We start from the raw sequence: 243793 nt of genomic DNA on the forward strand, positions 1-243793 counted from the left end.
GGTTCACGCCGACCAGCGTGGAGGTGAGTGACGGCCTGGGGGGTTGGCTCTGGGCAGACGATGGCGTGGCCGCAGTCTGAATGCGTGAGGAGAGGTGTGTCTCGGGTTGTGTGTGTGTGTGTGCGGCGGGGGGGGGGGGGTGGGGGGGGGGGTGGGGAGTGGGGCGGGGTGGTTAGAGTAGGCTGGGCTCTGGAGGAGTGCCGGGAGGGGGTCCGTGCCGGGGAGGAGGATGGGGGGTCCGTGCCGGGGTGGAGGTTGGGGGTGGGGGTCGGTGCCGGGGAGGGGTATGGGGGGTCGGTGTCGGGGTGGAGGTTGGGGGGGGTCCGTGCTGGGGTGGAGGTTGGGGGTGGGTCCGTGCCGGGGTGGAGGTTGGGGGGGGGGTCGGTGCCGGGGAGGGGGATGGGGGGTCCGTGACGGGGTGGAGGTTGGGGGGGGGCGGTGCCGGGGAGGTGGATGGAGGGTCCGTGCCGGGGTGGAGGTTGGGGGGGGGGGTCGGTGCCAGGGAGTGGGATGGGGGGTCCGTGCCGAGGTGGAGGTTGGGGGTGTTCCGTGCCGGGGTGGAGGTTGGGGGGGGGGGGTCCGTGCCGGGGTGGAGGTTGGGGGGGGGTCGGTGCCGGGGAGAGGGATGGGTGGTCCGTGCCGGGGTGGAGGTTGTGGGGGGTCCGTGCCGCGGAGGGGGATGCGAGGGCAAGTGAGTTGGTCCACCTGGCCAGGTGCCAGCCTCCAACAGTTTGACCCATGCGGTCCATGCCACCTGGCTGGGGGGAGGAGGGGATATGGGCAATGATGACATGTCGTCGTTCCCCTCCCCCCCCAGCAGGGCGTCATGTTTTCCGATCATCCAGCGATGTTGGCCACTGTGGCGGCAGCCGCTCATGTCTATGTTGCCCTGGATGAGGAGGAGGAGGAGGAACGTGCCAGAGAGGCGGCGCAGGCTGCCGCAGAGGGACAGGCGGCAGCCGCCCAGGCTGGAGGGACACCTGACCGACAGGACGAGGAGGGGAGGAGGACGTGGCGGCCCCACGGCAACGGAGGCACCCGAGGGCGGCCCGTGTGTACCGGCCCCGGCAGTCATACCAGGACCTCACGGACCGGGAATGCAGGAGGAGACTCCGGATGAGGCGGGAAACCGTGGCACACATCTGCCACCTGCTGGCACACCTGTCACCGCGTGGCACTGGCGGGGGACACCCCCTCCCCGTATCCGTCAAGGTTACGGTGGCCCTGAACTTTTATGCAACGGGGTCATTCCAGGCACCGAGTGGGGACATGTCCGGCATATCGCAGACATCGGTGCATCGGTGCATCGGGGCAGTGACAGATGCCCTATATGCCATGGCGCACCGCTACATCCGCTTCCCCGTGGACCGGGCCAGCCAAGGTGCCCGGGCTGTGGGCTTCTCTGCCGTGGCCGGGTTCCCTATGGTCCAGGGCGCAATCGATGGGATGCACGCGTCGTGCGGCCACCTGCAGATAACAGGGCCGTGTTCACCAATAGGAAGGGGACCTATTCGATGAACATACAGGTGGTCTGCATGATGATCCTGCACGTCTGCGCCCGTTACCCAGGCAGTGTACACGACTCATACGTGTTGTCGCGGTCATCCATCCCCGGCATGTACGAGGGACGCCATCCCCGGCTGAGGGGCTGGTTGCTGGGCGACAGGGGCTACCCATTGCGATCGTGGCTGATGACGCCTATACGGAGGCCACGCAATGAGGCGGAGAACCGCTACAATGATGCCCATGTAGCGACAAGGGGAGTGATAGAGAGGTGCTTTGGCGTGCTGAAGATGCGTTTCAGGTGCCTGGACCTCTCTGGGGGCGCCCACCAGTATCGGTCAGATAGGGTCGAGAGAGGCTAAACCAGTACCAAGTTAACATAACATTTTTCAATTCAGTTCACTGGAGATATATGAGATGGAGCTGGACCAGCAAACATAGCCTAAAAATTGCGTTGTGCCCGGCGCAAATCCCACTTTGTCAGGAAATTACCGGGAGAGCCTCAAAACGGGATTTGCATGGGAGGGCGGGGGGAGGGGGGGGGGATGTAACACAGTTTATGTTCGTGGGGCCTCCCAGCAAACATAATCAGGCTGACACCCAGCAAGGGCAAGAATCTGATTACCATGCTTTTAATTAGATTTTAATCTGCAGAGTCAGCTTGATGCCAATACTTCCGGGAATGTGCAATGTACCCACCCGCTGGCGTGACGTGGTGCCGGCTGGAATCATTACTGGTCTGTCCTAACAGAGACCATGCGCGATGACCAAAGGTCATTGTACCCCCAGGCAGTTGGGAACATGGCAGGACAGTATCAATCTGAGGGTCAATGTGTAGCCACCTGGGTTGGCCAATTCCCAATGTAAAATGGAGAACAGCAAAGGCTGAAGGGAAATTCAGCCAACACAGGCAAAAACTAGCAGGTGCAAGTTACTGTGAATTAGACTCTGCAAAAGCCCAGACAGCATCGATACCAGCAACCATCTGCACAATAATATAGCGGCCATCTACATACTAATGAGCGATCCCCGGGAACAATCAAAACATTTGAGATAAACAAGGCCAAGTCAGACTTCTCGGCGCCAGCAGGAGCCAACACAAAAGAGGTTAACGGACACCTAAAGACCGCCCATCGACCAAGGAACCGCTCCAGTATTGGAGAAATCAAACCAAGCGATTGGAACGAAGTCCAATCACTTGAAACCAGGTACGGGGTCCGCCCCGAAATGTGGGAAGCCCCTGGGGACTATAAAGTAAAGCCCCCAAGTTCAAATCGTCCTTCTTGACAGGGTCACTCAGCAACGCGAACCAACCCCTGACAGTGACCTGTCCAGCTGCCGCCAAAAGAACGTAAGTCTCAAGTCAACGCTCGCTACGAGATAGGCGCTCCTTGCTACCAGTCCATACCAGCTTTGAATCCCGCAGACTCAGAACCCGAACAAAAGGCCATTTGTTCCCCTGACCTGGTGGGCCAGTCCGAAGCTAAGTATTGGCCTGTTCGTGATAGAAGTAGCTTAGAAAGTACAGTTTATGCATAATTAGATTTGACTGTGTGTAAATAAATGTGCTTTGATTTGAATCTTACTAATTGGTGTGTTGAGTTATTGATCATTACTTGAACATGAACCTCGTGGCGGTATCATAAAGATACCTGGCGACTCGAGAGCAAAGGTTATAAAACAGAACCAATTGAACCAACCAAAAATTAGTAACATATTACCAGCGACATCTGACGGGACCCGATCTAGAAGTGGCTTAACCACTCCGGGAGAACCCAAAAATTAGAGATCCAATTGGGAACAGGAAAACCACAAGTGTTCACGCAGTTCTGATCAATCCTCATTGGTTGTTTTCTGATTGGCAGGACATGAGGAGTGGAGTCCTGTCGGGGTTTGTTGTGAGGACTCAAATTTTACAATTTAAATGAGGGGAGTGAAGGCATGATAGCTAAATTTGCAGATGACACAAAGATAGGTAGAAAAGTTTGTTATGTGCAGCACAAAAGGAGATTGCAGATGAAGATGGATAGAATGTGTCAGTGGGGAATAAAACCTGGCAGATGGAGTGTACTGTGGTATTTACGGTGGTGCTGCGCTCTCTGACATATCGACAAAGGTATAGTGTTTGACCCTATCAAACCTCACCAAACCTGAGGCCATCAGAAAATTCGAGTCATTTGTTTTTCAGACAGAGGAGGAAAAAGAAGACCCCAAGATAATCCTGAAAGAGCGCAAAAACCACCCAAAATACAGAGGATATATATACTACAATGTGGGTGTGGGGGCCCATGAGCAGCCACACAGAAGCATGTCCACAAAAGAAGGGCAAGTTCCCCTGAAGAGGCCTCACCACGCTCGGTGGGCCTCACCCTAGTGTACAGGGAACTGGGACTACCCACTTCCCCACAGGTGACAACAGGGGAGTTTTACTTTCAGTACCTTAAAAAAACCGACATTAAGTTACCATGCTGGGCACGATTCCATTAATATAGACTACACCACAAATGTATAGTTTAATCGCATAGTGTCTAGAACGAGTTAAAAGATGTCAAATATTTCTTTCTCTTACCATGGCTATTTCTGTGTTCTGTTTTTCTATTATTGTTAGTCCCATGTTGTATTTGTTTTCCTTTTTTGTTCCCTCTGGGCAGATAGAATTGTATAGTCGTAGTATGTGTCTGATAAGAGGCAATAGATATAAAACTGAGATGAGGAGGAACAACTTCTCGCAGAGGGTGGTGAATTTGTGAAACTCGCTGCCCTAATAGTGCGGTGGAGTCTGAATCATTAAATTGTTTCAAGAAGGAGATATTTATATTTCTGATTTAAAAAGACAGGTTAAAGGGATTTGGAGACCAGGCAGGGAGGTGGAATTGAGACCAGGAAGGGATCAGCCATGATCTGATAGAATGGTGGAGCAGGCTCGAAGAGCTGAATTGCTTACTTCTGCTCCTAATTCCTATGTACCTATAAGTCTGTCTGTCACAAAATGAAAATCTTTCAGAAAAACATATATTTTTAAAAGTCATCTGTAATCCTTGATGGACATGCATTAAATTCAGTGATCAAGGAGCAGATGAGCCAATACAATCATGCACGGCCACCCTAAAAATATTGGTGAAAAATCTGTGTTTGAACTCTCACTGAAGACCTAATCAGGGATTGACTAGTTTGTGGAATATATAACAATTTAGTTTGCAAGCAGTTGCTGCAAGAAAAAGACTTCACATTACAAGTAGCTATCAATGTCTGTACGTTAAATGAGCAATCAGAGGAACAAAGCAGAAATTTTTGATGGGAAAAGGGTATTCACAGCTCTGGGGACCCCTTGCTCAAACTGCAGCAGCCCACATCCAACAAAGAGAACCACCTTTTTTGCATGTTGTAAAAGATGCACCAAATGCGGGAAATGGAACCACTTTGCTACTTGCTACAGGGCTGAACCACAACAGTCCTTCTCTGCCATGTGCAACATGGTAGCTGCTTGATCTTCCATACGTAGGAGTGTCAGTAAGGTGAATGAATTGGGGTTCAGCCAAAAAAGGGAAGCTGCAGAATCTCCAACAACACTCTTTTGTGACAGTGTTGACAACAGCACAAGAAAGGGTGAAATCTCCACCACTCTCAACATAATGAGCACTAACCCCAGATTTAAAATCAAGATGGACATAGGAGCGATGAATAATGTACTATCCAGGCAAAGGTTACGGGAAATAGATCCAGATGCATACTAGAGCACAGCGTCCAGCCACACCTTGTGGCTTATGGCAGACAGACCATCTACATCAAAGGCACAGCAACCCTCTATTGCATACACGGAGAATTGAAGTTCCAGAGAGTTGACCAGAATGTACATCCGCTACAAGGACTTTGGGACAGTATTGCATTGGGGCTCATTCAGCTTGATCCAAGTAGTGTTTCTGTTTTCTTTTTCTTTTCATTGGTATATTTTATTTTTTATTTTCTTCGTTGTTTATTTATTTATTAAATTCTTTGGGGGGAAATTGTAATTGTTGAAGTGAACTGAAGGTTTAAGACGTGGCAGGAGATCGCAGACCCGTGTCATGCTCCTCGTGTACGATGTGGGAGCTCAGGGACACGTCCACTGTCCCTGGCTCCTTCACGTGCAAGAAATGTGTCCAGTTGCAGCTCCTGTTTGACCGCTTGATGGCTCTGGAGCTGCGGATGGACTCACTTTGGAGCATGCTGAGGACGTCGTGCATAGCACGTTTAGGGAGTTGGTCACACCGCAGGTGAAAGGTACTGAGGGAGATAGAAAATGGGTGACCAAAAGACAGAGCAAGAGTAGGAAGGCAGTGTAGGTGTCCTCTGCGGTCATCTTCCTGAAAAACAGATATACCGCTTTGGATACTGTTGAGGGAGATGGCTCACCAGGGGAAGGCAGCAGCAGCCAGGTTCATGGCACTGTGGCTGGCTCTGCTGTGCAACTGTGCAGGAAGAAGAATGGCAGGGCTATAGTGATAGGGGACTCAATTGTAAGGGGAATAGACAGGAAGTTCTGCGGACGCAATCGAGGCTCCAGGATGGTACGTTGCCTCCCTGGTGCAACGGTCAAGGATGTCTCGGAGCGGCTGCAGGACATTCTGGGGGGGAGGGTGAACAGCCAGCTGTCGTGGTGCACATAGGCTCCAACGATATAGGTATAAAACGGGACGAGGTCCTACAAGCTGAATTTAGGGAGTTAGGAGTTAAACTAAAAAGTAGGACCTCAAAGGTAGTAATCTCAGGATTGCTACCAGTGCCACGAGCTAGTCAGAGTAGGAATATCAGGATAGAGAGGATGAATGCGTGTCTCGAGAGATGGTGCAAGAGGGAGGGATTCAAATTCCTGGGACATTGGAACCGGTTCTGGGGGAGGTGGGACCAGTACAAACCAGACGGTCTGCACCTGGGCAGGACTGGAACCGATGTTCTGGGGGGGGGGGGTGTTTGCTAGAGCTGTTGGGGAGAATTTAAACTAATGTGGCAGGGGGATGGGAACCGATGCAGGAAGTTGGAAGGTCGTAAAACAGGGACAGAAACAAAAGGCAGTAAGGGGGGAAGTGTAAGGCAGAGAAGCCATTGTCAAAAATCAAAAAGGGCGACAGTACAAGGTACAGTGACTGAGGGGAGCTCAGTGAATAGGACCAGGAATACTAAAAGGAATAAAACGGGAAGTGAAAACATTAATGGTAAGTGACACGGCAGGTTGGTACATGAAGATATGGGTTCAACGACAAGGAAAATTAGGAGAAAGGTTAAGGGGAAATATAACTTAGGAGAGGTTACTGATCGAGGTGTTAAGATTCAGAACAGAGGTAAAAAAAAGGCAACCTAAGTGTACTTTACCTGAATGCTCGTAGTATTCGGAATAAAGTAAATGAGTTTATGGCGCAAATCATCGTGAATGACTAGTGGCCATTACTGAAACATGGTTAAAGGATGGTCACGACTGGGAGTTAAATATCCGAGGGTATCAAACTATTTGGAAGGACAGAGTGGATGGTAAGGGAGGTGGTGTAGCTCTGTTATTTAAGGATGACATCCGGGCAACAGTAAGGGATGACATCGGTGCTATGGAGGATAAGGTTGAATCCATTTGGGTGGAAATCAGGAATAGTAAGGCGAAAAAGTCACTGATAGGAGTAATCTCTCGGCCACCAAATAGTAACATTATAGTGGGGCAGGCAATAAACAAAGAAATAACTGATGCATGTAGAAATGGTACAGCAGTTATCATGGGGGATTTTAATCTACATGTCGATTGGTTTAACCAGGTCGGTCAAGACAGCCTTGAGGAGGAGTTTATAGAATGTATCCGCAATAGTTTCCTAGAACAGTATGTAATGGAACCTACGGGGGAACAAGCGGTCCTAGATCTGGTCTTGTGTAATGAGACAGGATTGATTCAGGATCTCATAGTTAGGGATCCTCTCGGAAGGAGCAATCACAATATGGTGGAATTTAAAATACAGATGGAGGGTGAGAAGGGAAAATCAAGCACTAGTGTTTTGTGCTTAAAAAAAGGAGATTACAATGGGATGAGAGAAGAACGAGCTAAGGTAGACTGGGAGCAAAGACTTTATGGTGAAACAGTTGAGGAACAGTGGAGAACCTTCCAAGTGATTTTTCACAGTGCTCAGCAAAGGTTTATACCAACAAAAAGGAAGGACGGTAAAAAGAGGGAAAATCGACCGTGGATATCTAAGGAAATAAGGGAGAGTATCAAATTGAAGGAAAACACATACTAAGTAGCAAAGATCAGTGGGATACTAGAGGACTGGGAAATCTTTAGGGGGCAACAGAAAGCTACTAAAAAAGCTATAAAGAAGAGTAAGATAGATTATGAGAGTAAACTTGCTCAGAATATAAAAACAGATAGTAAAAGTTTCTACAAATACATAAAACAAAAAAGAGTGGCTAAGGTAAATATTGGTCCTTTAGAGGATGAGAAGGGAGATTTAATAATGGGAGAGGAGGAAATGGCTGAGGAACCGAACAGGTTTTTTTGGTCGGTCTCCACAGTGGAAGACACAAATAACATGCCAGTGACTGATGGAAATGAGGCTATGACAGGTGAGGACCTTGAGAGGATTGTTATCACCAAGGAGGTGGTAATGGGCAAGCTAATGGGGCTAAAGGTAGACAAGTCTCCTGGACCTGATGGAATGGATGCTGGAATCTATCATCAAGGAAGAAATAGCGAGGCATCTGGATGGAAATTGTCCCATTGGGCAGACGCAGCATGGGTTCATAAAGGGCAGGTCGTGCCTAACTAATTGAGTGGAATGTTTTGAGGACATCAACAGTGCAATAGATAACGGGGAGCCAATGGATGTGGTATATCTGGATTTCCAGAAAGCCTTTGACAAGGTGTCACACAAAAGGTTGCTGCATAAGAAAAGGATGCATGGCATTAAGGGGAAAGTAGTAGCATGAATAGAGGATTGGTTAATTAATAGAAAGCAAAGAGTGGGGATAAATGGGTGTTTCTCTGGTTGGCAATCAGTAGCTAGTGGTGTCCCTCAGGGATCAGTGTTGGGCCCACAACTGTTCACAATTTACATAGATGATTTGGAGTTGGGGACCAAGGGCAATGTGTCCAAGTTTGCATACGACACTAAGATAAGTGGTAAAGCAAAAAGTGCAGAGGATACTGGAAGTCTGCAGAGGGATTTGGATAGGCTAAGTGAATGGGCTAGGGTCTGGCAGATGGAATACAATGTTGACAAATGTGAGGTTATCCATTTTGGTAGGGATAACAGCAAAAGGGATTATTATATAAATGCTGAAATATTAAAACATGCTGCTGTGCAGAGAGACCTGGGTGTGCCAGTGCATGAGTCACAAAAAGTTGGTTTACATGTGCAACAGGTGATTAAGAAGGCAAATGGAATTTTGTCCTTCATTGCTAGAGGGATGGGGTTTAAGACTAGGGAGGTTATGCTACAATTGTATAAGGTGTTAGTGAGGCCACACCTGGAGTATTGTGTTCAGTTTTGGTCTCCTTATTTGAGAAAGGACGTACTGGCACTGGAGGGTGTGCAGAGGAGATTCACTAGGTTAATCCCAGAGCTGAAGGGGTTGGATTACGAGAAGAGATTGAGTAGACTGGGACTGTACTCGTTGGAATTTAGAAGGATGAGGGGGGATCTTATAGAAACAGAGAAGATTATGAAGGGAATAGATAGGATAGATGCAGGCAGGTTGTTTCCACTGGCGGGTGAAAGCAGAACTCGGGGGCATAGCCTCAAAATAAGGGGAAGTAGATTTAGGACTGAGTTTAGGAGGAACTTCTTCACCCAAAGGGTTGTGAATCTATGGAATTCCTTGCCCTGTGAAGCAGTAGAGGCTCCTTCATTAAATGTTTTTAAGATACCGATAGTTTTTTGAAGAATAAAGGGATTAAGGGTTATGGTGTTCGGGCCGGAAAGTGGAGCTAAGTCCTCAAAAGATCAGCCATTGTAAGGTTTTCGTCAATTTGACCCTTTTTGGGACTGTGTTCAACAATAAAACCCAGAGACTGTAAACTGGACACTTTTCAGCCAAAGGAACATAACCAAATTTCCCAGCAGGCTTGGTCCGCTGAGCTGAGTAGGTGCATAGGTATTTACAAACCCCCCCCCCCCCCCCCCGGAGCTACAAGGAAGAAGAAGCCAGACAACTAAATAGGATTAAAAACAGAGACAAAGGGCATGGTAATGCTGTAAGGGGCCTGCCTGCAAGCAGGACAATGTGATGGTCATAGCCCCATGCAGATGTAAATGACTTTGTCTCCACCAGAGCGAAATCCCATCAACATAACGAGGTGAGGATAGCAGCGATCTCCGAAGCAGATGGAAGCCCTTGAAAAATCTTCACAAGGGAGCTTAACCTTGTTATCCAAAAGAATAGACTGTCTGGAACTAGTGTATTGCGCTGGGACAGGCCCTGCAAGGTAACCAGTGGAGAAAACCCAAGTTGGAGGCGGACCTAGGGGAGGCACTCCAATCTTGACAGGGGCCGCCAGCAGGAACTCACTGGGTGGAGGGGGCGGAGTCGGCACCAAATTCAAATCGGGACAGGTCTGCCTGGCTGGAAGGGGCGGACCTGCGAGAAGAACCCAGAATTCGACAGGTCTGCCTGGCTCAAAGGGGGCGGGACCAGCAGGAACTCACTGGTGGGAGGGGGCGGAGTCGGCGCCAAATTCAAATCGGGACAGGTCTGCCTGGCTGGAAGGGGCGGACCTGCGAGGAGAACCCAGAATTCGACAGGTCTGCCTGGCTCAAAGGGGGCGGGACCAGCGGGAACTTTAAACTTGGACCGATTCAATGCAAAAGGGACTGGCCGGACACCAGAAAACCCAGGTAAACGGGTATAAAAGCGGTAGTCAAACGGTCATCGGGGCTCTGTTTTTTGGACTGACTGCTCTTAACTTGATCTCTCAAACTTCAACTTGACCTCCTGCTCCAGCCGCAGCCTTGGACTGTAAGTACCCTGCAGCAGCGTGCGAAACTCCCGGGACTTTGATAGTGGTTGAGGCTTTGGGACGGGGGGGCTTATTCTGTGTGTTCTTTTACTCTGTTTTTACCATTGATAAATTGTGTAACAATAAGATTTTACGTTGTGTCCGTTATAGCACTTTCCTGATAGACATAGTGTTGCTAGAGTTTAAGGTTTTATTGTATTTTCTTCTGTTTGGTGATTTTGACCTGGGTTTTTCAATAAACCTCGATTTGAATTGTAATTGGAATCCGTTTCAATTCTTCGATCTCTCACCAGCGATCTCTGACCAAGTCATATTTAAAAACTCCTCACCCTAATTCCGGGGTCGAGAACCTAGGGTAATCTTGGAACGATTCGAACCCGTTCACTCAGGACAGGCGGCTGGTTAGGTGATAAACAGCAGTGTCCTATTCTCTCTCTTGGGAAAGCTACTCCAGCGAAGTAGGAACCGGGTGGGTGTTTTCCCACCGGCAAGAGAGAGAATCACCTGGGCATTGGTGGGGGTCTGGATATCTGTGTGATATAAGCCTCAGGCCTCCGGTTAGGGATAAACGGCAGGCTTGATTCAGTGCTCTCTCCCGTGGCGGTGTCCCAGTGCGGCATCCCCTGGCCTCTGAAGTTTCAGTGCCAGCTGGAGAGAGACACACACAGATATGCAAACCCCAGATATCGGCCCAGTAGTGGAGTAAAACAAGAAGGAACCCGCTACACCATGATCTCATTGAATGGTGGAGCAGGCTCGAGGGGTCAGATGGCCTACTCCTGCTCCTAGTTCTTGTGTTCTTATGTTCTAACACCAAGCCCCAGATATTCATATGAGAGCATATGAAGACCTCTCCAACAGTGACATTATTGGTAAGCTACCTGTTGTATACTGCTTGAGACTCGATGATTCGGTACCACCAACAGGCTGTGCTCCAAGAAAAGTACCAGTAGTCATGAAGCAGAAAATACATAATGAGCTGCGTTGAGGTGACAGCACTAGGTGCCTTAACTCCCATAGACGCGATACAGAATAGGTTTCAACAATGGTGACGCAGAAAAACAAGATGGTGCGGTCAAGATCTGTGTTGACTCGGTGCACTTGAACAAGGTGCTGCTCGACTACATCGATCTATGAAGTCAGCCTATAATGACTAGCCTCACACTCACATCCATGAATCAATAGAAACCAATGCTTGTGCTCTGACTCGTTGGACATGTGAAAGAACAGGGTGGTTATTTTAAAACTACTTAAAACACATAATAGCACAGGAACCAGGCTGAGAAACACCTGTGATTTAGTCAACTAAATGTCAAATGAATTACACCAGTGTTGCAAAATTTGACAGTTAAACACCCAGTCCATGGGAGCGCGAAGGAGACTAAAAAAAATACCTAAAAATGACCTCAGAACATAGAACAGGCCATTCGGCCCATCTAGTCTGCATCGACCCACTTAAGCTCTCACTTCCACCCTATCCCCATAACCCAATAACCCCTCCTAACCTTTTTGGACACTAAGGGCAATTTAGCATGGCCAATCCACCTAACCTGCACGTCTTCGGAATGTGGGAGGAAACCGGAGCACCCGGAGGAAACCCACGCAGACACAGGGAGAACGTGCAGACTCTGCACAGACAGTGACCTAGCGGGGAATCGAACCTGGCTCTGTGAAGCCACAGTACTAGCCACTTGTGCTACCGTCCTGCCTTAAGAAGCTCATTGACATGAAACTATTTACCAATTTAAAACGGGAATTTGGTAACTGACCCCAAGGCAATCTTTATCTGCTCATTGGTTTCGGAAAGAGTTCAAGCAAGCAAGATTAGCACCCTTTGCAGACTCAGTGGATTTCCTGCAGTCTATTGGGTTTTACTGATGTGTGCAAAGGCTACCAGTGCCGTCCTTTTGAAAAGATTTCCAATTTATTCCCATTTTCATGTCAAGAGGTTTCAATGCCAGTAGTCACAATGTACATGGGTTAAAGCAGTGACATGACCTGCATCACCATGTGAGAAATATGCGGATATTGGGCTGGATTCTCCACACCCCGACGTCGAAATCGCAGCCGGCGCTGGGGTGGAGAATCTAGTTTGATGCGGAAATTGTGACCGGCGCCAATTCGCCGATTCTCCGGGCACCAAAAAGCGACGTCACTGGGGAGTATGCCGCGTCGCCGGGGGCCATTGCCAGAGACCCATTCCGATATTCTCCGTCCCCGACGGAGCTAACCTGGCCCAGCCGGTCGGGATACTCGCGTGGCGGCTGTGGACTCAGTCCGCGGCCCCCCGAGTCGGGGGCGGGCGGATTGGAGGCCAGGGGGGACCTTATATGCGGCCGGTGAATGATTGTGCCCATGTCATAGGACTTTGTGCCGTCCTGTGATGGGGATGGTCCTGCAGTTGCTGGACGTGATGTACATAAGGGACGACATATCCCAAATAGCAGGAGCCTTCCCAATTTTCTGGTAACCACAGGTACGCCTTACGTCCACAGATACCGTTATATGCGGTCAGGTTTCCTTTACTATCAGTCATCATTAGTCTAATCGGATCCCAACCCCAGGTGCCTCCACTAGTTCGATTTTCAACTGCTGACCAGTCAAAGATGAATAGTCCTTTAACTGTAAGGCAGAGCATAGGGGGTTGCCAATTCAAGGTCTGGTCGCACTGACTCGTGCCTACTGGGTAGGTCCCATATGTTTTATGTTTCCTAAAGCATATGCTACCCTTTGGGACTCCAGTATAATTGGGAAGGATCAAACAGGGCGGCTGGCGTGTCACATTAAATCTAGGCCATTCTTTAAACCTACTCATATCATCTCCAGCTGATCTCCAATCTAACATATTATGTGTATCTTCACCATGCCCTGTATTATTCCGTGATAGGACCAATTCTGCTATCTCGTTACTGGTGAATGGGATGGGTCGCATGGGGATGCCCTCCCCCGAGCATCTGGGAATTTGTGTACAAACCCAACAACTGGATTTATTTACCCTCTCTGCGTATGAGTGGGACGTGTATATCAAGGTGTTAGTATTCAGTTTACCCTCTACATGATGTTGGATTAATATGATAATATATAAAATGGTCAATGCCGTCATTCTCTTCAGGTCAGCATTTCGCTAGTACTCTCAAAGTTCTGCATGATGTAGTTTACACCAAGTTGCGTGGATCCAATCTGGCTTTTCTTTTACTTTAATGGCTGTTCGGGTTGTTAGCAGCACTTGGTAGGGTCCTTTCCACCTAGGAGAAAAGGAATCTTTGTTTAGTGCTTTCACATATACTTAATCTCCAGGTTTAAAGAGGTGTGTATTTCCCTCTTTTGGATGCATCTGAGCCTGTCGCACCTTTTCATGTATTTTTCCAGCGGTTTCACACATGGCCTGGGCATATTTTAGTGATGTCTCATCTGCCCATATTAAGGCTACTGCCGCTGGAGTCATTGGGGGTTTAGTTCCAGTTGTCATGGGACGTCCCATTAATATCTCATCCGGGGTTAAGCCTGTATTGTGATTTTTCTGATTTCTCAGGGAATACATTACTATGGGTATGGCATCTGGCCATAGCAGCGCATTTTGTTGACACACTTTTGTAACTGCAGTTTTAATTATTCCATTCGCCCTTTCCACCATTCCTGAGGATTGTTGCTGATATGGGATATGCAATTTCCAATCAAATCCCATGGCTTCTGTTAAGGGTTTGGTCAATTTGCTAGTGAAATGAGTTCCCCTGTCACTGTTAATACCCATTGGTATCCCAAACCTAGGTATTATTTCCTTCAACAGAATATTTACCACTGTTCTAGCATCATCTCTTTTGGTCGGAAAAACCTCCACCCACCGTGAAAACATGTCCACTATCACCAGCATGTATTTAAATCCCTTAGCCATCGGCATGTGTACAAAATCTATCTGCAAATTTTCAAAAGGCATTTCGGGCTGTGTGAGATGATCAAAGACAGCGGGTGTTTTACCCCGATTATTCCTCTGACAGATCATACATGTGCGGGCTACTTTTTCAATTGTTACCGTAATACCTGGAGCATACCATTGTTGACATATGGCATGTGTCATCCCTCCTTTGCCCACATGAACCTGCCCATGGGAAAGGCGACATAGTGGCAAAAACAGACTTCTGGAGTATCGGGGTGGGCCCAGATTTGATGGTTGTCTTCTTAGCAACCGGCTTTTAGCCAAGAGCGATGCTCCTGTGGGAGGTTTGCTCCTGTCCCTGTTTTAACTTTGGTTCTGTTACGGTGGACGGAAGTTCTACTACAGCAGCTTACAGTTGTTGCTGCTGTTTGAGAGCCACTTCTTTTGCTATTTTATCAGCAAATCTATTACCACTGGAGACTTCATCGTCTGCAGCAGTATGCGCTTCGCACTTTAAATCGGCTATCTTGCTGGGCAACTGAACAGCATCTAGTAAATTTAAAACCAATTTAGCATGTTTAATAGGTTGGCTGGAGGAAGTTATGAACCCTCTGTTTTTTCATAATTGCCCAAAATCGTGTACTACCCCAAAAGCGTATCAAGAATCAGTATAAATGTTGACTGGCTTACTTTTAGCTAGAATACATGCCCTAGTAAGCATGAACAACTCGGCCGCTTGAGCAGACGTTCCCGAAGGCAGAGCAAAAGCTTCCACTATCTCGAATGGAGTTACTATTGCATAGCCGGCCAGGAGGGTCGTATCATTTGGTTGGTTTACTGACCCATCAGTGAAAAAGATGATGTCTGGATTTTCGAGTGGGTGACTCAATAAATCAGGGCGAGGGGTTGTGGTGGCTTCTGTAAACAGTCATGATGAAACAGATGTTCTTCTTCCGAGGGCGCGGGCAAGAGTGTAGCAGGGTTCATAGCTGGTGCTCACTTGTATGTAAAGTTGGTCTTAGAGAGAAGGATTACTTCGTATCCAGTGCATCGAGCCGCAGTAAAATGCTGCTTTGTGGATGAATTAAGCAGCAGCAAAACAGAGTGAGGAACCAATACTGTACGCGGGTGGTCGAGTACAAGGGGTACTGATTTTTCTACTATGGCCACCGTGGCTGCTACTGATCTTAAGCAACTTGGCATACCCTTTACTACAGCACATAGGGCCACCGAGTAATAAGCAAGGGGTCTTTTCCCTCCTCCATGCTCTTGTTCCAGGATCCCTGTTGCAAATCCCCCTGCTTCATTCACATAAAGAGTAACGAGCTTGCTGAAATTAGGAAGTCCCAAGGCAGGGGTGCTAATCATGGCTTGTTTCAAGTTATGAAATGCTTGCTCCCTCTCTGGGGTCCAGGTAACAACTGAAGGGGCGTCCTGTAGGGTAGCTTTGCGCAGTACTGCGTCCATCTCTCTATAGTCCGGTATCCGCTGCCTGCAATAGCCCACCATGCCATAAAAGGTAATGGTATCCTTTTCCATGCGTGGAGTTGGAACCCTTGATCCAGCCTGTATGCTTTCAGACCCAGCCTCCGCTGTCCTTGCTGCAGCTGAAATCCCAAATACTGAACTGTTTCTTGACAGAATTGCAGTTTGTCCATTGAGACCCTATGCCCTCTTTCTGCCAGATGTGACAATAACAAACCATGAACAGTCCTTCTCGGTCCATGTTTACCAAGGTGGTAACCACTGCCGTCCATGGCTGTGTTTGCCAGGTGAGATGAATCAATTTGTAACTTTGCGCATGCTCTGGTAGCATGCAATTCAACAATGTCTGCACAGCTAAAGGGCCATTGTCCTCCAATGCAATGCCAGCATGCTCTTCCCAACAGTTCTTAAATCTGGCAACAAATTCGGGCATTCTTTCACCCTTTTTCTGCAAACACCGAGTCACTTCACCTATGTCACGATGCTTCTTGGCCCCTTGCATGATAGCCTCTTTCCCTCTATTTGCTAACCAGTGTTCGAAGGACTCATTTCCTTCATTTAAATGATCATCATTGCGAGCCCAGTCCCCGTTTATACCGGGTGGGACTGCGATCCCATCTTTTAAAGCTGGCCAAGATGCACCATAAGAGTATTTTAAAAGCAGCAAAACATCCCCTGGGAGGGGGCTATAAATACCACACATTTGCTGTAACCAGTTGTGGAATGTGAGAGGTTTCTTTATTGGGGCCGGAGCCGCGTTAACCTTACTTCAGCAGGGGTCCAAGGTTTTAAGACAGGTACATCTCTTATCATTATCTTGGGGTGCTGACTAACAGGTCCTGCTGACCTAAGCTGTCTATCGGACACCGTACTGTCGGGCAAAGTCATACCCCTATTAGAGGACGGATCGGCGGCCACCAGTTCTACCTCCCCTGCAGGGCGGTGGCTATATCAAGCTGATCATTTACCAAACTGCTCTGTGCATTACTCCTGATCACCGGCTGCCACGCCTGCGCTCCTACTGGCTGCCGTGCCTGCCCTCCCACTGGCTGCTGTGCTCTCCACGCAGCTGCCATCAGTAAACGGTCGTTGAATTCTTCTGACGGTGCAGATGCCTCAGTTAAAACTTTCAGATACAAACCTGCTGCTGCTGTTTCTGTCTTTTTATTGTCTTTCTCATTCTTTACTGTATCTTTACTCACTTCGCTATTTCTACATTTGATCTTTGGGAGGCTGGTGTCTCCTAGCCACTTCCTTTCATGTCTTAAAGCACCACAGCATATAATTATAATACCAATTAGGGTTGCCACTCCCATCTCTCGTCAAAGCTTCCCATGTTTCAATCAACAGTATTTTGAAACTATGGCCAAACCCCGTGGGACGACCCATACAAATCGCTACTGAATGTTACCGCATATCAAATTTCTCCGGTTTCTCTTATCACAGTGTCAGCTGGTGATCCCGGCGGGACGAGGGGATCTCCTACCTTTCTCCATTGCCTTACGACTGTTTTTATCCTCTTTTCCGTTATCTTACTCATTTCCTCTGTAGAGTTCGCCTTCTTTATTGCTCCGGGAGTCTGTACCGTGGCTTCGGGACGACCTGCGAGGGGGCGTCTGTATTTATTGCCCATCATTCCTTCTGAAAAATACTTTAGAACATATACTTATAACAACAAAGACCGCGGGAAATTATTAACAAATACTACAATGGGCGCTCGTCGGTGTCAGTCTTTTGCGAATCTCGAAGCCTGTTGTTTGTTCAGTTCTTTTTTTAGTCTCTAAGGCACCTTTGTTCTTCTCAAGCAGCTATGGTTAATTTATTAATTAAAATAACTTTTCCTAGCATGAGTCACTGGCCAGTAATTAAGGCTGCCGAGCTCCGGCCCCCCCTTTCAGCTGGGGTCGCGCTATGGCTCTCTCCCTTGCAGCTGAGAGAGTCCTGTTTAGAGAATCATTTTGGGGTTCACTTCCCATTAAACTACACCAATTTGTTGTGGAAATTATAATTCAGCACTTCGAGTTTTTGCAAAAGGCCCTTTAATTAAACACGAAGTTCGTGAGGGGGTTTTAGAGACTGCAGTCATTCCAAATGTCCCACTTTACAGAGGTTAAAGCAGACAATTTATATGATACAATAAGCAATATGTGGGACAGAAAGCATTCTTTAGATTAGCAAGAGACAGAAAACCGAGCAGGCTGGAATTAGATTTTGTTAACAGGGCCTTGAGTTCCTTGCCTAAGAAAAATAAAAATTATATGCTGTCAGCAAAACAATGTGCAGCTGTACGCTTGTTTACATTGTATGACCTTCTGACTATTTCATACAAAACTCTCGACTGAAATAAGGCTAAATATCCATCATGCTTTGCCAAGTGCCTATTTCCATGAAATATAGTCAAGCAGCTGGTTAAAAGCAACTAATCCGCAAACTAAAGTCCCTTCTACACTCATATTGTGGCATCACAGAAATCAGGCCGGAGAAAGTTGCAAATACAACCGATGGCTTCAGGAGTTGCTGATCAACGAGTTTAAAATAAATTAAAGGTGCCATTACTTTAAGGGGCAACCTCACCGCAATTCGTGGGTGGAACTTTGGAGACGTACGCTAAAGCCGCTCCAGTGACACTCATCCCAGGAAGGTCGAAGAAATATTGGATGGATGTCCAAATCCCATGTTGTGTCGCACACTACCTGACTCTGCAAAGCCTGTCCATACATCTCTGCAAGGCACAACTCCGGAGTGTAATGGAATATTCTACACTTAAACCACAGAAATTCCTCACTTGTGAAGGGGGAGTCGTTATTGGTGACAAGCACCTCTGGGATATCATGAATGCTGAATGATCAGCGTAGCTTCTCTATGGTGATACGCAAAGTGGTGGAAGGCATCCAGTGTACATCCATCCACTTTGAGTGGGTCAACAGTAGAAACATTGACCCCAGGAAGGCCCGGCAAAGGCAGCGTGCAAATGCACCCAAGGCACCCTTGGCCACTCCCATGGGTGGAGTGAGGCTGACAGCGTGGGATTTTGATGTTTTTGGCACGCTGCACACTGCTGCACCAACCTCTCAATATTGCCACTGAGCCCTGGAAACCACACACAACTCCTGGCGTGCATCATCAAACCCCTGGATGTCCACTCTACAAATTTTGCAAAATGTTTTTTGGGTTTTGCCTCGGAACTGCCATGCAGCTTCCCCACTGAAGAATGATGTCCTTTACACTGTTTCTATTGCTCGGTTGTGAATGCTCGCAGTCCTTCTGGATGCTTCTCCCATAGTCCCCAATGTAGGGCAACATGGCGCAATTTTGCCAATGTTGGGTCCTTTTGAGTCCATACACGAATTTGTGAAGCTGTGACAGGCAACATCTCCATAAAATTAAATGGTGAAAAAGGTGGTTCTCCTCCTCAGAATTCTAAATTAGGCACTTTTAGACAAAATAGCTCGCCAGAGCTGAGAAAAAAGCATATCCTCGCCCTCTCCAATCGGAGTAAAAGAGCGATGCCGAACAATAGCAGCTCCAGAGGCTGAAAAGAGACAAAAAGCATCAGAAGTCAGGCGAAGTGATCAAATTGAATCCACAAGGCAAAGAAACCCCAGCTGCACCAGAAAGAGAGGACCAACAAGCCACACACTGCGCTCCCCCTCGCCGGAGGGTGGATGGAAGAGGGTCCTCATCAAGGAGCTAAGGGAACTCAAAGAGGACATCAAGATCAACATAAAGCCAGCAGTCAAGTGGTGGTCATGGAAGCACTGGCCACCAGCGTAGAGGGAACTAGAGGCCCAGGGGAACACCAGTAAACAGCTGGGATAGGCCTCAACAGACCAGAGTTACCAGATCATCACCCTGGAGATGGAGATAGCAAGTTTGGTGGCGACACAGGTGAATCTAAAGGGGAAGAAAGAAGACCAGGAGAACCAGTCACAGCGCCAAAATCTGAGGATATTGGATGAAGGGAAACCCCAGAGCACAGGGGCCCGGCCTCATGGTGAGTAAGGTGACAGCTGCCTTCTTGGATGGCCCCTAACAAAGGCAATCCCCGGAGTGCAGGGGCACTCCACAAGGTAAGAATGGTTGATCCCGCAGGAGGGGGAGGGAACAGCAACCCTTCATTAGAATAGTCACTTGGAACGTCAGGGGATTTCAAGGCCCAGTGAAAAGATTTAGAGTATTCACCCACCTGATAAGTATGAAGGCCGACATAGTCTTCGTGCAAGAGACACACCTAAGGTAGAAGGACCGACTGCGGGTAAGAAAGGGCTGGGTGAGACAGACGTACCATTCTTGCTGCGGGTCGAGAGCGAGGGGAGCAGCCATACTGCTTAATAAGAGGACATCATTAACCGTGATGAGAATGGTCACGGACCCAGGGGAAATGGTACATCATGGTCAGTGGTGTCCTGGAAGAGGCACCAATGGTCCAGATCAACGTGCATGCTCCCAACTGGGATGACATGGAGTTCAGAAAGAGGACCATGGTGGAAATCCCCAACATAGACATGCAGCGACTCATCATGGGAGAGGACTTTAACTGTGTACTGGACACACGGACGGATAGATCAAACCCCAAATCAGGGAAGACCTCAAATATGGCAAAAGAATTAAGCGTGTTTGTTGAACAGATGTGGCAGTGGACCTGTGGATGTTCATACACCCAAGGGAGAAAGAGTTCTCCTTCTTCTCCCAGGTACACAATGTATACACACACATTGACTTCTTTGTGGTGGGGAAATCGGTACTTCCAAGGGTAGTAAGAGCGGGATACTCACAATCATAATCTCCGACCACGCTCCAAAAGACATGGATGTGATGTTGGAGATGAGCCATGCCCAGCGCCTGCCATGGTAGTTGGACACGGCCCTCCTTGTCAACAAGGCTTTTTGCGAGAAAGTATCAGAGGCCATAGACGGGTATATTACCAAAATGAGAACGGGGAAGTCTCACCCTTCATTTTCTGGGAGGCGATGACGGCTGTGGTCAGGGGTAAGTTTATTGCTTATAAAGCACGTAGAGACAGTCAGGAGAGGGTGGCTTGGCAACAACTGGTCGACTCCATACTGGAGGTGGACCAGCGAGAACCTGAGGCCCTGACCATTGAGCTTCTGGAGGAGAGGAAAAAAGCTACAAATGGACTTGACCTGCTCTCCACTGGGAAAGCAGTGTACCAGCTCCACCAGACACGGGAGACCTTTTATGAACAAGGAAACAAAGCCAGTCGCCTGCTGGCTCACCAGCTGAGAAAGCAGGCAACCACGAGAGAAATGGCACAGATTAGGGACAACAACGGCAGACTGGTAACCAAGCTGGAAAAAGTCAATGAAGCATTCAATGCCTTCTACTGGGGACTGTACAGCTCAGAGTCCCCTGAAGGGGAATCACGGATGTAGCAGTTCCCAATGGAGTTGGCATGCCAGTCGTGGGGGAAGTTAGGAAACGGGCTGGAACCATCGTTAGAATTGGGAGAAGAAATGGAGAGCATCAACTCCATGCAGGTGGGGAAGGCACGGGGACCTTGCCTGATGATTCCCCATCTGTTCGATAAACAAGCCTAGTTATTTTGTCTACATTTCCGGTAATAGACTATCTACTAATATCCACTACAGGCCCACTGACTCCCACAGCTATCTGAACTACAGCTCTTTGCACCCTACAGTCTGTAAGGAATCCATCCCTTTCTCTCAGCTCCTTTGCCTGCGTCGCATTTGTTCCGATTATGCCATTTTCCAAAATGGTGCTTCGGAAATGTGTTCCTTCTTCCTCAACCGTGATTTCCCACCTACAGTTGTTGACAGGGTCCTCAACAGCGTGAGGTCCATCTCCCGTGCCACTACCCTCGCCCCCTCCCCTCCCTCCCAGAACAGGGATAGAGTCCCCCTCGTTCTCACATTTCACCCCATCAGCCTCCATATGCAAAGCATCCTCCGCCATTTCCGCCAACTCCAGCATGATGCCACCACCAAACACATCTTCCCTTCACTCCCTCTGTCAGCATTCCGCAGAGGCCGTTCCCTCAGAGATAATCTAGTCCATTCCTCCACCATATCCAACTTCTCTCCCACCACCCGTGGCACCTTCCCATGCAATCGCAGAAAGCGTAACACCTGGCGCTTTACCTCTTCCATGCTTAACATTCCAAGCCCTAAACATTAATTCCAGGTTAAGCAGCGTTTCACTTGCATCTCATTCAATCTGGTCTATTGCATTCGCTGCTCCCAATGTGGTCGCCTCTATATCGGAGAGACCAAATGAAGCCTGAGTGAGCGCTTTGCTGAGCACCATCGGTCTGTGCTCATTCAGGACCCTGACCTTCCCGTTGCTTGCCATTTTAACCCAAGACCCTGTTCCCATGCCCACATGTCTGTCCTTGGCCTGCTGCAATGTTCCAGTGAAGCTCAACGCAAACGGGAGGAACAACATTTCATCTTCCGGTTAGGCACATTACAGCCTTCCGGTCTCAACATCGAATTCAACAACTTCAGATGATTAGCTCTACACCACCTCGCGCATTTGTTTTCATCCCCTTTCATTTTATCTGTCTTTTACCATTTCTTTCTCTCTTGTCTTTCTTATATATATTTAACCCCCCCCCCCGCCAATCTTATCCAACTTTCCTTACCCCTTCTCCCCTTTGCTTCCCTCTGCCCCTCCCCCCACACCTACATCTGTCCCAGTTCAGCCTCTGATGTTAGTTTCTCTGTTGTTTGGCTTCTCACACCTTTTGTTCTCTCTGCGGACTGCCATTAGCACTCTTTCTCCTTGCTTTCTGTGGCTGTTAGCACCCAGTTTCTCTGTGTTTCTGTGGCTTTGACTCATCTTTTATTCTCACTCCACAGTATAGATATTTCCCACTTTCTCTGTCTTATAGCTTTGACAAAGAGTCATTGGACTCAAAACGTTACCTCTTTTCTCTCCCTACAGATGCTGCCAGACCTGCTGAGATTTTCCAGCATTTTCTCTTTGGTTTCGGATTCCTGGCAGACTTCTCCAAAACCTTTGTGGCAGCACTGGCCCAGCACTTGGGGGAGATGCTCACAGACTCGCTAGCAAGGGGCACTCTCCCTCCAACACTACCACAAAACTCAAACTCACTGATACCCAAGGACATAGATCCAACCAAATGCGGGTCCATCTCTCTGCTCAATGTCAATGTGAAAATATTGGCCAAGACCCTGGTTAGGCGACTGCAGAACGGTGTACCAGAGGTAGTCACAGAGGACCGGACAGGTTTTGTGAAGGGTAGACAGCCAATATCGAACATCAGGCGCTGCTGAACGTGATAATGACAGCATCCGGGTAGAGAACACCAGAGGTGATCATCTCCCTGGACGTAGAAAAGACATTTTACAGTGTTCAGTGGAAGTACCTCATCGAGGCACTGGAGCAGTTCAGACTTGGAGCAGGGTTGACTGAATGGTGAAACTTCTGTACAGCACCCTCTATGGCAAGCATGTGGACTAACACCACCAGCTCTAAATACTTCAAGCTGCACAGGGGCATAAGGCAGGGATGCCCAGTGTCCCCGCTTCTATTCACTCCGGCAATCGAGCCACTGGCAATTGCCCTCTGAACGGCGAAAAATTGGAAGGGGATACAGAGAGGGAAGCGAGAGCACAGAGTCTCGCACTAGGCGGATGATGTGCTCCTCTACGTCTTGGACCCCCAAAGCAGCATGGAGGGGATGATGAGGCTCCTGAAAGAATCTGGAGCCTTCTCGGGCTAAAACTCAACCTGAGCAAAAGTGAAATCTTCCCAGTGAACCCGCAAGGAAGAGGGGCAGAGCTGGAGGCACTGCCATTCAAACAAGCCCAAAACAAATTCTACTACCTGGGGATCCAAATTGCCCACAACAGGACACAGATCCACAAATGGAACCTGGCAGATCTGGTGAAGGAAGTAAAGGAGGACCTGCAGAGGTGGGACACACTCCCACTTTCCCTGCCGGAGAGGGTGCAGACGATCAACATGAATGTGCTGCTCAGGTTCCTCTTTCTGTTCGGATCCATATTGATCTACATCCCCAAGGCCTTTTTTAACACAGTAGGCAAAATGATTGTGGTGTTTATGTGTGTGTCTGTGTGGGAGGCGGCTTGGGGGGGGTGGGGGGGGAGCGGGAGGGAGAGAAAAAGGTTCTGCAAAGAAAAAGAAGCATGGGGAGGTCTGGCCATCCCAAACGTACAATACTACCACTGGACAGACGCAGCAGGAAGAGTGAGGATATGCGTGAGGGAGCCCGTCGCAGAATGAGTAAGGATGAAGGAGAGCACCAGCACATGGAGACCCCTCTAATTCCTTGCCACAATAGTGCTCCCATTCCCGCCAACCAAGCACTCAACAAGCCCAGTGGTAATAGCCACGATCCGGGCATGGAACCAGCTGAGGCAACACTTTGGCCTGACCTCCCAAAGTGCAGACTGGTTGTCCAACCTGTCGGAATTTCTCCAACTGGAGAAAATCAAACTCACCATCTGAGGGTCGAAGAGGGCTTCCTCAAGACATGGAAACCATTCACTGACTTGTTCCAGGACCTGTTCATAGCCAATGCCCAATAGAGCGGGAGGGGGCGTGGTGAAGGATCCACAGATGGGCTATAAAGCACAAAGGAAAGGAAAGGAGGGGAAGAGGGGGAAGGGGGCGAAGGGAGGGGGGAGGAGAGCGGGAAGGGGCGGAAATCAAGAAGGCAGACAGCGGAAAGTCAGAAACACAGCCGCAAAGGAAGGATCCAAAAGCAGGGTCAAAATGTTCCAGGGCAGAATAAAGGTGTTTACATACCGGCCACATCCTGTACAGGGGGAGGGGGAGGGTACCCCCCGCCACTATAGCAACTTGTAAATATATTTGGTAGAGTATGATTGGACTACTGTTATGCCTTATATCTGTTACCGTATGACCATACTCTTCACAGTGTGCTCCATACACACTGCTGCAAAATAATGAAAAGCCAATAAAAACATTTTTTTCAAATACCTGAAGTCTTTGGCCCTTGTCTGCCCAATAATTACATTCACCAGGTTTGTAAGTTTAAATGCAATTACTGTCTGTTTACAAGAATTATAACGAAATATGCAGCAAATACAAGTTGGTTAACTATTAATTCATACCTACCTCCCACTTTAACTTGCCTTCCACCCTCTACACACATACACACAAGACATACCAACACAGAGGGATGGAAAAGGGAAGAAAAATGTAAACGAAAAAGAAAGCATCTTTGTTTCTGATGATTGTTCTTAGCATGATTTCTTCACTGTAAACTTGAATGTTACAGTCTTTGTTTTGCAGCCTGTACTTGCCTTTCCTGTAGCTTTAAAATACCGTACTTCTACCATTCCTGAAGAGGCAGAGTCTTTGTTTCATCAAACTCTGCTTTATGTTCATGGTCTGTCTTCAGGCCTCTGTAGCTCCAGGATCACGATATGCACAGGTTTTCTGTGAGAGGATTTGGCTGGATCTTTTACTTCTGCACTGCCAAAATCAAAACTTAAACCTCCTTAGGCTCCAAACCATTTCAGTGGGATTAGATCGAATCACCACCTGTTACCGGGCAGAACACAGCCATTTGAGCCAATTCACTGGCCATCAGCCAAATCAATCAATCTGAGTCCCAGCCTCTCTCTGTGGCTGATGCCGACCAGTCGACAACTTCAGGTTAAACCACCACAGACTAGCAGAGTGAACTCTCCTACTGCTGAATTATTCTGTTTCAATTAAAGGTACAGTCTGCTTGCCTTAAAGGCACATGCCCATTAATCACCAATGGATAAAACATGTAACGGCAAAAAATAAAAGAAAGGGGGAAAAAGGGAACAAACAGGGAATAAACAGGAAGCCTCTCACACACCTCCCCCCACAAAAGAAATAAAACTTCAAAGCATGGACATTTCATTATGAGGTATGTAAGGCATAAATCACAAACACATATCCTTCCAATCCATCCCCATTATGCAAGTTCCCTTCCCAGTCTCTACATTCATAGCTAGTCATCCCTTAAACCCGCAACAAAGCATCCACAATAACCTTATCCTTTCCAGGAATGTGGATCATTTTAACACTGAGCTGTTGGAATAATAAACTCCCGCGGAATAACCTTGCATTCCAGGTTTTAAACATCTCTATAAATGCAAGTGGATTATGGTCTGTGCAAACCAAGATTTGTTTATTGTCATGTTAGACATATACCTCAAAGAGCTGCAGGGCTAGCAGCAAGGCTAAGGCTTCCTTTTCAGCAGTATTGTCAATGTTGCAGGAAATATTTGGTTCATTTCTCACCAATAAATACACTTCAACACTGTGCCGATGCCATACGGCGAGGTATCACATGTGAGTATCAGCAGTTTTGTCAGGTCTTAGTGTGTCAGTAGTCTGCAGGATAATAGTTAATGCTTTATTTTGGCAAATGTCTCTTCTTGTGGCGCCTCCCTTGTCCATTTACGGTGCTTCTTTAATAGCCAGCATGGTTCCCAGATGTGGAATACTTTTCCCATAATACTTAACGAGTCCGAGGAATTACTTTAGCTCTGTCACATTCTCTGGCATTGGTGCCTGTTTGATGGATCAGGTTTTCTCTTCTACCAGATGCAAATGGTCTTTGTCAGCCCAACATTCCAGATATATGACTTCTCTTACCTGGAAGACGCACTTGCCTCTTTTCAGGTGGACACCCACTTCCATGAATCGGCGGTAGGTTGTCTAGGCGCTCCTTCTTGGAGGCTCCGGTAATCAACATGTCACCCAGGTAGACAGCCACTTTGGGCAGCCCTTGAAGAATGCACTCCATAACCCACTGGAAAATGGCACATGCGGATGCTACCCCAAATGGGAGCCTTGTGTACTCGTACAATCCACTGTGGGTATTAATGGTTACATATTTTCTGGACTCCGTGTCCAACTCCAACTGGAGTTTTGCATGGCTCATATTCAGCTTCGAGAAAGAATGGCCCCCAGCCAACTTCGCATAAAGGCATGACATGGCGGACTGGTCTTAATGGGAGGCCTTGTTGACCATCATCTTATAGTCACAGAACAGAGAACATACAGTGCAGAAAGAGTCCATTTGGCCCATCGAGTCTGCATTGACCCACTTAAGCCCGCATTTCCACCCTATCCCCGTCACCCAATAACCCCTCCTAACATTTTTGGACACTAAGGGCAATTTAGCATGGCCAATCCACCTAACCTGTACGTCTTTGGACTGTGAGAGGAAACCGGAGCACCCGGAGGAAACCCACGCAGACACGGGGTGAATGTGCAGACTCCGCACAGACAGTGACCCAGCGGGGAATCGAACCTGGGACCATGGTGCTGTGAAGCCACAGTGCTATCCACTTGTGCTACCGTGCTGCCCAGTCGCCACACAAGCTGCTTCAGGACCACTGGTGCTGCTCATTCTGCAAATTGGACTGGCGGAATAATCGTGACGTTCTCTAGCTGGCTCAGCTCGTCATCCACATTTGACAGCAGGGCATATGGGACTGAGCAGGCCCAGAAATACTTGGGTTGAGCATTCGGGTCAACGTAAATTTAGCTGCAGCCCCCTTTATCTTCCCGAAACCTTCCGACTTTTTTCCCAGAACCTCATACGTTCCACCTGTGCCCATTCTAAAGATCTGTTGTCAATCTAGGTGAAGTCTCTGTAACCAGAAGAGACTGAGAAGACTGGGTTCGAGACCCTGCACCACTACCTGTGGCAGTCAAACTGACTGTTGTCAGTCGGTAACCGGGATCATCGTTGTCCCAATAGTTGTTAATGGTTCTCCGTTATAGGGGGGCAGCTGTGCCTTAATGTCCTTCAGGCCCAGGTGCTGGGTCCCCAAACTAACTTTCCGGAATGTCTGTTGTCCAGTGACTGAGATAGCAGCCCCCGGATCGATTTCCATATCCAACGATTGGCTGTTCATCTGGATGTCTATCTTGATTGGGGCTACGTTTGGTGCCGTAATGCAATTTATTTGTATGCAAATATCCTCATCAGGCTGGGCAATGTGCAATGCCCTGGCTCGGGTAGTTGTGTCAATTCTGGTACCTCTGAAACCCACAGTTCCTGTGAACACAAGCACAGCACCATTACGAGTCTGGCCTCAGGGGAAATGTCCCGTCGGGCTGCAGAGGTTCTTGGCGAATGGGTCTGAGCATGACAACATGACGCTGCTCAGGTGGTGACTGGCTGCGAAAGGCTGTGCTCTTGGGTGGGGGAAGCGGGGGGGGGGGGGGGGAGGGTGTGTGTGCAGGGGGATTACTTAATGGAATGGGGGGTTGTCCAACACTATGTACGTCAAAGTTCATGGATCCCTGGAGTCACTGGATCCCTTTTCCACATCACAGAATCATAGAATCTCAGAATACCTGCAGTACAGAACGAGGCCATTTGGCCCTTCACGTCTGCGCCGACCATCCAAAAGAATACCCTACCAAGGGCTGTCCCAGTAACCCTGTATCCCAATTCACCTTTGAAAACTAAGGGGAAATTTAACATGCAGACTTCACACAGACCGTCACCCGAGGTTGGAATCGGGTCCCTGGCTCTGTGAAGCACCAGTGTTAACCAGTGTGCCACCGTACCATCCATGGTCCTCTTTAAATCCAACGATGGTTCCGTCAACGATTTCTGCTGGGTCGCCATGCTATTAATGCCACACACCAGACAGTCTCGTAACATGTATAGGGGGGGTGTGGGGAATGGGTCATAGTGACAATGCTCAGCCAGCTTGGAAAGGTGCGTCAGAAATTCCACGACCGATTCCCCGGGGTTCCCCTTGTTATGAGTCAGGGTTTAGAGAACCCCAAAGGGTATCATGGAGTTCACCTGACCCACAACTTTTAATAGATTGTGGTATGGGGAGCACACGGCCCACTCTACAGGTGTGGTACAGCAGAAACTGGACAAGTATTTTTTAAAGCAAAACAATGTTTATTCTATGAACTCAAGTTAACCTTTCTAAAACAAACAGTGAACATCTTAGCAACCAGTAAATCAAATACACCCCAAAGAATACAACCTTAGGTAACCCTGTAAGCTGTCCTTTTAACATTCAAAAGACGTTCACAAACCTTCAAACAGGAGCACATTAGGTTTACATTCAATACTGAGACCTGTTACAATTCTGGGTTCACCGAATGATCCATAGATAGTCTTTGGATGGCAGAGATCAACCGTACAGCCCTTTGTTTTAACTCCAGATGCAGCTCACTGAAAAACACAGACACACTCAAGCTTTTTCTCAAACTGAAACTAAAAAGCAGAAGTAGAGCTCAGCTCCACCCACACTCTGACATCACTCCAGTCACATGAGTAGCTCCATTTCTTAAAGGTACATTTCTTAAACACCCATTTCTTAAAGGTACTCTCACATGACACCCTGGCCGTGTTGAACCAGTAACTATGCGCGATCACTGACGGTTTAGGGTCAAAATGGTTTGCAAAAAGTTCTACAAATTCATTAAACAACTTTGAATCTGGAACTGCCGGTGAGGTAAGGCTTTTGATCACACTGAAAGTTGGGACCCTGCAGGCAGTCAGGAGTATTATTTTTTGTCAGTTGGCTCCTAACATAGCATTTCCCTGGAGGAAATATCACATCCGTTCATCATACTGGTCCAACCTTCCATACCTGAGCCAAAAGCAGTGCTTTTCATTTTATCCAACCTCGCTTCCGTGCTGAGGAATTTAGGTGCGGTCCAAATGTCCAGAATCACCAGCCATAGTTTTTTCCTCGTCGCCAGTATTAAAGCTCAGGATATCTGCGAAGGTGATTCAAATGGAGGTTTATTTATAACCAAAAGAGTAGGCTGGAACTTGGGGGCAGCAGGGTGGCGCAGTAGTTAGCACTGCTGCCTCACAGCGCCGAGGACCCGGGTTCGATCCCGGCCCTGGGTTACTGTCCGTGTGGAGTTTGCACATTCTCCCTGTGTCTGCATGGGTCTCACCCCCACAACCCAAAAAGATGTTCAAGGTAGGTGAACTGGCCACTCTAAATTGCCCCATAATTGGAAAATATTGGTTTCTCGAAATCAAGAAAAAAATAAAGAGGCTGCCATTGAATTACAACACATAGATCCCAACTGGGACTACCGATCATGTCGGTCCCAATCCAGGCCGACTTTTAAGGGTTGATTCTATGAGCCCCAGCTGATATTGGATGAGCTCGTACTCCACGGTCAATCGGGTCATCCATGTGGGTCTCTTGAGGGTTAATACAGATGTGAAGAATTTAGGGAGAGTGCAAACAATATTCAGGAAATTAGCTCTTGGGATGAGGGACTTCAGTGACAAGGATTGATGAATATGGGGATGTTCTCTTTGCAGACGAGAAGGTTGAGAGGAGATTTGTGAGATATGTTCAAAATCATGAGAGACACTGGAGTAAATAGAGAGAAGCTGTTCCCATTGGGGGAAGGGTCAAGAACCAGAGGACAGTGATTCAAAGTGATAGGCAAAACAACTAAAGTCAACCTGAGGAAAAGATTTTGGAATATAAATGTAATAATCCAGGAGTCACAAAGGGGAAGGTTCAAACAGATTTATTGTGAGCTCAAAAGTAAAGCCACACGTGGGCAGCACGATAGCATAGTGGTTAGCACAATTGCTTCACAGCTCCAGGGTCCAGGTTTGATTCCCGGCTTGGGTCACTCTCTGTGCGGAGTCTGCATGTTCTCCCCGTGTCTGCATCGGTTTCCTCCGGGTGCTCCGGTTTCCTCCCACATTCCAAAGCTGTGCAGGTTAGGCAGATTGGCAATGCTAAATTGCCCTTAGTGTCCAAAATTGTCCTTATTGTTGGGTGGGGTTACTGCATTATGGGGATGGGGGAGGTGTGGGCTTGGGTAGGGTGCTCTTTCCAAGAGCGGGTGTAGACTAGATGGGCCGAATGGCCTCCTTCTGTACTGTAAATTCTATGATTCTCAACGTACAAAACATGTGCCCCAGCCCGGGACTAACAGGACCCCGGTCTGGTCTGTGATGGCTTTTAAAGGGGTCAGCAATGCTTGGTGGGCCGCCACCCGTTACCATGGGAACACATACCATGGTAATTATAGGCCAGTTAGCTTAACCTCGGTAGCAGGGAAGATGCTGGAATCTATCAAGAAAGAAGGCATCTGGTTGGAAATTGTCCCATTGGACAGACGCAGCATGGGATCATTGGATTGGATTGGATTTGGATTTTGTTTATTTTCACGTGTACCAAGGAACGGTGAAAAGTATTTTTCTGTGAGCAGCTCAACAGATCATTAAGTACATGAAAAGAAAAGGAAATAAAAGAAAATACATAATAAGGCAACGCAAGGTCCACAATGCAACAACATAAATACCGACATCGGGTGAAGCATACAGGGGTGTATTCAGAAAAGACAGCTCGTGCCTAACTAATTTAGTGGAATATTTTGAGGAGGTTACCAGTGCGGTAGACAACTGGGAGTCAATGGATGTGGTATATCTGGATTTCCAGAAAGCTTTTGACAAGGTGCCACACAAAAGTTGCTGCATAAGATGATGATACATGGCGTTAAGGGTAAAGTAAGTATGGCGTTAAGTAGCATAGATAGAGGATTGGTTAATTAATAGAAAGCAAAGAGTGGGGAGTAATGGGTGTTTCTCTGGTTGGCAATCAGTAGCTAGTGGTGTCCCTCAGGGATCAGTGTTGGGCCCACACTTGTTCACAATTTACATAGTTGATTGGAGTTGGGGACCAAGTGCAATGTGTCCAGGTTTGCAGACGACACTAAGATGAGTGGTAAAGCAAAAGGTGCAGAGACTACTGGAAGTCTGCAAAGGGATTTGGATAGTTTAAGTGAATTGGCTCGGGTCTGGCAAATGGAATAAAATGTTGACAAATGTGAGGTTATCCATTTTGGTAGGAATGACAGCACAAGTGATTATTATCTAAATGATAAAATATTAAAACATGCTGCTGTGCAGAGGGACCTGGGTGCCCTCGTGCAAGAGTCGCAAAAAGTTGGTTTGCAGGTGCTACAGGTGTTTAAAAAGGTGAATGGAGTTTTGTCCTTCATTGCTAGAGGGATGGAGTTTAAGACGAGGGAGGTTATGCTGCAACTGTATAAGGTGTTAATAAGGCCACACCTGGAGTATTGTGTTCAGTTTTGGTCTCCTTACTTGAGAAAGGACATACTGGCACTGGAAGCTGTGCAGAGCAGATTCACTAGGTTATTTCCAGAGTTGAGGGAGTTGGATTACGAGGAGAGAGTATATTCTAGGACTGTACTCGTTAGAATTTGGAAGGATGCGGGGGGGGGGGGGGGATCTTATAGAAACAGATAAAATTAGGAAGGGAAAAGATAGGATAGATGCGGGGAGGTTTTTTCCACTGGCGGGTGAAAGCAGAACTAGGGGGCATAGCCTCAAAATAAGGGGAAGTAGATTTAGGACTGAGTTTAGGAGGAACTTCTTCACCCAAAGGGTTGTGAATCTATGGAATTCCTTGCCCAGTGAAGCAGTAGAGGCTCCTTCATTAAATGTTTTTAAGATAAAGATAGATAGTTTTTTGAAGAATAAAGGAATAAAGGCTTATGGTGTTCAGGCGGGAAAGTGGAGCTGAGTCCACAAAAGATCAGCCATGATCTCACTGAATGGTGGAGCAGCTCGTGGGGCCATATTGCCTACTCCTGCTCCTAGTTCTTATGTTCTTATGTTCGTACTCCACAAGCCCCACATGGAGATCGATAAGTGATTCCTCATGAGAGTTATCACAAAAAACAAGTGATTTGGATCCGAAATGAACTGCCTGAGGATGTTGTGTAGATGTGGATATGCATGAGAGAGACATAAAGCGCACACTCAGTACGTTTTGCGCACATGAAGTAGAGACAGCCTGAGTGAGAAAGTCTGGGTGAGGATTGAAACTTGGCCATTTGGAGCAGTGTGGTAATTGGTGAAGAGTGAGAGGAGGTGCTTTTTCCCTTTTATTTTGTTTTCTTTCTTCTGGCTTTGTAATCCAGAGAGAATCCTGCGGAGGTAAGTGATATAAAGCCCTTTTCAAATTGTGGGGGGAAAATATCGAAGTGACATCACAGTAAAGCTGTGATCTGATTGGCTGGTCAATCTGTTAAATTTAAAAATCTATTAAATTTGAAAAAAAAACACTGAAAAAACTAATTAAAACTAATTAATTAACTAGGTAGATGTAACTAAACCTGAGAGCAGAGATTAGTATTTCGCATTTAATTTTACAATACAAATCTAGCACCAGGGCCAGATAGTTAATTGTTACATAGAACAGTACAGCACAGAACAGGCCCTTCGGCCCTCGATGTTGTGCCGAGCATTGTCCGAAACCAAGATCAAGCTATCCCACTCCCTGCCATTCTGGTGTGCTCCATGTACCTATCCAATAACCGCTTGAAAGTTCCTAAAGTGTCCGACTCCACTATCACAGCAGGCAGTCCATTCCACACCCTAACTACACTCTGAGTAAAGAACCTACCTCGGACATCTCTCCTATATCTCCCACCCTGAATCTTATAATTATGCCCCCTTGTAACAGCTACATCCACCCGAGGAAATAGTCTCTGAACGTCCACTCTATCTATCCCCTCATCATATAATCATAGAATTTACAGTGCAGAAGGAGGCCATTCGGCCCATCGAGTCTGCACCGGCTCTTGTAAAGAGCACCCTACCCAAGGTCCACACCTCCACCGTATCCCATAATCCAGTAACCCCACCCAACACTAAGGGCAATTTTGGACACTATGGGCAATTTAGCGTGGCCAATCCACCTGACCCACACATCTTTGGACTGTGGGAGTAAACCGGAGCACCCGGAGGAAACCCACGCACACACGGGGAGAACATGCAGACTCCGCACAGACAGTGACCCAAGCCGGGAATCGAACCTGGGACCCTGGAGCTGTGAAGCAATTGTGCTATCCACAATGCTGCTGTGCTGCCCAAGGAAATAGTCTCTGAACGTTCACTCTATCTATCCCCCTCATTATCTTATAGACCTCTATTAAGTCGCTTCTCATCCTCCTCCGCTCCAAAGAGAAAAGCCCTAGCTCCCTCAACCTTTCCTCATAAGACCTATCCTGCAAACCAGGCAGCATCCTGGTAAATCTCCTTTGCACCCTTTCCAATGCTTCCACATCCTTCCTATAATGAGGTGACCAGAACTGCACACAATATTCCAAATGTGGTCTCACCAGGGTCATGTATAGTTGCAGCATAACCCCGCGGCTCTTAAGCTCAAGCCCCCTGTTAATAAACGCTAACTATAAAACGTCTTCACGATTCTATCCAATTGAGTGGCAACCTTCAGAGATCTGTGGACATGAACCCCAAGATCTCTCTGTTCCTCCACATTCCTCAGAACACTGCCATTGACCCTGTAATCCGCATTCAAATTTTTCCTACCAAAATGAATCACCTCGCACTTATCAGGATTAAACGCCATCTGCCATTTTTCCACCCAGCTCTGCATCCTATCAATGTCTCTTTGCAGCCTACAACAGCCCTCCATCCCATCCACTACTCCACCAATCTTGGTGTCATCAGCAAATTTACTGACCCACCCTTCAGCCCCCTCCTCCGAGTCATTGATAAAAATCACAAATAGCAGAGAACCCAGCACTGATCCCTGTGGTACACCGCAAGTAACTGGTCTCCAGTCTGAAAATTTTCCATCCACCACCACCCTCTGTCTTCTATGTGATAACCAGTTACTTATCCAATTGGCCAAATTTCCCTCTATCCCACACCTCCTTACTTTCTTCATGAGCCGACCATGGGGAACCTTATCAAAAGCCTTGCTAAAATCCATGTATATGACATCACCTGCTCTACCTTCATCTACACACTTAGTTACCTCCTCAAAGAATTCAATCAAATTTGTGAGGCAAGACCTACCCTTCACGAATCCGTGTTGACTATCCCGGATTAAGCTGCATCTTTCCAAATGTTCATAAATCCTATCCTTCAGGACCTTTTCCATTATCTTCCCGACCACCGAAGTAAGGCTAACTGGCCTATAAATACCAGGCTCATTCCTATTCGCTTTCTTGAACAGAGGAACAACATTCGCCACTCTCCAGTCCTCTGGCATTATCCCCGTGGACAGCGAGGACCCGAAGAACAAAGCCAACGGCTCTGCAATCTCATTCCTTGCCTCCCAAAAAATCCTTGGATATATCCCATCTGGCCCAGGGGACTTGTCGACCCTCAGGTTTTTCAAAATTGCTAATACATCCTTCCTCCGAACATCTACCTCCTCCAGCCTACCCGCCTGAATCACACTCTCATCCTCAAAATTATGGCCCCTCTCCTTTGTGAACACTGAAGAAAAGTATTCATTCAACGCCTCTCCTATTTCTTCTGACTCCATGCACAAGTTCCCACTACTGTCCTTGACCGGCCCTACCCTCACCCTGGTCATTCTTTTAATTCTCACATAAGAGTAAAAAGCCTTGGGGTTTTCCTTGATCCGACCCGGCAAGGACTTCTCATGCCCCCTCCTAGCTCTCCTCAGCCCTTTTTCAGCTCATTCCTTCCTACCTTGTAACCCTCAAGCGATCCCACTGAATCTTGTTTTCTCATCCTTACATACTCTTCTTTTTTCCTCTTGACAAGACATTCAACCTATTTTGTGAACCATGGTTCCCTCACACGGCCATTTCCTCCCTGCCTGACAGGGACATTCCTATCAAGGATACGTACTATTTATTCCTTGAACAAGCTCCACTTTTCATTTGTGCCTTTCCCTGACAGTTTCTGTTCCCATCTTATGCTCCCCAATTCTTGCCTAATCGCATCATAATTACCCCTCCCCCAATTATAAACCTTGCCCTGTCGTATGGCCCTATCCCTCTCCATTGTAATAGTGAAAGACACCGAATTGTGGTCACTATCTCCAAAGTGCTCTCCCACAAACAAATCTAACACTTGGTCCGGTTCATCACCCAGTACCAAATCCAATGTGGCCCCCCCTCTTGTCGGCCTATCCACATATTGTGTCAGGAAACCCTCCTGCATAGTCTGTACAAAAACTGCCACATCCGAACTGTTCGACCCATAGGGGTCTTAATCAATATTTGGATAGTTAAAGTCACCCATGACAACTACCCTGAGACCTCCACACCTATCCATAATCTGTTTTGCAATTTCTTCCTCCACATCTCTATTACTATTTGGGGGCCTATAGAAAACTCCTAATAATGTGACCGCTCCTTTCCTATTTCTAACTTCGGCTCAAATTACCTCAGTAGGCAGATCCCTTCAAACTGCCTTTCTGCAGCCATTAAACTATCCTTGATTAACAATGCTACTCTTCCACCTCTTTTACCACCTTGCCTACTCTTACTGAAACATCTGTACCCCGGAACTTTTAACAACCATTCCTGTTCCTGTTCTAACCATGTCTCCGGAATGGCCAGAACATCGTAGTACTAAGTACCAATCCACGCTCCAAGTTCACCTACCTTATTCCGGATGCTCCATGCATTGAAGTAGACACACTTCAACCCACCTTTCTGTCTGCCGGTACACTCCTGCGACCTTGATACCCTCCTCAGTATCTCACTACTCTCAACACTGGCTTCTGGACTACAGCTTGTTTTCCCAGCCCCCTGACAAATTAGTTTAAACCCCCGCCCCCCTGAAGAGCCGTAGCAAATTTCCCTCCCAGGATATTGGTGCCCATCTGGTTCAGGTGCAAACAGTCCTGTCTGTACAGGTCCCACCTTCCCCAGAATGTGCTCCAATTATCCACGTAACTGAAACACTCCCTCCTACACCATCCCTGCAGCCACGTGTTTATCTGCACTCTCTCCCTGTTCCTGAACTCGCTAGCATGTGGCACCGGCAACAAACCAGAGATGACAACATGATTTGTCCTGGCTCTCAGCTTCCAGCCTAGCTCCCTAAATTCCTGTTTTAAATCCCCGTCCCTTCTCTTACCTATGTCGTTGGTAACGATGTGTACCACGACTTGTGACTGCTCCCCCTCCCCTTTCAGGATTCTTAAAACACGGACCGAGATGTCACGGACCCTGGTACCCGGGATGCAACATACTATCCGTGAGTCTCTTCCGCCGTTTATCTGTCCCTCTAACTATCGAGTCCCTAATAACTATTGCTCTCCTGATTTCCCTCCTTCCCTTCTGAGCCACAGGGACGCACTCAGAGCTGGAGATCCCTTCACCGTGGCTTACCCCTGGTAGGTCGTCCCTCTCAACAGTGTCCAAAAAGGTGTACTTGTTATTGAGGGGAACGACCACAGAGGATCCCTGCACTGACTGCTTCCTCCCAGCCCCTCTCACCGTCACCATCTATCTTTATTCTTCGGAGTAACTACATCCCTGAAGCTACTATCTATGACCACCTCTGCCTCCCGAATGATCCGAAGTTCATCCAGCTCCAGCTCCAGTTCCCTAACGGGAGCTGGAAATGGGTGCACTTCCCACAGGTGAAATCAGCAGGGACACTGACGGCGTCCCTCACCTCAAATATTCTGCAGGAGGAACATTGCACTGCCTTCCCTGCCATCACCTCTAGATAAAAAAAAGAAAAAGAAAGAGCTTACCTGTTAGTCACTCTACCCCTTAGGTTAAAGGAGGTGGAAGGGTGGGGGACACTACAAATGTAGTGTCTAGGGTTTAGAAACTGCCCAACTTAAATACAGGTAAAAATAAAACACTTAACCAGCAACCACTGCGCCCCACACGAGAACAGCAATCAGCTGTTATGGGCCTGCGCAAACAATTTAAATCTTTACTACTTACCCAGCAGTCACTCTGTCCTCACTCCGATTGGATTCAGCTGGAACCTCCCAACAGTAAGTTTTTAAAAAATTTCCTCCCCTTGTCAGCAAGCACTCACTCAGCAACCACTGCGCCCCGCACGATAACACCTCAGGGAAAAGAAAGACTACTTTCCAGTCACCAGCCAATCACTTACCTGTAGGCTGTGACATCACGATTCAACTTCTTTCTATTTCTACCTGTCCTCGAGTCTCCCTCTTAACCCATACTCGGCTGGCATCCTTACAGTGACTGCCTTTTTTTTTTGGTTAGAGGAAAGAGGTAGGGAGGGAGGAAAACACTGAAGAAGTGTTACTTAATCCAATAATAATTTAAGTATTTATTTTGATTTAATTAACGAGTGCATAAATGTTACTCAGCGTGTGCAATGCTCTAACTGTGAGCTGTGGGAGATCCGTGATGCTTCCAGCGTTCCGGTCTGCTCCGTCTGCATGAAGTGTAACCAATGGCAGCTCCTCACAGACCACGTGGTTCATTTGGAGCAGCAACTGGATGCACATAGGAACATGCAGGTGGCGGAAAACATCATAGATAGGAGTTGTAGAGACATGGCCACACCCAAGGTTCAGGCAGACAGATGGGTGACCACGAGGAAGGGCAGTCATTACAGGAATCCCCTGTGGCTGTCCCCCTCTCCATCAGGTATACCGTTTTGGATACTGTTGGTTTTGGATACAGCAGCCAGAACAGCGGCACCACAACTGGCTCTATTGCTTAGCAGGGGAGGGCAAAATGCAGGAGAGTATTAATTATAGGGGACTCTATAGTAAGCGGCACAGAAAGGTGCTTCTGTAGACGTGAAAGAGACTCGAGGGTGGTATGTTGCCTCCCTGGTGCCAGGGTCAAGGATGTCCCTGAAGGGGAGGGTGAACAGCCTGAGGTTGTAGTACACATAGGTACTAATGACATAGGCAGGAAGAGTGATGATGTCCTGCAGTCAGAGTTCAGGGAGTTAGGTCGTTCGCTAAAAAGCCAGATGCCTAGGGCTGTAATCTCAGAATTACTCTCTGTGCCACATGCCAGTGAGGCTAGAAATAGGAGGATTATGCAGCTAAACACGTGGCTAAACTGGTAGTGTAGGAGGGAGAGTTTCAGATTTCTGGACCATTGGGACCTTTTCCAGGACAGATGGGACCTGTACATGAAGGATGGGTTGCATCTAAACTGGAGGGCACCAATATCCTTGCTGGGAGGTTTGCTAGAATCACTCGGAAGATTTAAACTAGTGTGGCAGGGGGGTGGGAAACAGAGTGTTCGCTCAGAAGGTGCCATAACGAATGGGGAAATGCAGAACAAAATTAAGAGAACAACATCACACTCAAGCAGAGCAAAAAAAGGTGACAAGTGTGAGGAGGGAGGTGGTCAATGCAGGATTGAGGGTGTTGTTCCTAAATGTGCGCAGTACACGGAACAAGGTAAATGAGCTTGTTGCACATTGAAATTGCCGGTGCAATGTTGTGAGTATCACAGAGACTTGACTGCAAGGAGATCAGGGCTGGGATCTAAATATACAAGGATATCATTCAATCGAAAGGACAGGCAGATGGGCAAGGGGGTCAGGGTTGCATTGAGAGTAAGGAATTAAGTCACATTGTGCTCGCTTCGGCAGCACATATACTAAAATTGAAACGATACGGAGAAGATTAGCATGGCCCCCGCGCAAGGAATGAAGTTAAATCGAGAGCAAGGAGCGATATAGGATCAGAAGTCATAGAACCTCTGTGGGTAGAGTTGAGGAATCACAAAGGTAAAAAGGCCCTGATGGGAGATATGTCCAGGCCCCCAAGCAGTAGTCAGGATGTGGGGCAGAAAATAAATTTGGGAATAGAATAGGCATGTAAAAAACGCAATATTGCAATAATCAACAAAGAACAATACTGCCCTTCGGCCCTCCAAGCCTGCGCCAATCATGTGTCCCATCTAGACCAATCGCCTGTACCCTTCTATACCCCGTCTGTTCATATGCCTATCCAGATAAGTCTCAAAGTTTGCTAACGTATCTGTCTCAACCACCTCTCTTTTGGCAGTGCATTCCAGGCCACCACCACCCTCACCTCTCCACTGAAACTTTCTCCCCTCACCTTGAACTTGTGCTCCCTTGTAATTGTCATTTCCGCCCTGGGAAAAAGCCTCCAACTGTTCACCCTATCTATACGCCTAATAATTTTCTAAACTTCTATCAGGAATCATGGAGACTTCAATATGCAGGTGGACTGGGAAAATCAGGTTGGTAGTGGATCCCAAGAAAAGGAATTGTGGAATGTCTAAGAGATGCTTTTTTGGAGCAACTTGTGACAGCCTACCAGGGAACAGGCAATTCTGGATTTGGTGATGTGTAATGAGGCAGCCTTGATTAGGGAACTTAAGGTGAAGGAATCCTGAGGGAGGGACTTCCGGTTGCGGCTATGCGGAGCTAAGCTGCACGATTCGGCAGCTCCCGCTATCACGGACTTTCGGGCTCTTTAGAGGAGCCCCAACGTAAATTTTTTTGAAGACAACCTGTGGGGAAGGGAAGAGAGAGGGCCCCCTTCAACCTTTATGGACCGGACCAGAAGTGAAAAGGCCAATAAAGCGGCATTGGAGCAACGGGAGAAGCGAGGGAAGAAAAGCAAAATGGCGGTGGCTGGGGACAAAGCGGAGTGCGGGCCAGAGCTGCAGGAGTTCGTCAAGCGCTGCTTCGAGGAGCTGCGGAAGGAGATGCTGTTGTCGGCAATTGAAGGACTAGGGATGACCCAGAAGGCCCACAAGGTAAAGATCCAGGAGGTACAGAAAAGAGTCAGTGAGAGTGAGGACGAGATCTTGGGCCTGGCTGTGAGAGTGGAGGAGCACAAGGCGCTGCACAAGAGGTGGGCGGGAAGACTCGAAGACCTGGCGAACAGGTCGAGGAGAAAGAACCTGCGGATCCTGGGTCTCCCTGAAGGAGTGGAGGGGGCTGATGCCAGGGCATACGCGAGCATGATGCTCGGGGCGATGATGGGCGCGGAGGCCCCTTCGAGGCCGCTGGAGCTGGATGGGGCACACCGGGTGCTGGCGAGGAGGCCCAAGGCAAATGAGCTGCCAAGGGCGATGGTGGTGAGATTTCACCGGTTCACGGACAGAGAGAGGGTCCTGAAATGGGCCAAGAAGGAGCGGAGCAGCAAGTGGGACAATGCAGAGATCCGAATATACCCGGATCGGAGCACGGAGGTTGCAAGGAGGAGAGCGGGTTTCAACCGGGCCAAGGCGGTGTTGCACCGGAAAGGAGTGAGATTGGGAATGCTGCAGCCAGCGTGACTGTGGGTCACACACAAGGATCAACACTATTATTTTGAAACGCCTGAAGAGGCGTGGATCTTCATACAAACCGAAAAGTTGGACTCTAACTGAGGGTTTGCGAGGGTGGGGGGGTTGTTTTGGGGTTTGATGTGTGATGGTTGTTGTCCACAGGGGGCCAATCACACGCAGGAAATGTTACATGGGCTGGGGGAGAGAGACAAGGCCGCAACAGGAGCTGCGCCAGAGGGGGCGGGGTAGGCTTCGGAAAGCGCGGGGTTTTTCCCGCGCTAGGGAAGAAAGGCGGGAAGGGGAATGGAGGAACGCACACTGATTGGGACACTCCCACACTGGGAGGTCAATGGGACGGCGGGGGAAGCCGGGGTCAGCAGGTGTCAGCTGACTTACGGGAGTGATATGGGGGGAGCAAAAAAGCTAGACAGGGGTCTAGCAGGGGGAGGGGGGAAGGGGGGGGGAAGGGTTGCTGCTGCACTGTCCGAAAGGGAATGGGACACAGAAGAGGTGGTCGGGGCGGGGGTCTCCCGGCTGGGGGACTGGAGGGTGAGGGCGGCGCGGACACGGGACTGGGGGGTGAGAGCCCCTCCAATCCGACCGATAAGGTGGAACGTGAGGGGCCTGAACGGGCTGGTGAAGAGGGCCCGAGTGTTTGCGCACTTAGGGGGTTTATGGATCAGATGGGGGAGTGGACCCATGGAGGTTTGCTAGGCCGCAGGCCAGGGAATTTTCTTTTTTCTCCCACGTGCACAAAGCCTGGGCAGGGCGCTCATCCCGAGGGTGGAGGGAACGGAGCATTCAGCCATAGTCGTTTCGGATCACGCCCCGCACTGGGTGGAACTGGAGCTTGGGGAGGAGAGGGACCAACGCCCGCTGTGGCGGCTGGATGTGGGACTGCTGGCAGATGAAGTGGTGTGTGGGAAGGTGAGGGGGTGCATCGAAAGTTACTTGGAGGCCAACGACAACGGGGAGGTGCGGGTGGGGGTGGTATGGGAGGCGTTGAAGGTGGTGATCAGGGGAGAGCTAATCTCCATCAGGGCTCATAGGGAGAAGACAGAGGGCATGGAAAGGGAGAGGTTGGTGATGGAGATTTTAAGAGTGGACAGGAGATACGCAGAGGCCCCTGAGGAGAGATTACTTGGGGAAAGACAACATCTCCAGACGGAGTTTGATCTGTTGACCACAGGGAAGGCAGAGGCACAGTGGAGGAAGGCGCAGGGGGCGACCTACGAGTATGGGGAAAAGGCGAGTCGGATGCTGGCACACCAGCTCCGTAAGAGGATGGCAGCGAGGGAAATAGGGGGAAGTCAAGGATGGAAGGGGAGCCACGGTGCGGAGTGCGACTAAAATAAACGAGGTATTCAAGGCCCTCGATAAGGAGCTGTACAGATCCCAGCCCCCAGCGGGGGAAGAGGGGATGAGACGATTCCTAGACCAACTGAGATTCCCGAGGGTGGAGGAGCAAGAGGTGGCTGGTTTGGGGGCACCAATTGGGTTGGAGGAGCTGAGCAAGGATTTGGGGCGCATGCAGGCGGGGAAGGCCCCGGGACGGGACGGGTTCCCGGTGGAGTTCTACAGGAAGTACGTAGACCTGTTGGTCCCGCTACTAGTGAGGACCTTTAATGAGGCAAGAGAGGAGGGGACCCTGCCCCCGACAATGTCGGAGGCGACGATTTATTTGATCCTAAAGTGGGACAAGGACCCACTGCAATGTGTGTAATTGCTGGCAAAAGTGCTGGCTACGAGGATCGAGGACTGTGTCCCGGGGGTGATCCACGAGGACCAGACGGGATTTGTAAAGGGCAGGCAACTAAACACCAATGTGCGGCGGCTCTTAAACGTGATAATGATGCCATCGGAGGAGGGAGAGACGGAGATAGTGGCAGCTATGGACGCGGAGAAGGCCTTTAACCGAGTAGAGTGGGAGTACCTCTGGGAAGTGCTGCGTAGGTTTGGGTTCGGGGGAGGGTTTATCATTTGGGTTAAGCTCCTTTACAGAGCCCCGGTGGCGAGTGTAGTGACGAACCGACGGAGGTTGGAGTACTTTCAGCTGTACCGAGGGACGAGGCAGGGGTGCCCCCTGTCCCCCCTGTTTTTTGCATTGGCGATCGAACCCTTGGCCATGTCATTGAGAGAGTCTAGGAAATGGAGGGGGGTGGTCCGAGGGGGGGGAAGAGCATCGGGTGTCGCTTTATGCGGATGACCTGTTGCTGTCTGTGGCGGATCCAATGGAGGGGATGGTGGAGATCATGCAGACTCTAAGGGAGTTTGGGGAGTTTTCGGGCTATAAGCTCAATGTAGGGAAAAGTGAGCTTTTTGTAGTACAGGCAGGGGACCAAGAAAGGGGGATAGGGGGTCTACCGCTGAGGAGGGCGGAGGGGAGCTTTCGGTACCTGGAGATCCAGATAGCCAGGAGTTGGGGGGCCCTACATAAACTGAATCTGACGAGGTTGGTGGAGCAAATGGAGGAGGACTTCAAAAGATGGGACATGTTACCGCTCTCGCTAGCGGGTAGAGTGCAGTCGGTCAAAATGGTGGTCCTTCCGAGGTTTCTTTTTGTGTTTCAGTGCCTTCCCATCGTGATCACCAACGCCTTTTTTAAGAGAGTAGGTAGGAGTATTATGGGGTTTGTGTGGGCGAATAGGACCCCGAGGGTAAGGAGAGGGTTTCTGGAACGCAGTAGGGACCCAGGAGGGTTGGCGCTGCCAAACCTAGGGAACTACTACTGGGCAGCAAATGTGGCGATGATCCGCAAGTGGGTGATGGAGGGAGAGGGGGCAGCATGGAAGAGGATGGAGATGGCGTCCTGTAAAGGAACGAGCCTGGGGGCGTTGGTGACGGCACCGCTGCCGCTCTCGCCGTCAAAGTATACCACAAGCCCGGTGGTGGCGGCAACGCTAAGGATCTGGGGCCAGTGGAGACGGCACAGGGGTGCAATGGGAGCCTCGGTGTGGTCCCCGATCAGGGGTAACCACCGGTTTGTCCCGGGGAGGATGGACGGGGGGTTTCAGAGCTGGCATCGGGCGGGGATTGGAAGAATGGGGGACCTGTTCATTGACGGGACGTTTGCGAGCCTAGGGGCACTGGAGGAGAAGTTTGAGATACCCCCGGGAAATGCTTTTAGATATATGCAGGTGAGGGCGTTTGTGAGGCGACAGGTGAGGGAATCCCCGTTGCTCCCGGCACAAGAAGTTCAAGACAGGGTGATCTCGGGTGTATGGGTCGGGGAGGGCAAGGTGTCGGCAATGTACCAGGAGATGAAAGAAGAGGGGGAAGCGCTGGTAGAGGAGCTGAAGGGTACATGGGAGGAGGAGCTGGGGGAGGAGATTGAGGAATGTCTGTGGGCTGATGCCCTGGGTAGGGTTAACTTCTCCTCGTGTGCCAGGCTCAGCCTGATACAATTTAAGGTGGTTCACAGAGCGCACTTGACGGGGGCGAGGTTGAGTCGGTTCTTTGGGGTAGAGGACAGATGTGGAAGGTGCTCAGGGAGCCCGGCGAACCATGTCCAAATGTTTTGGTCATGCCCGGCACTGGAGGGGTTCTGGAGAGGAGTGGGGGGAACAATATCTCAGGTGGCGAAAGTCCTGGTCAAGCCAAGCTGGGAGCTAGCAATATTTGGAGTAGTGGACGAGCCGGGAGTGCAGGAGGCGAAGGAGGCCGGCATTCTGGCCTTTGCGTCCCTAGTAGCCCGGCGAAGGATCTTGCCAATGTGGAAGGAGGCGAAGCCCCCCAGCGTGGAGGCCTGGATAAACGTCATGGCTGGGTTCATAAAGTTGGAAAGGATTAAGTTCGCCTTGAGAGGGTCTGCGCAGGGGTTCTACAGGCGGTGGCAACCGTTCCTAGACTATCTCATGGAGCGTTAGAGGAAGGTCGGTCAGCAGCAGCAGCAACCCAGGAGGGGGGGGGGGGGGGGGGGGGGGGGTGGAGTGGACTCGATGGGCCGAATGGCCTTACTTCCGCTCTTATGTCTTATGGTGTTATGGTCTTATAACATCTAACTGAATTTGTTGTTGCTGGAGGCTCAATTTGATGATCATAGAATCATAGAATCATAGAAGTTTACAGCATGGAAACAGGCCCTTCGGCCCAACCAGTCCATGCCGCCCAGCTTTTACCATTAAGCTAGTCCCAGTTGCCCGCACTTGGCCCATAACCCTCTATACCCATCTTACCCATGTAACTATCTAAATGCTTTTTAAAAGACACAATTGTACCCGCCTCTACTACTACTAGGTTAGATGGCTTTTGTTTCGGTGCAACATCGTGGGCCGAAGGGCCTGTACTGCGCTGTATTGTTCTATGTTCTATGTACTTCTGGCAGCACATTCCAGACACTCACTACCCTCTGAGTGAAGAAATTGCCCCTCTAGGCCCTTTTGAATCTCTCCCCTCTCACCTTAAACCTATGCTCTCTAGTTTTAGACTCCCCTACCTTTGGGAAAAGATGTTGACTAATAGAATAGTATAGAATAATAGAATAGTACTGCCGCTACGACAGTGCAACGCTCCCTAAGTACTGCCCCTCCGACAGTGCGACGCTCCCTCAGTACTGACCCTCCGACAGTGCGGCGCTCCCTCAGTCCTGACCCTCCGACAGTGCGGCAATCCCTCAGTACTGACCCTCCGACAGTGTGGCGCTCCATCAGTACTGACCTTCCGACAGTGTGGCGCTCCCTCAACACTGACCCTCACACAGTGCGGCGCTCCCTCAGTACTAAGCCTCCGACAGTGCGGTACTCCCTCAGCACTGACCCTCCCACAGTGCGGTGATCAATCAGTACTAACCCTCTGACAGTGCGGCGCTCCCTCAGTACTGACCTTCCCACAGTGCGGCGCTCCCTCAGTACTGACCCTCCGACAGTGCAGTGTTCCCTCAGCACTGACCCTCCGACAGGGTGGCGCTCCCTCAGTACTGACCCTCCGATAGTTCGACGCTCCCTCAGTACTGACCCTCCCACAGAGCAGCACTCCCTCAGCACTGACCCTCCGACATGAGAGTGTTCATTTGCAGAATTTTTTTTAAAAAACAATACCGAGTTTAACCAGTACCTTCAGTGAAGAGAAATGTATCAGTGAGAAATTAAGAAATAATACAGTAAACTGTACTTCAGTTATTTGGAAACAGACTGACATTCAGAATGTTTCCCCGATGGGAGTTGCCCTTCGAGAGATACAGTTGGCAACATTTTATTCAATTTTTGAGAATAGACATTTGGAATTTGCGGTCCTGTTGACAACTGAGTTCAATAAAAAATCTTTCAATTTGAGTCATAAAGTGAAGAAATGTTCTCAGATTGTTGAACAGCTTTTAGAAATTCCTCACCAGCCCCCAACCCTGTGAGGTGGAGCAACAGGAACAATGGGAAACAATGAGAACGCACGGACATAAAACTAGGTGGTGGGAGCTGAGTGAAGCTGACAGTCTGTCTGTGGGTGTGAAGGAACCTGTTTTGGTGACTCATGATTCTTCAGAAACGAGGCGGGGTTATCTTCAATAAAGTGGCACAAACACCAGCATAAATGCTCAAAAGACAACGTTTCACTCGTTTCATATGACAACCATCGTCCTTGATTAAGGTAAGACACAGGATTGCGTTAACAAGGGATTGCTTAGAAAAATGCAAGCAAGTGAAAACCATGTGGACTGAGAGAGCTGAGAAATTTAAAAGGAGGAATAACAGCTGCAATAAAATTCCAAAAGGGGCTGTAAGGCTAACAGTTGAAGGTGTCAGAAATATATTCAGAGGGAAAGTGCAGTCGAGGTTGTTGAGGAACTTTAAAGACCGACGCGCATAATATTGGAAACAACAATATGCAAATGACAGACTTTGTAACTGAGAGATTTTGCTTCAGACAAAGAGGGTAAAATACGAGAGAAGCAAGATAAACTACTGAAGAAATTCAGCAGCAACATATTCAGAGAGCCGGTCGTGAGAAAATTGAAGATGTTTGTGCTTGAAACACAAAATGTGGTATTTACCCTGTGGACAATAAACTCAGCTATACTGTTCTTGAAGTCTGTGATCATGAAGATAATTGTGCATGTCGGAGCTTTACAGAGAGTGCTGCAATTGAGCAAATCAGAGAGAGAGAGGAATGAGATACTGGTCGGGATTTTCTGGGCGCGATTCTCCACTCCCGCGCCAGTTGAAAGAATCGCCTGGGCCGCCAAAATTTCCGGGGACGCCGGTCCGACGCCCTCCCGCGATTCTCCCAAGCGGCGGGAACGGCCCGGTCGAGTTTCGCGGGCCGCAGGCCGGAGAATCGCCGGAGACACCCAAAATGGCGATTCTCCGGCACCCCCGCGATTCTGAGGCCCGGATGGACCGAGCGGCCAGGCCAAAACGGCGGGTTCCCCCCGGCGCTGTCCACACATGTTCGCTGCAGTCGTGGGCGGTGCGTGAATGCTGGGGGGGCGGCCTGTGGGCGGGCGAGGGGGGATCCTGCACCGGGCTTCACCTGCAATGTGGGGTGGCCCGCGATCGGTGAGCACCAATCGTCGGGCCGTCCTCTCTGAAGGAGGACCTTCCGCGGCCCCGCAAGATCCGTCCCCCATCTTCTTGCGGGGCTGATTTGGACAGGACGGCAACCACGCATGCGCGGATGACGTCCGTTGTGCGGCGCCGGCCGCGTCATCTATGCGGCGCCACATTTACGCGGGCGACAAGGCCTGGCGCGGGTAGATGACGCGGCCCCGATACTGGACCATTGTCAGGTCCTGAATCGGTCGGGACCGGGACGGCGCGGCCACTTCGGCGTGGGGGTAGAGAATCCTGCCCCAGAGTTTGGGATATTATCCCGCCGGGACTGAATAGCGTGCGGTTCATGTTCCCATTGAGGGCGCTATTCGAGAAGCGAGGCAGGAGAAGCAAATGGGCCAGCAATCTGCCCATGTGAATTGACTGCAATTCCCATTCCCACTGGTGTCAGATTTGGTGGGGCCGGAATTCGAGCTGGAGAGCCTGACAAGCTGACGCTGCTTATTAGCACTCCATTTTCCCAATGCTCTTATTCCAGCCAAGTTGATGGCTCCACGGAGGCAGGATCCATGCTTCCTGGCAAGTGAGCTGGGCAGGATGCTCAACACAGTGGAGGGGCACTCTCTTCCACAGGGTGGGCTGCAGACTGCAGCGAGCTGTAGTTAACAGCGCCTGGAAGGAGGTGGCAGAGGCGGTCAGTATTGCCAGCGCCTCACGAGGAGAACTGGAATCCAATGCTGCAAAAGGATGAATGACCTCCTCAGGGCAGCTCGGCTGAATCAGCATCTCTACGCCCCTGGCATCACACCTGTCCCTCACTCTTCACTCCCCAAACCCCGAGAGGCCAATAACACCCCACCTTCCTGCATTTCCAATACAACCCACCCTCCACCAATCACCAACACATGCATTGCCCTCTTGAAATGAAAAAAAAAGAAATGAAAATCGCTTATTGTCACAAGTAGGCTTTAAATGAAGTTACTGTGAAAAGCCCCTAGTAGCCACATTCCGGCGCCTGTTCGGGGAGGCTGGTACGGGAATCGAACTGTGCTGCTGGCCTGCCTTGGTCTGCTTGAAAAGCCAGTGATTTAGCCCAGTATGCTAAACCAGCCAGGAGCCTTGCACACACATGCCATCAGCTGCAGACCCCCTGTAGAACTCGCCTCCCAGCATACTACCATATCCTTTCTGTGTCCCCAAGAACAAGGTGGCCCAGAGCAGACAAAAGTGGTAGACGAGCGGAGGGGTCATTCGTGACCTGCGCGTTCAAACCCTTTCAGAGGAGAGGAGAATGCAGTTAGCGGGCAATGCCAAGGAAAGAGCCATGGCAGACATGGAGGTTGGCATGCAACAACCAATGAGAGCCCAGCGCAACACTAATGTCCCTATAGCAAGTGAGTCACCCCCTCCAAAAGACCATTTCATCTCAAGAGCCCACCATGTCGCTTGTCTTCTGGTCTTGCATGATCACCAACCAATGAGGCAAGAACTTCTGGATCACTGCCTCCCAGCCACATCCCCAGCAGACACCAGAGCACCAGTCCAGCGAAAACACTGACTTCTCGTCATTGCTGTCAATATAACCTCCGCCATCGCAGAGGCTATCTTCTGGTGCACACTTCACAAGCTCTGCAGTACACCAGGTGGAGTCAGGGACTCTCGAGGGAGCGGGCAGTCAGGGGGTTGCCTGATCCAAGGGAACAGCAGAAGTCCAGAGAGGTGTTGTGCCAATGAAAAGTATGATCCCATCATTGTGCAGATGCAGACACAGACCCAGGATTTACAAAAGGGCTGTCAGCAACTTTCCACGTACAGGTGTAGCAGGAGCAGCATGGTTGCACAGTGGTTAGCACTGCTGCATCACAGCATCGGGGACCTGGGTTCAATTCTGTATTTGGGTGACTGACTGTGTAGAGTTACACTTTCTCCCTGTGTTCTGTTTTCCTCCCACTTCGAAACATGATGTCCCTATAGCAAGTGAGTCAGCCCCTCCAACAGGTTAGGTGGATTGGCCACGCTAAATTGTCCCTCAGTGTCCAAAGATGTACAGGTTAGGTGGATTGGCCATGCTAAATTGCCCCGTAGTGTCCAAAGATGTGCAGGTTAGGTGGATTGGCCATGCTAAATTGGTCCTTAATGTCCAAAGATGTGCATGTTAGGTGGATTGGCCATGCTAAATTGCCCCTTAGTGTCAAAGATGTGCAGGTTAAGTGGGGTTACGTGGATAGAGTGTGGGTGTGGGCCTAGGTAGGGTGCTCTTGCAGAGGATCAGTGCAGACCCGATGGGTCAAATGGCCTCCTTCTGCACTGTTGGAATTCTGTGGTTATCGGAGATGGTGTCAATAATGCATGGTATACAGGCCAACACTGAACAGATGACGTCCGCAGTGGAAGGCCTGGGGCATGAAGTCAGAGCCATGGGTCAAATCGTCCAAACCCTGGGGGCACACAGGTGGGCTATGGCTGAAGTACAGGACAGGGCGGCCCAGTCACAGACAGACCTGACCCAGGCACAGATGGATACCACTCCAGAGCTTGGCCCAGTCATTGAGCTCCACGGCTGAGGGCTTCAAGAGTATTGACCAGGTGCTGACTAAACGTAGCTAGTCACATAGGGACATGTCAAAGGCACAGAGGGACATGTCAAAGTCACAGAGGGACATGACCGAGCAGTGAGGAAAATTTCTCATTCACTGAGGGACATGTCCCAGTCTCAGTGCTCCAAAGCTGAGGACAATGAGACGAAGGCTTAGACGAGGACAAGTCTCCAGGACTGGCAACGCCAGATGATAGTGGAGCCTCCAGAGTTCACTCTTGCCTTATCTCTGCCCTTTGGGGTAACCGGGAGCTATAGAGAACCCTGAGGGAGGAAATAATGAAGGAGGCCTATACTTGTGCTTCCCACAGGGAAGGTGCTGGAACACATGAGCCCTTCCAAATCACCCCACCTGACACTGGTGTATCTCATGGGCAGCGTAAAGAATAGGCCGCCACGTTGTGACCTGTGACACCTGAAGAGCAGCGGGACCTAATCAGGCTCAGGCCCTCCAAAGGACAACTGCCAACAGCGTCACAGGTCAGAGGGCAAAACATGCAGCAGGCTTCCTCCACTTCTGATGTGCTGACTGAGATTACATCAGAAGGAACGGTAAGCCACGTAAATAAGAAACTTAGAGAACACTTTAGTTGGCATGGGTGTTGCACAGAGGTGATATTCAGTATCAGAGCACAACAATGTAGATAGAAACTATTAAACACTTGCACCAACAGTCTGATCTGCCTCGAACCTCTGTCTGATGGGTGTTAGGGATGGGCTGGGCCTGGGTGTAGAGATTGTACCACGTGGGGTGAGTGAGCTCTAACTGTTCACCATCTCCTTAAAACACCCCCATATATGGGACTGTGAGATGGATCGGCCAGCACACACGCAGGGGTCACCCGGGCAGACAATGAAATGTGATCCTCAAGGTAGGAGTCTGAATTGTCAGACGATGAGGAGCACCAGAGCTTATCTCACAGCAAGTCATTATCATCCTCAATCCCGTGGACAAGGCCCACTGGTACTGCCAACACAGGACAGGCACCCTGCTGTGATTCTGATAGGGTCCTCAGTGAGGGTGGAGGCCACGTCCTCAGCAGAAAAACCTTGTTGCCCATGAGTCAGCCTCTCAGCGGAGGGAGCGCCTCAAAGGTACCGGGAATTTCAGAGTAGGCCAGGGTGTAAGCATCATCCATACTGCCTCGGTATAGGGTGTAAGCGTTCATGATGCGCTGCTGGTGGTGGCACACCAACTGCACATTTAGGGAGTTGAACCCCTTCCTATTGATGAAGGGCACCCCCTCATATATTGGTGCTTGGAGGGGGATATGTGTGCATCGGCCACCCCCTGGGCCTGGGGCATGCGAATGGTGGTGAATCCTGATGCCCAGTGTGATGAATGCAGGAATTTCAGATATATTGTATTGTATGTATTTGGTGCAGTAAGGGGTAAAAGCCTGGGTTCGTATGTGTGACTGCTGCACTGGTGTTTTAAAAATATTGGTTGCAAGACAGCTCGGCATTTGGGGATCATAAGGTGCAATTAAGGGATCATAAAAGTTTGTTATAATGGATTATTGTCTGGATTAAAAGGCTTCCCTGAGGAGTAGCTCATTGGAGACATTTGGGTGAAATCTCCACCTCCACAGCCATATGTTCCTTGGCAGTGCGCCGTCACCGGCAATGGGATTCTTCATTCCAACTGCCAGCCAATGGGATTTCCCATTGTGGCCACCCCACACCCAGTGGTGTTTCAGCTTGGCAGGATGATGTAACTAATGGGAGAAGCTGGAGTACCAGGCATTTTGTAGAAAGGCCGGCATTTCAGTTGGTTCCTGGAAGTCAAACCATGAAGACTCTTTCTGAAGACTTATCTCGAGATCCTGCATTGTTCTGACAAGGTTCAGGTCTATCTCTTAAAGCAGTCTCAAAGAGCATCTCTTAAGCCAGTAATCCTGGGTTCTAACTATCTTTAAAAGTGGATTGGGATCAGAGATGATTCTCTTGTTTGAGTGGAACTAAAGATAGCAGTTAAGGGTTATTGTGTCACTGTACTGATTATCATTGTTTAAGGTGTTGCTCTTTTTAACTGGATACTGATATGACAGTTATTAATGATGATATTGCTTTTCAGAGTCGCCAGGTATCAAATGATACCATCACAAGGTTTTACCGGATATCGATCAAAGACCAAACAATCAGTTAGTTAGTTCAAGTTCAATGATAGTTTATTCACACACAAGAATTATTTTGACACGCAACATAAAACACTACAAGCTAAATTACACCTAACACTACAAAAACCTGTACTCCGGCTTTATGCAGAGGAACAAGGCCTTTGTTCGGACCTTGCGTGGCTGGGTCTGGAGAAGTGACTTTGTTTCTGCTGGGCTCATCCGTCTGGCAGCAATCGTTGGTCTTCAACTTGTCTTCTGGTCGTGATGCTACACTTGGTTTTAGGCATAGGTTGGGCCAAGAGATACTGAGCGCCAGGGCCAAGAGAGACTGAACACATGGCAGTGTCTCTCTTTATCCTTCTGGGGTTTCGCGCTCTTTTGGGCGGTCCTTAGCTTTGGACCCAATAATTCGGCAGGCTTTGATTACTACCTTCGATTTTGGCCAATATAGGGGCGGGTGCCTTGATGACGGGGCGTGTCCTGAGCAGTCATTGACCTTGGCTTTTTGGGCTCCCAGAGCAAAGAGAGTGGCGCCGATGAGTCTGTTTCTGTATCTGTTACCTGAGTACAGGTCTTTTGTTCTGGGGAAATGGGCCATTAGAATGCAAAGTAGCTGGGGGTTTAGATAGCGTCTAGGTATCTGAGTTGCCAATATACACAAGCTCTGAGCGTCTGAGTCCTGGGTTGACCATATTTCCCATGGTCCTTTGCAGGTGGCCATATTTCCCGGGATCCTTTGTAAGTGGCCATCCCGGATGGCTACAAAGGGGTATTGGTAGCTATTTTCTTGTCTGATGTCAAAGATATTTTAGTACTGAGCTGGTCATAAAGTTTGTTTGAATATACCATATCCCAATCACTCCAGGAGTGAGGTATCCTTTCCTCACAGTATTACAAAATAAAATAAAATATTGGGGTTTCTGCCCAGTATCCTAGCCACTGTTGGGGTCTGTTCTGGGATTGTAATACCAAGCATCCTGGTGGGCCTGGTCCAGATTTAAAGTAATATAGCCTGATTCCCGAGGGCAGAGGCGTCCGTCACATTGTGGATTAACCTGTGTGTGGACACCTGTGAGATCCCACACAGGTCACTGCTTGACTCCTGCAATTATCCAAATGCATAAAGGTTCAGGGTGACCATCATCTTGACGGACAGCGGGAGCAGGTGCCCTCCTCCAAACTACTGCAGCACTAAATGTGTCATATCTGGCCCAGGTGGTGCATACTCTTGTTCAGCGGCACTGACACGCTGGCAGCTACTCGAAGGAGAGGTGCAAACGGTACCTACGTGCCTTGATGTGGTGCCTCCTTCGCACCTCCTCTCGGCCTGTTGAAAGGCCGGCACTTGAACCTTCCTGGCTGGTCCCTGCTCTTGGCAGGATCCTCTTGTGCAGGGTGCTTCCTGAGCCAGCCTTGTTCATCCACAATGGCAGCCGTGGCCAGGTAGATAGCGAGCATAGCCGGCTGGACTCCAAAGTTCGTTCTCTGCAAGGGGGAGTAAAAAGAAGAAATGTTAGGAAGATGAGTATTCTCTTGACCATCCACAGTTAGTCTGGGTTGTACTGCTGCGCAACCCAACTCCATCCCTCACATAGCCCCCTCAATATGTTGCCTTCTGTACTGCACCCCTGTCCCCATCAGTGAGCGGCACTGGGCCCGGGATGTAGGAGCCTCAATCCTCACCGTGCCTGTCAGCAGGGGTACGGGAGACTGCCACAACCCGTATCAGCAATAGGCTTTGCAGCTCCTGTCCGTTTTCTACAGTGGGTGTCCTCGCTTGGTGTGCCCTGTATTATCCTGCTAGCAGGGTGGCAACTTGTTGTAAGATGAAGAGAGCCCCCGTGTACCACCAATCACCTCCATGCTTAGAAGCATATGTATGGGCAGGCTCTACAGATGGAGGTGAGCAAGGGAAATGTGCATCTGCTGGGAACTTAGCCGCAATGTGATGTGGGTTCTGGTGTGACATTCAAGTTGTGACAACCTGACCGGAGGACAAGCAGGACTTGGAAATTGCCCAAGGTCATTAGAAGGAATTTTGGAAGAAATAACAGGAAGACAGAGTACTGGGCTAATGGTAAAATTCTTGGCAGTGTGGATGAGCAGAGAGATCTCGGTGTCCATGTACATAGATCCCTGAAAGTTGCCACCCAGGTTGAGAATGTTGTTTAGAAGGCGTACGGTGTGTTAGCTTTTATTGGTAGAGGGATTGAGTTTCGGAGCCATGAGGTCATGTTGCAGCTGTACAAAACTCTGGTGCGGCTGCATTTGGAGTATTGCGTGCAATTCTGGTCGCTGCATTATAGGAAGTATGTGGAAGCATTGGAAAGGGTGCAGAGGAGATTTACCAGAATGTTGCCTGGTATGGAGGGAAGATCTTATGAGGAAAGGCTGAGGGACTTGAGGCTGTTTTCGTTAGAGAGAAGAAGGCTAAGAGGTGACTTAATTGAGGCATACAAGATGATCAGAGGATTGGATAGGGTGGACAGTGAGAGCCTTCTTCCTCGGATGGTGATGTCTAGCACGAGGGGACATAGCTTTAAATTGAGGGGAGATAGATATAAGACAGATGTCAGAGGTAGTTTCTTTAATCAGAGAGTAGTAAGGGCGTGGAATGCCCTGCCTGCAACAGTAGTGGACTCGCCAACACTAAGGACATTCAAATGGTCATTGGATAGACATATGGACGGCAAGGGAATAGTGTCGATGGACTTTATAGTGGTTTCACAAGTCGGCGCAACATCGAGGGCCGAAGGGCCTGCACTGCGCTGTAATGCTCTATGTTCTAGATGAGCTAGCTTATAGTTTTACTAGTGAGGCCTTTGCCCTGAGACAGATAATGTGCCAGGGCTGGTGCAAAATACCACCGTGCACGTTGTAGTTTTTACCTCACCACTGTTCTTAGAATTCCCCCTATACCAAAAAAGGGTCGATTTATTCTAAATCGTGAGCAGGGATTCTCCTTCCCCGACTCCTACGCAGACTTAGGCGAGTGCTATTCGGGTCAAACTAGCATTTCAAGTTATCCCCCGGTATAACTCGTATCTTCGTAGAAGAATTTTATCTACTTACCACTTAGTAACTTACATACGGGTCCAGCTTGCTAAGTTAAGTAAAGTAAACTTTAAAGAGAAAATAATAACCACTCTTTCAGGTTATCAATTTGAATTTAACTTTATTTTCAAGTTAAAAGAGAATAACTAATTTTACAGAAAGGTAGAAAGATCTTTTCCTGTTCGGACCAGTTGCAGACTTTCAAGTCTCGCTTGGCAATCAGGCTTCTTTAACTTTCGGTCTTCTGCTGAGTTCTCTGGGCTGCTCGGTCTATCGATGTTGCTTGTCCCATTACCGAGGAAGGTGCTCTTCTGATTATCTGCTCATTATCCCCAGTTTTTATAGCCATTTGGGGCCCCTTAACCTTTGAACCTGGCACCCTTCAGTCTGTCTGCATGATATTTGGTAGGCTAAATTTTAGCAGTTTAGAAGCGTGGTTCTGCTTGTACAGCGATAGTGCAGTTTCATCCTCTCTAGCTCGCCATCCTTGATTGCATTTTTCTCGCTTTGCTTGACATGTCATAAATTTAAGTGCCTTAGTTCGCACTCTTTTGGTTTCATGTCTTTTCTGATGCACTTTTTCTCTGATTCGACTCGGGTCATCTGCAGGTTAAGGTAATGACATGTTAGTGTTATCCCCCCTGACTCTAACTTTATCTGATTTGGCCATCTTCAAAAGGTATTAACTTCAAATGTGATGTAGTTATAATGTTACCTTGTCACCTTTTAGTTTCCTCAATTTATTAATCAGTTGTTTCATTTTATTACTTTTCACACTTTAACATTTGTTCCTTATCTGATACTTTTGATTCTGGCTGCTTTTCCTAATTGTTCAATTAAGTAACTCCTTACTAAAGATTTGTGAGATGCTGTTCCTTTTCATATAACTTTAAGAGTTTTTAAGTCAATCAAATGTCTTTTCTAACTTTGTGAATTAAAATGAAACTCCTATCTGTTTTCATCCCTGTCTGTGAAGTTGTCTGCTTTCAAAACAGGCTGCTGCTGTTAACCCCTTGTGGGACTTCTCCTTTTTATTTAAACGCCTCAGGTATCTTTAGTGTTATTTTCATATTTCAAATTTCATATTCTTCCAAATTTTCACAACAACGTGTCCTTTATTTGGGGCGAGCTCTGCTATCCCCCATCGACCCCTACAGCTGCGTTTCTGATGAGCATTGAGAAGTGGCAGCACCTGGTGGGCCACTGATTGAGCTTGGCCACGCCCATTCTGTTGATGATTCAGCTGGGGTCTGAGGGTTTCCAGAGGGGTGGCCAGGGTGGGCTCCCAGATGACCAGAGACTCTCTGAACCCTTACATGACACAGTGAGTACATAACATAAGAACATAACATAAGAACTAGGAGCAGGAGTAGGCCATCTGGCCCCTCGAGCCTGCTCCACCATTCAATGAGATCATGGCTGATCTTTTGTGGACTCAGCTCCACTTTCCGGCCCGAACACCATAACCCTTAATCACTTTATTCTTCAAAAAACTATTTATCTTTATCTTAAAAACATTTAATGAAGGAGCCTCTACTGCTTCACTGGGCAAGGAATTCCATAGATTCACAACCCTTTGGGTGAAGAGGTTCCTCCTAAACTCAGTCCTAAATCTACTTCCCCTTGTTTTGAAGCTACGCCCCCTAGTTCTGCTTTCACCCGCCAGTGGAAACAACCTGCCCGCATCTATCCTATCTATTCCCTTCATAATCTTATATGTTTCTGTAAGATCCCCCCTCATCCTTCTAAATTCCAACGAGTACAGTCCCAGTCTACTCAACCTCTCCTCGTAATCCAACCCCTTCAGCTCTGGGATTAACCTCATGAATCTCCGCTGCACACCCTCCAGTGCCAGTACATTCTTTCTCAAGTAAGGAGACCAAAACTGAACACAATACTCCAGGTGTGGCCTCACTAACACCTTATACAATTGCAGCAGAACCTCCCTAGTCTTAAACTCCATCCCTCTAGCAATGAAGGACAAAATTCCATTTGCCTTCTTAATCACCTGTTGCACCTGTCAACTAACGTTTTGCGACTCATGCACTAGCACACCCAGGTCTCTCTGCACAGCAGCATGTTTTGATATTTTATCATTTAAATACTCATCCCTTTTGCTGTTATTCCTACCAAAATGGATAACCTCACATTTGTCAACATTGTATTCCATCTGCCAGACCCTAGCCCATTCTCTTAACATATCCAAATCCCTCTGCAGACTTCCAGTATCCTCTGCACTTTTTGCTTTACCATTTATCTTAGTGTCGTCTGCAAACTTGGACACATTGCCCTTGGTCCCCAACTCCAAATCATCTATGTAAATTGTGAACAGTTGTGGGCCCAACACTGATCCCTGAGGGATACCACTAGCTACTGATTGCCAACCAGAGAAACACCCATTACTCCCCACACTTTGCTTTCTATTAATTAACCAATCCTCTATCAATGCTACTACTTTCCCCTTAATGCCATGCATCTTTATCTCATGCAACAATCTTTTGTGTGGCACCTTGTCAAAGGCTTTCTGGAAATCCAGATATACCACATCCATTGGCTCCCCGTTATCTACCGCACTGTTAATGTCCTCAAACAATTCCACTAAATTAGTTAGGCACGACCTGCCCTTTATGAACCCATACTGCGTCTGCCCAATGGGACAATTTCCATCCAGATGCCTCGCTATTTCTTCCTTGATGATAGATTCCAGCATCTTCCCTACTACCGAAGTTAAGCTCACTGGCCTATAATTACCCGCTTTCTGCCTACCTCCTTTTTTAAACAGTGGTGTCACGTTTGCTAATTTCCAATCCGCCGGGACCACCCCAGAGTCTAGAGAATATTGGTAAATTATCACTAGTGCATTTGCAATTTCCCTAGCCATCTCTTTTAGCACTCTGGGATGCATTCCATCAGGTCCAGGAGACTTGTCTACCTTTAGCCCCATTAGCTTGCCCATCACTACCTCCTTGGTGATAACAATCCTCTCAAGGTCCTCACCTGTCATAGCCTCATTTCCATCAGTCACTGGCATGTTATTTATGTCTTCCACTGTGAATACCGACCCAAAAAACCTGTTCAGTTCCTCAGCCATTTCCTCATCTCCCATTATTAAATCTCCCTTCTCATCCTCTAAAGGACCAATATTTACCTTAGCCACTCTTTTTTGTTTTATGTATTTGTAGAAATTTCTACTATCTGTTTTTATATTCTGAGCAAGTTTACTCTCATAATCTATCTTACTCTTCTTTATAGCTTTTTTAGTAGCTTTCTGTTGCCCCCTAAAGATTTCCCAGTCCTCTAGTCTCCCACTGATCTTTGCTACTTTGTATGTTTTTACCTTCAATTTGATACTCTCCCTTATTTCCTTAGATATCCACGGTCGATTTTCCCTCTCTTTACCGTCCTTCCTTTTTGTTGGTATAAACCTTTGCTGAGCACTGTGAAAAATCACTTGGAAGGTTCTCCACTGTTCCTCAACTGTTTCACTATAAAGTCTTTGCTCCCAGTCGACCTTAGCTAGTTCTTCTCTCATCCCATTGTAATCTCCTTTGTTTAAGCACAAAACACTAGTGCTTGATTTTACCTTCTCACCCTCCATCTGTATTTTAAATTCCACCATATTGTGATCGCTCCTTCCGAGAGGATCCCTAACTATGAGATCCTGAATCAATCCTGTCTCATTACACAGGACCAGATCTAGGACCGCTTGTTCCCTCATAGGTTCCATTACATACTGTTCTAGGAAACTATCGCGGATACATTCTATAAACTCCTCCTCAAGGCTGCCTTGACCGACCTGGTTAAACCAATCAACATGTACATTAAAATCCCCCATGATAACTGCTGTACCATTTCTACATGCATCTGTTATTTCTTTGTTTATTGCCTGCCCCACCATAATGTTACTATTTGGTGGCCTATAGATTACTCCGATCAGTGACTTTTTTGCCTTTCTATTCCTGATTTCCACCCAAATGGATTCAACCTTATCCTCCATAGCACCGATGTCATCCCTTACTGTTGCCCGGATGTCATCCTTAAATAACAGAGCTACACCACCTCCCTTACCATCCAATCTGTCCTTCCGAAAAGTTTGATACCCTCGGATATTTAACTCCCAGTCGTGACCATCCTTTAACCATGTTTCAGTAATGGCCACTAAATCATAGTCATTCACGATGATTTGCGCCATCAACTCATTTACCTTATTCCGAATACTACGCGTATTCAGGTAAAGTACACTTAGGGTGGCTTTTTTACCTCTGTTTTGAATCTTAACACCTCGATCAGTAACCTCTCCTAAGTTATATTTCCTCTTAACCTTTCTCCTAATTTTCCTTGTCGTTGAATCCATATCTTCATGTAACAACCTGCCGCGTCGTTTACCATTAATGTTTTCACTTCCCGTTTTATTCCTTTTAGTATTCCTGGTCCTATTCACTGAGCTCCCCTCAGTCACTGTACCTTGTACTGTCGCCCTTTTTGATTTTTGACTATGGCTTCTCTGCCTTACACTTTCCCCCTTACTGCCTTTTATTTCTGTCCCTGTTTTAATACCTTCCAACTTCCTGCATCGGTTCCCATTCCCCTGCCACATTAGTTTAAACTCTCCCCAACAGCTCTCACAAACACCCCCACTAGGACATCGGTTCCAGTCCTGCCCAGGTGTAGACCGTCCGGTTTGTACTGGTCCCACCTCCCCCAGAACCGGTTCCAATGTCCCAGGAATTTGAATCCCTCCCTCTTGTACCATCTCTCGAGCCACGCATTCATCCTCTCTATCCTGACATTCCTACTCTGACTAGCTCGTGGCACTGGTAACAATCCTGAGATTACTACCTTTGAGGTCCTACTTTTTAGTTTAACTCCTAGCTCCCTAAATTCAGCTTGTACGACCTTGTCCCGTTTTTTACCTATATCATTGGTGCCTATGTGCACCACGACAGCTGGCTGTTCACCCTCCCCCCCCCCCCAGAATGTCCTGCAGCCGCTCCGAGACATCCTTGACCCTTGCACCAGGGAGGCAACATACCATCCTGGAGTCTTGATTGCGTCCGCAGAACCGCCTGTCTATTCCCCTTACAATTGAGCCCCCTATCACTATAGTCCTGCCTATTCTTCTTCCTGCCCAGCTGCGCAGCAGAGCCAGCCACGGTGCCATGAACCTGGCTGCTGCTGCCTTCCCCTGGTGAGCCATCTCCCTGAACAGTATCCAAAGTGGTATATCTGTTTTGCAGGGAGATGACCGCAGAGGACACCTGCACTGCCTTCCTACTCTTGCTCTGTCTTTTGGTCACCCATTTTCTATCTCCCTCAGTACCTTTCACCTGCGGTGTGACCAACTCGCTAAACGTGCTATCCACAACGTCCTCAGCATCGCGGATGCTCCAAAGTGAGTCCATCCGCAGCTCCAGAGCCGTCAAGCGGTCTAACAGGAGCTGCAACTGGACATACTTCTTGCACGTGAAGGAGCCAGGGACAGTGGACAGTGGAGTAGTTGGCAATGAAAACAGAGAGGGGATGTAAGTAGAACAAAAAGGATGCATTCAGAATACATACTGCTGCAATGGTGGCCTGAGCCAGGCCACTCCGATCACAAGGGGGACACACCGAATCCATGGTCCTGTCACCAAGCCACTCCCCACTACTCCCCCGGGTCCAGGCAGCCACCCTCCAGCATGCATAACAATGTTGCAAAGTTTTTGAGAGTTTTCTCACCTTCTCGTTCCACCACAGCAGCCATAACGCCCAGTACCCGCTTGTAAATACTTGCACTAATTCACTCCGGAGCATCATGGAGGGGTGTAGCATGAGGTATCCAACCAGCTAATGAGATAAAAATTCATGAAAATGATGGTTTTGGATGGACCCTCTGATGTGGGATGAAAACTTCGATTTTGCCACCAGCGAGGGACCAGAGCGTGGATTTGGCACTGGGCACACAACGGATTTTTTCAATTTAACAAAATGCTCTGCCCGTTTGCGATTCTTCTTTCTCGCATCGAAAAGCAGAGACTCCAGTCCACTGATTGGTTAATGTTGCAGAAAGCACTGAAATTTAGAGAGTGCAGACGGGAGAGTGCAATTAATGTCCCCCACCAAGGCGGGGATTCAAGGGGCCGTTCACCAGTGGGGGGAAATCCTGATAGCCCCAACAAGGTTCCCGATGACCTCAATGAGGTTCCTGCCCAGACCCAGTGGGAACATGCAAATAGGTCATAATGCCTAATTTGAATCTTATTTACAGGCATGATGCCCAATTCGCTTGCGCCATCCCCTCCTAAACCAGGAGTCCCACTGGTGTGAAACCCAGGACTAAAAGAATGATTTCTGTTGTCACTCTGCTCGGAAGCTCTTCAGAACAAAGAGACAGCCGCCTTATAAAAACTGCATTAGAAAACAGCTGCTCCTCAGAGTTAATGGGCCCCTGTCGAGCTATGTAAATAAATAACATACCTTCTTTTGATACTGCCTGGACCTGTCAATCAAAAGGTGTTTAAAAGGCAATGGTACATGAAATTGAATATAAGCAATGTTTTTACACTTCTAAGCATGCATGAAGGCTTGAAAAAAATAAAGGGCAATGAAATTAACAGTGTAAACATAATTTCACTGGTATCCACCACATTAAAGGGAATACTTCTACCTTCAACTCACAGATTTTTGAATTTGACATGCTGGCAAAGTGTTTAAGGCTACAGATGGGAAGAATTTCACTTTATTCTTCGAGAACTTTAATTTTGAGATGCTGACAGACAGTTTACAGGGGTTAAAGGCTACAAATGGGAAGACCTGCCAAATTACGCACATTCTGGGAAAGACCCGAGCCTGAGCCCCTGCAGCCGATGAAGCCCCTTGGCACTCTGGAGGCAATCATAGGGAGGTTATTCACCCCCTTGCCACCCCTCGGAGTGAAAGCCACCAGGTTTCCATTTTTCAGGATTGTATCAATTCAGGTCAGCAGGACTCCAGATTGGGGATGCTGGTGCATCTCAGGCGACCAGCGAATCGGGCATCCTACCCATAAATAAGATTCAAATTAGGGATCATGACCGATTTGCATGTTCCCGTTGAGTCTGGGTGGGATCCTCCTCGGGCCATCGGGAGCCTCGCCAATGCTGGTGGTGCAAGCCGAGAGACCATGGCTTCACGATCGGCGTGAAACCTGTCACCTGGTTCACCGGGCCTTTGGGATCCCCACCTCTGGCCTTGATGCACAGACTGGATAAAAGAAAATTCCTAAGTCCCATTGCATGGAACATCAGATTCACTCCTAGCGCCAGCAGGAATAACTCCGGTTTTCCTGGTGGCGGAAGCACTTTGTGCCAAATTCTCCACTTTCATTTGTGCAGCACGGTTGCACATGTGGATAGCACTGTGGATTCACAGCGCCAGGATCCCAGTTTCGATTCCCTGCTGGGTCACTGTCCGTGCAATGTCTGCACGTTCTCCCCGTGTCTGCGTCGGTTTCCTCCGGGTGCTCCAGTTTCCCCCCACAATCCAAAGATGTGCAGGTTAGGTGGATTGGCCATGCTAAATTGCCCTTAGTGTCCAAAAAGGTTAGGAGGGGTTATTGGGTTATGGGGATAGGGTGGAAGTGAGGGCTTAAGTGGGTCGGTGCAGACTTGATGCTGAATGGCCTCTTCTGCACTGTATGTTCCATGTTCAATGTTCTAGTCTTCATTTGGGAGAATCACGCTCCAAATCTATATTTATACACATATTGGAACAAGTCAAGAGGAATCAGTGAGATTGATCCCAATTGGAGAAGCTTTGATGAAGAATCAGCTTTAAGCATGATTGTGAAAATGAGAGCGGCCTGTTGTTAGGATCTAGAATTTCTACATTTTGATAGCTAGTTGGAGTATTTGAGGGAGAGACTTCAAAGAAACCAATAGGGTGGAACATAGAACATAGAACATACATGCAGTGCAGAAGGAGGCCATTCGGCCCATCGAGTCTGCACCAACCCACTTTGAGCCCTACACTTCCGCCCTATCCCCATAATCCAACAACCCCTCCTAACTTTTATGTTTGGACACTAAGGGCAATTTAGCCCTTAGGCAGTCAGGGTTGTGTTTTAATGGAGTTAGGATATTTGAAATATGAATTTTGATGCAAAAGTATGATGCTAGCAGGATGGAGTTTTATAGAAAGTTGGCCTCGAAAGAGATGTGATTGAAAGTTCCAGGGGGTTGGCGTTTGGGTGAGAGAGTTAGAGTGCGGAAGTGATAGGCTTCGATGTATCTTTCTTGTCACAAGTAGGCTTACATTAACACTGCAACAAAGTTACTGTGAAAAGCCCCGAGTCGCCACATTCCAGCGCCTGTTCGGGTACACAGAGGGAGAATTTAGAATGTCCAAATTACAGCACGTCTTTCGGGACTTGTGGGAGGAAATCGGAGCACCCGGAGGAAACCAGCGTAGACACGGGGAGAACGTGCAGAATCCGTACAGACGGTGACCCAATCCGGGAACTGAACCTGGGACCCTGACGTTGTGAAGCAACAATCTTAACCACTGTGCTACAATGCAATGTGAGAGTTAGTACACAAGAAAGATGTGCTTGAATGGCAGAGTTAAGATCTGAGAAAGATCAATTTTGATAAAAGCTTTGAGTACGAGAGGGATAGGGTTTGATTCAAGTTTTGCTATTCGATGGGTAAAATTTGATGAGAGGTTTGAATATTAAATGATGGGCGCTTATAGAAAAATGGAGTATTGGAGGGATTGGTTTTGACAAAGAATTAGAGCAGAAGCGTTTGGGTTTGATGAAAGATTAGGTCTTGGTTTTGGTGAAAGTGAGGGTGTGGAAGAATGGATTTTGCTGAAGTGTTAGATCATGGGCGAGATATGGTTCGATGAAGAGTTAGGGTCCTGAGGCATTTGCTTCTATGGGAATGCTATGGTGCTGGAGAGAACAGATTCCATGGGTTAAGGTAAGGGATAGATTTCTCGGAGTGAGGTGAAGGACCAGATGGCAGACGTCAATATGTGAGGCAAGAATACGGAGGCCGGGTACATAAAAAGGAATGTACTGCAGAGCTGGAGGTCTGAAATAGAAACAGGAAGTGCTGGGAAAACCCAGCAGGTTTGGCATCATCTGTGGAATGAAAAAGAGAGTTAGCATTTCAAGATTTTCTTTCAGGGATGGTTAATTTGGTTTCAGTGACCTTTTCTGGCTATTGTCTTTTTAATTTTCCATTCTGAACAGACATTGATTCTCTGATTTTCCCATAGTCTGCTGGCGTAGCAAAGAGACCTCATTCAGACAAATGCAATTGAGGTTACCCCTGAGGTTATGTCCATGAAACAGGAGAAAGTGTGTGTGAATTGGATTCATTATGGTTCAAGTTCTCTTCCAAGTCACACACCATCCTGACTTAGAAATATTTCACTGTTTTCCATTGCTGATGTGTTAAAATGCTGGAACTCCTGAACAGCACTGTGGGGATGAAGTAATTTTAGGAATGAGCTCACCATTATTTGCTCAGGGCAGTTCGGAATGGCAGTAAATGCTGGCCTTATCAACAGCACCCACGCTTATGAATCAATGGGAAAAAACAGCTGTGAACTGACCTGTTGGGACAGGCTGCAAAATGGCTGATGGTTACTTGTGAGCATTCTGAATGCCAAGAGACGGACTGGAGATCAAGCCACAAAATCCCTGAATAGTTTAACGACTAACTAGTTTGGATCTTGGAGATAAAACATAGAACGTAGAACAGGACAGCACAGAACAGGCCCTGCGGCCCTCGATGTTGTGCCGAGCATTGTCCGAAACCAAGATCAAGCTATCCCACTCCCTGTCATTCTGGTGTGCTCCATGTGCCTATCCAAGAACCGCTTGAAAGTTCCTAAAGTGTCCGACTCCACTATCACAGCAGGCAGTCCATTCCACACCCGAACCACTCTCTGAGTAAAGAACCTACCTCGGACATCCCTCCTATATCTCCCACCCTGAATCTTATAGTTATGCCCCTTTGTAACAGCTACATCCACCCGAGGAAATAATCTCTGAACGTCCACTCTATCTATCCCCCTCATCATCTTATAAACCTCTATTAAGTCGCCTCTCATCCTCCTCCGCTCCAAAGAGAAAAGCCCTCGCTCCCTCAACCTTTCCCCATAAGACCTATCCTGCAAACCAGGCAGCATCCTGGTAAATCTCCTTTGCACCCTTTCCAATGCTTCCACATCCTTCCTATAATGAGGTGACCAGAATGGCACACAATATTCCAAATGTGGTCTCACCAGGGTCATGTATAGTTGCAGCATAACCCCACGGCTCTTAAACTCAAGCTAATAAACGCTAATACACGATTAGCCTTCTTTACGGCTCTATCCACTTGAGTGGCAACCTTCAGAGATCTGTGGACATGAACCCCAAGATCTCTCTATTCCTTCACATTCCTCAGAACCCTGCCGTTGACCCTGTAATCCACATTCAAATTTTTTCTACCAAAATGAATCACCTCGCAATTATCAGGATTAAACTCCATCTGCCATTTTTCGGCCCAGCTCTGCATCCTATCAATGTCTCTTTGCAGCCGACAACAGCCCTCCATCTCATCCACTACTCCACCAATCTTGGTGTCATCAGCAAATTTACTGACCCACCCTTCAGCTCCTTCCTCCATGTCATTGATAAAAATGACAAATAGCAGAGGTCCCAGCACTGATGCCTGTGTACACCGCTGGTAACTGGTCTCCAGTCTGAACATTTTCCATCCACCATCACCCTCTGTCTTCTATGTGATAGCTAGTTACTTATCCAATTTGCCAAATTCCCTTCTATCCCACACCTCCTTACTTTCTTCATGAGCTGACCATGGGGAACCTTATCAAACGCCTTACTAAAATCCATGTATACGACATCACCTGCTCTACCTTCATCTACACACTTAGTTACCTCCTCAAAGAATTCAATCAAATTTTTGAGGCAAGACCTATCCTTCACAAATCCGTGTTGACTATCCCGGATTAAGTTGCGTCTTTCCAAACGTTCATAAGTCCTATCCTTTAGGACCTTTTCCATTATCTTCACGACAACTGAAGTAAGACTAACTGGCCTATATTTACCAGGGTCATTCCTATTCTCTTTCTTGAACAAAGGAACAACATTTGCCACTCTCCAGTCCTCTGGCACTATCCCCGTGGACAGTGAGCCAAAGGCTCTGCAATCTCATCTCTTGCCTCCCAAAGAATCCTTACGTATATCCCATCTGGCCCAGAGGTCTAGGCGACCCTCAGGTTTTTCAAAATTGCTAATACATCCTTCCTGAGAACATCTACCTCCTCCAGCCTACCCACCTGAATCACACTCTCATCCTCAAAATTATGGCCCGTCTCCTTTCTGAACACTGAAGAAAAGTATTCATTCAATGCCTCTCCTATTTCTTCTGACTCCATGCACAAGTTCCCACTACTGTCCTTGACTGGCCCTACCCTCACCCTGGTCATTCTTTTATTTCTCACATAAGAGTAAATAGCCTTGGGGTTTTCCTTGATCCGACCCACCAAGGACTTCTTATGCCCCCTCCTAGCTCTCCTAAGCCCTTTTTTCAGCTCATTCCTTGCTACCTTGTAACCCTCAAGCGACCCTACTGAACCTTGTTTTCTTATCCTTACATACTCTTCCATTTTCCTCTTCACAAGATATTCAACCTCTTTTGTGAACCATGGTTCCCTCATATGGCCATTTCCTCCCTGCCTGACAGGGACATGCCTATCAAGGACATGCAGTATTTGTTCCTTGAACAAGCTCCACTTTTCATTTGTGCCTTTCCCTGACAGTTTCTGTTCCCATCTTTTGCTCCCTAATTCTTGCCTAATCGCATCATAATTACCCCTCCCCCAATTATAATCCTTGCCCTGCCGTATGGCCCTATCCCTCTCCATTGCAATAGTGAAAGATACCGAATTGTGGTGACTATCTCCAAAGTGCTCTCCCACAAATAAATCTAACACTTGGCCCAGTTCATTACCCAGTACCAAATCCAATGTGGCCCCCCCTCTTGTCGGCCTATCCACATATTCTCCTTCACACACTGTCCAAAAACTGCCCCATCCGAACTGTTCGACCTATCGAGGTTCTAATCAATATTTGGAAAGTTAAAGTCACCCATGACAACTACCCTGAGACCTCCACACCTATCCATAATGTGTTTTGCAATTTCTTCCTCCACATCTCTATTACTATTTGGGGGCCTATAGAAAACTCCTAACAATGTGACCGCTCCTTTCCTATTTCTAACTTCGGCCCCCATTACTTCAGATCCCCTTCAAACTGCCTTTCTGCTGCCGTTAAACTATCCTTGATTAACAATGCGACTCTTCCACCTCTTTTACCACCTTCCCTACCCTTACTGGAACATCTATACCCCGGAACTTCCAACAACCATTCCTGGCCCTGTTCTAACCATGTCTCCGTAATGGCCACAACATCGTAGTCCCAAGTACCAATCCACACTCCAAGTTCACCTACCTTATTCCGGGTACTCCTTGCATTGAAGTAGACACACTTCAACCCACCTTTCTGTCTGCCGGTACACTCCTGCGACCTTGATACCCTCCTCAGTACCTCACTACTCTCAACACTAGCTTCTGGAACACAGCTCGTTTTCCCAGCCCCGTGACAAATTAGTTTAAACCCCCCAGAAGAGCTGTAGCAAATTTCCCTCCCAGGATATTGGTGCCCCTCTGGTTCAGGTGTAAACCGTCCTGTCTGTACACCTTCCCCAGAATGTGCTCCAATTATCCACGTACCTGAAACCCTCCCTCCTACACCATCCCTGCAGCCACGTGTTTATCTTCACTCTCTCCCTGTTCCTCACCTCACTAGCACGTGACACCGGCAACACACCAGAGATGACAACATGGTTTGTCCTGGCTCTCAGCTTCCAGCCTAGCTCCCTAAATTCCTGTTTTAAATCCCCGTCCCTTCTCTTACCTATGTCGTTGGGACCGATGTGTACCACGACTTGTGACTGCCCCCCCTCCCCTTTAAGGATTCTGAAAACACGGTCCGAGACGTCACGGACCCTGGCACCCGGGAGGCAACATACTATCCGTGAGTCTCTTTCGCTGCCCCAGAACCGTCTATCTGTCCCTCTAACTATCGAGTCCCCAATAACTATTGCTCTCCTGCTCTCCCTCCTTCCCTTCTGAGCTACAGGGACGGACTCAGTGCTGGAGATCCGTTCACGGTGGCTTACCCCTGGTAGGTCATCCCCCTCAACAGTATCCAAAGCGGTATACTTGTTACTGAGGGGAACGACCACAGAGGATCCCTGCACTGACTGCTTCCTCCCAGCCCTTCTCACCGTCACCCATCTACCTTGATTTTTCGGAGTAACTACATCCCTGAAGCTACTATCTATGACCACCTCTGCCTCCCGAATGATCCAAAGTTCATCCAGCTCCAGCTCCAGTTCCCTAACGGGGTTTCTGAGGAGCTGGAGATGGGTGCACTGCCCACAGGTGAAATCAGCAGGGACACTGACGGCGTCCCTCACCTCAAACATTCTGCAGGAGGAACATTGCAATGCCTTCCCTGCCATCCCCTCTAGATAAAAAAAGAAAAGAGAGAAAGAGCTTACCTGTTATTCACTCTACCCCTTAGGTTAAAGGAGGTGGAAGGGTGGGGGACACTACAAGTGTAGGGTTTAGAAACTGCCCAACTTAAATACAGGTAAAAATAAAACACTTAACCAGCAACCACTGCGCCCCATGTGAGAACAGCAATCAGCTGTTATGGGCCTGCGCAAACAATTTAAATCTTTACTACTTACCCAGCAGTCACTCTGTCCACACTCCGACCGGATTCAGCTGGAAACTCCCAACAGTAAGTTTTAAAAAAAATGTACTCCCCTTCTCAGCAAGCACTCACTCAGAAACCACTGCGCCCAACACGATAACACCTCAGGGAAAAGAAAAACTACTTACCAGTCACCAGCCAATCACTTACCTGCAGGCAGTGACATCACGGGTCAACTGCTTTCTACTGCTACCTGCCCTTGAGCTTCCCTCCTGATCTTTACTCGGCTGGGATCCTTACAGTGATTGTCTTTTTTTTATTTGGTTAGAGGAGGCGCTAGGGAGGGAAACACTGAAGAAGTGTTTCGGGTTTAACTGTCTTTCATTGCTAGAGAAGTGGAGTTCAAGACTAGTGAGGTTATGCTGCAATTGTATAGGGTGTTGGTGAGGCCACACCTGGAGTATTGTGTTCAGTTTTGGTCTCCTTTCCTGAGAAAGGACATATTGGCACTGTAGGGAGTGCAGAGGAGATTCACTAGGTTGATCCCAGAGTTGAGGGGATTAGATTATGATGAGAGGTTGAGTAGACTGGGACTGTACTCATTGGAGTTTAGAAGGATGTGGGGGGATCTTATGAGACATATAAAATTATGAAGGGAATAGATAGGATAGATGCGGGCAGGTTGTTTCCACTGGTCGGGGAAAGCAGAACTAGGGGGCATAGCCTCAAAATAAGGGGAGGTAGATTTAGGACGGAGTGTAAGAGGAACCTCTTCACCCATAGGGTTGTGAATCTCTGGAATTCCTTGCCCAGTGAAGCAGTTGAGGCTCCTTCTTTAAACGTTTTTGAGAAAAAGATAGATGCCTTCCTAAAGAATAAAGGGATTCGGGGATATGGTGTACGGGCCGGAGAGTGGAGCTGAGTCCACAAAGATCAGCCATGATCTCATTAAATGGTGGAGCAGGCTCGAGGGGCCAGATGGCCTACTCCTGTTCCTAGTTCTTATGTTCTTATGTTACTTGACAACAGTTCCTCCACAAACCACCTTCAAGATACGGTGACTGGGAAGCACGGTGGTGCAGTGGGTTAGCCCTGTTGCCTCACGGCGCCGAGGTCCCAGGTTCGATCCCGGCTCTGGGTCACTGTCCGTGTGGAGTTTGCACGTTCCCCTCATGTTTGCGTGGGTTTCGCCCCCACAACCCAAAGATGTGCAAGGTAGGTGGATTAAACATGCTAAATTGCCCCTTAATTGGAAAAAAAAATGAATTGGGTACACGAAATGTATAATTAAAAAAAAGATACGGTGACCGCAATGCACTGATGCAAATGTTCCCCACAACAGCCAATCAGCAACTCCGCGCTACTGCCCTTTGCTGGATGCTTGCCTGCACTTGAAGACCTAGGGTGTCTTGCTCAGGTACACTTTCTGGATGCAGTGACCTCAATGCACTGATGCAAATTTTCCCGCAACAGCCAATCAGCAGCTCCGCTCTACTGCCCTCTGCTGGATGAACTGGATAACAACCAGTATTTGCAAGATTTGACATTTAATCGACTTCCCCGGAGTCTCAAAAGGAACCTTAACAATAATTCCGTGGTAAGAACACCCTAAGCAGTTCATTGACAGGGAACCACCCGAGGGCCTAACAACAGGTTGTTACAACCTATTGTAAAGCAATAAATACAGGCAATCCTCAGCTGCTCCTCTTGCTGTTGGTTTCTGGAAAGTTCAAGCCAGCAGGAATAGCACACTTTGCAGGCTTGGTGGATTTCATGAGAACAGTCTATCTCTCTTCCACCCTCATCCCACTTTTATTGCTATCAATTTATTTTCATTCTTTCCATTGATCTGTTTATCCTGCAACATTGTTCCCCCTCTCCCCCACTCCACTTGGGCCAACTTTCACATACTGCTAAGTCCCGTAAGACATGCTGTTAGGTAATTTGGGCATTCTGAATTCTCCCCCTGTGTACCCGAACAGGCGCCTTGGGGCTTTTCACAGTAACTTCATCGCAGTGTTAATGTATGCCTACTTGTGACAATAAAAGTTATTATTGTTCCCTTTGTTCTGCCATTCACCCATTCTGATCTCTTTATGTGCCACTACCAACACCCTCCTTAGCCTTGATCACCGCCATTTACCTTCCTTTAGTCTTTCTGTCCTTGACATCTTTGACAATCTCCATCTATTGCTCACTCACCATCCAGCCACTCCACCCCACGCCAGTATAAATCTGATCCCATTTCCAGTTCTCTTTAGCTTTGACGAACAATCATCCAGACTCGAAACTTTAGCTCCTTTCTCTCTCCGCGAGGTCTGCTGAGATTGTCCAGTCTTTTCTGATTTTGTTTCAGGTTCCAGCATAGTAATTTGCTTTTATATTAGCCTATTGGGTTTGTTTGATGTGTGCAAAGGCTACCAGTACTGTCCTTTCAAAGAGGTTTCCATAGAGACCCTACAGTGTAGAAGGAGGCCTTTCAGCCCATCGAGTCTGCACTGACCCTCCGAAACAGCATCCAAACTAGGCTCACTCCCCTGCCCTATCCCTGTAACCTCACCTAACCGGTATATCTTTTGGACGCAAGGGGAAATTTAGAATGGCCAATCCAGCTAACCTGCACATCTTTGGACTGTGGGAGGAAACCAGAGCATGCAGGGGAAACCCACACAGACATGGGGAGAGAAAGTGCAAACTCCACACAGTCAGCCAAGGCCAGAATTAAACCACTGTGCCACTTTATTCTCATTTTACTGTCAAGGGGTTTCAATGCCAGCAGTCACAGAGTGCATTGGTAAACTTAGAGTTTAACGTGCCCGTGTGGGAAATATACTTACATTAATTATTTATTCACTGTTTTTGTATTGTTAAATAAATGCACTTGCAATAAGGTGTTAGTGTGATATCTTGCCTCATTCTATGGGCTGAAAGAATCTACATGGAGACACAAGTTAATAGTTAAAGTCATTAAATTACATTTTTTACTGTTCACTACCTTTGCCACATTACTGGGAGTGTTCTGGTACGACCCCCTCAGAGGTCATAGGTTATGCACCATCCAGGTCCCCATGACCCCCACACAGTATGAACTCCCGCAGTAAAATGGGGCGGGGTTTTCCTTTAACAAAGGGGAACACCATTGTATAAAAACCCTAACCTGGGTGGAAGAGAGTTAGTTGTATGTATCAAATAAACCAATGTTCATTACATCCTACTATGCATTCCTGTGTGTCTCTTTCGTTGGATTCTACATGTCCTAAGACATCAAGGTCAGTGAATGTAACTCACACAGAACAGTCACTCACCAGGGAGTACAGCGAATTCTCATATTGTGAAAATTAGTTGCATCATTCCCAACATTGCAACAATGAAACGTAACTCAATCAACAAATATTGATGGGGGGGTGGGTAATTTTCCGGGGCCGCTAGTTCCAGTCAGGAATTGTGATGGCCTTTCGATTTGGGCGTTAGAGCAAAGGCTGGAATCCTGCTGGGCGTCAAATCCCTTGCGGGTCTCCCGACCCGCCCCACCAGCCCTGTGAGCTTCTCGCCCAGAGCGGTTGGGAACACTAAACAACTAGGTTAAATTCACTGACATATGACCGTTGAATCCAGGAAGCCGGATTTAACGGTCTCCAGGTCTGCTCCTGCGCCCCCCCCCCCCCCGCCCCCCCCCCCCCCCCCCCCGCCCCCCTCCGGACCGGGAGTCACGTGAGCGTGATTTGGTGCATGAAAAACGGGAACCAGGCGCCATTGACTTCAAGGGGGAGCAAGGAGGCAAGTGCCCTTTGGTACTGTATTCTGGGCCACAGTGGGGGTTTGTCTAGTGACCTCGGGCAGTATGGCTCATGCTGTTGGGAAGAGGTTGAACTCAGGTGGGTGTCCTCTCTACCGCCAGTACCCCCCCCCTCCCTCCCCACAACCCCGGGATGGGGGTGCTGTGGCTGAACCCCTTCATGGTGTGATTAAAGAGTCGAAACTCACTCCTTAGATGTTACTTTCAGGCACCTGAATGGTAATAGTCTTGAATTCTGTAAGATTTATGTAAGAACCGTGAGGCCTCCTGTTCATTTCGAATTCCACGCACCCTGAGCATCTGGAAACCTTGGCAGTTGTATCAAGGTCCAATTAAAATGTGGGGTTGGCCTTGGGTGCTTTCAGGACCAGCAGGTGTTTGCATACCTCATAGAACTCCCAATTCATGGAAGATTCCACCGCAGAAAAGTTACAAGTTTTGGCTTTTAATTTTAAATCAGTGATGAAATGATCTACAGACTCTTCTGTAAATGTGATCTAAACTCATAGCGGTCATAAATGTCATTATTTCTGGGGGTGCAATGTGCATCAAATCTTCAAATTATTTTGTTAAAATTTTTACTATCTTCATCGTTTGCAAATTAAAATGTATTGAACACAGCAATTGCTTTGGGCCCTGCCGCTGTTAGGAGCATCGATACCTTACATGAATCTGATTGATCTCCTAAATGTACTGCAATAATAATCGCTTCTTGTCACAAGTAGGCTTCAATGAAGTTACTGTGAAAAGCCCCTAGTCGCCACAATCCGGCGCCTGTTCGGGGAGGCCGGTATGGGAATTGAACCCGCGCTGCTGGCCTTGTTCTACATTACAAGCCAGCTGTTTAGCCCACTGTGCTAAACCAGCCCCTGTAGTCCTGTGCTGTAGCTTCACCAAGTTGACACCTCATTTTTCGGTGTGCCTGGTGTTGCTCCTGGCATGCCCTCCTGCACGTTTAATTGAACCAGGGTTGATCCCCTGGCTTGGTGATAATGTTAGAGTGGGGAATATTCTGGGCCATGAAGTGGCAGATTGTGGTTGCGTACAATTCTGTTGCTGCTGATGGCCCACAGTGCCTCATGGATGCCCAATCTTGAGTTGCTTGATCGATTCAAAATCTATCTCATATAGCACTTTGGTAATGCCGCACAACACAATGGAAGGTATCCTCAATGTGAAGGTGGATCTTTCTCTCCACAAGGACTGTGCTGTGGTCACTTCTATCGATACTGTTATGGACAGGTGCAACTGCAGCAGGCATGTCGGTGAGGATGAGGTTAAGTATGTTTTCCCATCTTGTTGTTTCCTTCACCAACTGCTGCAGTCCCAGTCTAGCAGTTATGTCCTTTAGTACATGGCCAGCCTGGTCTGTGGTTGCACTATCAAGTCACTCTTGGTGATAGACATTGAAGTCCCCCACCCAGAGCATAATCCTCCCCCTTTCCACCCTCAGTTCTTCTTCCAAGTGGTGTTCAACATGGAGAAGTACTGATTCATCAGCTGATGGTGGATGGTATTTGGTAATCAGCAGGAAGTTTCCTTGCCCATGTTTAACCTGAAGCCATGAGACTTCATGGAGTTCAGAGTCGATATTGAGGACTCCCAGGGCAACTCCCTCCTGACTGTATACCACTGTGCTCTCACCTCAGCTGGGTCTGTCTTGCCAGTGAGACAGGACATACACAGAAATGGTGATTGTGGTGTCTGTGACAGTGTCTGTAAGGTGTGATGTGAGCATGAATATGTCAGGCTGTTGCTTGACTAGTCTGTGAGATAGCCCTCCCAACTTTGGCACAAGCCCCCAGATGTTAATAAGGAAGACTTTGCAGGGTCGGCAGGGCTGGGTTTGTCGTTGTTGTTTCCGGTGCCTGGTTCGATGCTGGGTGGTCTTTCCGGTTTCATCTCTTTTTCGTGTTTTTGTAGTGGTTGATTACAACTGAGCGGCTTGCTAGGCCATTTCAGAGAGCACATAAGAGTCAACCACATTGCTGTGGATCTGGAGTCACATATAGGCCAGACCAGGTACAGATGGAAGATTTACTCTTCTATGATCTATGAAAATGCTTTATTCCTACGCGATCCGTAACTTCTTTGAATAACTTCATAAAAGTGGATCCCTGATCTGATTGAATTTCTTTTGGTAGCCCGTGTCTAGTAAAACATTGGATTAACTCCTCTCCACCCCTCTTACCTTTAATGTTTCTTAATTACATCCGGAAATCTAGAGGTTGCATCCATTATGGTCAACAGATGCTGATACCTACTTTTGTTTTAGGCAGGGATCCAACACAATAAATTAAGACTCTAGTAAAAGGTCCCTCGAGTGCTGGAATGGGTACTAAAAGTGCAGTTTTGATTACCGCTTCGTGTCTCCCTATTACCTGACAACGGTGACTTGTACTGCAAAATTAAAGTACATCCTTATCCAGTCTAGACCAATAAAAATGTATGTTTGCTTGCATTTTCCTTGCTCCTAAATGACCCCCTACTGGAACCTCAGGCACTACCTGAAAACCCTCCTTTCTATAATCCACCAGTAATACCACTTAATGAAATCTGTCCATTTCTCATCAGCTTGAATATGTAAAGATCTCAATTTTCCCATTACTACATTATTTTGAATGTAAAAACATTCTGATGTATATTTATGCTTTGCATGCACGCTTTCCGATACAATTGTTTTATCTCTGACTCTTTCTTGAACTAAAGATATCCGCATCATCCCCCACTTCACCATTTTTCACCAGACTCTAACTTTACCTTACATAGTGGACACTACGCCTCTCACCAATAATTCCACATATTATCACCATTTCTGGCAATTCGCCTTCCAAACTACATGGCCGGGATCCTCCCTTCTGGGGACTAAGTCCCCACGCCGGCGGGAAACCGGTGCCAATGACTCCGGCGTCAATGGCCCCCCCAAGGTGAGGAATTCTCATCTTTCTAGGGAGCTAGGTGGACGCCGGAGGTGTTGGCACCGCTCCAGCCAGCGCCGAAGGGACGACGCGAGCTTGCGCATGCGCGGAACGGCTGGCGTGAATCCGCACATGTGCGGACCGGCCGGCGCGTTCTCGTGCATGCGCGGGGGGTTCTCTTCTCCACTCTGGCCCCCAGGCAATATGGCGGAGCCCTACAGGGGCCCGTGCGGAAGGAAGAAGTGCCCCCACAGAACAAGCCCGTCTGCAGATCGATGGGCCCCGATCGCGGGCCAGGCCACCGTGGGGCTCCCCCGGGGCAGATCCCCCCATGCCCCCTGAGGACCGCCCATGCATACTCACCTGCCAGGTCCTGCTGGTGCGTGAGTTGAGTGATTCACACCGGCGGGGCTGGCCAAAAATGGACGGCCGCTCGGCCCATCGGGGCCCAGAGAATCGCCGGGGGAGGCCGTTGTCAACGGCCCCCGACCAGCATTGCGGCGATCCCGCTCCCACCCGAAAAACGGCGCCGGAGAATATGGCAGCCAGCGTCGGGCGGCAGGGCGAGATTCGCGCCTCCACCGGGGATTCTCTGACCCAGCGGTGGGGGGGGGGGGGGTCGGAGAATCCCGCCCATCTCCATATCTCTCACCATTAAAGACTGATTTGCTCCTGCATCCCTTAAGATCTTAATTTCCTTACCTACTCCACCTTGTACACATGCGTAAACCTTACCCCCACAAATAAAATCCTCAAAATGATCCGGCACCTGCTCATCAACCCACATCTGAAGAGGCTGTACACTCTGTTGCACTTCTTCCACTGGAACAATGTTTTTTCTTCCCACTTCAATAAACCCCGCTGGCTTCTCTTGCTTTACTCTGTCCTCCCAGTACTTTACTTAAGCCACCAACACTGAGTTTTCGTGTCCAACTTTATTACAATGAAATTTTGGGCAGCACGGTAGCACAGTTGCTTCACAGCTCCAGGGATCCAGGTTCGGTTCCCGGCTTGCGTCACTGCCTGTGCGGAGTCTGCACGTTCTCCCAGTGTCTGCGTGAGATCCTCCGGGTGCTCCAGTTTCCTCCCGCAGTCCAAAATGTTCAGGTTAGGTGAATTGGCCATGTTAAATTGCCCTTAGTGCCCAAAAAGGTTGGATGGGGTTACTGGGTTACTGGGATAGGGTGGAGGTGTGGGCTTGGGTAGGATGCTCTTTCCAAGGGCCGGTGCAGACTCGATGGGGCGAATGGCCTCCTTCTGCACTGTAAATTCTATGAATAGGTTGCAAAAAACACTTGGGTGCTCTTATCTCTCTTCCATTATCACAGGTTTCCTTTTTAACCTGAATCAAAGTCTCCTTAACACCACCAGCTAAACCCTCTTTGCCTGCACTACCTGTGACTTTTTAATTTCCTCCGTTTCTATCCTTCAAAGATTGAATTTGATGTTGAAAACCAGACTTTGATTTGTGAACTAATGCAAATTCATCTACCATATCTGCTGCCAGGCTAGCAGTTTTAACTCTTTGCTCTTCCACATGAGTTCCCATTATTGCCAGAGGTGATTCACGAAAATCTTCCAAAATAATTGTTTCCAGAAGAACGTCATACATTTGGTTTATGTTTACTGCTCTTATCGACCCATCAAAATTCTTTTGTTTCATTCTTTCAAATTCTGTAGATGTCTGACTTGGTTCTTGCCTTAGATTTTTAAACTTCTGTCTGTGGGCTTCTGGCACTAGTTCATATACTCTTAAAATGTTTTTACCGCCTCATCATAATCCCTAGATACCTCTTCTGATAGTGATACAAACACTTCACTCGTTCTACCGACCAACTTTGTTTGAACTAACACCACCCACATGATCATTGGCAAATTCAATTGTCTCGGCACTTTCCCAAATGAGATGAAAAAGACTTCCACATTTTTCTCATCAAAGCTTGGCAGTGATTTAATATATTTAAATATATTCTCACTAAATTTAATCTATGGAGTACTTCTTCCTCTAGACCTTCCTCAGCATCTCATTCTCCATTGAGGTTCTCTTTGCAGTTCCTGTTTCCAAAGTTCAAATTCTCTCTCCTTTTCCTTTGCTTCTGTCATTTCCAAACTTTTTCCTTATCCCATTCTTCCTTTGCTAAACTTTCCATTTCTACATCAAACTTCCTTCTTTCCATTTCCTTTTGAAAAGCCCTCTCTCTTTCCTTTCCTGCTATTTCCAATTTCTTTAGTTCTATTTCTTTCTGTTTTTCTTTCTCCTGTATTTCTAATTATTTCATTTGTAATTGAATTCTTGCTAATTCTAATGATTCAGGCTGTGTCTGCCAAATTTAAATTCTGAGCTATTATTTGTATTATCTCTGCCTTCCTCATGCCATTTAGATAAGGCTAACAGCAACATATTTTAACAACCCCAAATGAATAGTTTTCGTCACTCTTTGCTATCCATCGTGAGTGACCTTTTTTACACCCAGAAAACTTTTGCAATTGAAAGGGCCATCTCAAGTCATTAACTTTTAAACTTAAAAACCTTAAAGAAAGCAACCATTCCACACACACTTGAACTGCAATAACTCCAAGTCAAACAAGGAATTTAACTTTAAAACTCCGGCAAAGAGCCCCAATTTTATTTCGATCCCAGACCAAACCCCAACAGTGGCTCGGATACTGGACCGAAACCCCAATGTTTTATTTAAATTTTCTATGATAGTAAGGCAAGAATACATCACTCAAGGAGTGATTTCTTAAAGAAATAGGGATTCGGTACATTAAAACGTAACTTTATTACTGATACAGTATTAAAATCTTTAACATCATACCAGAAAATAACTTAAAATTATCCCTTTACCGAATACTACTCAATGAGGTAAATACATGGGTGGCACGGTAGCACAGTGGTTAGCACTGTTGCTTCACAACACCAGGGACTCCAGTTCGATTACCGCCTTGGGTCACTGTATGTGCGGAGTCTGTACGTTCTTGCCGTTTCTATGTGGGTTTCCTCCGGGTGTCCCGGTTTCCTCCCACAAGTCCTGAAAGACGTGCTTGTTAGGTGAATTGGGCATTTTGAATTCTCCGCCAGTGCACCCGAACAGGTGCACTGTAACTTCATTGTAGTGTTAATGTAAGCCTACTTGTGACACTAATAAAGATTATTTTTGAAAAGCTACTATCTTCATTCCCACTTGAACAAGAAGAAAATAATAATCTCAGCTTTCAATCCACCTTAAATACCAATTGTACAGAGGGATACTTGCTTTACAGAGTTATTCTTGACACTGCTTTACAGAAAAGACCTGGGCGGGATTCTCCGCGAACTGGCGAGGCGGGACACTCCGGCGCCGAGGAGTGGCGTGAACCACTCCGGCGTCGGGCAGCCCCGAAGGTGCGTGTGCTGGCATCATACCAGCGCATGCACAGGGGGGTTCTTTTCCGCACCGGCCATGGCAGAGGTTGACAGCGGCTGGTGCAGAGGGAAAGAGTGCCCTCCCGGGGCCAGATACACCCGCGCGCCCCCGAGGAATATAGAACATAGAACATAGAACATTACAGCGCAGTACAGGCCCTTCGGCCCTCGATGTTACGCCGACCTGTGAAACCACTCTAAAGCCCATCTACACTATTCCCTTATCGTCCATATGTCTATCCAATGACCATTTGAATGCCCTTAGTGTTGGCAGCAGGGCATTCCACGCACTTACTACTCTCTGAGTAAAGAACCTGGGCGAAATTCTCCCCCAACGGCGCGATGTCCGCCGACTGGCGCCAAAAACGGCGCCAATCAGACGGGCATCGCGCCGACCCAACATTAAGGGGCTAGGCCGACGCTGGAGGGATTTCCGCCCCGCCAGCTGGCGGAAATGGTGTTTGTTGCCCCGCCAGCTGGCGGAAATGGCGTTTGGTGCCCCGCCAGCTGGCGCGGAAATGCGGCAAATGCGCAGGAGTGTCAGCGGCCGCTGACAGTTTACCTGCGCGTGCGCGTGAGCGTCAGCGGCCGCTGAAAGTTCCCCGCGCATGCGCAGTGGGGGGAGTCACTTCCGCCTCCGCCATGGTGGAGGCCGTGGCGGAGGCGGAAGGGAAAGAGTGCCCCCATGGCACAGGCCCGCTCGCGGATCGGTGGGCCCCGATCGCGGGCCAGGCCACCGTGGGGGCACCCCCTGGGGTCAGATCGCCCCGCGCCCCCCCCCCCTAGGACCCCGGAGCTCGCCCACGCCGCCTGGTCCCGCCGGTAAATACCAGGTTTAATTTACGCCGGCGGGACAGGCAATTTCTGGGCGGGACTTCGGCCCATCCGGGCTGGAGAATTGAGCAGGGGGTCCCGCCAACCGGCGTGGCCCGATTCCCGCCCCCGCCCAATCTCCGGTACCGGCGACTTCGGCGGGGGCGGGAGCGGAATTCACGGCGGCCAACGGCCATTCTCCGACCCGGCGGGGGGTCGGAGAATGACGCCCCTGGTACCACACTTTAGAATGGATATACAGGTTCTTCAGAAGGTTCAGGATATATTTACCAGAATGGCCAGAATTGACAGATTTTCGTTACAAGGTTAGGCTGCAGAAGCTGGGGTTTTTCAATTTGGAGCAAAGCAGATTGAGGGGAATTTTGATGGAGGTGTATAAGATAAAGACAGATTTGGATGAGATGGACAAGGAAAATTTGTTCCCGTCAACTAATGGTACAAGGTCGAGGGGGCCACAGATTTAAGGTTTTGAACAAGACATACAGGGAGAATTTTAGGAGGAACTTTCTTGTGCAACGAATGGAATGACCTGGAACTTTCTGTCAAAGCAGAAAAAAATCAATGATTTCAAAAAGAAATTGCAAAAAGCACTTGAAGGAAATAAATCTGTGAGGATACAGGGACATAGTGGATTGACTGGACTCCTCTGTGAAGGGTCAGCATTGAGCAGATGGACTGAATGGCCTCCTTCTCTGTTGTAAATGACTCTATTGTTCAATGACGCGATGATTCATAAAATTGTGTTCTGCTTTTGTAAGCTACACTTTTAATTAAAACCCCTTTCTTCTTTTTCAGGTGAAATCTCCTGTAAAGCCCAGGACCTGGAAATTCTGCTGTTGCTTAACTGGCTAATCAGCATGAAGTGTACAGCAAGTAGGAAGGTTTTCTCGTGCAACGCAGCCTCTGATTTTTGTTATCCATTAGCTTGTCTAGTAATTGAAACTGTACTTTAATTCACGGGTAACCATGGTGACACATGTGGAGCTGGTTGCTACCTTACAGCTATGAGATGGGGCTGGGTGACCAACGTGGCATTGTTATGGAGAAAGAAATGTTAAACTTACATTTATATAAAGCCTATCATGACCTCAGGATATCCCAAAGTGCTTCACAGCCAATCAAGTTCTTTCTGAATTGAACTCACTGTTGTAATATAGGAGATGTCACAGTCTATTTGATCACAATAAGCTCCGACACAACAATGCGATAATGACCAGGTAGACCATTTTACTACTTTTTGGTTGAGGGATGAATATTGGCCAGGACACGATGGGGAGCTCCGCTGTGGTTCTTTGAACTTAACACTGGCTCATACTTTACCTGCAGCTGACAAGGTAAACAGAGTCCAATATCTCACATAAAAGACAGGCTCTTGGACCGTCCAACACTCCCTTCACCAAGGATCTAATTGCAGCACTGAAGGAGGACAATTGGCCCATTGGATCCATACCGGCCGCCCGCAGAGGAATCCAGTGAGTTTCCCTACACTTCACTCAATCCCCGCAAAGATGAAAGGTTTTCGTTCCTTCAATCTTTTCCCCTTGAATGTTTCTGCTTCCATCATCCTCATGAGCAGTGAGTTCCAGGTCATTACCGCTCGCTACTCAGAAAACTTCTTCCTCACACTCCTCTCTGCCTCTTGCTCAGAAACTATCTTCTATCCCCATCGAGAGATCCTTGCCATACCTTAATGGGCCATAGTTTGTCCTGCCAATATGATTGGATAAAGCTGAGGCCATTGGTAGTCCATGTACTCCCTATGCCCCAACGTGTCAGTATTTGTAGGTTTCTTCCTGTTTATCCAAAGTTTCTAGGATTCATGGGCGAAATTCTCCCCCAACGGCGCGATGTCCGCCGACTGGCACCAAAAACTGGCCCCAACATTGAGGGGCTAGGCCGACGCCAGAGGGATTTCCACTCCACCAGCTGGCGGAAATGGCATTTGTTGCCCCGCCAGCTGGCGGAAATGGCGTTTGGTGCCCCGCCAGCTGGCGCGGAAATGCGGCGCATGCACGGGAGCGTCAGCGGCCGCCGACAGTTTCTCGCGCAAGCGCAATGGGGAGAGTCTCTTCCACCTCCGCCATGGTGGAGGCCGTGGCGGAGGCGGAAGGGAAAGAGTGCCCCCACGGCACAGGCCCGCCCACGGATCGGTGGGCCCCAATCGCGGGCCAGGCCACAGTGGGGGCACCCCCCGGGGTCAGATCGCCCCGCGCCCCCCCCAGGACCCCGGAGCCCACCCACGCCGCCTGGTCCCGCCGGTAAATACCAGCTTTGATTTACGCCGGCGGGACAGGCAATTTCTGGGCGGGACTTCGGCCCATCCGGGCCGGAGAATTGAGCGGGGGGTCCCGCCAACCGGCGCAGCCCGATTCCTGCCCCCGCCCAATCTCCGGTACCGGAGACTTCGGCGGGGGCGGGGGCGGGATTCACGGCGGCCAATGGCCATTCTCCGACCCGGCGGGGGGTCGGAGAATGACGCCCCATATTTCTGATAATTGCTCAACTCCTTCAAATCTTTAATTCCAACATTCTTCTTTTCCATTATTTTCTGCAGGTTACCACGAAAGTCTCCATTTCACCTTTTCCATTGTACTTACACAAAGGTTCAAACAGAGTAAAATCTTATTCATTATTTCATAATAAAGCAAGCATTAACTAAAACAGAACAAAGAACAAACAAAGAACAAAGAAACGTACAGCACAGGAACAAGCCCTTCGGCTCTCCAGGCCCGTGCCGACCATGCTGCCCGACTAAACTAAAATCTTCTACACTTCCTGGGTTCGTATCCCTCTATTCCCATCCTATTCATGTATTTGTCAAGATGCCCCTTAAATGTCACTATCGTCCCTGCTTCCACCACCTCCTCCGGCAGCGAGTTCCAGGCACCCACTACCCTCTGTGTAAAAAGCTTGCCTCGTACATCTCTAAACCTTGCCCCTCGCACCTTAAACCTATGCCCCCTAGGAATTGACCCATCTACCTTGGGGAAAAGCCTCTGACTATCCACTCTGTCTATGCCACTCATAATTTTGTAGACCTCTATCAGGTCACCCCTCAACCTCTGTCGTTCCAGTGAGAACAAACCAAGTTTATTCACCCGCTCCTCATAGCTAACGCCCTCCATACCAGGCAACATCCTGGTAAATCTCTTCTGCACCCTCTCTAAAGCCTCCACATCCTTCTGGTAGTGTGGCGACTAGAATTGAACACTATACTCCAAGTGTGGCCTAACTAAGGTTCTGTACATCTGCAACATAACTTGCCAATTCTTATACTCAATGCCCCAGCCAATGAAGGCAAGCATGCCGTATGCCTTCTTGACTATTTTCTCCACCTGTGTTGCCCCTTTCAGTGACCTGCGGACCTGTTTTCAAGATTTCAAGACATATGAAATATAACTAGTTCCACCTCTGACAAGCATCATTTATGTTATAAGTTGCAACCTCTGCTTTAACTGCATCTGTCAGCATGTGGCCCTCTTTCAGCTGCATAATTTTCTCTTTGTGTGTTCAGCTTTCACGCACACACGCTTTCCGACAGTGACAGATTGACATATTTCAGCAGAGGTAACCATCATGCTTTGCAATTCAGCCCTGACATAACAGTTGATCAGAAAGAATATTAATACAAGTCAAATATCAAAAGTGTACTGAACCCAACACTTCGAGTAAGTGACATTCTCCGTGGGATGTGGAAAATAGTGTAACATAATGCACCAAATTTCCAAAAGGCATTGACAAAGCTCGACATGAAAAGTTAGTTTTGAGTCTTTAGTGGCCACAGAGAAGCCCAAAATGAGAGGCGTAAAGAAATGTATTTTATTGCAAAACAAACTATATACACAGTATACCTCAAGTCCCAGCCGGGACTACTCATGCTCGGCCACCATCTTGTCTGGCTTTTATAGTTCATTTCTCCGCTGATGGATCCCCCCCCCTCAGCGGGGAAGCTGTGGTCTATGATGCTCACGGGGAGGCTAATTGATCCGTTCCCGTAAGACTCATGCAGGTTATAACAGAGTCCAAAACTGTGAGAGTTCAGAGTAATTATTTGGGAACGGGTAAGGGAATGATGTTAGAATGGAGAACAAGTTCAGCATGATGTCAGTATTGATCACATTTACATTGAGAGCTTGGATTCAAGGACCCAGTGCTAATTGGTCACGTCAGCAGATTATACTAAATTGAACTTGAAAAGATAATTGCGAAAATGTAAAACGGGCTGGACTTAGTATATTGAAATGAAATTAAATAAAATGAAAATGAAATGAAAATCACTTATTGTCACAAGTAGGCGTCAAATGAACTTACTGTGAAAAGCCCCTAGTCGCCACATTCCGGCACCTGTTTGGGGAGGCTGATACGGGAATTGAACCGTGCTGCTGGCCTGCCTTGTCTGCTTTATAAGCCAGTTATTTAGCCCTGTGCTAAACCAGCCCCTCGTGACAGCCATATGGAAAACAGATCAAATATAACATGGGCAAGAATTCATTACAGAACCTCGGAGGGAGAGGTGGAAAATGTATTCCATGAATGTTAAGAGTCTGGAATCTCAGTAGATTTAACACATCTGGCCATTGTTGAGTAACAATAGTTAAAACCAATGGAACACTGAAAAATATGGTTGATGCTGATTGTTAGAGATCTTAGTTATGAGGAAAGGCTAGAAAAATTCAATTTTTGAGCCTCAAAAAGAGGGAATTGAGGCAACTTCCAGGGACATAAATTTAAACTAAAAGTTCCATATAGAACATTAGGCCACAGCTGCAAAATGCTGAAGACAAGATGCGGGATTCTCTCAGCCCGGGGCCAGGCCGGAGAATTGCCGCGGCCGGCGCGAATCGTGCCACGCCGCCCCGACGGCAGGAGGCAATTCTCCTCAGAGCGGTGAATCAGCGCCATTGGCGCCGGCGTGGTGAGCGCGGCACCGATCGGGGGCCGCGTATTCTCAGCCCGGGATGGGCTGAGCGGCCGTTGCAAAAACCCGATTCCCGCCAGCGCCGTTCTAACCTGCTCTCAGCCGGCAGGACCTCAATGTGGAAGGGTCCGGGGCGACCTGTGGCAGGGGGGGGAGGGGGGGGGGGGTCCGACCCCGGGGGGGGGGGGGGGCTCCGATGTGCCCTGGGCCGCGATCGGAGCCCACCGATTGGTGGGCCGGCCTCTCATGCTGGTGGCCTCCTTTCTTCCGCGCCGGTCCCTGTAGCCCTACGCCATGTTGCGTCGAGGCCGGCGCAGAGAAGGGAGCCACTGCGCATGCACGCGTTGGCGGCGGTGCCACTGCGCATGCGCGCATTGGCGGCGGTGCCACTGCGCATGCGCAGACCCCACGGCGCCCAGTTGATCAGCGGTCGCTCCAGTGCCGTACTGGCCCCCTGTAGGGGCCAGAATTGCTGGTCCTGAGGCCATGTTGACACCATCGGGAAACGCAACCGCATTTCCGACAACGTCAACATTTATCCTCATGATCACAGAATCCCGCCCAAGATGTCAGTTGATTCCTCAGACAGAGCGATCAGCACATGGAGAGAACTTATAGATAGAATAATACTCAAAACTGAACATTGACTACGACACCAATATTTCCCAGGATCTCAAAATGGTGGGCTTCTACACCCTCTCCAACCTCTCCCCTCTCCCACAATCCATGAGCTTTTAAAATCCCAACCCGGGCTTCACATAATAATTAATTCAGGACTTTGGCTTATATTGGGCTATTTTTGAACCCTGTTTGGTGTCTTGTACTATGTGACTTGTCTCTCCAGCAGTTTCTTGATAATTGGAGATCAGTATATTCAGTCTAACTTTAAGATGTGTTCGTATGAATTACCCACAATAATGGGCACATTCACTCACATTTGAGGAGCGATGATTATATTTGAAAATTAGTCGTTCTAATTTCTCTGCTTTACCCTGGCACAAATGACATTCCAATTCACTGCAACCTGCTCTCCTCACCCTCAGAAGATCCTGGGCTGGATTCCTGGGTCTCCGAATCCTCAGAGAACAGGGTAACAACCCATGCTGTGTGCTGGGACCCCATGGAACTCCTGGTGCATAGATTCTGTGGGAATTGCCTGGGAGGTTTGACTGCTGACGGACAATTTCCCAGCTCCCTGGTACCCTCTGAAAATGTTTTTGACTCTGATTTAGAGTAAGATTTAGAGTAAGTCCAACTTACTTACCTGCATGGTTACAAAGGAAATATTAGACAGAGAAATCTGAGTTTAACTCTGCCTCCCAACTAGATTCTCCGCTCCTCCCCAATCCAGCCCCTGGCTGACCCCCGCAAACCCAACCAAACCAGCCCCCACCACCCAACTACCCTTCTAACTACCTAACACCCCCAATGAACCCCCCAGCAATGCCTGATCAATCCTGACTAACCTCCGATGAGACAGCACCTAACAATCTGACCGACTATAGGCAGCATGGTAGCATAGCGGTTAGCACAGTTGTTTCACAGCTCCAGGGTCCCAGGTTCGATTCCTGACTTGGGTCACTGTCTGTGCGGAGTCTGCACGTTCTCCCTGTGTGTGCATGGGTTTCCTCCGGGTGCTCCGATTTCCTCCCACAGTCCAAAGATGTGTGGGTTAGGTGGATTTGCCATTCTGGATTGCCCTTAGTGTTCAAAAAGGTTGGGTGGGGTTACTGGATTCTGGGGATAAAGAGGGATAGGTGGAGGCGTGGGGCTTAAGTAGGGTGCTCTTTCCAAGGGCCGGTGCAGACTTGATGGGCTGAATGGTCTCCTTCTGCACTGTAAATTCTATGATTCTATGATTCTATGACTACCCTGACCCAGCTACCCATTCACCCACGTACCCATCTGTTATGTATAAAAGTAATACCATTGGCTGGTGTCTTACACAATAATGTCATTGGAGCGTTTGGCGGGCTTTTGTGGAATTCATTATTGTACCCTGCTTGAGCAGCATTTCATATATAAACCCCTGACACTATGTTATACGAACTCGACGTGGACCACCTCTGATTCTTTCTCTTTGTGGCTACAACAAAGAACACAACAAAAGATAAATTGGCGACGAGGTCTGGGCCTAGTGAAAAGGGAGAAAAACAACTTTCTATGACGATTTTGTGAGCCAGAAGAAGGAATCATTGATGGAAATCTAGGCCTATACACCATCAGGAGTGAGGTCAGGAAAAATATTGTCGACTTCGAAGGCCAAATCATCATTGTGGCAAGATAAAAACAACTCTCAATTAATATTTGGACACCGTACAATTTATAGCGGGGCATCAGCGAATCATCCGGTCGATCGCGACACCCGCTCGTGCAAGTAAAAGAGATTTCAAGAAAAAGTTTGGACAGCTGAGAGTTACCGGAGGCTTACTTCAAACAGACGATCGAAGTTTTCAGTGCACTTACCGTTGTAGTGGGGGTAGCTGTGAAGACCGCGCACGAGGCACTGAAATTGGCCTCGAGAACGCTAACCTGATGGCCCTGCAACCTACTGCTTGGGAATCGATAGCGAGGCACAGAAACAGCGAGTCTGCTTGTGCGCTGCGTGTTTGTCTGCTTTAAACAGAGAGAAAATGAACAGCAGGGGAGACAGGCTGAAGGCTGAGTAGCACAGATCAGGGAATTGCAATCCAAAAATGGCGGGAAGAAAAAGCGCCACGGAAGCTTTTGAGGAGGAGACATGGAACTCTCACAAGAAAAGGTTCCAATTGTTCCTTAAAGCCAATCAGAGCCCCACAGGGACCCCTGTAATATGGGGACCCCCACAGGAGCCCCTGTAATAGGGGGACACCACCAGATACCTCCGTAATAAGGGGACGCCCAGGGATTCCTTCCTAAAGGAACCCCCTCCACACACCATTCCCCCCTCACACACAGACCCCCCACCACTCCCAGAAAAGGGATCCCTGTCTGGAAGCTAGAGAACCATCCAGAGAGGGGCAGTGGGAAGCATTATAGCTGTACTACTTACCTTACAGCTCCGTTACTTGAAGGAGAGCAGCTGTGCCCACAGATCGTCCCCACAGATCCACTATCTGCAAGCCATTCATAGCTTTGGAGTAGTTGTCTGTGATTGACAGCTCGCAAAACCATCTGCTGCTTTGCTCTATTCCTCTCCTTTGGTGACTCAGTGGCCTAAGTGGTGAAACCTCATCGTTTGTATATATTGACCACATCAAAAAGCGGTAAGTGCAGTGAAATCACATGCTTGAGTGACTGGAATGCACTTAGTGCACTCATGTGGCATAAACTTGCTATGCCTGCCCCGTCAATTTACTCTGCAAGGGTAATGTCCACTTTTCTCTTGGCCACTCCATTTGGGTTGCTATTTTCTCAAAAGCCCTATGAAAGGCTTCTACCTCCTTCTCTTTGAACTTTGAGAGGGCCTGTATAAATTTAAACATATCGCCACTAGGCTCCATGCTAAGATGAAGCTTCCCTCTAGTCTCTGACAGCTCCCCTCTCCTTTTTTTAAATTCATTTATGGAATGTGGCGTCGCTGTGTAGGCCAGCCTTTATAGCCCATTCCCAGTTGCCCTTCAGAAGTGTTGGTGAGTTGCCTCTTGAACCGCTGCAGTCCTTGAGGTGTAGATACACCCATTGTGCTGTTAGGGAGGGAGTTCCAGGATGTTGCCCCAGAAACAGTGAAGGAACGGCAATATATTTCCAAGTCAGGGTGGTGAGTGACCGGGACCTCCAGGTGGTGGGATTCCCAGGTATCTGCTGCTCTTACCCTACTTGATATAGTGGTCATGGGTTTGGAAGGTGCTGTCTGAGGAACCTTGGTGAGTTACTGCAGTGCATCTTGTAGATGGTATACATGGCTGCCACTATTCGTCGGTGGTGGAGCGTTTAAATGTTTGTGGAATGGGGAGCAATCCTGGATGGCTTCGAGCTTCTTGAGTGTTGGAGCTGCACTCATTCAGGCAAGTGGAGAGTATTCCATTGCACTCCTGACTTGCGCCTTATAGATGATGGACAAGTTTTGGAGGGGTCAGGAGCTGAGTTGCTTGCTGTAGGAATCCTAGCCTTCGACTTGCCCTGGTAGCCACAGTATTAATATGGCTGGTCCAGTTCAGTTTCTGACCAATGGCAACCCCCAGGATGTTGATTGTGGGGGAATCAGTGAAGGTAACACCATTGAATGTCAAGCGGCTGTGGTTAGATCCTCTGTTGTAGGAGATGGTCGTTGACTGGCACGTGTATGGAGCGAATGTAACTCCAGTGCCTTGAGCTGGATCCCTCTCTTGCTTTTTCCTCTCTCTCAAATTCCAACCGCCTCATTTCTTTTTCTATTCTTTTTAATTCCCTTTCATGCATGAACTGCAACCAAATTCTCTCCAGCTCAATTTCCCCACCAGAAAATGTCCTTGAGGATTTTGAAAATCATTCCACTGGGATAGGATCCAATCACCACCTGTTACTGTGCAGAGTACGGCCTTTTGGCCAATTCATTGGCCACCAGCCAATCAATCAAACCGAGTCCCACCCCATCTCACTCGCTCTGCTTCCAAAAGTCTGAAGCTCCTGTTCAAACTAGCAGAGGCTAGCAGAGTATTCCCTCCTGTACCTTCCAAATTCCTCATTATCTCTGCTGCTTGGCTTAAAGATACATGTCCATAAATCACCCATGGATCAAAAATGATAATGGCAAAATAAAAGAAAGGGGAAATAATGGAATAAACAGGAAGGACGCCTACAACATACAGAAATAATGTGCATTCATTAGCACAAAGCGCACCGGTTATAATGATATTCAAAAGGAAACTACGCAGACAGTTCAACCGTTTGACTCCAACTTCAACTTCAGAGATAGTCAGGCAACAACATCAGACTCAAATGGCTGGAAGGGAACAACTTGCCAAAAGCAGAGGACTGGATTCTCCGAGCCTCTGCGCCAAAATCCCGTTCCCCGGAGAATTTTGCACGCACAAACAATGCAGCGCGGGTAGGGGGCCATTAACAGAGGCACCCCCCTCGATTCTCCGCATGCAACTGGCTGAGTTCCCGACGGTGTGGTTCTAACCACCTCTCGGCTGTTGGGAACGTAGGGTGGCGGCTGCGGACTCAGACCACCCTGGTGGGGGGCAGAGGGATCGTTCACCGGGAGGGCCTCATGGACGGTGAGGGGAGTGATCCAGCGTCATGGACCGGCAGGCACGAGCAATCTCGGGTGGGCCTACATTTTTGTGCCACTCCGGGGTCCGAGTCCACCATGTCGCATGGCCGTGCGCATGCGCGGATTCCCGATCGGACGTGCGGGCCCCATATCCACAGCCAGAGCTGCGAGACCCACTCCAGGGCCCAGCCAGCCCCCTGCAGATGGGAGAATCACTCAGGACTTTCTTAAGAAAAGTTCAGAGTGAAACAAGAGTTTTTACGCTGGCTTGGGGACAGAGCCCCATTATTGGAGAATCCAGCCCTCAGTCTTTGACCATGGGGAACGTGTTCTTCCAAGAAATTACACCTCAGGCAAAAAATGGACTCCAGCAATTGTATTTGCCAAAACTAGCCTGATTTCATATACTGTACAATCACAGGAACAGGCCCTTTGGCCCTCCAAGACTACGCCGATCATGATGCCTGTTTCAACTAAAACCTTCTGCAGTTTTGGGTTCCATATCCCTTTATTCCAATCCTATTAATGTATTTGTCAAGATGCCTCTTTAATGTCAATGCTCCCCCGGTAGCGTGTTCCAGGCACTCACCACCCTCTGTGTAAAAAACTTGCCTCATACATCTCCTCGAAACTTTGCCCCTCGCAATGTAAACCTGTGTCCCCTAATAATTGCATTTTCCACCCTGGGAAAAAGTGTCTGACTAACCACTCTGTCCATACCCCTTCTAATTTTGTAAGCCCCTATCAGGTTGCCCCTTAACCTCCGTTGTTCCAATGAAAACAATCCGAGTTTATCCAACCTCTCCTCACAGCTAATACCCTCCAGGCAAGGCAATATCCTGGTAAGCCTTTTCTGTACCCTCTCCAAAGCCTCCACATTTTTCTGATAACGTGGCGACGAGAATTGGACACAATATTCCAAATGTGGCTGAAGGTTCTATACAGCTGCAACATAACTTGTCAATTTTTTACACTCACATGCCATCTGCCTTCTGGACCACCTTATCCTGCATTGCCAATTTCAGTGATCTGTGGGCCTTACGCCCAGATCTCTCTGCCTGTCAATACTCCTAAGGGCTCTGCCATTTACTGTATAATTTTTACATGCATTAGATCTTCCAAAATGTATTACCTCACATTTGTCCGCATTAAACTTAATCTGCCATTTCTCCGCCCAAGTCTTCAACCAATCTATATCCTGCTGTATCCTCTGGCAATCCTCTTCACTATCCGCATCTCCACCAACCTTTGTGTCATCTGCAAACTTACTTATCAGACCAGCTACATTCTCTCCAAATAATTTATATATACTACGAACAGCAAAGGTCCCAGCGCTGATCTCTGCGAACACCACTAGTCACAGCCTTCATTCAGAAAGGCTCCCTTTCACTGCTTTGGTTGGTCAAATAAAAGTAAAATACTGTGGTTGCTGGAAATCTAAAATAAAAACAGATAAACTCAGAAGATCTGTGTAGAATCATGTAGTTGGAAAGGAGGTGGAGGAGGTGGTGGGGCAGTGAGGAACTGAAGTAAATTACTATTAATAAAGAAATGGTTTTAGAACATAGAACAGTACAGCACAGAACAGGCCCTTTGGCCCCCGATGTTGTGCCGAGCATTGTCCGAAACCAAGATCAGGCTATCCCACTCCCTGTCATTCTGGTGTGCTCCATGTACCTATCCAATAATCGCTTGAAAGTTCCTAAAGTGTCCAACTCCACTATCACAGCAGGCAGTCCATTCCACACCCTGACCACTCTCTGAATAAAGAACCTACCTCGGACATCCCTACTATATCTCCCACCCTGAACCTTATAGTTATGCCCCCTTGTAACAGCTACATCCACCCGAGGAAATAGTCTCTGAAAGTCCACTCTATCTATCCCCCTCATCATTTTATAAATCTCAATTAAGTCACCTCTCATCCTCCTCCGCTCCAAAGTGAAAAGCCCTAGCTCCCTCAACCTTTCCTCATAAGACCTATCCTGCAAACCAGGCAGCATCCTGGTAAGTCTCCTTTGCTCCCTTTCCAATGCTTTCACATCCTTCCTACAGTGAGGTGACCAGAACTGCACACAATACTCCAAATGTGGTCCCACAAGGGTCATGTACAGTTGCAGTATAACCCCGCAGCTCTTAAACTCAAGCCCCCTGTTAATAAACGCTAACACACTGTAGGCCTTCTTCACGGCTCTATCCATTAGAGTGGCAACCTTCAGAGATCTGTGGACATGAACCCCAAGATCTCTCTGTTCCTCCACATTCCTCAGAACCTTGCCGTTGACCCTGTAATCCGTATTCAAATTTTTTCCACCAAAATGAATCACCTCGCATTTCTCAGGGTTAAACTCCATCTGCCATTTCTCGGCCCAGCTCTGCATCCTATTAATGTTTCTTTGCAGCCGACAACAGCCCTCCATCCCATCCACTACTCCACCAATCTTGGTGTCATCAGCAAATTTACTGACCCACCCTTCAGCCCCCCTCCTCCAAGTCATTGATAAAAATGACAAATAGCAGAGGTCCTAGCACTGATCCCTGTGGTACACCGCTGGTAACTGGTCTCCAGTCTGAAAATTTTCCATCCACCACCACCCTCTGTCTTCTATGTGATAGCCAGTTACTTATCCAATTGGCCAAATTCCCTTCTATCCCACACCTCCTTACTTTCTTCATGAGCCGACCATGGGGAACCTCATCAAACGCCTTACTAAAATCCATGTGTACAACATCAACTGCTCTACCTTCATCTACACACTTCGTTACCTCCTCAAAAAATTCAATCAAATTTGTGAGGCAAGACCTACCCTTCACGAATCCGTGTTGACTATCCCGGATTAAGCTGCATCTTTCCAAATGGTCATAAATCCTATCCCTCAGGACCTTTTCCATTAACTTACCGACCACCGAAGTAAGACTAACCAACCTATAATTACCAGGGTCATTCCTATTCACTTTCTTGAATAGAGGAACAACATTCGCCACTCTCCAGTCCTCTGGCACTATCCCCGTGGACAGTGAGGACCCAAAGATGAAAGCCAAAGGCTCTACAATCTCATTCCTTGCCTCCCAAAGAATCCTTTGATATATCCCGTCTGGCCCAGGGGACTTGTCGACCCTAAGGTTTTTCAGAATTGCTAATACATCCTTCCTCAGAACATCTACCTCCTCCAGCCTACCCGCCTGTATCACACTCTCATCCTCAAAAACATGGCCCCTCTCCTTGGTGAACACGGAAGAAAAGTATTCATTCAACGCCTCTCCTATTTCTTCTGACTCCATGCACAAGTTCCCACTACTGTCCTTGACCGGCCCTAACCTCACCCTGGTCATTCTTTTAATTCTCACATAAGAGTAAAAAGCCTTGGGGTTTTCCTTGATCCGACCTGCCAAGGACTTCTCATGCCCCCTCCTAGCTCTCCTAACTGCTTTTTTTTAGCTCATTCCTTGCTACCTTGTAACACTCAAGCAACCCAACTGAACCTTGTTTTCTCATCCTTACATACGCTTCCTTTTTCCTCTTGACAAGACATTGAACCTCTTTTGTGAACCATGGTTCCCTCACACGGCCATTTCCTCCCTGCCTGACAGGGACATACCTATCAAGGACACGCAGTATTTGTTCCTTGAATAAGCTCCACTTTTCATTATAAGCGAATGACTAGGGAAAGAGTAGGACCAGTCAAGGACAGGGATGGGAAATTGTGTGTGGAGTCTAAAGAGATAGGCGAGATACTAAATGAATATTTTTTGTCAGTATTCACTCAGGAAAAAGATAATGTTGTGGAGGAGAATGCTGAGCCCCAGGCTATTAGAATAGATGGCATTGAGGTACGTAGGGAAGAGGTGTTGGCAATTCTGGACAGGCTTAAAATAGATAAGTCCCCGGGACCTGATGGGATTTATCCTAGGATTCTCTGGGAGGCCAGGGAAGAGATTGCTGGACCTTTGGCTTTGATTTTTATGTCATCATTGGCTACAGGAATAGTGCCAGAGGACTGGAGGACAGCAAATGTGGTCCCTTTGTTCAAAAAGGGGAGCAGAGACAACCCCGGCAACTATAGACCGGTGAGCCTCACGTCTCTGGTGGGTAAAGTCTTGGAGGGGATTATAAGAGACAAGATTTATAATCATCTAGATAGGAATAATATGATCAGGGATAGTCAGCATGGCTTTGTGAAGGGTAGGTCGTGCCTCACAAACCTTATTGAGTTCTTTGAGAAGGTGACTGAACAGGTAGACGAGGGTAGAGCAGTTGATGTGGTGTATATGGATTTCAGCAAAGCGTTTGATAAGGTTCCCCACGGTAGGCTATTGCAAAAAATACGGAGGCTGGGGATTGAGGGTGATTTAGAGATATGGATCAGAAATTGGCTAGCTGAAAGAAGACAGAGGGTGGTGGTTGATGGGAAATGTTCAGAATGGAGTACAGTCACAAGTGGAGTACCACAAGGATCTGTTCTGGGGCCGTTGCTGTTTGTCATTTTTATCAATGACCTAGAGGAAGGCGCAGAAGGGTGGGTGAGTAAATTTGCAGACGATACTAAAGTCGGTGGTGTTGTCGATAGTGTGGAAGGATGTAGCAGGTTACAGAGGGATATAGATAAGCTGCAGAGCTGGGCTGAGAGGTGGCAAATGGAGTTTAATGTAGAGAAGTGTGAGGTGATTCACTTTGGAAGGAATAACAGGAATGCGGAATATTTGGCTAATGGTAAAGTTCTTGAAAGTGTGGATGAGCAGAGGGATCTAGGTGTCCATGTACATAGATCCCTGAAAGTTGCCACCCAGGTTGATAGGGTTGTGAAGAAGGCCTATGGAGTGTTGGCCTTTATTGGTAGAGGGATTTAGTTCCGGAGTCGGGAGGTCATGTTGCAGCTGTACAGAACTCTGGTACGGCCGCATTTGGAGTATTGCGTACAGTTCTGGTCACCGCATTATAGGAAGGACGTGGAGGCTTTGGAGCGGGTGCAGAGGAGATTTACCAGGATGTTGCCTGGTATGGAGGGAAAATCTTATGAGGAAAGGCTGATGGACTTGAGGTTGTTTTCGTTGGAGAGAAGAAGGTTAAGAGGAGACTTAATAGAGGCATACAAAATGATCAGGGGGTTGGATAGGGTGGACAGTGAGAGCCTTCTCCCGCGGATGGATATGGCTGGCATGAGGGGACATAACTTTAAACTGAGGGGAAATAGATATAGGACAGAGGTCAGAGATAGGTTCTTTACGCAAAGAGTAGTGAGGCCGTGGAATGCCCTACCTGCTACAGTAGTGAACTCGCCAACATTGAGGGCATTTAAACGTTTATTGGATAAACATATGGATGATAATGGCATAGCGTAGGTTAGATGGCTTTTGTTTCGGTGCAACATCGTGGGCCGAAGGGCCTGTACTGCGCTGTATTGTTCTATGTTCTATGTTCATTTGTGCCTTTCCCTGACAGTTTCTGTTCCCATTTTATTCTCCCTAATTCTTGCCTAATTGCATCATAATTACCCCTTCCCCAATTATAAACCTTGCCCTGCCGTATGGCCCTATCCCTCTCCATTGCAATAGTGAAAGACACCGAATTGTGGTCGCTATCTCCAAAGTGCTCTCCCACAAGCAAATCTAACACTTGGCCCGGTTCATTACCCAGTACAAAATCCAATGTGGCCCCCCCTCTTGTCGGCCTATCCACATATTGTGTCAGGAAGCCCTCCTGCACACACTGTACAAAAACTGCCCCATCCGAACTGTTCGACCTATAGAGGTTCCAATCAATATTTGGAAAGTTAAAGTCACCCATGAGACCTACCCTGAGACCTCCACACCTATCCATAATCTGTTTTGCAATTTGTTCCTCCATATCTCTATTACTATTTGGGGTGTTTATCTGCACTCTCTCCCTGTTCCTCACCTCACTAGCACATGGCACCGGCAACAAACTAGAGATGACAACATAGTTTGCCTTGGCTCTCAGCTTCCAGCCTAGCTCCCTAAATTCATGTTTTAAATCCCTGTCCCTTCTCTTACCTATGTCGTTGGTACCGATGTGCACAACGACTTGTGACTCTTCCCCCTCCCCCTTAAGGATTCTGAAAACACGGTCCGAGACGTCATGGACCCTAGCACCCGGGAGGCAACATACCATCTGTGAGTCTCTTTCGTACCACAGAACCGTCTATCTGTCCCTCTAACTATCGAGTCCCCAATAACTATTGCTCTCCTGCTCTCCCTCCTTCCCTCCTGAGCCACAGGGATGGACTCAGTGCTGGAGATCCATTCACCGTGGCTTACCCCTGGTTGGTCGTCCCCCTCCACAGTATCCAAAGCGGTATACTTGTTACTGAGGGGAACAACCACAGAGGATCCCTGCACAGACTGCTTCCTCCCAGCCCCTCTCACCGTCACCCATCTATCTTGATTCTTCGGAGTAACTACACTTGACAACAGCTCCTCCACAAACCACCTTCTCGATACAGTGACCGCAATGCACGGATGCAAATTCTCCCCGCAACAGCCAATCAGCATCTCCGCTCTGCTGCCCTCTGCTGGATGTTTTGTGGAAAGTAATGGTATTAAAGGTGGATAAATCTCCAGGGCCTCATAATCTTCATTCCAGAGTACTTAAGGAAGTGGCGCAAGAAATAATAGACACATTGGTGGTCATTTTCCACAATTCTTTGGACTTTGGATTGATTCCCACAGATTATAAACCCGCTATTCAAAAAGGCAGGCATAGAGAAAACAGGGAACTATAGACCAGCGAGCCTAACGGCGGTAGTAGGGAAGTTGCTAGAGTCCATCAAGGATTTCATAGCACAGCATTTGGAAAGTAGTGGTATAATCAGACAGTCAGCATATATTTACGAAAGAGGAATCATGCTTGACAAATCTGCTGGAATTCTTTGAAGATGTAACTCGTAGAGTTGACCAAGGAGAACTGGTGGATGTTGTTTATTTAGACTTTCAGGAGGCTTTTGATAAGGTTTCATGCAGCAGGTTACTATATTAAGATAAACCGAATGGGATTGTGGCTGGTGTCTTGAAATGGATAGAAAGCTGGTTAGCAGACAGGAAGCAAAATCTTTAAATAAATGTAAGAAGTCTTACAACACTAGACTTCTTACTGGGCTCACCCCAGTCCAACGCCAGCATCTCCACATTTTAAATAAATGGGCCTTTTTCTGATTGGCAGGCAGTAACTAGTGGGGTAATGTAGAGACCCCAACTATTCACATTATATCATAATGATTTGGACGAGGGAACTAAATGTATAACACGGCATGGTGGCACAGTGGTTAGCACTGCTGCCTCACAGCTCCAGGGACCCGGGCTCAATTCCAGCCTCAGGTGACTGCCTGTGTCCACATGTATCAGTCACAGAAAGTAAGCGCACAGATGCAACAGGCAAATGATATGTCGGCCTTCATACCGATACGATTTGAGTAGAGGAATAGGGATGTTTTGCTGCATTTGTATAGGGCATTGGTGAGGCCAGACCTGGAGTATTGTGTGCAGTTTTGGTGTCCTTATCTGAGGAAGGATGTCCTTGCTATGGAGGGAGTGCAGCGAAGGTTTACCAGGCTGATTGCTGGGATAGCGGGACTGTCATATGAGGAGAGACTAAGTCTGTTAGGATTATATTCATTGGAGTTTAAAAGAGTGAGAAGAGATCTCATAGAAACGTTAAAAATGTGAACCGGATTAGGCAGGATAGATTCAGAACGAATGTTCCCAATGGTGGAGGAATCCACAATTAGGGGTTATTGTTTGAGGATAAGGTGTCAATATTTTAGGACTGAGGTGAGGAGAAATTTCTTCTCCAGAGAGTGGTGGATCTGTGGAATTCACTACCACAGAAAGTAGTTGAGGCCAAAACGTTGTGTAATTTCAAGAATAAATTAGATATAGCCCTTGAGGCTAAAGGGATCAAGGGATATGGGGGAAGGCAGAATCAGGGTATTGAACTTGATGATCAGCCAGGATCATAATGAATGGTAGAGCAGGCTTGAAGGACGAATTGGCCTCCTCCTGCTTCCATTTTCTATCTATGTAAGACTAAGGATACGTTGGGACGAAGGAGGTTTCGTTCAGATATTCTGTACACTTCTACCTTGCTTCAGTTTTGTGGAAGGATCATTTAGATCCCAACGTTAATTTTTTAAAAATTCATTCATGGCACGTGGGCATTGCAGGCTGTGCCAGCATTTAATGGTCATCACTAATTGCCCTTGAAGGGGCTGTTAAGAGTCAACCACATTGCTATGGGTCTGGAGTCACATGTAGGCCAGACCGAAAAACAGCACACACGTTCGATAAGGGGCCTCAATGACAAGGCTGCAAATAGCCCTGTTCTGTACACTGAAGGAGATCCGCTTGCCGGATTTCTGGAGCCCCTGAAGTGACCCCCGACGACGGGAAAACCCAGCCCAATCGCGCACGCAATACCCAGGTGGCACCAGCAGTGCCAGGGCACCACTCTGCCCACAGGGCATGCAGCTGGGAGACCCCCATGAACACTGTTCTGTCTGGTCCCCATTTATGGGTACCAGTGCTAAACAGCACTCAGCCAAGGTCTCTGAGGCAAAGGTGTTAAATCCCAAAATCTCAGTGTAGTGATCTGTACATCTGTACACACATCTGCACAGACACCAGGGACTGCAGCACAGATGTAACAGCCACAGCATCACTAGAGGGCAGCATCAGAGATGGGTATAAAGGGTCGAGCCCAAGGCAGGATCCGCCTCTTTCAGAAGCACAGGGCTAGGGTGCAGCAGCAGACAGAGACAGCTCAGCATAGGCAGCTTACCTTAGCTTCACTGGTCATACCTCTTGACTGTATTATATCTAGTTAAGCACTGGAAACAGAATGGACCCATTGAATAAAGTATTTGTGTTAACTGGGAGTCTACAATCTTTATTCAGACTTCGAGAATAACATACTCAGGTACCTTGGGAATCTGCACATTAGAGTGAGGCTTACTGCCTCACTCCAATATGCAGATTTGCCAAAATGTGATCCCATTGTGGGCGGGATTCACAACGCAACATCTCGCAAAATCACGTTGAATCTCGCGAGGCATGGCAAACTGGGTAGATCCCGGGAGTGGGGTCTCCCGGCTTTCAACAGCCAGGCTGCACCGCAGCGAGCTGTTGTTTGGACGTAGTGTGGCCGTTCGATCGCACCCTAGCCAGGAAATAGCCTGGGACCAACCTTTAGATCATTTGGCCAAGTATCTCCTTGTACATCTTGTCACGTTTTGTTCTGTATTGCTCCTGTGAAGCACCTTGGGACATTTTATTACATTAAAGGTGCTATATAAATACAACTTGCTGCTGTTGATTGGTGAGATCTGAAGTCACATATTTTCATCCGCAATTTACTCAGAGTCGACTCAGACCTCCTGCTTTCATTTCACTTCCAAATCCCTTCCCATTCCAATCAACGTGATGTGAAGTGGACAAATTGCAGTTCAATGTTCAAGGAGATGTGCCCTCACACATTATGGTGCTGTAATGTTAATGTACGGGTTGTCCTGCTCATTGTCTGTCTGTGGCCGTAAGGAGTGCGATATGGAAGAGTGTGAGCGGCAGTACAAAGTAACTTACCTTTCTCCTCTTATTTATAGATTGGAATAAGGTTAACTATCTCATTCGCTGTTTATGTCTCATACTGACCATACTCATTTTGTCCTGTTATTGGAATGCATTCCTTGGGTAAGTCCTTTCAAATGTGTCTCCATGCATGAACATTTCCCTTCCTGGTGCGGAATGAAAATAATGATTAGACTGGTTGAAGGTACGTTTCAGCAAAACCTCTGTTATTTTTTGGATAATTACAAATTAGGAATTTCTTTCAGGAAGCTGATTTGGGAACTATGTTGTATAATAATGAGCAGTGATTCCCTTCCAGCCTTCAGTAATTCCCCACTCAAATCAGAGTGGTGAGAATTATGGTCACATTAAATATGGACGGACCTGTTTTTGGCTTTTGCATTACACTCTGTTTAATGCTATTTAATTGTACCTTTTGCCCACTAACACTCCCACTTCCCAAACTATTTCCTGGCGAGCAGGGTGGACAGCCAGCTTAGTTTGCTGAATCTGTGGGCTTTCTAAGGTCAGGGGCCACATCACAGTTTGAAAACCGGTTCTTTAAACATTCCCTGTATAAACTAGTTCCACAGAAATGTGGCACAGCTGGGATGTTCCAGAAATATATTTAAACTAATTGGACTGGATTCTCTGATCCCACAGCCACATCTTTCTCTGCGACATGCCATTCGCTGGTGGCAGGATTCTGTATTCTGCCACTTTCCAATGGGTAATTCCCATTGAAACCGCGCCACACCGCCGGGAAATCCACGTGCGCTGCTAGCGGGAAAAGAGAATCGCAACGGCCAGAGAATCCCGGCCAATATCTCCAACTCCCAGGCTTTCCCTTTGTCCTGGGAGTCCACAGGGGTAATTTAAACCTCTTATTGAGGCAGCTGACACATCCTATCTCCATCAGGTCACTCATTGCTGCTTCCAACATATCCCATTATGATCCGAGAAAATAAACATGGGCCATCCTTTGATGTGCCAGCCTCCCAGCCTTTGATTTATCTTACATTTAAAAATGTCAATTCTCAAAATAAAAGTCACAATCCTAAAACATATGCTGCATAAAATTCGACATTTGCAGCAACTGTCACTCTGATCATCAGATCAGATTTAGCTGCAATTGTATCAAAATATCACAACAGAATCAATGGGAGTAAATTCAAATCAACCTGCCCAATGGTAACTTTCTGCTTTAAAATCAGACATTTTTTAAAAGAAGCGGATGTTCCAAAGTTGTCAGTGTCTTGGCAGGCAGGCGGGTTAGAATAGCACTCAGTGTATCAGTGAACAATTGAATACAGCTCTATATCTGATTAGTAAGTTTGCAGACGACACAAAGGTTGGTGGAATTGCGGATAGCGATGAGGGCTGTCAGAGGATACAGCAGGATTTAGATTGTTTGGAGACTTGGGCGGAGAGATGGCAGGTGGAGTTTAATCCGGACAAATGTGAGGTAATGCATTTTGGAAGGTCGAATGCAGGTAGGGAATATACAGTGAATGGTAGAACCCTCAAGTGTATTGAAAGTCAGAGAGATCTAGGTGTTCAGGTCCACAGGTCACTGAAAGGGGTAACACAGGTGGAGAAGGTAGTCAAGAAGGCATACGGCATGCTTGCCTTCATTGGCCGGGGCATTGAGTATAAGAATTGGCAAGTCATGTTGCAGCTGTTTAGAATCTTAGTTAGGCCACACTTGGAGTATAGTGTTCAATTCTAGCCGCCACACTGCCAGAAGGATGTGCAGGCTTTAGAGAGGGTGCAGAAGAGATTTACCAAAATGTTGCCTGGTATGGAGGGCATTAGCTATGAGGAGCGGTTGAATAAACTTGGTTTGTTCTCACTGGAACGACGGAGGTTGAGGGGCGACCTGATAGAAGTCCACAAAATTATGAGGGACATAGACAGAGTGGATAGTCAGAGGCTTTTCCCCAGGGTAGAGGGGTCAATTACTAGGGGGCATAGGTTTAAGGTGAGAGGGATAAGGTTTAGAGTAGATGTACAAGGCAAGTTTTTTACACAGAGGGTAGTGGGTGCCTGGAACTCGCTACCGGAGGAGGTGGTGGAAGCTGGGACGATAGTGACATTTAAGGGGCATCTTGACAAATACATGAATAGGATGGGAATGGAGGGATACGGACCCTGGAAGTGTAGAAGATTGTAGTTTAGTCGGGCAGCATGGTCGGCATGGGCTTGGAGGGCCGAAGGGCCTGTTCCTGTGCTGTACTTTTCTTTGTTCTTTGTTATCACCGTACACTGAGCACTATATGCTGTACACTCCACCCACCGTCTATGTTAATGTATCTTCAATATGTATCCTCATGTATTTATCATGTGGAGATGCCGGCGTTGGACTGGGGTGAGCACAGTACGAAGTCTTACAACACCAGGTTAAAGTCCAACAGGTTTGTTTCAATGCCCCATCTCTGGATCTGTAAAGATTTAATCACCTGCTAATGCTCGCATTCCTAGCATTGTTTGGCATCTTTGAATTTGTCTATATCTGTGTTTCTGGAACAGACCTCTGCATTCACCTGAGGAAGGAGCAGCGCTCCGAAAGCTAGTGACATCGAAACAAACCTGTTGGACTTTAACCTGGTGTTGTAAGACTTCGTACCATGTATTTATCGTATGTTCTATGTTTCATGTATGGAGCAATCTGCCTGGACTGTACACAGAACAATACTTTTCACTGTACCCTGGTACACGTGACAATAAATCTGAATCTAAATCTAAATATCAAATGTGTAATCCCACAATGCTCGGTATAACTGCCTCCACAGTGGATGTGTTTGGTATCATCTCACTGACCATTAGTTGGGATTCTGATCCCCAGTTTGAAAGCCCCGGCTATGCGAATAATATTTTTGGATTATGTACGTTAAGGGGTGTGCCCATCATAACAGTGGAGTGAGGGACTGAGTTGATAAAATATCAGGGTCTGGATTCTCCGTTTAGGAGACTAAGTGGTCTCAGGACTAAACCACGATTGTTCCACATACACGAGAGCAGTGACAGTCCCCGGAAAATCCAACAAATTACTGGGCTAGCCGGTGCCACTTGGAATTCCAATGCATGCCGACACTCATCCCAGCCAAGAACATGGCACTAGTTGCGCTGGAGCCCACCCCTACTGTTGATGGGTCGGCTGGGGGGGCACCCAAAAGACCCATGGTGCTAAGTTCACAGTGGACAGTCAGCGACATGCGCAGCTGGATGGCAGATTTGTCGGCTGCAGCAATGGTGGTCCTTGCCCGGCCACCCTGCCCCTCATCCCACCTCCTGGCCCCCCTCCTCCCACTACTCCCTCCAGCCCTGGCAAATGCCCCCCAGCCAGCGACACAAGTGGCAGCACACTATAGCGATGTTGGGCACTCTTCTTACCCCCTCTCTCCCCCTCAGCAACAAGGTCTGTTTCCCGATAGCAGATATCACAGGTGAGCCTCTCCATCGATAATTCCTCCTGGCGGATGTGGAGCATCGCGGGAGGCCCAGAAAATGCCGGGTTGGGCCCATTAATGATAAGCCAATGGTGTTTGCATGCACACACCGTTGTGTGGTGTAGAACGCAATCACACTGCTGTTGAGGGATGGGAGCATGGCATTCCGTTTGGCGCCCGGCTCCAACCTCAATTTTCGGCTGACACCAAATTCTCCGCCCGATCATGTTTCACAATTCCAGCATCGCTGTGCGGAGAAACCCACCCCAGGAATATGTAGCCTATTCATTATTGTTGTTTGATGCAACAGGAACTCACTCAGTCTATGTAACTTGTAAGCGTTTGGCTTCCTTATTTTAGCGTTTTATTTTTCTCTTGCAGATTTAGAAAAGTCAAAACGTTTGATTTTGCTCGTTTGTAAGTATAATTGCTTATTCCCTTAATTTTAATAAATTCCCTGTCATCCTCCTCACCAACTGTATACTGAGGCTGTACAATCAGCAGGATGTATTGAAAATCTCAGCTACGTTCTTACAACAACATCAGCCAGTGCCTGGCAGGACTGTCAATCCCTCATGTTTGTACCTGTGCCGCCAATATTCTACTTCTCATGGCTGCTTCCATACAGTTGGATATTCCTACCCTCTGAGCAGGGCGTCATGTCCACTAGTATTCTTCTCCGCTGCCCTTTCTGCTCCCGCTCAGTTGTGCTGGGAGAATTTACAGGTGCCATCTCACCTTTCTGACTAGCTCACCTATTCAATGTGCCAGTCTCCAGAAGGTATGTAGGTTGTGCCCAAGCATCCTCAAGAGAGACCAAAGGAACATGCAACCGGAGTAGGCCATTCAGCCCCTTGAACTTGTTCCACCGTTTAATACGACCATGGCTGATCTGACAATAATCTGCAGCCCGCCTACAACCCCCCCACCCCCGATAACCTATCACTCCCTTGCTGACCAAAAATCTAACCACCTCTGTCTGAAAAGTATTCAAAGATTCTGCTTACACTGCTTTTTCAGGACTCACGATAACCGCCTCTATGGACAGGGAATTGTGTTCTTTATGAGAGGCTCTCTGAGAAGGAAACAAAGAGTGAAAATGTAATAATGGTTTTTAGGCAATCTAAATGGGCAGATAAAGAATTGACCTTAATGGTTGCGAAGTTGTGATCAGTTGAAGAGGCAGTTGTGGGAAATGAGGTGGGTGATATTTAAATCAGTCAATTCATGCCATTGCCAATATTGAAGGCATCACAGGCTTCACTTAACCTTCACTGGGGTCATGTCTACATAACCTGGGCATTCTCCAGTGCCGCTGGCTCTCTTCACCATTTCCTGTGGTCTCTTCTGCTGCAAGGTGGGCAGGGCTGTGCTAAAAGTGGCCAGTAAGGATGTATGTGGATTTTGTGTTTACGGTGAAATGGGAAGTGACCCTTGACGAATGGGATTTGTTTGTGGTAAGTTTGTACAGTGCCAATTAAGCAGTATGACTGAGAGGAGATGCAGGTTGAGCAGCATAGCAGAGATGAGATAAGGATGTCAAGAAATGAGGAATTGGGAATTGAGCTAACTTAATAAGTAAGGATCAGGATGTGTTGTGATTGGTTGTGGGTAAACGAGCGTGGGGATGAGAAACGATGTTATATGTTGGGAAGACAAGCCAGTACCTTTGGCTCCTACCACAAAGTCAGGGCTGGATTCGCCATCTCACCAGCCCCTTTCTCCGGCACGGCGCGCCCCCCTCCGGCAGCGGGATTCTCCGTTCCTGCAGCCGACCAATGGCATTTCCCATTTTGGGTCACCCCACACCGTCGGGAAACGTGCAGGCGTGTGCGCGCTGCCGGCGAGGCAGAGGATCTCGCAGGCGGAGAATCCAGCAGCTGTTCTCTCACCATTGAGTCCAGCCCTCACCCTGGCCAGTGTCTCAGTTGAACCAAACTGTTTTCACTCTTGGTCCTCTCCTCAATGCTGAGATGAGCCCGTGACCAAACTCCTCTCCATTCCCAAGATTGCTTAATTCAACCTTCAAAGTATCCTTCATCTCAGTCCTGCATCAGTTCACCAGCTGTTGAAATTCTTATCCATGCGTTCAGTATCTGTGGACTTGCCAATTCTAATGATTCCCTGAGCAGCCACCCATTCTGCTGTCTTTAGCTTCAGTCGCATCAAGTCCCATTCACCCAGCCCCCCGTGCTCATTAACATTAAATTGCTCCCAGTCCAACAATGGTTTGATTTTATAATTCTCATCTTGATGTTCATATCCATATATAGCCTCTCCCCTCTCCCGAGCCTTGTCTAGCCCAACAACCCTTCAAGATATCTGCACTGTTCATATTCTGGCCTTACTCACATTCCTAATTTGAATTACTTCCCCATTGGTGGCTGTGCTGCCAGCTGTTGGGACTCAAGTGCTGAGTTTTCCTCCCCAAATGCCTGCTACTCTCTCTGTCCTCCTCTAAATCATGTTTAAAACCTACCTCTTTGGCCAATCTTTTGGTCCCTGAAATTGCAGGTCCCCCAGCAGCCTTAGTTTAAGAAGGGCTGCCGGGAAAAGCCTGTGAACTACAAACTGGTGAGCCTAACGTCTGTGGTGGGTAAGTTGTTAGAAAGTATGCCGAGAGACAGGATCTACAGGCGTTTAGAGAGGCAAGGACTGATTAGGGACAGTCAGCATGGCTTTGTGAGTGGAAAATCATGGGCGGGAATCTCCGACCCCCCGCCGGGTCAGAGAATCTCCGGGGGGGCGGTGTGAATCCCGCCGCACTGCTCCAACGCCGGCTGACGTATTCTCCGGCGCCGGTTCTTGGGCGGGGCGGGGTTTACGCCGCGTCGATCGGGGGCCATTGGCAGCGGCCCCTCCCCAGCAATTCTCCGGGCCCTAATGGGCCGAGTGGCCATCAGTTTCTGGTCAGTCCCGCCGGCGTGAAATGAACATGGTCCATCACGGCGGGACCTGGTTTGTAGGCCAGCTAGGTGAGTCCTCGAGGGGGCACGGAGGGATCTGTCCTGGGGCGGGGGGGGGGGGGGGGCACGGTTGCCTGGGGGGGGAGCCCACGGTGGCCTGGCCTGCGATCGGGGCCCACTGATGTGCGGGCAGGCCTGTGCCGTGGGGGCACTCCTTCCTTCTGCGCCGGCCTCGGTAGGGCTCTGCCATGACCGGTGCGGAGATGAGATGCTCTGCGCATGCGCAGGAAACACTCCGGCCGGTCTGCGCATGCACCAACTCGCGCCAGCCCTTAGGAGGATTCCGCAACTTCCGGTTGGCCCGACGCCGGAGTGGTTCGCGCCGTTCTTGGCACTGTCGTCGGGCCATCCCGTCAATTGCGGGAGAATCCAGCCCCATATCTCACGAATTTGATTGAGTTTTTTGAAGGGGTAACCAAGAAGGTAGATGAGGGCAGTGCAGTCAATGTTGTCTACATTGACTTTAGCAAGATCTTTGACAAGGTACCTCATGGTAGGTTGTTGCATGAGGTTAAATCTCACAGGATGCAGGGTGAGGTAGCCAATTGGATACATAATTGGCTTGACGACAGAAGGCCTCAAACTGGAGGCCTGTGAACAGCGGTGTGCCTCAGGGACCAATGCTGGGTCCACTTGTTATTTTTTATTTATATCAATGATTTGGATGAGAAGTTAGGAGGTATAGTTAGTACGTTTGCAGATGACACCAGGATTGGTGGCATAGTGGATAGTGAAGAAGGTTATCTAGGATTGCAACGGGATCTTGATCAATTGGGCCAGTGGGCCGATAAATGGGAGATAATCTAGCTAAATGTGAGGCGGTGTATTTTGGGAGATTGAATTTTGGCAGGACCTACTCAGTTAATGGTAGGGCGTTGGGGAGAGTTATAGAACAAAGTGATCGAGGAGTACAGGTTCATAGCTCCTTGAAAGTGGAGTCACAGGCGGACAGGGTGGTGAAGAAGGCATTCGGCATTCTTGGTTTCATTGGTCAGAACATTGAATACAGGAGTTGGGACATCTTGCTGAAGTTATTCAAGACATTAGTAAGGCCACACTTGGAATACTGTGCACAGATCTGGTCACCCTATTATAGAAAGGATATTAATGAAGTAGAAAGAGTGCAGAAAAGATTTACTAGGATGCTACCGCCACTTGATGGTTTGAGTTTTAAGGAGAGGCTGGATAGGCTGGGACTTTTTTCCCTGCAGCGTAGGAGACTTAGGGGTGATCTTATAAAGGTCTATAAAATAATCAGGGTCATAGATAAGATAGGTAGTCAGTATCTTTTCCCAAAGGTAGGGGAGTCTAAAACTAAAGGGCACAGGTTTAAGGTGAGGGGGCAGAGATACAAAAGGGCCCAGAGGGGCACCTTATTCACACAGAGGGTGCTGAGTATCTGGAACGAGCTGCCAGTGGCAGTAGTAGAGGCGGGTATAATTTTGTCTTTTAAAAAGCATTTAGACAGTTATATAAGAAAGAATGGTGTTGAGGGATATGGCCAAAATGCGGGCAATTAGGACTAGCTTAGTGGTAAAAACTGGGTGTCATGGACAGGTTGGGCAAAAGGACATGTTTACTTGCTGTAAACCTCTATGACTCTATGATTCAGTGTCAAATTTTGTTTGTTGAAAACCCTGTGAAGCCCCTGGAGTTATTTTGCTATGCTAAAGGTGCTTTATCAATTCACATTGTTCCTGTTGTGTGAATGGTGCATGAGGGAGAAGATGGAATGGATCGAGAGCACAGCCGGCGATTGTTAAAAAGGGTTCGGTAATGACCTTTCCTGATTGAGTAAGATCATTGAGATTTTTCCAGCACTGGCTATAGATCTTGGCTTCATATTCTTGCTGTTGACCTTCTCAGACATCTCAATCCGGACATCCTTTGTTGTGACAGCAAGTTTCTTCATTAAAACAATAATACATTGAATATTCTATCCCTCTTGTCCCTCAATGCATCCAGCAGGAATTACAGTGAAACATTACAAAACCTGTGGACCACAGATCCTCCCTTTCCAGCCGTCGTAGTGAATTATCATAGGAATTGTAGCATGGTTTCAGCACTGAAGAGGTCATTTAGCCCGTAAGCCTGTGTGAATCTCTGCAAGAGCAATTTAGTTAGTCCCATTCCCCCATATCTTTCCATGTAGCCCCCAAAACTCTTCCCTTCAGTGCTTAGAGAATAGAATATCCATAGAATCCCAACAGTGCAGAAGGAGGCCATTCAACCCATCAAGTCTGCATCAACGCTCTCACAGAGCACCCGACCGAGGTCTACTCCCCCACCTTATACGCCACAACCCTGTAACACTGCCTAACCTGCACGCCAAAAGGACAATTTTAGCATGGCCAATCCACCTAACTTGCACACCTTTCGACTGTGAGAGGAAACTGAAGCACCCGAGGAAACGCTTGCGACACGGGAAGAACGTGCTAATTCCACACAGACAGTTATCCAAGGCCGGAATCAAACCTGGGTCCCGGGAGCTGTGAGGCAGCAATGCTAACTGCTGTGCCACTATCTAACATTCATTTGACAGACACAATTAACTGCCTCCACCACACTCTCACGCAGTGAATCCTAGCAATACTCGCTGCATAGAAAAGTTTTACCTCCTGCTGTGTTTGGTTCTTTTGCCACTTTCCTTAAATCCGTGTCCTTTGTTTCTTGATCCTTCCACCAATGGGAACAATGTCTCTCTATCTACCCTTCCTAGACTCCTTGTGATTTAAACACCTCAGAAAATCTCCTCTCAACCTTTTCTTCCCTAAGGAGAACAATATCAACTTACCCGAATTGTCCATATAATTGAAGTCCCTCATCCCTGGAATGATCCCCATCAATCTTTTCTACACCCTCTCTGAAGATCTAAAGTCTGATGACCAGAATTGGACACAACAATCCAGTTGAGGCCAAACTAGTGTTTGTCAATGTCCTTGTTTTTGTGCTCTGTGCCTCATTTACAAAGCCCAGAATACCATGTACCTTTTTAATCATTTTCACAAACTGCTACCTTGGGCACATATACCCTCAGGACTCCTTCCTCCTCCACCCCCTTTAGAATTGTATCCTTTATTTTATGTTGCCTCTCCTTAAGCTTCCACCAAAATGTATAATTTCAAACTTGTCTGAGGGACATCAGTTGGTTTATATCTGTCACATGTCTGCCCAGCCATTCCACCAGCTAGTTGACCTCCTCTTGATGTCTATTGCGATCCTTTTCCCCGTTCACAAAGCTTCCGTATTTCATTTCTTTGGCAAATTTTGAAACTGTACCTCATGATGAAAAGCTGCCGCCTTGTACTGACTTGGGAAACCCCACTGTGCACCTTCCCCTGGTTTGAAAAAAACTTTCATCACTTGCCTCTTTTTCCTGTCGCTTAATTTGGTAACAGTTCTTTTCACTCAAGCCAAAGCCTCTGACATCAGGCCATTGGCTTGTTCAGGGAAGAACAAGCTTCAGAAACTGACATAAGTGAGTGCTTCATCTCCTCGCGTGTCTCCAGAAATGGAAAGCCATCTCAGTGTATTCTCTGCAACTCTGTCCTCAAATTATTTCTGAACTTCACTCACTATGACTGTCTTCCAACTTGAACACAACTCCATCCTCCATCAATGTTATCCCAGCACCAGACTTTTGGCTTTCACACAGGACAGGACTCCTTCCTATTGGTTCCTTTCTATTCCCATTCTCTCCAATTACTATCAGCTGTTTATTTAACTTGATTATGAAGTAACCAGGCCCATAACATTTATAGCATTCGCTTGTTCATTTACATGCACAGTTTAGCGGACACTCTGGATCAAGCCCATCATTCTATCTGCATGTTTTCTTAACTTATTTTCTATTTTCCTGTCTTCAATTCTCTTCTACAGCCATAGCCCTTCATGTTCCTCTCCTCCCCTCTTCGATGCTCTTCCTTCCCAAATTTCTATTCCAACCCCAGCATTATAAATACTGTGGCTACAAGAGCAGATCAGAGGCTAGGAATCCTGCAGCGAGGAACTCATCTCCTGACTCCCCAAAGCCTGTTCACCATCTACAAGGCTCAAGTCAGGAGTGTGATAGAATACTCCTCACCTACCTGGATGAATGCAGCTCCAATAACAGTCAAAAAGCTCAACACCATCCAAGACAAAACAGCCCATTTCTTTGGCACCCCTTCCACAAACATTCACTCGATCCAGAATTGATGGACAGCAGCCGAGTGCATCATCTACAAGTTGCACATTAGGAACTGACGAAGGCTGCTTTAGACAGCACCTTCCAAACCCACAAATAAACTCTACCGTCAAGAAGAACAAGGGCGGCAGACATAAGGAACACCACCACCTGGAACCTCCCCTCTAAGTCATTCACCATCCTGACTTGGAAATATATCTTGGAGGGGGGGGGGGGGGGGGCACAACCGGTAAATCATGCCCACAGGGTGTAGTGGTCACACTGCAGTTTAGAAATGGGAGATGGTTTGTTCTGCTGTAGATGGATATGATTACAATACCCAATTTATGATACCAAATATGAAGCAACATCTCTTTATGCATAAACCTGTCTGTTTCTTTATAGTCAAAATACAGAATGTCCAACCTGGCAGTCAAACAAACGCAGTGAACAGATCTTCCCAAAGTAAGCTGCCTACTCATATCCTCGGGATTTCAGCCGTTCCACATTTTGACTGTTTGCTACATTCTAATCTCTTGCCTCCTGATCTTGTGTTTTCTTTTTCAGATTTATTCGAAATACCAATTTATTTTTAAGCATTGCGGGTGATTGGTGGCACAAGCCAAACTATCTGTTTCACACATTCCCATATGGGATTAAGGGAAACGGTGAGGAACCTTTCAATGCTCGGTCATTTGGTTTTTTATTCCTGAGGAAAGAATGAGAGCATTCCCTCACTGTCTGAAACATAAACGCAGTCCACAATCAAACCTCACAAACCAAATGATAAATATTTTTTAAAAATTAGGCAGTGTCACAGCCCCCTGGGTTAGTGCACGGTCAATTTCAACCCCACTTGAACCGGAGTAGCAAAACAAGTGAAATTAATGTTATTTAAAAATTACTGAGGTCTTTGGCTGAACCTAATAAAATCCATTCACCAGGTTTGCAGATTTAACACAAATGACCTTTTATATTTATATTATGGCCGGTCAAGGACAGTAGTGGAAACTTGTGCATGCAGTCAGAAGAGACAGGAGAGGCGTTGAATGAATACTTTCCTTCAGTGTTCACCAAGGAGAGGGGCTAAGTTTTTGAGGATGAGAGTGTGATACAGGCGGGTAGGCTGGAGGAGGTAGATGTTCTGAGGGAAGATGTATTAGCAATTTTGAAAAACCTGAGGGTCGACAAGTCCCCTGGGCCAGATGGGATATATCCTAGGATTCTTTGGGAGGCAAGGGATGAGATTTCAGAGCCTTTGGCTTTGATCTTTGGATCCTCACTGTCCATGGGGATAGTGCCAGAGGATTGGAGAGTGGTGAATGTTGTTCCTCTGTTCAAGAAAGGGAATAGGAATGACCCTGGTAATTATAGGTCTGTTAGTCTTACTTCGGTGGTCGGTAAGTTAATGGAACAGGTCCTGAGGGACAGGATTAATGACCATTTGGAAAAATGCAGCTTAATCCGGGATAGTCAACATGGATTCGTGAAGGGTAAGTCTTGCCTCACAAATTTGATTGAATTCTTTGAGGAGGTAACTAAGTGTGTAGATGAAGGTAGAGCAGTTGAGGTTGTATACATAGATTTCAGTAAGGCATTCAATAAGGTTCCCTGTGGTCTGCTCATGAAGAAAGTAAGGAGGGAGAAGTGGGATAGAGGGAAATTTGGCCAATTGGATAGGTAACTGGCTATCACATAGAAGGCAGAGAGTGGTGGTGGATAGAAAATATTCAGACTGGAGACCAGTTACCAACGGTGTACCGCAGGGATCAGTGTTGGGTCCTCTGCTATTTGTGATTTTTATCAATGACTTGGAGGAGAACAAAGAACAAAGAAAATGAAAGCACAGGAACAGGCCCTTTGGCCCTCCCAGCCTGCGCTAATCCAGATCCTTTATCTAAACCTGTCGCCTATTTTCCAAGGACCTACTTCCCTCTGTTCCCCGCCCGTTCATATATCTGTTTCGATGCATCTTAAATGATGCTATCATGCCCCCCACCCCGCTACTACTTCCGCTGGCAAAGCGATCCAGGCACCCACCACCCTCTGCGTAAAAAACTTTCCATGCATATCTCCCTTAAATTTTCCCCCTCTCACCTTGAAATCGTGACCCATTGTCATTGACACCCCCACTCTTGGAAAAAGCTTGTTGCTATCCACCCTGTCCATACCTCTCATAATTCTGTAGACCTCAATCAGGTCCCCCCTCAACCTCCGTTTTTCCAATGGAAACAATCCTAATCTACTCAACCTTTCTTCATAGCTAGCACCCTCCATACCAGGCATCCTGGTGAACCTCCTCTGCACCCTCTCGAAAGCATCCACATCCTTCTGGTAATGTGGCGAACAGAACTGCACGCAGTATTCCAAATGTGGCCTAACCAAAGTCCTATACAACTGTAACATGACCTGCCGACTCTTGTACTCCATACCCCGTCCGATGAAGGCAAGCATGCTGTATGCTTTCTTGACCACTCTATCGACCTGCGTTGCCACCTTCAGGGTACAATGGACCTGAACTCCCAGATCTCTCTGTACATCAATTTTCCCCAGGCCTCTTCCATTGACCGTATAGTCCGCTCTTGAATGAGATCTTCCAAAATGCATCACCTCGCATTTGCCTGGATTGAACTCCATCTGCCATTTCTCTGCCCAACTCTCCAATCTATCTATATTTTGCTGTATTCTCTGACAGTCCTCCTCGCTATCTGCAACTCCACCAATCTTAGTATCATCTGCAAACTTGTTAATCAGACCACCTATATCTTCGTCCAGATCATTTATGTATATCACAAACAACAGTGGTCCGAGCACGGATCCCTGTGGAACATCACTAGTCACCTTTCTCCATTTTGAGACACTCCCTTCCACCACTACTCTCTGTCTCCTGTTGCCCAGCCAGTTCTTTATCCATCTAGCTAGTACACCCTGAACCCCATACGACTTCACTTTTTCCATCAACCTGCCATGGGAAACTTTATCAAACGCCTTACTGAAGTCTATGTATATGACACCTACAGCCCTTCCCTCATCAATTAACTTTGTCACTTCCTCAAAGAATTCTATTAGGTTTGTAAGACATGACCTTCCCTGCACAAAACCATGTTGCCTATCACTGATAAGTCTATTTTTTCCAAATGTGAATAGATCCTATCCCTCAGTATCTTCTCCAACAGTTTGCCTACCACTGATGTCAAGCTCAAAGGTCTATAATTCCCTGGATTATACCTGCTACCCTTCTTAAACAAAGGGACAGCATTAGCAATTCTCCAGTCCTTCGGGACCTCACCCGTGCTCAAGGATGCTGCAAAGATATTTGTTAAGGCCCCAGCTATTTCGCCCCTCGCTTCCCTCAGTAACCTGGGATAGATCCCATCCGGACCTGCGGACATGTCCACCTGAATGCCTTTTAGAATACCCAAAACTTCCCCCTTCCTTATGCCAACTTGACCTAGAGTATTTAAACATCCATCCCTAGCCTCAACATCCGTCATGTTCCTCTCCTTGGTGATTACCAATGCAAAGTACTCATTAAGAATCTCACCCATTTCCTCTGACTTCACGCATAAATTCCCTCTTTTGTCTTTGAGTGGGCCAATCCTTTCTCTAGTTACCCTCTTGCTTCTTATATACGAATATAAGGCTTTGAGATTTCCCTTAACCCTGTTAGCCAAAGATATTTCATGACCCCTTTTAGCCCTCTTTATTGCACGTTTGAGATTTGTCCTACTTTCCCGATATTCCTCCAAAGCTTCATCAGTTTTAAGTCGCCTAGACAGGGTGCGAGATTCTCCACTCAAGCACCGGTTTGGAGAATCGCCTGGGCCGCCAAAATTTCCCGGGACGCCGGTCCGACGCCCTCCCGCGATTCTCCCAAGCGGCGGGTACAGCCCCGTCGAGTTCCGCGGGCCGCAGGCCGGAGATTCGCCGGAGATACCCAAAATGGCGATTCTCCGGCACCCCCGCTATTCTCAGGCCCGAATGGGTAGAGCGGCCAGGCCAAAATGGTGGGTTCCCCCCGGCGCCATCCACACCTGGTCGCTGCCGTCGGGAACAGTGCGGGAACGCTGGGGGGGTGGCCTGCAGAGGGGGGAGGGGGGATCCTGCACCGGGGGGTACCTCAAATGTGGCATGGCCCGCAATGGGTGCCCACCGATCGTCGGGCCGTCCTCTCTGAAGGAGGACTTCCTTCCTTCCGCGGCCCCGCAAGATCTGGCCACCATCTTCTTGCAGGGCAGTGTCAGAGAGGACGGCAACCGCGCGTTTGATAAAGTTTCCCATGGCAGGTTGATGGAAAAAGTGAAGTCGTATGGGGTTCAGGGTGTACTAGCCCCTTATCTATGCTTCCTTTTTCTTCTTCGCTAGTCTCACAATTCCACCCGTCATCCATGGTTCCCTAATCTTGCCATTTCTATCCCTCATTTTCACAGGGACATGTCTGTCCTGCACTCTAATCAACCTTTCCTTAAAAGACTCCCACATTTCAAATGTGAATTTACCCTTAAACAGCTGCTCCCAATCCACATTCCCTAGCTCCTGCCGAAATTGGTTATACTTGGCCTTTCCCCAATTTAGCATTCTTCCTTTAGGACCACTTTCGTCTTTGTCCATGAGTATTCTAAAACTTAAGGAATGTGATCGCTATTCCCAAAGTAATCACTGACTGAAACTTCAACCACCTGGCCGGGATCATTCCCCAATACCAAGTCCAGTATGGCCCCTTCCCGAGTTGAACAATTTACATACTCTCTAAAAAACTTTCCTGGATGCTCCTTACAAATTCTGCTCCATCTACGCCTCCAACACTACATGAGTCCCAATCAATGTTGGGGAAGTTAAAATCTCCCATCCCAACCAACTTATTGCTCCTACGTTTTTCTATAATCTGTTGACATATTTGTACTTCACGCTCGTTTTTGGGAGGCCTGTAGTAAAGTCCCAACAATGTTACTGCAACCTCAGTAATACCAATAACATCATATTCCCAGGTACAAATCCAAGTTCATCTGCCTTATCTGCTACACTTCTCGCATTAAAACAAATGCTCCTCAGACCACCTGTCCCTTTGCGATCATCATCTCTTCCCTGTCTACTCTTCCCCTTAGTCACATTGAGTTTATTATCTCGTACCTTACTGGCTTTAGTTGCTGCCTCTTTACTGACTTCCTCTAACTTCCTAATCTGGTTCCCATCCCCTTGCCACATTAGTTTAAAACAACCCCAACAGTGGAGGAGGCTGAAGGGTGGGTCAGTAAATTTGCTGATGACACCAAGATTGGTGGAGTAGTGGATGAGGTGGAGGGCTGTTGTAGGCTGCAAAGAGACATTGATAGGATGCAGAGCTGGGCCGCAAAATGGCAGATGGAGTTTAACCCTGATAAATGCAAGGTGATTCATTTTGGTAGGACAAATTTGAATGTGGATTACAGGGTAAACGGCAGGGTTCTGAGGAATGTGGAGGAACAGAGAGATCTTGGGGTTCATGTCCACAGATCTCTGAAGGTTGCCACTCAAGTGGATAGAGCCGTGAAGAAGGCCTGTAGTGTGTTAGCGTTTATTAACAGGGGGCTTGAGTTTAAGAGCTGTGGGGTTATGCTGCAACTGTACAGGACACTGGTGAGAACACATTTGGAGTATTGTGTGCAGTTCTGGTCACCTCACTGTAGGAGGGATGTGGAAGCATTGGAAAGGGTTCAAAGGAGATTTACCAGGATGCTGCCTGGTTTGGAGGGTAGGTCTTATGAGGAAAGATTGAGGGAGCTAGGGCTTTTCTCTTTGGAGCGGAGGAGGATGAGAGGCGACTTAATAGAGGTTTATAAGATAATGAGGGGGATAGATAGAGTGGACGTTCAGAGACTATTTCCTCGGGTGGATGTAGCTGTTACAAGGGGGCATAACTATAAGGTTCGGGGTGGGAGATCTAGGAGGGATGTCTGAGGTAGTTTCTTTACTCAGAGAGTGGTTAGGGTGTGAAATAGACTGCCTGCTGTGATAGTGGAGTCGGACACTTTAGAAACTTTCAAGCGGTTATTGGATAGGCACATAGAGCACACCAGAATGACAGGGAGTGGGATAGCTTGATCTTGGGTTCGGACAAGGCTCGGGACAACATTGAGGGCTGAAGGGCCTGTTCTGTGCTGTACTGTTCTCTGTTCTACGTTCTATGTTCAGAGAATGCACAGCACGAACACTCTGGAGTTCAAAGAGTGCAGTACGAATATTACTAAGGTCAGAGAGCGCACACACCCCTCCCCATATCCCCCCTCCCCCATATCCCCCCTCCCCATATCCCCCCTCCCCCATATCCCCCTCCCCCATATCCCCCTCCCCCATATCCCCCTCCCCCATATCCCCCCTCCCCCATATCACCCATATCCCCCCTCCCCCATATCCCCCCTCCCCCATATCCCCCCTCCCCCATATACCCCCTCCCCCATATCCCCAAGTGAATCCAGCCCTAACCTTAACCTCTGCAATACACGTGCAACCGATGGCGTGCATTCATATATCTGCCTAACACTGTTGTCTTTTACCCCTGCCACGACCACCCCCCCCCCTACCACAGGAGAAACGCGCACACAACACCAGGGAGCATGTGAGGACTGGAGGAGGCCCCACTGATGAGAGGCCACTGACCGAACACGAGGAAAGGGCCCTGGAGGGCCTGGCTGGCGGACCTGAGGACCGGGAGGTTGCTGATGCAGAGGTCGGGGGCGTACTATCAAGTGAGCCACCGACAGCCCGTCCCCATATCCCCCCTCCCCTATATCCCCCTCCCCCATATCACCTGACCACTGCCTGCGTGTCTAACCATGCATGCTTCATTGTGTATCGCAGGAGCAAACGTCGAGGCACCCATCCCCGCAGATGCAGACCGCCCGCAGGATGCCCCTCGGAGGCCACGGGAGACGGAGAGACCCGGACCCTCCGGCATGCGACGCCTGCAGGATGCCCCTCGGAGGCCACTTGAGACGGAGAGACCTGGACCCTCCGGCATGCGACGCCCGCAGGACAGCACTTCCCAGGAAGACGAAATACCGGACAGTGACTTAGAGTGGATGGGTGGAGACGAACCCCTACCCCAAAGTGCCATGGACTCAGAGTGGGACGAAGAGCACGACACAACGCCACTGCTGTCACCAACAACCTCCACCATCGCAGAAACACTCACCTCGGTTGGGCACTTTAGTGATGAGGCGTCTGGTACACTCACTGGTGCGCACAACACAGCCGTACTGGTACAGCAGGTGGAGGTAGGAGCAGCAGAGTGGCCGGGCGATCGGAGGGCAGCCCAGCCCAAGCGAACATCTGCCGCCCAGATGGATCCCGGGTTCCTGGAGTTACCTCACCCACCCATAGATCCGATGCAACCACCGACCCAGAGACGAGCGAAGAGGGTGACGGCCGGCTTGCGGCGGCTGCACTCGCAGGTGGAGGAGTCCACCCGCGTCCAGGAGCTGGGAGTGGTGCCGGTCATGCGTGCCACCCAGGCCGACACCGCACGGGTGGCGTCCGCGGTGGAGGCAATGGGTGCGACGGTGTCAGACATGGGGAACGGCTTGCGAGGCCTGGGGCTTTCCGTGCTGGCGGAGTCTGTGGCCCAGGACTTGAGCCAGTGCCAGCGCCAGATGGCAGAGGCGCTCAGCGCCAGATGGCAGAGGCGCTCAACGCCATGGCCCAGTCTCAGCAGGCCATAGCCCACTCTCAGCAGGCCATACCCCAGTCTCTGCAGGCCATGGCCCAGTCTCTGCAGGCCATGGCCCAGTCTCAGCAGGCCATCGCTGAGGGCATTGGCATCAGTGGCCATGTGCGAGCTGGGGTCGCACTGTCACAGACAGGGTTTGCCAACCCCCTGGGCTCCATGGCTGCAAACCTGCAGACCCCTGTCGATACCAGCACGGGCCTCCAGGACTGGCAGCGCCAGATGTCGGGGGGGCGTCGGATGGCTAGTCCGTTCGTATCCCCCACCCATGTAGAGGCCTGGCGGCCATCGGGCACCCCGAGGGAGGAGGAGATGGTGTGGTCCGTCCCGGCTCCCACTGTAGGGGAGGTCCCGGAACACCGCGACACCTCGGACTCCCCCCCTTCCGTCCCAGGTGCATCGGGTGGGCAACAGGCAGGACAGGCTGGCAGCTCGCCATCCCAGTCGCCCGGGCCGCAGCCTGGCCCTTCTAGGCCAGGACGCCCCAGCAAACGGCCACCAAAGGGATCCTGTGTCAGAGGGCAGGAATCACAGGAGTCCACCTCCAGTTCTGCTGTACCGTCTGGGGAACCACGTAGACGTAGTCAAAGGGCCCGTAAGGCCAAACAATTAGACACTGAGTAAGTTGGCACGGGTGCAGGGCACAGCTGAATTTTAGGATCTCGGGCACGTGCATGAACTCCTTTGGTTATTAAAGTCAATGTTACACCTACAGAAGCTGCCTTTGTGCTCTGTCCAAAGCATGCGGGGGTGTCATGTACGTTGAGCGCAAGGGGTGGTCTTACCTCAGCCCCAGGTGAGTCTGCCCCCTTCCCCCTGGGCCGCCATCAACATCCCCCCGGGCAGAGGACGGGACCGTGCGCTGCAGTGTCACAGCCGCATGCAGGGATTGTCCGGGTGGATGGTGGATGGTCAGACATCGTCCAACGATGTGGAGCCAGGAGCTCATCGCAGGGCGTATTGTCATCATCCTCCATGGCCTGCAATAGACACGCGTCCACCCGCAACTGTGTGAGCCCTGCCATTGTGCCGCAGGTGGATCGGCAATGGGGGGGGGGTTGTGCATGCGGGTGGGGTGGGTGGGGTTGGGGAGGGGGGTGAGGGTGCTGGGTGGGTGGATGGGTGGGGGGTGTGGGTGGTCGGCTGTTGGCTTGGTGTGCGGTCTGTGGCCACACTACCCGATTCCCACGCCCATCTAGTCAGTGAAGCGGGCGGCTATCAGTCTGTCCCGTGCCCGCTGGGCCAGCCGGTAACGGTGGACAGCCACCCGCCTGTGTGTAGCCCGTCTGCCCTGACCATTGCCCCCATCCCCCTCATCTGGGGAGGACTGCGCCTCTTCCTGCTGCTCCTCCACTCCGCCCTCCTCTGCCTGCGGCACATCGCCCCTCTGTTGGGCTATGTTGTGCAGGACGCAGCACACCACAATGATGCGGCCGACCCTATCTGACCGATACTGGAGGGCGCCCCCAGAGAGGACCAGGCACCTGAAACGCATCTTCAGCACGCCAAAGCACCTCTCTATCACTCCCCTTGTCGCTACATGGGCATCATTGTAGCGGTTCTTCGCCTCATTGTGTGGCCTCCGTATAGGCGTCATCAGCCACGATCGCAATGGGTAGCCCCTGTCGCCCAGCAACCAGCCCCTCAGCCGGGGATGGCATCCCTCGTACATGCCGGGGATGGATGACCGCGACAACACGTATGAGTCGTGTACACTGCCTGGGTAACAGGCGCAGACGTGCAGGATCATCATGCGGTGGTCGCAGACCACCTGTATGTTCATCGAATAGGTCCCCTTGCTATTGGTGAACACGGCCCTGTTATCTGCAGGTGGCCGCACGGCGACGTGCATCCCATCAACCGCGCCCTGGACCATGGGGAACCCGGCCACGGCAGAGAAGCCCACGGCCCGGGCATCTTGGCTGGCCCGGTCCACAGGGAAGCGGATGTAGCGGTGCGCCATGGCATATAGGGCATCTGTCACTGTCCGGATGCACCGATGCACCGCTGTCTGCGATATGCCGGACAGGTCCCCACTTGGTGCCTGGAATGACCCCGTTGCATAAAAGTTCAGGGCCACCGTAACCTTGACGGACACGGGGAGAGGGTGTCCCCCGCCAGTGCCACGCGGTGACAGGTGTGCCAGCAGGTGGCAGATGTGTGCCACGGTTTCCCGCCTCATCCGGAGTCTCCTCCTGCATTCCCGGTCCGTGAGGTCCTGGTATGACTGCCGGGGCCGGTACACATGGGGCGCTCTCGGGTGCCTCCGTTGCCGTGGGGCCGCGACGTCCTCTTCCCCCTCCTCGCCCGGTCGGTCAGGTGTCCCTCCAGCCTGGGCGGCTGCCGCCTGCCCCTCTGCGGCAGCCTGCGCCGCCTCTCTGGCATGCTCCTCCTCCTCCTCATCCATGGCAACATAGACTTTAGCCAACATCGCTGGATGATCGGAAAACATGACGGCCTGGTGGGGGGGGGGGGGGGGGAACGACGACATGTCATCATTGCCCATATCCCCTCCTTCCCCCCAGCCAGGTGGCATGGACCGCATGGGTCCAACTGTTGGAGGCTGGCACGTGGCCAGGTGGACCAACTCACTTGCCCTCGCACCCCCCTCCCCGGCACGGGCCCCCCCCCCATCCCCCTCCCCGGCACGGACCCCCCCCCCATCCTCCTCCCCGGCACGGACCCCCCCATCCCCCTCCCCGGCACGGACCTCCCATCCTCCTCCCCGGCACGGACCCCCCTCCCGGCACTCCCCCGGAGCCCAGCCCACTCTAACCACCCCTCCCACCGCGCACACACACACACAACCCGAGACACACCTCTCCCCCACACATTCAGACTGCGGCCACGCCATCGCCTGCCCAGCGGCCAACCCCCCAGGCCGTCACTCACCTCCACGCTGGTCGGCGTGAGCCTGGAGCACAGGGTCACGCCGATGAAAAGGAGGTTTGATATACGTCGACGTGACCGGTCATCACGTCGACGGGACTTCGGCCCATCCGGAAGGGAGAATATCGGCAGGCCCAAAATCGGCTGCCTTGCGCACTCCCATGCCATTCTCTGACGTCTGCGGCGCCATTAACGCCCCGCCGACTTTTCTCCCTTCGGAGACTTCGGCAACCGGCGGGGGCGGGATTCACGGCGGCCAACAGCCATTCTCCGACCCGCTGGGGGGTCGGAGAATGACGCCCCTGATGGATTATGTTTTCGTGTTCGAAAAGAGGAAGCTGCAATGATAATGGATGTACTGGCAATGATATTCCAAAATTCTCTCGAGTCTCGAACTGTCCCAGTGATTGGAAGAAAGGAAGGAGGGAGAACATAGAGAACTATAGGCCAGTTAGCCTGATATCAGTTGTGAGGAAAATACTGGAAACTATTATTAGGACATCGAAATATTGACCAAGTCAATATCGTCTCATAAAAGGGAAATAGAGTTTGACCAAGTTATTTGAGTCACAGATATCTATAGCACAGAAATGTTCCTTTGGCCCATCGCATCTGTGTCGGTCAAAAACAACCACCTAACTATTCTAATCTCATTTTCCAGCATTTGACTCATAGCCTTGTATGCCCTGTGATCCCAAGTGCACATCTAAATATTTCTTAAATGTTATGAGGATCTCTGCCTCCACCACCCTTTCAGGCAGCGAGTTCCAATCTTCCACCACCTTCTGGGTGAAAAGGTTTTTCCTCACATCCCGTTTAAACCTCCTGCCCCTTACCTGAAATCTATGCCCCCTGATTATTGATCTCTCCACGGAGGGGAAAGTTTCATCCTGCCTACTCTATCTATGCCCCTCATAATTTTATACACCTCAGGGTGGATAGCAACAAGCTTTTTCCAAGAGTGGGGGTGTCAATTACAAGGGGTCACGATTTCAAGGTGAGAGGGGGAAAGTTTAAGGGAGATGTGCGTGGAAAGTTTTTTACGCAGAGGGTGGTGGGTGCCTGGAACGCTTTGCCAGCGGAAGTGGTAGAGGCGGGCACGATAGCATCATTCAAGATGCATCTAGACAGATATATGAACGGGCAGGGAACAGAGAGAAGTAGATCCTTGGAAAATAGGCGACAGGTTTAGATAAAGGATCTGGATCAGCGCAGACTGGGAGGGCCAAAGGGCCTGTTCCTGTGCTGTAATTTTCTTTGTTCTTTGTTCTTTGTTCAATCATGTCGCCCCCAATCTCCTCTGCTCCAAGGAAAACAATCCCAATCTCTCCAATCTCTCTTCACAACTAAAATTCTCCAGCCCAGGCAACAAGCTGGTAAATCTCCTCTGCTCCCTTTCCAATGCTATCACATCCTTCCTGTAATGTGGATTCCAGAACTGCATACAATACTCCAACTGTGGCCTGACCAATGTTTTATACAGTTCCAGCATAACTTCCCTGCTCTTAAACTCTATGCCTTGGCTAATAAAGACACGTATACCATATGTCTTCTTAACCACTTTATCGACCTGCTACCTTAAGGGGCCGGTGTGCATGCATACCAAGATCCATTTGATGCGCGGTGCTTCCCAGGGTCCTGCCATTGATCATATGTTCCCTTGCCATGTTCGTACTGCCTAAGTGCATCACCTCTGAGAATGGAACTAGTCAGGTAGATAAAGGAGATAGAGTCTACTCGGATTCCCAAATGGCAGTCCATAAGTACCACATAAGAGCTAAATACACAATAAAAGGGTTCATAACGTTGACAGAAATATATTTCTATGAATGGAGGATTCTTTCCTGGACAGGAAGCCGAGACGGTGGGGCGGGGGGAGAGTAATTGGAACATATTCCAATTCGCAGGCTGTCACCAGTGAAGAGCTGCAAGAATGAGTGCTGAGACCTAAGCTATTTACAATCCAAACATAGTTGATTTGAAGGAAGAGACTGAGCATAATGTGTTTATTTTTGCTGAAGACACAAAGTTAAGTGGAAAAGGAAGCTGTGAGCAGGGCACAAAGAGACTGAAAAGGTACATAGAAAGACTAAGAGAGTGGGCAACAAGGTAGCAGTTGTAGCTCAATGTGAGTAAGTGTGATGTTATTCATTTTGGTTGTAAGAATAGAAAAACAGAACAGGCGAGATTCTCCATCCAGCGACACTGGAATTGTGAAACGCGATTGGGCGGAGAATTGTGCATGAGCCAAAAATCCTTCTATCCTTGATTTTGCACTGACATCAATACTAACATGTTGTCGAGTTGGAGATTCCCAACCCCACTGGATTGGTGTGATCCAATTTTCTATTAATAACAATGGAGCAAACCTGAGCTGGGATGAACATCAAAGGGTTAATTTATTTCCAAACACTCAGAACACAAGTTGAACGTTGCAACATTGCCTTGTTTGCAATTATACAGTAAAAGATGGATAGAGATAAGAAAGATTTACAGGGCATTAAGGATTGAAAAGAAGATTGTGAAACCTTTATCTTAGCAAATGATTCGACTCCTTGGTAAGCCTCGGTTATGAAATGCAGATGAATTTGATCTGTTCAGTCCACCAGGGGGTCATTAGTAATTCTTCAGGGATAACGATTTGAGAGTTTCCCAAATACTGCCAGATAGCTTCTTTTGTTTAAGGGTCACAGACAGCCATAGATTCAACTATTATAGGTCCAGTTGAATTTTTTAGAGATATCAATCAGCACATCTCTATGTGTTTTATAGGGTCATAGCCCCTCACATGAAGTTTGCAGATAAAATGGCTCCAAGCCAGAATAGAAACAGTGAATTTTGTACTTAAGTTTTGAAAACCTGCTTAAATCTTGAAATGTGATGCCTACGGTGTGATTTCCCGAGAGTGTTGACTCATGTGTCACACCTTAAATGTGATGGACGCTTTCAAAACTAAGGTGTAAATAGCAGTTTGTGTAAAACAAACAGGATAGGAAGAATCAGTCAGAGGGGGAGTTACATGCACTCTAAACCACTGATTGCCGAAGGGTAAACATTTTTTTTATCTTCCAGAACTGATTGTCAAAAAGATATTGGTCCGAACAGAGTCCCACATGCCAGATGTGATAGACAGGTAAACTCTGGGATCCAACTTTTCAGGTTCTGAATGTGCTTTATTACTTTTGACCTCCCAATGCAGAGCAGAACACGTCTATGAACATATCGTGTGTGGAGATTCGAGCGCCTTTACACAGCACTTTGGGACAGTAAATTAGGCGGATTGTGTAATAGGGTCATCACTGCTCATGTCAGATATTGTCCTACACATTCATGTTGCGTGGTGGAGGGATATAACCTAGACAATGAATCCTCCTCTGTCTGGACTCAACAATTTACTTACTTACAAAAGTTGCGATCTGACTAAGCTTTGGGTAATGTACCCAGCAGCTGAACAGTGAACCCTGGCTGGTAATTGCTTTAATTATCTGGAGCGATGGAGCACCAGTCAGGGAGTTTTTTTTGTGGTGTCCAAGGTCAGGATTTATTCCTAAACAAGCATAATTAAAAATGAGTCATCCAGCCATTCATCACATGGTTCTTTAAGGGATCTTACTGTGCACAAATTAGCTGCTGTGTTTCCTACATCACAACAGTGGCTATAGTTGAAAACTACATTGGCTGTCAAATGGTTTGGGATCACCTGACAATCAGAAAGATGCTGTTTAAATGTAACTTTTTTTCTTCTCCCCAAGTTTCAAACAATCTATCAAATTAATTGTACTAACGTTGAACAAGCCAATCAGAGGTAGTCAATGTATTTATTATATGAGGCAATGTTCCATCTAACTCACTGGACAGACAAAATAATAAATACCTCACAAGGATGAAAGTAATCCTTTTCAAGTCAGTTTTAAATGCGTAGGAAACTTCTTCAGCGTTACTCTGGGCAGTCCAATTCTATCCGATTATTCATTTGACCTTTTAGTCTCCTTTTAACCACACAATTACAATTTCTGACAAACTTTGGACAGGATTGGAGCAATGGAATGGAAGCGATTCTTTTTCTTCCAATTAAGGGGAATTTAGTGTGACCAATCCACCTAACCTAAATATCTTTGTGTTGTGGGGGTGAAACCCACGCAGATATGGGGAGAATGTGCAAACTCCACACGGACAGTGACCCAGGGCCGGGATTCGAACCCAGTTCCTCAGCGCCATAGTCTCAGTGCTATCCACTGCACCACATGCCGCCCTGGAATGGAAGCAATTCTGAGGAAAACTGAGCATTTCTCCTGTCTTTTGGGGATATTAGGTTGACCGGAACTGACCAGTGGCTTATTTGTAATTACCGATTGCTGTGACTCGATGAAATTTGCACATTTTTCTGAGTCAACAGAACCCTACTAAATATTGAACCTCCCATTAAGAGTTATTTTGAATATCTGGCCCTGCCAATTCATAAAAGGAGTTGTCAGTCCAATAGAAATTGAACCGGCCAAACAGCATTGTTTAAATTTCAATCACTTCACACCAACAAAACCAGTCAGCTAGGATTTAAGCTTCAGGCCATTTTGGAATCCATCTATAGGTTCAAAGGGTCTAAAACTGGACAGATGTGCCTCAAGAGTATAATGACGTAAGAACCAGGAGTATGCCATTCATCCCATTGAGCTTGTTCTGCCGTTCAACAAGATCATGGCTGATCTCATCTAGGGCTCATCTCCGCATTCCTGCCTGCTCCTTTTCATCCCCCATCCCGCTACTAATTAAAACCCGATCCAACTCCTCCTTAAATTTGTTTAATGCTCCGGTGTCCACTGAAATCTGGAGTAGAGAATCTCACGGATTCACGAGGATTTGAGTGAAGTAATTCCTCCTAATTTCTGTTTGAAATCTGCCACCCCTTAGCCTAAAACTATGTCCCCTCATTCTAGAATGTCCAACAAGGGATGGGGCAACACCAGCTCATGTCAGTTCTTTTGTATTGATTTATTCTAAATCCACTTGGATCCTTCTTTTCCTGAAGTAAAGTTTAGGGATTATTTTGCTCGATATGGAAATAAAAAACAAATACATAGGAATATTTGGTGAGGAGCTTTATGCACTTATAACAGACTTCGCTTAATTTCCCATCTATTTAATTAGACCCAGAACGGACATTAGGATATAAATTTACCTTGGGGGTAGGGCAAAATGAGTGGTATCACATTGGCCTCCTGTTGTGCTCTCCAACCAATAATCATCCCCATTAATCTCAATTCCATTTAGTTAAACAATGGGCAGGCATGTATCGGGCCACAGCCAAATGGCACTTGTTTTATCCCTTCTCCTAGGGGTAGACTCCTTCCCATTTCAGGAACTTAGCATTTGTGCAGGTGTTCATGAGGCCTCTCTCTCCGGACTTAATTGGATGGAGGTGGGATGTTAGCGGGGTCACCACCCTCCCACTTGATTCAATGTCCCTTCCCCAACCAGCCCCACCTGTGGACAAGGTTTCCACTATCAATACAGTAGATGTGACTACTGGGTCAAATATCCAATTGCCATCGCCCACATAGATTCACAACAGGATTAATTCAAACCTTGGCTCAGGCTTTATTTGTCAGTTTGTCACCCTTCACCTTGTTCCTGTTCTAATCCTTTATTCAAGCACTGAAACACTGATCTTTCGGGGCATATCTATTGGCAAACTCTCAGGTGAATTGAACCACTTTAACAATTGAGCTTCCATATTGTTCGTAACAACTGTTGAATGTTTGGCTCCAATTTTTTGTTTATGCAAGTTGACTCTGCCAGGAGTTAATTGCATCATCCAAAATCACATCACGAGTTTCAAAATGCGTATTGACAATGCTCATCCTTCCCCACCACCTGTTTGACACTGAGCACTGTTTAGTACATCTGTGCAGAGTATTGACCTTTAATATCAGAGAAAAAACAGCCCTAGAACCTTCCAGAATCTCTGTGATCCTCCAATCTGCTCCCTTTCCCCACTTCTTTCCTCCCACCATTGAAGGCTTTGTGTTAAAAGCTGCCTCGGCCCTAAGATCTGGGATTCACTCTCTCAGCCTCTTCCCTCCCCCACCCCTCACTTGCTCCATTTAAAAAATTCTTTAAATCCTAACTCTTTGACCAGGCTTCTGGCAGCCTGTCCTAATGCCTGATTCTTCAGGTTGGTGTCAATGTTTTTTGTCTGATCACACTCCTGTGAAATGGATGGCGATGATTTGCTATGTTAAAAGTGGTACATAAATGCAGAATGTTGTTGGTTTCCAAGCTTTAACTGATGATTGTTTTCAAGTTACTAATACCTCCATTCAACTGACAGAGTAACATCCACCAATGCATCGAGCATTCACTTCACTGGTATTCACAGCAATAATTTCCAGGCTTCCGGAGAATGAACAGGGGCTCCAACTGCTGCTCTTGAACAATTGGAAAGTGGGAAATTCTCTGATAAAAATGGTTCAAGTTTACAATGACCCCAGATGCCCTCATTGTTTTTTTCCATTGGATGGTCAGGGATTGTTTGCAATGGACATTCGAGAGATTCCACCTCTGCTTCATCCTATTAATGAATAAGTTCGGCATCGAGTTTCCACCACTTTAGTACTTTATTGCAAAAACATGAGACACAGTACTTACAAACAGACATTCCATTGGATGAGCTTCGGACACCCTGAGCTTAACATCTCACATTACCACAGCTCACTGAGACACACCGATGTGTACATGCACAAACCACACTAACCTGACAAGCTACAGTCTCCACGATTGTTTGTGTGTGTACCTACAGGAATGAGAATGAATGAAAAACACTTTGATGGATAGAAACAAAAATAAACAATTCACATTTTTATAATGCCTTTCGCAGCCTTAGGGCACCACAAAGCACTTTACAGCTAACTAAGTGCTTTCAAAGTATAGTCACTGTTACGATATTGGAACCATGACACCCAATTAGAGTTCAACGGGCTTCCAAAACCAACAGCATGGTAGACACTTGTTAACCTGTTTTATTAATGATGTTGGTTGAGAATGTAATATTGGCTGGGAAAATGCCTCCTGCTCTTCTCAGGATGCTACCATAGTTTAATATTCCATGTTAAGGACAGATCCAGGAGTGCTGCGCTTGCTCTGTACTGACCCTTCTACAGTCCAGTACTGCCCAACTAGCACTGCCCCTTTACTGTCCCATTGCGCTCTGAGCACTGACCCTCCTACAGTGTAGTGCTTCCTCTGTACTGACTCCCGGATAATGCAATTCTCCCTTAGCTATAATCATCCACCTGCAGCATTCTCCCAGACTGACTGCGCGGTGCTGCTTTAGCCCTTACCCTTCCACAACTCGGCACTCCCTTCGTACCACCCCTCTTGTCAGTTCAATACGACCTTGGTACTCCACATTGAATGGGCGCTACCTCAGTATCACCTCTCCGACAGTGTAATACTTTCAAAATACTGACCCACTGACGAATGCGGTACTCCCTCATTAATGACCATTCAACAACGCAATACTCGTTCAGTCTTCTCCTCGGGTAATGCAGCACTCCCTCAGTGCTGCCCCGTCTATCCAGACTGAATTCCCTCAATATTCCCTCCCAAGAATTCAACACTCTCTCAGTGCTACCCATCTCTCAATGCAACATTCCCCCAATATTCCATCCAACAATGTGGTGCTCCCTCAGTACTGCACTGGAATACATGAGAAATCTAGATAAGGGTGTTATGTGGCACAGTGGTTAGCACTGGGACTGCGGTGCTGAGGACCCGGGTTAGAATCCTGGGTCACTGTCCATGTGGAGTTTGTACATTCTCCCCATGTCTGCGTGGGTTTCACCCCCACAATCCAAAGATGTGGAGGTTAGGTGGATTGGCCACACTAAATTACCCCTTAATTGGAGAAAAAATAATTGGGTACTCTAAATTTAAAAAAAAAACAAATCTAGACAGGTGGACTTAAACAAGAATAAATAATAAGGCTCCATTTTCCCTGTGCTACTCAAGGCTATGTTATCTGCGCAGTTCAGCTGAGTTCATTCCTAATTCAAAATGAGTTAAGTATCTTCTGTTGATTACATTTGTACTTGTAATTTCAATATAATACTTTAGAATCAGATGAATTGTATTATCCATTCTACATTGTTACGACACCCTGGACTAGTGCGCAGTCAATTCTAGCCCACTTGTCCTGAGTCACAACACAAGTGAATTAACTAATAATTCCCAAAAAAATCCCTGAAGTCTTTGGCCCTTGGCTGCCCAATAATCATAGTCACCAGGTTTGTATGTGTAGACATAATTACTCTTTGTTTACAAAAATAACTATAATGGAATATGCAGTAAATGCAACTGGTCAGGAATTATCTAATTCCTAATTCCCACTTTAACTTGCCCCCTCCCCACCGCCCCATACACAAGACAGACAAACACAGAGGGGAAGAAAGAGGTAAAAAAAATCATAACTGAAAGGAAAAAAAGTGTCTTTGTTTCAGATGGTGATTTTTTTAACACTTTACTCACTTTCCTGTCAGTTCAAAGTCTTTGTTGCAGATTTTTCAGACCTCTGTAGTTTCAGGAATATAGCACCCGCAGCTTTCCCAGAGGGAGATAGCAGGTTTTGGTCTTTGGATGCAGCTTGTAATGGTTTTCCTGTGGATTGATTCATTCAGGCTCCCTGCAGCCCCAGGAATACAGCATTCACAGCCTTTCTGGAGAGAACATGGCAGAGAGGGAATAGCAGGACCTTGTCACTGTGATGCCAGGATCAACTGAAACTCCTTGGGACACAGCACCAAGGGCCCGGGTTCGATCCTGGCCTGCGGGTCACTGTCCTTGAGGAGTTTTCACATTCTCCCTGTGTCTGCGTGGGTCTCAACCCCACAACCCAAAGATATGCAGGGTAAGTGGATTAGCCATGCTAAATTTCCCCTTAATTGGAAAAATTAATTTAAAAAAAAAGAAACTTCTTGGGGCTCTGAAATTTATTCCGCTGGGATAGAACCCAATCACCACCTGTTACCAGGCAGAGTTGGCCTTTTGGGCCAATTCATTGCCGACCAACCACTCAAGGCAGGCCAGCAGCACGGTTCAATTCCCGTAACAGCCTCCCCGAACAGGCGCCGGAATGTGGCGACTAGGGGCTTTTCACAGTAACTTCATTTGAAACATACTTGTGACAATAAGTGATTTTCATTTTCATCAAGCTGAGACCCACCCCATCACTCTCTCTCTGATGCCAACGAGCCTGGATCTCCTGTTTAAGCCAACAGAGACAAACAGAATATTCTCTCCTGTAACGTCTGACATTTGCTGCTTTTTATAATAATCTTTATTTATAATCTTTATTATTGTGTTATGTGCCAGGGATTAGAGAACCCCAAAGTGTATCATGGAGTTCACCTGACCCACAACTTTTAATAGATTGTGGTATGGGGAGCACACGGCCCACTCTACAGGTGTGGTACAGCAGAAATGGAAAAGTATTTTTTTAAAGCAAAACAATGTTTATTCTATGAACTCAAGTTAACCTTTTTAAAACATACAGTGAACATCTTAGCAACCATTAATTCAAATACAACCCCCAAAGAATACAACACTAAGTAATCCTTAAGCTGTCCTTTTAACATCCAGAAGACTTTTTAAAAAAACCTTTAAAACAGAAGCACATCAGGTTAAAGTCACTACTGAGAGCAATTATTAGTTTTAAGTCACCAAAGGATCGATTCACAGTCTTTGTATTACAGAGAGAGAGACTCATACACCTTCTGGCTGTGACTGCAGCTATCCAGCTCTAAAAGCGAAAGTAAAACACTCCCTGCAGCAAACAGCCTAAAACGAAGGTAAAAAACTGACAGGCAGCCCAGCTCCATCCACACTCTGACATCACTGATAAACACCCATTTCTTAAAGGTACATTTCTTAAACACCCATTTCTTAAAGGTACTCTCACATGACAATTGTCACAAGTAGGCTTACATTAACACCAAGGTGAAGTTACTGTGAAAATCCGTTTGCCTTAAAGGTACATGTCATTAATCATCCCTTGAGGAAAAAAAAGAATGACCAAATAAAAGAAAGGGGAAATGAGAGAATAAACATGAATGACCCTTATCATATAAATTGGTTGTTATATTTGTAGCAGATGATCAGTGACTAACCTGACAACCTGTAAGCGATAACCTAGGAAGTAAATTGCACGCAAAATCAAAACAGCAATTGTTGTTTGAATGTGAGTATTTGTGATCACATGCCCAATGATGGTGTATGTTATTCATTTTAATTTAGTAATTAAAAATTTAATTAGCCATATCTGAATTCCCATTTAGTCACAAGAGGCTAGTGGCTAATGTGCATTGCTCCAAAACATAGAGAACTTGGATTGATTTGAAGAATATAGACTTACAAACCAGGTGCAACCACAGAGAGAATCATTGATTAAAATAGTTAGCGTGCACTGTTGGAATCTATCTCAAGTCCTGTATAATTATTTACCAGCCACACACTATTGACCATAACATACTACATGGAGGTAATTGGCCAGTTAAATAGATTTAAAGTTGTCATGAGTGGCATTTTGTAATGTTCAGTCACAATATTTACTATTCCTGGTTCAATAAAAATGTTTGTCTTGTCAGGTTGAACTGTAAACGATGTGTTATTGTTGGCAACGGGAACACCCTGAGGAACAGTTCCATCGGGCAAACGATCAACGAATACGATGTTGTTATTCGGTGAGTGATGTGCAGCTTGGTGTCAACCGAGGCTCAGTGGTTATACTCTTGCTGTTGGATCAGAAGGTCAAAGGTTCAAGGCTCATTCCAGAGACTCTAGCACACGATAACAAATTGGGTGATTTCTTTTCATCAATTAACCTGACTCACTTTATTCCACTGCAGCAGTCTGTGATATTGAAAAAACTATCAATTTTTTTAACTTCTACTTTGGGCTATAGGAGGTTTTTCATGCTCTCCCTTTGTCAGATTTCGTCTTTCAAGAAAATGATCAACATTATACTAATGAATTCTTTTGTCAAATTGTCATTAAATATGTGAATGGAACTAGTCTCTGTATAACAATTGCAAGCACAAGATTCTCTTTATCACCTCAGCAACCTTTTACCATGTCCTTCTGACCAGCACTGAATTCTTTAAGTTTAAGCCTCGTCATGTCTCACACTCACTTTATCTTGCTCTTCTCATACTTTACTATTAATGTCAGGCTTAAACAAACAAAATCTTGGACTGGATTCTCCGGTGCCCCAGCTGAATGATTCTCGGCAGCACGCCGTCTGCTGGCGGTGGGTTCTGTTCCTGCCGCTGTCAATGGGATTTCCCATTAAAGACACCCCAAGTCACCGGCTGCGCTGCTGGCAGGAACGGAGAATCCCAAAGGCAGGAGAATTCCGTCCCATATCTTAAGAACATCTTTAAATGCTAAGGTGAGCAACTGATGTAGTTTGTGGTTATTCCGTAAGTGGGCATAAAATTGTCCAGCCTAACAGGAAAGGAACTCCCTTGCAATCAGTATCAATGATCCCGAGCAGCGATGGAGTGGCAATCACCGTCAGATTGCCATTTTGCTCCTTTTGTACTTATCTTAGTCTGGAGTTTCACATTTCTCACCCAGCCATCACTCTGAGGCCTGGTGACAAATATTCAGCACAGCAGCTCCGGGAGTCTCCAAATGCAGTGCAGGATATCGAGGGAAATGAAGCTACACCCCTTTTTTATGGCACTAGCTGTTGGTCAGCTATGTTTAAAAATCCCACGACTTTGAGAAGCCGGGGAGAAGGTAAGTGTGGATGGTAAGTGGGTGAGGAGTGAGGTTGGTTGGGGGTGGTCGGGGTGGTGGGGGGGCAGGGTTTGGATGAACAAAGAACAAAGAAAAGTACAGCACAGGAACAGGCCCTTCGGCCCTCCAAGCCTGCGCCGTCCATGCTGCCCGTCTAAACTAAAATCTTCTACACTTCCGGGGTCCGTATCCCTCTATTCCCATCCTAATCGTGTATTTGTGAAGATGCCCTTAAATGTCACTATCGTCCCTGCTTCCAATACCTCCTCTGGCAGCGAATTCCAGGCACCCACTACCCTCTGTGTAAAAAACCTACCTCTAAACCTTGCCCCTCGCACCTTAAACCTATGCCCCCTAGTAATTGACCCCTCTACCCTGGGAAAAAGTCTCTGACTATCCACTTTGTTTATGCCCCTCATAATCTTGTAGACCTCTCTCAGGTCACCCCTCAGCCTCCTTTGTTTCATTGAGAACAAACCAAGTTTATTCAACCACTCCTCATAGCTAATGCCCTCCATATCAGGCGACATCCTGGTAAATCTCTTCTGCACCCTCCCTAAAGCCTCCACTTCCTTCTGGTAGTGTGACGACTAGAATTGAACACTATACTCCAAGTGTGGCCTAACTAAGTTTCTAGGTGGCCTGGATGGGAAGGAGCTGGGTGGTCAGGTGGTAGACGGGTGACTGCTCCAGTATCCGAGGGGCTGCAAATGGTGCTCACTCCCCACTCCTGAGCTTATGATGGAGGGAAAGTCAGTGATGAAACTACTGAACACAATTGATCCCAGGGAAAGCCAGCCCACTTGCCACTTTTGGTGACTGACTGTCACTTAATATGCAAGGCCTTGCCAAAAGGTGGTAATGCGGTGCTCTAGAGGGGCCCTTCAGCCAATGGGAAATATCCCCAAAGCCTGGATTAAATTCCGCCCTTGGATTCTGTACCACCATTCTTCCTGTCATTAACTAATTCTAAGGCTAACTTTTAACAAATGCAAAATCATATACTTTCTGTGACGAATGATCTTCTGTTTAACTGGGAGTGAGAATTGTCCGGATGGGCACTGGCTGATCGGTACAAAGCAACACCATAGCAATCTCACTGTGGTTGAAAGAGCTAAGCAGCAAGAGAAGACAATCTGAATGTAAATGTGTCAGGTTCCTGAACCACAAACAAGGGGCGGAATTCACCCCCCCCCCCCCCCCACGCCGGGTGGGAGAATCGCCGGGGCGCCGTGCAAGTCCCGCCACGCCGCCCCGGCACCCGAACGCGTTTCTCCCACCCCCCCCCCGACAAACCGGCGCGGCACGAATCACGGCTGGCCGCTGGGAGAATCGCCGCTCGCCATTTGTAACGGGCGAGCAGCGATTCTCCGGCCCGAATGGGCCGAGCGGCCTGCCCAACACGACAGGTTCCCGCCGGTGCCATCCACACCTGGTCGCTGGTGGCAGGAACAGCGCAGGAACACTGGGGGGGGGGGGCGGCCTGTGGGGCGGGAGGGGGGTTCCTGCACGGGGGGGGCTCTAAAGTGGTCTGACCCGCGATCGATGCCCACGGATTGGCGGGCCGGCTTCTCTGAAGGAGGACCTCCTTTCCTCTGCCGCCCTGCAAGATCCATCCGACATCTTCTTGCGGGGAGGACGGCAACCGCGCATGCCGTCCTGTAGCGGCATGCGTCCGCGGCGCCGCTTCTAGCCCCCCGGGGACGGGAGAATTGGGGGTTGGGAGCGGCCTCCGATGCCGGAGTGAAACACTCCAGTTTTCACTCCGGCGTCGGGACTTAGTCTCCCGATGGGAGAATTGTACCCAAGGTCGTTTAATGAAGGGTATTTTGTTCACTAGCTTTGCAGGTACTTGCTATTTGTGCTCTGCCCGTGCTCCAGGGGATAACTTCCACGCTCCCATCATCACGTGACCATTCGGTCTACGCTGAATACACCAACACATCTGGCTGGGCCAGGGCCCTGGTCTCACCAACTCTGACACTGGCTGGTTTCTGTCTTCCTGACATGATCAACTGCGATTCAGTGGGTAACACATTTCCTATGGGTTTTAGGCTGACAGGGAGTGATAGTACTGCTGTAGTGAGACTGTTATCACCAAATCATTTGTCCCCCTACTCCACTGGCACCTTTTCCTCCTTTGAATATCTTACCTTACCCCATACTTCTTTCCCATCCTTTGAACTCCTCGTTCTCTGTCACCCACCATGCTACATTTCTCACTGAGATTCTTTGCTGCTTCCTTCCCCCAGTCACTGTACTGAGCGATTTCTCATCTCGCTGCTTTTAATCCCCATCTTAATTCATCATTCTTTCTGTCCTCTGATTTCGCTCTCCCTCTCCTAATCATGATTGCCCCTTGACCTTACCATCTCTTGTGGTCTGTCTATTGCCATTATGTCAATCACAGCTAAGATCATCTCTGATCACTTCCTTGTTTTACTCTCCACTTGCATTCCTTTCCTCCCTCCCAATCCCTTTTCTTCCTGTGTCTGCCCTGAAGGGAACTCTCCCCAAGTCACTCACGATGTTTTTTTCATATTTTCTACTGTCCACACTTTGGCTCTCCATTCACCATCACATTTTTGCTGATACCAATTTGCTCAATCACATTCTCGCCTCGAATCTTACTCTCTCACTCCTTGGTTACTTTCTTGGTGTGATCCTTATTCCCATCCCCTAATCCCAATTGACTTTAACAGAAACATGGATAGCAGGCAGTGGGGTTTTCTCTTGTTCTGACCCCCTGGCTAGTGCACGGTCAATTCCAGCCCCACTGAATCCAGAGTCGCAACACAATTGAAAGTAATAAATATTTCTCAGGAAGACACTCAAAGTCTCTGCTCTGTGGTTGCCCCACAACAAGTCACTAGGTTTGTAAGTTTAAGCATGATTACTTTTCATTAATAACTATAACTATAATTAAATGTGCAGCAAATACAACAGGTAAACTATTATCAAATTCCTAACCCCCTCACTTAAACTCGGCCCACCCTCTATATACACACGCACACACATGCACAAGACAGACAAACACAGAGGGAGAAGAGGGGGTAAAATAATCTGCAAAAGGCATAAAGTCTTTGTTAAAGGTGGTTGTCTTATAGAACACATTCCTTCAATTTAGGCTTTCAGTTCGAGTTTTTCACTGTAGATTCATTCAGATTCTGCGCAGGGTTATATGTGACAGAGGTGATAAGGGAGCCTTTTTCTTTATAGGTAAGAGTTAATTTTTCAAAAATGAAGGGAAATTCTCATTTTAAACCCCCTTATGTCTTCCCAAAGAATGATGCTCTTTCCTGGAGCAGAGTTTTTCAGTCCCTTCCACCGGTGGGATAAGAAGTCAATGGACTTCTCCATTGACCATCGACATGCTCACCGCATATTCGCACCCCGATTCCACCCCTGGAGTTCAAAATTGTAAACTCTAGTTGCTCTGAGCTGCAAATAACCCCTGCTTCAACCACCCCTGGAAGAGTGTTGGTGACTATGATTACAATTGGAGGCAGCATATCAGGGATAGAGGTCGGGACATAACTACTGCATCATAAGGCCTCTTTTGCAAATGAAAGAGTCATTTTGCAAATGGTAGATGTGATTAAGATCATTTAAAATGGATTTGTTTATTGGACGCAATATCATTTTTAAAAATCTATATGCTCTCTGTTCCTAGGTTAAACAATGCCCCAGTGAGAGGCTATGAAAAGGATGTTGGCAACAAAACAACTCTAAGGATATTTTACCCGGAATCAGCAACTGAAGATCCCGCTGCTGAAAACAACCTCGACACGCTCTTTGTGCTTGTCCCATTTAAGACAGTTGATGTCTGTTGGTTAAAGGCGATTGTGTACAATGAAACAAAAGTAGGTATCCTGGATTGGAACGGTGATGATTCCCACAGGCCACATCCAGAGACAGAGACATTCGGAATTACTGGGGTGCTTCTGCTCTGCTGTGCTCATGAAGTGATTAAGAATTGCATCCAAACATTGGTGCTCGAAAACCCTCACTGGATTTTTCCAGTGCCTTAGTTGCTGCATCATGAAATGGTGGGGTGAATGTACACCCACTTATGCAATGAGATGCCGACTCAGTCGGAGACCAGGAATCAAATGCCCAGAGGAAGTAGGGAGGGGAAATCAAATGTATATCCCAGTGAGTATCACTATGCGTTTATATATAGGGGCTGGTTTAGCACAGTGGGCTAAACAGCTGGCTTGTAATGCAGAACAATACCAGCAGCGCGGGTTCAATTCCCATACCGGCCTCCCCAAACAGGTGCCGGAATGTGGCGACAAGGAGCTTTTCACAGTAACTTCATTGAAGCCTACTTGTGACAATAAGTGATTATTATTATTATATGGTGATCTGAATGAAGACATAACACAAGGTCAGTCTACTACACTCCCGTACGCTTCTCCCAATGCCGGTGTCTATGTATTTACATTATGTACCTTGTATTGCCCTATTATGTATTTTCTTTTTCTTTTCTTTTATTTTCATGTACTTAATAATCTGTTTGAGCTGCTCGCAGAAACATACTTTTCAACGTACCTCGGTACACGTGGCAATAAACAAACCCAAATCCAGTCACTCTAGATAATCTCAGTAAGGATAATGGTGGAGGTGGAGGGAACAAGCAATTTGCCTCATTGGTCCTGGGTTGGTGATGGGACGATGCCTGTTTTCAATGGATCCAATAGAAAAAGGGCAGCCTGTCAGTGTAATATTTGATCTCAGTATATTCCTGTCCCAGTAATTTTTAACAACGGAATTGTAGAACTTTTTCGGACTGAACAAAGCCATCCAGGTTATTGGACTTCTGTTAGCTCCACCATGGAAAGATTTCCTCTAATCTGATTTTGTAGTATTGCCGTCAAATATGATACAGAACATAAGTTGGACATCTGGTCCATTCTGCCTCTGTTGGCACTTAGTTGGACTCGCACTGGCGACACGTGGTACATGGTGTCTGATTCACCGGCGTCGGGATTACCACTCGAGAGGCTGAGTAGCTGCAGCCGCATATCAGCTCTCCACTCCCCACACACACTCATTCCAGCCAACAAGATGGCAGCAAAGAGAGCGGCAACCGGTTTTGGAGCTGGAGACCCTGTTGGACATGAAGGAGAGGCGTGCAACTCTGTACCCCGGGGTGGAAAGGAGGCTGCCACCCGCTTGGGCACAGGTGGCAGGGGTTGTGAGCGCCATGGGCCCCACTGCCAGGGCCAGACAGCAATACCGTAAAAAGTTGCACGGCCTCCTCAGGGCGGCCAGGGTGAGTTGGCAGCACCATGCTCTTGGCACTAACCCCTGTCCCACACACACGTAACCATGGCCCCTCCACATGGAGAGCCACTGAAACCCACCCGCTGGCAGGGTGTGTGTGCACCCCACCCTGCACCAGATGCCAGCACCCATGCCGGCCGCCATGGCCAGGTGCCCTGATTTGAAGGTCACCAGCTGTGCTGCATGCATCCCACTGCCTAGTAGTTTGCCCTTTCTGTCTTCCCACCCACCAGGAGAAGGCGGCTCATAACTGCAGGGAGAGAGAGCAGACCGGAGGGGGACAGCCGGATCATGGCGCCTCGCCACAGCAGAGCGGCGAGCACTGTAGCTGATCGCCAAGGTTGTCATTGTCCAAGCAAGTAAGCCCCTGCTGAATTGTGGTTCCCGTTGGCATGTGCGACACAATGCCTTCACCACTCCCACACCACCATCTCACCACCCCACACCATCCCAACACGTGCTCCAATCATGTGTCATCCGTTGTGTCTTGCAGGATCACATGGTGACGAGGCGGGCCTTTCTGGTGTCCCCTGCTTCAGCCCCAACCCCATGCGAATACCAGCAATGAGGCAACAGACAGTGAAGCGAGCCCCCAAACCTCAGCCTGACACACCCCGGAGCACCAATCCGGGGACAACACCGACTTCCAATCACAGCTGTCTCCAACACCCTCCACCATTCCACAGAAACTCACCTCAGTTGGGCACCTCAGTGAAGAGGCTCCTTGGGCACTATCTGGTGCGCATCACACACTTTTAGCGGTACATCAGGGGGGAGGTAGGACCCCCCGAGAGGCTGATGGTCGGAGGGCTAGTCCCCAGAGACTAGCTTCCATCTAGACTAGTCTCGGGCTTCTCGAAAGGGCAGTCCCATCGATAGTGGAGATACAGACACAGAGTCAGGGACTACATGAGCATACATATGATCTAGGCGACTTAAAACTGATGAAGCTTTGGAGGAATATCGGATAAGTCGGACAAATCTCAAATGTGCAATAAAGAGGGCTAAAAGGGGTCATGAAATATCTTTGGCTAACAGGAAATTAAGAAAAATCCCAAAGCCTTTTATTCATATATAAGGAGCAAGAGGGTAACTAGAGAAAGGATTGGCCCACACAAAGACAAAAGAGGGAATTTATACGTGGAGTCAGAGGAAATGGGTGAGATTCTTAATGAGTACTTTGCATCGGTATTCACCAAGCAGAGGGACATGACGGATGTTGAGGCTGGGGATAGATGTTTAAATACTCTAGGTCAAGTCGGCATAAGGAAGGGGGAAGTTTTGGGTATTCTAAAAGGCATTCAGGTGGACAAGTCCCCAGGTCCGGATGGGATCTATCCCAGGTTTCTGAGGGAAGCGAGGGACGAAATAGCTGGGGCCTTAACAGATATCTTTGCAGCATCCTTGAGCACGGGTGAGATCCCGGAGGACTGGAGAATTGCTAATGTTGTCCCTTTGTTTAAGAAGGGTAGCAGGGATAATCCAGGGAATTATAGACCTATGAGCTTGACGTCAGTGGTAGGCAAACCATTGGAGAAGATACTGAGGGATAGGATCTATTCACATTTGGAAGAAAATAGACTTATCAGTGATAGGCAGCATGGTTTTGTGCAGGGAAGGTCATGTCTTACAAATCTAATAGATTTCTTTGAGGAAGTGACAAAGTTAATTGATGAGAGAAGAGCAGTAGATGTCATATATATGGACTTCAGTAAGGCATTTGATAAAGTTTCCCATGGCAGGTTGATGGAAAAAGTGAAGTCGCATGGGGTTCAGGGTGTACTAGCTAGATGGAAAAAGAACTGGCTGGGCAACAGGAGACAGAGAGTAGTGGTGGAAGGGAGTGTCTCAAAATGGAGAAAAATGACTAGTGGTGTTCCACAGGGATCCGTGCTCAGACCGCTGTTGTTTGTGATATACATAAATGCTCTGGACGAAGGTATAGGTGGCCTGATTAACAAGTTTGCAGATGATACTAAGATTGGTGGAGTTGCAGATAGCGAGGAGGACTGTCAGAGAATACAGCAAAATATAGATAGATTGGAGAGTTGGGCAGAGAAATGGCAGATGGAGTTTAATCCAGGCAAATGCGAGGTGATGCATTTTGGAAGATCTAATTCAAGAGCGGACTATACGGTCAATGGAAGAGTCCTGGGGAAAATTGATGCACAGAGAGATCTGGGAGTTCAGGTCCATTGTACCCTGAAGATGGCAACGCATGTCGATAGAGTGGTCAAGGAGGCATACAGCATGCTTAACTTCATCGGACGGGGTATTAAATACAAGAGTCGGCAGGTTATGTTACAGTTGTATAGGACTATGGTCAGGCCACATTTGGAATACTGCGTGCAGTTCTGGTCGCCACATTACCAGAAGGATGTGGATTCTTTCGAGAGGGTGCAGAGGAGGTTCACCAGGATGTTGCCTGGTATGGAGGGTGCGAGCTATGAAGAAAGGTTGAGTAGATTAGGATTGTTTCCGTTGGAAAGACGGAGGTTGAGGGGGGACCTGATTGAGGTCTACAAAATTATGAGAGATATGGACAGGGTGGATAGCAACAAGCTTTTTCCAAGAGTGGGGGTGTCAATTACAAGGGGTCACGATTTCAAGGTGAGAGGGGGAAAGTTTAAGGGAGATGTGTGGGGAAAGTTTTTTTACGCAGAGGGTGGTGGGTGCCTGGAACGCTTTGCCAGCGGAGGTGGTAGAGGCGGGCACGATAGCATCATTTCAGATGCATCTAGACAGATATATGAACGGGCGGGGAACAGAGGGAAGTAGATTCTTGGAAAATAGAAGGCAGGTTTAAGATAAAGGATCTGGATCGGCACAGGCTAGGAGGGCCGAAGGGCTTGTTCCTGTGCTGTAATTTTCTTTGTTCTTTGTTCTTGTTGTACATGACGGATTGTCAGCAGCCATCCAGCACCTGCTGGTGCAGTTGGAGGAGTCTAACTGCCTGCAAGGGCAGGAGGAGGTGCCTACCATGCCTGCCACCCAGGCCAACACCTCTTGGGTGGTGCCCACAGTGGAGGACTTGAGGGCGAAGGGATCGACCATGGGTCAGGTTAACAAGGCCTGGGGCACTCTGTGCGGGCGGTGGCCGAGGCACAGGGTAGGGTTAGCTCGCCTGCAGGTATCACACAGGCAGATGATAGGAAATGGTACCAGCGGCTGAGGTCAGATGTTTTGGAACAATGTGGAGCACCAGAGCTCATCGCAGAGCGGCTTGTCAACATCCACTATCTCATGGACCAGGTCTGCCCACACTGCCAACCTAGCACCCCGTAGTGAGGCAGGCCGGAATCACGGGGGGGGGGGGGGGGTTGCAAGGGGGTGAGGGGGACCTGGGGCAGGAGGGTGATCATGGTAGGGGATGGTCGGCCGTCGGCCAGATCTTCTAGTCAGAAAACCTGTTGGTGATTATAGGGTGCCAAGCGAGCAGGCCCAGGTGCACCTGTTGTGGGGCCTCCTGTGACTTTTCAGGATCCATGTCCTACCCATCCTCGCATCCTCCTCGTCGGACGAGGCCTGACATTCATCCTTCTCCTCCAGCGCGTCTGCGGTGCAATGTTGTGGACGATGCAGCAGGCCACTATAATGTGGGAGACTCTCCTAGCGCAATACTGGAGAGCTCCTTCAGAGTGGTCCAGATACCTGAACCACATCTTCAGGATGCCGAAGCACCGTTCGATCACGCCGCTGATCGTTGCTTGGACATTGCTGTAGTGGGTCTTCACATTGGTCTGTGGCCTCCAGATAGACGTTATCAGCCACGACCGCTGCGAATGACCCCTGTCACCCAATAACCAACCCCTCACCCAAGGGCGCACCTCAAAGGTGTCGGGAACCATCGAGTGTGCCAGGATGAAGGTGTCGTGCACACTGCCCGAGTATCATGCACAGACGGTACATGATGCGCAGCTCATGTCACACACTAGCTGCACATTCATCGAGTGGAACCCCTTTCAGTTTGTGAAGACCGCTTGTCATGGGTCGGTGTTCGTAGGGCGTCATGCATTCCGTCGCTCATTCCCTGTACCTGGGGCATCCTGACGATGGAGACGAACCTCGCTGCCCAGGGCATCCTGGTGGGCACGGGTCCAAATTGAATTTGATATATTTTGCCAAGCGGACATATAGGGCCTCCATGATGGCACGGATGCACTTGGGCACTGAGGTCTGTGAGATTCCAGACAGGTACCCACTCTGCCCTGGAAGGACCCTGTGGTGTAAAGGTTCAGGGCGACAGTCATCTCAACGGCCGGGTCAGAGAATCCCGCCCTTGATCTTTCAATTATATACCCCTTTAGTGCTTTGTTGTAGAGAATTGCCTGTTCAGAATACATAAAGGAAAATGGTGATGAGTATTTTATATTCCAGTGGAATCTGTCCCCTTCCCCCCAGCTCCCTTTCCAATTGTTTAAATGGATTGTGAGGAAGGGAGAGACAGTGGTTGTTGCCACCTTGTGTGCCCTGTAGTGATATCATGGTTGTGTTGTAAGTTATTGACTGACCACCAGGAGTCTCACTAGTATATAAGTGAATGTCAGAGTCAGGTGACCTCAGACTGGCTGGTGAGAGAGGTTGCTTGTGCATGATCATACTGCTGCTGATCTGTTATTTTGTATACAGTTGACCCACAGTTAATGTTAATACATTGTTTATAGCTTTATCTACAAGTGTTCTTGTAATATAAATCAGGCCATCTGACAAGAACATTACATGGTACCATGCTGGATGGTATTAAACACTGAGAACAAAAACAAGCCTGTGGACCTGAGGCCCACAGAGATTTGAAGATTTTGCAGACTGCCAGGATTAACAACATGGAGTCGTTGAAGCCACCACAGTTCATGGTAATGTGGACGGTAACTGGCAGTGTTTAAACAACAATTTAATCTGTTTCTTACTGCAGTAAGTTTAGGAGGTCAATCAGAATCGCATACGGTAGCGATGCTCCCAACAGCGGCAGGGCCCAAAGCAATTGCTGTGTTTAATACATTTAAATTTCCAAACGTCCATGATTCGGGACCAGATTGTGCTTGGTGTGAATGAAAATATGCTGAGGGAATGGTTGCTGAGGGGATCGGTTTTGTCTTTGGTACAGACAGTTACGATTTGTCAGGCTCGCGAGCTACCAGCACAGCATTCTAAAATGTTTCTCAGTAATGGCACCGTTTACTTGGGGGAAAGCACTCTGGTTGCTACCTTTTTTACAAAAAGGCGGGAAACTTCCGAGAAAAGGTGGAAACAATTCATGTAGCTTCTCACACAGGAACAAGAAGGTTAATTATCAGGACAAAATATTTCTGTGAAAAACATGTGGTCAAAGACACAAATTAAGGCCGTGTCCAGTGAACGGCATGTTTTGTTCCAGATGCAAAGGAAAAAAAATCACTTTGTTCAGAATTGTTACTCTAAGTTCAACCCAGATCAGTCAGAGCAATGGAAGACACAGTCTCCAGTAATGAAACATCATTGTTTGTTGGAGCAATAAAGGAGAAGAATTTTTTGGAGACATCAAAATATTCTCCAGCTCTGAAAAAAATGCATTCTGATGCTCCATTTAAAATAAATGCGGTTGATGAGGACAAAATGGCTTCTACCACTTAAAATGAACGGTACAGTGGTCCATTTGAAGTTAGACACTAGTGCCAAAGCCAATTTAATCAGCATGACTGATTTAAAAATCTTAAAATTCAGCCAATTAAAAGAAATCACAAAATATCTCTGAGAGATTTTAGTGGTTCAAGCATTAAATGTTCTGGTGCTTGTGACCTGAGTGTGGTGGTGAAGAACACAGTTTATTCCATCCCATTCTATATTGCATCCGAGGGCTCCGAGTAGGCGATCAGTCCTGTGAAGAATTAGGTCTAGTGCAGTTGGTATACAGCATCCACAAAGGATTGGATCTACACTGACGATTCTGGGAACATTATCAGTAAATTCAGTGATGTGTTCACAGGTTTTGGTGCACTAGCATTTAGCAACAAGTTACAACTCAAAGAGGATGCAAAACGTGTGATACAGGAACCAAGAAGAGTACCTGCACCTCTTTGGGATCGCCTCAAAAAGGAGCTAGACAGAATGACAAAATTAAAAGTCATCAGAAAGTTAGAGGAACCTACTGATTGGATAAACTCCATGGTTTGTGCACAGAAAAAGAATTGTGATATTTGCACACACATGGATCCTAACGATCTTAACGAGAATATCAAAAGAGAGCATTAACAAATACCAAAGTATGAGGAAATCACATCTGAGATGGCTGGTGCACAATTCTTTTTGAACTTGACGCATCTCAAGCTTTCAGTCAATTAAAGCTAGAGGAATAAAGGACAAAATACTGCACTTTTAATGCGCCATTTGGATGGTACTGCTTTCTGAGAATGCCGTTTGGCATGATTTTGGCATCAGAAGGTTTTTTACCGTGCCATGGAGCGCATATTCGAAGGCATCGAATGTGTGCGTGTATATGTTCATGATGTCATCATTTGGGACTCAACCATAGAAGTACACAAGATGAGATTGCTTAAAGTTCTAATGAGCATCAGGAGAAATGGGCTGAAGCTCAACAAGCAAAAGTGCCGATTTGGAGTAACTGCGGCCGCATTCCTGGGTGACAAGCTCTCATCACATGGCATTGAACCTGACAAGGCCAAGATCCGAGCAATTCTCGACATGCCAAAACCACACAACAAGAAAGCCATCTTCAGAGTGATGGGTACGATCAATTTTATAGGGACATTCATTCCAAGCATGTCAGCAAAAACAACACGGGCTGGATTCTCCAAAGTGGGACTATGTCCCCACGCCGGTGCAGAAACACTGGCGTTTCACTCTGAAGATCCCTGTGAAAAAGTGGAGCCAATTCACTGACCTGCAGGGGGCTAGCAGGGACCCAGAGTAGTTCAAGCAGCTTTAGCTGTGGATACGGGCCCCCGCACTTCCGCTTTTGAGTCTGCGCATGCATGCGGCGGCCTCCAGCGGCTGCGCCGAGTGCCATGGCGGACTCGGACCACAGAGGCAGATGAAGAATGTAGACCCCCCACGTGATCGGCCACGCGCACAAATATCTGACACCGGCGATCTGTCCCCCGGCTGCCTATAAGGCCCCCCCCCCCCCACCCACCCCACCCCCAGTGGCCAATTCCTCCTGTCCACTACCAGGGCGGGCGCGGACAGAGTCCGCAAGCATTCCGACAGGCGATAGATGGCTAGAACCACGGCATTGGGAACTCGGCCGGTAGGGAGAGGAGGATCGCTGGGCGGGCCTCTGGCAATGGCCCTCTAGACACGCGGCGTACTCTGTAAACACGCCGATTCTTGGGTCCCGGAGAATCGCCGGACCGGCGCAGGGCCCGATTCCGGCGTTAAAATGGATTCTCTGCCCCCTTGCCGAACGCGATTTCGGCACGGGCTGTGGAGAATCCAGCCCCACATCTACAGGATCGCCTTCACAAGACAACGGATTTCACATGGACTGGGCAACATGAGCAAGAGTGGAAGAAGCTCAAGACTTCACTAACCACCAGGCCAGTTCTCACATTTTTTGACCTATCTAAGCAGATGATAGTGTCAACAGACATGTCCAAAGATGGTCGAGGAGCAGTTCTTCTGCAATTCAAGCATGACGATTCGAAACCAGTCACGTCTGCATCATGACCCATGATGCCAACAGAGCAGACGTACGCTGCAAATCAAAAAAGAATATATGGGTTTAGTTGTGTGCTTGGAGAAATTCCACTACTACGTGTATGTGCTTCCAACTTTCACTGTTGAGACAGATCATCGTCCTTTAGTTAACATCATCAAAAAAAATCTCAACCAGAAGTCTCCGTGCATTCAGAGGTTAATGATGACGTTGCAACGCTATGACTTCAATCTCATCTAAGCGCCAGGCAAATATTTATTCTTAGCAGATGCATTATCAAGAGTGCCGATACAAAATATTAGTAGTGAAATTGCTGAAGATGTAGATCTGCATTTCAATCTTATTTCCACACGACTACCAGTATCAGATACAAAACTACATGAGATCCAAGAAGAGACCAGGAAGGATCAAACTCTGCAAGAGGTGATGAGGAACATCAACTCACACTGATCCAGAGGTCAAAGTACGGAGTTCTACAATATAAGATCTGGGGCGAAATTCTCCGGAAACGGCACGATGTCCGTCGACTGGCGCCCAAAATGGCGCAAATCAGTCGGGCATCGCGCTGCCCCAAAGGTACTCCTCATCTTTGGGGGCCGAGCCCCAACCTTAAGGGGCTAGGCTGGCGCCGGACGAATTTCCGCCCCGCCAGCTGGCGGAAAAGGCCTTTGGTGCCCCGCCAGCTGGTGTGGAAATGACATCTCCGGGCGGCGCATGCGCGGGAGCGTTAGTGGCCGCTGACGGCATTCCCGCGCATGCGCAGTGGAGGGAATCTCTTCTGCTTCCGCCATGGTGGAGACCGTGGCGAAGGCGGAAGGGAAAGAGTGCCCCCACGGCACAGGGCCGTCCGCGGATCGGTGGGTCCCGATCGCGGGCCAGGCCGCCGTGGGGGCACCCCCCGGGGCCAGATCACCCTGCGCCCCCCCCAGGACCCTGGAGCCCGCCCGCGCCGCCTTGTCCCGCCGGTAAGGTAGGTGGTTCAATCTACGCCGGCGGGACAAGCATTTTAGCGGCGGGACTTCGGCCATCCGGGCCGGAGAATCGCGGGGGGGGGGGGGGCCCGCCAACCGGCACGGCGTGATTCCCGCCCCCGCCAAATATCCGGTGCCGGAGAATTCGGCAACCGGCGGGGGCGGGATTCACGCCAGCCCCCGGCGATTCTCCGACGCGGCGGTGGGTCGGAGAATCTCGCCCCTGAACTCAGAATCATTAATCGAGTGGAGCTTCGTTTGAACACTATAGTTAAACCTCAATCTCTTCACAAGGATGTACTAAAGGGGATATATGAAGACATCTCGGGATTGAGAAATGTAAGCGGAAGCTTGTGACTCTGTTTACTGGCCAGGTATAAACCAGTATATTGACAGGATGATCAGTTGCTGTTAAACATGCAAGGCGCATCGTTGCAAGCAAACAAGACAACCTGTGCAAATGTCTGATTTACCGATGGCACCATGGCATAAAGTAGCTCTGGATCTCTTTCACCTACGAGGGAAAGATTATTTTCTGATCATAGACTATTATCCCAAAATAGCCCGACTGTCAAGCAGAATGGCAAGCAGTGTAATACTGCATCCTCAGTCAATTTTTGCTGGACCTGGAATTCCTCAAGTTGTCGTGAGTGACAACGGTCCTTGTTTTAGCTGTAAAGAGTGGCAACATTTCACAGTCACATGTGATTTCAGTCATGTCACATTGGGTCCGTTGTACTCTCAAGCCAATGGAAAGGAGTACATATTGGTTTTTTAAAAAATTATTTTTGTTCAAATTTTTGTCGAAAAACATCATTTTTTGCATAACTGTACGCAACAATTAACAGAACAAAATAAATGTTAACCGTATATACAAAGAAAGGAACAATACCGTATACACAAGGAAAGGAACACCCCCCCCCCCCTCCCCCCCCTCTGGGAAGCTGCTGCTGACCTTTACTGCTCTCCTAGAAAGTCGAGGATCGGCTGCCACCTCCGAGAGAATCCCGCCGTGGACCCTCTCAAGGCAAACTTTATTCTCTCGAGACTGAGAAACCCACCAATGTCACTAACCCAGGTCTCGACACTCGGGGGGCTTCGAGTCCCTCCACATTAGAAGGATCCGTCTCCGGGCTACCAGGGAGGCAAAGGCCAGTACTTCGGCCACTTTCGCTTCCTGAACTCCCGGATCGTCAGACACACCAAAGTTCGCTATCTCTGGACTCGGCACCAGGAGTACATATTGTTGAGCAATTGTGAAAGAAAGCAATGGATTTGGAATCTGATCCATATCTTGCACTATTTGAGTTACAGAGCGTCACCATCGTCACATGGTAGATCGCCAGCAGAGTTACTCACAAATAGAATGTTGCATACCTCACTTCCATACTTGGCAAAGAAGGAGGAGGATGCAGTGGTCATCCAGGAAATGCAAAACATTAAAATAAAACAGAAGCAGTTCTATGGTAGAGTGTCTAGAACTTTACCACCTTTGAGTAGTGATGACACTGTGAGATTGGAAGATTCAGGCAATTGGTTGAAAAAAACCATTGTACTTGAAGAAGTAGTACCTCGTTCCTACAATGTACAGAGAGAGGATAGGTCGGTTTTAAGAAGAAATCGGCACGCACTCTTGAAAACCAGAGAAGACTTTCACAACAACTTGATGGAAGACGAATCTACATCAGAATCAACATCAGCAGCAGTGTCAGATTGTTCAACAGTTCCTGAGCATGAGAATACCGAATCTACAAATTCTAGGCAGGATGGTGGCGCAGTGATTAGCACTGCAGCCTCACAGCACCGAGGTCCCAGTTTGATCCTGGCTCAGGGTCGCAGTTTGTGTGGAGTTTGCACATTCTCCCCTTGTTTGCAAGGGTCTCGCCCCCACAACCCAAAGCTGTGGATTGGCCACACTAAATTGCCCCTTAATTGGAAAAACATTATTGGGAACTCTAAATTTATAAGAAAAAAAAAGAATCTACAAGTTCTAAGCAGCAAGGTCAAACTTTGAGAAGATCAACCAGAGTCAGAAGAAAACCTGATCGACTCAATTTGTAGGTTTGGACTATTTGTACAAACTATGCTTGCTGTTCTTGTTATATATATTTGTTGCACCAGTTTTAAAAATTAAGAAAACATTTATACTGTTAGACCCACAGGCTCATGATATCACATGTAAATATACTGACGATAATGTATTAATTTATTCATTCAAAGGAAAGGGGATGTAGTGACATCATGTTTGTGTTGTAATTCACCTACTGACTACTAGGAGTCTCACTAGTATATAAGAGAATGTTGGAGGCAGGTGACCTCAGACTGACCAGGGAGCTGGGAAAAGAGGTTGCTTGTGCATGATCATACTATTATTCATCTGTTCTTTTGTATATAGTTGACCCACAGATAATGTTAAGAAATCATTTATAGCTTAATCTACAAGTGTTCTTGTAATATAAATCGGGCCATCAGACAAGAACATTACATGCCCCATGTTCATTTCTTCTCTGTGTCGTCCCAGATATTGTCCCGCCGGACATTTCTGTTGTCTGCGGAAGGCAGGCTGTGCAGTCTGAGCGTGTGCAGCATTCTCACATTCGCAGGATGCAGCAGTGACGTTTACCGAACGCCGCTAACAGTCCACTCTGTATAATTATTTATGTAGCCGTGATACTTAGAAGCCAGGGAAAGTAATTTTGCCCAAAGAGACTGTTCTATCAGGTTCCTGCTCCACAATGCCGCTGAGCTGAAGGACAGCTTTCCTCTTGCTGCGCCCTCACATTTGCATAGGCAAACACTCATATCTCAGTGCTGTAACAATCATTAACAAAAAGAATTCTAGACGGCCTGTCTGTTCGTTTTGTCACAGACAAAACGAAACCTTGAAACGCAATGTGTCCAAGGCAAACGTAAATTGTTTCTATCAATCTACCATTATATTATGATGGTCCGTCATCCAAACTAGAATGACAATCCCTCAGTGCTAAGAAAGCTCAATACTGCCCAGAGCTACTAAAACCTGTGACACCTTTCCTCAGTACTAATTTACATGAACTATAGAGCACCAACGTGGTGCATCTTTCCGACAGATTGTTGTGGTCTCATATTAAAAATATAGATTGGAAATAAACATTAACCTGAAAAGGAGTGAGGGGGATAAATTGGATCGCTCCTGAATTCAGGACCAGGATTGTGATGCGTGATTACCCAATGCCCGATCAAAACAGTATCGGCACCACGTAATTTTCATGCTGCCCATTGATTTTCATGATTGTGGAATGCAACCCAGAGCTGTACACAGTGCTGAGTGGCTGTGCACCTCACCAGGGAAACCACGTTTTTACGCAGAGGGTAGTGGGTGCCTGGAACTCGCTACCGGAGGAGGTGGTGGAAGCAGGTATGATAGTGACATTTAAGGGGCAACTTGACAAATACATGAATAGGATGGGAATAGAGGGATACGGACCCAGGAAGTGTAGAAGATTGTAGTTTAGTCGGGCAACATGGTCGGCACGGGCTTGGAGGGCGAAGGGCCTGTTCCTGTGCTGTACATTTCTTTGTTCTTTGTTCTTTGTTCAACTCGAGAGTTACTGGTACAGGAAATGGACCAGAGGAGAGAAGGGGGAGGTGGGTTATAATCCAAAGATGTGCTGGAGAACCACAGTCCCAACCCCACTACCCCGGATGTTCCCAGGTAAGGATTGTATGGTAATTTCCCAGGAAGTTCAATCTTTCTTTGGTCAATTGCCCTGCACTGTACACCATCAGAAAATGCCTGACAAACAATTACCACAAGAAGTTAGAAGAATTAAAACCACTTCTAGCTTCTCGGTAACTGTTGAACAGACCATCTCCAACTCCCCGCTCTGGGCTACCTCTCCTTACTGGCCCCAATAGGACTTACCCACCACCCATGGGAGCACCGACGACCCTCCACACAATCCCCCAAAGAACCCATCAGACTTCCCCGACTTCCTGCACATGTGGGACCCCCTGACTGTACCCCACAACTTCCCGCCCTGACCAACTCTTTATTGCCCACCGCCCCCACCGGGCCATCTGATGTCCCCAAACTGCAGTAACCCCACCCTGACTGCACACACACATTCCAACTACACACATCCATCAGAAACATCAAACCACCCATTGACCATCCCAATACACCCAATTTCTGCCCGCTTGCCAGACAAACTTATCTTCTCGCTGGCTTGAAAGTGACCGTGGGCCTCTGGGGGGTCGGAGAATGGCCGTTGGCCGCCGTGAATCCCGCCCCCGCCGGTTGCCGAAGTCTCCGAAGGGAGAAAAGTCGGCGGGGCGTTAATGTCGCCGCTGCCGTCGGAGAATGTCACTGGTCTGCGCAAGGCAGCCGATTTTCGGCCTGCCGATATTCTCCCTTCCGGATGGGCCGAAGTCCCGTCGACGTGATGACCGTTCACGTCGACGTAAATTAAACCTCCTTTTCATCGGCGTGACCCTGTGCTCCAGGGTCACGCCGACCAGCGTGGAGGTGAGTGACGGCCTGGGGGGTTGGCTCTGGGCAGGCGATGGCGTGGCCGCAGTCTGAATGCGTGAGGAGAGGTGTGTCTCGGGTTGTGTGTGTGTGTGTGCGGCGGGGGGGGGGGGGTGTGGTTAGAGTAGGCTGGGCTCCGGGGGAGTGCCGGGAGGGGGTCCGTGCCGGGGTGGAGGTTGGGGGAGGGGTCCGTGCCGGGGAGGGGGATGGGGGGGTCCGTGCCGGGGTGGGGGTTGGGGGGGGTGGTCCGTGCCAGGTTGGAGGTTGTGGGGGGGGTTCCGTACCGGGGTGGAGGTTGGGGGGGGGGGTCCGTGCTGGGGAGGGAGTTGGGGGGTCCATGCCGGGGTGGAGGTTGGGGGGCGGGGTCCGTGCCGGGGAGGGGGATGGGGGGGTCCGTGCCGGGGTGGGGGTTGGGGGGGGGGTCCGTGCCAGGTTGGAGGTTGTGGGGGGGGTTCCGTACCGGGGTGGAGGTTGGGGGGGGGGGGTCCGTGCTGGGGAGGGAGTTGGGGGGTCCATGCCGGGGTGGAGGTTGGGGGGCGGGGTCCGTGCCGGGGAGGGGGATGGGGGGTCCGTGCCGGGGTGGAGGTTGGGGGGGGGTCCGTGCCGGGGAGGGGGATGGGGGGTCCGTGCCGGGGTGGAGGTTGGGAGGGGTCCGTGCCGGGGAGTGGGATGGGGGGTCCGTGCCGGGGTGGAGGTTGGGGGGGGGGGGTCCGTGCCGGGGAGGGGGATGGGGGGTCCGTGCCGGGGTGGAGGTTGGGGAGGGGTCCGTGCTGGGGAGGGGGATGGGGGGTCCGTGCCGGGGTGGAGGTTGGGGGGCGGGGTCCGTGCCGGGGAGGGGGATGGGGGGGTCCGTGCCGGGGTGGGGGTTGGGGGGGGGGGGTCCGTGCCAGGTTGGAGGTTGTGGGGGGGGTTCCGTACTGGGGTGGAGGTTGGGGGGGGGGGGTCCGTGCTGGGGAGGGAGTTGGGGGGTCCATGCCGGGGTGGAGGTTGGGGGGCGGGGTCCGTGCCGGGGAGGGGGATGGGGGGGTCCGTGCCGGGGTGGGGGTTGGGGGGGGGGGTCCGTGCCAGGTTGGAGGTTGTGGGGGGGGTTCCGTACCGGGGTGGAGGTTGGGGGGGGGGGGTCCGTGCTGGGGAGGGAGTTGGGGGGTCCATGCCGGGGTGGAGGTTGGGGGGCGGGGTCCGTGCCGGGGAGGGGGATGGGGGGTCCGTGCCGGGGTGGAGGTTGGGGGGGGGTCCGTGCCGGGGAGGGGGATGGGGGGTCCGTGCCGGGGTGGAGGTTGGGAGGGGTCCGTGCCGGGGAGTGGGATGGGGGGTCCGTGCCGGGGTGGAGGTTGGGGGGGGGGGGTCCGTGCCGGGGAGGGGGATGGGGGGTCCGTGCCGGGGTGGAGGTTGGGGAGGGGTCCGTGCTGGGGAGGGGGATGGGGGGTCCGTGCCGGGGTGGAGGTTGGGGGGGTCCGTGCCGGGGAGGGGGATGGGGGGCCCGTGCCGGGGTGGAGATTGGGGGGGGGGTCCGTGCCGGGGTGGAGGTTGGGGGGGGGTCTGTGCCATGGTGGAGGTTGGGGGGGGTCCGTGCCGGGGTGGAGGTTGGGGGGGGGTCCTTGCCGGAGTGGAGGTTGGAGGGGGGGGGGTCCGTGTCGGGGAGGGGGATGGAGGTCCGTGCCGGGGTGGAGGTTGGGGGGGGTCCGTGCCGAGGAGGGGGATGGGGGGTCCGTGCCGGGGTAGAGGTGGGGGGGGGAGTCCGTGCCGGGGAGGGGGATGGGGGGTCCGTGCCGGGGTGGAGGTTGGGGGGGGGGGGGTTCGTGCCGGGGACGGGGATGGGGGGTCCGTGCCGGGGTGGAGGTTGGGGGGGGGGTCTGTGCCGGGGAGTGGGATGCGAGGGCAAGTGAGTTGGTCCACCTGGCCAGGTGCCAGCCTCCAACAGTTGGACCCATGCGGCTGGGGGGAGGAGGGGATATGGGCAATGATGACATGTCGTCGTTCCCCTCCCCCCACCAGGCCGTCATGTTTTCCGATCATCCAGCGATGTTGGCCGCCGTGGCGGCAGCCGCTCATGTCTATGTTGCCCTGAATGAGGAGGAGGAGGAGCGTGCCAGAGAGGCGGCGCAGGCTGCCGCAGAGGGAAAGGCGGCAGCCGCCCAGGCTGGAGGGACACCTGACCGACAGGACGAGGAGGGGGAGGAGGACGTCGCGGCCCCACGGCAACGGAGGCACCCGAGGGCGCCCCGTGTGTACCGGCCCCGGCAGTCATACCAGGACCTCACGGACCGGGAATGCAGGAGGAGACTCCGGATGAGGCGGGAAACCGTGGCACACATCTGCCACCTGCTGGCACACCTGTCACCGCGTGGCACTGGTGGGGGACACCCTCTCCCCGTGTCCGTCAAGGTTACGGTGGCCCTGAACTTTTATGCAACGGGGTCATTCCAGGCACCGAGTGGGGACCTGTCCGGCATATCGGTGCATCCGGGCAGTGACAGATGCCCTATATGCCATGGCGCACCGCTACATCCGCTTCCCCGTGGACCGGGCCAGCCAAGATGCCCGGGCCGTGGGCTTCTCTGCCGTGGCCGGGTTCCCCATGGTCCAGGGCGCAATCGATGGGATGCACGTCGCCGTGCGGCCACCTGCAGATAACAGGGCCGTGTTCACCAATAGGAAGGGGACCTATTCGATGAACATACAGGTGGTCTGCGACCACCGCATGATGATCCTGCACGTCTGCGCTCGTTACCCAGGCAGTGTACACGACTCATGCGTGTTGTCGCGGTCATCCATCCCCGGCATGTAGGAGGGACGCCATCCCCGGCTGAGGGGCTGGTTGCTGGGCGACAGGGGCTACCCATTGCGATCGTGGCTGATGACGCCTATACGGAGGCCACGCAATGAGGCGGAGAACCACTACAATGATGCCCATGTAGCGACAAGGGGAGTGATAGAGAGGTGCTTTGGCGTGCTGAAGATGCGTTTCAGGTGCCTGGACCTCTCTGGGGGCACCCTCCAGTATCGGTCAGATAGGGTCGGCCGCATCATTGTGGTGTGCTGCGTCCTGCACAACATAGCCCAGCAGAGGGGCGATGTGCCGCAGGCAGAGGAGGGCGGAGTGGATGAGCAGCAGGAAGAGGCGCAGTCCTCCCCAGATGAGGGGGATGGGGGTAATGGTCAGGGCAGACGGGGTAGACACAGACGTGTGGCTGTCCACCGTTACCGGCTGGCCCAGCGGGCACGGGACAGACTGATAGACGCCCGCTTCACTGACTAGATGGGCGTGGGAATCGGGTAGTATGGCCACAGACCGCACACCATGGCAACAGCCGACCACCCACACCCCCCACCCATCCACCCACCCAGCACCCTCACCCCCCTCCCCAACCCCACCCACCCCACCCGCATGCACACCACCCCCCCCCATTGCCGATCCACCTGCGGCACAACGGGTCGGGCTCACACAGTTGCGGGTGGACGCGTGTCTATTGCAGGCCATGGAGGATGATGACAACCCGCCCTGCGGTGAGCTCCTGGCTCTACATCGTTGGACTATGACCCATGGCCACTGTACCACCATCCACCCGGACCATCCCTGCATGCGGCTGTGACACTGCAGCGCACGGTCCCGTCCTCTGCCCGGGGGATGTTGATGGCGGCCCAGGGGGAAGGGGGCAGACTCACCTGGGGCTGAGGTAAGACCACCCCTCACACACACTTGCGCTCAACATACATGACACCCCCGCACGCTTTGGACAGAGCACAAAGGCAGCTTCTGTAGGTGTAACATTGACTTTAATAACCAAAGGAGTTCATGCACGTGCCCTAGCCCCTAAAACTCATCTGTGCCCTGCACCCGTGCCAACTGACTCAGTGTCTAATTGTTTGGCCTTACGGGCCCTTTGACTACGTCTACGTGGTTCCCCAGACGGTACAGCAGAACTGGAGGTGGACTCCTGTGATTCCTGCCCTCTGACACTGGATCCCTTTGGCGGCCGTTTGCTGGGGCGTCCTGGCCTAGATGGGCCAGGCTGCGGCCCGGGCGACTGGGATGGCGAGCTGCCAGCCTGTCCTGCCCGTTGCCCACCCGATGCACCTGGGACGAAAGGGGGGGGAGTCCGAGGTGTCGCGGTGTACCGGGACCTCCCCTACAGGGGGAGCCGGGACGGACCACACCACCTCCTCCTCCCTCGGGGTGCCCGATGGCCCCCAGGCCTCTACATGGGTGGGGGATGCGAACGGACTGGCCATCTGACGCCCCCCCGACATCTGGCGCTGCCAGTCCTGGAGGCCCGTGCTGGTATCGACAGGGGTCTGCAGGTTTGCAGCCATGGAGCCCAGGGGGTTGGCAAACCCTGTCTGTGACAGTGCGACGCCGGCTCGCACATGGCCACTGGCGCCGATGCCCTCAGCGATGGCCTGCAGAGACTGGGCCATGCCGTTGAGCGCTTCTGCCATCTGGCGCTGGAACTGGCTCATGGCCTCCTGTGAGAGGGCAGCCATTTCCTGGGCCACAGACGCCGCCTGCACGGAAAGCCCCAGGCCTCGCAAACCGTTCCCCATGTCTGACACCGTCGCACCCATTGCCTCCACCGCGGACGCCACCCGTGCGGTGTCAGCTTGGGTGGCACGCATGACTGGCACCACTCCCAGCTCCTGGACGCGGGTGGACTCCTCCACCTGCGACTGCAGCCGCCACAAGCTGCCCGTCACCCTCTTCGCTCGTCTCCGGGTCGGTGGTTGCATCGGATCTATGTGTGGGTGTGGGAACTCCAGGAACCCGGGATCCATCTGGGTGGCAGATGTTCGCTTGGGCTGGGCTGCCCTCCGACCGCCCGGCCCCTCTGCTGCTCCTACCTCCACCTGCTGTACCGGGACGGCTGTGTTGTGCGCACCAGTGAGTGTACCAGACGCCTCATCACTAAAGTGCCCAACCGAGGTGAGTGTTTCTGCGATGGTGGAGGGTGTTGGTGACAGCAGTGGCGTTGTGTCATGCTCTTCGGCCCACTCTGAGTCCATGGCACTTTGGGGTGGGGGTTCGTCTCCACCCATCCACTGAGTCACTGTCCGGTATTTCGTGTTCCTGGGTAGTGCTGTCCCGGGTAGGGGTGTCCTGGGCAGTGCTGTCCCGGGTAGTGGTGTCCTGGGTAGTGGTGTCCTGGGTAGTGGTGTCCTGGGTAGTGGTGTCCTGGCTCGGATGTGACGGGGGCCTGTGGCTGCCCCCCTCGTCGCTGGGTGGTCGCTCCCGCACATGACGGGGGTGTCGTCCCCCTGTTGCCCCTGGTCTCTCCGTCTCCCGTGGCCTCCGAGGGGCATCCTGCGGGCGTTGCATGCTGGAGGGTGCGGGTCTCTCAGTCTCCCGTGGTGTGCGAGGGGCATCCTGCGGGCGTCGCATGCTGGAGGGTGCGGGTCTCTCCGTCTCCCGTGGTGTGCGAGGGACATCCTGCGGGCGTCGCATGCTGGAGGGTGCGGGTCTCTCCGTCTCCCGTGGTGTGCGAGGGGCATCCTGCGGGCGTCGCATGCTGGAGGGTCCGGGTCTCTCCGTCTCCCGTGGCCTCCGAGGGGCATCCTGCGGGCGTCGCATGCTGGAGGGTCCGGGTCTCTCCGTCGCCCGTGGTGTGCGAGGGGCATCCTGCGGGCGTCGCATGCTGGAGGGTCCGGGTCTCTCCGTCTCCCGTGGCCTCCGAGGGCCATCCTGCGGGCGGTCTGCATCTGCGGGGATGGGTGCCTGGACGTTTGGTCCTGCGATACACAATGAAGCATGCATGGTTAGACATCAGGCAGAGATCAGGTGATATGGGGGAGGGGGATATAGGGGAGGGGGGATATGGGGACGGGCTGTCGGTGGCTCACTTGCTACTACGCCCCCGACCTCTGCATCAGCAACCTCCGGTCCTCAGGTCCGCCAGCCAGTTCCAGGGCCCTTTCCTCGTGTTCGGTCAGTGGCCTCTCATCAGCGGGGCCTCCCCCAGTCCTCACATGCTCCCTATTGTTGTGTACGCGCTTATCCTGTGGGGGGGGGGTGGCAGGGGTAAAAGGCAACACTGTTAGGCAGGTATATGAATGCACGCCATCGGTTGCGCGTGCATTGCAGAGGTTAAGGTTAGGGCTGGATTCACTTGGGGCTATGGGGGATATGGGGATGGGAGGATATGGGGGATATGGGGGAGGGGGGGATATGGGGATGGGAGGATATGGGGGATATGGGGGAGGGGGGGATATGGGGGAGGGGGATATGGGGATATGGGGGAGGGGGGATATGGGGGAGGGGGGATATGGGGGAGGGGGGATATGGGGGAGGGGGATATGGGGGAGGGGAGATATGGGGGAGGGGAGATATGGGGGAGGGGAGATATGGGGGAGGGGAGATATGGGGGAGGGGGGGATATGGGGGATATGGGGGAGGGGGGATATGGGGGAGGGGGGATATGGGGGAGGGGGATATGGGGGAGGGGGGATATGGGGAGGGGGGATATGGGGGAGGGGGATATGGGGGAGGGGGGATATGGGGAGGTGGGATATGGGGAGGTGGGATATGGGGAGGTGGGATATGGGGGAGGGGGGATATGGGGAGTTGGATATGGGGATATGGGGGAGGGGGGATATGGGGGATATGGGGGATGTGGGGGAGGGGGGATATGGGGGAGGGGGGTATATGGGGGAGGAGGGATATGGGGGATATGGGGGAGGGGGGATATGGGGGAGGGGGGATATGGGGGAGGGGGGATATGGGGGAGGGGGGATATGGGGGAGGGGGGATATGGGGGAGGGGGGATATGGGGGAGGGGGGATATGGGGGAGGGGGGATATGGGGGAGGGGGAATATGGGGGGAGGGGGAGATATGGGGAGGCTCACCCTGCCTGCTCTGACGAGGTTGTTCACCTTCTTGTGGCACTGGGTGCCTGTCCGTGGTGTCAGGGCCGCAGCGGTGACGGCCTCTGCCTCCCCCCTCCACAGACGCCGGCTGTGGCGTGGGGCAACTCTGCGGCCGTGCCCGGGATACAGGGCGTCCCTCCTCTGCTCCACCGCGTCCAGGAGCGCCTCCACATCGCGTGACTCGAACCTCGGGGCTGAGCGGCGGCCAGCCACCCAGTCGGGTGTTGCGGTCGGGTGGGGGGGAGCAGCGCGGCCTTATGAGCCGTCACGCTGTGCGGTGCGTATGACGCTGCACGGCGTGAACCATTGCGCAAGCGCGGATCCCGTTACGTCGCTGCTAGCCCATTTCGGGCCGGAGACATTCGACCCATTTTTCCGACGTGGCGCAAGTCGGATTTGGGCCGTTTTTTGCGCCGATAGGCGGACTTTCCGCCGATAACGGAGAATTTCGCCCCGTGTCTTTAAACTCACCTGACTTGCAGCAGCTAGCGCTGTACAAAATGGGGCATGGCCTCGTTGTGACTGACTCAGCAGCCCTCAGCTGAAGGCGTCAGGAGTGCGCTGCATTATACATTCTTGCCTAGTGTGGGTCAGGGAGTTGTCAAGAAAGGATCAAAAGGATCGAAGAAAGGATTTTGAGCTACGGAACTCCGAGCCGAACGACAATCCGACTTTGATTGCCATTCTGCAGAAGTTCAGGCCAAAAGACTTGCATTTATATTTACCCATAACTACCGTTCCCTGAGGTATCATTACTGGAGGAGAGGGGGTGTTCCAAAGATGCACCATGAAAACAATGCCCCCCCCCCCCCCCCCCCCTTCACCCCTCTTGCACCATCGTCCCAATATCAGGATTGCCTGGCAATTTGCCCAGGAAGTTCAATGTTGGAGCAGTGCTCTGCAATTGTAAACATCAAAAGAAAAATTTTAATCACAGACGAAGGATGGTCCTGGCTATCTTACAGGAATAGTTATCCAGGAAAATTTGGGATTTAACCATTTCTAACTCCTAGGTAACTATAGTACTGTATCCCCAGCCCCACTGACCAGTACGCCAACCACCCAAATCCGACCACTCGAATGACCACCCGACCCCCACCTCAATCTCTCACCCACCCCCCCCCCCCAAAAAAAGGACCTGCGGCCCTGAAATGAAAGAAAAATGAAATGAAAATTGCTTATTGTCACAAGTGGGCTTCAAATGAAGTTACTGTGAAAAGCCCCTAGTCGCCACATTCCGGCACCTGTTCGGGGAGGCTGTTACAGGAATTAAACCGTGCTGCTGGCCTGCCTTGGTCTGCTTTCAAAGCCAGCGATATAGTCCTGTGCTAAACAGCCCCTGATGACAGTCCTCAACTGATCTTAACGTATTGTTAATATTTAACTATGTAATTCTCTCCATGCCTGTGTGGGTGTCACCCCCACAACCTAAAATATGTGCAGAGGAGGTGAATTGGCCATGTTCCATTTCTCCTCAACTGGAAAAAAAATTGGGCAGAGACACAGAGCTATAGATGTTTACAGCATGGAAACAGGCCAATCGGCCCAGCTAGTCCATGTCGCCCAGTTTCTATCACTAAACTTGCTTGCCTGCATTTGGCTCATATCCCTCCATACCCACCCTGCCCATGTAACTGTCTAACTGCTTTTTAAAGGACAAAATTGTACCCGCCTCTACCACTGCCTCTGGCAGCCCGTTCCAGATGCTCACCACCCTCTGTGTGAAGAAATTTCCCCTCTAATTTATTTTGTATCTCTCTCCTCTCAACTTAAACCTATGCCCGCTAGTTCTAGAATCCTCTACCTTTGGGAAAAGATGCCGACTATCTAACTTAATGATGCTCCTCATTATTTTATAGACCTCTATAAAAACCGTCTATAAGAGCCTCCTTCGCTCGTGGGAAAAAAGTCCCAGCCTCTCCTTTTACTCAGACCATCAAGTCCTGGTAGCATCCTTGTCAATCTCTTCTGCACTCTTTCTAGTTTAACAATATCCTTCCTATAATAGGGTGACCATAGGGTATTCCATGTGAGGTCTTAACAATGTCTTGTATAACTTCAACAAGATGTCCCAACTCCTGTATTCAATATTCTGACCAATAAAACCTAGCATGCTGAATGCCTTCTTCACCACCCTGTCCACCTGCAACTCCACCTTCAAGGAGCTATGAACCTGTATTCCTAGATCTCTTTGTTTTGTAACTCTCCCCAGCTCCCTATTATTAACTGAGTAGGTCCTGCCCTGATTTGATCTACCAAAATGCGTCACCTCACATTTATCCAAATTAAACTCCATCTGCCATTCATCGACCGACTGGTCAAGGTCCTGTTGCAATCTTATATAACCTTCTTCGCTATCCACTATGCCACCAATCTTGGTGCCATCTACAAACTTAGTAACCATGCCTCCGACATTCTCATCCAAATCGTTTATATATAAGGCCTCACTGGGGAGGCCTGGATACTAATGGCCTCCCCAGAGAGGCCCCAACCGGGCACCATTTAGATCGTGGACCAAGGGTAATGGCACCTGTGGGGTCTCCCAGGCCTCTCCTTCTGGCACCCGGGCACTTTGATACTACCAGGGTGCCAGGTGGCACTGCCAGGCCAGAAAGGGAACTGCCAGGATGTCAGTGAAGAGGTGCCAGGGTGGTACTGCCAAGAGTCAGAGCATATGAGGGACCATGCCCATGAATGGGGATGAGGAGGAATATGAAGGATGCGGGAGTTTGAGGCTCGGTATGAAGGAGCCTCATAAAGTCTGGGAGGTGAAGGGTGGGGGTCGTGAAAGGGGGGGCCTAGAAGGGGGTTGCGGAGTCCTGAAAAGGGGGGCCCTCAGCGACCCCATAGTGGAGTGTCCTCACTTGGGGGGAGTGGGGTAATGCCTCTTTGTATGAGGGTGTTGACATTGTTTGTGGGTGTGGGGGTGTGGGGGACTCTCAAGCTCACTGAGAGATCGGGGCACTCTTTCAAAATTGTCTCACCGGCGAGTTCAGCTCCCATTGCAGAAACAATTTCTCTGGGAGCGATTCCCTTGCCATGTTGCGCTCAAGCGAGAGCACAATGCGGATCCTGGGAGAGGCCCCCAGCGGACATCCCAACCTGCTCCGCGCCTCGCAGGATTCACCCAAGTTCCGCAAGACGTCGGAGTCGGAACTGCATCCAAAATGGGCAGGACCAAATGATGTTCGCGGAAGTAGGTCGTAAACCTACTTCCACCGACCTCCCTTGATTCTCCGGCCTTCCCAGGGAGGCAGCAGCCGGGTGTCCGTCAGTGCTGCTCCACAGAAACGTGGACCAGGTGGGATGGCAGCCGGGGGTGGGAGGAGGATATCCAGGGCCATCGGATACCCCTAGTTGGCTCCCTGGCCCGCCCCTGGAAAGCAGGCACTTTGGCACTACCCAGATGGCACCTTGGCACTGCCACCCTGCAAGCCCGCACGAGCACTGCCTGGGTGCCAGGGTGGCAATGCAAGAAAGCCCGAGTGCCAGGATGGCACTGCCAAGGGTCAGGCCGAGGGGGGCCATGCCCATGAAATGAGGATGGAGGAGGTTTCAAGGGTGGGAGAGTGCAGGGCCTCCGGGAGGTGGGGGGTGAGGCTTGGGATCCTGGAAGGGATGGGCTGCTGTAAGGGGGCTTGGGGAGGCCTGAACAGGGAGGACCCCAGGGACTACATGGTGGGGAGTTCTCACTTTGGGAGTCTGAGGTAGTGTCCATGTGTGTGTGTGGGGGGTGCGTGACATTGCGCATGGGTGGGGGGGGGGGGGGGGGGGTGAGGGACCCACAAGCTCATTTAGAGATCAGGCCACCCTTTCAAAATGGTGGCCCGATCTCTGAGTTCAGCCCCCCAGTGCAAACAAAAGTCCTAAGTGTGGACTAAACCGGTGAGAAACTCCCCAGAGCCCAAAAAAGTGATTGGGTCATTGAATAGCGGTGGGGAACTCACTGGCAGAACCAACGGGAAACTCCATGAAAAACCCGCCACAAATTAAGTTCGAATTTGTTTTGGAGAATCATGCCCTAATTGTGCGCTGCACTGGGGAGATACTCCCCAAGGCCCAAAAAATGAGTCCGTGTGGTTCAATGCTGCTGTGGATCTCACCCAAAAGGCAGGTCAGAAACACCCCGCTACACTCGCCCAAATGGCACTTAAAACTTTTTGGGTTGCATTCTGCCCACAATTAATGTTTTGCATGGAGCTGTTTCTCCAATATTGACTGCTTCGAGAGTGTTCTTCCAGTCTATTACCTTTGCACAGCTGAGCACATTTTCATTATAATGGCATGCAGGCACACAATACAACACTGGTCACCTCATTACAGAAATGCTATAATTGCATTCGAGAGTGTGCAGAGGAGGTTTACAAGAATGTTGCCAGGACTGGAAAATGTCAGCTATGAGGAAACATTGGATGGGCTGGGGCTGGGCACCTTGGAACAGATGAGGCTGAGGGATGATTCGATTGAGATGCACAAAATTGAGTGGGATCTGGATAGAGTAGATGTGATGACCCTATTTAACTTAGCAGAGAGTGTATCAGTTTGAGATTCCACATTTACCTTGGTGAGTAGATTTACAGGCTGGTTCCTTTTAGGTATTGTACGAAATGGTGAATGTTTTACTCCGCAATAATTACAAAGATTTGATTGATTGAAAGGTTAGACTGGAGATGAGGAAAATATTTTTCACCCAGAGGATTGTGGGGGTCTGGATCTTATTGCTTGAAAGGGCAATAGATGCAGAAACTCTCAACTCATTTCAAGGATGCCTGGATGGTAAGCTGCAGGGTGACAGGCCAAATGGTGGAAAGGGGAACTGGGCTGGTGGCTTCTTTTTCATTGCCACCACAGATGTGATGGGATGAATGGCCTCCTTCTGTGCCATGAACCTTTTATCATTCTATCCCTGGCACAGCAGCTTTGGTGTCATAGCATCCATTCCTGCTGTAGGTTAAATCTATCGGTAAGGATGGAAGTGATCCATCATTGAAGTCTGTTTACTGCTATCAGCCAATGGTGAGGTTCTGAAAGAATATGAAATGTTGTAGTTTTCCTATTCTACACCAAAAAATGACTAGCGGTTGTGACCAATGAGTGATTGATCTCGCCAAACCTTTTATGCTACAGTCAAGAGATTACAAATTGCGGTTCAACATTAAAAAGTAAGGGCAAAGACTTTGGAAAGATATTTTTGGTGCAGTGATTAGAACATTCAGCCTCACATTGGCGACGGAGCAGACTGTCATCCAGAAACACCTTATCCCCCATTGAAAGCTCTCATTGTCGCCGTGCCCCCAGATTGAGATGTCTTTTGAAAGAGTGGTTATCAGTCTGGTAGATTCTTTAGAGAAATCAGCCAGAGGTAATCTATGGATGTCAGTAGATTATACAGCCAGATAAACTAAGGCTATTTGGCTGTATAATACTTCATGAAAAGCGTTTTAGTTAGTGTGTTTTCTCAATACAAGAAACCATTCACCAGTCTATGCATCCTATTTATATTGAAATAATTTGGGTAAATTATTTGTACTGGAGAGATTGTAAACTTCTGCAACAGAGAGTTCAGTGGAGCTCTCAGCTAATCAAATGATGAAGAGGTTTGTATGGGAGCATGGCAAACATTGAATCCACTCCGCTCTATAATACCCGCAATTGGGCCGATCCTCAATTCTCAGAGGGATTATCCTCCTGTTTCTCTCTAACGGGGTTACAACTTCAAGGTGTCTTGGACCTGGGCGTCGGATTGTGAAGCAGAGCGATGTCAACAGGGTGGGCTCAACTCCTGTACTGGCTGAGGTTATTCATGAAGGCCCGGCTTTCTCAACTGTGGCCCTCAGTTAAATCACCATCAGTCACCTCTCTAAAGGGAGAGCAGTCTATGGTCCTCTGGAACTGTGATTACATTTAATTTGGACATGCTCCTGAAGGCAGAAGGTCTCCAAGGAGGTAAACATTGTGAATCGTGTTTTAAAAATGAATGAAAGAATGCCTCAAGTGGGGAAAGAAAAAATGACCCAGTCGTAAGTGAACCAGCATCATAAGCAGGACAGCCACTCTGACACTTCAGTGGACAATCAAGTGCTGGTTTAAGCTCCTTGGAAATTGTTTACTTATTCAGGGACACCCATGGCCACTTAGCTGGAGACCAGACGGCGGGCATCATCGACTCACCCTGGCTTCAGTTCACAACAATATCAGGGGGGATGTACACTTCATCACAGTTGGAAGACAGACACTGCTTTTCAGATGGTTGTACATGTGTAGGAATGTATGTGAGCACCTGAGATCAGGGTCTTCAAAAGCTCTCGTTGAAGCCCCCTCTTCAAGCTGATATGCACATATTTGGATGAGAGATAATGCTGAAAACGCGTCTGCATATGTATCAACATTTTAGTGTTTCATTTCATAAATTTCCCTAATCTAGGAATATTTCCCACACTAGGTCACATCAGGATTCTGGAGGAGACCAGCCTTTTTCAAGAATTTGGATCGTGCTAAGGTGCGGATGCTGAACCCCTTTTATATGTATCAAGCTGCAACACAATTCCTGGGGGAAATGGACATGATCAGAAGGGTAAGGATATGATTCTGTTCTGTAAAGACATTGTGAAGTACTTGGGAAGGTAGAGCCACAGATCCCCCAATCTCCCAAAATATGGAAAGATCATTAACAGTAGAGCAAAGGTGTCATGATATTCAAACACACACATCATGATAGACACACCAACAGACAAATCAGAACACACAACACCACAACCAATGACAGAAAGATATAAAAGCACAGACACGACCCCCGGTGGTCAGTATTAGCTGCAGAGGAGAACCAGGACACATCTATTGCCAAACACACTCAGGGAGACAGCACGTGCAGAGTATCCAGAACGAACTGTATTATAAGAGTTATAATAAAATAGAGTTGTACCACATACAACTGTGTTGGCTCATCTGTGCACCAGAGCACCCAACACCACATGGTACAGGAGTGGATCGATACCTGCCGGCATACCTCAGTGTACACAGACAACCAGCAGTGCCCAGGCAAAATGATGTACGAGCTCCCGGTTCCGCAGGCGCTCCAGTGCCACGGCGACCTCCACGAAAACTGGCGGTGATTCCGGCAAATGTTCGAATTGTTCCTGGTGGCAGCTGAACTCAAAGACCTGGATGATAAGGAAAAAATTGAATTTCTCCTCACCATCGCCGGTGCAAGGGCAAGAGAAATATTCAGAAGGTTCAGGTTCTTCAGGAGGCAGCAAAGGTACGATTACCAGGCAGTCCTGGGCAAATTCTCCAAGTACTGTGAAGAAAACGCAATCCAATCGGCACATAAAGGTAAGAAAAGCTGCAGTACTCACCTCGTGGCTGGGATCCCGGAGCCCGAATTCCCAGAGGCCGAAATCCCGGGCCTGAGAAAAGGCTGGGTCGAGGTCGGCGGCCATCTTGCTAAAGGTATAACGCTAGCACAGTTGCGCGAGAAGTGCGCAGAACCGGAAGTTTCGTTTGCGCATGCGCGAGATGCTGCGCATGCGCAGTCAAGAAAACGGCCATCGGTAAAGGAACAGCGATCTGAGCATGCGCAGTCGCTTCCTACGTGCGACAGACCGAGCGTCAGGATGTCAGAGGCCCCAGACTGCACCAATTTAAAAGGGAAATGTCCCAAATCCAATTTAAAAGGGAAACGTCCCAAATCAAAAAAACAAAAATCTGTTAAAGCTGTAAAACAACCTTCCCTCACCTGGAATGACAGCACAGTGCCGCAAATTGACCCAGGAGATGAATTTGACCTCCGAAGAACCCTCCGACAAGCAGTTACCTACGCACAAGCCGATGATTCCGACCTTGAATACTTCGATGACGATCTTTACAGTGTTTCCGGACCTCGCGAGCCCAATGATAGCTCCGTGGTCCTATATGACTATGATTCGGACGAACCTTTCGTGTTGCACATTGGCGGCCCCCACATTGAATCCGACGCAGATGCGGATTCATTTTTCGGATTTGAGGATCTTCAATCCAGCAGATATGACGTTCCAACTTATCAGTACCGGATGATGCTGCAGCCTGACATTAACAGACAGGGAGCGGTGCAAGCACACGGAGAGTGCCCTGCTGCCACACAGAGCGTGGTCCACGTCCCGCTCAACGTTCCCGACTCTATGAAAGAAGACATGCAAGACTCCAGAGTGCAGTCCTCGCATGAACCAGAAGTGACTCCAGTGTCACAAGCTTCCACAGCAAGCTCGTGGACAGACTCCACAATTGCAGAAATGCAAGACTCCAGAGCGCAGTCCTTGCACGAACAAGAAGTGACTCCAGTGTCACAAGCCTCCACAGAGAGCTCGTGGACAGCCTCCACGATAGAAGCAACGCAAGACTCCAGAGCGCAGTCCTTGCACGAACAAGAAGTGACTCCAGTGTCACAAGCCTCCACAGAGAGCTCGTGGACGGACGCCACGATGGAAGGAACGCAAGACTCCAGAGCGCAGTCCTTGCAGGAACAAGACCATGAGGGTCTAGCAACCTCTCCTGACCAACCAGCGGCAGACGATGCAAGTCTACCATGCTCCACTACACAGCAGCATGAACATGACGGTCTCTCATGCTACAATGAAGGGCACAGCGCTGAAGACTGTTCAAGCCCAACTGAAGACAAGCCAAAGGAATCGCCTCGTCCAAGCCCGAAGAAAAAAGGTTTATGCGCTGACCTTCAGGATCATTATAGCCGAACAGAGATTAATAATGCTGCACGGCCACAGAAGGATGCTGAGCATTTGCTAACGAAATTAATTGAATGTTTAACTTGCAAGGAGCAGACTGAGAATTGCCAGTGTTTTAGTACGGATCGAAAAAATGGACAAGACATTGATCCTCAGGTAATGGAAATAACACAACCTGAATCATATCTACAGCAGGGACAAATGTCTCCCTTCAACACAACACCGCAAAATCCCAACTTCGGAGACCAGCAGTTAGTCAGTAATGACTCTTCAAACCTTGAGGGGAACATTAATTGCATTGAACCTATACACGCTCCACTGATTATTGAGCAGAACATTGGAGCAAGAATCCTGAGGACACCGACATCGAGTAGCCAGATAACGAATTTAAAACCCACAACAGTGTCAAGTGAACCAAGTGTGCTTTCCACTAATGGTGAAGATGCAGATAAGGTCGACCCGATTATCCATTGTACCACACTAACCCCAGTGATTAAGCAGTTATGTATGGGGAGTATAAGGTGGGCAATTGAGAACAGTAAAAGAGAGACTGTGACCATGCCAGTCCCAGCAAAATCAGACCCAGAGACCATGAAGGCATGTACATTAGACAAAGATACACATGAGGCACCTGAGAAGAAAAGTGAAACGGAATGTTCTTTGGAAAATAGTACAATGTCGATAGAAACATTGGATCCTATATTCGAGACCATACCTATGGGAGAATTTGGGGGTAATAAACAAGGTTCTGCAATGTCTGGGGGAAGATTTAAAATTCCAAAGAAGAAAAGCCCAAATGAAGGACAACGGCAAGACAATGACAGTCCACCGACATGGTGTGCACCACCAGATGAAAACTCTGACAATTTACCCAACCCTAGTGAACAGCAAGCTGCTAATGAGGATCTATCCACGGGATGTGAGACGAGTGACGACAGCATCCCACTTCCCATGCAAAAGGTGCAAGGTGACACACCTCGCCTAGTGCGTACCGAGGCACTCGACGATCACGGTGGGACCACTGACGACTGCGGTGGCAGCGCACCGCTTCCACCCTCGATGGCTCGACCCTCTCCACTGGTTGGTGCATTCCTGCATGTTCCGACTCCAGAAGTGCAGCTTCAGGGAATCTCGGCTGCCTCCAGTGAACCTGTTGGGACTCCGGACGGGGGGCATCGACGGAAGGCAGACCGGACTCCAGATGGGGAGCAGCCAAGCGCCGACTCTGATTCGCGCACGCCAGACCTTGCTCCGGACGGGCGGTGTCGCGGCCTCGGTGATGACACGCTCAGGGTGACGGCGGATGCCACGGCGACAGGGAATGGATCGCGTGGCAGTCCCACTGGGTCGGCAGTGGCAACCAGCACCGGCCGCCCAAGATGGACACACCAATTCGCGCCATCGCCAGACGTTGATGCGAGCAGCAATTCTCTCTCCAAGGCGACATGCTTCGACGTTTCTCTGCGGAGTCGCCCTTCCGGCACAGCAGGTGGCCGGAACCAGCGTACACGGTCTCGGCCAACTTCCACATCTGGCACAGTCATCGCCTTGCATGATATTAGTGATGGTGCTACTTCGATGGCAACGACCCATCGGCTACAAGATGCCGTCCACCACAAACATAAAAAGAGAAAGACTCCACCTTGTTCCTGGCATGCAGGGCGGATGGATTGGTGCGTAGGCGCAATCAGCGAGCTTTGCGCCGCCTTCCACGCTCGCAACTGAACCGTACGCACACGCCGGATCCTCCACTGGTTCCCAAGGATGACTTCGTGGAGATGCCACGGATCATGCCCCTTCCATCGCCACCAGAACCAAATCTCCACAGCTGAACCGGCTTGAGGACCAGCCCATTCTTGAGGCGGTCACCCATTAGACTGGACTTATAACGCTGTTCATACGTTCAAAAAGTCAAACACTTCTGTATTATAACCTGTTGTTGTTTATTGTTCCAGATATCGTCTGACCAGACCAATGTTCAAGTTTTTTTTTTTTTTTTTTCTCTCGCATCCAAGTTTTGTTATGGTACAACCTTGTTAGTGTGACGCACCCGACATCGCCCCATGTAAATAGTTACGTCATATACACACGCTGTACATAACACACACACACACTCTTCGATGCACTCACGACACAATTATATTTATAACCACGTAGGCACACATCTTTGTAAAAAGGGGGGATGTCATGATATTCAAACACACACATCATGATAGACACACCAACAGACAAATCAGAACACACAACACCACAACCAATGACAGAAAGATATAAAAGCACAGACACGACCCCCGGTGGTCAGTATTAGCTGCAGAGGAGAACCAGGACACATCTATTGCCAAACACACTCAGGGAGACAGCACGTGCAGAGTATCCAGAACGAACTGTATTATAAGAGTTATAATAAAATAGAGTTGTACCACATACAACTGTGTTGGCTCATCTGTGCACCAGAGCACCCAACACCACAAAAGGTTGTAGATTCTTTATTTTGCCCGCAGTAAAAACAAATTGCTCTTATGTCGTGTTTTGAACACAGTAAAACTTTTTAATATGGATCGCAGGAAAGCATCAAAGAAGGCGTGCTGTGTTGCACATCAGGATGATCAATTCTGTCTCCTATTGGTCAGAGGAACAAAGAAAGTCTTGCATAACCTCATGGCCTCAGATGGCCCAAAGAACCTTACAGCCAATGATGTACGTTTGAAGTATAGTCACTGTTGTAATGTCGAAAATTAGTCATATTAAAGTCTCGCTTCAAGTTAAATAAGTTTGGAAAAGATTAGCATCCCCTTTGCAGCCACAAGCTGGGACAAAGTTGGACTGCAATTTTATCAACTCACCTGATTGATAATAATCATAGAATCATAGAATTGACAGTGCAGAAGGAGGCCATTTGACTCCGGCTATTTGAAAGAACACCCTACTTAAAACCACGCCTCCACCCTAACCCCGGAAACCAATAACCCCACCTAACCTTTCGGACACCAAGGGGCAATTTAGCAAGGCCAATCCACTTAGTCTGCACTACTTTGGACCGTGGGAGGAAACCAGAGCACCCGGAGGAAACCCACACAGACACGGGGAGAATGTGCAAACTCCATACAGGGACCCGAGGCCAGAATTGAACCCTGGTCCCTGGAGCTGTGAGGCAACAGTGCTAACCACTGAGCCACCGTGCCACCCCTGAATAAGCAGTCATTAAAAGAATTACCATAAAAATCTCTGACAGTTGGAGATTCATTCTCATGTTTCAGATCCATTCAAGCTGACATTCACACTTAAGGTTGGGCTGGGGTGACACCATGCATGAGATGGCTTTCTGTGGGGTCAGCATCCTGTTTGAGTGGTAGCTTTACTGAGCATCTCCTATAGGCAGAGGGAGATTCCAGGTTCCGAGGCTGCCTCCCCTTTGGATCCCAGGGAACGAAGCACGAAACCACAAGATCGGTGTTGGATCGAATGAAAGCTGTCTAAAGAGGCAAAGAGGAGTCAATTCTCCTTGGAGGAAATAAAAATACAATATATTGGATAAACTCATCAGGCCTGACAGCATCTGTGAAGATGTTTCGGATCAAAATGATCTTTCCAAGAACCTTAGTGGAAAACTGGCTTAAAAATAGTTGCTCAGGGTTTAGAGAAAAAGATTTATGAAGAAAAGTGGATTTTTATGTCCCACTGAAAGGGAGCATAATTATTGTGTCCTGAAAAAAGGATACAATATCAAGTCAGAATCGTATCAAAGGATGGTTCAAACACAGGAAGAGACCATTTAGCCTGTTGTGCCCATGCTGGTGCTGTGAAGGAGCAATTCACCTAGTTCCATCCCCTGATCTTTTCCACAAAGCCCCGCATTGTTTTCCTTTTCAGACAATGATCCAATTTCACGTTCGGTACCTAACAGAAATTCCTCGGATGGGATTCTCTGTCCGGCCACGCCCATTTTCTGTGTGGTGCACCCCCGCCGGCAGCGGGACCCTCCGTCCCGGCAGCCAGCTAATGGGGTTCCCCATTGTGGGCACCACCCCTTTGCCGTTGGGAAATCCGCGGGCATGAGTGGGAAATGGAGGATTCCGCCGACGGAGAATCCAGCCCCTCAACTCTAGAACCATTCTCCTGAAGTTTTCCTGCACCCTCTCTAATGCAGTTCACATCTTTACAAAACTGTGGTGCCTAGAACTGAACACAATAGACCAGTTGAGGCTGAACTAGCATTTCATACAAATTTAACAAGTTCTGCTTGTTAACACTCTGCACCTCTATTTAAAGTGTCCATTTTGTAAGGGCCACGAAGAATCCAGCACAAGTTTTAAGGATACAAAGTAATAACATTTATTTACTATAACATATATACATAACAGTAGCAGTAACGTTCCTTGCTACATACTCCTTCCTCTGGTTCCTGAACTGGCCAGCTTTATTTATACTAGGAGTATACTAGTGGTTTCTCCGCCCCCCTCATTGGGGAAGCTCATACTCCCACAGGATTGTGGGATAGTCATTAGTCCCCAGCCAGTGGTAAGTAGGCAGGTTATAACATCCCTCCCCCCCCCAAAGTCCATGGAATCCACCGAAGACCCTGGCGAAGGAGGGCGTCGTACTCGTTTGGCCGCAGGCCGGACACCATTTGCACGCAGCGCTGGATCAGGCGGTGTGTAACGAGACGGAGACCGGCGCTTCCGTGATGAACGGCGCAACGGTTGTACATCCACGGCCCGTGGACCCGAGGATTCCCCCTCTGATGCATCCTGTGTCTCCATCTCAGAGTCAGAGTCTGCTGCCTCCGTCATGTCAACGTCTCTATCTCCATTCGGTCCCGTAACGACCTGCGCAGGCTTCGAGTGAGGCACCAGTGGAAGATTGTGAGGACTACCTTCCCTTGTCTCTGGTCTCTGCGGCTGTTGAAATCAGCTTCGGGGGCGGGGAATCTTTTGAGGGGATGGTCTTCTGGACCGAACGTGGTCTACGTGTTTTCGCTGGAGACGACCCTGGGCTTGCACTTGGTAAGATATAGGGCCCGTTTGGCGAAAGATTACACCAGGAACCCATTGGGCACCACCAGCAAAATTCCAAACAAACACTGGGTCACCGGGCGCAAACTGCCGAATCGGCCGATGCCGAGAAAATCCCTGTCCCTGCCGTTGTATGCGGCGTACTTTTGCGCCAATGTCGGGGAAAACTATACTAAGGCAGGTGCGAAGTCTCCGGCCCATTCGGAGTTCTGCGGGAGCTACCCCAGTCACTGTGTGGGGGGTGGTCCTGTACGTAAACAAAAAGCGAGCCAGTCTCGTGTCCATTGATCCGGAAGACTGCTTCTTTAGGCCTCTTTTGAATGTCTGCACTGCGCGCTCTGCCAACCCATTTGAAGCCGGGTGGTAAGGGGCAGTGCGGATATGGCGGATGCCGTTCATCTTCGTGAACCTCGCAAACTCCTCACTCGTGAAAGGAGTGCCGTTATCCGTGACCAGCACCTCGGGGAGGCCATGCGTACTAAACGACAAACGCATCTTTTCAATTGCTGCGCAGGACGTTGCCCCCTGCATCTTATGCACCTCTAGCCATTTGGACTGGGCGTCAATTAGCAGAAGGAACATGGATCCTTGAAAAGGGCCTGCGAAATCTGCATGCAAGTGTGCCCAAGGCCACCCTGGTCATTCCTCGTGATGTAGGGGCGCGGCCGGCGGAAGCTTCTGATGCTCCTGGCAAATGGAGCAGTTTTGGGCCACCTTCTCAATGTCAGTGTCGAGGCCTGGCCACCAGACATAACATTTTCATTTTGGTCACGCCTGGATGCCCATTGTGCAAGTCTGATAGTATCAGCTCCTGGCCTTTTTCCGGGACAATCACACGCGTCCCCCACAAGAGGATGTCGTCTTCCACGCTGAATTCTGACAGCTTGGAGGAAAATGCCCGCAACTCGCCTGGGAGCTGTCTATGCTGCCCACCATACAGGACTATGTGCCGAACCTTTGACAGGACTGGCTCCGTCTGGGTCCACTCACGGATCTGTGATGCCGTGACAGGCAAGGTGTCCATAAAATTTAGGGTTGCAACCACCTCACCGGCGTGGGGGTCGACATGGGGCCGGTCGATAAAGGCAATCGGCTCAGTGCGTCGGCATTTGCTATCTGCGCACCTGGTTTGTGCTCCAGAGAATACTCGTATGCAGCAAGCAACAAAGCCCAGCGCTGGATCCGTGCAGAAGCAATGTGCGGTATTGGCTTATCCTCTCTGAAAAGTCCCAGCAGGGGCTTATGATCAGTCACGATAGTGAAATGGCGGCCGTACACGTACTGGTGGAAACGTTTCACCGCAAAAACCACTGCCAGGCCCTCCTTCTCGATCTGCGCGTACTTTTTCTCCGCTGCAGTCAATGTGCGGGAGGCGAAAGCTATCGGTCGTTCGGCCCCGTTCTCCATCTTGTGGGACAGGACGGCTCCAATACCATACGGGGATGCATCACATGTGACGAGCAAAGGCTTTCCAGGATCATAGTGGGTTAATAACCCAGACGACGACAATTGTTGCTTTACCCGCCGGAAAGCGGTTTCTTGCGGCTGACCCCAAACCCAGGTGTGATTTTTCTTTAGCAGAAGGTGCAAAGGGGCCAGCGTAGTTGCCAGATTGGGGAGGAACTTCCCGTAATAGTTTACGAGACCGAGAAAAGAACGAAGATGCGAAGTGTCAGTCGGGGCGGGGGCATGTTGAATTGCACGTACCTTCTCTGCGACGGGGTGCAGACCTTCGCGGTCCACCCGATAACCTCGGTAGACTACTTCCATTGCCTGAAATACGCACTTTGTGCGACGTAAACGGACTCCAGCCTCCGAAAGGCGTCTAAGGACAGCCTCCGGATTTTCCAAATGTTCCTGCTCCGACGTCCCTGTAATCAAAACGTCATCTAGGTAGACAGCCACACGTGGTAAACCTCTCAAAATGCCCTCCATAACACGTTGAAAAATTGCGCAGGCAGAGGATACTCCAAAGGGCAACCGTGTATATTCATACAGGCCCCGGTGTGTATTAATCGTTACATATGGTCGGGAGGCAGGGTCCAGCTCCAACTGCAGGTAGGCGTGACTCATATCTAATTTTGTGAACGAGAGTCCACCTGCAAGTTTCGCGTAGAGATCCTCTATGCGAGGCATTGGATATCGGTCGAGTCGGGAAACCGTATTCACTGTAAGTTTATAGTCGCCACACAAGCGAACTGTGGCATCTGGCTTCATTACAGGTACAATTGGTGCTGCCCAGTCAGCAAAACGGACGGGCCTGATAATACCAAAACTCTCCAAACGAGTGAGCTCTCCTTCTACCTTCTCGAGCAAGGCGTAAGGCACTGGGCACGCCCGGAAATAGCGCGGCGTGGCTCCTGGTTCAACTTGGATATGGGCTACGGCCCCTTTTTTCCCCAAACCAGGCTGGAATACATCTGGGTATCGTCCTAGCACCTCAGTCAACCCTTCAGAAACTGTTTGGAGGATGTGCTGCCATTGCAACCGCAAATGGCGCAACCAGTCCCGACCCAACAGGCTGGGCCCCTGGCCGCGCACCACGATAAGTGGGAAACACCCCTCCTGGCGTCCATAGACAACAGGGGACATTGTAGTTCCTGCAATGTCCAGTGGTTCCCCCGTGTAGGTGGCCAACCTGGCCTGTGAGTCGGTTAATGTAAGGGTCTGTATACCCTGCTTGATGCAGTCGAATGTCCACTGGGCGATCACGGAGACCGCTGCGCCAATATCCAACTCCATCTCAAGCGGGTGGCCATTGACCCGTACTGTCACCTTAATGGGGGCCACATGGGGAGCTGCCACACAATGCAGCTGCAGGCAGTCGTCCTCCGTCTCCACATCCTCAGGAGTAGTTGCCACAGGTTCATCCACATGGAAGGTACGGCCTCTGGGCTGGTCCCAGTTACGGCCCCTGGGCTGGTCCCAGTTTCGGTCGGAACGACGGCGCCTCTGGCGCCCTAGGACCGCCGTCCACGACGGGGTCAGCGCCTACAAGTCTGACACGGACATGGCTCCTCATCCATTGGCTCTGGAGAAGGCTCCCTTCGGGGAGGAATGTCCGACGGCCACTGGCATCGGTCCGGACGTTGCCTCGCCCAAGGTACCGCAGGAGTGCGGGGGGACGTTTTCGGACGGAAGGCGTTGCACCCCAAGGCATGCACTTCCATTCCCTGTAGCTCCTGTACTCCTCGCTCTGCGCTCTCTCGGGACAATACTATTTGAATGGCCTGTTGAAAGTCAATGTTGGCTCCGCTAACAACTTTCTCTGGGTGGCCGCATTGTTAATACCGCAAACCAAACGGTCGCGTAACATTTCTGACATGGTCTCACCATAGTCACAGTACTCCGCAATCCTGCGTAGCCTGGATAGAAAATCGGCAAGGGATTTTCCAGGGGTCCGCTCAGCAGTATTAAACCGGTAACGCTGGACTATCGTGGACGGGGTTGGGTTAAAATGTTGACCCACTATATTCACAAGTTCATCAAACGTTTTGGTGTCCGGCACAGCTGGGTACGTAAGGCTCCTAATCACCCCAAACGTATGCGGGCCGCAGGCGGTGAGCAATATGACCACCTGGCGCTCATTTTCGGTGATATTGTTTGCCCGGAAATAGTAACGCATCCATTGTGTGTACTGGTTCCAGCTTTCCAGCGCAGCATCAAAAACATCCAAACGTCCGGACAGAGGCATGGTATAATAGAAAACAACTTCCAACCTGTATCCAACAAAAATCCAGGGAGGTGGCTTCAGCAGTGTAGACAGCTATTCACTTTAACCTTCGTCACCAGTTTTGTAAGGGCCACGAAGAATCCAGCATGAGTTTTAAGGATACAAAGTAATAACATTTATTTACTATAACATATATACATAACAGTAGCAGTAACGTCCCTTGCTACATACTCCTTCCTGCTAGTTCCTGAAGTGGCCAGCTTTATTTATACTAGGAGTATACTAGTGGTTTCTCCGCCCCCCTCATTGGGGAAGCTCATACTCCCACAGGATTGTGGGATAGTCATTAGTCCCCAGCCAATGGTAAGTAGGCAGGTTATAACAGTCCAGCTCCTAAAACTTTATAAATCACGCTCTCAATCTGTCCTGCCACCTCCAATGATTTGTGCACATATACTCCTAGCTCCCTCTGCTCCTGTGTCCCTTTTAAAATTATACCCTTTATTTTGCATTGTCTGTCCTTATTCTTCGTCCCAAAATCAATAGCTTCACACCTTTCAATAGTGATATTCTTGTGCCATTTAATCTTAGAATTATAGAACCCCTACAGTGAAGAAGGAGGCCATTCAGCCCATCGGGTCTACACTGACCCTCTGAAAGAGCACCCTACCTAGGCTCAAGCTCCTACCCTATCCCCGTAACACCACATAGACTTTGGACAATAAGGGGCAATTTATCATGGCCAATCTACATAACCTGTGCACAGCCAGTCACCCAAACCGGAATCGAGTCCAGTTCCCTGGTGTTGTGTGGCAGCAGTGCTAACCACTGTGCCAGCGTGCCGCACTCATTTATCTATTGCACCAGTCTGTTGTTTTGAAGATCTGCACCATCTTCCTCGCGGTTCATAATATTTCCAAGTTTTCTGATATAGAATCATAGAATTTCTGCAGTGCAGAAGTGGGCCATTCAGCCCATCTACTCATCACTGACTAGCTGAAAGAGCATCTACCTAATCCCACGCCCCTGCCTTATCCCTGCAACCTTGCACAGAGTTCCTGCACACTATTGGGGACGCATGCACTGGAACACTTAGACTCTTTTGCGCCTCAGAATTCTGCAGCTGTTTTCCATTTAAATAAAACTCTGCTTTTTTATTCTTCCTACCAAAGTGAATAGCTTCACATTTTCCCATATTATACGCATCTGCCAGATTTTTGCCCACTCACTCAACTTGGGCGCGATTCTCCGACCCCCCACCGGGTCAGAGAATCGGCGGGGGCTCACGTGGGGCATCATTCTCCGCCGGCGGGAGTCTCCGTTTTGCCAGCGCCCGGGGGTTTCCCGACGGCGTGGGGCTGCCCCACAATGGGAAACCCCATTGACCGGCCGGTGTTACGGAGAATCCCGCCGGCCGGTCGGGGCAGAAATGTGGCGGGGCAGGTCGTAGAATTTCGCCCCTGAATCCCACCCCCGCCGTGTCCCGAATTCTCCGCCACCGGTGATTCGGCGGGGGCGGGAATCACGCCGCGCCGGTCGGTGGGCCCACCCCCGGCGATTCTCCAGCCCGCGATGGGCCAAAGTCCCGCCGCTGTCAACCCTCTCCCGCCGGCGTGGATTAAACCACCTTTTGAACGGCGGGACAAGATGGCACGGGCAGGCTCCGGGGTCCTGGGGGGGGCGTTCTGGCCCCAGGGGGTGCCCCCACGGTGGCCTGGCCCGCGATCGGGGCCCACCGATCCGCGGGCGGGCCTGTGCCATGGGGGCACTCTTTTTCTTCCGCCTTCGCCATGGTCTTCACTATGGCGGAGGCGGATGAGACCTCCTCCCCTGCGCATGCGCGGGGATGGCATCAACAGCCGCTGACGCTCCCGCACATGCGTCGCCCGGCGAAGACCTTTCAGCGCCGGCTGGCGTGGCGCCAAAGGCCTTTCCCGCCAGCTGGCGGAGCGGAAACCACTCCAGCGCGGGCCTAGCCCCTCAAGGTGAAGGCTTGGCCCCTTCTCCGCACCTTTTGGGCGGCCCGACGCCGGAGTGTTTCTCGCCACTCCATTACGCCGGAATCCCCCACCCCGCCAGGTAGGGGAGAATCGCGCCCCTTGTCTCTGCCTGCAACATCCTTGTGTCCTCTTCACAACATACTTTCCTACCTATCATTGTGCAATTTGCAAATTTAGTCACCATGCCTTCACTCCCCTCATCTAAGTCATTGTCATAAATTATAAAAAATTGAGGCCCCAGCTCAGACCCCTGCAGGACTTCACTTGTGACATCCTGTCAGTCAGAAAAAGACCCATTTCTGAATACTCTCTGTTTTCTGCCAGCCAGCCAATCACTTATTCATGCGAGCATATCATGGCTGATTATACTCTAATTTCTTTCATAGATTCATGGAATTATAGAATTCCTACAGCGCAGAAGGAGGCCATTTGGTGCATTGATTCTGCACTGGCCCTCTGAAAGAGCACCCTATCTAAGCCCACTCCTCTGTCCTATCCGTACTACCCCACCTCAGCTACGCCATGAGGTTTTATTTTACACACTAACCTTCGATGTGGCACCTTATCAAATGCTTTCAGGAAATCCAAGTACAACGGATTGGATTCTCCCATCGGCGGGATGCTCCGTCTTGCCGGCAGCCCGGAGGTTTCCCGACGGCATGGAGCAGCCCCATAATAGGAAACCCCATTGACCGGCTGGCGTAACTGAACATCCCACTAGCAGGAATGTGACGTTGCAGGGTGGAGGATCCAGCCCAGTATGCCCACAGGCCCCCGTTTATTCACAGTGCATGCTACTCCTTTAAAGAACTACAATAGTTTGGTTGAATATCATTTCCTTTCACAAAACCATGTTGACTCTACCCGCTTACCTTGAGTTTCTCCAAGTGCCCAGGTATCACTTCCTTAATCAATTCGAGTACCTTCTCCACGACACACGTCAAGTTAACTGGCCTATAGTTTCCTGTTTCCGGCCTCCCTCTCTTCTGGAATAGAAGGGCTATATTTGCTACTTTCCAGTCTGACAGAACCTTTCACGAATCTAGTGGATTTTGGAAAATTAACACCAATGCATCTATTACCTCATTAGCCTTGTCTTTTAAGACCCTAGAGTAAAGTCCATTGGGATCTGGATACATATCAGCCCGCATCCCCATCAGTTTGCTCAGTACCACTTCCTTAATGATTATAAGTTCACCAAGTTTCTTTCTTCCTTCCGTCTCCTGATTTACAGCTGTTACTGGGATATTTTTGCATCTTCTAAAGTGAACACAGAAGCAAAATATTTGTTCAATTCATCCACCATTTCCATATAATTTACCATTAACTCCCCATTCTCACTTTCTGGAGGACCAAATCTTACTTTCCTTACACTTTTCATTTTAAATACCTGTAGAAACTCATTCAAGAAGTTTATGGCTGATCATACTATCTGCCAGAATAGCAATGCCAAGGTGCCAGCTGGACAGTACCAAGGTGTCCCCGTTCCAGGGAAAAGGCCCGGGAGCCATCCTGCACTGTCCCTGACCACCCAGGTTCCTTCAATAGCCGGGAGACCCCGCCAGGTGCCATTCCGCCTGGTCCATGTTTGCGTGGACCGGTACTGAACAGCACCCAGCTGGGGCCTCCCTGGGGAGGCCGGTAAATCCCGGGAGACTGAAAGATCCCGGGTAAACTTGCTTAATTAGGTTTGAACCTACATAGGTGGGTTCTGTTTGGTCACGCCCCTTTTGGGTGTGCTTCAGATTCTGACACCTCGCAGGACATGCGTAGCTCCCATGAGGGATGAAGGCTGCCGGAAAACACGTGAAAGGTCTTCCCCTGGATGTACCGTCTGTGTTGTGCTGTCCCTCAAGCGCAACACGGTCACAAAATCGCACCTGTCAACTCTGAGTCTCCCTTCACAGATTCTGCCAGAGCTGCTGAGGTTTCCCAGCATTTTCAGTTTTTATTCCATTTATCTAGTTAGCTTCACAAATATAAAACAAAGCAGAGGCTCAGATGACAAAATGGGAATTAGAATGTCTTCTGGAAGATTGGATGAATGGATGTGAGATAGCCACTTCATATAACAAAGGGGCAGTCCCATTCTTGCACCTTCTGGGTTCTGATATTGTCCACCGAGCCATTTGGATTATACTGTTCAACTCCTCCAGGAGATATGAGACCAGAACGTCTAAGTCATGGTGAAAATAGTGGAACGATGAAAGGCACTGTGGCGCAGTGGTTAGCACTGCTGCCTCACAGTGCCGAGGACCCGGCCCTCGGTCACTGCCCGTGTGTAGTTTGCACATTCTTCCCGTGTCTGCGTGGGTCTCATCCCCACAAGCAAAAGATGTGCAGGGTAGGTGGATTGGCCTCACTAAAGTGCCCCTTAATTGGAAAAAAAAATCGTTATTCGAGATCCGGCCCACTATGGTCGTATCGTCAGCAAACTTGTAGATGCAGTTGGAACCAAGTTTTGCCAAGCAGTCGTGTGTGTACAGGGAGTAGAGTAGGGGGCTAAGTACGCAGCCTTGTGGGGCCCCGGTGTTGAGGACTATTGTGGAGGAGGCGTTGTTGTTCATTCTTACTGATTGTGGACTGTTGGTCAGAAAATCGAGGATCCAGTTGCAGAGTGGGGAGCCAAGTCCTAGGTTTTGGAGCTTTGATATGATCTTGGCTGGGGTTATGGTGTTGAAGGCGGAGCTGTAGTCAATAAATAGGAGTCTGATGTAGGAGTTCTTGTTTTCGAGATGCTCCAGGGATGAGTGTAGGGCCAGGGAAATGGCGTCTGATGTGGATCGGTATGCAAATTGCAGTGGATCAAGGCGTTCTGGGAGTATGGAGGTGATGCGCTTCATGATCAACCTCACGAAGCACTTCATTATGACTGAAGTCAGGGCCACTGGACAGTAGTCATTGTGGCACGTTGCCTGGTTCTTCTTTGGTACCGGTATGATGGTGGTCTTCTTGAAGCAGGTGGGGACCACGGAGTGGAGTAGGGACAGGTTAAAGATGTCCGCGAATAGCTCTGCCAGCTGGTCCGCGCAGGCTCTGAGTGCACGACCAGGGATCCCGTCCGGGCCCGTCGCCTTCCGAGGGTTCACTTTCAGGAAGGCCAATCTGACTTCGGAAGCTGTGATGGTGGGTATGGGTGAATTACGGGTTGCTGGGGCACTCGACAGCGGATTGTTGGTTACCTGCTCGAACCAAGCATAGAATGCATTGAGTTCATTGGGGAGAGGTGCGCTGCTGCCAGAGATAATGTTCGTCTTCGCTTTGTAGCCCGTTATGTTGTTTAGTCCTTGCCACAACCGCCGAGAGTCTGTCTGTGACTCTAGCTTGGTTTGATATTCTCTCTTGGCATCTCGGATGGCTTTGCTGAGGTCGTACCTGGATTTCTTGTATAGGTCAGGGTTGTCTGTCTTGAACGCCTCAGATCTGTCCTTCAGTAGGGAGTCAATCTCGCGATTGAGCCATGGTTTCCGGTTGGGGAACGTACGTACTGCTTTTTTTGGCTCGCAGTCGTCCACACATTTGCTGGTGAAGTCTGTGACGGTGGTGGCATGCTCATTTAAGTTGGTCGCTGAGTTCTTAAATATCTCCACAGTCTCTAAGCAGTCACATAAGAGCTCTTCTGTCTCCTCGGACCAGCACTGCGCAACCTTCTTAGCTGGGTTCTCCCGCTTGGGTTTCTGCTTGTATGCCGGGAGAAGGAACACCGTCTTATGGTCTGATTTCCCAAAGTGCGGTCGGGGGATGGAACGGTGGGCGCCCTTGATTTTTGAGTAACAGTGGTCAAGAGTGTTGTTGCCTCTGGTGGGACAGGAGATGTGCTGGTGGAATTTTGGCAGTACACTCTTGAGGTTGACCATGCTGAATTGCCCTTAGTGTCCAAAAAGGTTGGGTTGGGTGGGGTTACTGGGTTACGGGGATAGGGTGGGGGTGTGGGCTTAAATAGGGTGCGCTTTCCAAGGGCCGGAGACCCGTAGAGCCGAATGGCCACTTTCTGCACTGTAAATTCTATGATTCTATGATAAGACTATTAAAGAATACAAGAGTGGGTTGAAAAAGAGCATAGAGGATGTGACATTGTTCAGAACAATGTGAATAGAGCTTTTTAAGTTCATTTACGGGATGTGGCCGTCGCTGGTTTGGCCAGCATTTATTGCCCATCCATAGTTGCCCTTCGGAAGGTGGTGGTTTGCCACCTTTTCTTGAACAGCTGCAGTCCATGTGGTGTAGATACACCCATAGTGTTGTTAGGAAGGAAATTCGAGGATTTTGACCAAGTGACAGTGAAGGAACATCGCTATATTTCCAAGTAGGGGTGGTGAGTGACTTGGAGGGGAACCTCCAGGTGGTGGTGTTCTCAGGTATCTTCTGCTCTTGTCCTTCTAGATGGTAATGGTCGTGGGTTTGGAAGGTGCTGCTTCAGGAACCTGAGTTAGTACCTGCAGTGCATCTTGTAGATGGTACACACAGCTGCCACTGTTCATCGGTGGTGGAAGGAGTGAATGTTTGTGAAAGGAGGAGCATTCAAGCCGGCTGCTTTGTCCTGGATGGTGTCGAGCTTCTAGAGTGTTGTTGGAGCTGCACTCATCCAGGCAAGTGGATAGTATTCCATTACACTCCTGACTTGTGCCCTGTAGATGGTGGACAGACTTTGGGGGGTCAGGAGGTGAGATACTCGCCGTAGGATTCCTAGCCTTTGACCTGCCCTGGTAGCCACAGTATTAATATGGCTAGTCCAATTCAGTTTCTGATCAATGGTAACCCCCAGTTATGGTAATGCCATTGAATGTCAAGGGACAATGGTGAGATCCTATCTTGAAGGAGATGTTCATTGCCTGGCACTTGTGTGGTGCAAATGTAACTTGCCATTTGTCAGCCCAAATCTATTTATTGTCCAGGTCTTGCTGCATTTGGACACGGACTGCTTTATTATCTGAGCAGTTGCGAAAGGTGCTGAACATTGTGCAGTTATTCGCAAACATCCCCACTTCTGACCTTATTATGGAAGGGAAGTCATTGATGAAGCAATTGAAGATGGTTGGACCAAGGCCATTATTCTGAGGAACTCCTGCTGTGATGTCCTGTAGCTGAGAGGATTGACCTCCAACCACCACAACCATCTTCCTTTGCGCCAGGTATGACTCCAACCAGTGGAGAACTCTCCCCTGATTCCCATTGGCTCCAGTGTAGCTTGGGCTCGTTGCTGCCATGCGGTCAAATTCTGCCTTAATGTCAGGCAGTCACTCTCACCTCACCTCTAATATTCAGCTCTTTTGTCCATGTTTGAACCAAGGCTGCTGTGTGTTCAGGAGCTGAGTTATCCTGGAGGAACCCCGGAGCGTCATTGAGCGTACTCAGATTATTGCTGAGCAAGTGTCGCTTGACAACACTGTTGATGATTCCTTCCATCACTTTGCTGATGATAGAGAGTAGACTGATAGGGCGGTAATTGGCTGGGTTGGATTTGTCCTGTTTCTTGGTTACAGGACACGCCTGGACAATTTTCCACATTGCCGGTAGATGTCAGTGGTGTGACTGTACTAGAACAGCTTGGCTAGGCATGAGGCACATCCTGGAGCACACGTCTTCAGTACTATTGCCGGAATATTATCAGGTTTCTTAATATTGGGCGGCACAATAGCAGAGTGGTTAGCACTGTTGCTTCACAGCACCAGGGTCCCAGTTTTGATTAATGGCTTGAATCACTGTCTGTACAGAGTATGCACGCTCTCCCCGTGTCTGCATGGGTTTCTTCCGGGTGCTCCGGTTTCCTCCCACAAGTCTCAAAAGACATGCTTGTTAAGTGAATTAGGCATTCTGAATTCTCCCTCTGTGTACCCGAACAGCTGCCAGAATGTGGCGATGAGGTACTTTTCACAGTAACTTCATTGCAGTATTAATGTAAGCCTACTTGTGACAATAATGATTATTATTATCGTGTGGAGTGAATCGTATTGGCTGAAGACTCACATCTGTGATGCTGGGGACCTCCAGAGGAGACCGACATGGATCATCCACTTGGCACTTGTGGCTAAAGTTTATTGCGAGTCCATCACTCTTGACTTTTGCACAGATGTGCTGGATTCCTCCAACATTGAGGATGAGGATATTTGTGGAGCCTCCTCAGCCAGTGAGTTGTTTAATTGTCTACCACCATTCATGGCTGGATGTGGCAGGGCTGCAGAGCTTAGTTCTGGTGCTTTCATAGATACATATAAGATAGGAGCAGGAGGAGGTCTTTTGTACTTTCGAGCTTGCTCCGCCATTCATCACGATCATGGCTGATCATCCAACTCAATAGCCTAATCCTGTTTTCTCCCCAAAGCCTTTGATCCCATTCTCCCCAAGTGTTTTATCCAGCCGCCTCTTGAATATATTTGATGTTTTAGCATCAACTACTTCCTGTGGCAATGAATTCCACCGGCTCACCACTGTTTGTGTGAAGAAATAGCTCCTCATCTCTGTCCGAAATGGTTTACCCTGAATCCTCAGACTATGACCCCTGGTTCTGGACGCACCCACCATTGGTAACATCTTCCCTGCATCTACCCTGTTTAGTCCTGTTAGAATTTTATCAGTCTCCATGAGATCCCCCCTCATTCTTCTGAACTCCAGCGAGAACAATCCCAACCTCGTCAATCTCTCATCATATGACAGTCCCCTATCCCTGGAATCAGTCTGGTAAACCTTTGCTGCACTCCCTCAAGAGCAAGAACATCCTTCCTCAGAGAAGGAGACCAAAACTGCACACAATACTCCAGGTCTGGCCTCACCAGGGTCCTGTACAATTGCAATAACACATCCCTGCTTCTATACTCGAAACCCCTCGCAATGAAGGCCAACATACCATTAGCCTTCTTTACTGCCTGCTGCACCTGCATGCTTACCTTCAGCGAATGGTGCACAAGGACACAGGTCCTGCTGCACACTCCCCTCTCCCAATTTACAACCATTCAGGTAGTAATCTGCCTTCCTGTTTTTGCTTCTAAAGTGAATAACCTCACACTTATCCAAATTATACTGCATCCGCCATTGATTTGCCCACTCGCCCAACCTGTCCAGATTATGCTGTAGGATCCCTGCATCCTCGTCATATTTCACCCTCCCACCTAACTTGGTATCATCTGCAAACTTTGAGATGTTACATTTTGTTCCCTCACCCAAATCATTAATATACTTTGTGAATAGCTGGGGTCCCAGTGGTATCCCACTAGTTACTCCCTGCCAATTTGAAAAGGATCCATTAATCCTTACTCTTTGTTTCTCCTCTGCCAACCAGTTTTCTATCAACCTCAATACATTTCCCCCAATCCCATGTGCTTTAATTTTGCACAATAATCTCTTATGCGGGACGTTGGCAAATGCCTTCTGAAAGTCCAAATATACCACATCGACTGGCTTCCCCTTGTCAGCTGTACTGGTTACATCTTCAAAGAATTCAACTGATTTGTCAAGCATGATTTTCCCTTTATAAATTCATGCTGACTCTGACTGATCCTGCCAGTGCTTTCTAAATGTTCCATTATAAAGTCCTTGATAATGGATTCAATCTTTTTCCCCACTACCGAAGTTAGGCTTACTGATCTATAATTCCCTGCTTTCTCTCTATCTCCCTTTTTGAATATCAGAGTGACGTAAGCTACCCTCCAATGTGCAGGGACAGTTCCAGAGTCCATAGAATCCCGGAAGATGACCACCAATACATCCACTATTTCCAGAGCCACCTCCTTAAGCACTCTGTGATGTAGATTCTCAGGCCCTGGGGATTTTTCCGCCTTCAATCACATCAATTTTTCCAGCACCATTTCTCTCCTAATGTCGATGTCCCACAGTTATTCCCTCTCACTAAACCTTTAATTCTCCAACATTTCATTGTGGAATCGCTTAGCTTTGTCTGTTATTTGCTTCTTATGCTATTTGGCACACAAGTAGTCCTGTATTGTAGCTTCACCATGTTGTCATCTCATTTTTCCGTGTGCCTGATGGTGCTCTAGGCATGCTCCCCTGCACTCTTCATTCAACCAGGCTTGGTGATAATGGTAGAGTGGGGGATATGCCAGGCCATGGGGCTGCAGATTGTGGTTGAGTATAATTCTGCTGCTGTTGATGGCCCACAGCATCTCATGGGAGAACCCGTGGACATGATTTATTTAGATTTCCAGAAGGTCTTTGACAAGGTACCGCATAGGAGACTGTGAAATAAGTTAAGAGCTCATGGTGTTCAGGGTAAGATCCTGGCAGGGATAGAGGATTGGCTGACTGGCAGAAGGCAGAGAGTGGGGATCAAGGGGTCTTTTTCAGGATGGCAGCCGGTGACTAGTGCTGTGCCTCAGGGGTCTGTGCTGGGACCACAACTTTTTACAATATACATTAATGATCTGGAAGAAGGTACTGAAGGCACTATTGCTAAGTTTGCAGATGATACAAAGATCTGTAGAGTGACAGGTAGTATTGAGGAAGCAAGTGGGCTGCAGAAGGACTATGACAAGCTAGGAGAGTGGGCAATGAAGTGGCAAATGAAATACAATGTGGAAAAGTGTGAGGTCATGCACTTTGGAAGGAAGAATTTAGGCATAGACTATTTTCTAAATGGGGAAATGCTTCGGAAAACAGAAGCACAAAGAGACTAGAGATTGGGGGGGAAGGGAAAGTCAGGGAACCAAGAGGTGAAGTAATCAGTGGGAAGCGTAGCTGCTCAGGAATACAAAAAAAGCACAAAAAGGCAACTCAGGAGAGGTTACGATAGTCCCCATCCCACAAAATATGTCACAGTGTATGGAAAGGCTCAGTAAACCAAGGTCCACCACACTAAGAAAACAAAAAGGGACGGTCAATAGAGAATTAAAGGTGCTATATTTAAATGCGCGCAGTGTACGGAACAAGGTAGATGAGCTTGTGGCCCAGATTGTGACTGGCAGGTATGATGTGGTAGGCATCACAGAGGCATGGTTGCAGGGGGTTCAGGACTGGCATTCACAACCTATCGAAAAGACAGAGAGGTGGGCAGAGGGGGCGGGTTGCCTTGTTAATTAGGAATTAAATTAAATCAATAGCACTAAACGACATAGGGTCAGATGATGTGGAGTCTGTGTGGGTAGAGTTGAGGAACCACAAAGGCAAAAAACCCATAATGGGAGTTATGTGCAGGCCTCCTAACAGTGGTCAGGACCAGGGGCACAAAATGCACCACAAAATAGAAAGTGCATGTCAGAAAGGCAAGGTCACAGTGATCATGGGGGACTTCAATATGCAGGTGGACTGGGTAAATAATGCTGCCAGTGGACCCAAGGAAAGGGAATTCATTGAATGTTTACAGGAGGGCTTTTTGGAACAGCTTGTGATGGAGCCCACGAGGGAACAGGCCATTCTGGACGTAGTGTTATGTAATGAGCCAGACTTGATTAAAGATCTTAAAGTAAGGGAACACTTAGGAGGCAGTGATCATAATATGGTAGAATTCAATCTCCAATTTGAAAGAAAGAAGGTAGAATCAGATGTAAAGGTGTTACAGTTAAATAAAGGTAACTACAGGGGCATGAGGGAGGAACTGACGAAAATCGACTGGGAGCAGAGCCTAGTGGGAAAGACAGTAGAACAGCAATGGCAGGAGTTTCTGGTAGTAATTGGGGACACAGTACAGAGGTTCATCCCAAAGAAAATGAAAGGTTATCAGAGGGGGGATTAGGCAGCCATGGCTGACAAAGGAAGTTAGGGAATGCATCAAAGCAAAAGAGAAAGCCTATAATGTGGCAAAGAGTAGTGGGAAGTCAGAAGATTGGGAAGGCTACAAAAACAAACAGAGGATAACAAAGAGAGAAATAAGGAAAGAGAGGATCAATTATGAAGGTAGGTTAGCCAGTAACATTAGGAATGATAGTAAAAGTTTCTTTAAATACATTAAAAACAAACGGGAGGCAAAAGTAGACATTGGGCCCCTCCAAAATGACACTGGTAATCTAGTGATGGGAGACAAGGAAATAGCTGAGGAACTAAATAAGTACTTTGTGTCAGTCTTCACAGTAGAAGACATGAGTAATATCCCAACAATTCAGGAGAGTCAGTGGGCAGAGTTGAATATGGTAGCCATCACAAAGGAGAAAGTGCTCGAGAAACTAAGAGGTCTATAAATTGATAAATCTCCGGGCCCAGATGGGCTACATCCTAGAGTTCTAAAGGAGATAGCTGAAGAAATAGTGGAGGCGTTAGTTATGATCTTTGAAAAGTCACTGGAGTCAGGGAAAGTCCCAGAGGATTGGAAAATCGCTGTTGTAACCCCCCTGTTCAAGAAGGGAACAAGGAAAAAGATGGAAAATTATAGGTCAATTAGCCTAACCTCGGTTGTTGGCAAGATTCTAGAATCCATTGTTAAGGATGAGATTTCTAAATTCTTGGAAGTGCAGGGTCGGATTAGGACAAGTCAGCATTGATTTAGTAAGGGGAGGTCGTGCCTGACAAACCTGTTAGAGTTCTTTGAAGAGATAACAAATAGGTTAGACCAAGGAGAGCCAATGGATGTTATCTATCTTGACTTCCAAAAAGCCTTTGATAAGGTGCCTCATGGGAGACTGCTGAGTAAAATAAGGGCCCATGGTATTCGAGGCAAGGTACTAACATGGATTGATGATTGGCTGTCAGACAGAAGGCAGAGAGTTGGGATATAAGGTTCTTTTTCGGAATGGCAACCGGTGACGAGTGGTGTCCCGCAGGGTTCAGTGTTGGGGCCACAGCTGTTCTCTTTATATATTAACAATCTAGATGACGGGACTGGGGGCATTCTGGCTAAGTTTGCCGATGATACAAAGATAGGTGGAGGGGCAGGTAGTATGGAGGAGGTGGGGAGGCTGCAGAAAGATTTAGACAGTTTAGGAGAGTGGTCCAAGAAATGGCTGATGAAATTCAACGTGGGCAAGTGCAAGGTCTTGCACTTTGGAAAAAAAGAATAGAGGCATGGACTATTTTCTAAACGGTGACAAAATTCATAATGCTGAAGTGCAAAGGGACTTGGGAGTCCTAGTCCAGGATTCTCTAAAGGTAAACTTGCAGGTTGAGTCTGTAATTAAGAAAGCAAATGCAATGTTGTCATTTATCTCAAGGGGCTTGGAATATAAAAGCAGGGATGTACTTCTGAAGCTTTATAAAGCATTAGTTAGGCCCCATTTAGAATACTGTGAGCAATTTTGGGCCCCACACCTCAGGAAGGACATACTGGCACTGGAGCGGGTCCAGCGGAGATTCACATGGATAATCAAGTGGTAGGCCTAACATACGATGAACGTCTGAGGATCCTGGGATTATATTCATTGGAGTTTAGGAGGTTGAGGGGAGATCTAATAGAAACTTACAAGATAATGAATGGCTTAGATAGGGTGGACGTAGGGAAGTTGTTTCCATTAGCAGGGGAGACTAGCACTTTAGAACAGAGATGAGGAGAAATTTCTTCAGCCAGAGAGTGGTGGGTCTGTGGAATTCATTGCCACAGAGGGCGGTGGAGGCCGGGACGTTGAGTGTCTTTAAGACAGAAGTTGATAAATTCTTGATTTCTCGAGGAATTAAGGGCTATGGAGAGAAAGCGGGTAAATGGAGTTGAAATCAGCCATGATTGAATGTTGGAGTGGACTCGATGGGCCGAATGGCCTTACTTCCGCTCCTATGTCTTATGGTTTTATGGTCTTATGGACTTGGGAGTCCTTGTTCACGATTCTTTTAAGGTTAATGTGCAGGTTCAGTCGTCAGTTAAGAAGGCAAATGCAATGTTAGCATTCATGTCAAGAGGGCTAGAATACAAGACCAAGGATGTACTTCTGAGGCTGTATAAGGCTCTGTTGAGACCCCATTTGGAGTATTGTGAGCAGTTTTGGGCCCCATATCTAAGTAAGGATGTGCTGGCCTTGGAAAGGGCCCAGAGGAGGTTCACAAGAATGATCCCGGAAATGAAGAACTTGTCGTATGAGGAACGTTTGAGGACTCTGGGTCTGTACTCATTGGAGTTCAGAAGGATGAGAGGGGATCTTATTGAATTGATTGGCAGCTAAACGTTCCAGGATTTAGATGTTTCAGGCGGGATAGAGGGGGATGTAAAAGGGGAGGCGGAGTTGCGTTACTTGTTCAGGAGAGTATCACAGCTATACAGCGAGAGGACACCTCAGAGGGCAGTGAGGCTATATGGGTAGAGATCAGGAACAAGAAGGGTGCAGTCACAATGTTGGGGGTATACTACAGGCCTCCCAACAGCCAGCGGGAGATAGAGGAGCAGATAGGTAGACAGATTTTGGAAAAGAGTAAAAACAACAGGGTTGTGGTGATGGGAGACTTCAACTTCCCCAATATTGACTGGGACTCACTTAGTGCCAGGGGCTTAGACGGGGCAGAGTTTGTAAGGAGCATCCAGGAGGGCTTCTTAAAACAATATGTAAACAGTCCAACTAGGGAAGGGGCGGTACTGGACCTGGTATTGGGGAATGAGCCCGGCCAGGTGGTAGATGTTTCAGTAGGGGAGCATTTCGGTAACAGTGACCACAATTCAGTAAGTTTTAAAGTACTGGTGGACAAGGATAAGAGTGGTCCGAGGATGAATGTGCTAAATTGGGGGAAGGCTAATTATAACAATATTAGGCGGGACCTGAAGAACATAGATTGGGGGCGGATGTTTGAGGGCAAATCAACATCTGACATGTGGGAGGCTTTCAAGTGTCAGTTGAAAGGAATACAGGACAGGCATGTTCCTGTGAGGAAGAAAGATAAATACGGCAATTTTCGGGAACCTTGGATGACGAATGATATTGTAGGCCTCGTCAAAAAGAAAAAGGAGGCATTTGTCAGGGCTAAAAGGCTGGGAACAGACGAAGCCTGTGTGGCATATAAGGAAAGTAGGAAGGAACTTAAGCAAGGAGTCAGGAGGGCTAGAAGGGGCCATGAAAAGTCATTGGCATATAGGGTTAAGGAAAATCCCAAGGCTTTTTACACTTACATAAAAAGCAAGAGGGTAGCCAGGGAAAGGGTTGGCCCACTGAAGGATAGGCAAGGGAATCTATGTGTGGAGCCAGAGGAAATGGGCGAGGTACTAAATGAATACTTTGCATCAGTATTCACCAAAGAGAAGGAATTGGTAGATGTTGAGTCTGGAGAAGGGGGTGTAGATAGCCTGGGTCACATTGTGATCCAAAAAGACGAGGTGTTGGGTGTCTTAAAAAATATTAAGGTAGATAAGTCCCCAGGGCCGGATGGGATCTACCCCAGAATACTGAAGGAGGCTGGAGAGGAAATTGCTGAGGCCTTGACAGAAATCTTTGGATCCTCGCTGTCTTCAGGGGATGTCCCGGAGGACTGGAGAATAGCCAATGTTGTTCCTCTGTTTAAGAAGGGTGGCAGGGATAATCCCGGGAACTACAGGCCGGTGAGCCTTACTTCAGTGGTAGGGAAATTACTGGAGAGAATTCTTCGAGACAGGATCTACTCCCATTTGGAAGCAAATGGACGTATTAGTGAGAGGCAGCACGGTTTTGTGAAGGGGAGGTCGTGTCTCACTAACTTGATAGAGTTTTTCGAGGAGGTCACTAAGATGATTGATGCAGGTAGGGCAGTAGATGTTGTCTATATGGACTTCAGTAAGGCCTTTGACAAGGTCCCTCATGGTAGACTAGTACAAAAGGTGAAGTCACACGGGATCAGGGGTGAACTGGCAAGGTGGATACAGAACTGGCTAGGCCATAGAAGGCAGAGGGTAGCAATGGAGGGATGCTTTTCTAATTGGAGGGCTGTGACCAGTGGTGTTCCACAGGGATCAGTGCTGGGACCTTTGCTCTTTGTAGTATATATAAATGATTTGGAGGAAAATGTAACTGGTCTGATTAGTAAGTTTGCAGACGACACAAAGGTTGGTGGAATTGCGGATAGCGATGAGGACTGTCTGAGGATACAGCAGGATTTAGATTGTCTGGAGACTTGGGCGGAGAGATGGCAGATGGAGTTTAACCTGGACAAATGTGAGGTAATGCATTTTGGAAGGGCTAATGCAGGTAGGGAATATACGGTGAATGGTAGAACCCTCAAGAGTATTGAAAGTCAAAGAGATCTAGGAGTACAGGTCCACAGATCACTGAAAGGGGCTACACAGGTGGAGAAGGTAGTCAAGAAGGCATACGGCATGCTTGCCTTCATTGGCCGGGGCATTGAGTATAAGAATTGGCAAGTCATGTTGCAGCTGTATAGAACCTTAGTTAGGCCACACTTGGAGTATAGTGTTCAATTCTGGTCGCCACACTACCAGAAGGATGTGGAGGCTTTAGAGAGGGTGCAGAAGAGATTTACCAGAATGTTGCCTGGTATGGAGGGCATAAGCTATGAGGAGCGATTGAATAAACTCGGTTTGTTCTCACTGGAACGAAGGAGGTTGAGGGGCGACCTGATAGAGGTATACAAAATTATGAGGGGCATAGACAGAGTGGATAGTCAGAGGCTTTTCCCCAGGGTAGAGGGGTCAATTACTAGGGGGCATAGGTTTAAGGTGAGAGGGGCAAAGTTTAGAGTAGATGTACGAGGCAAGTTTTTTACGCAGAGGGTAGTGGGTGCCTGGAACTCACTACCGGAGGAGGTAGTGGAGGCAGGGACGATAGGGACATTTAAGGGGCATCTTGACAAATATATGAATAGGATGGGAATAGAAGGATACGGACCCAGGAAGTGTAGAAGATTGTAGTTTAGTCGGGCAGTATGGTCGGCACGGGCTTGGAGGGCCGAAGGGCCTGTTCCTGTGCTGTACATTTCTTTGTTCTTTGTTCTTTGTTTGAAATGTACAAGATACTGCGAGGCCTGGATAGAGTGGACATGGAGAGGATGTTTTCACTTGTTGGAAAAACTAGAACCAGAGGACACCATCTCAGATTAAAGGGACGATCCTTTAAAACAGATGAGGAGGAATTTCTTCAGCCAGAGGGAGGTGAATCTGCGGAACTCCTTACTGCAGAAGGTTGTGGAAGCCAATTCACTGAGTGTCTTTAAGGCAGAGATAGATAGGTTCTTGAGTAATAAGGATATCAGGGGTTATGGGGAGCAGACAGGAGAATGGGGATGAGAAAATATCAGCCATGATTGAATGGCGGAGCAGACTCGATGGGCCGAGTGGCCTAATTCTGCTCCTATGTCTTATGGTCTTCTGGGTGCCCAGTCTTGAGTCGTTAGATCTGTTTGAAGTCTATCCCATTTCGCAGGTTTGTAGTGCCACACAGCATGATGGCCGGTGAAGGGTTACCCCTGATGATAATTACTGAGCATGTATAAAAGAAGGTGTGTCACAGTGATGCCGTTCACTGAGGGAAATGACTAAGTAGATGGCAGCTCGAGCTATGTCTTTCCACCTCATCTCAGGTTTCACCTCATCTCCAAGAAACTACCATTATTTCCTCCCTTACAAAAGTTGCCTTCAGAAATTCCTCTTTCATATCAAATATTTATTGTCTATTCATAACTCGCTATGTCTTTGTCAGTTAGAATATCAATAAATGTTTTTTGTACAAAGATCTCTTCTGGAGTAAGAAGCTAACAAATTCTGAGATCAAACTGCAATATCAGTGTGTAATTAATCTTTGGCAATACCACTAAATGTTTCACTATCTCTCTTGATTATTAAGGTAGATAAGTCCCCAGAGCCTGATGGTATTAAGGTAGATAAGTCCCCAGGGCCTGATGGGATCTACCCCAGAATACTGAAGGAGGCTAGAGAGGAAATTGCTGAGGCCTTGACAGAAATCTTTGGATCTTCACTGTCTTCAGGTGATGTCCCGGAGGACTGGAGAACTGCTAATGTTGTCCCTTTGTTTAAGAAGGGTAGCAAGGATAATCCAGGGAACTACAGGCCGGTGAGCCTTATGTCAGTGGTAGGGAAAGTACTGGAGAGAATTCTTCGAGACAGGATCTACTCCCATTTGGAAGAAAATGGATGTATTAGTGAGAGGCAGCATGGTTTTGTGAAGGTGAGGTTGTATCTCACTAACTTGATAGAGTTTTTCGAAGAGGTCGCAAAGTTGATTGATGCAGGTAGGGCAGTGGATGTTGTCTATATGGACTTCAGTAAGGCCTTTGACAAGGTCCCTCTTCAGAAAGTAAGAGGCATGGGATATTGGGAAATTTGGCCAGTTGGATAATGAACTGGCTAACCGATAGAAGTCAGAGAGTGGTGGTGGATGGCAAATATTCAGCCTGGAGCCCAGTTACCAGTGGCGTACTGCAGGGATCAGTTCTGGATCCTCTGCTGTTTGTGATTTTCATTAATGACTTGGATGAGGGAGTTGAAGGGTGGGTCAGTAAGTTTGCAGACGATACGAAGATTGGTGGAGTTGTGGATAGTGAGGAGGGCTGTTGTCGGCTGCAAAGAGACTTAGATAGGATGCAGAGCTGGGCTGAGAAGTGGCAGATGGAGTTTAACCCTGAAAAGTGTGAGGTTGTCCATTTTGGAAGGACAAATATGAATGCGGAATACAGGATTAATGATAGAGTTCTTGGCAATGTGGAGGAGCAGAGAGATCGTGGGGTCTATGTTCATACATCTTTGAAAGTTGTCACTCAAGTTGATAGAGCTGTGAAGAAGGCCTATGTTGTGCTAGCGTTCATTAACAGAGGGGTTGAATTTAAGAGCCATGAGGTGATGATGCAGCTGTACAAAACTTTGGTAAGGCCACATTTGGAGTACTGTGTACAGTTCTGGTCGCCTCATTTTAGGAAGGATGTGGAAGCTTTGGAAAAGGTGCAAAGGAGATTTACCAGGATATTGCCTGGAATGGAGAGTAGGTCTTACGAGGAAAGGTTGAGGGTGCTAGACCTTTTCTCATTAGAACGGAGAAGGATGAGGGGTGACTTGATAGAGGTTTATAAGATGATCAGGGGAATAGATAGAGTAGACAGTCAGAGACTTTTTTCCCCGGGTGGAACAAACCATTACAAGGGGACATAAATTTAAGGTAAATGGTGGAAGATATAGGGGGGATGTCAGAGGTAGGTTCTTTACCCAGAGAGTAGTGGGGGCATGGAATGCACTGCCTGTGGAAGTAGTTGAGTCGGAAACATTAGGGACCTTCAAGCAGCTATTGGATAGGTACATGGATTACGGTAAAATGATATAGTGTAGATTTATTTGTTCTTAAGGGCAGCACGGTAGCATTGTGGATAGCACAATTGCTTCACAGCTCCAGGGTCCCAGGTTCGATTCCGGCTTGGGTCACTGTCTGTGCGGAGTCTGCACATCCTCCCCGTGTGTGCGTGGGTTTCCTCCGGGTGTGCCGGTATCCTCCCACAGTCCAAAGATGTGCAGGGTAGGTGGATTGGCCATGATAAATTGCCCTTAGTGTCCAAAATTGCCCTTAGTGTTGGGTGGAGGTGTTGACCTTGGGTAGGGTGCTCTTTCCACGAACGGTGCAGACTCAGTGGGCCGAATGGCCTCCTACTGCACTGTAAATTCTATGATAATCTATGATTAATCTAGGACAAAGGTTCGGCACAACATCGTGGGCCGAAGGGCCTGTTCTGTGCTGTATTTTTCTATGTTCTATGGTAGACTGGTACAAAAGGTGAAGTCACACTGGATCAGGGGTGAGCTGGCAAGGTGGATGCAGAACTGGCTAGGTCATAGAAGGCAGAGAGTAGCAATGGAAGGGTGCTTTCCTAATTGGAGGGCTGTGACTAGTGGTGCTCCGCAGGGATCAGTGCTGGGACCTTTGCTGGTCATAGTATGTATAAATGATTTGGAGGAAAATGTAACTGGTCTGATTAGTAAGTTTGCAGATGACACAAATTGGTGTAATTGCGGATAGCGATGAGGAATGTCAGAGGATGCAGCAGAATTTAGATCGTTTGGAGACTTGGGCGGAGAGATGGCAGATGGAGTTTAATCCGGACAAATGTGAGGTAATGCAGGTAGGGAATATACAGTGAATGGTAGAAGGCTATTGAAAGTCAGAGAGATCTAGGTGTACAGGTCCACTGGTCACTGAAAGGGGCAACACAGGTGGAGAAGGTAGTCAAGAAGGCATACTGCATGCTTGCCTTCATTGGCCAGGGCATTGAGTATAAGAATTGGCAAGTCATGTTGCAGCTGATTGAACCTTAGTTAGGCCACACTTGGAGAATAGCGTTCAATTCTGGTCGCCACACTACCAGAAGGATGTGGAGGCTTTAGAGAGGGTGCAGAAGAGATTTACCAGAGTGTTGCCTGGTATGGAGGGCATTAGCTATGAGGAGCGGTTGAATAAACACGGTTTTTTCTCACTGGAACGAAGGAGGTTGAGGGGCGACTGATAGAGGTCTACAAAATTATGAGGGGAATAGACAGAGTGGATAGTCAGAGGCTTTTCCCCAGGGTAGAAGGGTCAATTACTAGGGGGCATAGGTTTAAGGTGCGAGGGGCAAGGTTTAGAGGAGATGTACGAGGCAAGTTTTTCACACAGATGGTAGTGGGTGCCTGGAACTCGCTGCCGGAGGAGGTGGTGGAAGCAGGGACGATAATGACATTTAAGGGGCATCTTGGCAAATACATGAATAGGATGAGAATAGAGGGACACGGACCCAGGAAATGTAGAAGAATTTTCACTTGTCCAAATTAAATTTCACCTCACCCCAAAGAAGCTTGCATTATCACATCCATTACAAAAGTTGCTTTCAGAATGTCTGCATTCCTCTTTCAAATCAAATTATTATTGTCTATTAAAGGCTACTTGCTACGAATAGGTTGCAGTGGCTTAACAGTTTGTTCCTGGACTAGTGGTCAGTTGAGTTGCTGTTGAAATATATAGGGTGGGATTCTCTCACCCCGGGACCGGGCCGGAGAATCGACAGACGGGCGGGAATCGCGCCACGCCGCCCTGATGCCAGTCCGCCGATTCTCCGGAGAGTGGAGAATTGTCACCGGCGCAGAGCGCCCCCTCCCACCCCCCCCCGGCGATTTTCGGCACGGGGTGGGCCGAGCGGCTTTCAAAAAAAGCAGGGTCCCGCTGGCGTCGTTCACACCTGCTCTTACCCGGTGGTACCTCGGCGTGGATGCAGCCGGGGACGGCCTGGTGGGGATGGGGGGGGAGGGGGGGGGGGGGGAGGGGGGGTGTCCGACCCCGGGGGGGCCTCGGCTGTGGCCTGCCCCGCAATCGGGGCCTACCGATCGGCGGGCCGGTCTCTCGGGCTGGGGGCCTCTTTTGTTCCGCGCCGGCCCCTGTAGCCCGACGCCATGTTGCGTCAGGGCCGGCGCGGAGAAGGGAGCCACTGCGCATTGGTGCCGGTCCCATTGCGCATGCGCAGACCCGCGGCGCCCGTTTGACGGCGGGCATCAGCAGCTGGAGAAGCGTGGGTCACTCCAGTACTGTGCTGGCCTCCTGTAGGGGTCAGAATTGCTGCTCATGAGGCCATGTTGACGCCGTCGAGAAACGCGACAGCATTTACGACGGCGTCAACACGGAGCCTGAGGATCAGAGAATCCTGCCCATAGTGTTGGATTCTCTGCCCCGGGATGTACGGATCGTGTTCCCTGGTGGGACGGAGAATTGGGCGTCGGGGCAAAATCGGGATCAACGCCTGGCGCTGAACCGATCGTGGTGCTCCGATACTCCGAACCCCGCACAACGGCAGGGGGATGGATCTCAATGACACATTTGCATCCATTTAGCGTGCCAAGAGGGTAACGCCCCCAACCCTTTCATAGCTTTCTAGTTATGGGGCGAAATTCTCCCGAAACGGCGCGATGTCCGCCGACTGGCGCCCAAAACGGCGCCAATCAGACGGGCATTGCGCCGCCCCAAAGGTGCGGAATGCTCCGCATCGTTGGGGGCCGAGCCCCAACATTGAGGGGCTAGGCCCGCGCCGGAGGAATTTCCGCCCTGCCAGCTGGCGGAAACGGCCTTTGTGCCCCGCCAGCTGGCGCGGAAATGACATCTCCGGGCGGCGCATGCACGGGAGCGTCAGCGGCCGCTGACAGTTTCCCGTGCATGCGCAGTGGAGGGAGTCTCTTCCGCCTCTGCCATGGTGGAGACCGTGGCGGAGGTGGAAGGGAAAGAGTGCCCCCACGGCTCAGGCCCGCCCGCGGATTGGTGGGCCCCGAGCGCGGTCCAGGCCACAGTGGGGGCACCCCCCGGGGTCAGATCGCCCCGCGCCCCCCCAGGACCCCGGAGCCCACCCGCGCCGCCTTGTCCCGCCGGTAAATAGGTGCTTTAATTTACGCCGGCGGGACAGGCAATTTATCGGCGGGACTTCGGCCCATCCGGCCTGGAGAATCGAGCGGGGGGGGGCCCGCCAACCGGCGTGGCGGGATTCCCACCCCCGCCGAATCTCCGCTGCCGGAGACTTCGGCAACCAGCGGGGGCGTGATTCACGGCAGCCCCCGGCGATTCTCCGACCCGGCGGGGGGTCGGAGAATGACGCCCATGGTCTGTGATTGACAGCTTCTACAAACCATCTGAAGCTTTGATTCATTATTCTCCCTTCATGATGCTGTGGCCTAAGTGGTGAAACCCCAAGGTTTACCCGAGCAGATCCTGCCACCAGAGACCACTATCAGAGACTCACATCAGAGACCCTCTACCAGTGACCCCCACCAAAGACCCCCACCACAGTCTCCCCCATAACAGAGAATGCTCACACCAAAGAACGCCTCCATAACAGGGGACCGCCCCACAGCAGAGGAGGGAGGGGCTGACCCAATTGGGGGGGGGGGGGGAGGATCTGTTCCCTGTAAGAACACTATTCATGACACCCTATGCTGCTCTTGCTCATGTGTTTGCTTTGTTTGGCCCCTTGTTCCTGACTGTAACCAATCATTGTTTGTCGATGTACCATCTGTCAATGTTCTCTGCTGATTATTCTTTTTGTCTACTATGTGCATTCCCACGGCCGCAGAAAAATACTTTTCACTGTACTTCGGTACATGTGACAATAAATCAAATCAAATCAAATTCATTTTCTGCTGTCTCCATGCTTCTCACTCTATGAGAACGATTCATTGGCCTTATTGCACCCAGCTTGGTGTTGAGATGAGGCCATTGAATCTCGCTAGAGGCTTCTTCCGAGATTTGCAATGCTCGAAATGGAATCTCGTGAGACCTCGCGATCTGGATATTGCCTCACTTGCCCTCACCATATGGCTCATTTAAACATGTTCACCAGATTCACCTGGCACCCGGGCATCAACCCTGGGAGACCGTGTCAGTGCGCCATTTAGTCCTGGTCCACAAATGGTTGGTCAGGTGTAATGGCACCAAAATGATGCCCCAATTTGTGAGGAGCCCTCTAAGTGCGACATGGCTGGAGAGAATCTCCTTGAGGCCAAGAAAACAGCACCGAGAAACACCCTGCTAAAAGCGCCATTCAGCGGACTTTAACTCATTTTATTATTTTCCTTTGTGGTCCTCTCTGTTCCATCCATCTCCCTCATACACTCTTCTCCATGCCATATTCATATCCAGCTAAAGCCTTTCGCTTTGCTACATATATTAATTTTTTTTTTTCACATCCACAGAGACGATCCCACCCAACCACAGGGTTTTTAGCCATCACGCTGGGTCTGAACTATTGCGATGAAGTTCACCTTGCTGGATTTGGTTACCCACTGAATCAAAAGGATGGACTGATTCATTATTTTGATCGGCTAAATATGAGGCAGATGTCTGTAAGTATCAGATGGAAATAATCCCCTGGTTGGTTCCACATTCTACAGTTGTCTGAACATGTTACTTTTATGGGTGATGTCTTGCCCTGCACTTGATCTTTTTGAGGGACGCAGAGACCTCAGGGCAACAGTACTGAAACTCCTGAATGTCCAGGTATTTGAGAGGTTAACAATGGATGAGATGAACTTTGCTTTGTATGTGAAGTTGCTTTATTCTAGTGTGTTGAAATATACACGGTTATTGAATTCAGTCTGTGCAACGTACCACCACGAAATGATACAACAGTAAAAGGTATGTGACGAACTTCACTGGATGATGTTGCTCAATTTAAGGAATCTATCTGTGTCCTGCTGTAAAGCCCAGGATGGAACCACTCTCACTATGGACCCTTTGACTTTGGCAGTCATTTGTTGCCACCCTTCCTGGATCCACGGGAGGGGCAGCTATCCACATGACCTGTGCGGCTTTGTTCAGTGATATCGCTGGAGGAATTTGCATGGGTTGTTTACAGGGTGCTGTTTACCCCTGGGAAATCTACATTGCCAAAGGGACACTGAGCAAACAGAATTTTCTCCCTCCATTTCCAAATGTGTATCTGCCTCTGTGCTATCTGTGTTCCATTCTTAAAAAGATCCTCTTCCTGTGCCCATCTCACAGGAAAACCAAGATCAAAAGGTTTTCCAAAACGAAGGCTTTACAAATATCCCAAAAATGAATAATTGATTAATTGTTTTGTGTCTGGGAGTAACAATTTCTGGTTATCATATGAACCACTTTTCATCTCATTGCCCCCTTGTTTGGATCTGCATTCCACCTGGAGTTTCTATTTGCCAAATGGGGCAGGAGGTTCCATGAGGTAATGCGATCCAGAATGCAGGATTTTCTTCCCTTCTTCACTTCCCTGCTGTCCTCCTGCCTCATCATTAAGATGTTGTAACTCAAAGCGTGGTTCAGCTTGATGGACAAGTTGTCACCATTCTGAACAATAAGCAGCAAGCTCCTCCCAGTTATTGAGGTCAATACTGCCGTGTTTCAAAGAAACCTTTGGAGCCTCTTTGAAGCATTTACTGTGTCCTCCCTGGAATGTTGGTCATTTGAGAGTTGAGAGTACAGGATTTGGTGGGGAGATGGTTTTTTAGTCCATCAAAATTGATTTAGCAGGAATTTTGCCTGAACGTTTGCGGATGTGGCTTAAGAACGACATTAGCATTTGTCCGGTGGTCATCCCACTGGATGTGGAGGATTCAGCTTATAGAATTTCTCTAGCATGCTCCTGTGTCGCTGATACACAGTCCAGGTCTCACTGCAGTACAGGAGTGTGGTGACGAATACTGCTCTATACACTAGGAATTTGTGGAGATCTTTGTTCTCAAACACTCAATAAGACCAGAAGACATAGGAACAGAATTAGGCCACACTCTCCATCAAGTCTGCTCCGCCATTCAAGCATGGCTGATATTTTTCTCATCCCTATTCTCCTGCCTTCTCCTCATAACCCTTGATCCCTTATTGATCAAAAACCTATCTATCTCTGTCTTAAAGACACTCAGTGATTTGGCCTCCACAGCCTTCTGCGGCAAAGAGTTCCACAGATTCACCATCCTCTGACTGAAGACATTCCTCCTCATCTCTGTTTTAAAGGATCATCCCTTTAGTCTGAGATTGTGTCCTCTGCTTCTAGTTTTGCCTACAAGGATAAACATCCTCCCCACGCCCACTCTATCCAGGCCTTGCAGTATCCTGTAAGTTTCAATAAGATCCCCCCCCATCCTTCTAAACTGCAACGAGTACAGACCCAGAGTCCTCAATCGTTCCTCATACGACAAGCTCTTCGTTCCAGGGATCATTCTTGTGAACCTCCTCTGGACCCTTTCCAAGGCCAGCACATCCTTCCTTTGACACTGGGCCCAAAACACCTCGATCCATGTGAGGATCTTACCCTTAACACCATGGGCTCTTAACTTATTTAACAGTCTCCTAAGCGGCACCTTGTCAAGGGCATTCTAGAAATCCAAATAAATCACGTCCACAGGTTTTCCTTTGTCTAACTTCCTTGTTACTTCCCCAAAGAACTCTATCAGATTTGTCAGACATGACCTCCCCTGGGATGGGAATAGAGGGATACGGGCCCCAGAAGTGTAGAAGATTTTAGTTTAGATGGGCAGCATGGTTGGCGCAGGCTTGGAGGGCGGAAGGGCCTGTTCCTCTGCTGTACTTTTCTTTGATGTGGAGATGCCGGCGTTGGACTGGGGTGAGCACAGTACGAAGTCTTACAACACCAGGTTAAAGTCCAACAGGTTTGTTTCGATGTCACTAGCTTTCGGAGCGCTGTTCCTTCCTCAGGTGAAGAGGGCAGGGTTGCATTGTTCGTAAGGAATGAAGTTACATCGATAGCACCTGAGGAAGGAGCAGCGCTCCGAAAGCTAGTGACATCGAAACAAACCTGTTGGACTTTAACCTGGTGTTGTAAGACTTCGTACTGTACTTTTCTTTGTTCTTTGTTGTTTGAAGCCGTGCTTACTCAGTCCCATTTTATCATGCACTTCCATGTACTCCGCGATCTCATCTTTAATAATGGACTCTAAAATCTTACCAATGACCGAAGTCAGGCCAAGCGGCCTATAATTTCCCATCGTCTGCCTCCCTCTCTTCTTAAACAGTGGTGTCACATTAGCTACATTCCAGCCTCTGGGATCCTTCCAACTCCAGTGATTCCTGAAAGATCATCACCAATGCCTCCACATTCTCCTCAGCTATCTCTTATGGAACCCTGGGGTGTAGTCCATCTGGTCCAGGTGGTTTATTCACCTACAGGCCTATCAATTTCCCCAGAACCTTCTCCTCATTGATGGTCACTGCACTCACCTCTGCCAACTGGTTCACCTGGAGCTCTGACGTCTCACTGGTGTCTTCCTCCGTGAAAACTGATGCAAAGTAACAATTCAGTATGTTTGCCATTTCTTTGTTCCCTGTTAATATTTCTCCAGCCACATTTTCCAGTGGTCCAATGTCTATTTTTGCCTCTCTCTTACCTTTTATATATTGAAAAAAGCTCTTCCTATCTTCCTTTATATTACTAGCTAGCTTGCACTCATACTTCACCGTCTCCCCCCTTATTGCTTTTTTAGTTGTCCTCTGCTCACTTTTAAAGGCTTCCCAATCCTTGGCTTTCCACTAATGTTCGCCACTTTGTATGCTTTTTCTTTAGCTTTTATGCTGTCCTTGTCTTCCCTTGTCAGCCATGAATGCCTTGTCCTCCCCTTAGCATGTTTCCTCCTCCTTGTGATGAATTTCTGTTGTGCCTCCAGAATAACCCCCAAAAACATCTGCCATTGCTGTTCCACTGTCTTCCCTGCTAGGCTCCTTTTCCAATCAGCACTGGCCAGCTCCTTCCCCATGTCTTTGTAGTGACCCTTATTTAATTGTAATACTGTTACATCTGATTGCAGCTTCTTCCTCTCAAACTGCAGGGTAAATTCTATCATATTGAGGTCACTGCTCCCTCAGGATTCCTTCACCTTAAGTTCCCTAATCAAGGCTGCCTCATTACACATCACCAAATCCAGAATTGCCTGTTCCCTAACAGGCTCTGCCACAAGTTGCTCCAAAAAAACATCCCTTAGACATTCCATAATTTCTTTTCTTGGGATCCACTACCAACCTAATTTTCCCAGGCCACCTGCATATTGAAGTCCCCCGTGATTGTTGTAATATTGCCTTTTTTACAAGCATTTTCTATCTCCTGATTTATTCTGCTCCATATCCTGATTACTGCTAGGCGGCCGGTACATAACTCCCATCAGAGCCTTTTTACCTTTGCGATTGCTCAACTCTACCCTCAGAGATTCTATGCCTTCTGATCCTATATTGCTCCTTGCTATCGATGTAACTTCATTCCTTACGAACAATGCAACCCTGCCCTCTTTGCCCATCTGCCTGTCCTTTCGATAGGACACATATCCTTGTATATTTCGATCCCAGCCCTGACCCCCTTGCAGCCAAGTCTCTGTAGAACATAAAACGTAGAACACTACAGCGCAGTACAGGCCCTTCGGCCCTCGATGTTGCGCCGACCTGTGAAACAACCCTAAAGCCCATCTACACTATTCCCTTATCGTCCACATGTCTATCCAATGACCATTTGAATGCCCTTAATGTTGGCGAGTCCACTACTGTTGCAGGCAGGGCATTCCACGCTCTTACCACTCTCTGAGTAAAGAGCCTACCTCGGACATCTGTCCTATATCTATCTCCGCTCAATTTAAAGCTCTGTCCCCTCGTGCTAGACATCACCATCCGAGGAAAAAGGCTCTCACTGTCCACCCTATCCAATCCTCTGATCATCTTGTGTGCCTCAATTAAGTCACGTCTTAACCTTCTTCTCTCCAATGAAAACAGCCTCAAGTCCCTCAGCCTTCCCTCATAAGATCTTCCCTCCATACCAGGCAACATTCTGGTAAATCTCCTCTCCACCCTTTCCAATGCAGCGACCAGAATTGCACACAATACTCCAAATGCGGCTGGACCAGAGTTCTGTACAGCTGCAAAATGACCTCATGGCTCTGAAACTCAATCCCTCTACTAATAAAAGTTAACACACCGTACGCCTTCTTAACAACCCTCTCAACCTGGGTGGCAACTTTCAGGGATCTATGTACACCGAGATCTCTCTGCTCATCCACACCACCAAGAAACTTACCATTAGCCCAGTACTCTGTCTTCCTGTTATTCCTTCCAAAATGAATCACCTCACACTTTTCTACATTAAACTCCATTTGCCACCTCTCAGCCCAGCACTGCAGCTTATCTATGTCCCTCTGTAACCTGGAACATCCTTCCACACTGTCCACAACTCCACCGACTTTAGTGTCATCTGCAAATTTACTCACACATCCTTCTACGCCCTCCTCCAGGTCATTTATAAAAATGACAAACAGCAGTGGGCCCAAAACAGATCCTTGTGGTACACCACTAGTAACTGGATTCCAGCCTGAATATTTCCCATATTTGTCTTCTTCCAGCTAGCCAATTTCTGATCCAAACTGCTAAATCACCCTGAATCCCATGCCTCCGTATTTTCTGCAATAGCCTACCATGGGGAACCTTATCAAATGCTTTACTGAAATCCATATACACCACATCAACTGCTTTACCCTCATCCACTTGTTTGGTCACCTTCTCAAAGAACTCAATAAGGTTTGTGAGGCACGACCTACCCTTCACAAAACCGTGTTGACTATCTCTAATCAAATTATTCCTTTCCAGATGATTATACATCCTATCTCTTATAAACCTTTCCAAGATTTTGCCCACAACAGAAGTAAGGCTCACTGGTCTATAGTTACCGGGGTTGTCTCTCCTCCCCTTCTTGAACAAGGGGACAACATTTGCTATCCTCCAGTCTTCTGGCACTATTCCTGTAGACAAAGATGACTTAAAGATCAAAGTCAAAGGCTCAGCGATCTCCTCCCTAGCTTCCCAGAGAATCTTTGGATAAATCCCATCCGGCCCTGGGGGCTTATCTATTTTCACACTTTCCAGAATTGCTAACACCGCCTCCTTATGAAACTCAAGCCCTTCTAGTCTAGTAGCCTGTATCTCAGTATTCTCCTCGACAACATTGTCCTTTTCCTGTGTGAATACTGACGAAAAATATTCATTTAGCACCTCTCCTATCTCCTCGGACTCCACACACAACTTCCCACTCCTGTCCTTGACTGGTCCTACTCTTACCCTAGTCATTCTTTTATTCCTGACATATCTATAGAAAGCTTTAGGGTTATCCTTGATCCTACCTGTCAAAGACTTCTCATGTCCCCTCCTGGCTCTTTATCTCCTTCCTAGCAAACTTGCAACTCTCCAGCGCCCTAACTGAACCTTCATGTCTCATCTTTACATAAACCTCCTTCTTCCTCTTGACAAGTGTATCAACTTCTTTAGTAAACCACGTTTCCCTCGCTCGACCACTTCCTCCCTGCCTGACAGGTACATACTTATCAAGGACACGCAGTAGCTGTTCCTTGAATAAGCTCCACATTTCCATTGTGCCCATCCCCTGCAGTTTTCCTCTCCATTCGATACATCCTAAGTCTTGCCTCATCTCATCATAATTGCCTTTCCCCCAGATATAACTCTTGCCCTGCGGTATATACCTATCCCTTTCCATCACTAAAGTAAACATAATCGAATTGTGGTCACTATCACCAAAGTGCTCACCTACCTCCAAATCTAACACCTGTCCTAGTTCATTACCCTGTACCAAAACCAATATGGCCTCGCCTCTCGTTGGCCAATCTACATTCTGCGTCAGGAAACCTTCCTGCACACATTGGACAAAAACGGACCCATCTAAATTACTCGAACTATAGCGTTTCCAGTCAATATTTGGAAAGTTAAAGTCCCCCATAACAACTACCTGTATGAGGTGTTAGTGAGGCCACACCTGGAGTATTGTGTTCAGTTTTGGTCTCCTTACTTGAGAAAGGACGTACTGGCACTGGAGGGTGTGCAGAGGAGATTCACTAGGTTAATCCCAGAGCTGAAGGGGTTGGATTACGAGGAGAGGTTGAGTAGACTGGGACTGTACTCGTTGGAATTTAGAAGGATGAGGGGGGATCTTATAGAAACATATAAGATTATGAAGGGAATAGACAGGATAGATGCGGGCAGGTTGTTTCCACTGGCGGGTGAAAGCAGAACTAGGGGGCATAGCCTCAAAATAAGGGGAAGTAGATTTAGGACTGAGTTTAGGAGAAACTTCTTCACCCAAAGGGCTGTGAATCTATGGAATTCCTTGCCCAGTGAAGCAGTAGAGGCTCCTTCATTAAATGTTTTTAAGATAAAGATAGATAGTTTTTTGAAGAATAAAGGGATTAAGGGTTATGGTGTTCAGGCCGGAAAGTGGAGCTGAGTCCACAAAAGATCAGCCATGATCTCATTGAATGGCGGAGCAGGCTCGAGGGGCCAGATGGCCTACTCCTGCTCCTAGTTCTTATGTTCTTATGTTAGAGGAGGTGGAAGGGTGGGGGACACTACAAGTGTAGTGTCTCGGGTTTAGCAACCGCCCAACTTATATACAGGTACTAACAAATCTTCCCAGAAATCCCCACGGCCGACTTCCTGCAGCTGTAAAGGTAAGTTTTTTAAGTTATTCTTACCTTCCCGACAGGCCCCTGGACACTGCTCCAGCCGAAAATGTGATGCCCACAACATCGTACCGGCCAATTTCAATGTGCGCAACAAGCTCATTCATCTTGTTCCGTCTACTGTGCGCATTTAGGTACAACACCCTCAAACCTGCATTGACCTCCCTTTTCCTACTTGTCACCTTTTTTGCTCTGCCTGAGGGTGATGTTGTTCTTTTATTTTGTTTCTCTATTTCCCCTTCAGTTATTACACCTTCTGAGCTCACATTCTGATTCCCACACCCTGCCATACTACTTTAAATCCTACTCGCTGCTGTAGTTTGTAGACGGCTGAGCTGGCCTGTTGTTGGATCTCCTCATCAAAACATTGGCAGCCACCTCACCAATGCTTTAACGATTGACTGACAGACACGCTGGAGAAACGGCATCAGCAAGCATCTACATTCTCTGGGAATACTGTCAATCTTACTCTCGGATTCGGCTGGGAGATCGAGGAATTACTGCCGGAGTTCTGCGCATTGCTTTAACAATCCACCTCATTTCTGTGAAAAGGTTGATCAAGAAATTCAAAAATGCGGACACTTCTTTTGTCCAAGACATTAGGATTCTCCATCTGTTCACGCCGGTGCCATGTTCTCCGTCCTCGCTGCCAACGGTAACGGTCGAATTCGGAACAGAGAATCCCGGCCCCGACTTTCTAAACTGGCCTCAGCTCAACCTAACTTTATAATTGTTCTTTCAGCCAGCTAAATAGGTTTGAAACACCAGGCCATTGCTGAAGGGGGGTCTTCAAAAGTGCCAGCCTCAATCCAGTTGTTAGGAGAATTGCTATCTCTGGAAGTTCAATGGGCAGCTCTTCAACCCTGAGACGGAAATGTGTGGGTTCCGCCAGTCTCTTGGACAATATTTATCCCTCAAACAACATAACTGAAAAATCAGATGACATGGGCACTCTCAGATTGTTGTTTGTGGGAGCTTGCTGTGTATCAAATTGGGTGTGATGGATGAGGTCATCCAGCTGTTCACACCGGGTTTCCCGGCAGCGTGGGATGGATTCAATGGGAAATCACATTGCCAGCAGCGGAACCAGAAGATGGCACCGCCGGCCAACGGCAGGCCCCCTTCTGCCGCCGTGAAACACACCGCGGGTGGGCAAAGAATCTTCTCAAAGTCTTTTATATTACAACAGTGACTGCACGTTCCAAGTAGTGGGATGTGCAGCACATTGAGCTGTGAGTAGTGGGTGCCTGGAACTCGCTGCCAGAGGAGGTGGTGGAAGCAGGGGCGATAGTGACTTTTAAGGGACTTCTTGACAAATACATGAATAGGATGGGAATAGAGGGATACGGCCCCCGGAAGTGTAGAAGATTTTAGTTTAGACGGGCAGCATGGTCGGCGCAGGCCTGGAGGGCCGAAGGGCCTGTTCCTGTGCTGTACATTTCTTTGTTCTTTGTTCTTCGTTCTGAGCGCATGAAAGATATTATTGAAATGCAAGTCCATTTCTGTGCAGTAAAGTTGTGAATTTAAGAAAACAACAGAAATAAAACAAGTAAAGGACACACAGAGATTCCTAACTGTGTAGTAGTTGATTTGATTTATTATTGTCAAATGTATGAGTATACAGTGAAAAGTATTGTTTCTTGCATGCTCTACAAACAATGCATACCGTACATAGGGAAGGAAGGAGAGACTGCCGAATATAATGTTATAGTTATAGCAAGGTGTAGAGAAAAGATCAACTTAATACGAGGTAGGTCCATTCAAAAGGCTGATGGCAGTAGGGAAGAAGCTGTTCTTGAGTCGGTTAGTACGTGACCTCAAATTTTGGTATCTTTTTCCTGACGGAAGAAGGTGGAAGAGAGTATGTCCAGGATGCGTGGGGTCCTTAATTATGCTGGCTGCCTTTCTGAGGCAGCGGGAATTATAGATAGAGTCAATGGATGGGAGGCTGGTTTGCGTGATGGACTGGGCTACATTCACAACCTTTTGTAGTTTCCTGCGGTCTTGGGTAGAGCTGGCAAATAGTTGTACTTGTATTGGTGATGTTCCCCACACATGGACTCTAATACAGCAATTCCCATCTTCAGGAAGATGGATCCTCCAGCAAAATGGTGTAAGCATCCACTTGTAGCTGCTGGCACCATTTCTCTTGTTGGTGAACCCGCTCAGAAATCCCAGATCTTGAGTGGAGAGAAATGGCCTGAGGCGCTTCACAGACACATGAAGAAAAACTGTGTTTTGTTCTGTTTCCTTTGTAACATAAGCGGCTTCCTTGTGTTGCATTTGTCAAGGAAGGTCGAGACGTGTAAATAACTTCAACTCATTTATTTACGCTATGTACACTTTTATAACTTGAGTTCGACACTACTGCTAATCCTATTGTAGCTGCCTATACTGACTGACCAGCTGCTGTCTTCCACGTGGTGGGTGTGATAATGAGTCAGCCCTGGGCCTCTCCTCACTGACTGTCTCCACTGGCCAAAGGGGCTGATCATGTGTGTGGTGTCCTTTATGTATGGGTTGGTGTAATGCTCCCCTGTGGTCATGTCACCTCCTTGTGTATCGTGAATGTCCATTGGTCGCCTCCCATCTAACTTATCTATTGGCTGAGTGTGTGTGAGTGATGTTTCTGGTGCTCCCTCTAGTGTCTGTCTAGCTTACATGTATTTACAGTGATGCACATCACCACAAACTGTTGCTGAGGGAAGATTAGAAAGAGCTGACAAAACCTGGGTCGAAGGTAGGAGTTTTAAGGAGGGTTGTTAAAGGAAGAGAAGGAGGTGCAAAAATAGAGGGACTTTGAGAGCAAGATCCAGATTGTGGATTCTGGGAAGCTGCTGGTGAATGTCTATTGGCTGGGAAAACAATGGGACGTGGACAAGCTGAACAGAGTCTTTGGACAGGGGTGGTTCTAGGCTGGAGGACGTTACAAGGTTAGCGATGGGATATTTCGTGGAGGCACTAGGACATGAATTTTAAATTTGGGGCAATGGAGCTCCAGGAGGCAGAGTAGATCAAGGAGGCCAGAATTGCTTTTTTTTTGCAATTTAGCGTGGTCAATCCACCTGCCCTGCACATCTTTAGGTTGTAGGGGTGAGACCCATGCAGACTTGGTGAGAATGTGCAAACTCCAATGGACGGTGACCCAGGGCCGCGATTGAACCCGGGTCCTCAGCGTCCTGAGACAGCAGTGCTAACCAGTGCACCACTGTGCTGCTTTACGGAATCAGTGACTGGTCGATGGTGCAGAATAGGATATGGGCAGCTTTGGATGAGCGTTTGATGAACAACGTTGATGCAAGATGGTGAATGAAATCACACAGCATCATAGAATGAGAAAGCTCAAAGGGAAGCCATTTGGCCCATTGTGTCATAGATACTTGGATACATAGAAGATAGGAGCAGGAGGAGGCATTTTGACTGCGTTCCGATCATTTGGATCGATTTCTCCAATACTGGAGTTGTTTCCTGATCGCTGGTCGGTCCCTAAAAGTCCATTGGCCTTCCTTTGTCTTGGCTGCACCAGCTCTTGGAAAGGGCACCCTACCCAAGCACACACCTCCACCCTATCCCCATAACCCAGTAACCCCATCCAACACTAATGGCAATTTTGGACACTAAGGGCAATTTACCATGGCCAATCTACCTAACCTGCACATCTTTGGACTGTGGGAGGAAACTGGAGCACCCGGAGGAAACCCACGCACCCACGGGGAGGATATGCAGACTCCGCACAGACGGTGACCCAAGCCGGGAATCGAACCAGGGACCCTGGAGCTGTGAAGCAATTGTGCTACCCACAATGCTACCGTGCTGCCCCTGACTGAATTTCCCTTCAGTCTTTGCGGTTCTCAATTTTAAGTCGGGAAGTGGCCAACCCAGGTGGCTACAGTTGGGGCCCTAGTGGTGCAGTTGCTACCGAGCGGGCTCGCTCCCTGACGGTGCTGTGTGCATTGACAGATGATGGCTGCCAACGAAGGTGTTGTTCTGGCTGAACTTCTCAGCCCTGCAATCAAGATCGTCAAAGCCCAATTCCAGGAGTTGAGGGGTGTTTTTATGGAGGCGATGGAGACGCACGAGGCACTATTCATTATCCTCATTTAATAAGTTCATATAATATTGAATTAAATGTTGAATGTGGGATTTGTGCACAGTCTTAATCCTAAATATAGTTTGGGCCTTATAATGTCTGATGAGCCTTGTGGTGGAGTGGGGTGCTCTTTGTTATCTTTCCCCCCGTCTCACTTGTCAGGAAGATGAGCAGAGCCAAAGCAGGGAGAGAGTAGAGAAGGTTAGGGTGGGTCGGGTTAGTTCGTCCTCGTTATGATAGAGGGCAGCAACCTCCCCGGTTAGAAATAATTAGTTTGGGGTTTTTCTTTTAGTTTTGTGAATCCGTGCTATTAACCTTGTTGGGCTCAGGCAGACTGTGTGTTCTGTTCTGGGCCTGGACGGGCGTTGAATTGTGTCTCACACAACAGAGAAAGGGAGATAGTGTGAAAGTACAGCTGCCTATTATCAGGGGCTATACGGACGCTGAACCCATGACGTTACTAAAAGATATTGGCTGGGAGCTTACCAAAAAATGGCAAAGTGTCAGAACCAATGAAAGAAAACAGTGTTATTCCCACGTCGCTGGTGCGAAATCTCATGGAATCTTAAGCCTCTTAAGAAAAACACTTTTTTTCTTCAAATGAATCATGCTGTGCTCTTGGTGGCTTCCCGCTAATTCATGCGCCCCTGGATTACTGCAATTACTGGCAGTTCCTTTTAAACGCCTTCCCGTCAATCCAGAACACTTGTTCCAGACCCAATTGGGGGGGGGGGGCGGGTGGCAGCCAGGAAGCCGGTACTGTGTTTCTCGGAGAGAGCCCTGATGTGAGTGGATATCTTCTTTCATTTACACCTGTGAGGGTCCCTTACCTTGACGGGTAATCAGACGAGCAGGGAATTCTCGGACATAACCATAGAAGAAGCGTCACATCTGTCACCCGCACCCTCCACCAGCGCAGATACTCACACCTCTGTGGGATTAACTAGTGGGCAGGTTTCTAGTTCTTACTCACTGGTGAGCACCTCTCAGCTGATGATCCACAGCAGCTGGAGGCAGAGACATCCCAGCACTCGGAGGGTTACCGGAGGCCAGGACTCTTCTGAGTCTCTGGTCGATGACGTAACCTTGGGTCCAGTCATTCTAGGGTTACAGGAGTTGAAATGACAGAGTCGGGAACATCAGGAAAGGATGAAAGCATACCTCCTCGGACTGCAAGGCTGACTAGAGGAGTCTCATTGGCTTCTGTCCGAGGAGATGGGCCGTCACTCCAAAGAAACAAGGCCAACAATGAGAATAATCTTTAATAGTGTCACAAGTCGGCTTACATGAACACTACAATGAAGTTACTGTGAAAATCACCCTCTGCGAGTGTGGTATCCGCAGTGGAGACCTTGGTGCAGGACATGGGGGACACGGTAGCATAGTGGTTAGCACAGTTGCTTCTCAGCTCCAGGGTCCCAGGTTCGATTCCCGGCTTGGGTTGCCATCTGTGCGGAGTCTGCACGTTCTCCCCGTGTCTGCGTGGGTTTCTTCCGGGTGCTCCGGTTTCCTCCCACAGTCCAAAGATATGCAGGTTAGGTGAGTTGGCCATGCTATATTGCCCTTCGTGTCCAAAAAGGTTGGGTGGTGTTACTGGGTTACAGGGATAGGGTGGGGTGTGGGCTTAGGTAGGGTGCTCTTTCGAAAGAGCCGGTGCAGACTCGATGGGCCAAAGGACCTCCTTCTGCACTGTAAATTCTGTGATACTGTGATATCATGTGTTGTAATTCACCGACTGACCACCAGGAGTCTCACTAGTATATAAGTGAATGTAAAGTCAGGTGACCCCTCACACTGGATGGAGGAAGTAAAGGAAGAGAGCTTACATGTGTTTGCTGTTGTTCACCTGTTGTCTTGTATATAGTTTACCCCCAGTTAATGTTAATACATTGTTTAGAACTTTAACTACAAGTGTTCTTGAGAATATTACACCCTCCATGGCAGGGGATGGTCACTCCACGGTTCAGCTCACAACCTCCATGGCTGAAGGAATGAGATCCATGGTGCAGAGCTTCAACTGCATAGAGCAGGTGGTGGGAATCCACGAGCGATGTGGGACCGACGTGTCCAGCCATTGCCTTGACGCAGGCCTCTATTGTCGTGGTGGAGTGGGTGCAGTACTTCATCCTTAGTTTTTGTATTAATAATTGAAATGGGGAGCAACACAGTGCCGCAAGTGGTTAGCACGGTTGCCTCACGGCGCCAAGGTCGCAGGTTCGATCTCGGCTCTGGGTCACCGTCCACATGTGTGTAGTTTGCACATTTTCCCTGTGTTTGTGTGGGTTTCGCCCCCACAACCCAAAAGATGTGCAGGGTAGCGTGGATTGGCCACGCTAAATTGCCGCTTAATTGGAAAAAATGAATTGGATACTCAAAATTGTAAAAAATAATAATTTAAATGGTGACGGGGCTACGGGAGTAGCATGTGACTGGGAAGTCCTGGAGGGCCCCGCCACTGGTGAATATGGTATTGCCCTCTCGGTGATGCTACACCCACACCAAGTGATTATGAGGCTTATCGTAATCATGAGGGAGAATGGGTTAGGAGAAAGAAACACTCTCCCCTTGGCGTTGTCACGAAAAATCAAAGAGAGGAAGGGGAGAGAGGAAGGAGAGGGAGAGATAAATTAGAGAGAGGTTGTGTGTGCTGGAGGGGTTCCCTGAGTCAGGTGGATGAGTGGGTTGTGATGATACCAACTTTTAGAACCAACAGTTCATTGAATTAGTCTGGTGCCTCAGCAAGGATGCCACTGACATGTTTCCATTGCAGGAAACTCTAATCTAAGTGTCCCACATACCCTCTTCTTTCAACTGACTGCATGCTCTGTGCGTGATCTAATTGCAGTTTTGGAATGTTCCTGTTGTCAGTCCAGTTAGATTAAAAGCAAATTGAGGTTTGAGTCTGGTTCACAGGGGTAGTCAGAAAATGTGGCAAACTCTTCACAGGAGGGTACACTTACACCCAGTTTTACAGAACCTTGCAGCACCGGATAAGGTCATTCAGCCATCATGCCTGTAACACATCTGTAAAAGAGCTCCCAAATTAGACCAGTTGAGATACTCTTCCCAGCTGTCTCTCTGCAAGTGTTTCAATTTCTATGACCTATCCAATTTATTTTTGAAATATTGAATTGTCCCTTTTTGAAGGTGCTTTTACCACATTTTGAACCAGGGCATAATGACTCGCCGTGTAAGAAAAATTCCTCTCATCTCCACTTTGAATCTTTAGACAATTATGTTCAATCAGCTTCGTCTGGTCAACAATCCACTGACCAGTGGGAACAATTTCTCCTCCTTGACTCTTAACACCCCTGGTAATTTTGAACACCTCTATTCAATGTACCCTCTTTTTTCTGGTTTAACTTGTGTGCTGATCTATATTGGAAAGCTTCACTCTACTCTGGAATGATTCAGAAAGGTTTCTTCAAAACAACTTTATTTACACTATGATCAAATTTTCCAGCTGTTCATACCGCCGGGACCTTTCGACCCCACCAACGACAGACTCCCGCCATGGGATTCCTAGTGGGGGGGGGGGGGGGGGGGGGGGTTGGGTTCTATGGGAAATCCCATTGGCAGCAGAGGGACCAGAAGATGCCGCCGACCACCAATGACGAGCCGCCTCCTGTGGCCGGTAAGCACACCACGGGGAGACCAGGGAATCCCGCCCGATATAAATGATAAGCTATTGGGTAAATACATCGCTCTTGTGTGCAGCCCATTCCATCTTTCTAACAGAGCCTCTGGTACATCATTGATAATGTCACTGTTTTTAAAAAATAAATTTAGTGTACCCAATTCATTCTTTCAATTATGGGGCAATTAAGTGTGGCCAATCCACCTAGCCTGCACATCTTTGGGTTGTGGGGGCCAAACCCACACAAACACGGGGAGAATGTGCAAACTCCACACAGATAATGACCCAGAGCCGGGATCGAACCTGGGACTTCGGCGCCGTGAGGCAGCAGGGCTAACCCACTACGCCACCATGCTGCCCGCTAATGTCACTGTTAACATCACCACCTCATTGCCATAAGTAGTAACCCAGGAAACGACAATCTCTGCTCCAATGTAGAACAAAGCCAGCTTCTCCAGTCTCTCCACATGACTGAAATTCCTAATTCCTGAGGTCCTTTGACAAATCTCCTCTTCAGCCTCTTTAAGGCCTTCACACCCTTCTGAAAATATGGTACCTAAAATGATAATATTGCAGCTGGGGGCTAACCGGTGATTTATAAAGTTTTGGAATATCACAGCTGCTTTGTTTTCTCAGCCAAGGGGATACTTTTATTCCTCTGATTCCTGATGGTACCTAGATCCTAGTTTTCTTCAGGTTTTTGTTACAACCCCCCTGGGCTAGAACAGGGTTAATTCCAGCCTCACTTGACCCAGTGTCGCAACACAATTGAAATTAACAAATAGTTCTTTGAAAAACACCCATGTCCTTGGCCCTTAGCTGCCCAATAACTACAGTCACCAGGTTTGTAAATGTAAATACAATTAAGTTTATTACTAACAATAACTATAATTAAATAAGCAGCATACACAACAGGTTAACTATTATCCAATTCCTAAACCTCTCCCTCACTTAAACTCTACGCACACACACACACACATATGTCAGACAAACACAGAGGGGAGAAGAGGGGGATAAAATAATAAATAAAAGAGATCAAAGTCTTTTTTTCAGTGGTTGTCTTAAAACAGACATTCCTTCTCTTCAATCTAGGCTCTGAATTTGAGGTTTTTGTTGTAGACTCATGCAGATTCTGTGTACAGCAATACAATTTTTCTTCCTTCAATCAAGGCTGCTTTCAATCTGTAATGATTTACACTGCAGATTCATTCAGATCTCTGCAGTTTCAGAAATACATCTGCTTTACAGCTCTTTTAGAACAAATCAAGGAAGAGAGACTCACACAGCTTCTTTCCTCTGAGTGTGCAGGACTCAACCTGCTTCCACTGGCCCCCTGAAAATCATCCCACTCAGGCAGGACCAAATCACTGCCTGTTACCAGCAGAATACGGCTTTTTGGCCAATTCATTGGCTAACATTCAACTAAACGAACTGAATCCCACCGATCTCTCGGGTGCCAAAAAGTCTGGTTTCTGCTGTCCGAAGGCCAGCATGATGTATTATGTTGTAACTTTTGAGCTCCTCAAAGTGATAGCAGCAAAAATAAAGGGGGGAAAAGTGAATCAATGGGAAGGGCCCTTGCACTTTGTACATTTGTCATTCGTCACTTGTACTTTGAAGCTGTGGCCAACTTAATGATTCTGATTACTTTTGCTTTTCAGTCAACTGTGCACAACATCACCCATGAAGATGTGTTTTTAAAGAAGCTCAGGAATGCTGGAATTATCAAATACCTCACTTAACCACAGTGATCATCTTTACATTTTTGCGATGAAATGCTTTCAGCCAAGCTTCTGAGAATTTACTTTACTTGTATCTATTCCTTCCCTCCAACGCGCTCAGAATCACAACACTCTGTGCCTTTCATTGCCACCCTGCATATCCCTGTTTCTGCTTCAGTCTGGTGGAGGGTGTCTGGATAGTGTGCTAACCTCTCTACAGTGAAGTAAATGGAGGAAAGCTAATAGATGGTGGGGCTGTGCCAATGTTCAGACAGTGTGAATGATGAGGCTATGTTATCAAGGCACAGGATGGTCTGTATAATTTTGTGCAGGGCGTTAATGACGTTTTCTCACATTATGGGAACTGATGGACCCATCACTTTTAACACGATTCAGTTCATTGTTTTGCAACAGGGGAAGTGGCAATGAAACCCCCGCTCTGACTATTGATCGCTATTTTCTGACTGGTTGGAGGGCAATGTGACCCACATCGGGCAGTGGAAAATCCACCTTCAGGTCTAAAATGGAAAGATGATACATAGGACTGGGGAATGGGAGAGAGGTGAATGGGCTGGGGAAATTGTAATGGATAATGAGGTGTGGGGGAGTTAGAGGGAGGTGCGTAGGAATGGGAATTAAGACACTATAGGTGGAGGGAGAAGGTTATCTATCCTTTAACTGTTGTTGATCTGTTCCTCCTCTTGATTTCACTTTCCAAGAAGTTCACAAATAGTTTTGTTTCTCTCCCTCTTCCAACAGCTGTTGGCTTCTCTCAATGGTGATGGGCATTTTCACTGGATTGTGGGTTCCTGAGTCTTAGCCCAGTGACAAATACTGAAATATATATCAGGCCCTAAAAAGAAGACAGGTGCTGTTCTCACAACAATTACTTGGGCAATTAAAAGATATCTTAGGCATCGCATCCTGAAAATATGAACACGGAAGAGCAACAAATGTGCAATAAAGAACAATTTTGATAGCTGAAGGAATGATTACATAGTAGAGCATTCAATTCTGAATGCTCATGGTGCAATATTACAATGTAGTCGTACTGCAGAAGAAACAGGTTAACAATAATATTTCACAGTGGCAATGGAAAATAAAACTCAATGGCTGGAAATCACTGTTCATGCTGATGGTGGAGTCCCATCTGGGGTGAGGGTGCAGCACCAGTGGGGCCTGAGGTCCCAATGGTATGAAAAGCCAGAGAATTCCAGCCAATAAGAAACCTCATTGACAGCGGCAGGTCCAGAAGATCCCACCACAGGCAAATGGCGCCCCACCACCCCTTCACGAGAAGCACGCAGCGGGAAGGGCAGAGATTCCCGGCCATGATGTAAACATAGAACATAGAACATACAGTGCAGAAGGAGGCCATTCAGCCCATCGAGTCTGCCCTCACTTCCACCCTATCCCAATAACCCCTCCTAACCTTTTTTGGTCACTAAGGGCAATTTATCATGTCCAATCCACCTAATCTGCATGCCTTTGGACTGCGGGAGGAAACCCACACAGACACGGGGAGAACATGCAGACTCCGCACAGACAGTGACCCAGCGGGGAATCGAACCTGGGACCCTGGCGCTGTGAAGCCACCGTGCTAATCACTTGTGTTTCCATGCTGCAAACAATTGGAGCGACATTCTCTGGCTGCCCCGCATCATGTTTATCGGCAGCGGGAGGCGGCTTGCCATTGGCCAGCAGCGGGATCTTTTGGTACCGCCTCTGCCAATGGGATTTCCCATTGAACCCACCCCACGTCGCTGGGAAACACGCGGCAGGCATCTGAGTCGGCAAGACTGCAAGATCGCACTAGCATAAACAGAGTCGGCAAGACTGCAAGATCGCACTAGCATAAACAGCCAGAAGCCCTCGCCCTTGGACTCAGGTGATTAAAAGCTCCATCTGAATGTTTATTTAATCTTCAGAAGGAAGGAATGTTTCCAGACTGTCAGGTAAAAGAAGCCTAACTCATTTAATTGGCAAATCAGTGAACTGTAGTCAAGATAAAAAGAAAGACCGTCAATACTGTTCCCCAGGAGGGTGACACCTACTCCTGGAGCAGATTACTGGTTTACATATGGGACTCCTGTACTTTTAAATTGTAGATTAGTGAGCTAGTACGGTCTTAAAGGACCAAATGGTCCACGCTGATGTCAAGAGCTCTTTGTAACTCACTCCAGTTAATGAAAACCTCATGCAATGCCTCCTTCTCAGGTGAAAGCATTTCTTTAACCTCAGTAATTTGAGATTGTGTGCAGTACCTGTGCAATTTTAACTCTGAAGAATCAGTCGCTGATGGTTGAACAAATGAAGAAAGTGCTGGAACTGAACATTGACAGTCTGATGTGAAACTGCAGGTTCGATGTCTTGAGCTTCAACAAAAAAATAACTTGTGCCAGGGCATTTGTGATAAATATGTGAACATTTTCCATGAAGAATATTGTCCTCTCAGTGACTCCCAGAAAGGGAGAGATCCACTTTGAGCCTCATTGTTTCTCCAATGTGGCCCCATTGCCAGGATTACTCCTTCATTTGTGAATCTGATAGAATGCAAGGCGATATCTCGGAGTCATTTGGAGAGGTGCTTTCTCTAGAACGTTCACTGACAGGGGCCTTACCACCTAGCCCCCAAACATTTCAATCCACCTGTCCCCAATCAGGTTTCTATGGAGCCAGCGGATTTTGATCATTGTTCTTGGAATCCCTGTTTGAAACGAGCACAGAAAGAGCAGCTGGATTTAGATAGAATGAAATATGCACATTTTGAAGAGCCAAGCATTGAGGCCAACACTTGGGAACATGGCCACATCATCAATATTACATGTATATAGCAGATTGCACTAACACTTTGAATAATAGTTGTCGATCAGGGAATAAGACAAGTAACTAGCCTCCACTGACTTCCTACAGTCCTATTGTCCAGTACAATGGTAAGAGCACAAAATCTGCTAAATACTAAATACAAAATACTAGAAAGCAGTTTGATCAGACAGAGTGGAGGGTGACTGATGTGGGAAGTGAAGAAAATGTCATTATGGTGCATTAAAGGACATTCTTCTGATATTGGAATGAGAAATATATCTGGGACAAGTATTGGAAAGGCTCTCTGTATCCTTGTCCAGCACTACACCCTTTACAGAACTTTGTGTCATCCCCGCACCCTTCTCCTCACCATTGGCAACCACGTCTTCAAACTTCTCATCTCCAAGCTCATCAACTCCCTCAAAAATCTGCCCTCTACCTCATAAAGAACTTCCTTAAAACTTGAATAAACCTTTCAGCCACTGGCCATCATGTCTTCTTACGTGGTTCAGTGTCAATATTTGTGAAATGTCTTGGAATGTTTTATTAAGTTATAGATACCGTGTAAAAGCGAGTTATTGTTACAGGTGGTTTTGTGCACACAACACATTCTTGTTACATGGGTTGAACCGGGAATCTTTACTGCAATCTCGATGTACTATTTAAAATACCAATAAATGTTTGTTCTGTGGGTCATTCACTCATTTTAATTAATACTGGACATAGTTCAGATCTTACAATCCCAACAATTCCGTCCAAAAAACAGCTTATGTGGAAATCAGCACTCTGCCAATTTGTGCAAATAACGTTAAGCCAGCAATGTAAAACTCATTTGTTGTTGCTTTCAGGAGGTTAGGACGCAAATGCATGTTTTGAATGTGTCAGGAAACGTAAAGTGATTATGACCTAAACATACACTCGCGACAGCATTGCTACAGCATTGCTACAGTTCGCTGTTACAGTTAAGTTACTTCCAGTCTTAGTCATGGAGAGACAAACTATCTACTGGAGAGGCAACTGCAGTGAATTAATTAGGTAACTGCTTTCTCTGCAGCCAGCAATGCAGAGTACTCCCTGTCGAATTTCAGCTGTTATAAATACGTCCTGCTAAGAGCACAAAGTTAGCAAACAGAAAGACAGCAGCTCGTCACTGAGGGCAGCTAGACACAAAGGGCGGGATGTTCCAGCCCCCAACCCACCCACACCGGAGGGAAGGCCGGAGAATCCCACTCAAAGTGGTCAGGTAGGAATTTGGGGGGCGATTCTCCGAGTCCCGTGCCGGGCCGGAGAATCGCCGCAACCGTGCCACGACGCCCCGACGCCGGCACGCGATTCTCCGAGGTGCGGAGAAACGGCGTCCTTTGCGCCGGCGCGTTTGACGTGGTGCCAGCTGAGGGCCGCTGGAATTGGCGGGGCTGCCAATTCTCCGGACAGATGGGCCGAGTGGCCGCGCGGATACGACAGAGTCGTGCCGGCACCGTCCACCCCTGGTCGCTGCCGCCAGGAACTCTGCGCGAAGGGCCGGGGGGCGGCCTGTGGGGCAGGGAAAAGGGATTCTTCACCGGGGGGGGGGGGGGGGCTGCGATGGGGTCTGGCCAGCGGTCGGGGCCCACCAATCGGTGGGCCGGCCTCTCCCCCCCCAGGCCTACATTGTTGCGCGGCCAGCCCCTGAACCCCGACGCCATGTTGAGTCGGGGCCGGCGTGCAGAAGAAGTCCCCTGCGCATGCGCAGGTTGGCGCGGCCTAACTGCGCATGCGCGGGTTGGTGCGTCGTGTGTGCGTGGGTTTCCTCCGGGTGCTCCGGTTTCCTCCCACAGTCCAAAGATATGCAGGTTAGGTGGATTGGACATGGTAAATTGCCCTTAGTGTCCAAAATTGGGGTTACTGGGTTATGGGGATAGGGTGGAGGTATGGGCTTGGGTAGGGTGCTCTTTCCAAGGGCCGGTGCAGACTCGATGGACCGAATGGCCTCCTTCCGCACTGTAAATTCTACGAAAGTCTCCCCTCAACCTCCTCTGTTCTAAGAAAAACAACCCTAGCCTACCCAGTCTCTCCTCATTGTTGAAATTTTCAAGCCCTGGCAACATTCTTGTAAATCTCCTCTGTACTCTCGCCAGAGAAATTATGCCCTTCCTGTAATGCTGTGACCAAAACTGTACACAGAACTCCAGCTGTGGCTTAAGCAATGTTTTATACAGGTCCAGCCCTACATCCCTGATTTTGTAAAAAGGTAAAGTCACCAAAATCCCTGATGACCATTCCCTTTGCGGGGGAGAGCAGACTGGTAGGTAGTGTTTAACCTGAGTATCACCACACGTCAGACAAGGGGCAGGGTTTAATAATAATAATCTTTATTGTCACAAGTAGGCTAACATTGCAATGAAGTTACTGTGTAAAGCCCCTGAATAACCTCAGCTGGTATGGGAATTGGACCCACGCTGCTGGCCTCACTCATCATCATGAACCAGTTATCTAGCCAAGTGAGGTAAACCCACTCAAGCAAACTATTAATATAATTCTGGAGTCAACATGTATCCTCTTCACCATCAACATCAAGGCCGATTTTGGTGTCATCTGCAAATTTCCGAATCATGCATCTAATATTTAAATCTAAATCATTAATATGTACAACAAACCTGAGGCCATCGTTTTAGGATAAAGGGTGGCAGATTTAAAACAGAAATAAGGAGGAATTACTTCACTCAAAGGAATTCTCTGCCCCAGTGTGCAATGGACACCGGAATACTAAACAAATTTAGGGAGGAGAGTAATACATTATTATTTAGTAGCAGGATAAAGGGAGGGGGCAGGAAGGTGGAGATGAGATCAGCCGTGATTGTATTGATTGGCAGAGCAGGCTCGAAGGGCTGGATGGTCTACTCCTGTTCCAAGTTGATATCCTTATTAAAAAGCAAGGGGTGCATCAGTGAGCCCTGTGGAATGCCACTGGAAATCGTTGTCCAATTACAAAAACATCCATTGAACATTACAACTCGTTATGTATCACTGAGCCATTTTGGTATCTAACTCACCACAATCGCCTGTGTCCCATGGCCTTTTACTTTTCTGACCAGTCTACCGTGTGGGACCTTGTCAAATACTTTCCTAAAATCCATGTAGACCACATCCACAGCAGGAACCTGTGGTGGTTAGTAAGTTTGCAGATGACACCAAGATTGGTGGCATAGTGGATAGTGAAGAAGTTTATATATGATTGCAACTGGATCTTGACGAATTGGGCCAGTGGGCTGATGAATGGCAGATGGAGTTTAATTTGGAACAATGTGAGGTAATACATTTTGGTAGATCAAATCAGGGCAGGACCTATGCAGTTAATGGTAGGGAGTTGGGGAGAGTTACAGAACAAAGAGATCTAGGGGTGCAGGTTCATAGCTCCTTGAAGGTGGAGTCGCAGGTGGACAGGGTGGTGAAGAAGGCATTCAGCATGCTAGGTTTTATTGGTCAGAATATTGAATAGAGGCGTTGGGACATCTTGTTGAAGTTGTACAAGACATTAGTCAGACCTCACATGGAATACTGTGTTCAGTTCTGGTCACCCTATTATAGGAAGGATATCGTTAAGCTGGAAAGAGTGCAGAAGAGATTTACGAGGATGCTACCAGGACTTGATGGTCTGAGTTATAAGGGGAGGCTGGATAGGCTGGGACTTTTTTTCCCTAGCGTGTAGAAGGCTGAGGGGTGATCTTATAGAGGTCTATAAAATAATGAGGAGTATAGAGAAGGTAGATAGTCAACATCTTTTCCCCAAAGTAGAGGAGTCTAGAACTAGAGGGCACAGGTTTAAGGTGAGAGGGGAGAGATACAAAAGAGACCAGAGTGGTGGTGAGCATCTGGAACGGACTGCCAGAGGCAGCGGTACCACCATGGGGCCTCCAAAAGTGCGATTCTATGAGCAGAGTGTGGACATGGCCCCACAAAGAACAAGGCTGGTGTTGCCAAATCTAGATCCCCCTGGTTATCTGGTTATGCCAGAATATAGAACAGTACTGCACAGAACAGGTCCTTCGGCCGAGGTGGGTACAATCTTTTACTTTAAAAAAGTTAGACAGTTACATGGGCATGGTTGGTAGAGAGGGATATGGGCCAAATGCGGGCAAGTGGGACTAGCTTAGTGATAGAAACTGGGCGGCATGGATAAGCTGGGCTGAAGAGCCTGTTTCTATGCTGTAAACATCTATGACTCTACCCTCATCAATCCACATTGTGATTTCGTCAAAAAATTCAATTAATTTAGTAACACGACTTTCGCTTAGCAAAACTATGCTGACTATCCCTGATTGATCCTTACCTTACTAAGAGATAGGTTATCCTGGCTCTCATAACTGATTCCAATAATTTGCCCACCACAGAAAGCAGACAAACTGGTCTATAATTATTTGACCTATCCCCTTTTAAACAATGGTCCAACGTTCACAGACCACCAATCCTCTGGTAACTCATCTGTATATATTGAGGATTGGGAAATGATTCTCAGGGCATTTGTTATTTCCTCCTTGGCTTCCTTCAACAGTCTGAGATAAAATCCATCCAGACCTGGTGATTTATTCACCTTCAAGGATGTCAGTCTCCCCAGGGCTTCCTCTCTCGCTATGTTTATTGTGTAATATTTCACACTCCTCCTCATTAACTGGAATATCTGCATCCTCCCTCTCCTTCTGTAGATCTGTAGAGGGACAGGTAGTGTTGAGGAAGCAAGGGGGCTGCAGAAGGACTTGGACAAGCTGGGAGAGTGGGCAATGAAGTGGCAAATTAAGTACAATGTGGAAAAGTGTGAGGTTATGCACTTTGGAAGGAGGAATTTAGGCATTGAATATTTTCTAAATGGGGAAATGCTTAGGAGATCAGAAGCACAAAGGGACTTGGGAGTCCGTGTTCACGATTCTCTTATGGTTAATGTGCAGGTTCAGTCAGCAGTTAAGAAGGCAAATGCAATGTTAGCATTCATGTCAAGAGGGCTAGAATACAAGACCAAGGATGTAATTCTGAGGCTGTATAAGGCTCTGGTCAGACCCCATTTGGAGTATTGTGAGCAGTTTTGGGCCCCATGTCTAAGGAAGGATGTGCTGGCCTTGGAAAGGGTCCAGAGGAGGTTAACAAGAATGATCCCTGGAATGAAGAACTTGTCGCATGAGGAACAGCTGAGGGCTCTGGGTCTGTACTCGTTGCAGTTTAGAAGGATGAGGGGGGATCTCATTGAAACTTACAGGATACTGCGAAGCCTGGATGGAGTGGATGTGGAGAGGATGTTTCCACTTGTAGGAAAAACTAGAACCAGAGGACACCATCTCAGTCTAAAGTAACGATCCTTTAAAACAGAGATGAGGAGGAATTTCTTCAGTCAGAAGGTGGTGAATCGGTGGAACTCTTTGCCGCATGAGGCTGTGGAGGCCAAATCACTGAGTGTCTTTAAGGCAGAGATAGATAGGTTCTTGATTAATAAGGGGATCAAGGGTTATGGGGAAAAGGCAGGAGAATGGGGATTGAATGGCCATGATTGAATGGTGGAGCAGACTCGATGGGCTGAGTGGCCTAATTCTGCTCCTATGTCTTATGGTCTTTGTGAAGACAGAGACAAAATAATCATTAAAAATTAATCTGACATCCTCAACGTCAACGGTTACGTTGTACATCCCTGATTTTTTTTTACTAAACCTTTGTACTTTCTGTCCTCTAGGCTTTGTAACATATTCATTTATCAAATGACTGTCAATGAGTTTCTTTTTCTGCTTTATCAAACCCTGTATGCTTCCAGATAACCAGGGGGATCTAGATTTGGCAACACCAGCCTTGTTCTTTGTGGGGCCATGACCACACTCTGCTTGTAGAATCGCACTTTTGAATGCCTCCGGCTGGTCAGTCACTAATTTTCCTTCAAGTAGATGTAATGCCCTGTAAGAATTTTCTATGTCTCAAACAAGTAATCATTCTTCAAAACTCATGTGAATTACAGGTACAGTCCCCTCAAATATTTCCTCATAGAACAGTCCTCTCATCCGAGGGATCAATCTGGGGCTGGCACTACCTCTATGGCAAATTTATCCTTCCTGAGGGCAAGGGAGCAAGGTAGCAAAGAGGGAAATGGTAATCAGAGTGTGGTAGGAAGGGACAAAGTATACAAACTAAGAGTGTGCCAGCCAATAAGGTTAACATAGAACAGTACAGCACAGAACAGGCCCTTCGGCCCTCGATGTTGTGCCGAGGTTAAAATAGGAAAAAGACAGAATTAAAGGAACCGTATCTGAGAACGCAAGCTGAATTCGCCACAAGGTAGATTACTTGACGGCACAAATAGAAGTAACCGGGTCTTCACAATTTTGGAAGGGGGCGGCACGGTGGCACAGTGGTTAGCACTGCTGCAGCACAGCTCCAGGGATCCGGGCTCAATTCCGACCTCGGGTGACTGTGTGTGTGGAGTTTGCACTTTCTCCCCGTGTCCGCATGGATTTCCTCCGGGTGCTCCGAATGGCCTATTTCTACACTGTAGTGATTCTATGACTGTTTGCACTTTCTCCCTGTGTCTGTGTGGGTTTCCTCCGAGTGGCTCTGGTTTCCTCCCCCAGTCCAAAGATGTGCACGTTATTTGGATTGGCCGTGCTACAAAATTGCCCCTTAGATGTGTAGGTTATGGGGATAAGGCTGGGGGGGAGTGGGCCGAGGTCGGGTGCTCTTTCAGAGGGTTGGTGTAACCTCGGTGGTCCGAACATCCTCTTTCTGTACTGCATGAATTCTGTGGATTCTATGAAAGGCAAAAAGGAAAAGGAGGCGAGCAGCACGGTTAATAAAGGATGAGATCAGCACATTAGTGAGAAAGAATCTTAAATCAGAATATCAAGGTGTAGAATTAGTTTGCGTGGGGCTAAGAAATACCAAGGGGCAGCAAACAATGCTGGAGTCTACCACCACTGTTCGGTAGCCAATAATAAAGGGCATGGTATAAATCAGGAAATTAGAGGTGCGTGTAACAAGGGCCATACAGTAACCGTGGAGAATTTAAAACCACATATAGAACGGGTAAACATACAAAGTGATGCGGGTGGCACGGTAGCACAGTGGTTAGCACTGTTGCTTCACAGCGCCAGGGTCCCAGGTTCGATTCACGGCTTGGCTCACTGTCTGTGCGGAGTCTGCACGTTCTCCCCGTGGCTGCGTGGGTTTCCTCCGGGTGCTATGGTTTCCCCCCACATGTCCCGAAAGGTGAATTGGCCATTCTGAATTCTCCCTCTGTGCACCCAAACGGAATGTGGCGACTAGGGGCTTTTCACAGTAACTTCATTGCAGTGTTAATGCAAGCCTACTTGTGACAATAAATATTATTATTATCTGATTAGTCGTAAGTCCGAAGTTTGGTCAAATTTCAAAACAAGCAAAGAAGAAAATATTAATGCAGATAGCAGGTGTTTCTACCAGTATTTAGAAATAGTAACTGAAGAGTGAGTCTGGGGAATTGATAATGGAAAACAAGGAGATGACAAAGGTGTTGAACAGGAATTTTGTGTCTGTCTTCACTGCAGAAACTTCTCAAAGATACTTGAAAAATCAAGTTGTGAATGGGAGGAAGGAGCTTAAAACAATTATCATCACTTGAGAAAAGCTGCTGGGAAATCCATCTATTCGGGGTGATTTAATGGCTGCCATGTGCTAGAGCAGGAGCACAATGGGCCCACGTGGCCACCCGTGTTATAATTGAGCGGTGCATCAGACTCCTCAAAATGCAGTACTGATGCCTCAACCGTTCTGGTGGTGTACTGCAGTACACCTCCCGGAGGGTCACCCGCTTTTTGGTGGTCTGATGTGCCGTCCACAACCTGACACATCAGGGGGGCAACATGCTGGAGGTGGTGGGGTAGGAACATGTGGCCACCTCTGAGGATGAGGAGGACGAGTTGGTGCCGGACCAGCAGGGGCTGGAGGACGAACCCAGGGAGGACCCGCAGGACCAGATGGAGGATGGAGGACAGGCGGCACCAGCGAGGGTGCGGCAATCCCAGAGGGCCACGGAGGCCCTCAGCCTCACCCGCTTCACATAGGACGTGGCCTCATCCATCACTCCCCTCTTCCCCTTCCCCATCCAAACCCCCACCTCCGCCCATCCATCAGCCTTCCATCTCCCCTCTCCCTTCTCCTTCCCCCCCCTATTCCCTTCCCCCCCCCCACCCTGTTCCATCCACCCAGGACTGTGTAACATCAATCCAGGATGATGGAACTGTGTCATCACTGTCAGCAGGTCACTGTCGGGAGCAAGGGGGTGATGATAACCCATTGAGAACCAAGCGGTGATGCTCCTCAATCTATGCCATAGTCCCACGCCTGCCTGTCTGCTGAGGAAAATCTAAGACTTTCCTCCTCTCTATTTACCACAGCATCAAGTTTGGTGTCATCTGCAAACTTACTGATCGTAACCCCATATTTCCACCTGGATCATTAATGTACATTATGAACAGTAAGGGACCCAGCACTGATCCCTGTGGTACACCACAGGCTTCCAGTCACAAAAACAACCTTTGGCCAACACCCTCTGCTGCCTGCCATTAATCCAATTTTGGATCCAATTTGCCAAATTACACTGCATCCCGTGAGTTTGTACCTTCTTGATCAGCCTCGCATGTGGGACCTTGTCAAAAGCCCAGTGAAATCCACGGAGACTACATCAACTGGACTGTCCTCATCTACACACCTACTCACCTCTCAAAAAATGTAATCAAATTTGTTTGACATGATCGCCCCTTCACAAAGCCATGCTGACTTTCCTTGATTAATCCTTGCCTCCCCAAGTGGGGAGAGCCCCTGCAATCTCCTCTCTTGCCTCACGCAGCATCTTAGGAATCATCTCATCTGGGCCTGGCAATTTATCCACTTTTAATCCCGCTAAAGCTGCTCATACCTCTTCCATTTTATTGCTAATCTGTTCTTATATATAACAGTTCTCCCTCCCTGCTTTCTATTGTTATGACACCCTGGGCTAGTGCATGGTCAATTCCAGCCCCACTTGACCCTGAGTCACAACAACAGTGAAATTAGATTTATTTAAATATCCAAGTCTTTGGTTGCGTTAGATAAACTACATTCACCAACTTTTCAATCATTATGTGCATTTCAATCACTCAAGTGTGTGGTTGGAATGCACATTCTTTGATGTGGTTGATGTTTGTAAACATTGGGGTTTCAGCACTTAGTCATTCATCCATGAAGGAGGTGAATGAATCAAGGCTGCAGCTGTTTTGCAGAAGCTGTCAATCACAGCCCACTATTAGAAATGAATGAATGGCTTGCAGCTAATGGATCTGACAGGCTGAAACACAGGCCACAGCTGTTCTCTTTCCAGGAATGGACACTTGGAGCTTCCAGGTAAATGTTCCAGCTCTAATTTATTTCACTGCCCCTGTCTGGACTGCTCTCCAGCTTCTAAACAAGAGTCTTTTTTCTGGGGTGTGGAGGGGTCTTTGTGGGGGTTCCCCTCAGTCAGGGGGTCCCTGTGAGGGTCCCTATAGTTAGGGGGTCTCTGCGGGGTGTCCCTTTAGTTAGGGGATCTCTATGAGGGGTTCCTTCAGTTAGGAGGTCCTCCCTATTCAGGGAGTCTCTGTGGGAGGTCCCTTTAGTTAGGAGGTCTCTGTCAGGGGTTCCTTCAGTCAGGAGGTCCTTGCGGGGGTCTCCCTATTCAGGAGGTTCCTGGGGGAGTCTCCATGTTAAGAGAGTCCCTGGGAGGGTCTCCCTGTTAAGGAGGTTCCTGGAGGGGGTGTTCTCCCTGGTTAGAGTGTCCCTGGGGAGCTGGGTCGGGTCACCCCCCTCCACTTGGGGTAAGAGGGGACACCCAGGCAATCTGAGGTGGGGGGCCTATTTGCAGTGTCAGGGATGGGAGTGGGTGGCTGATTTACGGTGCATGCAGGAGGGGGTAGCCGGCTGTGGGACTTGGCTATCAGGTCGCCCGCTCGAAATGGCAGCCCGATAGCGGGATTCCTTCGGGAATTCCTTCTATTCCTCACCATGAATTAATTTGTATGGCAAGGGATACAGAATTGCTTCCTGATCTGTGCTCCCAAGGGCAAAGTAAATCGGTTGCAATTCCCCTCCGGCAGGAGAACATAGGGCGCGATTCTCCGCTTGCCGACGCTGAAATCGGGAAATGCGAATGGGCGGAGTATAGCTTCCGCGCCAAAATCAGGGTAGATGCCGGTTTGACGCTAAACCGGGATGATCTGGCACCTGAAAATGGCGTAAATGCATCGCCCGCCGTGCGGGGTTAAAGTACAGTAGGCATTTCATTAGCAGGCCTGACACCCTCCTATTCTCCGGGGCCTCCGAGATTCACCGCCTCCAATGGGCGGAGTTCCCGTCGGCGTGGTTCACTTATGGTTTCAAAAAGCATGAACCTGGCGCCCTGGCTGCTGAGCAAGAGAGAGGAGGGAGGAAATGGCGTGGAGTGACTGCGGGCTGCCGGCCCGGACACAGGCCGTGCTAGCTGGGATGGAGGGGGATCCCCTTCCAGGGCCGGGAAAGCTGAGAGGTGGAACAGGCCGAGCAGCCGGAGTGCCCCCCCATAGGACTGGGGCGGTGCCCAAGCAGCGACCGCTATTACGGCGGCCATCTAACACGGCCCCTGGTTCTACACAGTGACACCGGCTATATGGGTGCGCCCCACTACAGCGCACTCCCACCTCCCCAAAACACCCCACCCAACCGGCCGTCCCCCATCAGGGGACCACCAGGGCCACACCGAAGGCAGCCCCCAGTGAGGGTAGTGCCAGCCAAAACTGCCCCTGGCTGTAGGGACGGGTGTCAGGACCAGGAGCACCATCGGTGCCAGATACCGACAGGGCAGGGGTGCGGGAGTGGGGGGGGGGACAGGTGTGGGCGGGTTCCGCAGTGCCAACTGTGGCCACCATGTAGCCCATGGAACCTGGTTGGACATGGGCGTATGCATCATACTAAAATGTTGGCCTTCCATCCCCTGCAGACAATGACGTTTGGCGTTCAACCAGCAATGGTGGCTGCCGTGGTGATGGTCGCAGCGCTGTGAGATGCCCTGCAGCCGCGTGAGCCGGGCCACTCGGAGGGGAGGGCGAAGCTGCAGCAGCGGAGCGGGCAATAGCGGAACAGGCTGCAGAGGAATAGATGGCGGCCGCACAGGCTGGAGGGCTGGCCACCCAACAGACCGAGGAAGAGGAGGCCCCGCATGAGGCCTCGTGTTTACCACACCGGCTGTCATTCGAGGACCTGCCGGACTGGAAACCCACTACAACGACGCCCATCCAGCGACCAGGAGTGTGATCGAGCGGTTCAGGCATCCTGAAGATGCAGTTCAGGTGCCTGGACACTTTTATTGAGCTATTGGGTGCGATTCTTTCAAAAGCTTTCTAAGTGTGGTAGCGAGCAGGAACTGCCGTGATCTTCCCGGAGCTCGGCCCGGTGAGACCGTCACCGCAATACAACGTTAATTGGAGGCCCCACCGGCTTCTCACCACAAATGAAGGCTCGCCAGCTGATTTGCCAGGACCACGCTTGCCAGCCACCCGCTAACAAGCACTTAAACAGAATTTGCATAGCCAACTCCACTCACCTCGCAGCCATGGTGCGGAGGCAGCCCGCCCCACGATTCAAGGATGCAGACCTTGGGAGGCTCTTAGAAGCGGTCGACTCCATGAGGAAGCTGGAGGATGAGCCATAGGGCAGCCAGTGATGCCTGGGATGAAGTGGCAGCAGGCGTCAACTCGGGCAGCATACCCAGGTGGACCGACACCCAGTGCCGTAAGGAGGTCAACGGCCTACACCAAGCTGCAAGGGTGAGTTGGCACTGACCCCTCTCCCCCCCATGGACCTGCATTTGGTGTCGCCCAGACCATTAGAACACTAGAACATTAGAACATTACAGCGCAGTACAGGCCCTTCGGCCCTCGATGTTGCGCTGACCTGTGAAACCATTCTAAAGCCCATCTACACTATTCCCTTATCGTCTATCCAATGACCATTTGAATGCCCTTAGTGTTGGCAAGTCCACTACTGTTGCAGGCAGGGCATTCCACGCCCTTCCTACTCTCTGAGTAAAGAACCTACCTCTGATATCTGTCCTACATCTATCTCCCCTCAATTTAAAGCTATGTCCCCTCGTGCTAGACATCACCACCCGAGGAAAAAGGCTCTCACTGTCCACCCTATCCAATCCTCTGATCATCTTGTATGCCTCAATTAAGTCACCTCTTAACCTTCTTCTCTCTAATGAAAACATCCTCAAGTCCCTCAGCTTTTCCTCATAAGATCTTCCCTCCATACCAGGCAACATTCTGATAAATCTCCTCTTTCCAATGCTTTAACATCCTTCCTATAATGCGGCGACCAGAATTGCACGCAATACTCCAATGTCCTGGGCAGACCATGCCCTGGCCTGCCCAGGCTGCCCCCTCCCCAAATCCCTCCGTGGAAACTTCTCCCCTCGACCCCAAGCCCCCTCCCCAACTGCGACCCCCCACCAGGACCCACCGTGCTGATCCACGCGTGTGGCTCACAAAGCTCTGTCTTTGTCTCAGCAAGGGAAGCTGTCCCCACAATCATCGAGATGGCAGCCCGGTGCCGGACATCAGAATCCTTATCACCCTCGAGGAAAGGGCCCTGGAGTTTATGGGGATGGTCAACGTGACGGTCAGCACTTGCCGCAGAGGTAAGGATCCACTGGACCCCACCAGAAGGACTAGCACACGTGAGTTGTTATTACCATACTGAATGACCCATCCCTCCCATTCTCCTGCAGGACCTCCAGCCGACAACCGGCCCATCCGGCGTTGTTCCCCCCACCCCCGCCTCCCATGAGACCACCTCGGAGAAGAGCTCTGAGGATTCCACCATCGATGCATGACAGCTGTCATCCCCACCACCACCAGCGCAGAGACACGGACCTCGGTGAGCAACGTGATTAGTCTGGCGTCTGGGACACAATCTGGTGAACACCACACAGTCGCTGATGCAGATGAGGTGGAGGCAGGAATTCCCAGGAGAGACAGCAGTCGGAGGTTTGCTGGATCCTAGGACCCAACTGGGTCCCATTCAGATGCTGAGCCTATGGTTCAGCTTTACCCGGAGCTGAAGCAGACATTAGGGTGCAGCCATGGCATTCGGAGGGAGATGTCAGCAACCCTCCAGCAGGTCCATAGCCGATTGGAGGAGTCCCAGAGGCTACGGAGTGCAAAAGATGGCGCCAGCACTGCATGACACCGAGGCCAGCACTGCTAGAGTGGCAATTGCAGTGGAGAGCTTGATGCGCGACATCAGCAGCATGAGTGGAGGTGTCCAATGCGTTGCACAGTCGATGACGGCCATGGCTGAGGGCGGTAGACTGTCCGACTCAATCGAGGACGTGACGCAGTACCAGCTGGATCTTGATGAGACTCTGAGGGACATGTCCAGTCTGATGGGAATAGCCGAGACACTGCAAACCTTGTCCCAGTTGTAGGTGGGCATTGCCGAGATACTGCAGAGCGTGGCCCGGTCACTGAGGAGCATCCACAAGGGTGTTGACACCATGGTGCAGAGATTGGGGAGCTGCCAGGGCTGGGAGAGCTGGATGACACAGGGGCAGTCGGGGCTCAGTCCAACTGCCCCTCCATCCCGAGGAGAACCCCAGAGCCCTATGGGCACCGAGCTGGAGGAGGAGGTGCTTGGTGCCAACCCGGACCTGACCCATGGAGTGGGGATGGTGGCCACCAGCTCCCCCAAGTTCCACACTTCTGACGACGCCGCATCTCATAGTCAGCACTTGGAACAGGGTGGCACGGCTGTGCATGTGCCACCATAAAATGCGCGAGGGCCCTGCGGCCCCAGAGCCCAGAGAGGACACCTGCCAAGGGACATCGAAGGCCACAGAACATGGTAAGCAGCTGGCTGCCTCCACCTCGGATGTGCATGCTGGGACACACCGAGATGAGGTGGTAGAGTAAGCACGTCAAGGATCACTGAAGGTGCTGGAGGAGGGGGTTGGAGGACGGGCTAGGTAGGGAGTAAAGAGGGGAATGTGTGTTGGGAAGGGAAAGTGGAGCAGTATTGGACACTTGTCCGATGCACCGCTGAATTACCGCCCTTGTGGCCACAAGGGTTTCATTATATCGGGTGTACGCATTGGTCTCCGGCCTCCGTACTGGCGTCATTAGTCAGGTCCTCAGTGGATACCCCTTATCCCCCAAGAGCCAGCCATCCTGGAGTATTCCTCAAAGAGGTTGGGGATGTCTGACTGCACCAGGATGTAACTCAGTGCCTTCAGTGATCCTTGACGTGCTTAGCCTTCCTAGCACTCCCTAGGAAGCATGCACACAAGTGCATGATTCTAAGGTGGTGGTCGCACACAAGCTGGATATTGAGGGTGGAACCACTTCCTGTTAAAGTAGGGCACTCCCACATGGCCTGGTGTGCGCAAGGCGACATTTGTGAAGTCTATCAGCCCTGGACTTGGGGCATCCCGGCAACGATGGAGAATCCTGATGCCCGGCCACCTTGTCAGACTTGGACCGTGTCAAAGTTTATATAATTTTTTGCCTCGCCAAACATGGCATCTGTGACCTGTGTGATGCACCTGTGGGCTGTTGCCTGAGAGATGCCGCACAAGTCCTCACTCGAGCCTTGGAAGGATCCCAAGGCTTAAAAGGTCAGGGCTGCGATGACCTTGACAGCCACAGAGAATGGGTGTTTTCTGTAATGACATGTATATAGGCAAGCTAGTGAAGGGTTAATTATTACATCTCTGTGAAATTCAAACACTCGAGGGCACCACCATTTCTCTGTATATAAATCAGACCTCAGGGAATGCTGGGTAGTTAGCAAAGGAGAAAACCTAAGAACAGCATGAGGAATAGATTAGATTAGAAAGAGTTAACACGAGGATATTATTAGTGACTATTAGATTATTGATTACTGCTAGACAGATTCAACATTACTTTATCATTACCTATAGCTCAGTAGAGTGTGCAGACTTAATTTAGTTAATCGTTATACAATAAATTAGTTTTATTTCAATCTAATGATTGGTGGATTCTTTGTCATCAACTCAACAGACCATTCTGCAACAAAAGACAAAGAACACGACATATCACCACCAAGGGTAATATCTGATGGTACAAGGAGTGGGGTGACTGCTGAAGCTAGTTGGATAGTTTAGAATATATAACATGGAACATACAGTGCAGAGGAGGCCATTCGGCCCAACGAATCTGCACCGACCCACTTAAGCCCTCACTTCCACCCTATCCCCGTAACCCAATAACCCCGCCTAATCTCTTTTGGTCACTAAGGGTAATTTATCATGGCCAATCCACCTAACCTGCACGTCTTTGGACTGTGGGAGGAAACCGGAGCGCCCGGAGGAAACCCATGCAGACATGGGAGAACGTGCAAACTGCGCACAGATAGTGACCCAGCGGGGAATCGAATCTGGGACCCTGGCGCTGTGAAGCCACAGTGCTATCCACGTGTGCTACCGTGCTGCCCGTAAAGTAAATCTTTAGTAAAGATTTAGTCAGAAAAACTGATATGCAATTCGAATTTCGAAGCACCGACCTGTTACTGCGGGACATCAAAGGATCCAGGACTGGTGGAAAAAGCTCAAACTCCACGACAACTCCGGAGCATCGGTAAACTTGATGTTAACTGGGGAGTGTTCAAGCAGCAGTTTCAATTGTATTTGGATGCTTCAGATTTAAATAATATGAGTAATGCGCGTAAAATAGCTCTGTTTCTAACTGGCTGGCTCACAAGTCATAGAAATATATAACTCTTTTCAATTTGCTGCGGATCAAGATAAGACCTAATTTGAAGTAATTATAGAAAAGTTTGATCTTCATTGCAAAATTCAGACAAATGAAACTTTTGAGCATTTTATTTTGAAAAGAAGAATGCAAAACAAAGGTGAATCAATTGATTGCTTTGTGACTGATCTCAAACGGTTAGCTCAACCTTGTAATTTCTCCGTGTTAAATAATTTAATGATCCGGGATCAACTTGTCTTCAGAATAATCGATAATATGCTCAGTGAACGTTTGCTGAGACAGAAAGATCTCACACTTGAAAACGCGATCAAAATGTGCCGTTTATATCAATTATCCAAAAGTCAGTATAATAAATTTTTCTCCTAGAAAAGGGCGCAAAAACGAACCTCGAGATAGAGTGTGTTAAGGCGGTGTCACAGATGAAAAAAATGCGCATTTCAGATGGCAGCCACCTTGCGCACACATATTCTAAACCTACACATGTGCACTTCGCTAAAAGATGCAAGACGGACAAAGACCGATCTGCGCATGCGCAAAGAAGGTTGGTGCGTGATGACATGTACGTAATGACATGTGGAAGGTGTGGAAATGCCCACCATTAAAAAAATGCCCTGCTCGAGGAAAAATTTGCTCACAATGTGGCAAACACAACCACTTTGCTGCTCAGTGCAGATCCACACACAAATTTAAATCTTCGAATTTAAATTCAAAACAGATGAATGTTAGAACTGTGGATACAAAGGAAGAAAGTTTTCAAGGAAACGTTTCCAACAATTTGGATGCTTATTCTTTGGGAGATTGGTTCTTCGTAGACATCATTCAAGAAGTATGATGGAACCACAGAAGTCTCATCTCCTCTCAAAATAGTTCACTCTATCAATACTGATACGGAATGGAACACAGTATTTCAAGTTAATAATTCTCCAATCAATTTTAAGCTTGATACTGGCGCTTCTGCAAATTTGCTCAATAGGCTTGACTTCTCAAAGCTGAAGCAAACTCCGAAAATCAATAAATCGACTTGTCAACTGTGCGACTACAATGGCAATGTCATCACCTCAATGGGATCTTGCTACTTGTTAGTTACAAATATTCACACAGCGATTTCTCTAAGATTTGAGATTGGTGATTCAAACAAGTCTTCACTCTTAGGTGCGCAAGCCTGCAAGGATCTACACCTAATTCAGAGGATTTATAGTGCGAGTTCAGCTCAATCACCTATTCAAGAAGACATTCAAGGGATTCTGGATCACTTTCCGGACATCTTTGAAGGCATGGGTACTCTTCCCTACCGATACAAAATTCAGTTTCAACCGGATGCCAAACCTGTGGTACACCCGCTGAGAAGAGTTCCTGCACCACTTGGAGAGAGATTGAATCTTGAACTTGCTAGATTACAAAGTCAAGGCATTATATCAAGAATTACAGAACTGACTGACTGGATCAGTTCCATGGTTTGTTTAAAGAAACCTTCTGGTCATCTGAGGATATGCATCAGCCTTAAAGATCTTCATAAGAATATTAAGAAGAGCACTATCCTATACCCAAGAAATAAGAAATCACTAGCGAAATGGCTAACACTAATTTTTTTTCCAAACTGGATGCCTCCAGAGGATTTTGGCAAATGCTACTCAATGAATCCAGTAGAAAGTTATATACTTTCAACACGCCTTTTGGTCGGTACTGTTTTAACAGGATGCCATTTGGGATTATCTCAGCATCAGAGATATGAATCGTGTGATGGAACAGATGACTGAAGGTATTGAAGCTGTGGATGATATAATCGTTTGGTCATCCACAAGAGAAGAACACAATTCAAGATTATTACAAGTATTATAAAGAGTAAATAACTTTGGTTTGAATCTGAATAGAATCAAATGGAGTTTTGGTATTTCGACTCTTAAATTCCTTGGAGACCAGATTTCGGAACATGGTATGCGACCTGACAACAACAAGATTGCTGTCAGACAACAAATTAAAGTCCCAGAGGAAAAAAAGGCCGTTTTGAGATTTTTAGGTGTTGTGAATTTTCTAGGAAAATTCTTTCCCAACCTCTCATCCAGAACTACTGCTCTCAGAAATATCATCAAGAAGTCTACCACATTTGATTGGACTGACAATTATCAAAAGGAATGGCTCGCTTTAAAGTCTCAACTGATGACTGCACCTCTTCTTTCGTTCTTCCTTGGTAAATGTGACAATAAAACAAATCCAAATGTCCAACCACGTTCAGCTCCTTCATCAATGATCCTGCTTCCATCATAAGCTCAGAGGTGGGGATGAAATGTGGAGAAAGCAGGATTAGGCTATTGAGTTGGATGATCAGCCATGATCGTGATAAGTGGCGGAGCAGGCTCAAAGGACCAAAATGCCTCCTCCTGCTCCTATCTTCTATGTATCTATGATGTTTGCTTATGGCAGCACAATGTTCAACTCCTTAACACTGAAGCAGTCCATTGCCAAATGCAGCAAGACCTGGACAATATTCAGGTTCGGGCTGATAAATGGCAAGCACCATTCAAACCACAGAGAGAGGACTTAACCATCACCCCTTGACATTACTGAAACCCCCATGTCCTGTCCACCATTTACAAGGTACAAGTGAGGAGTGTGATGTAATATTCCCCACTTGCCTGGATGAGTGCAGCTCCAACATCACTTGAGAAGCTTGAACCACCAAGGCCAAATCAGCATGCTTGTTGGCAGCCATTCTATCACCTTAAACATTCAATATCTCCATCACCAACATACAGGAGCAGCAGTGTGTACCATCTACAAGATGCACTGAAGCAACTGACTAAGGTCCCTTTGATAGCACCTTCCAAACCCACAACCTCGAACATCTGGATGGACACGGGCAGCAGTGCCAGGCTCCCACCCAGATGGCACTGTCAGGGTACCAGACTGGTGCTGCCAGAGTACCCAGGTGGTACCAGCAGTACCAGAGTACCACCCTGCCCAAACGGTATGCAGCTGGGGGCCTCCAATTCCCTTGGAGATCCACACGAGTGCCGTTCCATCTGGCCTCTGTTGGTGGGGATCAGTACCAAACAGCGCTCGCCCAAGGTCTGAGAGGCAAAGAGATTGAATCCCAAAGTGCCAGGTTTCTCGGGAATCTGCACATTAGGCTTATTGCCTCACTCAAATATGCAGATTTGCCAAAAGTGATCCCACCCATTGTGGGCGGGATTCAGCTTGCAACATCTCGTGAGATTGCATTGAATCTTGCGAGGCATTGTGAGCTGGGTAGATCCTGGGACCGGGGTCTCCCAGCTTTCAATGGCCACATTACGCTGCGGCGAGCTACTTTTCCAGCGCAGCGTGGCCAGAGGATCGTGCTCCCTGTGTCCAACATTGAGGAGGTATGTCACATGACCTCCCTGAAGCTGCATTGATGAAAATATCTGTGTGAGTGTTTGATGGAAATGTCTGTGTGAGTGTTTGATGGAAACGCCTGTGTGAATTTTCGATGGAAATGTCTGTGTGAGTTTGTGATTGAAATGTTTGTGTGAGTGTTATGGGTCCGGGTTTACAGAACCCCAAAGTGTTTCATGGAGTTCAACCGACCCACAACTTTTAATAGATTGTGGTGTGGGAAGCACACGGCGTACTCTCCAGGTGTGGTACAGCAATTATGGACAAATGGTTTTTAAAACAAAACAATGTTTATTCTATGAACTCAAGTTAACCTTTTAAAAACAAACATTGAATATCTTAACACCCATCACTTCAAAGATAACCCCAAAAGACTACAACATTAAATAATCCTTGAAACTGTTCCTTTAAACATCCAAAAGACTTCAAACCTTCAAAAACAGACACGAGGCTACATTCAATATATTTGTAGTCTTTGGATTGCAGACATCAACAGACCAGCTCTGTGTTTCTTCATGCAGCTCTCAGCAAAACACACAGACACTCCCAGCTGCCTTCTCAAAGTGAAACTCAAAAGCACAAGTGAGCTCATCTCCCCCACCCTCTGACATCACTTCAGTAATATGATCAGGTCCATTTCTTAAAGGTACGTCGCTTAAACATCCATTTCTTAAAGGTACTCTCACATGACAGTGAGCTTGTGACGGAAATGTCTGTGTGCATTTATGATGGAAATGTCTGTGCGAGTTTGTGATGGAAATGTCTGTGTGAGTGTTTGATGGAAATGTCTGTGCGAGTTTGTGATTGAAATGTCTGTGTGAGTGTGTTATGGAACTGTCTGTGTGAGTGTTTGATGGAAATGTCTGTGTGAGTGTTTGATGGAAATGTCTGTGCGAGTTTGTGATTGAAATGTCTGTGTGAGTGTGTTATGGAAATGTCTGTGTGAGTGTTTGATGGAAATGTCTGTGTGAGTGTTTGATGGAAATGTCTGTGTGAGTGTCTGATGGAAATGTCTGTGTGAGTGTGTTATGGAAATGTCAGTGTGAGTATTTCTTGGAAATGACAGTGTGAGTTTGTGATGGAAATGACTGTGTGAGTGTTTGATGGAAATGTCTGTGTGAGTGTTTGATGGAAATGTCTGTGTGAGTGTTTGATGGAAATGTCTGTGTGAGTGTCTGATGGAAATGTCTGTGTGAGTGTGTTATGGAAATGTCAGTGTGAGTATTTCTTGGAAATGACAGTGTGAGTTTGTGATGGAAATGACTGTGTGAGTGTTTGATGGAAATGTCTGTGTGAGTGTTTGATGGAAATGTCTGTGTGAGTGTTTGATGGAAATGTCTGTGTGAGTGTTTGATGGAAATGTCTGTGTGAGTTTGTGATGGAAATGTCCGTGTGAGTTTGTAATGGAAATGTCTGTGTGAATGTTTGATATAAATGTCTGTGTGAATGTTTGATGGAAATGTCTGTGTTAGTTTGTGATGGAAATGTCTGGGTGAGTTTGTGATGGAAATGTCTGGGTGAGTTGATGTTTGACATGTCTGTGCGTGTTTGATGGAAATGTCTGTGAGTGTTTGATGGAAATGTCTGTCTGAGTGTTAGATTGAAATGTCTGTGTGAGTTTGTGATGGAAATGTCAGTGTGAGTGTCTCTTGGAAATGTCTGTGCGAGTTTGTAATGGAAATGTCTGGGTGAGTTTGTGTTCGAAATGTCTGTAAGTGTTTGATGGAAATGTCTGTGAGTTTGTGATGGAAATGTTTGGGTGAGTTTATGATGGAAATGTCTGGGTGAGTTTGTGTTCAAAATGTCTGTGAGTGTTTGCTGGAAATGTCTGTGAGTGTTTGATGGAAATGTCTGTGTGACTGTTTGATGGAAATCTCTGTGTGAGTGTGTGATGGAAATGTCTGTGAGTGTTTGATGGAAATGTCAGTGTGAGTTTGATGGAAATGTTTGTGTAAGTTTGTGATGGAAATGTCTGTGTGAGTTTGTGATGGAAATGTCTGTGTGAGTTTGTGATGGAAATGTCTGGGCGAGTTGATGTTTGAAATGTCTGTGAGAGTTTGATGGAAATGTCTGTGAGTGTTTGATGGAAATGTCAGTGTGAGTTTGATGGAAATGTCTGTGTGAGTTTGTGATGGAAATGTCTGGGCGAGTTGATGTTCAAAATGCCTGTGAGAGTTTGATGGAAATGTCTGTGAGTGTTTGATGGAAATGTCAGTGTGAGTTTGATGGAAATGTTTGTGTGAGTTTGTGATGGAAATGTCTGTGTGAGTTTGTGATGGAAATGTCTGTGTGAGTTTGTGATGGAAATGTCTGGGCGAGTTGATGTTCAAAATGTCTGTGAGAGTTTGATGGAAATGTCTGTGAGTGTTTGATGGAAATGTCAGTGTGAGTTTGATGGAAATGTTTGTGTGAGTTTGTGATGGAAATGTCTGTGTGAGTTTGTGATGGAAATGTCTGTGTGAGTTTGTGATGGAAATGTCTGGGCGAGTTGATGTTCGAAATGTCTGTGAGAGTTTGATGGAAATGTCTGTGAGTGTTTGATGGAAATGTCAGTGTGAGTTTGATGGAAATGTTTGTGTGAGTTTGTGATGGAAATGTCTGTGTGAGTATTTGATGGAAATGTCTGGGTGAGTTTGTGATGGAAATGGCAGTGCAAGTTTGTGATGGAAATGTCTGTGTGAGTTTGTGATGGAAATGTCTGTGTGAGTTTGTGATGGAAATGTCTGTGTGCATTTATGATGGAAATGTCTGGGTGAGTTTGTGTTCGAAATGTCTGTGAGTGTTTGATGGAAATGTCTGTGTGACTGTTTGATGGAAATCTCTGTGTGAGTGTTTGATGGAAATGCCTGTGTGTGTGTTTGATGGAAATGTCTGTGAGTGTTTGATGGAAATATCTGTGTGAGTTTGTGATGGAAACGTCTATGTGAGTGTTTGATGAAAATGTGTGTGTGAGTGTTTGATGGAAATGTCTATGTGTGTTTTGTGATGGAAATGAATGTGTGAATGTGTGATGGGTATGTCTGTCAGAGTTTGAATTGGAAAGGTCTGTGTGAGTGTTTGATGGAATTGTCTGCGATTGTTTGATGGGAATATCTGTGAGTGTTTGATAGAAATGTCTGTGAGTTTTGATATAAATGTCTATGTGAGTGTTTGATGGAATTGTCTGTGTGAGTGGTTGATGGAAATGTCTGTGTGAGTTTGCGATGGAAATGTCTGGGTGAGTTTGCGATGGAAATGTCTGTGTGAGTTTGCGATGGAAATGTCTGTGTGAGTGCCAGATTGGCCAGGTGGTTCTGGCAGGGTGGCAGGGGCACCACCGGGTGCCAGGTTGGCATTGCAAGGGCGTCTGGATGCCAGATTGGCACTACCCCGGATTGGGGACTGTGGGGGACAATGACCATGAAAGTGGGGTGAGAACGGTATGATAGGTGTCTGTGAAGGGTTCCCCAATGAAGGGTCCTCATGAAGTCTGGGGCGGCTTGAAGACGTTCCTGAAAGGAGTGGTGTGTGGGCCTGTACAGTGTGTCCTGTACCATGGAGTGTGTGACCTGTACCATGGAGTATGTGTCCTGTACCATGGAGTGCGTGTCTTGTATCATGGAGTGCACGTCCTGTACCATGGAGTGCGTGTCCTGTACCATGGAGTGTGTGTCCTGTGCCATGGAGTGTGTGTCCTGTACCATGGAGTATGTGTCCTGTACCATGGAGAGTGTGCCCTGTACCATGGAGTGTGTGTCCTGTACCATGGAGTGTGTGTCCTGTACCATGGAGTACACGTCCTGTACCATGGAGTGAGTGTCCTGTACCATGGAGTGTGTGTCCTGTACCATGGAGTGTGTGTCCTGTACCATGGAGTGCACGTCCTGTACCATGGAATGTGTTCACTGTACCATGGAGTGTGTGTCCTGTACCATGGAGTATACGTCCTGTACCATGGGGTGAGTGTCCTGTACCATGGAGTGTGTGTCCTGTACCATGGAGTACACATCCTGTACCATGGAGTGAGTGTACTGTACCATGGAGTGCACGTCCTGTACCATGGAATGTGTGTCCTGTACCATGGAGTATGTGTCCTGTACCATGGAGTGTGTGTCCTGTACCATGGAGTGTGTGTCCTGTACCATGGAGTACACGTCCTGTACCATGGAGTGTGTGTCCTGTACCATGGAATGCATGTCCTATACCATGGAATGTGTGTCCTGTACCATGGAGTGAGTGTCCTGTACCATGGAGTGTGTGTCCTGCACCATGGAATGTGTATCCTGTACCATGGAGTGCACGTCCTGTACCATTGAGTGTCTGTCCTGTACCATGGAATATGTGTCCTGTACCATGGAGTGTGTGTCCTGCACCATGGAATGCATTTCCTGTACCATGGAGTGTGTGTCCTGTACCATGGAGTGTGTGTCCTGCACCATGGAGTGTGTGTCCTGTACCATGGAATGTGTATCCTGTACCATGGAGTGCACATCCTGTACCATGGAGTGTGTGTCCTGTACCACGGAATGCATTTCCTGTACCATGGAGTGTGTGTCCTGTACCATGGAATGCATTTCCTGTACCATGGAATGTGTGTCCTGTACCATGGAGTGTGTGTCCTGCACCATGGAATGCATTTCCTGTACCATGGAGTGTGTGTCCTGTACCATGGAGTGTGTGTCCTGCACCATGGAGTGTGTGTCCTGTACCATGGAATGTGTATCCTGTACCATGGAGTGCACATCCTGTACCATGGAGTGTGTGTCCTGTACCACGGAATGCATTTCCTGTACCATGGAGTGTGTGTCCTGTACCATGGAATGCATTTCCTGTACCATGGAATGTGTGTCCTGTACCATGGAGTGTGTGTCCTGCACCATAGAGTACACGTCCTGTACCATGGAGTGTGTGTCCTGTACCATGGAGTGTGTAGCCTCTACCATGGAGTATGTGTCCTGTACCATTGAATGCGTGTCTTTTACCATGGAGTGCACGTCCTGTACCATGGAGTGCGTGTCCTGTACCATGGAGTGTGTGTCCTGTGCCATGGAGGATGTGTCCTGTACCATGGAGAGTTTGTCCTGCACCACGGAATGTGTGTCCAGCACCATGGAGTGTATGTCCTGTACCATGGAGTGTGTGTCCTGTACCACGGAATGTGTGTCCTGTACCATGGAGTGTGTGTCCTGTACCACGGAGTTTGTGTCCTGTACCATGGAATATGAGTCCTGTACCATGGAGTACACGTCCTGTGCCATGGAGTACACGTCCTGTACCATGGAGTGTGTGTCCTGTACCATGGAGTGTGTGTCCTGTACCATGGAGTACACATCCTGTACCATGGAATGTGTGTCCTTAACCATGTAGTGCATGTCCTGTACCATGGAGTGCACGTCCTGTACCATGGAGTGTGTGTCCTGTACCATGGAGTGTGTGTCCTGTACCATGGAGTGCACGTCCTGTACCATGGAATGTGTGTCCTGTACCATGGAGTGAGTGTCCTGTACCATGGAGTATGTGTCCTGTACCATGGAGTGCAGGTCCTGTACCATGGAATGTGTGTACTGTACCATGGAGTGTGTGTCCTGTACCATGGAGTACACGTCCTGTACCATGGAGTGAGTGTCCTGTACCCTGGAGTGTGTGTCCTGTACCATGGAGTGAGTGTCCTGTACCATGGAGTGAGTGTCCTGTACCATGGAGTGCACGTCCTGTACCATGGAATGTGTGTCCTGTACCATGGAGTGAGTGTCCTGTACCATGGAGTGAGTGTCCTGTACCCTGGAGTGTGTGTCCTGTACCCTGGAGTGTGTGTCCTGTACCATGGAGTGAGTGTCCTGTACCATGGAGTGAGTGTCCTGTACCCTGTAGTGTGTGTCCTGTACCATGGAGTGAGTGTCCTGTACCATGGAGTGTGTGTCCTGTACCATGGAGTATGTGTCCTGTACCATGGAGTGTGTGTCCTGTACCATGGAGTGTGTGTCCTGTACCATGGAGTACACGTCCTGTACCATGGAGTGCGTGTCCTGTACCATGGAGTGCATGTCCTATACCATGGAATGTGTGTCCTGTACCATGGAGTGTGTGTCCTATACCATGGAATGCATTTCTTGTACCATGGAGTGTGTGTCCTGTACCATGGAGTGTGTGTCCTGTACCATGGAGTACACGTCCTGTACCATGGAGTGAGTGTCCTGTACCATGGAGTGCACGTCCTGTACCATGGAATGTGTATCCTGTACCATGGAGAGTGTGTCCTGTACCATAGAGTGTGTGTCCTGTACCATGGAATGTGTGTCCTGTACCATGGAGTGTGTGTCCTGTACCATGGAGTACACGTCCTGTACCATGGAGTGAGTGTCCTGTACCATGGAGTACACGTCCTGTACCATGGAGTGCACGTCCTGTACCATGGAATGTGTATCCTGTACCATGGAGCGTGTGTCCTGTACCATGGAGTGCATGTCCTGTACCATGGAATGTGTGTCCTGTACCATGGAGTGTG

At 48.6% G+C, this 243793-nt stretch overlaps 1 protein-coding gene, 2 long non-coding RNA genes and 1 other non-coding gene across 8 annotated transcripts; 2 read left to right on the plus strand and 2 right to left on the minus strand.

Moving 5' to 3' along the window:
• Positions 1 to 28769: 28769 nt before the first annotated feature.
• LOC140397986 (uncharacterized) lies at positions 28770 to 45739 on the minus strand. Its single transcript, XR_011937373.1, has 3 exons — positions 45681 to 45739; positions 29441 to 29570; positions 28770 to 29019 (listed from the first exon to the last, which is right to left on the minus strand). It is a non-coding gene; the product is annotated as an uncharacterized lncRNA (long non-coding RNA).
• LOC140398775 (U6 spliceosomal RNA) lies at positions 39189 to 39294 on the plus strand. Its single transcript, XR_011937555.1, has one exon. It is a non-coding gene; the product is annotated as a U6 spliceosomal RNA (small nuclear RNA).
• Positions 45740 to 46280: 541 nt separating the features above from the next.
• LOC140398299 (CMP-N-acetylneuraminate-beta-galactosamide-alpha-2,3-sialyltransferase 4-like) lies at positions 46281 to 236095 on the plus strand. 5 transcript variants are annotated; one of them, XM_072486823.1, is made up of 12 exons: positions 46282 to 46439; positions 80620 to 80697; positions 99533 to 99620; positions 103328 to 103363; positions 110483 to 110542; positions 110645 to 110745; positions 123741 to 123801; positions 131306 to 131401; positions 136135 to 136324; positions 164184 to 164315; positions 198625 to 198774; positions 234301 to 236095. In XM_072486823.1, the coding sequence occupies exons 2-12, from the start codon at positions 80682 to 80684 to the stop codon at positions 234328 to 234330; spliced, it is 960 nt and encodes a 319-aa protein (XP_072342924.1). In that variant the 5' UTR covers positions 46282 to 46439; positions 80620 to 80681; the 3' UTR covers positions 234331 to 236095. The 5 variants fall into 5 exon arrangements, with proteins under 5 accessions (XP_072342926.1, XP_072342924.1, XP_072342922.1 ...); XM_072486821.1 differs by lacking the exon at positions 234301 to 236095 and adding an exon at positions 215309 to 218887; XM_072486822.1 differs by lacking the exon at positions 234301 to 236095 and adding an exon at positions 216128 to 218887.
• Positions 52087 to 60922, minus strand: LOC140398300 (uncharacterized). Its single transcript, XR_011937454.1, has 3 exons — positions 60830 to 60922; positions 55130 to 55714; positions 52087 to 53542 (listed from the first exon to the last, which is right to left on the minus strand). It is a non-coding gene; the product is annotated as an uncharacterized lncRNA (long non-coding RNA).
• Positions 236096 to 243793: the final 7698 nt, after the last annotated feature.

The sequence above is a fragment of the Scyliorhinus torazame genome, chromosome 21, assembly GCF_047496885.1.
Source record: "Scyliorhinus torazame isolate Kashiwa2021f chromosome 21, sScyTor2.1, whole genome shotgun sequence".
In the NCBI taxonomy this organism is placed as follows: Eukaryota; Metazoa; Chordata; class Chondrichthyes; order Carcharhiniformes; family Scyliorhinidae; genus Scyliorhinus; species Scyliorhinus torazame.

Coding starts and splice junctions, on each gene's coding strand:
- LOC140398299 (XM_072486821.1), top strand. Junction 136,325..164,183: donor TTGTGTACAATGAAACAAAA/GTAGGTATCCTG, acceptor TTCCCACACTAG/GTCACATCAGGATTCTGGAG. Junction 198,775..215,308: donor TAAATATGAGGCAGATGTCT/GTAAGTATCAGA, acceptor TTTGCTTTTCAG/TCAACTGTGCACAACATCAC.